Source organism: Engraulis encrasicolus, chromosome 6 (genome assembly GCF_034702125.1).
Source record: "Engraulis encrasicolus isolate BLACKSEA-1 chromosome 6, IST_EnEncr_1.0, whole genome shotgun sequence".
Classification (NCBI taxonomy): Eukaryota; Metazoa; Chordata; class Actinopteri; order Clupeiformes; family Engraulidae; genus Engraulis; species Engraulis encrasicolus.
Genome location: NC_085862.1, coordinates 21,164,436 through 21,414,789, shown reverse-complemented (window position 1 = coordinate 21,414,789; position 250,354 = coordinate 21,164,436). Strand labels below are relative to the sequence as shown.

At 42.3% G+C, this 250,354-nt stretch overlaps 11 protein-coding genes across 27 annotated transcripts; 8 read left to right on the top strand and 3 right to left on the bottom strand.

Annotated features, from left to right (window-relative positions):
* The first annotated feature begins 1,959 nt into the window (after positions 1-1,959).
* plekhb2 (pleckstrin homology domain containing, family B (evectins) member 2) lies at positions 1,960-9,054 on the top strand. Of its 3 annotated transcripts, none has more exons than XR_010035164.1 (8): positions 1,960-2,055; positions 2,568-2,616; positions 3,551-3,703; positions 4,667-4,769; positions 5,332-5,371; positions 5,908-5,994; positions 6,263-6,458; positions 7,348-7,433. XR_010035164.1 is itself a non-coding variant. In XM_063200897.1 (8 exons), exons 1-8 carry the CDS (start codon positions 1,966-1,968, stop codon positions 7,482-7,484), a joined length of 777 nt encoding a protein of 258 aa, XP_063056967.1. In that variant the 5' UTR covers positions 1,960-1,965; the 3' UTR covers positions 7,485-9,054. The 3 variants fall into 3 exon arrangements, 2 of the variants coding, with proteins under 2 accessions (XP_063056967.1, XP_063056968.1); XM_063200897.1 differs by having other exon boundaries at positions 6,263-6,380; positions 7,348-9,054; XM_063200898.1 differs by having other exon boundaries at positions 1,992-2,055; positions 2,550-2,616; positions 6,263-6,380; positions 7,348-9,054.
* Positions 9,055-9,435: 381 nt separating this feature from the next.
* Positions 9,436-22,700, bottom strand: LOC134450871 (vacuolar protein sorting-associated protein 4B-like). The gene is made up of 11 exons (XM_063200896.1): positions 22,493-22,700; positions 21,827-21,938; positions 21,138-21,282; positions 14,232-14,287; positions 13,852-13,971; positions 13,558-13,714; positions 12,837-12,985; positions 12,434-12,515; positions 11,625-11,844; positions 10,606-10,743; positions 9,436-10,111 (listed from the first exon to the last, which is right to left on the bottom strand). Exons 1-11 carry the CDS (start codon positions 22,514-22,516, stop codon positions 10,010-10,012), a joined length of 1,305 nt encoding a protein of 434 aa, XP_063056966.1. The 5' UTR covers positions 22,517-22,700; the 3' UTR covers positions 9,436-10,009.
* Positions 22,701-23,343: 643 nt separating this feature from the next.
* Positions 23,344-31,499, bottom strand: ankrd29 (ankyrin repeat domain 29). The gene is made up of 10 exons (XM_063200109.1): positions 31,357-31,499; positions 30,630-30,740; positions 30,298-30,396; positions 29,314-29,412; positions 28,005-28,103; positions 26,835-26,933; positions 24,921-25,019; positions 24,651-24,746; positions 23,997-24,095; positions 23,344-23,649 (listed from the first exon to the last, which is right to left on the bottom strand). The coding sequence occupies exons 1-10, from the start codon at positions 31,366-31,368 to the stop codon at positions 23,569-23,571; spliced, it is 894 nt and encodes a 297-aa protein (XP_063056179.1). The 5' UTR covers positions 31,369-31,499; the 3' UTR covers positions 23,344-23,568.
* A 4,890-nt stretch (positions 31,500-36,389) lies between these two features.
* Positions 36,390-40,761, top strand: cts12 (cathepsin 12). Its single transcript, XM_063200108.1, has 8 exons — positions 36,390-36,473; positions 36,961-37,180; positions 37,518-37,640; positions 37,941-38,108; positions 38,609-38,830; positions 39,042-39,210; positions 39,678-39,783; positions 40,144-40,761. Exons 2-8 carry the CDS (start codon positions 36,977-36,979, stop codon positions 40,241-40,243), a joined length of 1,092 nt encoding a protein of 363 aa, XP_063056178.1. The 5' UTR covers positions 36,390-36,473; positions 36,961-36,976; the 3' UTR covers positions 40,244-40,761.
* Positions 40,762-41,515: 754 nt separating this feature from the next.
* On the top strand, positions 41,516-55,213 carry ttc39c (tetratricopeptide repeat domain 39C). 2 transcript variants are annotated; one of them, XM_063200107.1, is made up of 15 exons: positions 41,516-42,141; positions 42,235-42,385; positions 42,668-42,716; positions 44,694-44,819; positions 46,566-46,680; positions 47,593-47,974; positions 49,074-49,242; positions 49,775-49,868; positions 50,901-51,008; positions 51,828-51,937; positions 52,138-52,261; positions 52,463-52,560; positions 52,971-53,075; positions 53,731-53,769; positions 53,899-55,213. In XM_063200107.1, exons 2-15 carry the CDS (start codon positions 42,246-42,248, stop codon positions 53,986-53,988), a joined length of 1,749 nt encoding a protein of 582 aa, XP_063056177.1. In that variant the 5' UTR covers positions 41,516-42,141; positions 42,235-42,245; the 3' UTR covers positions 53,989-55,213. The 2 variants fall into 2 exon arrangements, with proteins under 2 accessions (XP_063056177.1, XP_063056176.1); XM_063200106.1 differs by having other exon boundaries at positions 41,517-42,119.
* Positions 55,214-58,585: 3,372 nt separating this feature from the next.
* Positions 58,586-62,233, top strand: LOC134450254 (uncharacterized). 3 transcript variants are annotated; one of them, XM_063200103.1, is made up of 6 exons: positions 58,600-58,788; positions 58,886-58,942; positions 59,674-60,300; positions 60,559-61,206; positions 61,370-61,902; positions 62,163-62,233. In XM_063200103.1, the coding sequence occupies exons 1-5, from the start codon at positions 58,626-58,628 to the stop codon at positions 61,879-61,881; spliced, it is 2,007 nt and encodes a 668-aa protein (XP_063056173.1). In that variant the 5' UTR covers positions 58,600-58,625; the 3' UTR covers positions 61,882-61,902; positions 62,163-62,233. The 3 variants fall into 3 exon arrangements, with proteins under 3 accessions (XP_063056175.1, XP_063056173.1, XP_063056174.1); XM_063200104.1 differs by having other exon boundaries at positions 62,068-62,233; XM_063200105.1 differs by having other exon boundaries at positions 58,586-58,788; positions 61,370-62,233.
* A 2,255-nt stretch (positions 62,234-64,488) lies between these two features.
* Positions 64,489-67,246, top strand: LOC134450870 (uncharacterized). The gene is made up of 5 exons (XM_063200895.1): positions 64,489-64,544; positions 64,800-64,989; positions 65,078-65,131; positions 65,253-66,266; positions 66,511-67,246. Exons 2-5 carry the CDS (start codon positions 64,833-64,835, stop codon positions 67,182-67,184), a joined length of 1,899 nt encoding a protein of 632 aa, XP_063056965.1. The 5' UTR covers positions 64,489-64,544; positions 64,800-64,832; the 3' UTR covers positions 67,185-67,246.
* A 517-nt stretch (positions 67,247-67,763) lies between these two features.
* LOC134450868 (mucin-16-like) lies at positions 67,764-89,471 on the top strand. 8 transcript variants are annotated; one of them, XM_063200888.1, is made up of 28 exons: positions 67,764-67,839; positions 67,992-68,151; positions 68,262-68,315; positions 68,414-69,040; positions 69,267-69,518; positions 69,766-69,882; positions 70,749-70,946; positions 71,222-71,749; positions 72,298-72,426; positions 72,891-73,004; positions 73,273-73,425; positions 73,866-74,477; positions 74,645-74,689; positions 76,750-77,286; positions 77,405-77,536; positions 77,974-78,102; positions 78,238-78,372; positions 78,709-79,455; positions 80,141-80,521; positions 80,638-84,426; positions 84,567-84,842; positions 84,986-85,594; positions 86,137-86,622; positions 86,718-86,786; positions 87,810-87,923; positions 88,033-88,215; positions 88,304-88,693; positions 88,863-89,471. In XM_063200888.1, the coding sequence occupies exons 2-28, from the start codon at positions 67,992-67,994 to the stop codon at positions 89,330-89,332; spliced, it is 11,436 nt and encodes a 3,811-aa protein (XP_063056958.1). In that variant the 5' UTR covers positions 67,764-67,839; the 3' UTR covers positions 89,333-89,471. The 8 variants fall into 8 exon arrangements, with proteins under 8 accessions (XP_063056958.1, XP_063056962.1, XP_063056963.1 ...); XM_063200887.1 differs by having other exon boundaries at positions 67,765-67,839; positions 84,612-84,842; positions 87,669-87,923; XM_063200886.1 differs by having other exon boundaries at positions 67,765-67,839; positions 87,669-87,923.
* A 1,463-nt stretch (positions 89,472-90,934) lies between these two features.
* osbpl1a (oxysterol binding protein-like 1A) lies at positions 90,935-132,811 on the bottom strand. 4 transcript variants are annotated; one of them, XM_063200881.1, is made up of 29 exons: positions 132,468-132,811; positions 129,083-129,210; positions 127,750-127,835; positions 125,797-125,871; positions 124,832-124,943; positions 123,362-123,447; positions 122,310-122,454; positions 121,371-121,438; positions 121,084-121,128; positions 120,516-120,589; positions 120,210-120,273; positions 119,866-119,967; positions 118,786-118,911; positions 117,368-117,449; positions 110,167-110,273; positions 107,793-107,955; positions 106,040-106,256; positions 103,549-103,624; positions 101,822-101,956; positions 101,270-101,367; positions 100,873-101,055; positions 100,036-100,143; positions 98,747-98,836; positions 98,328-98,451; positions 97,206-97,319; positions 94,931-95,054; positions 94,432-94,522; positions 93,463-93,483; positions 90,935-92,540 (listed from the first exon to the last, which is right to left on the bottom strand). In XM_063200881.1, the coding sequence occupies exons 2-29, from the start codon at positions 129,204-129,206 to the stop codon at positions 92,438-92,440; spliced, it is 2,943 nt and encodes a 980-aa protein (XP_063056951.1). In that variant the 5' UTR covers positions 129,207-129,210; positions 132,468-132,811; the 3' UTR covers positions 90,935-92,437. The 4 variants fall into 4 exon arrangements, with proteins under 4 accessions (XP_063056951.1, XP_063056949.1, XP_063056950.1 ...); XM_063200879.1 differs by lacking the exon at positions 132,468-132,811 and adding an exon at positions 132,228-132,318; XM_063200880.1 differs by lacking the exons at positions 93,463-93,483; positions 132,468-132,811 and adding an exon at positions 132,228-132,318.
* Positions 132,812-133,268: 457 nt separating this feature from the next.
* impact (impact RWD domain protein) lies at positions 133,269-204,939 on the top strand. Of its 2 annotated transcripts, XM_063200883.1 has the most exons (12): positions 133,269-133,550; positions 133,856-133,984; positions 134,072-134,124; positions 142,112-142,174; positions 142,377-142,462; positions 144,290-144,307; positions 171,100-171,231; positions 173,689-173,783; positions 185,116-185,189; positions 188,851-188,941; positions 194,563-194,697; positions 203,964-204,939. In XM_063200883.1, exons 1-12 carry the CDS (start codon positions 133,515-133,517, stop codon positions 204,021-204,023), a joined length of 972 nt encoding a protein of 323 aa, XP_063056953.1. In that variant the 5' UTR covers positions 133,269-133,514; the 3' UTR covers positions 204,024-204,939. The 2 variants fall into 2 exon arrangements, with proteins under 2 accessions (XP_063056953.1, XP_063056955.1); XM_063200885.1 differs by lacking the exon at positions 144,290-144,307.
* An 11,424-nt stretch (positions 204,940-216,363) lies between these two features.
* Positions 216,364-231,862, top strand: LOC134450558 (histamine H3 receptor). Its single transcript, XM_063200396.1, has 4 exons — positions 216,364-216,616; positions 218,426-218,592; positions 230,167-230,464; positions 231,185-231,862. The coding sequence occupies exons 1-4, from the start codon at positions 216,364-216,366 to the stop codon at positions 231,790-231,792; spliced, it is 1,326 nt and encodes a 441-aa protein (XP_063056466.1). The 3' UTR covers positions 231,793-231,862.
* Positions 231,863-250,354: the final 18,492 nt, after the last annotated feature.

Sequence of the window (250,354 nt, the reverse complement as noted above, 5' to 3'; positions counted from 1 at the left end):
TTTCTCCTGAGCAGGCTAGCTCCAATGCCAACCCAAAGGCCCAGCATGCGAGACTAGCGCCTCATCAAGTGCTCACCTGTTCCCCAGGTCTCCAAGTGGCTCTCCTTGAGCCTTTGACCTTTTAAGGAGGGAGTAAGTATCTAAGCTAGTGAGAGTCAATGGATCACACATGCTACAGTGATCCATTGACTTTCACTGGTTACATACCGCCATTCAGACATACCGCCATTCCGACAAACATTGCCATTCAGATGTACCGCCATTCCGACACTTTTTCATACCGCCACACCGAGATCAAGAGTGCATCTTAATATGGGACCTTGCCTCCTCCACTTGCCTCCTCCACTCGCTTCTCGTCATGATGACATCACTGACAACAGCATTATATTTCAATATCTTGCAAAAGCTCAATTGTAGAGTCTTTTTCTCGTTTGCAATTGGGATGGTGAATGAAAAACAGTCCCTCAAAAGTTGTTGTGGCTAGGCTGACAGCTGGGAAACTTCAGAGCCATCTAATATCAGAGTTACGCCACTCCCATAGACCTCTATGGACCAATCTTTCCACAGCAATGGCGGCTCTCATGGAGCCTCACGGAGAGTTAACATGGAAATCCCCATTGACTTTAGTTCTATTAGAAGTTACTTAGTTCCAGGAGGTGGCGGTAGAACACAGAAAATGTGGTAAAGGTCATGTAATTTGTTTGTACTTAATCTTTGTTTGGTATGTGATGGTTCTGTGTTAGTTTCCAACGAACAGAAGTTTACTGTTAAGAAACATTTTAATCTACGCGAATCACATCACCAACCGACTTCCTGGTCCCCGGTTTGCGCAACTCTGTTATTAGATGGCTCTGGGAAACTTTATCGTGTTCTCCACGGAGGAGGGGCCAGGAGGCGGGGCGAGGAGACAAGCGCAAGTGGAGGAGGCAAGGTGGCATATTAAGATGCACTCCAAGTTGCTTTTAGGGGAGCGAGCATACACCTTCGGCATGTCCGGAGCTGTCCACACATGTGGTGCTGAAATATGGTAAATCGTGCTCACTTTTTCCTACCGCCATACCGAGACCAAGTTGCTTCTAGGGGAGCAAGCACACCTGCGGCATGTCCGGAGCTGTCCACGCATGTGGTGCTGAAATATGGTACATCGTGCTCACTTTTTCAAGATGGGGGGGTGGGTGTCGGAATGGCGGGACGTTTCACAGAAAAAAAAGATACCGCCATTCCGACAATTGAACGTCAATTGAACGACAATTGAATGACAAATTGAATCTTGATTTTAGTGCAGAAAAGCATGATTTAGTGTTTTTAAATGTTTGTTGTTTGTTATTGTAAAGGAACATTAACTCTTTCAATCTGGCTGGGTGTTGTGAGGTAGCAAAAGGCTAATAGAAATTTAATCTGTAGTCTACATAGCCTTAACAAGCTGACTGCACACCATTGTTGACGTTTTTATATGGCGAAACACCAACATACAAAATCTTGCTTTAGGTAGGCTAGGCCAAAAAGTTTGGTTTGGGTCAACATTTTTGATTCCACAGTCAGAAGACGTGTAACAGGTAGCCTATGTAATCTGAATGTAATAGGGAGTGTCATAGGCCTTCTGATGAACACCTATCAACGTTTTGTCAAATATAATCCCATTTCTTCGAAACCCCTTCCTTCTAGGCCTATCACTTTTTCTTCGAAAATAAAATGCTAGTTTGCCACTGTAGGCTATTTCAGGGGTGCAGATTGATTAATGCTGGAATGGGTTTCTGCCTGCCACGTTTTATTATTGTTTGATGGTGCTGGAGGTGCTGGAGTAGTGTATTCTTTCTGTTGCAGATGCAGGCAGTCTGTCCTCAACAGGATTCCGCAAATCCTCCGTCTAAAACTCCACTCCGCATTTTGATCTTACCCTCCCCGCCTGCCCTTGGTAGCCGGATATTCGTGAACGTTCTCACACCAACATCACCAAATCAGCTGATGCTGTTGTCATCGAGTGGGTGTCCCTGGAGTCTGGATCTTTTACCGTTACAGGCCCAAGACTTCATCAAGGGAACAAAGCTTTCATTGGTATCTCAAATATGTTTATATACTTACATTTTGACACTTAATTTGCCTCGGTTAATTTGTGAGATGTCATACAAGCGACAGCGTCAAGTCATACCTAATAACAGCTGTAGGCTACGTTGTGGCACAGCAGCTCAACATGCTATTGTAAACATCCGTCTACAACATACATAGTCGTCGCACCATACGGTTTGTTTGAAAGCAAGTTTCCATTTAGCTGTGACTGACTTCGTGTTTGCCGTCTTGCAAAATTGTTGACCCCATTACAATGTTACAGCTGTGGGTTTGTTGTTTGATTTTATTAATGTAGCCGATGATACGATAGAGTAGACAATCAAAACTTGTCATGAAAGGAAACTATTCCCCAGCTGAAAGAAAAGCAAATAGCCTAGGCAGTCAGTAAAATGGGGAAACAACCATACAGTAGGCTACTTGGTCTTGGCTATTGGTGGTTAGAAGTAGTTCAACCTAACATTTCATGTGATTTGTTTTTAAAGCGGTGTTTATTCTTGTAGGCCTTGTCCAGGATGGCGCTGGTCAAAAGTGGATGGCTCCACAGGCAAAGTGAGTATGCTTGTTATAGCGTAGGCCTATGAAAAGTCTGAGGCTACAGTAGCCTAGGCTGCAATTGTGTAGGCCATCAAAAATAATCCTCTTCATGCTTAATTCATGCTCTTGAAATGGATGATTTAATTTGTTGTATTACTTCATCCAGCCAGTTAGGATTGTGAAATGTTAATGAACTGCTGTTGTAACAGTGTTGCATTGTATTGGCTAATATACATCTTACAACTAAGTGTTATGTAATAATGATCAGGGTTTTCTAGTGAAAGTAGCCTATCATGGTGGACTACTCTTACGGGCTCCTACTGAAAGGACTCAAGAATACAGTTCTGCATGTGGTTGGGACGAATGACCGTACATTACACATCTGAAGTAAATCAATCTCAATCCCCCAGGCATAGCAATATGTTTACACACAGGCCTGGATGGCATTTTGCAATTTTGTTTTAGTTAATCATGAAACTTGTGTGAGCTAAAGGTGCACTGTGTAAGATTGTGGCCAGAATAGTTATTGCATATGCTTCTCATTGAGAGTGCTGCCTATTGCCAAATTTGATATTTTCATGAATATTTACTAAGTAATAAACTAGTATTTACTAGTATGACCAAAGTACAGTAAGTTTTGCAGCTGGTGATGGTGGTGGTAAGTATTTGTTAAACATTTGTGAATGGGCAGCATGGATTCTGGAAATGAACTACTCAAAATATTACACGGTGGACCTTTAATGAACTTTCCCAAGGCAAGAAGAGATGGTCATGGACAGTTGTTTATGTAAGTCTTTTTAAAGTATGCAGGTGCTTCAACACACAGAGCCACATGTAATGAAATTGCTGTTTAAGTGTGCATGGCAATGACATCTATTGTATGCATCGAGGTCAGTGGAAGGGCAATGGAGCAGGGCCTTTTAACACACAGCCGCGTATGACTTGACAGGCACCATCCTGCGGAGATGGAAGAAGAACTGGTTTGATCTGTGGTCCGACGGACGGCTCGTGTTCTACGATGACCAGCAGCGGCGCGACATGGAGGACGAGATTCACATGAGGATTGACTGCATAAACATCCGCAATGCCAATGCCTGTCGAGGTGGGCTCCGCTCACGTCTTTCAGTTTCAGCCTCACTTGGAGGAGTTTAAAGTGAATGTAAAGTGACGCATGCGTGAGTAAGGGCTAGTCTGACTCATCAAGAAGACTTGTGTTAACTCTAAATAACTTGAGTGTGAAAATACCGTAGGTAAATAGCAAATTAAATGGAAAGGCACTGGCTTTGTTTTCAGCCCAAAGTTTGCCAATGACTACCCAAGTACATTTCTAAACAGGGTCTCTGCAATACACCCCTAGTTATGCAGAATTAATTTGCTTTGGACTTTTAACTTTGTAGCGAAGGGGAGTAGAGTTGCCCAGCTGGGAATCGAACCCAGACCTTCTGGGGTAGTAAACTGGGGCTCTGACCGCTACACCAAAGAGCCAGGCTCGTTGGCATGTTAGTCAGAACACACCCACAACCCTAGTGATGGTCACTCCATCACACTGCCTTCCCCTTCGGGAAGCGCACCCGTGCGTTTCACACACTCATGGTGTCCCTCACGCAACTGCCCATCATGCTTCTCCCATCCAGTGTGCCCCGTCATCAATGCTTCACCCATCACTGGGGTCCCTCACACCAGGGTCACCAATCCTGGGGGTCCCTCACATGGAATTACGGCTCACACACAATGGGTACGCTTCCGATGGCCTCACGGTACCATCCCACTTCTGACACCATTTGTAGCGAAGGGGAGTAGAGTTGCCCAGCTGGGACTCAAACCCAGACCTTCTGGGGTAGTAAACCGGGGCTCTGACCGCTACACCAAAGAGCCAGGCTCGTTGGCATGTTAGTCAGAACACACCCACAACCCTAGTGATGGTCACTCCATCACAAACTTGCTGTATTCACCAGTGAATGTTTGAACTCCTGGTAGTCTTTACCATGGCGGTTATATACAACTTGTCTTTGGTTCCATACAGTATAAGGGCTCTCTCTCTCTCTCTCTCTCTCTCTCTCCATAGAATTGACCCCTCCTGAGGGCAAGGGTCGGGATTCCCTTCTTCAGATAGTCTGCAGGGATGGACGGATTATCAGCATCTGTGCTGACAGCTCCGATGACGCCCTGTAAGACACTCACTCTAATCCTAAACACCTCTCTCTGCATGTTGCACAACAGCTACGGCCTTTGGTTAAAGCCATAGTACAAGCAGTATTAAACTAGCCTGGGAATTTCCATGCTGCCTTGTGCACTTGTTCCGCTCTGAAGGACACCCTGGATGAAATCTTCACTTGAGTTTGGGACCCCAACCACAGAACGGGGAGAGAGGGTAAAACATATGATTAGACAAACGGAAGCTTGCAGTTTGCTTACAGATCCACCATGTTGACACCAGACGCAAAACCAAGTCCCTTCAAGCTTTAGATATGAACAGTAGTATTTTAAACCTCCTCTGTGTGAAAAGGAATTTGATTTTGATTTTTAACCTCCTCTGTGTGAAAAGGAATGAATATGAATGAATAGATGGTTCCTAGCCTATACCTCACTTGTGATAGTCTGGTGTTAGCCAGGCTAGTATTGAACCATCCCTTCCACAATGGGAATCTGGCATACCGTATCTTGTGTAAGAAAGAATGTGAATTAACACAGCCATTGAAATTGTTTTGTCTTCACTGTCTTTTGCAACAGGGCATGGAGTATGGCTCTTCAGGATGCCCGAGTCAATACAGTAAGTAACTCTTGTCATTGTAACAATCTGTTAGATAAGTCTATTCTCAGGTCAAATCATCCACACCACATTGTGCATATTGGAAAAGATGTCAACTGTTCTCTGCATGTCTCACATAGATGGTATTCCCCAAAGAATACTTGATACTACTGTGGTCATGGTATGAATGTGTTTTTTCAGCAATAATGATGTGTATCCAAGGAATTAAAACGATAATGGTCATTGCCGCTTACATTAATTTCCAGCTGGAATTTGGTGAGGGTAGTTTGAGGGTGTGTGGGTAGTTTTTTTATGAACTGAAGTGAAAATGATAGATGCCCTGTGGGTTTTGTCTGTTTGATCTGATAGGGCCACATTCTGCTCAATCTAACCAAAATTGAATTGAACGGAGTACATACAATTTAGTATCCCTTATTAGAAACTAAAAGCTGGATGAGTTATGAGGACTGAGTATAGGGTTAAGGCCAGTTCAGAGCTTATTTGCCCCAAATATTGTTCTGTTGAACAGCGTTGTTGACAGTTTAAATGTGCTGTAGGTCATGGCTGCTCCTCAGGTTGGCTTTGCTGAGGAGGTGGTCGCCTCAGCTCCTCCACCATACTCCGAGTGCGCCCCAGCCTCTCAGGTACGTATGTCAAACACTCTTATTACAGGTTTAATGATCATTTTACCATCATTTATTAAATACATTTTTATATAGGGCCATATGCAGCTATTTTCATAAATGGTAGCACACCTGAAAACTGCAATCATTCATGTGTTGTGTTACAAGCAAAATGGAAAGTACTAATTAGGGATTAGAATGCCCAGACTTCGAAATGTGCTTTAAAATCGGAATATCCTTGGCAATGCTGTTGCAGCGTTATCAGTGATTTTCTGATGTCGCCCCCCAGGTGTATTATCCTGATCAGTACGGAGGCTACGTTCCTCAGGCCCCTCCACACGGCACGCAGATGGTCTACACTGCAGATGGGCAGTACTACACTGTTGCCTACCCTTACCAGTACCAAGGTACATCTTAAAAAAACATGGAAAGATCAGTGTTTTCCTTGTATGACTTCAGCAGAGGTTCACAGCCACTGCCACACGGTGAGCACCACAACCAGGTCTTCATATCAGCAGTCAAATTGCAGTCAACCTTATACACTACATTCAAATACTTCTTTTTAACCTCGCCCTACTAACTCAGCTGTTTTAATTGTTAACCCTTCATTTTTGTGAGGTTCAATAAATAACAGCACTGCTGCGGCAGACAAATAAATAGGGGAAACACTGAAGAATGGCTGAGTACATTTTGCTAAATTTTGCTGTAAGGGCTCCCTTTTACCCCTTTCCTCCAAAAAAACCCTCCCGTTTTTCAGTCATGCAGCATGAAATGGGCCACTGTGTGTCTAACTATGGGCATTACATTACGTACATTTTACATTACAATTTATGTAGCAGACATTTTTATCCAAAGCGACTTACAAACGAGGACACAACCCAATGCATGCACTTTGCAAAGTGCACAAGAAACACATTGAAAAAAAAAATAGTGCATAAGCCAATAACGGTATTTTTATGAAGTGCATTAGAGGTAGGAAATTAGTGCATCAGATGTTTGTACAGTAAATAGTCATGAAAGAGGAGAGTCTTCACTAGCTTCTTGATATACTTATATATATATATATATATATATATACTTTTTTTTTGGGGGGGGGGGGGGGGGGGGGGGGGGGGGGTATTGCCTTTATTTGACAGGAGAGTGAAGGTAGTGACAGGAAGTGAGTGGGCAGAGAGAGATGGGAAGGGTCGGCAAAGGACCCGGGCCGGGAGTCGAACCCGGTTCGGCCACTTAGCAAACGAGTGCCCTACCATTTGCGCCACGGTAGGGCCTCACTAGCTTCTTGAAGGCTGAGATAGATCCTGGGCGTTTTGCCTGTGGTAGCTTGTTCTATGTTTCTATGCGTTGTACATGTCTGTGTTTTGTGTGTGGCAGGTGCATATCCTCCCGCTGAAGTTAACCACATCATTGTCCAAGAGCGGCGCCGTGAAGACGCCGGTGATGTCGCACTGGGCATGCTCGCCGGTGCTGCGACAGGATTGGCTCTCGGATCCCTCTTCTCTGTTTTCTAACGCGTTTGGTCACCGCCTACAGCATATAGCTCTGTCTTACTCTACTCAGATCACATACTATCCAGGCAGCTGTCCGTCCTAGATGAAGGGTTATTCGCAGCACTGCTGCAATATAATACTTATAGACTTCCATGTGTTAGTTTTCAAGTGTATCAGTCTAAACTAACCTCCCTGTCTTTGTACCAAAGACCAGTTATCCCTTGTATCTCAACGAATTATCAGGCTCTTTGGCAAGGTACTCTCATTAGAATAATGGTGAAAATACATTGATCACACTGGTGAGCTGAAAACAATGAAGGGAACAAAAATGTAATAATTTTATTAATGACCATTGACATTGATATGTGTTAAATAGACAGTGCTTTTTCAGCAAAGCTCACTAGTCGATATGATGTAATCTAAGTTCCAGATAATGAAACCCTCCATGGTAGAAATCTAGTACTGTGATTGACTTGATTGATTCTCTTGTGTGTAAACATAATGGGTGCCTTCTTGGTCTGTCGCAGGAGGGGCTAACCGTTTCTGTATTTTTAATTTATTTATTTTGTCTTTTTTGGCACTATTGCTTTGCACCTTAACCCCCGTAGACCCATGGCAACCATACTGCCTAAGGTTCTCCTTAATGTGACTCACTCCCCAGAGACGAGGACCAAAGTCCTAGAGACCATTTTCCCTATGTTGTATGTCCAAGGCTTGACATTTGTCTTATCATTTCACCATCCTTTGTCTTTGAAAAATGTTTTATTTTATGTCTTTACATATACAAACTTGAAATATTTTTTTTTGTGTTATGGGGCCTGATTTTTAGTTAAGTGATAAACCTGTGTCAGTTAACTTGGGCAAGGTGTAAAAATTGTATTGAACAGTTTTGTTGTTGTAATACAGTAAATGAAGGCATGGCACTTTTGATTCTTCAAGATCAAGATTACTTAAAGCTCAATTACGTTCTCCGTGGAGTATACTACAAATGCTCAGAGGTCCTTTGGTGATTCCTTGCTCATTTGGCACAGAGCCGTAAATGTTGTGGAAGAAGAACCTGGGTGCATTTGCTGAGCAAAAGAATATACACCTGGGGTATTCCAAGACTCTGTCTCAGTAGTAAACCAGTTAAGGTAACATTGAAATAGTGGTAATCTGGTAAATAATCTAATAGAAAAGACTAGAGTCCTCATTTTCTTAACTAAAAAACACCTGGGTTATCTATTAGTAAGTTTACCACTTTATATAGGTTAACTTTGCCAGGTTTGTCACTTTACCTCTGAGCTCTTCTACCACAAGATTGACTTATACCCTTGTAGTGTACCCCATTTGTCAGATGCACAATTATGTACCTGTAAGGGTGTGTATGGAATATATTTATTTCGCTTCTGCTTTTTAGCCTCCAGCATCCAGTTGATGTGAATGTTGGTGTCAGGACTAGACTAGTTGTACTCAAAACACTGTGCACTTTTGAACCCAGTACTAAATCATTGACATTATTAATCTACAGCACTACATTGTGCTTTTCCTTATCATGTGGTGTCTGTTATCATTTCAGGTGAGTACTTGTATAAAAATAATTATGAAAATGTTTGTGTTTTTTTTATTTCTCCAAAGACATGTTTGAGGAACACCGGTAGAAGCACATCACTTGTTTCTAGTATACGTATATCTCCTTTCTCTTTCTGCAGTTTCTGACTTTTTCTTGCAAATAGGGTAAAACACAGTAGGAGAATTCACTTTTAAGATGCTTTCTTCCTGTACGACAACAGTAATTAATTTTACCTCAATATCTTGTTATTTTGGTTTAAGATAACACAAAATAAATATATACAATAACATAATGATGTTTTCCTGGATATTATTAGTAATTTTTTGCATTTGATGAAACTTATCCATTGGCCTATGCCTTCACCAACTATGTTAGTGTCTCTCACTCATTTTCCACACACAGGAACAGGTGCAAACATACTGGATATCACTTGAGGTTTAAGGGCCAGTATAAAAAAAGGTTTAACAATCAAATGATTTGTGTATGTGACAGATAAATAAGAGACTTCAGAATACACCTGGATGATCTGCACAGAAAAGATCTATGTATATAAAACTTACAAAATCATTCGTATGGGGCCCCATGTGACTTGCTGTAACATGTAAAGCTGTTAGGCCTATTCCTCATTGTCCCACAGTATACAGTAAGGCACATTGTATTATACATGTACGTACAGTACATGAAATATGTGTGAGTGCTTACTTTATGGCACATACCTAAAAAAATGCCCCATTTCTTTCATATGATTATATAATATAGCCATTTATATTGTATGTGTATTATTCTAATGTATTTTATCTTTTCAATGGGGAACCCTCCTCAAAAATGTGAATAATACCCAAAGGTCAACATTCAACAAACTAATTCAACTGTTTGTACACATTTGTGCAAAAGTACGTACATCCAGACAACCCATGGCACTTTCATACGTATGAAAACAATATAATACAAACAAACAAAATAATGCATTATATTTTGATAACGCCAAAGGTAATCATCCTTCTTGGCCAAAGTCTTCTGTGAACTGTTTAAGTTTCTTCAAGTCGTCCTCATTCACTGTAGGTTTGGTCTTCTCAACAGAGTTCAACATGTCCTTCTGTAAATGGTGACAGTAATGCAGTCATTATTAGTGCCAAATAATTCCCACACATACTAATAAAGAGATAACTTATAAGACAGCTTATTCTTCTAGTATATAAACAGTATATGGATGGAATAGTAACTTGGAGCTACACTAAGTAATTTTACAACCTTAAAATGATTACTTCAGTGGTTTGTGAATTTGTTTTACGGTTACGGTAGCCACCCTACGAAACAACTACAGTATGGATGGACAGAGTGTGTCTATGAAGAACCAATTTGCCCTTTTCATGTGGCGTCACACACCTTCAATTCAATGCTTTTGAAGCAATACAAGTAGCATCTGGTGGCATAGACATAAACGTACACCCCACTGTTTTCTATGGAAACCTGTAGTCATTTTTCCAGCTTTACTTCTGCCTGACATCAAGGTGAAATAGGCTAATTCAGCAACAAACTCATAGGGTGACTTAAGACCAAAATACTTGTGATAAAGGTCATTATTGTTACCATGGAAACTACAGGTTCCAAAAGTTCATCTCCTGATACATCCATCCACGTCATCTCAATGGCATTGGGGTCAGTTGGAGAACATGGGGTCAATAGGTTATCCATAACATCTGGATTGTTCCATCGCGTTCCTCTCACCTAGTCATGTGGAGGGATTTCAAATTAGTAGTCATTCAAAAAAAAGTAAGTGAAACATCATCTCCAAGTTCCTGCTCAGCTGTCTGCCCAGGATATTCAGTAAAATATGTGTCACTTTTTCAGCTCTTGATATTTTGTAGAGATGAAAAGTGAGTTGAACTCAACAGCGAAGTGCTGAATCAGATGCCTCTGGCCATCTTGAAACTCGGCCATCTTGTTGTTGAAGTGTTGGCCTCCAAACGTTAGTCAGTTCATGTAGCTTTTATTACAGTATTATCAGATTTGGTCAAAATCTGTCCACCCATTCAAGTCATCGTGCACACATGGACTCGTGTATGGCCTGACGACTAGAGAACAGTATACCTCTGACAACGTCAGTAGGTAGAAGCATAATAATGGTAATAATACCACATGTTAATGTTTATTTGGTGTGCATTATTTTGTTTTAATCAATTATACTTTAAATTGATTTATCTAGTAATGACATTCCTTTCTTGCGTGCATCATTTCTTTTTTGGCTTAACTCAGCAGGTAAGTTATTGTAGGAGTAGTTATTTTAAAATATGTCAGTAATTAACACCTGTATCATGTCAATAAAAGAAATGTGCTTCTCTTTACAAGCATACAATCCAGAACATCCCAACCTTAGCAGGACTGTGTACTATAACATACTGTTCCTATGAAGAAGACTTGTTTGGGAAGTCCAATACAGATTAACCTATGTACAGCACAGCGTTTAGACTAACAGATGTCAGGGGCAGTATTTAGACTAGCCCATGTTAGGTGCAGTATTTAGACTAGTCCACGTTAGGTGCAGTATTTAGACTAGTCCATGTTAGGTGCCGTATTTAAACAATGATGCCTTTAACCTTTTTGCTTACCCGTTTGAAGTGAGTGGCTGACTGCACCTTGCGAACAGGTTGCATGAGCGCGTCTCGGACCACAATGCTGATGTCAGCGCCAGAGTAGCCGTCCGACTTATTGCCCAGGGTCTTGAAGTCCTCCTCATTCAGCTCATTAGGCGTAGAGCCCAGGTGAAGCTTGAACATCGTGGAGCGAGCATTTTCTTCCGGCAAAGGGATGTAGATGCGCTTCTCAAATCTGAGACAAAAAGACAATTAGGCATGTCTCTGGGGAAAAAATGCATGTTCTCTTTTATGATCTATAGGTATTTTAAGAGGATTGTCAAATGTTTAGTCTAAATAAGTGAAATGAGCAAGTGCTTAAGTTTGTAATGAAAAAGTTTCATGGCTTCATTACCATTTACCAAGCCATGGGTGGGGAACCTATGGCCCAGGTGTCGTTTATGACCAGCGATGCCATCTTATCCGGTCCCCGATGTAAATGTAATGTTACGCAGTTTAACATGAAATATGAAATGTTTTGTAATGCAATCTTAGACATTCCATGCAATACAATTAAGTAATATTTTCAGGGAACCTAGTGAAGGTGGGGTCTGTTGTAAAGGTGGCCACCTTCAATATAGGCCTTACGTGCACGGGGATATCCTGGTTTGTGTTCATAGTACGGCCTTGGGAGGACTTAATAAAATTTTAAGTGGCCCTTCGAATGAAAATGACTCCCCACCCCTGCACTAAGCCAAGGCTACAAAGAAGTCAATTCCTCTATCAATTGCTCTGAATAAACATACGCACGGCACTGTACATGTGCAATTTTCAATCCTTGTTACCTTCTTCTTATAGCAGAGTCAAGAGTCCAGGGGATATTGGTAGCTCCAAGCACAAGAATACCTTCATTGTCATTCCCAACACCTAAGATGGAAAAATTGTTTGGACAATTTAAAAGAAATGTATGCAAATAAATGATTGCATTTGTGTACTGTAGTTCTCTTATGCTCAACGCTTTCCAAATTAACACCACACACTCACTCATTGACCAGTGGTTCTCAAGCTTTTTTGAACAAATGCCCCCTTGACCTCATCATAAGCCTGCCAACGCCCCCGTAACCCCATCATAAGCCTGGTAACACACACCCCCCCCTTAGAATGAAAAAAGAAAATAGACTATTGCTCCCATTTGCAACTTAGCCACTGTCACAGCACCCCCATGTTAATATGTTTTTCATAACACACCTTGCATCTGGACAAGGAACTCTGTCTTTATGCGGCGCGCAGCTTCGCTCTCGTTCTCGCTGCGTGAGCCACACAGGGAGTCGATTTCATCAATGAAGATGATGGAAGGCTTGTGCTCCCGGGCCATGCTGAACAGGCTCTTCACCAACCTGTTGAAAAGGAGATGGTGCAAACCACAGGTTAAGGTCCAGGACAAAGGCTGGCTCAATTTTTACAGTGAGGAGTCCATACACTATGTTTCGATCTTCTTCAGATTCCCTTCTCTACGTAGAGAATCTGAAGAAAACCTCAATAGTCCAAACAAAGTTGTTCTGTCATTGATTAAAGCACAAACAAAAAATGATTTCAAGTGTGCAGACTCCTCACCAACCTGACAACAAGCTGAGAGGAAATAGAGAGTTCTCCTCAAACAGCAACATTGACTAGTTTTTGTTCACAAAGGCTTGTGCAGTTCATTTGCGTCTTAGTTATTCTTGACATTGAAGCAATTAAATTGTTGACTCCAGTTACTCCATGCAAGGTCTGTGTTTGTTTGAAATAACATCAATAAAAAACATCACCATCATAATCATAATAATACTCTATGAAGCCAGCTGTTTTTCGTCAAATGTGTTATATCAAAAATAGTATGGCTTCATTCAAGTTTGCTATTTAATTTCTAGTTTATCTTCCATCACCCAGTCCACATCCATGCTGACCCCCATGCCTCTGCCCCACTCACTTCTCACTCTCCCCGAGCCACTTGGACACCAGGTCTGAGGATGAGATGGAGAAGAAGGTGGAGTTGTTCGCCTCGGTGGCAACGGCCTTCGCCAGGTACGACTTCCCAGTGCCAGGAGGACCAAACAGCAGAATGCCTCGCCATGGAGTCCTTTTACCTTGAATAAAAAACAAACAGGTGTGTAATTAATAATAGCTGAGCTGATAACACTGTACTGTTGTAAATGCACAATATTTTTGTTACAAGTCTGTAAACGACGAGTGAGTGGGTGGATGGTTGGATGACAAACTGTACCAGTGAACAGATGAGGGAACTTGATGGGGAGGATGACGGCTTCTTTCAATGCCTCTTTTGCACCTTCCAAACCGGCCACATCATCCCATTTTATGTTTGGCTTCTCCATGACAATCGCACCTTAAAGTACCAAGATTTCACCACATCACTGACTCATAGCACAAAACAAGTATTTACAAGGACAATGATGTCAAAATCAGTTTAATAACATATTTATATGGGTAATGTTAACTGTGTGGTAATTCTATGACAACATCAGCTTTTACAGTATCTGATTTTTAGGCAAAATGAGATGAGATGAATCTAAGGAGGGTTAATATTTCAACATGATATTAATTAGGTGTTTGTTAGTCATGACAAAAGAAGCACTAACTCTATACCTTGAAGCTGGCTTTGGAACTTCTTCTTCTCCTGGTCTTCGCCATCACTGTCACTACTGGAAGAGGGTGACATGCCCTTACTAACAGTTCAAGTTTGTGCACCCATTACACACTGCATTCTGCGTTCAGGCTGAGCACAACATACGCCTATTGGCAGCCTTAAAAATTACAACCGTTTTACTGTAATTCTGTACAGCATCAACATCAATACATAGGACATAGGAACCAACTATATTGGGTTATTCAATCATGGAGTGAGCTACCATTTCAATGATCAATGATGCACAACCCAAAGGCAAGGATTTTTTGCATCTCTGGAACGATCCAATAAAACTCCATATACAGTACATGGTTCATGAATTTAGCCGGGAATTGTGATGGAACAGCACTGATTTAGTGAGTTGCATGTTTCAGTACAGAGAGCAAAACAACTTAGTATACACCCATAGCAACCATTCCCATTTTGTCAAATCAGTCTCCTCTAATTTACAACTCAAATGTTCCAGCTCAACCAACCAGGTCAATATGTTTCACCACTTCTCCTGTGAGACACAACATGTTTTAGAAAGACAGGCAAGGTTCAGGATCTGTCTTTCTGTGTGTGTGTGTGTGTGTGTGTGTGTGTGTGTGTGTGTGTGTGTGTGTGTGTGTGTGTGTGTGTGTGTGTGTGTGTGTGTGTGTGTGTGTGTGTTAGGTTGCTCAGCTCCCCTTCCTGTTCCTCTTCTGCCTTCTGTCATAAGCCATCTGTGAAGCTCACTGAATGAGCTTCACTCTCGTTTTCTGTCTCTCTCCTTGGGACTCTCTCTCTTGCTCTCTCTCTCTCTCTTGCTCTCTCTGCCTTCTCTCTCTCTCTCTTGCTCTCTCTGCCTTCTCTCTCTCTCTCTCTCTCTCTCTCTCTCTTGCTCTCTCTGCCTTCTCTCGCTCTCTCTCTCTCTTGCTCTCTCTTTCTTCTCTCTCTCTCTTGCTCTCTTTGCCTTCTCTCTCTCTCTCTCTCTCTCTGCCTTGCTCTCTCTGCCTTGCTCTCTCTCTCTTTTGCTCTCTCTGCCTTCGCTCTCTCTCTTGCTTTCTCTGTCTCTCTCTGCCCGTCTGCCTTGCTCTCTCTGTGCCTGCCTTGTTCTTGTTCTCGTTTTGTCTGTCTGTCTGTCTGTCTGTCTGTCTGTCTGTCCTGTCTCTGTCTGTCGTTATGTGTGTCTGTCTATCTGGTTATCTCTGTCTACCTGATTCTCTCTACCGGTTAACTACCTTAATTACTTTCTATCATCTGCCACTCTACTCTCTGTTCTGTCTTTGCTCTGTCTGATTGTCTCCAGCTGTCTCGACTCATTGTCTCTCGTTAACCTCCCAGCTGTATCCTATCTCCCTCTTGATTCCTCTGTGTATATCTAGTCCTGTCTTTGTGTTTGTCCTTGTCGGATCGTCTGCCAACCTGGCTCCTGTGTTTCTCTGTCTCTCTGTTCCGGTTTGTCTGCGTTCCTGACCTCCTCCGTTATCCTGCACCTGATCCCGACCCATACCCGAACCCGAACCTGTTCTGCCTGACTTCCCGATCTTGACCTGGACCCGTCTGACATCCTCTGCTCTCCTGCCCCGGTAAACCTGATCTGCCTTCTGCCTTTTGACTACGCTTTCCGAGATTTCCCTGAATGGTACTTCTGCCTTTTAATTTGCCTGTTGTGTGTGTGTTCCCCCCCCAGGACTTCTGGCACCTCCATCACCAGCTCCAAAGGACGCGTCTCTGCCACTGGGGGACACACACACACAGGTCCCTGGGCACCCGGACTCCATCACTCACAATTCCCCAAAACCTTAAAATAAAAGCACGAAACGTGACGCAACTGGGTCCTCATCTTTCCATCCGTGACAGTACGATCCGACCAGCATGGACCCAGCGCACGCCTCAATCAGCCAGACTCCCCAATCACCTACAGCCATGCAGTTGATCCAATGGCAACAACAACAACAGCAACTCCGAGAGAACCAACAACAATTTGACAAGCTCACGGAACTGCTTGCCCTCCGGAATGCTTTGCCTCTGCCCGCCAGTCCAGCCGCGTCCACTCTGCCCGCCAGTCCAGCCGCGTCCACTTTGCCCGCCGGTCCAGCCCCGTCCACTCTGCCTGCCAGTCCAGCCCCGTCCACTCAACCCTGTCCATCTCTCCATCCAACCCAGCAGCCTGACCTAGATACCCGCATCCAACATTTGAAGGACTTTTACTCCCTGAGGAAGAGGTTGACTCCAGCCCTCAACTCTGTGATGAACACCAAGACGCAGCTGGTGGCTGTGAGAATTATTACCGACACCCTGCAGCGGAGGCCATGGCTCCTCCAGTTTGGCCTCACTGACGAAAGAGACAGCATGCAGCTTCATGAGAAGCAATTGGAACTTCTGCTGGCAGTGGAGGAGAGACCCAAAGCCTGATACATCTGAGACGCCAGCCCACGAGCTGGACTCAGCTGAAATGCTAACCCCCAAAGACACGCCAAGAGGTCTGTCCGGTAACCCCGAAGGCGTTGTTCCGTCCGGGACCCCCGAAGGCGTCGTTCCGTCCGGGACCTCCGAAGGCGTCGTTCCGTCCGGGACCTCCGAAGGCGCCGTTCTGTCCCGGACCCCCGAAGGCGCCGTTCCGTCCCGGACCCCCGAAGGCGCCGTTCCGTCCCGGACCCCCGAAGGCGCCGTTCCGTCCCGGACCCCCGAAGGCGCCGTTCCGTCCCGGACCCCCGAAGGCGCCGTTCCGTCCCGGACCCCCGGAGACGCCGTTCCGTCCCGGACCCCCGGAGACGCCGTCCCTTCCCGGACCCCCGAAGGCGCCGTCCCTTCCCGGACCCCCGAAGGCGTCGTTCCGTCCCGGACCCCCGGAAGACGTTGTTCAGTCCAGACCCCCAAAGACGTCGTTGCATCTGGGACCCCCAAAGACGTCGTTGCATCTGGGAACCTCGAAGACGTCGTTCCGTCCGGGACCCCCAAAGACGTCGTTCCGTCCGGGACCCCCAAAGACGTCGTTGCATCTGGGACCCCCAAAGACGTCGTTTCATCCAGGGCCCCAGAAGACGACCTTCCGCCCTGGACCCCCGAAGGGTTCGTTCCTTCCTGGACCTCCGAAGGCGTCGTTCCGTCTGGGACCCCCGAAGACGTCGTTCAGGCAGAGTTCCCTGAAGACGTTGCTCCGTCCGGGACCCCCGCTCTGGCCAAGACCCTCGATTCGTCTGAGACCCCTGGCCGCAATACCGTCCACCTCTCTGCAGCCGGACCCCCAATCCTGTTTGCAGCTGGACCCCCGGCCCTCTCTGCAGCCGGACCCCAAATCCTGTCTGCAGACGGACCCCCGGCCCTGTCCACCTGTCCTGATGCCGGCCCTCCTGATCTACCTGACCCGCCTGATGCCGGCCCCCCTGATCTGCCTGACCCGCCTGATGCCGGGCCCCCTGATCTGCCTGACCCGCCTGATGCCGGGCCCCCTGATCTGCCTGACCCGCCTAATGGCGGCCCCCCTGATCTGCCTGACCCGCCTAATGGCGGCCCCCCTGATCTGCCTGACCCGCCTAATGGCGGACCCCCTGATATGCTTGACTCACCGGACGCCAGTCTCGCAACTGTCAACACCCCTGCGGCTGCAGTTGCCCTTGAGGTTAGGCCCGTGACTGGCGTAGCCCTCCAAGAAGATGGCCATCCTGCCGTGTCCACCTGTGGCTATGAAGTCACCACCTCTGATGGACCTGTGGCCGCCCTTTTGCCTGCTGGCACTGCCTCCAGCCCCACTGGCTCAGCCCCTGACCTTGATGGCTCCGCCCCCAACCTGGATGACTCCGCTCCTGGTCCCGCTGGCTCCGCCCCTGGTCCTGATGGCTCCGCCCCTGGTCCTGCTGGCTCAGCCCCCGAATCGAATGGCTCCGCCCCTGGTCCTGCTGGCTCCGCCCCTGGTCCTGCTGGTTCCGCCCCCGACCCGGATGGCTCCGCCTCTGGTGCTGATGGCTCCACCCTTGTCCTTGATGGCTCCGTCCCTGGTCCCGATGGCTCTGCCCCTGTCCTTGATGGCCTGGCTCTTAATTCTGTGAGCTCCGCCTCCACTCCTGCTGACTCTGCCCCCTGTCCAGATGACCCTGGCCATTGCCCAGGTGGCTCCACCCACAATCCCACCTCTTCTGCTCCTGATCCTGCCTCCCAGTGTGCTCCAGATCCTGCGTCTGCTGACCCGGCCTACCTGTCTTCGTTTGCCTGCCAGCCTGCCCTTCCTCCTGCATACCTACCTCCCCAATTATCTCCTGTGTCCACACCTTTCCCAAGTCCTGTATCCCAGCCTGTCCCGCCACCTGTGTCCCATGTGTTCAAGTCTGCTCCACCTCCTGTGCACAAACCTGATCTCACGTCTGACCATCATCCAGTGCTTCCTGGACCCCTGCTTGTTCCCGTGCCAGTCACCATCCCTGTAACTGTGCCTCTCACCGTCCCAGTGTCAGTCCCTGTCTGCATCCAAGTACCCACCCCTGTGTCTGTCAGAGTCCCTGTCCATGTTCCAGCCCAAGCAACGACCCTTTTCCCTGCACCTGCGTTTGTCGACGTCATTGTGATTGTGCCTGTCCCAGTCATTGTTCCAATCACTGTTCCTGTCTCTGTCCCGGTCACTGTGCCTTTAAAAATCCCTGTGTTTGTTCCTGTGAATGTACCCCCCACTGCTGTGTTAGCTTCTGGACCACCACCTGTGCCCTCTGCCTGTGCCCATCCCACGACTTGTGCCACATCCTCAGCCCGGCCCTGTGCTTCGGCCTGTTCCTCTGCCTCAGTGCGACCCTCTGCTTTGGCACGGTCCTCTACCTCTGCCGGTCCCTCTGCTTTGCCTCATCCCTCCGCCGGCTCCCCCCTCCGCCCGCCCGGTGTGGTGGTGCCTCTTGGGGACTTCTGGGGCCGTCCCTTGAGGGGGGGGTTCTGTCATGAGCCATCTGTGAAGCTCACTGAATGAGCTTCACTCTCGTTTTCTGTCTCTCTCCCTGGTACTCTCTCTCTTGCTCTCTCTGCCTTCTCTCTCTCTCTCTTGCTCTCTCTGCCTTCTCTCTCTCTCTCTTGCTCTCTCTGCCTTCTCTCTCTCTCTCTCTCTCTCTCTCTTGCTCTCTCTGCCTTCTCTCTCTCTCTCTCTCTTGCTCTCTCTCGCTCTCTCTCTTGCTCTCTCTGCCTTCTCTCTCGCTCTCTCTCTTGCTCTCTCTCTGCCTTGCTCTCTCTCTCTTTTGCTCTCTCTGCCTTCGCTCTCTCTCTTGCTTTCTGTCTCTGTCTCTCTCTGCCCGTCTGCCTTGCTCTGTCTGCCTGCCTTGTTCTCGTTCTCGTTTTGTCTGTCTGTCTGTCTGTCTGTCTGTCTGTCTGTCTGTCTGTCTGTCTGTCTGTCTGTCCTGTCTCTGTCTGTCGTTATGTGTGTCTGTCTATCTGGTTATCTCTGTCTACCTGATTCTCTCTACCGGTTAACTACCTTAATTACTTTCTATCATCTGCCACTCTACTCTCTGTTCTGTCTTTGCTCTGTCTGATTGTCTCCACCTGTCTCGACTCATTGTCTCTCGTTAACCTCCCAGCTGTATCCTATCTCCCTCTTGATTCCTCTGTGTATATCTAGTCCTGTCTTTGTGTTTGTCCTTGTCGGATCGTCTGCCAACCTGGCTCCTGTGTTCCTGTGTTCCTGTGTATCTCTGTCTCTCTGTTCCGGTTTGTCTGCGTTCCTGACCTCCTCCTTATCCTGCACCTGATCCCGACCCATACCTGAACCCGAACCTGATCTGCCTGACTTCCCGATCTTGACCTGGACCCGTCTGACATCCTCTGCTCTCCTGCCCCGGTAAACCTGATCTGCCTTTTGCCTTTTGACTACGCTTTCCGAGATTTCCCTGAATGGTACTTCTGCCTTTTAATTTGCCTGTTGTGTGTGTGTTCCCCCCCCAGGACTTCTGGCCCCTCCATCACCAGCTCCAAAGGACGCGTCTCTGCCACTGGGGGACACACACACACAGGTCCCTGGGCACCCGGACTCCATCACTCACAATTCCCCAAAACCTTAAAATAAAAGCACGAAACGTGACGCAACTGGGTCCTCATAATTCCATCCGTGACACCTTCATTATAAACACCACTGTTCTCTCTCAGTGTGCCCCACGGCCACACCTTACCACCACACCTAATAAACGCCAAGTCTGTCACAAGTAATTACAATGTACCGCACTCTTGTTGCAGGCATTTCATTAAGCCAGGGACTACAATCCCAGGCTACAACATGTCACAAGAACTCTTATAGTAGCGTGTACTTCACCTACACATTCTACACAACGTAATTAAAGAGGACAGAATCTGGCAGGCTGGTGTGTCATTTTAAACTTGTTATGTAATAGGTTATATAGATGCTAAGTATGCTCTCTCTCTCTCTCTCTCTCTCTCTCTCTCTCTCTCTCTCTCTCTCTCTCTCTCTCTCTCTCTCTCTCTCTCTCTCTCTCTCTCTCTCTCTCTCTCTCTCACACACACACACACAAAGTAAAAACTCTTCAATGTCTTATTTTTGCTTGGTGCACTTAACATCTAATCACAGGTGAGTTCACTACTTTGCTGGTCTACCTATCCAATAACTTGTGTTCCCATTGGTTAGTGGTTGCAAAAACATGACAGGGTTTTAACAGTCCCCTGAAAGCCTGACTTGTGCTACGAGAAAGGGGGAAGGATAACTGCTTGTTAAAGATAAGACGTAAGATCCCCGAGCAAGATCTATGATCCAAGCATTGCTATCTTCAACCAATTAAGTCTTTTGCAAACAGTGTGCAGATCCTTCCGCCATTTCTCACAGACTTTTTTTTATTTTGCACCTCCTGATGTTCTCCTGGATGTCCACACCCTCCACTATACACTTAAGCCATAAGCTCACAGTATTGAGTCTCCCTTACCCTTTGTTGTCTGAGACCTTGACAGGTTTAGCAGGTGGGGAGCTCTCCATCTTCTTCAGGTAGACCTTCAGCTCCTCTGCCCGCGCCAGGTAGTCCCCACACTTGGCCCTGATGCTCTGCTTGGCCTTGTCCCCCTGCGCTTCATCTAGGGTGGACACACACACACACACACATACACACACAAAGATGCTACTACGCATGCTTTCACTGGTCTCCAGGGAGCATTGATTGCCAGGGGAGAATATTCATTACTATAATGCTTTTACGCTGTCTGATTCTCGCCAAACCCTTGAGTATTTCCATTTTCCGCTCAGCTTCATGGAACAGAGCAGAACCCATTCACCTGGCCAGGGTGAGGTTAGGTTTTGCCATCCTCACGTGTTAATTGTATTTATACAGAAGGTGAAACAGGCCTAATGGAGTTACAGAAGGAGTATGATATTAAATAAAATTAGTACAAGAAGATGGTAAAACCAGGTTAATTAATTCCCTCAAAAATTGTGCTTTTAACACAGTAGCTTTAAATATGAGACCATTTAAGCTATTATGTTTGAACTCAGGAAGACTGGGCTGAAAGTAGAATTTATACCTGTGTTATTAATTATGATTTAAAGGACAAGATGAAGCATATGTGATTGCATGTGTTGTGGAATACATCAGCAGCTTGTCAGCAATCCAAAACTCCTTACATTTCACCACATGAAGGAAGTACTGTATTGCATGCTGGTACAGACGAAGCGCCTCCTCATAGTTTTTGGCTTTGTCCTCGTCAGATGCTTTATTTGCCAAGTCGATGGCTTTCTGTGGGTAGGGAAAAAACAGCTGTAGTCCAACTCAGACAAAGGACAGAGGGGTGAGGCCATTATGCATACCTCAGACACCCTGTTCTGCAAGATGCTCTGCTCACCCATTGGCTGGATTATGATGACAGATAAGCATGGCGAGAGCTGTGCAATGTTGTCATCACTTACATTACCTTTAAATACCCTCAACATTACCTCGGTAGAATAAATAATGTAGGTTAATACACATAGGCCTAGGCTGCTTTTCCAAACGTTTGATAAACGTGTAGGCTTAATACATTGCAAAAGTACACTGCAAGACTACATAGCTAAAAATAATGATTAAAAAAAGTGCCCTACCAATATTCTACGCTTCCTTGTTCCGCGCTATCAGTAGCCTATTAGGCTACCCTATACATACTTTGGCATATCCTTACTGTATATTTTTAACAAACACATTTCAGATGACCAAACGTAACAATAATGAAAGTAACCTTCGTTAATTCTCTGTTACTTTTAACCAGTTTCTTTTTGATCAAGAGTCGTCTTATGCAGTGAGTTACCTGTACTCACCTGTAAATTATTTGGCTTACTCATGGCGTTGTAGTGTAGATCTAATCAATTGGCGCTGTGTTACAGATAGTCAATGCGTCAAATTCTTAAATAGTCAAGTCAACCTGAACATGACTACATAAACATTAACATTACATACGTAAAATCAAAAGCCAATTGCTCTGTTGTTTACACGGCTCCTTCCTAACTCGGTAGTTGCTCCTGTCATATCGTGACGCTAAGTGATTGTAGGAGTGGCTTGCAGGAGGCGAGCTATTTAGCCTAGGCCTACTTCCCAAAATTTGATGGATATAACTAGTGACACTTTGTGGCTTTGCAAGTGTGTGGCCCATAGGCCTACATGTGAGTACAGGTATGGTGTGGACAGCTGGAATTCAAGACATCAGTATCGCCTACTTTCCCATTGACATTTCAACTTAATACAGCCTATACACACAAACTTATAGCCTATAATTATAATCAATAAGTGGCAAACACCTAAATCTTTAACACAAATATTTTATTTCACAACATATTAGGCCTTTAAATCGCACACACAAAACACAATGTTCAAATAATAATATACATCTATAAATAGCACAGCCATAAACAGAGATTGAGGGAATGACCAAAAAGCAACACTTACATTCAATTCATATCTTGTTTTATTCATGGTTATGGATCTGTTATTTAGGCTAAAGTACAAAGGCTCTCCGATACTCATACCAACAATTAACTCCACATAAAATATTAACATATCCACTGACACACACAGCACACACTTTCATTAAGGCATACTGTTCATAAAGAACTGTTACAATTGAAATGCAATTGTTGCAACAAGAAGTAAATTCGAAGTGAATTCTGTTCTGCTATATTTTAGCTGAATGCATTGATTGTAATTCCGGCATGATTTGAGGAATTTGAGTTCTATTGTCCATATAGTTGTAAAGCTTCAGTTGCAAACAGGCACCTTTTTATCTTTTTAAATATAATATAATTTTCAAAATGCTTTGATATAAGATTCCCGGCAGCAAATGTTTCTTTCTCTCTCTGGAAACCCATGGTCACTTGTGAGGACCAGGGTTAGATGGTCATCAGCTTCCATTGGCAATGCTTGGTCGCAGAAGACAGAGAATCCGGTCGTTCTTGGTAAGGTCAGCGGGGAGATCATTATTCTGTTTGGAAATTGTAAGATGCAACCAATCAAAAGTATTAAGAGATTATTAAAGAATCTACTGTATGTACACTACAGTATGCTATGAACTGTACTACATACGCTAACTGGCGTAACATTGTGTACTATTGTGTCGTAGTCTCTTACTGCAGCAGGGGTCGCCGGCGGGCCTATTCACTATTTGCTGAAAATACTCCACTACATCATAACAACATTGCTATGACAGTACAGAGAGCCTTAAGTAACAGATTAAGACATAGACATTACAATTTTGGTGACAGTAAGGTTATAACATAGGTGCTGCGCTAAGGGGTTAAACCAATTCAGGATTTGCAATCTGATACTCACAATATTTGGTAAAGAGGGATCTGCACATGCCCCTAGCAACAGAGATACAGTCTTGGGATGCCCTCCGACAACCGCCGCATGTAGAGCTGTTGAACCATTCTACACAGGACGGAGAAAAATACAGACAGAATTTGACACACGTACAAACGTTTGTAGATCCATGCACAGCTTCTACGTATATGTGTTGCTAGGACTGTGTAACAATTCAAAAGAAAAAAAGTTTACTGCACACTTACTTGACTTTGTTCATTTATTATCAGAGTGAACAACGCGTTTCACCTCTGTGCGACATCAGGTTTGCTCAGACCTGATGACACACAGAGGCAAAGCCTATTAAATAGTCAAGCAAGTATGTGGTAATCTTTCTTTCTTTTGAATAGACAAAATAACGTAATTCAAATAACTTCTTTTACCAACTGCACACCATGCTCTCTATTATCACCCAGTTGACAACTAGAGGTTGTTCATATACGTAACTAGGATATGTAGTGAAACACAACAACTGTTATTTATGCGATTGTATACTTCTATGCATACGACAGAACCGCTCTTCTAAACCACATGTGAAAATCTCTAGATCTTTACTTTAAGTGGCCGTCAACCGATTCCTGTGTAAATTACAGGGCCTTTTTATGGCATTAAAATAGTGGCAACCTTCAAAAGACCCAGGCTGGGGGAAAACTTCAGAAGCTCCTCGATGACTTTATTATGCCCTTTGAAGGCAGCCTTGAACAGAGCCGAAGAACCATCCTATTTAAAGACACAGAGAGACACAAGCACACAGCCCAGAAAAAAGTCAACGGTCAGAGACGAGAAAATTAATTGAAAAATCATAACAAACGAGAAAACCATGACAAATCTTTTCAAACAATATCTTGTTTTTATAAGGTAATTAAAGGGTTAACTTGGTTGAAGTGTGTTTACCTTTCTCTCTGCCTCCCGCTCGGCCCCGTGCAGCAGTAGAACCTTCACCACCTCGCTGTGACCCATTTGGGCTGCCATCCACAAGGGGGCAGTATCATCCTGATGCGGAGCAGAGGGGGAAACACCAGGCAACACAAAACAAGACATTTCATTCAAGTTACATTCTGGACTCGATTCAATCCTACCATGCAGAGTCTCTGCTGTAAGCTTGTTGTTACCAAAGGGTAATGGACTAGTGTAAATCAGTTACTTAGGACGTTTCGGTAATACCATTGGCATTACCATTATGATGCAATGCAACTGAGTTTTTTCAGTGAACAGTGAGCAATCCAATCCACACTTAATTGTTGCAAACACAAAAAGTTGCAAAAACAATTGCAAAAAGTGCTGTACTCCATGTTGAAAATACTCTATCTGGATTAATGTAAGTATACATACAGCACATTCATTTACAGTATGTTCTTTTAGAAATAATTACAGTATGTAAACTATGACAGACTGCATTGACCCCTTTGCACAGAGCCTCTGTTATAACCTAATTGTCACTTAAATTGTAATGATCAAGCCTTAATTTGTTCCTTTGCTGCTCTCTCTCTCTAATGTCAATATTGTTATGATGTAGTTGACTCTTTTCAGATAGCTACACAAAAAGATTACAACACGTGATATTTCACTTAAAGGCAATGGGCCATCCCATCCCATTCCACCCCCACTCATTCACATCCAAAAGCTCACAATTCTCATTACAGGTTTTATGGTCTTGCCTTAAATGTAATCATAAATGCCTGGAGCATCCCACACACATGCAATGGCATAGATACAGATTCATTTGCTCTCCTTAGCATTACTTTAGCTTTTTTTGGCGTTTTATGCAAATAACATTTCTCTTGAGATACCACCTGTGTAGTAATCACAACTAATTTCTTTCAGTCCAAAACAAAACTTTTTTTGATATGTGATTTTTTTTAAATATATACGTGTTTTTTATAAGGTCCTTGTTGTGTATTTTCAACAAGAAGAATCATCTCACCTCAAAAGTTAAATAAAATGTAATTGCTGTGGCTTGGACCGATTAACTTATAAAATTCCAAACAGACTTAATAAAGGCTTAATTGCGACACATGTCAGAGTGTTTTTGACAGTTAACATGACCAAGACATAACAATAAAGACTTTTAACTGTGAGTGCCTTGGGGTTTCTCATGATGTTTTACCGTACTTTTCCCATCCACACAGAGCACTTAGCACAAAGACCAGGACCAGCTGGACTTTTAGTTAAAAATACAGTACATATGGTAGATTTAGGTTGTTTTGCACAGGCATCTGTGTTTCTGAAGTGCTCAGATGCAACTATACAGTTGCCCCATTAGATAGGCTAAGCAACTTGCTGACCTAAAGAAGTTACATTGTAAACAGCTAGACTTCTTTTGGTTCTCTTTCTTGCAAACAACTTCACTCCTTGGTTATTATAAGTTGGATGAATGAGAACCTTTTAAAGTGAAGAGGTATTGGAGCACACATCCAAACTGCAGATTCAGGACAAAAGGGTTGGAAACGTTGGGAGTAAAAATGCAAAACGGGACACCTATTTAGTATTTTTATAGATGACATACTGTACGTATGTGCATATACATTATGTACACTTAGCTCACACTATTTTGTCCAAAGCTACGTACAATGATTTACAGGGTATTGGGTACAGTCCCTGGAGCAGTATGGGGTTAGGTGCCTTGCACAAGGATACTTCAGCCATTGATGGAGGTGTAGGGAGAAGGGTGGGATTTGAACCTGCAACCCTTTGATCGTACGACCATGTCCTTAACCACTAGGCCACAACTGCCCTTGACTGGCTACTGGGTTTCACAGTGCTGCACAAGCAGAGTTGGAGGTCAGTGATGAATGGAAGCCCACTCACCTCGCGCAGGTGATTCACTTTGGCTCCGGACGCGATCAGCTGCCGCACCACTGTCACGTGACCTTGCTGAGCCGCCAGGAAGAGAGGGGTGGCTCCGTCCTGCAACATGATACGGAGGTCATGCCAATGTGCACTACACGCAGCATGTCATATGAGGCACGTGTTGACCAACAGAAGACTTAAAAATAGGCCATGTAAAGGAAGACCATCCTAGGGGCCCATCCTGAGGGAGTGGAGGCCATGGCAGAGAATCTACTCTCTCACTGCCAGAATGAACAGCTTCAGCTAAAGGACTTAGTGGAAATAGTCATTTGTACAGGGATGTTTCATTCGAGACAAAAAGGGCAGGTGCTCAACCCCCCCATGTACATTTGTGGATTGGTTTGACTTTTTGGATGATTTTTAATACACCTGGCCGGACACATACGGAGCATATACAGTATTGTCAGTGTTTGCAACTCTACTACTTATTAGTAACATGCTGTACATTACTTTTAATTCCATTCTCAATGCCTCTGAACATAAACTGAGTTAAGAGTTAAGTGACATAGCACACTGCCATTGAATCACTTCAGAATTAGGCGACCAATCTTAACCGCATACCTAATAGTCTATAATCTGATGGTACCAACCAAAATGCCAGTGGCCATAGGGCTATGTTTGGCCGCTTTAAAGTTTCCAACATAATGTTTACTTCAGCTTCTTCTTTTTACAAGAGACTGTCAAGTAAGGAGGCAGTGTAACCTGACTATTTGCTTTTTGCTTTTAATACTTGTGTAAAGCCATGCTTTTAATACTTGGAAATTGTCTGCAAAATGATGGTTTTCTTTCTCCAGAGCCCACAAGTGAGGCCTTGCAGGCTGAAATTCTGTGACCTACATTCATTGGTCACTAGCCAGCACGCCCACTACGCTAAAACCCCTCACCACCAGTACTAAAACCACCTTCCCCAACACACGCCCCCACCCATCCCAGTCCTACGGATCCTACAATCCTCATTGCAATTCACTGTAACCCCCTTTTAGTCTCTCAAAAATACCCCTGTTGGTCCATATGTAGAGGGGCCCCATGGAGAACCTAACCCTCAATCTTCTACTGGACATGCCGTATATAGTCTCCCATTTAACAGGGGGCCGACCTACAGCAGAACGCATAGCAGGAAATACTCACATTTAGCTGATCGTGGACATTCGCCCCGTTCTTAAGTAAGGTCTCCACCACCCTACTGTGGCCATACTGGCTAGCGGCAGAAATCGCAGTGCCACCATCCTGAAAAGAAATAATAAATGTCTGCAACATTGATCTATGCTCCCAAAAGTATGAACAGAATGATGTTTCGCACACTCAGTCCTTTAACAAAGTGCCACAATACGGTACAAATATTATGCTTCTGTTAGCAAGGCACCTGACACAAATGCGCAAACACTCTTTAGTCAAATAGCCTTTGTTATGTGCTTGTTGATACCAAAACAGTAATTATTAAATCTTAATCTGTTACTTCACTCTTGTGTTTCATCGCTGTCATAGCTATGTTGTTATGATGTATTGGTAGGTAGTTAAGTTTTTATAGCAAACGGTGAATCAGGGGACAATGAAATTCTAGGTTGTTTCGTCCGGAGGCGGTATTACATGCCTACGTCACAATAGTGATGCCCGTCCTTGTTGCCGACAACGTTTGATTCGTCGCCCTGACAACCGTCCGGAATGAAATGTCAGTATGATATTTTTTACTGCACATTGTGTGTGTGTGTGTGTGTGTGTGTGTGTGTGTGTGTGTGTGTGTGTACACCAATCTACCTTTGTGAGGCCACTGCTATTGGAGCACACCCACATGCAAGGGCCTTCACTCCATGTGGGGCCCAAATCCTGAACCCCAAATGTTTTAACCCCTTTTGCTGGGCTAGTTATGGTGTTACTGGTAAAAGTGAAAGTGTAAAAACATTTCCTTACTGACAGGTTAGGGTTAGGGATTGTTTTGGTTTGGGCACAGTTTAGCATTCTTTAGCTATTGTTAGGGTTAGTATGAATGGAAGGGACCCAGAAAGATAGGAAGGGCACCACAAGTCTTGACTTTGACATGACAACTGAAGTAAAAATGCAGTAGATTGTGAGCAGTATTCATATACATATATTACATGGTAGGCCTAATATTTTATAGCACCATGGGGACATTTCTCTCAGAACCAAATATTTCAGTTTGTGCAACAGCTGTCTGTCACCATGGCTACCAATGTGCTGTTATACAGCATAGTTCACCATACAAACAAAATGGTTTCAAGTACAATTTCCATCCATCCCCCTTTTAAAAACGTGTTCTCTCTAACAAACATGCTCAAACACACACATGCATGAGTGCACACACACTCACACACACACACACACACACACACAGCCAAAATGTGAAAATGCCTCTCATTATACAACACGCTCGAGTTAACACAGGAGCGGAAATAGTTGCGTCCAAATACCGTCCAAATACCTTTGTCCTGAACTCTGTGGAGGCTCCAAACTCGAACAGCAACTTCACAATGTCATTGTGTCCCTGCTGGGACGCATAGAAGAGTGCAGTGGAGCCCGTCTAGCGAGACATCAAAGCAGAGGGACACACACACAGCATCACAACTTGGCCTTCCACGGAGTCAGACGAACTCCCCAAGCTTAACATATAATTTAGCGCTCTCTCCCATGTTTGACTGTTGAGCTGATTGCCCCAATTACGTTCCAAATGTTTGCCCCCATGAACTTCCAGTCTGGGCTTTTTTTTTATTTTCTTTTTCTTTTTTTTACGACAGTTTTAAGTCTGCTCAGAAGCCATTATACTGGCACTGGTGGACAGACAGCAGTCAGTAAATTGTTTTCTGCATTAATAATGCAAGTGACATGCTGTTAGGTCTCCTTGTATGGCTGAAAAGGTAGATGACGAACTGCAATAGCTTGCAACTATTCACCAGCTGACAAAAGAAAAGAAAAGAAGATGCTGGAGAATCCAACACTACTGTGTAAATGAATCAAAACAGATATGTTTGCTGCTTGGCATGAGGCCTATGCTAGACGAGACATAAGTTTGCAACATAAAACCGGACTGCGTTATTTGCCTCTGTGCATTGGAGATTTTTGATTTCTTGGATTCTTGAATTTACACTGCTACAGGAAATCATTCTATTCCTCACGCACCTCTCTCTCTGTCTCTGTCTGTCTGTCTGTCTGTCTGTCTGTCTGTCTGTCTGTCTGTCTCTCTCTCTCTCTCTCTCTCTCTCTCTCTCTCTCTCTGTGTGTGTGTGTGTGTGTGTGTGTGTGTGTGTGTGTGTGTGTGTGTGTGTGTGTGTGTGTGTGTGTGTGTGTGTGTGTGTGTGTGTGTGTGTGTGTGTGTGTGTGTGGGTGGGTGGTGGTGCATGAGTGCAAAGTATGCATTGTGGTGGGTGCTTTTTGGTTCAGCATGTTTTGAACAGTCTACTGTACCTACCTCTCTTTGCAGGTTGATGTCAGCCCCTTGCATGATAAGTTCATGGGCGCAGTCATAATGCCCACTGTAGGCAGCCACCATGAGTGCTGTAGTGCCATACTAGAGAAGGCAAACAACAGTTTATAAACACCATCATCAAAGCCAGAGTATATTAGCCTACTTGACAGTAGTAGCATGACAAATGCAAAGAGTAAACAGATGTTGACTAAATAACACAAAGAGAGTTAAAGTTCAATGTGCAGTAGAGAGAGAGAGAGAGCGAGAGGGAGAGAGAGAGAGACAGAGAGAGAGAGACATAGAGTCGTGTTTCATAATTGCTGTGTTGGCCATACACAGTCTTTGCAGTCGGCATCCACTCGTCCACTGTTCAGAAGCAGCTGTAGCAGCGCCAAGTTCCCCTTCCGAGCTGCCCAAAATACTGCGTTGGCGAGGGGCGTCTCCTTCTGCAAAACACATGTACATAAATGTCACACATGGCCATTATAGTGCTCAGACAGGGTTGGCATGGCGGTTTATGCATGCATAGACCCGTCGGCTAGAACCTGCATTTGTGAGGCTATTTCAGAGGCGCAGTCAAAACAACAGACTCTCGCTATTTGATGGCCATTCAAGTCCACATGTTTTCTTTTCCAGTCGAAAATGTGCATGTATTCTTATGTATTCGTATGCAAGATAAGCAGTGAGCGTGTTGAACATCAGAATGCTTGTGTTTACATGCGTAACAAGAACGGTGAAGAACACGACGCATTTTTCTGGTCGTGCCTGCCACTGCGCTGTCCATACTATGCGCTGCTCACAAGACTAACTGCGCTTAAACGAAAATAAATGTCTGTAGTCTAAATATGTCGCAAGGCATACGGCCAGCAAACGAGGGACAAATATTTAGGCTACATTTCCGTTATAATCGGTGCCACTAACTTTCCAACAGCGGCGATATGCGCTATCTTAGCGAGGTATAGCCCAGTACGCGCTCCAGTGTGGCAGCTCATCACACTGTCGCTGTTATCATTTAATTAAAAAAAAAACGGATTTAAAATATTGACAGAAGGAGCTGCTCACCTTGAACGACATTCTCTGTGTCCTATTCGCGAGTCATTGCTCCCGGTAACCACAGCTACAGAGGGAGCCGCTTTACGGACCGGTTAGGGTCTGAATCAAACGGTGCCTGTCCTTCCTTGCCCCGGTGACGCTGCTGTAAACTATCTCGCGCAGCCACAACAGGCCAACCAGCTAACGCAGCGTTTTTGCCCTTCTACATCTCTTCCACGAGCAGAGCCGAATATCCTAGAAAGAAGCTATTCACATCTTCAGTATAATATTGTGCGCTTCAAACATTGTGGAACATAACATTGGCTACACTATTTTTCCTAACTCGTTGACCCGAAGATGACCCAGGTAGCCCAACCTCAAAAGTTTGTTTTAAAAACATTGCAACCTACATTTTTATGTTTCTGAAGTCTAGAATACTTCCTTGACTGGTTGACATCTGGATAAGATATCAGCGGCTGACCACAACACAACATGGGCCTTCTCTTTTAACTGCCCCAAATATGGATGTAGGATTCAGAATTCAGTACTTCAGCATGAGTTCTGTTGAACAGATAAAGACATTATAGAGCATGTATTCAGCTGTCACTTAAATATGTCTACTGGATAATGCATAGCCTGAGTGGGTTATCATTGCGGTGGAGGCAGGCCCCAACTACAACCCACACACACACACACAGAGAGATGTCTGCTACATCATTCATCGCATCATGTTTCATGCAACTTCCGGCCTCCTTGTGGAACCTAGGGACACATAATGTAGGCCTATCTGTTGCACCATTGTGTTGCAGGCAACATTTAATAAGACATTTAAATGTGTGTGCATGCATTTCTTAAAAACAAAAGCCTTTACGAAAAAAAAAAAGAATTAAAGGAAAGGAAGTGGCACAGTGTCTGGTGAACCTTCTGTGACCTTCTTCAGCTCATAGGCATGCACAGATAGGGACAAGGTGGTGCTAAAGCATCTGCCCCTTTGCCCTACTGGACAAAAAAAGGTCCTTTTTGAAAGCTCCTTTTTTGTCTTTTTTTCCCACAACGTACTGTGGTCCATGTTGACATGGCCATCTACGGTACAAAAGAAATGCATGTAGATCAACAGCATGTGGCAATTCCCCGATATAATACTGAAAGTTCCACATGCCCCCGCCCCCACCTCGAGCAGCTGCCCCCCAAAATGTCTGTGCACGCCACTGCTTCAGCTCATGAAATCAGCATGAGGTCAGCACGAACGTGTTAAAAACAGCTGTATAATGGGCTGCAACTATTAGTGTAAGTCTTGTAACATGGCATTATAATTTTTAGGAGTGTATTTATGAGCATGTATGGTTGTGAATAAATGTCAATCATTAATAACATTACGATGTCATTACAACCATTTCTTAAGTTTTATGTATAGGAACTGTTGTGAAAATGTTGTGAAAAACCATGTGATCATCTCAAATTGCAATTTGAAGTAGCCAACATGCGTATTTTAGGCCTAATGGGAGGGGTTGCCCCAACACATTACACAGCATTCCCATTATCTACTTCACCGATGCCCTTTCTTTTTAAATGTTCACAAATCCAATAGTAGAGAAGAGCAGAACAACTTAATTCCCAGAGGTTATGTATGGCACCCCGCAGTAGGTTGAGTGTTATGGTCCTGAATTATGCCTCAGCAATGCAGCGTCAATACTGATACACCTCTCTTCAAACCTAGCCATGGCATTCATCTGTGACACATGACAATGTATACATTTCTTCAAAGGACAGCGCTCCACCCACACTTGCAGTTTGCCAGACACCCATCCATTTCACTCTTGCGTCACAAAGAGGTTAACACGTTGTCTTGAGAAAGTAAAAGTCCTGTGGCGTGTTCCTTCTGTCTGAGTTAAATGGGTGGTTGTTGGCGAAGCGTTGCAAATAAACTTGCAAATGAGGACTGTGTGGGAGTTTTTTTGTTTTCTAACATTGGTGACCCTGGTGATCTCTTCCTAGGCACCTTCCTATGCACCAAAGGAGGTGTGCAAGATGCCTTAAAAGGGATTGCTCTAATGAAGTCATTAACTCAGCTTTGTGGCTGAAAAGGTGTGTAAGCTGCACACTAGGGCATTGGATGGGACAATAAAATTTCCACTTCTGCTTCTGCCACACATTGTCAAGAAAATGGCAATCAACTTGAAAGTGACGTTTTACAAAATGCAAGGAGATTGTTTGTGAAACCCTACACAAGATGTTCTAAAGAAGTTCTAAAATTGTCATAGGTGAGGAGTGATTAGGTACCATGCGGTGCACAAATGTGGGTTAACCCTAACCCCAACCCTAGATATGACACTTTGTAGCATTGTCCGGAGTTCCACATTGAAATGAGTAATCATGTGACTTCCTAAAACATTAACAAACAAACAAAGTAAATCTGTAATTACACTCTCACCCCATCGAAACCACTCTGCTCATTTATTGTCCATCTCTCTGTTACATGTCATAATTTTCAATTGGATCTGGATTGACTTGGTCATAGTGTGTTACATGACATATTTGTGGCCGCTGTCCACCGAGGGATTATTTCTAACCACCGCTGCCCCTTGGCTGATGACAGACAGCCGTGGACATGTAAATACCCCGCAGGTTTGTAATCTGCATTTGGAAACGGGCTGCAACATTTTGTACCATTCTCCTGTTTTGACAGCATCCAAAGTCATGCCTTGGGCCCACATAAGAGAGGAAAAAAAGCACTGGTCATTCCCCTTACTGACACTTATATATATATACATATAAGTATATAGTACTGGCAGAATATGATAGGGTTGTCTGTTTTGATTATACATGTAGGCTTTCCCTGTGTTTGTGTGTGTGGGCGAGATTGTATTTCATAAGAGCGAGAGTACTAAAACCTGGACGGCCTTCTGAGAGCAGCATGCTGAGCACAATGACAAGAAACCAAATAAATGGCCACCACAATGGCACGCCGCTGCAAACAAGAAATGCCACCACAATGAACCAAATCAATAAAATATGGGACAGCAGTGGCAAAGCCTATTGTATTTTTGGGCTCTTCCACTTGTTGTTTATTGCAACTTTGCATGATTGTGCATCCGTCAAAGAGAATGAAAGTATTCAAGTAAACCAGTGATGCTGCAGCAGCGGATGTAATGGAGTGTAATGTATTGTCATGTGTAGATGCCAGAATTATGTCATCCTGGTTAAGGGTGTTCTCTGATTGAATGGAATCCGCTCTTTCCTTTTTTTATGTATGTACGTACATATTACTGCATGTTATGAAGTCATCTCTCATCAGTCATTCGTTGTATGGCTTAGTAATGATGAATTTCAGGGATGGCAGCAACGCAAGATTATCAGCAATCTAATTATGCAGTGTTTTAATTGTGGGATAAAACACAGTGAGTATGTTTTAAGGCATGCTAAAAGTGTTTTGGCACAGTGCTTGGCTTAATATTTGATATTCACCTTTTAGCAAATCTATATACTAGCTTTATATGTATAATGCAAAGATAGAGCATAAAAGCCTACGCATCTTAGTGTTGTAAGAAAACATAACCTCAAACTGTGGGTTGGATATTATGTTTCACAGGATATTAAGTTTCACAGTGAAACAAAAATGAAAAAGAATGCACGCCCAAGAAATACTAGCATGTATAGCCCAAAATTAGTCTTTACAGACTCATCATAAGTGTCTGAGGGAAGCCCTGCGTTCCTGTCAGCATGAAACTCATATTTTACACCCCCCCATTTTGCCTGTCATTTTCGTTCTAATGTGCTGCAAGGCACACTTTCACACCTACAATTATTTCATCAAAACCGGTTATTATCTGGGTTGCCCCAGCACAAAGCACATCATTTTTTTTGTCAAGCACAAGCTTGGCAATACTGCTGCAATTTGGAGAGGTTGGTTGTTTTGAACAGCTATACTGACAAATACACCTGACTTGCACTGGCTGTTTGCCATATGCTGAAACTGCCCTGGCATATACACATTTTTTTCACAGCAGAAATAAATTATAAGCTTAGGCTTGTTTCAAGCCAGACATGAGACAATAATGGTATGTTGGCACAGAAAAAGTAAAGGTTTCAGTCAGGAGTTTTTTGCTGAATCTACAATGAGGATATGCTTACCAGATAGGTCTATTTTGAAAGTGACACATTTTTGCAAGTTAAGCTTAATCTGTTTTGGTTGGCGGGAATCATTATCATCATAATTATGATTTTGGATTTTTAGTCTAGTCTTTCAAAAACATTACATGGATCAGAGGCTGTGAGACAGGCTGTGTTAAACTTCAAATCTGTCTAATTAGAAATTTGTCTAATTGGACAAACCGTGAAAATGCCTTGCTGCCATTCATCTGTGACTTAAACACATCAACAGTGGATATGCTTATTTTCCCACAGGGCATTTGCAGGTGTTATGGCGACTCTTATCCTTGTGTTTTCTTGTCCTTGTGTTTGTTCTGAAGTCTGTTTCTCCATGCTCTACTTATGGCCTTAAGGCTAATTAAATGTGATTACATCCAGAAGAGTCAGCAGATATGTCTCTTGTTCTCGCAATTGTAGTCTTGATAAAGTTAAATCCATTGAATTTGGATCACAGCAAGAACAACTACAACTGTATGCATCTGTATTATACATCAATACTATTAGTCTAGCTTTAGGAGATGCCAGCGCGTCACCTATAGCTTTATAATGACCCATGTTCTTCAATTCGATCACCATACACAACCACAGCCTTTAGACACATTGTGCTGTAGATAGAGAAACTCTCAGGAGCTCAGGAGCATGACCTATTAATTGATGTCTAGCTCAAGCGCCCTGATTCAACTGTTCATCCGAAACTAATCCCCTTCTCTTCTATGGTCAATGCAGTTCTTATGACAAGTAGGTAAACTCCTGCTTTCCTGTTAGTATAGTTGTTATTATAATTTTAACTTAACATAATGTTGAATTCCTACCATGTAAGACATACTTCTTCATGGATCTTTTTTTGTTTGTTCAATTTGGGTAGACAGGAAAGCCGATGTGGTCACACCCCTCATGAAAAGGGATAAAAGGAGGAGAGAGCAGACATGTTGTACATTCCCGCAGACACACTGCTGTTCCAGCCTTCCATACTGTAGAGGACCTATACACTTACAAGGGTGAGTCTCGCATTCATGCATGCCATCATATTCCTCTCATGCTTGTATAATTTTCCAGTGATAACACATCATACATCAGCGTGTGTACATTAGAATGAACTCCAGTGCTAGGCCATTGACATGATTCACATAACAGTCTGTGTTCTATATACACTCTAAATTGTATATTAATGATGCCTTTCTGTGTAAGACCATGCACACTAAGTTGTATGTCAATTAACCCCTTAGCGCAGAGCCTATGTTATAACCTTACCATCACCAAAATTGTAATGGCTATGTCTTAATCTGTTACTTAAGGCTCTCTGTAATGTCATAGCAATGTTGTTATGATGTAGTTGAGTATTTTCAGCAAATATTGAATAGGCCCGCCGGCGACCCCATCTGCACTAAGAGGCTACAACAACATTATCTGTCTAGAAGGTATAAATGCGTGTGTCTTGTGTTTTGTCTTGTGTTTTCATGTCTTTGTCACGTTTTGTCTTCTAAGCCTCCTGTCTGCAGCCATGGTCCAGGTGCAGTGGCATAGAGCCCTATGCAGGGCATTCCTGGTGTCCCTGCTGCTGTGGGAGTCTCGCAATGTGTCTGCAGACTCCGACGAGGACATGGAGGATGGACCCCCCCAGCCCCCCCAGCCACCCCAGCCCCCCCAGCCGACCAATGAATGGCTACTCTGGAAGATGAGGAACAATGTGAAATATGATGAAGAGGTAATGCAACACATTGATTTAAATGACATAATGTACACACATGTGCACACACACGCACGTACACACACACACACACACACACATGGACGCACACACACGTACACACGTACACGCGCACGGACGCACACACACACACACACACACACACACATGCCTGCACACACACACACACACACACACACACATACACGCACAAACACAAACACACACACACAAACACGTGCGCACGCACACACTCACTCATAAAATGCTTCAGTTAATGTTTGAAACACACAGCATTGCAATATGAGCATGTAACACCTCTGCTACTCTTGTGTTGTGTTGGTAATGTGTGTAGATGGATGATGTGGTGAGGAAGGGCATTTGGGAGTCTCACATGCAGTACATCAAGGACAACAACAACAAGTTCCGCACAGGACTTGCTGGCTTCACGATGGCAATGAACAAGTTTGGAGATCTGGTGCGTCCATTTTACACTATACAATTTTTTATGTCATGAATAAGAATAAGTATTTATTTTCAGTATTTATTGATAGACAGTATTTTTTTGTGAGTATATGGCAATTCAATCATCGTCAAAGTGAAAAATATATATATACTTTTACAATATATTACTATTATGGCAGTCTTCATTGTCCAGACATTTATGATTTTTTCCCCCATAAGTACCAGTTATGATGTTTTGTGATGTGGAAGTGCAATTGTATAACTTCATTTAAACTGACAATGTTTTCCTGTGAAACTCTCTCCATGTCCACAGAGAGATCAAGAGTACAAAATGCTGTTGGGAGCTCAAATCAACGGTTTTGCCAAGAGAGGCAGGGAGGTGTCTCCCCGTAAACTCAGAGCTGTGGCCAAGCGTATGGGAAAGGCTACCGCCACCGTGGATTACAGAAATCTGGGCTACGTCACTGAAGTCAAGGACCAGGTAGCCTACTGTTTGTTAAGACTGTTTATTTATTTTGCACTTCCACGTAGGAGAATTGCATTTGAGATTTATAAGACTATAATAGATAGTGCGGAGAACCAATTAAAAATATACGTATATCACCATTCTGATCTTTTTTGACATTGCATGGGGCTTAACAACTCTGAAAGTTTAATGCAACACAATCCATGTAACATGTTGCCTTACAGTAATGTTTTCACTCAATGTCTTGGAAGAGAGTGATGAGTAGAATGGTGTACTACTATATTCAAAAAAAGGGGGGGGGCAAGACAGACATTTGCCCCTGGGCCCAGTATTGGTGGTGGGGCCCCCGTTATGACATTGGCAGACTAAATGGGGGGCCCAATCACTGTTTTGCCCTGGAGCCCTGTGTGCCAATTGTTTCCGGCACTGGTACTGTCCTTTTCCACTATAAGTTCAAAAATTGTCTGTAGAAGTGTGCACCATGTACTCCACTGTGCTGTCCCACTTCTTTCCAGGGTTTCTGTGGCTCCTGCTGGGCTTTCAGCACCACCGGGGCTATCGAGGGACAGATGTTCAAGAAGACTGGCAAGCTGACATCCCTCAGCGAGCAGAACCTAGTGGACTGCTCCAAGTCATTTGGAACCCAGGGCTGCCAGGGTGCCTGGATGGCCAACGCCTATGATTATGTGGTGAAGAACGGCCTGATGGCAACCAGCGCCTACCCCTACACATCAGCGGTATGTTCTTTGGGTCTGTCAGAGGGTGTGATTATGTTGCTACTAAGATGTTTTTACCACTTCATCACCATCATCATCATCATCAGACAAACAAACAAAACCTTGTGGTAGTAAAAGAGGATTTTCTAGTTTGTCTTGGCCCCCAATTCAAAGCCACACTCCATATGAGAACAGCTGCTAACAAAGGGGTTTGTTGTGGTCTGTCAACTAGGATACCCAGCCGTGCTTCTACAACAACGCCAAAGCAGTGGCCAAGATCAGTGGCTACAGGTTCATCCCAGCTGGAGATGAGCAGGCCCTGGCAGATGCCGTCGCCACAATTGGACCAATCACTGTGGCCATCGATGCCAACCAGGCCAGTTTCCTGTTCTACAGCTCAGGTACGAAAGTCATCCTCTACATATTCTGCAGTGGGCATCACAGAACAGAATCGCAGACAATACAATACAGTACAATACAACATGTATTTATATAGCGCATGTCACAACTATGAAGTTGACTAAAAGTCCTTTCAAATACATACACATACACACATACACATTCCCACATTTACACACCAACAGTAACAGGATAAATGCATAACATCAAGACTTGGCCTACTAGCGCAGGGAGACTATGTAGTTCTACTTGTCTGAAAGGCGTTATCATATCTTAAATGCTGCAAGAAAGAGATTTTTTTATGCTGACTTACATTACAATACAAAGCAAAATATAGAATGCAATGCACCCAATTATAATGCAATGCATCTAATGGCTAATTGCCAATTATGACTGGTTATGACCTTTTTATGGCTTTTTTGTTTGTTTTCACCTTCGATGGCTGGCGTTGGCTCTGCTGCTCTGACAGGTATTTATGATGAGCCCAAGTGCAATGCTAACAACCTGAGCCACGCGGTGGTGCTGGTGGGGTACGGCTCAGAGGGAGGAAAAGACTACTGGATCATCAAAAACAGGTGAACCCTTATTACACATTATTACACATACATTACGCAGCAATTAGCAAGACACATGGTCACACATGCTTCATGAAATGATTATAATCTAATTATGAAAACATTAGACAGTAGTGCTAATATTATGAAATTGCCTTTCTTACTTGATTTTCTTTATTCTCTTTGGTTAATCCCTGTGTTGTAGATTTTCAGCTTTGGCAGTAATTGAGTAATCTGGACGAGACACTTTCTCTTTCTTTATTTTTTTTTCACGCATTGTTTGTTTTCCTGTGCAAAAATGGATCAAGTTATGTTCTGTGGCATTGTGGTTTGTGCCAGTAGCAGACTTGTCTAAGTTGTTATTGTGCTTTTTATTTTCAGCTGGGGCAGTGGATGGGGAGAGGGTGGATTCATGCGGCTTATCCGAAACGGAAGCAATGCCTGTGGTATCGCCAGCTATGCCCTGTATCCACTCATGTAAACACTTTTATAAATGTGTAATAAATCTGAACGATTTATATAAAGGGGCGGAATAGGCCTACTGCAGCACATGCCGTTGTTCTTGAGTGTTTAGTGTTGTTGTCTATGTGTCTGTGTGTATGGTTTTTGTGTTTGTTTGTGGTTGTTTGTTTTCTTTTTTAATTATTGTTATTTTGCTGAGGGGATAAAAGCAGCATTTCAAGCAACTTTGTAATAAGCTAGGAAGTTTTCATATGGGACATTTGTCTTTTTTCAGTGGACAAGTTTCATAATGTTGCAAAATGGAGTCGCTAGTGTTTTAACATGCCTTGTTGAAGGTAGCCTATTGTTTGTTACTGAGTGTAAATGTGTGTGTTACTTTCTTTTCTAACACAGTTTGTGGTAAAGGAACATGCATTTGGTGCTATGACCGCTGGTCTTTTTCAAATACAACCCACTTAAATAATAACAAAATAACAAAATGTTACTGTTTTTGTTTAACCAGTCAAATGGAGTAAGACAAAATAAACACAAATCCAAACCCGTTTTCCCTCATCGACTGAATTATTGGGTTACAATCGAGTTTTGAATTACATCCACAGGCCTGTTTGTACATGCTATACTTGTTGACCAAAATAGATTAAAGGACATAACCAGCATTTAAGAAGAGAACTATTCGCATTGCTGGCTTGTCCACTCCGTGCAGTGGAAAGGCAGTTATGCTTTCATCATGGGCCTATAATTTATTCATGAAGCATTCATGTGTGCGTCTCTGCCGCCACGCCTGGTACATCCATGTCCAGTCGGCTCCACCCATTGCCGAGCCTCCGCCTGAGCCCTCTATTATAGGTCTCATCCACACACAGCTTCACATGCACACACCGCTTCATATGCACTCACCCTTCACATGCACTCACGCCATGGGGTGTGGCCCTGGCAGGATGTCTGGTTGGCAGCTGGGCTGTCCATGCTGGCCTGGGGTGCGACAGACAGTGAAATGTCTACACCACTTTATGTCAGTTTAGTAGCCTAGGCCTACAGTTTTTTTATTATTATTTTATATATTTTTTTAAATAAAAAAACTGTGATGATACAGTGTGTTGATACAAACTTAAGGCTATGAGGGTTTTTTACAACAACATATAATAGGGCCTATTATAATAGGGCCTACTTACCTATTATAAGGAAATAAATAGAATACTAGCCTATAGGCAAACAATGAATTTGACAAGAGAAAATAACATTAATCACAGTCAGTCATGTATCACATTTTCCATAAAATTAGACTGTTTTTGAATGGGTGTCAGTGTAGGCCAACCAGCTCGCCTGATTACGTTGAAGGTGAAAGGTTGTTGCTGTCATCATTACTGCCGCGATAGCTGGATGGAGGTGGCGGGAGGGGTTGCTCGCGCAGACGGGAGCTTTCAGAAAGCTCAGCCACAGCCAGCCGTCTCTCTGCCGCTAATGAGACGCTAGCACACAGACCATAACCGAGTAGAGATTCCCCGTCATCTCCATGCACGGAATCTGTAACATCCAGTTTGTCGGTGCGGCAAAAGCGCTGGTAGATCGAGAGAGGATTTGCGTTGTACAGTCTTGGATTGGCGAGGAAGCGTTTCATCTCGTTATGTAATTGCACGGATGCAGCGTCTGGCTGATTGTGTACACACCGCTGGATTTCCAGCAAGAACGACGAGTGCGTAGTTTTGTGGGCTGCGGAAGAATATAGCCCATTCCCGAGGACACAATATGCTATTTGTCTAGAGAAATGCGATGGGAAATAATATGATTGGACACATTTCTCGTATCTGAGGCGCAAGTTCCTGGCCCGGTGTGCTGATGCTCCAGTGACAGAAAGAAGAAAAAAAGAGAATCACGTCTGCCTGCTCTTACAGAAGGTGCTCAGCTCCAGCTTAACCCGTGAGATTGAAAATCTAGGCTATTACGCACGACGTATATTATTTCCTTCTCACATTTTTTTTCAAACCCACCTTACCATTGTGTTGTTTTCAGCTCTCGGACAAATGGCGGGGCCTAACCAATCTCAGCATGAGCAGGTAGAGGAGAAGCCTCCGATTGATGATGCGGAGCTAGCCCTTCAAGGCATCAACATGCTACTGAACAACGGCTTCAAAGAGAGCGATGAGCTCTTCAAAAAATACAGGTAGGCTAAGGGCCGTGTTTACTATGCAGGTTGGTTCTGTAAAAGACGAAATGAGCAGTCATAATAACCTTACACTGTATTGTGGTAGGCTACAAACCAATATTCTCTTTGATAGTCATCATGTGTTCTAGTGTCAACCCAATGATTTCAGTGTAAGTGTGCCGCATGCCAGAAGTTGGTGTAAATAGGATAGTAGTGTAAAGCAATGTGTGGTTACTGAACTCATACCAAATGTTCATACTTTGGACAAAAGAAGTGTCTAAATTAGCTTACTTTTTACAGAACCCACAGTCCTTTGATGAGCTTTGGAGCCAGTTTTGTGAGCTTTCTGGTAAGTCATGGTCTTATTTGGTGTTTCACACTGAGGTCATCCACCAACAGTATTGAGGGCTTCATCTCTCTTCACCCCTTTTGTTACTAGAAGGCCTTTTGCTTTACATCACTCTCTCTCTCTCTCTTTCTCTCTCTCTCTCTCTGCTCCTCTCTCTCACACACTGTGTTTGTGCATGCACATGCATGCTTGTGTCTGTGTGTGTGTTTGTGTGCGTGTGTGTGTGTGTGTGTGCTGAGAGTGATAAGCATGCTGTCGAAGAACTATGGACAGAGTAGGAGGGGGAGAGAAAGAGATAGAAACAGAATGGAGAGGAAATGGAAGAGGCTGGTCTAACCAGTAATCAGGTCCACACTAGCCACATCTAATAATCAGGGCTGCTCCGGTCACATCTAGTAATCAAGTCTGTTCTAGCCACATCTAATCATGCTATAGATGGAGCAACATGACGCACATGATGATCTCACACTTCTGAAAGCGCACTCAGGTTGTTGTTGTTGAAAGGTTGTTATTTTTTTCCTGGGTTTTTGAGACAGAATATGTAGATTTTATTTCAGGCATTGTTGGCCTTTGCTGCAGAAAACAAAAGGATTGTCTGATTCCGGCAACCCCCCCATACACACACACACACACACACACACACACACACACACACACACACACACACACACACACACACACACACACACACACACACACACACACACACACACACACACACACTGTTGCATACACATCTAAGTTTCACCAAGTCTTGAATAAAGGTCCTTTTGTACCTTGTTCCTTGGTCCCCATTGTACAGTATAATTGCCAATCTGTTTTGAAACCTTTTCTTGGTCTGATGAAAGCATGTGTTGTTGTAACTGCCCCATTCATGTTCCTGATCCAAAACAGTGAAAAATGCAAACAGTTTTACAAGGATTTCACTGGCTGTGATGTAAGCTATTAATCTGCTCATTTCGCCAACTGCTGGTTCTTACCAGCTCGCGACTCGCTAATCTGGTGAACTTGAGACCCAAGTGGATATTGAGGCTGAGAGAGAGAGAGAGAGAGCTGTTCCCAATATGTGCTTTCCCATGTCTTTCATGCCAATGACTATTGTATACACTATACAATGTTGGCATACTAGTACTTAACCATGCATAACAGAAAACTGAACACAGATGTCAGCGTAAAACTAAGTCTAAGCAATAAGTATATTTACAACACAGTGGAAAATGCAGTGTTAATTCAACACGTAGAGAGTGCTGTGGGACCAAATACACTCCAGAAGTTAAATTGAGAGTGGCTTCAAATCCAAGCTAGACAGAGCTCGGCAGTTCAGGAGAAGGCATGCTCATTCCGTATGTTGGCTACTGTGATGATTCAGTTAGGTCAGGAAGGGTGTCACGCCAATTACTTCAGGCCTTGTGGGTGCGTGGGTTCTGGTTATTGTAGAACACAGGAGGAAGAAGAGAACTTGCACACCAAGAGTTGCCGATGCAGGAAAGGTGTTTTAATCCATCAATTTAAACAAATAATAAAATAAAGTGCTACCAAGTGGGGTCTTCTTCCTCCTGTGGGCTACTGTGAAGAGGAATAGTGTGAGCTGTACTGTTGTAGTATCCTCATGATGTTTGCTGTTCCACCAGTGGAATGCGGCAATCGTCAATGAAAAGACTTCACTACCATAGTATTACACTACTACCACATCACACAGGGACTTGAGTAAAACATTATGATTTGGTCAACAGGTAACAGCAGATTTATAACAGGGACCATGTCTTTTAGCAATGCCATTTGCTTATTGTTATATGTTTGTATGTCCTCATGATAATATGTTGTCATTGTAATGTGGTGCTATTTCACCATAGAATGCTTCTGCACACCTGAATTTGAACAGGTGTGTTGGATGCAAACCAGGCTATGGTTGAAAGAGGCACACCAAATCTCAAGTTCCATAATGCATGGTGTGACTCTGTGTTTGTATCAATGCAGAATGCAATGATGACCTTTGAAGAGGAGAAGATGCAAATGGCGTGCGATGACCTGAAGACAACAGAGAAGCTGTGTGAGAGTGACGTTGGGGTCATTGAGACCATTCGCAACAAAATCAAGAAGAGTGTAAGTGTTACTCCTGGTGCCTTTACTTGACAGGACAGTACAAACTAGACAGTAGGCTAAAGGAGTGGGGGAGAGAGATGGGGTAGTGCCGGGAAATGACCCAGGCCAGACTCGAACCCATGTCCCCATGGCTCTGTTGTCCATCCATAGTCAGGTGTGTTCGTGTTCTCACCCACAACTCACCTTGTGTTGATGTTTTTACTGGCAACATCCATCATTCTTTGTGTTCTTAAAACCACCCTAAACATTTGTTTTCAAGAATGTGCCACTCAAGTGTTTAGTGGTGTTCATCGGCATTCCACAACAAGCGATGTATCAAAACTTCTTGCTTCTGTTGTGTTTTATTTAGCATTTTGATTATATATTTTTTCTTTCATTCACAAAATGGCAAATAAATGATATGGACATGCCAATAGATGGACATTATAAAGCCTTTGGTCTGTCAAAATCCAAATTATCCAAATAACAAAGACCGCAGCAAACATCAAAAAATGGTGAGGACCACTCGACTTTATTGGAAACAATTCAGAAAAGGTGCTAAATGTTAAAAATATTGCCCTTGTCCTTTAAAGATTGTGTGTTTTTTAAGAGCAATAGTAGAAAATGGCTGTTACATTATCTCTTAACTCTCGGTGGTCAGTCATATAAGCAGGTGTGTTGATTACATGACATGAGGAATCACATGAAATTTTTACATTATGTGTAGTTGACGCATTTATGCAAAGCTGCTTAGTGTTATTTAGATACAGGGTATTGGTTACATTTACTGGGGCAACGTGGTGTTATAGGTGGGTCAGTGACATTTTTTACACGCCAATGACCCTGGTGCCAGTTGCTGGGGTAATGTGGTGTTATATGTAGGTGCCTTGCTCTACAGCAGTTAAGCCCATTAAGAGTACCCACTTTCTTCCTACTGGTATGGATGGAATTCAAACCTGCAACCTTTCGATCATAAGACCAACTTTGTTACAGATAAGCAGTCCAGAAAAAGGGCTTTATGCAGGCCAAGTCCACCCTGGGCAGAATCCGGCTGGTGCGGAAGACAGGGGAAACTCATGCAAGCTGTGGTGAAACTATTGCACACAGGGCCTCAGGGTAAAACGGTGATGGGGCTACCCATACAACCTGCCAAGGTTGTAATTGGGCATCCACCACCAGTGCAGAAAGGCTCTGGGCCCAGGGGCAAATACCCTGCTCGGCCCCCTATAGCTCCACTCCACTGCAAGAAGGCTACAACAAAAACGAGATGATAACGAGCACAGAGTAAAAGTGGGCACCAAAAACACATGAGCCAGTAGGAGACCAAAAAAAACAGATTGTACAGGGTACAGGAAATCCGAGGCATTCATATTGCCAATATGGCCTTCTTCAGGGCGTATCGCTGCAAAATATGTGAACACCCGTACACCAAGTATTCCAAAATTCCCACATGTTTTCAAAGAAACAGATTGGTTTATATGCACATAGTACGAAGGTCTGTATATGTAATAACTGAACTCATCATGATACATTTGAAAATAATTGAAAGACTTTTTATTACCGGTATATCTTTACATTGTAACTAAGATATTATTTGTATCTTGCTATTGAAGAAAACAATTAGAAAAAAACACTAACCATGAGTAAGTAACATATATAAAAACAGAGTACAGTTATCAATTTTTGAATACTTTTTTAGTTTGTAAAGTTTTTAAGTGTCAATTACATGTCCACATGTCCAAAATCTTGGTGTGTTTCCCTCTGCAGGTGGACAGCCAGCGGGCGGAGCTGAAAGTGACCGAGCGCCTCCAGAGGCAGATCATTGTGGCGGACTGCCAGGTGTACCTCGCTGTCCTCTCTTTCGTCAAACAGGAACTCTCAGGTAAGAATCATACACAAGGTCAGGGGGCCTGACAACTTCCCCTGGGCACGAGAGAAAGTCACCTGAAACCCCCCTAAACAATAGATCAATATAATGAGGATTCACTCCTGGCAGAGATTCTTTAAGTATATAGAGATATGCCATTGTAATAGGTTGCTATGGGCACCTAACATGACCAGGTTCCGGTCTGCCTAAAGGGGCGTGTCATAATACTCCTAGCATTGAATAGAACAGTCCTTAGGTCTGCCTAGGTCTGCCTAAAGGGGGATTTCCCCCCCTCCCCCTTGCAATAATAGAACCCGGAAACAATGGGCCAATGGAACCTCTCTCTCTCTACTCTCTCTGCTCCTGGGCCCCCTCTCTCTCTGTGCCCAGGACAACTAACCCCTTTGTCCCCCGGCTTCCCTGCAAAGGCTTGTGGTCACATTTAAGGTTGGATGAGGCCATTTGATTCTGTGGTTTGTAATGTATGGAACACAAGCATCCACAGGCCAGACAGTGGCCTTAACCTACTTTTCAGTCGGTTGGAAAATCATTATTTTATTAATGAAGGTGCATACTTGAGGTCAGTCTCATTCGGATGCATCCCCAAGTGTTGTGCATATGCCATTGGGTGATAAATCATCAACATCAGGGAATTTAACAAAGAATAGAAAACCATATATTGTTGTGCTTTAAAAAACCTCAAAATGCAGTTATAATGTAATGCATAATGCAAATAGTGGTACTGAGGTCTTCTATATGACCTCTTTTCCTCGTTCTAACCCTTCACCAGGGGGCACTCCATATACTGTGAAGTCTTTGTAACTTAACCCCTTTTCCCCCACGCTAATCGTCCAGTACAATGTACCCTCCATCTAGTGTGAGGTCTTCTTCTTCATAACCCCCCATCCTCTCTTAAACCCCCCGCAGCATATATCAAAGGAGGCTGGCTCCTCCGCAAGGCCTGGAAGATGTACAACAAGTGCTACAGCGACATCAACCAGCTGCAGGAGTCCGTCTGCCAGTCGGCGCTGCAGGACGGGGAGGGCGTGTTCTCCACGGACCAGGCCAACCACAACACCCTCGGAGGGGGTGCGGAGGGTGAGGGCCAGGGGGTGACGGCGGAGGCCCTGGGACGCCTGAAGGGCTCGGTCAGCTTCGGCTACGGCCTGTTCCACCTGTGCATCTCCATGGTGCCACCGCACCTCCTGAAGATCGTCAACCTGCTGGGCTTCCCCGGAGACCGGCACCAGGGCCTGGCCTCATTGGCCTACGCCAGCGAGAGCAAGGACATGAAGGCACCACTGGCCACGTAAGCCCCTCTTTACTCTAGTAGCCTCTAGCCTGCCTAATTATCTATCTACCCATGCTGTCCTCTATGTATCCACTTATATCTCTTTTACATCCATTCCTTTTATACCCCCACACAGTTCTTTTTCAACTTCTAAATTCACTTGTTTTTAGTTACTCCTACTCTCAAATGTTACACCAACACTGCAAAATGTACTGTGTATTTTGGATTATCGTAGGCCAAATGGTCTGTATACGGTCCACAAACGGTCTAAACACTAAATGGTCCACAAACAATAAAGGAAATCATGAATTCTTCATATCCTAACAGGAACTGTAAATAAAATATTCATAATACAATTATTATTATTACTGTACCACTGTGGGTTAGAAGAGTGACCGAAGAACTGTAGATAACATGTACAATATGATGAGAAAACATGGCTTTTAATAGGTTAGTTATCAGTCTGATTTATTAAAACTGAAGATTGATTTTGCTGTGGGCCTTTGGAGATATTTTTTCTCAATAATTAGAAAAAAGTGTTTGGGAGCTGTCAGTTCTGTTTGGTGACTAGGAGATTCATTTGTGGCATGACGACCAGCTACTATGGCAGTAGAGAAGCTTCATGTTTGTAGGCTCGAGGCTTTCAGCCTGTCTCTTGCAATCTAAGAATAGCTTTGGTCTAGATACATACTGTAGTGTCATGGAGTCGGACGAAAGCAAAGAAGATGTGCTGCTGGACTGCTGAAAGAGTGAAGTTGTCTAGTATCTAGTTAGCTAACTTTTCACTGGCTAAATCAGAGCCAAACAAAGAAAACGTCTGAAATTGCGCTCATCCGTGGAAGGAGAAAATAAAGGCCAGTGTGATTCTTGTGTTTTTGACATTGTGATAGATTATTCATGTTAAGTATGTGTGTGTTTGGGCTTTTAGCCTTTATAGAGATGGGACAGTCAAAGATGGTGACAGGAAATGAGTGGGAAGGAGAGATGAAGTGAAGGGGAGGATCAGGAAATGACCTCAGGCCAGAAACAAATCTGGGTCCCTGGCGTAACAGTATGGTGCCTTAAGCGCTTGAGTCACGGCTCCAGGGTCTAATTCGTGTTCTTGATGTGATTTCAGCTTGGCGCTCCTGTGGTACCACACCGTGGTGCAGCCGTTCTTTGCTATGGACGGGTCAGACTCTCGAGACGGGCTCCTGGAGGCCAAAGCCATATTGCTGAAGAAGTCAGTGGTCTACCCCAACTCCTCTCTCTTCATCTTCTTCAGAGGACGTGTGCAGAGGCTTGAGGTGCGTTCTTTTATTTTTGGGAGGGGGTGGGGGTGGGGGTGCTTTTAGGGCTATAAATTAACTCACTAGCCAATTTCGCTAGTGATGTTACGCAAAATCTTGCTAGGCAAAACATACACTCACTATCAGCCAAAGTGGCTTGTAAGTAACTTTTTTTACCAGCCAATTGAATTTTCACCAGCATTTGGCTGGAGAGCGGGTATTCATTTAGAGCCCTGGTTGCCTTTATTACATTATGAGAGCACAGTGGAATAAGGAAATGAGCAGGAGAGAGATGGGGGAGGGTTGGGAAATGGTCTCGGGTCGGAATCGGGTGTGTAACAGCACAGTGCCTTGGCTGTCTGTGAACAAAAAATCTGCATGTACTGTATAGAGAGGAAGGAATTCACTATGTTAAGTTTTTCAGGTATTTAAAATTTAAGTATTGTCCCTCTACTTTATTTTGTACAGTAAATTATTCTTATTTTACTTCTTAAGATTGTTTCATTGTGTTTTATTCTAAGTGAGGTCTTGTGTGGTTCTGGTCTTGCAGAATCAGATCAACAGTGCTCTCACATCCTTCCATGATGCTCTGGAACTTGTCTCAGACCAAAGAGAGATACAGCACGTGTGTTTGTATGAAATAGGTAAGGAACTCAAGACACAGGCATATGCGTGTGAAAGGCAATCTCTCTCTCTCTCTCTCTCTCTCTGTCACACACACATGCATACACACAGACTCTATGAATATGCAACTATCAAAGTACAAGAGAGTCCTTGTGCACAAGCCCTCAGCAATGCAGGTGCAGGTGTGAGGCAGGAGAAGGTGAATCAATGAACAAAATTCAAGAGACACCGCACACTGCTTACTTTTCTTTACTTTATTTCTCGGAGCGAACATCGCGTTTCACCCAATGCGTCATCAGGTTACCGAAACACGTTGTTTGCTCCGAGAAATAAAGTGAAGAAAAGTAAGCAGTGTGCGGTGTCTCTTGAATTTTGTTCATTGATGCAACTATCAAATTATATGCATCATATGTCTTTAGCTTATGACAAGTGTTTGCTAAAACTCGCTATATGCCAGTCTTATTGTGACGCACTTACTCTGAAATGTTGGCTAGCGTTCCAGGTAAACAAAACCGGTACTGCACCCTTTTTCAATAGCCGTTCACCTGTTACAGTTGCAGGCTCCCGAACATCCCCTGCTTGGAAGTGCCGACTACACACCCGGGTGTGAGGGGTAATGTTCTTTTTTTCCCCCCTGGCAGATAGCTAGAGCCAACTTACGCCGCAACTCCTCATCAGCGGGGGGGGAAAAAAGCTCATCACAACCAAGCAGACGCCTGGCATAGTGGCACACAACAATGATCGGCTGTTGTGGCAGACACTTTAAGATACTTAACCGCCGACTTCTTCATAATCCCTCTATCGCGACTAAATCCTGGCAGGAAAATAAATAACGACATTAGCTAGAATTCTACCGGAAGTTAAGCGAAGGCTGAGATTTCAGCGGAACACAGTGTAAGTGACAATACGAGACAATAAGTGACAGTAAGTCACAATAAGAGTGGCATATAGGGAATTACGGTACAAGTGTTCCCTAATACTCAATGACTTGTCTCTCAAAGTGGTCTCTCTCCCTCTCTCTCTCTCTCTCTCACACACACACACACCTGAAGGTTGGTGCAGCATGATTGAGCTGAACTTTGAGGATGCATATAAGGCCTTTGAGAGGCTGAAGGATGAGTCACGGTGGTCCCAGTGCTATTACGCATACCTGACTGGAGGTAAGGAGCCTTTCCTCTGCACTTTTATGTAGGATGTAAACCGTTGCATTCAGCCTGGAGTGTGTTTCTCGACAGTGTTGTTGTTAAGTTAAATTAGGGCTGCACGATTATGGAAAATATCATAATCACGATTATTTTGGTCAAAATCGTAATCACGATTATTGATTTTTTTGAAGATTTTTTTGAGAATTACAGCAAGATGAAATATAACCAAGAATTAATTATATACGGGATGAGCAAAACAAAATGAATTGTAATAATTATGTAAAGGCAATAGCATGAAACTTAGGTGGACAGATTTCTGTCCAGAAACACCAGCCTGTCAATATGTTCTGGCTTCAAGGACACTCTCAAAGGTAGGTCACTATTGCCACGATTAAATCACGATTGAAATCACAACTTCGATTTCACTATTTTATCACGATTTTCGATTATTTTCGATTAATTTTGCAGCCCTACTTACCATACTTACCTTACTTTCCCATTGCCAACCTAGTAAGTTGCTTACTGGTTAGAAATTATGCTTTCAAGAAACAAACCTTTGTGTCATAACACCTCAAAAGATATTCCCTGTAAGAAGCATTCATCTTCACAATGACAGTGTTTGATGGGAGAGAAAATGTCTTCAGTCTCCAAGAAGAAATCATGATCATATGAACCTACACCTTAGCACTCATTATTTTGTCTTTCACAGTGTTATATCAAATCAGGCATGTTAGTGTATGACTGGTCTTTATATAAAATACAACATGGTAGTATATGACCGGTGTTTATGTGTGAAAGACTCCTCACCTAATGTCCTCTTCCCCTGTGCGTTAGTGAACCAGGGGGCTGCTGGAGATATGGAAGGGGCCAAAGCTATCTTCAGAGACGTGCAGAAACTGTTTAAACGCAAGAACAATCAGATTGAGCAGTTTGCCCTTCGAAAGGTGAGCAGTTCATTGGCTTGAACAAATCAGACTCGCAGATGATTTTGTTTTACAACTTAATTCACAGGGTACACCCTTTTGCACAGAACCTGTTATAACTTTACTGTCACCAAAATTGTAGTGGCAGTCTTAATCTGCTCTTTGTAATGTCATAGCAATGTTGTTATGAAATCATTGAGTCATTTTTGGTTGTTGCACAGGCTGAAAGGCTTAGAAAAACATCTCCTACCAGAGAGCTTTGCATTCTGGGTGTGGTAGAGGTGCTTTATTTGTGGAAGGCCTTGCCCAACTGCTCAGCAACAAAACTCCAGGTCATGAGCCAAGGTGAGAAAACATCTCCAGTGTGCGCATACAAAAATACTACACACTAATAATAAATATTATAGAAACGCTGTAAATGCTATGTACCAATAATAAGTAAAAGTATGTAAATAAAATACGATATGTTCAAATATTTGTGTTTCACAAGCTTTTGTAACTCCTCAATGATATGAAATGTTATTGTTTGTGTTCTTTACTTATTAGTTCTGCAAGGTCTGGAGGACCCGCTTCACAATGGTCTAAAACATCTGCTGCTTGGTTCCATACAGAAGTGTCTTGGAAATGTTAAAGATGCCCTTCAGGTATTGTGGCCGACATAAATGGTAGCTGGTGAAGCCCATTTACAACCTTACTTTCAAGCGTACACGTGCCAGACTACCAACTGACTACAAATGGACTCCATCATGGTTTCACCTTTGGCCACTGATCGGCCCATTGCGAACCCAAACTTCCTGGTTTTTGTTACGGTCTGCTGTAGCTAAGATATTTGTTGAAGTGAAATGAAATTGAGCAGAGCGGAGGCAGTAGGTGGCGACAACCCGGCTACACATTTAGAGAGATTCCTGGATATTTATATTAATAAGGACCCCAGGTTAAGAACCGATGCTCTAGAACATACAGTAGAAATCAGTACTACAGACTTTCATTTCAGTATGTTTTAATGTGTCAAACTCTCTAAATGTCTTCTTGATTGTTTTTCTTCCTCCTCCAGTCCTTCCAGGTGTCAGCCAGAGATGAGCTATGCAGGCAGAGTAACTCCTATGTCCAGGCGTATTCTGTCTACGAACTGGGCTGTATGCTGCTCAGCAAACCAGAGGTACAGTAGTGGGATGACTTCTTTTACTGCTTGGCTTCATACATCACTCCGCAGTTAGGATTTCATTGTTGTTCATTTCTTCATTATTGGCTAGTTGCATTATTATATGTAATTTATTGTACAGTGGAGTCTATCCATTGTAAACTAGTTTGCATGGTAAAACTTCATTTTCGGGCACATACTGTATGTTAGCCACTAATTCATACTTAGCATACATACATTAATGTCTGTATAAGGGACTTGTAAGACTAATCCAGTGGTTCTCAAACAAACGGAGGGTCTGGATGCTTCCTACCAGAGGAGATCATTTTTAACTACCCAGTACACTGTGGGAACAAACTCTGAATAGTGGAAGAACAACTTAACCCCATAGTGCAGAGCCTATGTTATAACCTTACTGTCAACAAAATTGTAATGGCTATGTCTTTATCTGTTACCTACGGCTCTCTGTACTGTCAGAGCAATTTTGTCATGATGTAGTTGAGTATTTTCAGCAAATAATGAATAGGCCCACCAGCGACCCCATATGCAGCAAGAGGCTACGAACTAGACTGCATTCCTGCAGAAAATGCATGTGTGTACTTTCCTGGCACAGTGAGTGCACTTCTTTACTGTATTGTAAGGTGACTGCTTATTGTCTTTCCCAACTTGGCAGACGGTGGGAAAGGGGCGGTCATTGCTTCTTCAGTCAAAGGTAAGACAGCTACCGTAAATGTCCATTACACACCAAAAAAACAAACAAACCGTATTTACTGTTAACTATTTCCTATGCCATGGTTGACATGTTGCTGTCTCTTCTCAATCACGGCCGTTTGCTTTGCAGGACAACTTTACTGGCTATGACTTTGAAAACAGGCTCCATGTCCGTATCCACTCCGCTCTGGCGTCTTTGAAGGACGTGGTTCCGCAGTGATGTCATCAGTGGCAACAGGAAGTTATTGTTCAGTTCCCGCCCCCTTCTCCTCTGACCTCTGGCCTCTGCACTTCTGTCCCCTTTTTAGCAAAACATTACAAGCCGATCATTTGACAGTTGTGTGTTTTTTTAAACAACTTGACAGACGAGAAACACTTTGACAACTGTTTGCGTGACCGATTGTTAGCAGTCCAATTTCATGTGATAATTTCTATTCTATGGTATTCACTTAAGCATCAACGTTTTCGAACGAATCTGATTTTGGCCTCCTTAGGGTTTTGGTGCAGTGAATTTCTGGTAGGATAATGAAGATCCACAAGACCCTCTCATGAAGAATCACCTCTTACTCTGTGCGTGGACAGAGAAGAGTGTGCAGGGCAGTGACAGGAAGTTACTCCTTACGCTTACTCCTGTGGTGTTCAGTGAGGGCCATGACTTTCTTGTTTGACCAATAATGAATCAGTGTCTTTTGAAGGTATCCTACGTCGGTTGTTGTTGCTGTTATTTGTTTCATAAATGCCATTACAGAGATCAGCAAATAGTTTGGCAGCTGATGCATGACTACAGAGTCTCAGTCTTAACTCTGAGTCAGTAATGAAACAGGGTTTCATTTTGTTTTCGGTGATTGCCATTATTTCTCAGATCAATAATTGTTGAATCACTGCATCTTTGGCAGTAGTGATAATTAACTACCATCCTCTTGCAAGGACATTTTGATAGGTCTAAACAATAGCCACATGCAGTTCAAGGTGCTGAGGAGATACATATGCCAGATTGTATGATTTGAATTACTCTCCTCTGAATTTCCGTGCCCTTTTCTCCTGCATTGCACCCGACTTCCTCCCGGTCTATTCTTGTGATTCATGGGGCAAACATCATCTCAGGACACGTAACACTATCCACCTCTCCAACACACTCACGTCACAGTCCCTCATAGCCTTGATTTGAACATTACAAGTGATTGGGTAAGATCCTATACATTGAACTGTCGTTCATGCAAACTTCTGCTTACTCCCGACGTCAACACTTAAACCATGTGGCATAATAGATTAATACTTTGGAGTCTCTCCTAATGGGGATGTCCTCTACAGATTTACAGTATACCTGCCTTAAGTTGGCAGCATCAGTATTTTATCCAGTCTCGCCAATTGTGTTTTTACTATTTGCTTAATTCTTTATCTGTTAGGATGAAAAGTACAGCTCCAGGCCTTTTTATTAGAATACCATGAAAAAGTTGATTTATTTCCATAATTCCATCAATAATGTTAAACTGTCATGGATTGTAGATTCATGGCCCAGTTTTTTAACTATTCCAATCATTATTTTTTTTCTTTTTATATATGTTGGCCTTCCAGCTCAAAAAAACCATGAATTGGGGAATTCGCATTATTAGAATATTGTTATAAAATCACATTTTTCTTCATCAAAATTCGGGTCACATTAAATCAGTTGAAATTTGGTACTTTCTACATAACATGCAATGGTCAATACTTGGTTAGGACATTCTCTGTCTTCATAATGGCCATGATGCGTTTAACATTGAAGTCAATGGAAAAAACAGTGCATGGGAGTAATGGAAGCCCAGATATCCTTGATGCTTTGCTGTCAGCTGTTCTTGTTTGTTGACCTGGTGCCCCACACTTCACTCTTCAATATACCCTGTAGATTTCCATGCCACGTTTTGTTGTTAACTCACCAGTTTAATTCTAACTGAACAGAAATAAAACCCCATTCATTTTCAATGGGGTTTCATTTCTGGTTATTTAGAATTAAACTGGTGAGTTAGCGCCAAAACGTGGCATGGAAATCTACAGGGTATATTGAAGAGTGAAGTGTGGGACACCAGGTCAGCTATACAAAAACAGCTGACGGCAAAGCATCAAGGATATCTGGGCTTCCATAACTCCCATGCACTGTTTTTGCCATTGACTTCAATGTTAAACGCATCATGGCCATTATGAAGACAGAGAATGTCCTAACCAAGTATTGACCATTGCATGTTATGTAGAAAGTACCAAATTTCAACAGATTTAATGTGACCCGAATTTTGATGAAGAAAAATTTGATTTTATAACAATATTCTAATAATGCGAATTCCCCAATTCATGGGTTTTTTGAGCTGGAAGGCCAACGTATATATAAAGAAAAAAATTAATGATTGGAATAGTTAAAAAACTGGGCCATGAATCTACAATCCATGACAGTTTAACATTATTGATGGAATTATGGAAATAAATCAACTTTTTCATGGTATTCTAATAAAAAGGCCTGGAGCTGTATGTTCATCTCCTGTAGAGGTGCTGGACAAAAGCTGATTCAACTTCTGGTTGACAGAAGTCTGCACACTTGAAATCCTTTTGTTACCGTACGGCAATGAGCCTGCCTGTCTGTCTTGTGTGTCCACCCGGAGGGTCTTGGGTGGCCTGAGGGTGGCACCAAACATTTACTATCTCGTGAATCTAGCATTGGCAAGTGGGCCAGGGAGCCATGTCGTATTGCTCTTGTTGCATTTATTTAATTGCAGAACAACATTTCCACTATGGGACTTCCATCAATGAGAACTTAAATTCCTTCTCAGCCTTTTGAGAATATTCAGATGAAATCTCATAGCTTATCACACATCACTGACCATCTAGCAAAGAAGAATCCTCCTAGTTGTAGTCAGAGCCATTGAGTATTGTCCTCAATGGTTCTCATTGTAGTCATACCTTTAATTATTGCATCACTTATATTTCTGTCAGAATAGCAGTCTGCCATCTTCTTTATTTCCATGCTAGTGACGAGTGCAGCTCCTAGGTTTTAGATGCTTGAAGCAGGGTATATGAACACCACCACAACAACAAAATGATGCACTTCGAGGTGTGGGAAATGAGCAATAAAGATTAGCTATTTTTTAAAAAGTGTGCCAATCCTGTGGAAGTTGGAAGGCTGATGAAAAAAAAAAGCTTTGCTGCACTTTGTTCTCATGCGTGCTTTATCACACTGTCAATGTACTGTAGCAAGGGTTAATTTGATTTTAATCTGATACTTGTGTGTTATTATGTATGTGGCTACCTACCCAAATGTGGTTTGGAAATACTGGTAGGCCTACACTGTTTAATGTGGCCAAGTCATGTTTTACCATGACATGTAATGGACGACGGGTGGTCATCCCAAACAGACACCCAAGACTTTTTTTCTCCTACAAGAGGGGTGTTGCACAACATCAGTTCATTGATGATAAATCTATATGTTTGACCCTGCACTTTCATGCCCCAAACTTTTGTCTGGACATCCATAAAGGAGAAAGGACAAAGAAAATATGATTCTCGGGTTGCCAGTGGTCGTTATTATACCACTATCGTTAGTGTCTAGTGGATTTGAAGGACTTGAGTTGTGTATTCTCACTGTGGGTCATGCACTGTATAGTGACCAGTCAGTCTGAGTCTCAGGGGGGTTGTTGCTCTGTATGAAAATGGTTGATTTGTTTCCCCCGCAGGAACTGGTTTTCCTGCATGTATGTGTTTTCTCTCAAACTGGATTAGCTGTAACAATAAAGTAACATATAATTCATGACCAGCGTTTCTGTCCTATCTCTGTTCCATGTAGCGAGGGTAGCTTTCTTAAGTGTTTATTTTAATTATTATTATTACGTCCTCAACACCCTGGGCTTTACAAAGCTCAAGCAACACCTTTCAACGAATGCATTTCACTCACTATGACTACAGAACATACTCAAAAACAGTCCATAGTCCCAAACAGCCTAACACATGTTTTGTAAAATTAATGGGCCTATCAGGCATAGGCTACACCGCAGTTTACAGTTTTTCAATGACGTTCGTAGATAGGCCTTATTGATGTTTGGTCCCATGCCTCCTCAGCAGTGTTGGGCAAGTTACTCAAGAACTGTAATGCATTACTGATTACATGTTACTGTCTTTTCAAAAATAATCCCTTACACTACAATGTTACTATAGGCCCTATTTAAAATGTAAGGCATTACTCTACTTTGCATTACTTTAGTTACTTTCGCAAAAAGAACTGTAGCCTAGGCCTAAATATGGATCTGGCAATTTATTACAGTGTAAATCAAGTTCATGATTAATTACTTTTTCACCTCCCGTGCAGGAGGTGTTTTTGGCAGCATGCAGACAAAAAACTACCAGGTTCAGGAATAGCTTCTTTCTGACCCACCACACTGAATGCCACAAAAATCCAGGTCATTGCAATGCAATTGTAACTTAAGCTATTTAGCATTGTAACCAGTAAATATTACATATTTTTGCCTTGTAATGCCTTACATTACGGCATTACAGCAAAAGTAATACATTATAGTAATTAATGACTTTTGTAATGCATTACTGCCCAACACTGCTCCTCAGCATGTTTTTTTTGTATCGTTGCCTGATCCTGTTCGATTGTGACGAAATCGCTTACCCATCCATGCATGTGACAGAACTGTCGGCGAGTCTGGGGAGGCTGTCGCTCCCATACAGGCAGGCTTTGGAAAGCAGTGCTTAAGAGGGTTCAAGCCTCTATCCTTGCTAGGTTATTATTGATGTGACCTTAGACACTTTGTTGTTCATATTATCAACCTAAATTATCAACCTAAAAGTAACTTATCAAAATATCCGCGGTCGGTGGTCGTAGGAGAGATCATGGAACAGACCACCGAGTATGAATACCCCCCGAAGATTAAAGTGCCGCGAAACCTCAAAATTGTTATTGAAAGCTTCAGTCGGGCTGTTGTGGAGAGGCAACCGGAAAGCATACCACATTTTGCAACCCTGTACTTTGCAGAATTGGTTCATTTTAGAGCAGGTACGTAGGCGTATACATCTATGTGAAGCATAGGCCTGATTTTTAAAGGATAACACTAAACACGCACCTTGTAATATTTCCATTTGCCCATTTGTAGGTCTACATTGGAAGGAAGATTTTCAAACAGTTGTGAAAAAGTTCCATGAAAGCAGAGGTAAGGACACAATAGACAATTACCCTGTAGCCTATCGCCTGAACTCTACGAGCTCCTCATTTAAAAAAAAAAAAATGTTTTTGGTAACTATTGAACCAGGACCAAAGACACACTCATTGAGATTAATTTATAAGGACGTCCTGGTCTAGAGGCAGTACAAGTTACAAAATTAAAATCTCAATTTACTGTAGCCTATGTTTATTTGGTGATCTGAAAAGGTGTAACAAAATAGTGTAAAAAAAAATGTAACAAATGTGCAAAGAAGGTGTTTAAAAAACAGTAAGGGGCAACTATTCACAGTGATGGGTCAAGGCCCTACTATTAGAAATGAACCTCAGGACAGCATGAAGTACTGCGTCATTAAAAATGGAAAGTGGTTTCTTCAGTCATGTGCCAGGGTTATTGATAAAACATCACCTTCAGACAGTCAATCTGCATGGCAATTAGTATTGCAGATAAATGTGTGTGAAGCACGTTCATCTGGTGAGAAACAGGTCAGGCCTACTATACTATACTATTACATTGCTGTAAAATTCTGAAATGGCAGTCTATATTTTATGGTGGAATTTCACTCATGAGAGAAACTTTGTGAAATCACATAGCAGCGCTGGTATAAACCCCTTATGACTTGTGATTTGTAAGTGAAGTAGCCTACTTGTGAAAACTATCCCCATAACAACCTTTTCTGTGCCCTTCCCTGTGTCCCCCCCCTCCCACGGTTTTGAAAATAGTCGACAGACTACCTGTTCGTGGTTTAGGCACTATGAAAAATGTGACTGGCAAGAAACCACCATTAGTGGCAACTGCAGCTTTATCTATTGTACGAACTCAGAAGATGCAGGAGAAATCCCTTAGAGCCCAGGCTGCTGCTGACAAAAGAGGAAGTCTTGGTCCAAATGTCAAAGTCAGGATTACAACGCTCCAAAAGGCAGAGAGACTAAAGTCTACAAAAGACAGAATGAGAAGGGGCATGGAAAGAGTGAGAGAATCCATCACCGGGCAGACTGAACAGAACATTGGAGCAGAAGTGTTCAGGAAGAAAATGAAAGTAAAGAAGAAGAAGAAGAAGAGTAAACTAGTGAAGCCTGCAGTGCCATGCGAAGAACCAGAGACTAAAGAGGAGTGCTTGAGTGTTTTAGAGTCCCATGATGACACTCCTGTTGCCCTCTTGGATGACAAAGACACACACGAGAGGAAAGATAGCGCAACATCCCTGCCTGCTCTGATAGACTTGGAACCAGAACACTCTCGTTTGGTTTATCCCCCTCTACCAGATGAGCACGTGGATGATGGGTGGCAGCAGATCATTGAGAAGATAGAACTTCTAAAATATGCTGAGGCGAACTCGCAAAGAGCAGGTATGGTCTTATATGTACTGTTTTGTTGCTACAATGCCATAATAGGGGCTACTGCTGTACCTTTGAATTATGTGAATATTGTTTACAAAATCATGCACATAGGGTTACTGCTACATTAGTTTAAAAACTTCAGGTCAAGGTTTTAAGTGTAGAATTAGCAGGTACTTTAAAAGATAGTTAATGTGTAAGACATTTTTACAAATAGCAAACATGTTTTATTTTTTTATATGAATTTGAATTTTTATATATCTTTAACAGAGCCTGGATCTGAGTATGGATCATGTGCAAGTGATGATGAAGATCAAGAAGAAGCTGAAGATGAAGAAGAACACTCTGCCATCTCGTCTTCTGAGAAGAAAAACCAGGGCGATAACAAGCTTGTCAGGCCCGCCGTCCCTACCGAGGACCCAGAGTGTACGGCTGTGTCCGATGTAGAGTGGGTCCCACCCACACTGGAGGAGGACGTATTGGAAAGGTTGATAATCGACCAGATTAAGAGGCTTAACAGAGCAAAACAAATCGTGACGCAGACCATCAGTCAAAATGTGTCTGCCACATCACAAGAGATAGTACCCTCAAGCAGTGCTTTGGACTTAGACTTTGAAGAAGAAGACGAGATCGATGAGGCAGATTTACCGCAGAGTGTACCACCTCAGGTGGAGACTAAAGCAAAACCAATAGCAATACCCAAACAGCAGACCAGTGCCCCTCAGAAAGTCACAACAAGTGGCACCACAGAGGTGGCACCCGAGATGCCTGCCTCACCTGCCACCCAGCAAACTCTATATTGGGCACTGTGCCTGCTGGCGCCGCTCCAACCCGGTTCCCCATCCGCCACTGGGCCTCAGCCAATGGGTGCTCCTCTGCAATACCCGCAGCATCCCATGCAAACATGTGCAGACACAGGTCAGAATTCCAGACTGTTTGTGTGTGTGTGTGTATGTGGTGTGTGTGTGTGCACGTGTTCATTTCTGCATTTCTGTTAGGCACAATACTGCTCAAATTGAATATATAATAACAGCCATAAGAAAGTCAAAAGTGTTTCCTCCTTTTATTTATGTTGCTGTAGATCCGTCTGGCTCCCCTGTCGAACTGCCCCCCATGGTTCTCCCATTCCTGAGCCCCCAGACGTGGGGCCTGTACCCTGCCACTCAGCTTCAGAACACTCAACACGCCTCTTCCCAAGCGCAGGACCCTCTGCCTGCTGACCATATCAGTCCCACGTCCCAGGGAGTGAATCGCATGTCAATGCGCACTGCTGCCACTGCTGTTTCTGTGGTCCCAAAGCTGAACGCACAGGGTCACAAGGCTACAGCGCAAAGCTCACCCACCCAGGGAGCAAGTGACCGTAGTAGATCCACGTCCCCACAGATGCCCATGGTGATGCTGACTCCTGGCGTTACCCCAGCAGGTGGCAGCACCACTCCAGTGAAAGATGTGGCACATTCACTGGCTGCCTCCCAGGGAGTGAAACGCATGTCAATGTGCACTGCTGCCACTGCCGTGTCTGTGGTCCCAAAGCTGAACGCGCAGGCTCAAAAGGCTAGAGCGCAAAACTTACCCACCCAGGGAACAAGTTAAGACAAGGCTGAAAATGTGAAGGTAGCCCACTGATCTTGCATTGGAATTTGGCAGTATGTGTTAAATCAGTGTCATTGTTATTAAGCTAACAGTAATAGGCTTACTCAATCAGTGCTTTACTTAGAAAGTAAGTATTGCTTCATGTTTCTACACACCAGCATGAAATTGTTGCTGTCTTATTTTCAGTGACAGTTGGACTGTGTATCCTCGTCAGTTCTGAGTGTGAGGGAGGATATCATCTCAGCAAGTTTGTTAACCCCGATTTCATTTCTCTCTTACAGGAGTATTCAATCAATCCTCTTTAAACTTCAATGAACAACTCTCTGTCAATAAACATATTGAATTGAAAACAGTGTGAGAGTACTAACTAGGCCTACTTTGTTTTTTTAATGTTTGAGTGTGTAAACCGAAATCATGTCTAGATAAGGGTTTCCCAAACTGGGCCACAAGGGAGAGTGCTAGCTGAATAGAACAATGGCTGTGTGTTTTTTATACAGCATTAATGAACATTTAGTAGTTTTTATTTGTATGCTGTGAAGGTTCATCTGAAGTGCTCTACCACACCCATGGGGGCCGCTAGGGGGGGAAAAGTGGTACAGATTCTAAGGGCCCAAGCACTGATAGGGGCCCTTAAGGGGGCCCAAGCACTGAGAGGGGCCCTTAAGGGGGCCCAAAATTCGAATCTTTCATGGGGCCCAGCATTTCTGGCAGCGCCCCTGACCACACCCCACACCTGCACCACAGCCCACCGCTACCACCACTATCGTCCCAGGACCAATTTCTAACTCCTAGAATTGTCATGACAAGTTCCATTGTAATGACAGCAGTTAAAACGTCAGGTCTAGGGCCTATTGGAAATGAGGATTACCAAAATGACTGTATAATGTTCCATAGCTCAGTGAAACTATACTTGTGTGACCATCAGTACACCAAAATATTCGCTAAGGGGTTGCATGAACCACATTGAAATGTAGTCCTAGAGGGGGGTGCGCAGGGGAAACAGTTTGGGAACCGCTGGTCTAGCCAGGGCTGGGGAACCTATGTCTCGTTTTATCTGCCTTCGCAATGGAATTCTCTTTTCTGATTGGCTGATGAGGTGACCATTAATTCCGTGGAACCAACCCCCAATATCATGTTAATCTTATGCAGCTTTACATGAAATGTGACATGTTTTGTAAAGGAGTCTTAGAAATTACATTAGAAATATACAATTGAGTTATATTTAAGGGGACCTAGAGAAGGTCTGTTTCAAAGGTTGTTGCCTTCAATATAGGCTGAGGCCTAAAGTGGAGGGGGAAATCCTGGTTTGTGCTCATAGTAGGCCTACAGCCCTTGGACGACTTTTAAGGCCCTTGAAAGAATTTGAGGTGAGCCCTCGAATGAAAAAGGTTCCCCACCTCTGGTCTACACCAACAGTAGGCCAAGACTAAAGAGGTTGGCCTAGTAGTCTAGCCTAGCAGTCGGCTGCAGCCTAGGCCTACTTTTATGTGCATTGCAGATGTGTCTATAGTGATACCAGTTGGCTCCTCTAACCCAACCTGTGATACCCTCTATGTAAATAATTATGGTCTACATTTCACATTAGACGTCAATGTAATGTAATTTCACAACAGTGTGCATTTATGTAGGCCTATTATTTACACAAATAAAAGGCACATTCATGGCTGTCGTTTTTGCTGTGGATGGTGGGGACATGACCACTGTTGAGATAAACCTAGGCTAGGCTGTCACCACCACTTTTTCACAATATGATGCAAAAAACATCACACCAATTTGCCACATGTCACCAGACACCAGTCCCCACCGGTAGCCTACGTTGTTTTTGTACGCGCCCCGTCCATGGTGCTGAAAAACCACCACGCCGCGCGTGATCGCCTAAGTTTCTCCGGTAGCACTTAAAATAAGAACGGCCCACCGACCTGTATCCTCAATGCCTCTATATATTTTTCCAATTTGGATCCTCTAACCCAAGTTGGATCCTTTGTGATACCCTCTATGAAAATAATTACGGGCTACATTTCACATTAGACGTCAATGTACGCTAATGTCATTTTCACAACAGTGTGCGTTTATGTAGGCTAGGCCTATTATTTACACAAATAATAGGCACATGCATGGCTGTAGTTTTTGGTGTAGATGGTGGGGACATGGTCATATCACTTGAGATAAACCTAGGTTGTCACCACCACTTTTTCACAAATATGATGCAAAAAACATCACACCAATTTGCCAGATGTCCCAGCCCCCAGCCCCCACCGGTAGCCTACGCTGTTTTTGTACGCGCCCAGAATCTCTGCTGTCCTTGGTGCTGAAAGACCACCACGCCGCGCGTGATCGCCTTTAGCTTCTCAGGTAGAACTTAAAATAAGAACGGCCCACCGACCTGTATCCTCCATAGAAACAATTGTATTAGTTCTATGTGTATCCTCTATGCCTCTATATATTTTTTGTCGAATATTTGTCTAATATTCCAAAAGAAATGGTACCCATACAGAACTTAGACAGCTTGTTAATGTTTGGTAGGCCCTACCGACAGTATCATTTGAAACGAAAGCGCATATCAGCGCCTTTTGGTATCACCTGTTACTATGGTGATTATTCTGAGTTCGATCGGATTTCCCATGGAAAATGCACGGCGTCTTTCAGTAGCATTAGGCCTATCTGTGAGTTGCAGTTATTCAAGCATCCTTATCTATACATTTGTATTACTTGTTGAATCATGTTAAACCTCGTTGACTACATTATACACTTGGGACTACGTTGGCTAATGATAAAATAAGTCTATTCGAACGATGATTGTGACTGATAAGCCTGAAATATTTCACCTGTTGCAGTCTAGGCCTATTTTCGAAGACATTCCATTTATGTAGGCTATTAATCAGTTTGCCTGTCTGTCTCTCTGTCTTTCATGTGAGTAGCCATCGTTATAAACTTCCGGCAGAACAGCATAAATGATGGCCGGAACGGTATCACGAAAGGGCTTAAATATCCCCGAGGGGCTACATCCAATAATGGAGTGCATTACGAGAGCAGTGATAGCGAAGAAGCCCCCCGACATTCTGCTGTTTGTACTGTACTACTTTGTTCGACTGAAAGAATTTAGAAAGGGTGAGTAGGCCATAGCCTAAAGCATGCAATGCCAATGCAATCATAAAAAACAGAGGCTGTACTAATCTTGTAATGGTCTCTTCCACAGCAGGACACCCCAATTTCGACATTAAGAGGCTTGTCAGGGAATTCCATCGTGCAGGTAAGCTTTTGATTCCTGTGGAATTTGTGCAGTTAATGGGATAGTAAACAGCGTCTAAAGCCAACACCTAATCCCTTCATCTCTTCATTGTGTTTATTTTTTTTTATTATTATTTTTTTAGCGGAGGCGACGATCCCAGTAAATGGTTTGGAAAAGGAGTTAAAAAGGATGGGGTATCTCAAACCAGAGCATGTATCTGATCAAACAGCAGTCCTTGAAGAGATTCCAAGTGATGCGGCAATGACAACCAATCATCTGGAAGCACCCCCGGAAAAAGAAAGTCAAGAGAAAAAGGACACTTCTGAAAAGTCTTTAGCCACCACACAGCCTATGAAACAGCAACATTTGATGTCCAGTAAACATTCAAGTACTAGAGGAGGACTACAGACAAATAATATGCAAGCCAAACCTTCCACTTGTGTCAAGGAAGGTGATCAAATCTCAACACAGGGAGAGCGTCCAACAACAGGAAACTCAGCAACTATTCCAAAAACCAAGGATAAAATTCTGAGTGAAACTCCCCCTTCTTCATGCACAAATATGACAAACCCTCCAAGCTCTGTCAAAAAAGGGGGTGCCAGTTCAACAGTGGGTGAACCCCGCGCAAATAGAGAGTCAGTCACTACTGCAAAAGCAAGGGACATAGTTCCCATCCAAGCCCCCAATTCTTTATGCACAGATGTGAGCAGCCCTCCAATTACTGAAAACAATGCAGATGCAGCTAAATCAGCAGGTGACCATCCTGCAGCAGGACACTCAGGAGCCATTCCAAACACAAACGAGGACATTTCCAGTGAAGACCCCACTTCCTCTGTTACCCACTTACCTTTTAAGATCATAGTTTTAAATGAATCAGCCATTCCTCCGCACAGTTCACCAGAAGCTGAAATAGCTAAACTACGCCCATCAGATGTGGCGTCTTTAACGCCATTTCCGATAGGAGAGATTCTCCAGAATAACCAACTGCTCAATCCTAAGGAGCGGGAACTTTTGAAAAGCCTACAGGTATTTTGGTATAATCCAGTAGAAGCAAATAAGGAGGACAGCACACAGACAAAGTCCACACAAACAGAGTGGCCTGCTCTGCCCAGCAATGCAACAGCAGAACTCCAGTCACCAAGCAGGAGTAACAGTGGTAAGTCGTCGCTTTGTTGAAATGCACTGTCGCGTTAATTCACTTCTTAACCACCCACATTGGTTGTGAAAACACACCTGTAAAGTAGTGTTGAATTTTATGATAAAGTAATACTGAATTGTAGGCTTTTGAATAGTAGTGATGGTGCACAGCAAAGAAAGATGTTTTTGCAGTTGTTGCATCTATTCCAGAGTCCAGTGTAACCTCTGTTTGTTTTTCTTGTTGTTTGTATATGTTAACATAGATGTCTGCACACAGTCGACTCGGCCTTTGGCACCCTGCCCTTCCTGGAACCCCGGCTTCTATGGTTATCCTTACCACCCCAACTATCAGAGACACTCCTCTGGTAGCCATGGATCAAATGGATGTGATGGGGATGCCACTCAAGGAGCAGACCAAAATTCTGAGAGAGAACAACACTCCTATCCTCCCAGGTGCTTCTGGACGCCCATGCCATTTCACCCGCCCTACCCGATGCAAGGCGCATGTTGGCACTATCCCCGAGCAGGCCAAACATCCCCTTGTCGGATGGGGAGGCCCTACGAAACCATGCAGATTAACACTGCACATGGAACATCGAAATCGGCCCAGATGTCACCAAGTAGGCAAGGTCACCCTGCGAATGCCCCGCCAAGCACCCCTCCAGGACAAGGCCAGGCGACCGCATGTGGTGGTACGGGACTGCATCCTCCCGCAGCTCCTCTAGGCTGGCATCCCTATGCCCCGTATTCATATCCTCTGTACACATACACAGTCATGCCTGCTGGAGACATGACTAACGCCGGCCAGGCTGCATTTAGGCAGCAGCGTCCATGCAGTGCCCCGGTCAACAAGGGGGATTCCCACCCGTCCTGTCATGACAATCCACAGTCATGTTCTGAAGGCAGTGTGAAGAAGAATAAGATGAAGATGAAGTGAGAAGATTAAATTGACAAGAGATGATACCTTTTACAGAAACAATAAACGAATGGATATCAACACATTTGCATATTATTATTGCATATTAGCCTACTTCGAAACACCACATATTTAGCTTGCTATGGGAAATGACATGACTAGTTATAGGATACTGTACGTGGGTTCTAGTCATTCACTATTTTGTAAATTGCAGGGCGAATTATAGGCTAAAGCATATTTTGAGTGAAAGAATGAAAGAGATTGATAAAGAGGGTGATAAGACTCTTGAGATTTTTATTGGATTGAAACGAATAACGAAAATGGCCTTAGGCCTACCATAAAAAAAATACTGGGCTACAGTGCTAGGCCAGAGACGGTGTATTATGAAGAATTAAAAGAAGCTTTGCTTAGGCCTACCATAAAAAAAATACTGGCTACAGTGTTAGAGCGTGTTTGCGTAAATGACACATTACGCATTCGATGGAATGTGTGGATGCCATCGAACGTCTTGTTATTTTTTATCGAATTTGCGTTCGGAAAGAGTGCGCTGTTGCTGCGGGAGGGTTTGTTATGGACCCAACTGGGAAACAAACCATGTAGGCCAAAGTGACACATTGAAAGCCAGTAACTGGTTGTACTCTGGTGGCGAATCACCAAGGAGACGCCGCTTGCCGAGGTAAGTCAAATCTGATGCACATCATTTCAGCATCGGTTGAAATAATAGGCCTAGTCCGTAGGCCTAGCTTAGGCTACTCTGCTGTCATAGCTACGTACAGCAGTTATTGGGCCAAGTGAATAACCTTTTTCCAACTTAATTCTTACATTAAGATGCCGGAAAAAAGGCTCAAGACCCGACGCACTGTCATCGTGCCATACGGGCTTAAAACGTGGCTGGAATGTGTCACTCAGGCCGTCGCGAGAGAATGTCCCAAACACATGGGACAGTTTCTTGCAGATTACTCTCAAGAACTCCTGCAGTACAGAGATGGTAAATAACATCAGCAGTGAAACGAAGTGCACAAATGAAACATTAACACTGTAGATTGCTACAGTAGTCTATAAGTTAATATTCACAATGATCATTCTTTGTTCATGCAGACAATCCCACGATGAATATCACAGATCTGTCCTTAGGATATCGCACATCAAGAGGTGGGCCTGTCTTTGTCATATAGTCTAGATATGGAACATTACATGGCAGCATTATTTTGTTTTCTAGATAATTGTCTTATTACTCTCCATTTCTACAGGAATGAGACCATCTTTAAAAAAATATTACTTCCGTAACTTTGAACAAAGGGTGATTATTCCATTCGGCACCAGAAACCTAAAAGCATGGCTGCAAGGGACAGGACAGACAGATGAGCCTGGAGACTCTGTGGTCCATAAGTCTAAGGGCAAGATCAGGAATCATGGGACAAATATGTCCAGAAGTGTTGGGTTGTGCATGACTCAGTGTCCTTTGCAGTCTTGTATAGTAAAGTCCAGGGAAGACACTGAAGAGGATCCTTCTGTCACCATCTCTGAGGATATTCCAGATACTGTTACTTCTCTTGTACCCACACCGAACCTGAGTCAGGCTCCTTTAGGGGACCTTCAGGAAGTCTGTGAGGCCAAACACAAATTATGTTGCCAGCCTCCACAAATGCCAGAACAGACTCTCATAGAAGACGTCTGCATTGCAGATGACAATGAACTGTTGACTGTATCTACAATGGTAGCCAGCTATCTGTCAGACACTGTGGCAGAGTTTTCAATCTGTGATTCTGAGCTGGTAACACAGCAGAAAAGTAATGCATTACAAGAAATTCCTTTTACTGAAGAGACTGTGTCAGATGACAGGCATGAATCTACAGAGACATCCCAGGAGACATCAGGTAAACAACACTGGTTGTGAGCACAATGTCAAAGCAGCCAATTACTTCAGCTTACGGTAGCCTAACCATCCCTGTAATACCCAGTAATATTGATGATGAGCATGTTATGGGCTTACATGGCACAGTGCCGCAAACTAGAAACTCAAGCAGGTAAACGCTGGTCAAATTGGTCACAGTGAGTTGATGTGAGTGAGTTGACATGTCGCTGGTTTCTCCTTTATTGCAGTGAAAATTCCACCACCCCCTCAAACAGCTGAGGCCCACCATCCAAAAGAACATAAGCACCAGGTTGCTGTGAGAGCATCTACTGAGCAAGTGGATCTCATCTACCCCTGCCAGATGTACAGATCCTCATACAACTCCTCGCCACAGGTGCAGGACGTTTCACCATCTAAGGCAGTTTCAGAAAGATCGCCATGCCAAACTGTCCCACAAAGTCAAAAGGAGGAAAGCACAGAGAAAACATCAGAGCCCCCGGGTAATTACCATGGTCAACACTCATAGGGATCCTGCAATGTATCCTTTCCAGTGGTGTCAATTCCAGCTTTGAGAGTTACAAAGAAACATCTTCCACAAATTTGATCCAGCCATCTCTGAATCAAACTGTGGCGGGTTTTTTATTTCCTTTCTTTTTTTCTTTCTTCAGAACTGGATTTTTGACACCTCTGATCCTTTCATTATTTGTACGTTTAAAGTTAATCACAGCATGTTGTGTGCTCTTTCAGGAGTGATGGATGAGCCTGGTTCGGACGACGCTGAGGATGATACTGAGCTGTTTGTCCTCTACTCAGTGCCTTCAGATCAATGTCTACGTTCAAGTGCAGATTCAGGGAGCTCCATGAGTAAGATTTCTGTTTGTGTGTGTGTGTGTGTGTGTGTTTTTTTACTGTACTGTATTTGTTATAAAGATGACTGTAATGTGGTAATTAGTGAAAGGCTTACATCCCATCCTGCCCCAGAAAGTTGACCTAAAATTGTGATGAAAGTGAAGGAAAAGAACTCTCCAGTCTAGAGTGAACTGGGAACACGATCAGTGCCTGGAGCAACAGCAGTCTTAATACAGTAGATGTATTGAGCTCATTATGTCAATCAATCATTCATTCTTGTTAAGTCATTAATTTTCTTTTGTTTCAGACATTTACATTTGTTCCCCTTTACCTGACATGTTACAGTGTAACTTCTGTCTTCATCAGAGGTTCAGATGGGTGTTGATGTGTGACTTTCTAACACCTACATAGCATCAGCTGATTACAAAACACATCAACATCCATGTGACTCTGGTGAAGACAGAAGTTACGCTGTTGAAAGATGTGTGGTAAAGGGAAAAGACACACATGTCTTTTCTGGCAGGCCTACTGCTCGACACAGCACGACTCAGCCGCCACTTTTTGCTTTACCATTGAGCTGTGTCGTGCCTGTTCGAAAAGCAAAAAGTGGCGGCCGAGTCACGCTGTGTCGAGCTGTAGGCTTGCCAGAAAACTGGCAGTGGAAAAGAGGCATATGTCTATAGATGAGGGTATACTGTGGTGTTGCTCAAAGGCATTATATACCTGTGGATGAGGGAAGCCTGTCCTCGCATCTAAAATCTCCAGGCATTCTACCTAGCCACTTTTCAGAAATGTACACTGAAGAGTAGCCCAGCCGAGTGGGGAGTGTAACGGACCTATTGTAAGGCTGCAGGTAAGCAGATTGTATTGCTGTGTTTTAGATTCAGACGAGTCTGGAGGCTTGTTTCAGACCCAAGAGGACACTGCAGATAATCATGTCACAGACGGCAATGTCTCAAGCCTTGAGACTATGGAGAGTAAGCAGTCTTCTGCATCACTCTCATCAGTGGAATCTGAAGGTACGATTGATATCCCCCAAGAAAGCCCCCAACCAGGCCTGGAAGACAGACTCTGTCCTGGTAAGTTACATATATGACTAAGACCTCTGTATTGGTGTTGCGTGGCTCTTTGGTGTGGCAGTTAGTGGTAATTCAATACCCCGGAGATCCAGGTTCATTTCCCAGCTAGTTATTCTCTCCGATTTAGGGAAAAAAAACATGTATTATTTCTCTGTTGTATTAGTCCATTGGAAAATGGAGTAATAATATTTATAACTGTTATTTATTATTTTTAGTATGATTATTATTCACAATATTATAACACGTTTACTTCATTCAACTTTCTGATGTCTCAGGAGATGGCACACAAATAGAAATGGACATAGGACATGATGACGATGCAACAGAAATGACAAGGAACATTGGTTTGAGACTCTCTTTTGAGAGCATTGATTTGAGTCACAGCCACAGCCACACCAGATTTCACAGCCACAGCCACACCAGACTGTCATCACACGTTAAGAGCGCACACGCAGCTCTAGCACATGAGGAAGTGGACAGTTCGGCATGTAGTAGCATTGAGTACAACCTTTACACATCAGCACTCGGAGACTCTTCCATCACAGTACTGTTTGAAGATTCAGAAGAAGATGATTATATAAGTGAAAGTGAATCGGCAGCTGACACTGAATGTGTGGCTGACAGCGATTCCATCCCAGATATAGTCATCCTCCACGAAGCTCCATTGGTAGAGGAAATGACAGAGACCAGTCTTGAAGCAGACATGCAGGACCTTCACAAATCTGATTCACCTTTGGTGAATTCTCACCAGTCCCTCACGGAAGAACAGCATCCCACACTATCCACCGAAACAACAACAACAGGTATTAGAGCTGATGCATGACACTATAACATTGTGCAGACTGTAGAATACCAAGGCACTCATCTTCTTTGTAGTTAATGTAGTAAATGTGTTTATTTTACTACTATAATGTAGTAAATGTATTTATTTTACTGGGCATAACATGACTTAAAATACTCGTTTCGGCATGAAGCCTTCGCCATGAAGTAAGCAGACCGTACGTACTGTAACGACAAAGATGAGCGTCTTGGTATTCAACCTTTAAAATGAACTAAGCCTGTCACCAATGAGCACCATCTTTACAAAGTAGTTCCAGGTAGCACTCCAACTGGACTTGATTCATTGTGAAGACTTAGCTTTATTTCATTTATTTCACCCTTGACTTTGACCTGTGTTAATGCCTGTTGTGTCTTGAAATGTTCATGTGGGCATGTAGGTGTATTTGTGTAAGCTACTTGACACCTTATTTTCCCCTTTGGGAATCAATAAAGTTACTCCACTCTACTATTTCCAGTTATAATTTAATCGTTGAAAACATTTTGATTTTGCACATTCCTCTTCCTATTTCAGAGGGTGCTGAGGAGGAAGATGGAGTACCACATGTGGTCGTTGTTCACAAAGCCCCGTCTGAGGAAGAGTGCTTTGACGTTTGTCTTCCACAACAAGTAGGACATATCTCTGAAACAGGATTAGCCACAGGTACAGTAATGTCCCTTCAGTGGACCATTGAACCTTAAATCTTAAATCCAAGTGTTCAGAAATTGCAGAAAAACGTAATCATATCCAAAAACTATTGCATGGTCATGGCACATTTAAATAAAAATATTAACTGTGCAGCAGTCCATGGACAGATTCTTAAGTGTATGCTACACAAACAATAACGTAAGGTCTTCTAAGGTTAGGTAATCATGATTTGAACACAGGTACTGTGACTTCACTCACACAAGGTAACAAATAAATTCCAGGTTAACAATACTCGGAAAGGCCACTAGGTGGCCATATTCTTGTTTTTTATACTTACCGGTATTGTACATTTATTTTACTTGATTATTGTTGCAGTATTATTTTCATTTGTTGTTTTAAGTAGAGCGCGCCTTAATGTTACAAATGTATTTTAATTGTCACATTTTGTTTCTCTTGAAATTGTCTGAACACCACGTTAGCTGCTCCTGAACTGTCTAAAGAAGCACCAAGACACAAGGCCATTGGAGATTCAGTGAAATCAACAGAGAATATTAGTTATCCAACGTCATCACCAAAGACATCGTGTATGTTAGGTAAGACTTCATTTGTTGGGGGTGGGGTACAGTTGACAGTCAGTGGGTACTTACAGATGCTGTGTCATGCCTACTGAATGCTAATCTAACTGAACTTCTTCCAGAAAGCTACACAACAACTTTATCAGTGTAAATTCAAAACTTGTCATCAACACTCTGAGTGTTAAATTTACCTCTCTAGGTGTTGAGTTAACTGTACTGTACTCCACTGTGTCCCGTCCCATAAACGAATGAGACCATTCACAGACATAATTCTCTGGCATTTCAGACACTGCTGTGGAGTCAGATAGTCATCCCCATGTGGCCATCAATCTCAAGCCTCCCTCTGAGATGAGCGTTCAAGATGACAGCCATTCACTTCATGCTGAGAGCCAAGAGCCAGAGTCGACAGTGGTCCACAGTGTGCCTTTGATGACTCAAGGTAATGCAGTTATATCTTTAGCTGACTCTACGAAGGAAAATGTGCTTGGAACACCAAATGAAGGCCGTTTGTGTGGTGCAATTGACACTACAGGTTTTAGATTCAGGTCTATAACATTATCCTCTGACGCATCAAGAATATCTTCTCAGAGAAAGTCATTCAAAATCTGGATGTACTTTATGTGCACAGGACATAATGTTTTCTTTGCCAGCAGGAGGATGCTTGCAAACTACAATAACAAGTGCAGAGAACATGCCCTTAATTGCATGTTAGCCTCTAATATCAAATGTCTTTGAAACATACTCTATGGTGACATTTTTAAAAACTCAGTTACCAGTCTAAAAACAAAACAAAACAAGATTGATTTATATAAGATTTTGCCTGTATTTGAAATGAACACACAAAAACAAGTACCCCTTCCTCCTTTTTGAAAAATGTAGAGGCTGACTATGCTCCTGACAAGGCATCCTCAGGGGAGGAAATCCCTGAATCTGGCGTTGTAATCAGACCGGTGGAGAGAGTGCCATCTGCAACTTCCAAAACCTCACAGGTGGAAGTTAGCCTGTCAACCCACGATGCTGTGAACATCCACAGGCTTGGAAGTGACACTGCTGTTGAAACACTACCCGAGTCAACAGAGCAGATTGGTGATGGTCTCAGGGCAAATGGTCAAGATGAAATCGATACAGATGTTGATCAGACAGAAATCAGGTCCCCTCGATTGTCTGCTGCTCAGCATTCAAGCGGCATCGTCTCAGTTGTAATTTCATCAGAGCACCTCAAGACGTCAGCTTCTAGCTCATTGCCAGCACCCGTCAAGTCAACCGAAGATGGTTCTGAACTGCAGGCAAAGGGTGAAGTCTGTGTGTCTTCAGAGCAAACCATGCCTGTTGCAAATGACAGTAACAGGACATTGGAGAGAGAGGATCCCTACCAAACAGTGACACCTGTAGTACCACCAACTCATGTACTCAATGGGGAGAATGTAGCTGAGACAATGGAGTCAACATTGTCAACACCCCAAACACCAACACTGTCCCCCAAAACCTCTGGTAAGGCCCACTGTTCTGTATGGCCTAACTTTTATCAGTCAAAAAACGACACGCTAAAAATGTGTGAGGTTTAGTTCATTTTATTTAATTGTGAATGCATTTAATTTTTTCTTTGCAATTGATCAAATGCATTTGTTTTCTTTTCCAAACTGGCATTACAACTGCAGAATTGGAGAGGGTATCCACAACAGCATGTCAAAATTCATCACATGGTGAGTTCCCTTAAAAAATAGTGTATTCATTATTTTGACAGGTTTCTAAGGTCCATGCAATACCCCATGTTTATATTTTATGATATAAGTAGACATGTTTTACTGTAAATCACTTGTGTCTTTTTCAAAAATAAATGCCTGAAGAGGTAACATCTGGAGACATTGTGAATTTCTCCCAAGAAAGCTGCCAGGCACACTTGGAAGGACTCTGTCCTGGCAAGCTATGTGACAAACACCTTTGTTTACTGATGAAACTAATCTCAGCGCCTCTTGATCATTTAAAAAAGGTAGTTATATAGTATATGAAGAGCTCCTTTCCGAAAAGCTATAAAAGGCATTTAAATAGATTTTTCTTTCTTTTTAAAAAAATGTGGCTTTAAGACAGCATCAGAAAAGTCAGAATTTGGATAGTGTTATATGGGAGTGATTAAAGATATTCATTGGAAAATCTTAAATGACCTTTGATTCCTATCATATATGTCTTGTGGTCACTTTCCCAAATTGACCTTTAACCTTTATTTTGGGGTACCGTCCTGTATAGATGACTTCGTCCAATTAGGGTTTTTGTTTTTTCACTATTTCGAAATTCTATTAATTAAAACTGGCTTTGTTATCCATTAAAATGTGCATTTTATATGTGAAAAGTCAATAAATGTGCTGAGCTTGAAAAACGGCTCTTGGCCTAGATTATGAGCACAGTGCAGTGCACTTCACAGTACCTCATACATCCGTCACCATACTTCTACCATCTTCCATCATAAACACAGCACAGAACATTAGTCAGCTTCTCTCTTCCCTCACTGGAAGACCTGCATAGCACCTGCTGCCAAAAAAGGCCAACATTCTGAGAGACATATCACACCCAGGCCACAACCTGTTGAAACTGTGGTAGCTGTAGTAACGGGCAGTAACTAGCAGGTCCATGAAAGCAAGGACAGACTGAAAAATACCCAGCAGCTATTACTGCTCTAAATGATGTTACCAAAGTATAATTTCATATCTACAGCATGAATGTGGGATGGTGTGGGAGGCTTGATGGACTCGCTTGATGATTGTGGGTATACTCTGATTGTCATACCAATGAACCTGGCTCTTGTTGTAGAGTTGTGTACCCTGGAGGCCCAGGTTCAGAACATTGTTGAGTGCAGTGGCCTTCACTGCAGTTTCAGAAATGGGATGACGTACCACTACCCACAGGAAATGTATAAATGAAGAGTTCAGATGCAAAACCCCCTAAGTGCCTTTTCAGAAAATAATCTTAATTCATTTTTATTTAATAAAAGCTATCAAAATTGCATATTTTTAATTTTATTTATGCAATATAACTATTTATATGTATTATCAAGTCCATGAATGTAAACCAAACCAACAACGGGGTTCTCTAAAAATATAGAAGTGCAGGTCTCCAGAAATGGAGTTAGGGGGTTTTGCATCTGAACTCTTCAAATATCCCTCTCACATTCCCAGAAATGTGGAAATATCCTATTATCCTGAGAAATACGTATAAATAAGGAAATATTTTCTATTTTGACCTGTTATCATACCAATAGAGTTTAATACTGAACCATTACGGAAATGTACGTATATTCCATAATGGGACGTTGTCATTTATAAATGGCATGCACTTTTTAACAGTTTTAAGAGAGATTTGTGTATTTTATTCATAACATACAATGGGTGAAATTGTTGAAAAGTGTATTGGCTATTTTGTAATATTTTTCTGAAAAAAAAAATCATGATGCTACTCTTGTATGTGCTTGTCTCCTTTAATTCCTTGTAACACCATCAATAGGCTATTTTAATTATTCTTTGATCTGATTGGGTAGAGAGGATTTTAGGTGACCTATTTAGAGAAAAATATTGTTGATAGAGGTTTGTGTTATTCAAACATTAATTAAAATTAAAATTCAACATGAAACACTGATTTCATTATTATTAACAGACAAAGGCAACAAAACTCTTAATTTTTTAAAATATACATACAGCGTTTTGGGGAAAAAAGCTTTTTATATTTTCTCTGTATCTTTTTCTTTCCATGTAATCATCTGATATGCCTGGAGATGTTGGCTCCCTGAGGGATGAGGACACGATAAGTGATGAGGAACCAACAGTGGTGACAGGCGTCCCTCTGAGACTCTCTAAAGAGAGCCTTGATCTGACATCTAGTCACAGCCACACCAGACTTCAATCTAGTTCCAAGCAAAGTCTTAAAGACGTGTCCAGGCTGTCTTCACTTGTACAGTGCTCATACACAGCTTCAGCAACTGAAGTAGTGGACAGTTCAACATATAGTAGCATGGAGTACAACCACCTCTCACCAGCAAACACGGCCTCTTCCATCACAGTGCTGTTTGAGGATTCAGAAGAAGATGATTATATAAGTGAAAGTGAATCCACAGAAAGGGTGGGCGACACAGATGCCTTCCCCGATATAGTGATTATCCACAAAGCTTTATCAATCGAAGAAATGCCTGACACAGATTTTGAAGCAGACAGACAGGATCTCCGCAAATCGGAGTCATCTCTGGCATTTGCCTCACCGTCTCTGATTGAAGCAAAGGGGTCAGAATATGCCCCAATGTCTGCCATAACAACAGGTATCAGGATTATGGTTTCACAAATTTTGAAGCACAGCTTATTGTTTAAAGGCCCAATTTGGTTGATCTGTAGAGAGAGCATTTTCATTTCACACACATTATGTTTTAACCATTTCAGAGGATGCTGAGTTGGAAGATGGTGTACCACATGTGGTCATAATTCACAAAGGTCCGTCTGAAGAAGAGTTTCTTGACACTTCTCTTACTCTACATGCGGAAAATATTTGTGGACCAGGTTCAGCAGCAACAGGTTAAGTGTTTTAATTTTAACAATTAACCTCATATCTTACATGGTTGATGATGTGATGTTTTGATGTCTTGATGTTATGCTTGTACTGTCTGAATGTTTTTTGTGTGCGCGAATTTGATATTTACAAGTTTGCTGGTTTTTGAAAACAAATGTCCTTTCCTGGACAATAAAGGAATCTATCTATCTATCTACCTACAATTTCTCAGTTTATTAGTATACTTGTTTTTTTTTTTTTTTTTAGTATCCCCATAATGCACATCGTTCCACCAGTGGAACGCTGTAATATCCATTCAAAATGTTAGCTTCCATAGTATTACACTATTATGACATAACTCAAGGCCTTTAGCCATGCACTATGACTTGGTCATTGCCATTCTTGTAACAGCACATTTATAACGCTGTGTATTAACGGTTAATTTTTTCATCACCTGGAGCAGAGACCACTGTAACTGCTCCGGAACCACCTGCAATGACATCAAGAGGTCAAAGCATTGGTGATACAGCGACAGCATCAGAGAGTTCCAGGTGTCCTACATCAACACCAAGGACCTCTGGTTTATTAGCCGGTAAGTCCTGACTAATACACTGGTGACAGTACTCAGTGCACACATAATGTTAAGACCCTCTGCACAAAATGATTGGTGGTAGGATAGGGCACATTACTTCTGGTAAATTATTTTAATTAATTATATTGGCTACAGTGCCCTTAGCCACTTCCCAAGGACCAGTAAGTTACACCACTGCTGCGGAGTCACTGGAGAAAACATCAGCAGAGACATTGACCTCCACAACAGTGACACCAGGCGAGGAGGACTACACCACAAGTCAAACATCAGGTAACCATCAACTGGAAGAGTGTCCTCAAATTAGATCTGTGAGTGCAATTGCATGCATCAATCATTCTGGTTTAACACAGAATATTGTAGGTTTTCAGTTTACAACACATTCTGAAATATTCACTGAACACAGCCACATTTGGAATAAATAGAGTTCACATGACTTCTGCACAAACCAAATACTGTCACCATTAAAATCGGAATATTCCTGGCATGTAACCTTGCTCATTGTTTCAACATATTTTGTGGTACAAACAGTACAGGTTGTACTTTTTTCCATTTCCAGCATTTGTTCTTGTTTCAATATCTTCTTTGTCACCTTTACATGTGTTTTAGAAAGAACACAGGCAGAGGAAGGATGTGAGGTGTCACTTGAGGTGAAATCAGCATCCTCACTACCCAGCAGTGAAAGTAGTGATCACCCTTCCATGTCACAAGAGGCCGATGACCCATCTGGTCTAGATGAAATAAGTTCTAAAGTTTCAGCAGATGTGCCAGTAGATGAATTGGGGCTGTTTGGACTGTTGGGGCTGTTGCCTGTTGATAAGGATGTACTTTCAGAGAAAACATCTGTGGCAGTTGAATGTTCAAGAGCAGTAAACATAGATATGGAAGTTCAATGCAAAATAGAAGCATCCTCAGCATCAAGTGGAGAGAACATTACTCAGAGAGTGGAGTCAGTTGAAAGGCTAATATCTCCGTTAACCACAGTGGAAGACAACCCAATTCAACCTGAATCAGCTGTGTCCATGGAAGACAACCCTGCCACCCCTGAATCACATCTGCTAGTGGAAGACAACCCTATTGAACCCAAATCAGCGTTGACCACAGTGGAGGACAACCCTATTGAACCCAAATCAGGCTTGACACTGGAAGACAATCCAATTGAAACTGAATCAGGTTTGGAAGTGGAAAACAGACCTACTGAATCATCAGCGGTGGCCACAGTGCCCTCAGCCACTCCCCAAGGACCAGTAAGTGACACCACTGCTGTGGAGTCACTGGAGAAAACATCAGCAGAGACATTAACCTCCACAACAGTGACACCAGGCGAGGAGGACTACACCACAAGTCAAACATCAGGTAACCATCAACTGGAACAGGGTCCTCAAATTAGATCTGTGAGTGCAATTGCATGCATTGAGCAGTCTGGTTTAACACAGAATATTGTAGGTTTTTAGTTTACAACACATTCTGAAATATTCAGGGAACACAGACGCATTTGGAATAAATATAGTTCACATGACTTGTGCACAAACTAAATACTGCCACCATTAAAATCGGAATATTCCTTGCATGTAACCGTGCTCATTGTTTCAACATTTTGTTTGGCACAGTAAGAGCTCCATGTGCCAGAGGAAAATCTATTGAACACAGAGTACGCTGTTGAGATGAGATCACATGTTTTCAGATATTAGTAGTGTCTCAAATAATCCTTCACAACAAATGATAGCTGAGCACATAGCTATTAAAACCCAGAATAGTCAATTAACGTTTATTTTGTATCAATTACAATGAAAATGTGTTCCTGACCCTCCTCATTTACTGTATCAATGTATGCATTAATGTTGTAAGGTATGTAATTTCTTGGGTGCCTTCTTATTTTTTAAAAGGTTTTCATGAAATAGGTCTGATAAGACAGATGCTGGTAAATTATAAATGAAAAGACCATAACATATACCTAATTACAGTACAGGTTGTACTTTTTCCATTCCCAGCATTTGTTCTTGTTTCAATATCTTCTTGGTCACCTTTACATCTGTTTTAGAAAGAACAACTGCAGAAGAATTTGAGGTGTCACTTGAGGTGAAATCAGCATCCTCACTACCCAGCAGTGAAAGTAGTGATCACCCTTCCATGTCACAAAAGGCAGATGACTCATCTGGACAAGATGAAATAAGTTCTAAAGTTTCAGCAGATGTGCCAGTAGATGAATTGAGGCTGTTTGGTCTGTTGGGGCTGTTGCCTGTTGATAAAGATGTACTTTCAGAGAAAACATCTGAGGCAGTTGAATGCTCAAGAGCCGAAAACTTAGATATGGAAGTTCAATGCAAAATACAAGCATCCTCAGCATCAAGTGGAGAGAACATTACTCAGAGAGTGGAGTCAGTTGAGAGGCTAATATCTCCAGAATTATCCTCTACATCTGGTAAGAAGGATAGCCACAGTTATAGAGAATAACATACATTTAACTGTCTAGTTTTATACTCACATTTAAGTGTTATTTTGACCTTAATTTTTGTCTATGCCTATCTTTTTTTCAAGAGAGAGAGAATGCAAAGCCAGTTGATGTGCCACTAGAAGTGGTGTGGGCATCCGCGCAACTAAGCACTGAGACCACATTATCAGAGGAGCTTCAGAGATCATCCCCAGACCTGCCTGCAATGGTGCCAGCAGAAGACCACTCTCAATTGCTCTCGTCTAGCGACAATATCTCTTCACCGAAAACCTTGGATGCAGCCAAATGTTCAAGCCATGCTAATTTAGATCAGAAAGCCTATGAAACAGCAGCAGAAATATCAGTATCAGAAATAATTGCTTCCAGTGTTGAATGGATTAAGCGAGATACAAATTTGGATGTTCACAATTCAGGAAGTGAAAGTGCTGTTGTTGGGCCAGCTGTAACATCAGTGTACATGGCGACTGACATTATTAAAACTGAAACTAAACATGAATTAAGTACTGCTGTTTCACTAGAGGAACCAGTTGACCTTTCACTCCAAGTTAACTCAGCATCCTTACAGCCAAGCACTCAAATTGGTGATGTCCTTCCAATGTCACAAGTGGCTGATTATTTGGAAATGCTTCCTGAGCCTTGTATGCCATCAGTGTTGGAGGCTTCAGGTACATGTGACGGCTCACAGGATGATGGAGGCCTTTCAGCCAATGTTGACAGTATTGTTATTGCACCTCCTGAAACATTAGAGAATGTTGTTACTTACATTACAACGACTGGCCAAGAGGAAGCAGAAAGTGACTATGCTGTTCTTGGGTCAGCAGGAATTTCAGGGTGCATGGTTACTGTTCAAGATGAAACTAATGCTGACGTTTCACAAGTGGGAACAAGAATCCCAAGATTGTCTCCTCAGCTGTCAAGTTCAGATGTTTCTAAGAGAGCTTCATCAGAGCAGCTGCAAAGATGCATGGCTATTGACACTGTTACTACCGGTCAAGATGAAATAAGCACTGACGTCTCACCAGAGGAGCCCGTTGATGTTTCACTTGACGTAAACTCAGCATCCTCACAGCCAAGCACTGAAAAGAGTGATGAACCTACCGTGTCAGAAGTGGCCAGTGACCTGGAAATGCTTCCCGAGCCTAATATGCCAGCAGTGTTGGAGAGAGAACCTTCAGCTATATGTGTAGGCTCACTGGATGATGGAAATCTTTCAGCCAGTGATGTAGAGAAGTCACCAAGTGATAGTGTTGTGGTTGCACTTCCTGACACATCAGAGAATGGTTTTACTGACATTACAATGTCTGGTCAAGATGAAACAAGTACTGAGGTGTCACAAGTGGGAACAAGATCCCCAAGACTGTCTCCTCAGCTGTCAAGTTCAGATATTTGTGAGAGCGCCTTATCAGAGGAGCAGCTGCAGAGATGCATGGCTACTGACATTATTACAACTGGTCAAGATGAAATAAGTTCTGACGTGGAACCTCTTGACATTTCCCTTGAAGTTGCACCTCCTGAAACATCAGAGAACATAGTTACCGACATTGTGCCAGCTGGTCAAGATGAAACCGGAAATGGCAGTGCTGTTGTTGGGTCAGCTGGAACATCAGAGGACATGGCTGCTGGTCCACATGAAATAAGTACCAACTTTTCACACATGGAACCAGTTGACGTTTCACTTGAAGTGAAATCACCATCCTCACAGCAAAGCATTGTAAGGAGTGATATACCTACCATGTCAGAAGAAGCCAGTGACTTGGAAATGGTTCCAGAGCCTAATATGCCAGCAGTGCTGGAGAGAGTACCTTCAGCTATATGTGTAGGCTCACTGGATGGTGGAAATCTTTCAGCCAGTGATGTAGAGAAGTCACCAAGTGATAGTGTTGTGATTGCACCTCCTGACTCATCAGAGAATGGTTTTACTGACATTATAATGACTGGTCAAGATGAAACAAGTACTGAATTGTCAAAAGTGGGAACAAGATCCCCAAGACTGTCTCCTCAGCTGTCAAGTTCAGATATTTGTGAGAGCGCCTCATCAGAGGAGCTGCTGCAGAGATGCATGGCTACTGACATTATTACAACTGGTCAAGATGAAATAAGTTCTGACGTGGAACCTCTTGACATTTCCCTAGAAGTTGCACCTCCTGAAACATCAGAGAACATAGTTACTGACATTGTGCCAACTGGTCAAGATGAAACCGGAAGTGACAGTGCTGTTGTTGGGTCAGCTAGAACATCAGAGGACATGGCTGCTGGTCCACATGAAATAAGTACCAACTTTTCACACATGGAACCAGTTGACGTTTCACTTGAAGTGAAATCACCATCCTCACAGCAAAGCATTGTAAGGAGTGATATACCTACCATGTCAGAAGAAGCCAGTGACTTGGAAATGGTTCCAGAGCCTAATGTGCCAGCAGTGCTGGAGAGAGTACCTTCAGCTATATGTGTAGGCTCACTGGATGGTGGAAATCTTTCAGCCAGTGATGAGAAGTCACCAAGTGATAGTGTTGTGGTTGCACCTCCTGACTCATCAGAGAATGGTTTTACTGACATTACAATGTCTGGTCAAGATGAAACAAGTACTGAGGTATCACAAGTGGGAACAAGATCCCCAAGACTGTCTCCTCAGCTGTCAAGTTCAGATATTTGTGAGAGCGCCTTATCAGAGGAGCAGCTGCAGAGATGCATGGCTATTGACATTATTACAACTGGTCAAGATGAAATAAGTTCTGACGTGGAACCTCTTGACATTTCCCTTGAAGTTGCACCTCCTGAAACATCAGAGAACATAGTTAGTGACATTGTGCCAGCTGGTCAAGATGAAACCGGAAGTGACAGTGCTGTTGTTGGGTCAGCTGGAACATCAGAGGACATGGCTGCTGGTCAAGACGATATAAGTACCAACTTTTCAAACGTGAAACCAGTTGGCGTTTCATTTGAAGTGAACTCATCATCCTCACAGTCAGACCCTGAAAGGAGTGATGTACCTACCATGTCAGAAGCGGCCAATGACATGGAAATGATTCCAGAGCCTAATATGCCAGCAGTGCTGGAAAGAGTACCTTCAGCTATATGTATAGGCTCACTGGATGATGGAAATCTTTCTGCCAATGTTGTACAGAAGTCACCAGGTGATAGTGTCTTGGTTGCACCTCCTGACACATCAGAGAATGGTTTTGCTGACATTATAATGACTGGTCAAGATGAAACAAGTACTGAAGTGTCACAAGTGGGAACAAGATCCCCAAGACTGTCTCCTCAGCTGTCAAGTTCAGATATTTGTGAGAGCGCCTTATCAGAGGAGCAGCTGCAGAGATGCATGGCTATTGACATTATTACAACTGGTCAAGATGAAATAAGTTCTGACGTGGAACCTCTTGACATTTCCCTTGAAGTTGCACCTCCTGAAACATCAGAGAACATAGTTACTGACATTGTGCCAACTGGTCAAGATGAAACCGGAAGTGACAGTGCTGTTGTTGGGTCAGCTGGAACATCAGAGGACATGGCTGCGGGTCCACATGAAATAAGTACCAACTTTTCACTTGTGGAACCAGTTGACGTTTCACTTGAAGTGAAATCACCATCCTCACAGCAAAGCATTGTAAGGAATGACGTCCTTCCCATGTCACAAGTGGACAATAACTCAGTAAACCTTCCTGATCCTTGTCTTGGTAATGACTTGCCTTTCCAAAAAACTTTGGATGCAGCCCAATGTTCAAGTCACATGAATTTAGAAGAAGACTTACAAGAAAATTCTGAAACAGCAGTGGTAGTATCAGAAATAATCACCCATAATGGTATTGAAATCATCAAGGAAGATGAGAAGCTCCAATGTTGTCCATTGTCTCCTAAGCACTCTTTTACATCTGGTAAGTTACAAAATACAGTTTGTTTGTTTGTTTGTTTGTGAAACAGCATTTACAGCTGAACCAGATACACATTCCAAGAATTAGTTGTTAATCTGGAAACTTTCAATATACATTACATTGATTGCTTCTATGTATTGCAGAACGTAATGATGTCTTTTCCATGTTACACATGGCCGATGACTCAGAAAACCTTCCTGATCCATGTCTTGGAAATGACTTGCCTATACAAAAAACTATGGATGCAGCCCAATGTTCAAGTCACACACATTTAGAAGAAGAGAATTTAAAAACAAACTCTGAAACAGCAGTAGAAAAAGGAGTAGCAGAAATAATCACACACTATGGTATTGAAAACATTGAGCAAGATGAGAAACTCCAATGTTCTCCATTGTCTCTTAAGCACTCTTTTACATCTGGTAAGTTATACAACATACAGTATATTTGTGAGACCGTATTTATAGCTGAACCAGATACGCATTCCAAGTATTAGTTGTTCATGTCTGAAATTAATCTGGAAACTTTTGATACGTTTTGCACTAATTGCTTCTTTATGTTACAGAGAACTGTTGTACAGTTGACATCCTTGGAAAGAAAGTGGCATCACCAAAAACGAGTATAGAAAAGCTTTCACCGTCTTTGATTTCAACATACGTGGAAGAGGCTGAACTCACTCCTTGTGGATTGCTGACTCAGAACACTTGTCCCATGGAGGAGCCTCCCAGATCTGGTATTACTTCAGATGTGTTGGAGGGAGTATCATCACCTTCCACAGGCTCTGTTGATGATGTGCACCTTTCAGTCACTGATACTTCAGACTCTGAAAAATCAGGAGTAGTGGAAGAAATATCAATGGCTGTAGTGAACTCTCCAGTCCTCGATATTCAGAGCTTAGAAAGTGACAGTGCTGTTGTAGCACCAGCTGGATCAGCTGAGGAGAGAGCTCCCTTTATCAAGACACCCAGTGCAGTGGTGCTTTCAACTAAATCTTCCGGTGTGGTTTTGTGTTCAAGTGAGAGTAATGTAGTGGCTGAGCCACCCTCAGAAGTGTCAGAGTTCCGCTGCTGCCCACCATCTTCCACAAATGAGGAGGTCATCATCATTGAGACATTGAATTCTGGAGGGACAGAGATCTCTCCTAGAACATCCCCCAGCTTGTCTTGGACATCTGGTAAGATACATGTGCACCGTTTATGTATTCAGGTGTCTGTCCCAGGTTGAGAAAGTGACAACCCTACCACAAACTTCCAGCCAGCTCAGAATCTGCTGATTGCAATGAGCTCTCAAGGCAGGTACTAGATCCGCTCACCAGTTTAATCGCCTGTGTTTGATAGAAATGTGGTAGGGGTTTCACTCTCTCAACCCTGTCAAGATGACGGATAAATTATGCTCTTAGAAAAATATCCCCTCCACACAGCTCCGCCCCTGCTCCGCCACCACTGACCACTGACCACTGAGACTGAAAGTACACAGAAATGAAACAGCTCGTTAACAAAAAAGATGTGAATTATGAGTAGTGACTAAGTACTGATATTTATTTGCATATCCCCCAAGAAAGTAGAACAGGATAACAAAGATTTCTGTACCACCAAAAATGTGCTTATTCTGTATTTTTCCTCCGGCTGCCAAAACTTTCTGAGTTGTGTTCTGAAGTAGTATATTGTGAAACTGGGTGGGATAATGTTTTCTGTTCATGCATTTGAATTTCCCAAGGGCTTAAAGTGCAAAGCAGCACAGAGCTGGAGCCGGATACACCCACGCTCCAAGTTTTATCTAGTGAGCGTGACCTGAATTCACCATCAGCAGAGCTGAATGAGGCGAGACAAGAGCGAAGTGATGCTGATCAGACACCATATGTTGAACAACAAGCTCAAACTCTGTCTGCAGTCGAGTCACAGAGTGTAGAGGACATTTCAGAGGTGTCAACAGGCCCAGTAAATGGCACAAGCTCCCCAAAACTATCTCCCAAAACTTCCTCAATGTCAATTGAAGCAGCTTTGAATCTGGATCCACTGCTGGAATCGAGCCAAATCAGTATTGAGGACTCAGTACAGAGTCCCAGTGCGACCCTGCTGTTGCCAAAAGAAGACACAGTTGTAAGTAAGGAAACATTGGTACAAGGAAAATTACTCACAGAGGAAACGTTTCTGACTTCAGGAGTGTCCCCTGTGGTCTCAGAGATGAAAGTTACCTTGTGTGGTAAGTTGGCTACTCATTTTAATATTGGGCTGTCACTATGTTGATGAAAGTGTGTGTTCGTTGGTATAATCGGTGTCCCTTTCCCAATTTAATAGAGAATTTAAATCAAGTACAATCCCTGGATGAACTGTCTACGTCTGGTTTTACAAAAGCACCTGTGGAAGGTAATTGGAGTCATATGCATGCCTTTACTGGCTGGTACAGTATATTTGTAGCTGATTACTTAACCACTTTATGCATAGCCTATGTTTGTAACCTTGTTGTAGTCCTCAAAACTGAAACGACTAAGTCTTAATCTGTTACGTAAGGCTGTTGGTAAAGTTATAGCACTGTTGTCATGATGTTAATGATGTAGTAGTCTTTCCAGCAAAGTGTGAATTGCCCCATCTGCACTAAGAGGCTACGAGGTACTGGGTGGTGTGTGTGTCTGTGTTATTGTTTTTGAGGGGTACTGGTCTTACATCTCTGTCCTCTAGCATAGTGATCAACTAATTACATATTGAATGGGGAATTGGTAAACAAAGTGTACTGTACAGGTAATGGGCTAATGTGCATCCGGTCATACCAGCTACAGTATACACTCAGTGAAGAAAGGCTGCCTGCATGACTGGAAATTATGACCACTCACCGTTAGACTGTATGAGAAGTGTCAAAAGTAAAAGTAAAATATATATAGTGCTCTAAATAAAATTAAAAAATCCCACAAGCTACAGCTTCCTTCCAACAAAGGTGACTTCACCCCGTAACTGATCTACAGGTCCCATCTTACGATCAGATGATTCTGAGCTGGTTGGATCAAATTTGGGGCAGTTTTTTTTTAAAGATTTTTTTTTCCAGTAACAATTCAATCTATGTACCTCAGTAGGTACAGTGGAATAGCTAGTGTAATATCATGTACTGGTGTGAATGAATTCAATTCTACGATTTTTACTTCCACAAATTGATGCCTACTTTTATTTTTGACACCTCTGCAGTGCATGTGTTCCCAGGCCTGACTGTAAAATTAGAATATATAATGTTGAATTGAAATATCCTTAACCCTGTAGACTCACTGGATGTGGAATCTGAGCTAGACATGGATGAGACAGCAACTGTTGAGGAAGTGAATCCACAAGCGCCGTCTTCAACAACTCACAGTGCTGAACACCTAATAGACACTTTGCCTACTGACCCAACACTTGCTTCAGCTTTAGAAACTCCCTCTACCGGAGCAAGTGCAGATAGTGTGGGAGTGGGGATTGAACGATCGAGAGAGAACATCGCCTTTCCTAGGTTGTCCCCTAAAGTTTCCATGATCCTCCGTAAGTGTAGATTTTGAGTTTAAGAGTCTGCATGAAGTCACCATAATGTCTTACAGTACAATGCTAAGTAATGACTTAATCACAAACAAAGCAACATGTTAATCAACAGAGAGATCTCCATCCCTTGATAAACTACAAGGCAGACACCCATCACCAAAGGGAAGCAGGACAAGATGCCAATCTGTTCCTCCAATAAAGTGTTGCTCTGAGACAGTTGAAGAAATACCAATCAGGAGAAGGACTTCCTCGGACAGGCTGGAATCTCCAAGAGTGTCACGAAAACCATCTAAAGGTGAGATTACAAAAAAACAGTCAATGATTTCCAAGCAGTGCTTCATGTCTCACATTTGTTTTGATGCCCTCGGTCATCTCGATTTCAGAGTGCCTGCCTTCATTTGAAAGGTCAACACAGACATCCACACCATGCCTGCCCAGGATTGATCAAGCCACACAGATATCGAGGACGGTGCTTGTTTCGGCCAGCCACTCGACTCAAACATCGAAAACATTGCTGCCAATTGCCACGCCAGAATCTAGAACATTGCTTCCAACTATTGATCGGGACACTCAGATATCCCACAAACCGATGCAGGGTGTTGATAAAGAGAGTCAGATGTCCAGGACATCTGTGAAGTTGTGTCACCAGGGCTCTCAGGTGTCACCCGAGAGCCAGGACAGCCAAATGACTCGGGTCTGTGGAGCCTCCCCAGCCAAAACAACACAGGAGACGAGCTCGCCAACTTGCCAAACCTCATCAGCAAATAATTGGGGTTGGTCTGTCTCACTTACTTTTTCCCCTACATTTTTCACCGTTAACCTCTATTGACGCGTGACTATTTAACGTTTCCCATCGCTGCATACGGCATCTGCTGCTGTTGTGTTTAGGAATAGGTCAATTAATCTATTGTGTAACATTCCCTCTTTCCCCTTTGTGCTTAGATGATAGAAGCCACACTGTGTGTGATATTCATCCTGGAAGTGAAAGTCCTACTGGTCAGGTGGCTGAAAGGCTTCCCAAAGAGAAGACATGGACCCTCTATCAGTTGGGACACAAGAGTGACGGAGGCCTGTTGTCCACACAGGCACTGTCTAGGCCTCCGTTTCACGGGGAGGCCTACATCCGAAGCTTCGGGCCAGGGGCCGTGCTTTTGTCCGAGCGACCTGGCAGGAGGTTAAGAACGCTTTCACCTCCCATTACGGGTAAGCTGGTGGCAGCCAGTGCCTTTGAACAGGGCCGGAGACCACCTAGCCTCCTGCCTCACCAGCTGGTCATCTTCCCCCCTCACCCACCCAACAGGGCGTCCTCCAACCCTCCAGACTACGTACTGGTAGTGGACACTGAGGATTTCGACCGGAGGCTTTTTTCAAATGTGGCAGCAGGACCCAGCCAACCACACACAGTACCTTGAAATTGATTGTCCCCCAACCACTGAAATTCGTTTATGCATTTGGCTGGCAGTTAACAAGAGGCTTTGAAACAAACACTAATGAGCTAGTTTGAATAAACACAGTAGTGTGTTCATTGCTAAGTAGGCTATGCCTAATTGATGTCTTCTGTGTTCTGCATCAGTGACTGTTTTGTGTTAGCAACTTTATTTTTGACTGATGGATTGCCAAAATGAAAGGGAATGGGCCATATTGCATTATGCAAGTAACATTGCATTATAATAATAATAATAATAATACAATTTTATTTTTGAGCGCCTTTCAAAATACCCAAGGACACTTTACAATCAAAAACAAATACATAACAGTAGAGAAAGTATAACAAAGCTTCAGTGAATTAACAATAGGAGAGTAATAAAAATGCAAGAATAAAATAGAAATAAAAGTAACTTACAATAAAATAAATGTTTTTTAAAATAAGAAAAAAGAAGTAGAATGCATTTGAAAATAAAATAAAAATGAGTGGGAAAAATAATATGTAAAATAAAATAAAAAAGTAGACTGATAATTAAAATAAGTGGAAGTGCCTGTCAGTGAAGTTAAAAAGCAGAAGAGAAAAGGTGTGTCTTTAGCTTAGATTTGAAAGTAGATAGTGAAGAGCATTGACGAAGTGAAAGTGGAAGAGAATTCCAAAGTTTGGGGCCAACAACACTAAATGCCCTGTCGCCCATGGTGCGCAGGTGTGTGGAGGGAACAGTAAGGAGGAGTGAGTCAGTGGATCGTAGTGTGCGGGTGGGATTGTATGGGGTGAGGAGACTTGTGATGTAGGAGGGTGCAAGGTTGTGCTGGGCCTTGTATACGAGGATGAGAATTTTGAAATGGATACGTGAATTATGAAAGTAATGTTGTCAAAAAAGAATCAGTGGTTGGTCAACCAGAAACAGGGTGAAAGCCATTATGACTTGCTCTACGTACTATTGTCACTCCAGAGCCCATTCTCGGGGAAAATCAACTACATGCTTCGTGGTGCCGCTACGATATAGCCTCATTTTTCGTAGTTGGGCAACGCGCGCTGTCGTCGAGAGTGGGTGAGAGAGAGGGTGTGAGAGAGAAGCGTGCATTCCGGGAGGGGAGCGCTGTCGTTGTGTCAGTTTCATGCCATGTCTCCCTTCCTAACCCTAACCCTCCCTTCCTAACCCTCCCTTCCTAACCCTAACCCTAACCCTAACCCTAACCCTTATCCCTAACCTTAACCCTAAACCTAACCCTAACCCCAACCTTAACTCTAACCCTAAACTTAACTGTAAATCCCTTGTTTGAAATGTTTGATTACCGTCGTTTCCAGTTAGCCTTCACTCGCGCTTGATTGTTGACGTCCGTCCACATTATTCTTCCCCCCAGAACCAAATTACCCCAATTGTCAGTTTCCCCTTTCGTCGCCCAACCACGAGAAACGAGGCTATTCGTTAAGGCACCACGAGGCTTAAAGTTGATTTTTTTCTGTTTTTCTCGTAAAGACTTCACGAATGGCCTGAGTTACTGTTGCACTCCAGGAATTTGTAGAGGAAGGGAGAATGTTTTCATATTATGTCAGTTGGGATTAATAAGAAGGAGTCTCAAACATATTCACTGTTAGATGGTTTATTTAGTGATTTGACAATGAGGACAGTCTGTATTCACAAACAAACCAAGAGATTTAAACCAATAAGCATTTGGCCCTCTCAGAGGCCTCCCAGTCATCTGTACATGGAGTATTAACTGGACCTCATAAACAAATTCATGGGTCACTTGTTATGTGTAACAGGAAAAAAACAAAACACAATTCTGCGTATTGTGGTTAAAAGACAAACAAGAGTCATTGATACATTTCTATATCTACTGTATATATAGTTCTTTTTTTTACATTCATTCAGTAGGTCACTTGGGTTTAGCCGCTTTCTCTCACACACTTAAACATACACTCATCTCCATGCAACACAGCATATGGATGCACTTCATGTACAGAAAGGACAACATACATAATACTCTACTGAGTTTAGTAAGTACAAACATTTTCTTTCTTTCTTGCGATTTACAAAGAAACAATTCACATTTCACTTTGGATTTGCAGCAAAATGGGATGTCTAGTGTAAAATATTCTGCCCTTCAATTTTTAATGACTGGAATAGAACCCTTGTGATGGGCAGGAATGCAAAACCACAGTGATTGTTCTCATTTCATGAAAAATACGCTCGGTTAACTCCTTAACTTAACATTTAGGGAATTGCTGTTCAAAAAAACAAACAAAAACAGTCTGTGTGCATTAACACAATAGAAGGATTGACAAAGATATTTGAATAAATTGAACACTAAAAATCGCTCATTATCCTCATAGGAATGTATTATGGTACAAGATCAATATTCCTGCACATATCAAACTGCATCAATCTGACCACATTGTGGCGACACAAAGGGAACGCAGCATTCATAAAGACAAAATGACTACAAATCAACATGAACTGAGATAATATCTCATTGGCTTGCATATGTATTTTTGCAAGGTTTTTTTTCTGTTTTTGCACAAATGAAAAATGTACAAGGCTGTAGTATTCAGAATGGAACACAGCCCAATTTAAAGTTCACGGTGACTCGACCAACTGGACACTTTGATATCACAGCTTGTTCGTCTAAAGTATTTTTATTCCCTTGACAATTCTGCATTTCCAGTGCACAGATGGAATGGTTAAAGGCTAATGTTTTTTTTGGTTTACCCTATGATTGTTAATTTCAACTTCAGCTTTCATTCTTCAACTGCAAGGCTATTTGATGATTGCGTTTTGGATCACAATCTTAATCATTGTCATGTCAATTGAAAAAGTAAAACTCAACAGTACAAACATTGGGCAGGAATTGCTTAGCTGGCTTAACAATGATAAAACACGGGACAAATATGCATTGCTTCACAGCACTCCAGCTCCATACAGTGTGCAACATGTGTAATGGGAACCGCATTGTCATATCTGGAATGTTGGGTTAGGACAAAAAAAAAAAAAAAAGAATCATCGTTCAGCACGCAGAGTTAATGGCCTGCAAATGTACAGGTGTACAGTGTATAATTTGGAGGATGTGTTGTGGAATAGGCGTTTCTGTTAGTAAATATCAGGCATCTGGCTGTAGTTTCTATCCCAGTAGCTGCTGGAGAATATCCAGTCCTGGGCTCCGTTGTGTGGATTAGGACCTTGGTGAAACCATCTGTTTGGTGAAGAGAGGTAAGACATTATCCCAACTTTAGGGGCGGACAAACTGGATTGAGAACTTCAAAGTCCTGCCACATATTCCCTCTGACCGTTCTGATGGCAGGTGACTAAATAATAACTAAATAATAGTTACATAACTAAATAATAGCTAGTCAACCTGGCTGAAGGGGTGTGGTAATTACAATCAGCTGGTTCATTGAATTGTCTGGAGCAAATGTGTGGCAGGGTTCTTACTTTTTGAACCTGGGACATCTGCCTCTGCCAGACACTTACAGTAGCAGCTCATTTGGCAATGCAACTTGTTGGTGTGGTGTCATTTCCTGTCTTGGCCACTAGATGTCATTACTAATTCAGCTATTCCAGAATACATTGCCTAAACTTCTTCCAGTCAAGCTGGAACACAATAACCCCCTAAAGCAAGTGTCTATATGCACGTCAAGATAAAAATAACAACAATAATTTAAAAAGGTAGTGCAGTGATGTATCTCCACATGTTCTTTGAGAAAGAGAAACAGAGCCGAGCTCATCAGAACTCCTTTGTTTAGACCTCGTGTATTATTAAGAGGGCGCTCGGGATCGGCTTTCTGTTCCGACTCATTCATTCATAGACCGCCGACAGGCTCAACGGAAGCATGCAGACAGTAGGAAGCAGACACACATAGAGAGAAGGGCAGGAAAGGAGAAGAGCTGGAGAGAATGGGAGGCAAGAAGAAAGAGAAAGCAGTAGAAAAAAAAGTCTCTTGTTGTTTCCCCTTTGTCAAGCAGCCGCTTTTTGTGAAATTTCCTTCTCAATGTCTTAAAGTAAAAGAGACTTGTGATTTTTTTTTTTACTGCTGTCTCAGAAGATATTCAATAAAAATTCATTGTATCTGATTCCTAAGTAGAGAGAGAGAGAGAAGAGGAGAGGTAGATCAAACCTGGGGCCGAGGGCAGAGCTCCTGTGCGCAGCAGCGCGGTGCGTGGGAGGCATGGCAATGCCAAAGCAGTGCGACAGCGAGAGAGAAAAGACCAGAGATGAGCTCTCGGGCATATGAGATGCAAGTTCCACATTCCAACATTATAACATTAGCCAGCATGAAATGACAACCAGCCCTCTCTCTCTCTCTCTCTCTCTCTCTCTCTCTCTCTCTCTCTCTCTCTCTCTCTCTCTCTCTCTCTCTCTCTCTCTCTCTCTCTCTCTCTCTCTCTCTCTCTCTCTCTCTCTCTCTCTCTCTCTCTCTCTCTCTCTCTCTCTCTCTCTCTCTCTTTCTCTTTCTCACACACACACACACACACACACACACACACACACACACACATAGCAGGACCCTACACCGCATCACCAAAGCTGCAGGCTTTCAACAGCACAGCGATAGTCTCTAAGCATTTGAGTCTAGCAACCTCCACCGTTCACCAGATGAGGACGGAATGACACAAACGAAACAGCAGGCAATTCTGTAATGAGGTGATGGTCTAAACTTGTGTTGTCGTCACGTATTCATACTCAATTGATCACTCTCCTTCTCATAGCTTTTATAGTAAGCGGTCTATACACACAGGTTATTCAGTCAAGGGTCAAATTCATATTGAATTTTCTACTAGTGGCAACTAGAACATGCACACTGTACTGTATTGCTGTGCGCTGCTGTGCTAATTATTGGTGTGCTGATGAAAAATATTAGGCCCTTTCAGGAATCCCACCATTTCATCTGAGGAAAAGTTAAATCAAAATATGATATAATGAATCTCCTGAGTACAAGAAATAGACACTTGTGCTGCACAGTATGTGTGGTGATGGGCACATGCCGTGTTAACTCTCCCTGGACCACAGCATCTTGGTGCCAGTGAGAGGGAGGGATTTTGTCTTGGTGCCTGTGGCTGTGGGAATAGGGAACTTTATCACTCACTTGGTTTTCCAGTCCTCGTTCGACTGTGTGCGTTTCTTCCGAGCTGCCCTCTGTTTCTCCTCTAACCTCTTCTTCTCCTCACTCGCCATGTCTGTGTCAGTGTCAAGGGAGATGGACGGGTTAGGATTAACTTCAGGGGAGAAAAAAAAACCCTTGTGATAAATGTGAAATCTGTCATCTTTGAGCACTTTGAAGTCAAGATGTCACGAGTCGACTACCGCTATGTAGGGACAGAACTGTCGGGTAGCTCTTAAAAGCAGTTTGGTTAGTGTCTCGGAGGAGTTGGCTTTTGAAGCCAAAAAGATTTTTAATATAAACAACAAACATGAATTATGTCTCACAGATGGAAAACAGCTCTTCTTTTCCGTGGTTTAATTTCCAATATACAGTACAGTGGTCGTTTTCACACTTACCCTATATATCTGCCCATTAATGACTGCTTACTTCTCACTATCAATACCAAGTGCGAAATATATCAGCAAAATAAAGTGTGTCCCACCGATGTCTCCGTTCTCCATGGCACGGATGTCTGGCCTCAGCCTGCAGTCCGTCTTGGGGATCACCTCCTCCATCTCTTTATCCAGCTCATTTAGCTGCATCGCAAACAGGGTGAAGCTGTACATCTGCAGTCCACACAGACAGACAGACAGACAGACAGAAAGAGAAACAGAGAGACAGAGACATAGACAGACAGACAGATCAAAAGAGACAGACAGACAGGTACACGGGCAGAGAGAGAGACAGACAGATAGATAGGGAGAGATTGACAGGCAGAGAGAAGGAGAGACAGACAGAAACAGAAAAAGAAAGAAGAGAGGGAAAAGGGAAAAGAATGATATATTGGCACTTCACTCCCCTGGGTGCTAGAAAACAAGGTGAAAAAAAAAAACGTGTGGAGGCTTGCATCATGATAGATACATGTGCAGTCTGTGGAAAGATACCGTATGTTTATTTAATCTGCCTCATGATGGATTCTGTTGCCATAAGGTTATCATTTCCATTCGTCCTTGAATATATAGGGTGGGGAAAAGACGACTGGTAGACGGATGGTGTGATTATTATCATTCTGTGAAAAAATGCTTACCAATTAATGTCTGGCTAATGGCCGATGTCACCGTCTTTGTCTATGAATGTCCAATTATACATCGAGCTGTGTGACTTCCTTCCTACCCCAGCTCCCCTTCTGCTATTCTAAATGGCAATCAATTATCAGACAGATCCATTACTAATCTCTGGTCTGCCGTATGTACAGTCTGGCCCTCCTACAACAGTTCTCATTAGAAACACTGTGGCTATATGGCACTCTCTCCACACACAGTAAACAATAATACATAATAAACAAGGATAAAAGATCGTAAACAAGTGGCAGCTTCAGTTTTGAGCAAGTCTGGTGATTTTGTTTTCGTTTATTGCCAGTCAAGAAGCTGTGGCTATTTCATGGCTAATACAGGTAATGCATTTCATTTTCACATATTAAAGAAGAACAAAACCTTTAAAGGTTGGACCTTAGAAATACCGTATATTCCTCTTTTTAGCAAGCCTGGTGAAGCTGGATGCAAAGCCTTTTTTTTTTTTTTGCTCTGACTGAAATCAACTTAAGTCAAAAAGTGTGCGATAGACCTTCCGTTTTGAAGTTTGAAGTTTGGCTGTGAGCATCATTTGAGCATCATTTCCTTAAGCAGTGGGGTCTCCACTAGAAAAAAAATCACACACACCGCAGGATTCTCTTTTGAGTCTTCTTTTTAGTTCAGTTTAGAGCCAAGAAAAAAGAGAGATCCTACGGAGTGTCCTCAGGAGATCCTGAGAATCAAAAGAGAATACTACAGAGTGCCCAAACTTTTTCATAGAAACTTGGCCTTTTCATGTACATCACCAGGGATTTGCACGGATTCCTTCCGAGTGGCTTGTGCAGAGTGTCCTGAGATGTCCGTGAGAGGGGCGCCTGACAGCCTGCTTAGACCTCACTACACAGTAACTGTAGGGCAGTGGTTCTCAAACTTTTTCCATCATTTCCCCCTTCAGAGGGTCTGAATGCTGAAGCCCCCCAACCCCCACCCCAAGCAACAGCAGTACTCGCGCAGACTGATTTTGCGATCGCTGCGCCGAATCATAGGAAAGGTGACTGGTGATATTAAACAAAGAGGGACTGAGGTCGAATGCAGATGTGTCTTCATTTCTTATGCTATTCAAATTCATGACAATTGATAATATAATGTTGGTGAGGGCTTTAAACTTATTGAGTTATTGGCGAGACAGGAAATCATTTCCTTGGGAGAAAAAAAAATCCAAAATCAGATGTCACACGCCCCCCCCTCACATGCCTCTGCGCCCCCCCAGGGAGGCTTACGCCCCACTTTGAGAAAGACTGCTGTTGGGCTTTAATGTTATTTAGTCCTGCTTAACTTATCACACCAGTCTACTCTTGCTACTGTATATATTTATCCTCTATTGCACTTCAATGTCTGTCCAGTCTCTGTCTGCACTTGGGGATATGGTGAGAAACACACTCTCAATGCCTTTGTATGCCCGATGCATGTGAAGAAATTGACAATAAAGCTGAGACAAAGGAGTAATTCCACGCTGCACAGTTCTGTGTTCTAATCCGGTGCATCAACGGGAGCCAGATAAAAAGTTCCTGACCGGAGCAGTGCAGATTATATTCTGTAAAAATTGCCAATTCTTTTCTTCAGATAAATAAGAAGAGAATTTCTATCTGTGTTGCTTCGGGTGTTCTATCTTTAGTGACAATAAAACTGAGTTTGACTTTGACCGACCTGTGTGGAGTTTGGCGGGCGCGGCGCTATCCTCCACAGCAGCTGGCTGCCAGGGATCACATCCACCGTGTCACTCTCTGGCAACGGGCTGGAGTCAGCCCCACTCCCTGGGACCTGCATGTGGGAGGGAAGGGGGCAGAGAAAAGGGCAGAGAACAGGAGATATGAAAAGATAGACAAAGAGAGAGAGGAAGGGATAAAGAGAGTATTTAATTTTGATTTATTGGGCTATGTCATGGTATGTGCCATGCCCCTTGGTCCTTTACTTCCAATGACATTGCAAAAAGGCTAGGGCTTGTTCTAAATCATTCTTCATTTCTTTTCAAACTAAAGCCTTTAATTCTATGTTTATACAAAATAAAAGAAATGTATTATGTATAAATAATAATGAATGAATAAAAGAGCTTAAAGTCAAATAAGTGTGCGGCAAAAAACTCCTTTTAAAGTATTGCATACTCCTGTGTTTACCAGCACCTAGGAGCTGTGCATGGATCTTTGAACTTTTGCATACTATGTATGTTTAATAAAAAATGTAACACAATAATATTACACTTTACATCTACCATAGAGAGAGAGACTGACAGACTGAACTATGAGAAACTTTGCACAAAGTTAGTCACTGAGAAAATGGCACCCAATCATGTTCGTGAACTGAATGCATGGAGGTTTTGAAAATCAGGCCACTTCAATTGTGTTTCCTGATTGATTAATCCATCCAGACCTTTCTAATGCTGATTAGGCGACCACACCTAATCAGAGGCAGACTCATATTTTAAACCTCAACCGCCAGAGCAAAACAGCAGGCCATTCTACCTTACATAACATTTGATCTATCCTTCTCATCAGCCCAACTCTCCCTGAACATCTTCATTTCCGACAGCCACAGACACAACCACAAGAACACCTTTACACACCCGTTACCATCCACCATCAACAGCCTCCTCACCACACACACACACATGCAAATACACACACACACACACACACACACACACACACACACACACACACACACACACACACACACACACACACACACACACACACACACACACACACACACACACACACACACACACACACACACATGAGGATTGAATGCTATGTTGTCAGGGCAGCACACCGGTTTATTGTTCTTCTCCTCTGCAGCTTTCTTGTCATTGGACTTGTTGGCCTCAAAGGATGCAGGGTCCACAGTGTACAGGCACTCGGTCCACTTCCCATACAGCATGCACAGCTTCCTTTTACTGAAGGAAACACAATCACATAGATGTGCAAAACATGTGGCACTGGAGGACAAGGCATGAAAAAGATGAAATGACTACAAGAAAGAACAGAGGACAAGAAACTTTTCACCTAAAATCCCCATGTGATGGTAAAAACTGTGAGGGAGGTTGGGATGTACATGTGATGTGCTAAGGGAAGTTGGGGGAGGGGGGGGTCATGTCATGTGCTGAGGGAAGTTGGGGTGTACATGTCATGTGCCATGCTGTTGCTGTTGCTTCACTGATTTCCAAACTCACTCTGGCAGCCATGAGGTACCTTTTGTCTAAGATGTAGCCCTCAACCTTGTGCAACTCTTTGCCAAAGAGACCACAGGGTTTGAAATTTAGATGGCAGCGCTCCCCAGTCCTGTGAAGACATGACAAACTTTCAGCAAATGTATTCAGCAAATACAAAACTAGGTTAAAAAATATTCGGCTGGAGGCACCGAGTACCTTCAGAAAGAGACAACTCAAATCAAACAAGATTAAACACAACTATGATAAATATTTAATGTAGTGTATAACGCAAACCACTTGTGACATTCTTGCATAAAATATCTTCAAGGTAAAATACATCTTCAAAACATAAAAGCAGTCAAACGGTTGAAAAAGACTAAGGCTGAAAAATAATGACTTTGAAACAGCTAGAGTTAGGGTTATTTATCTAGTCTCTTAATAGTGCACTGTGTAATATTTTTAGTAGTTTATTTCCAGAATTCATGCTTCCCATTCACAAATGTTACCCTTTTCATGAATACTTACTACCACCATCATTCCAAGTATTCATTTTGACTGGGAAAATTGCACTTTTCATATGAAAAAAGGGATCTTTTCCATTGTACGCCATTCTGAACTAGCAGAAATAGACATTTTTAGCTGCAAAACTTACTGTATTTGGGTCATATTAGTAAATATTAGTGCACTATTTAGTAAATATTAATGAAAAGCTCAAATCGGGCAGTACACAGTATATTTTCAATGACCAGCATAGTTGCAATACCTACTCTGGCCACCATCTTACACAGTTCACCTTTAAGATAATACTTTCTGCAATATGCTCCTTTTTTGCACTTTGCAGCTTACTTTCACTACCTCAAAAGAGCTGCCTTGGGCCTGCTATATACAACACAACATACCGGTATGCTGTTTCTTGGTGCTGCTACTATGATAACCTGACTAATCTAGTTACTAGTTTTGTTCTTTTCCTCCTACCATTAGCAAAGATTATTTTTCAAAATGTTAAATGCTTCATATGTAAAATGGTTCAAATGTTACTCATTATTTCATCATTACTTATTACTTGTTACTGTGTTACTTGTTACGGTCCTGGTTTGCACTTTAATATCTGTCCTGTTAATGTCAGTCCCGTGTATGTCTTTGTCTTTGCATGGGATAGAGAGCAATGCAATTTCAATTTCCTTGTACCTGCATTATCTGTGCATACAAAGAAAGTGTCAATTTAGTCAATTTGACTAGACTCTTTCTGAAGCACATGAACACAAACACGACAAGTGTGTATGATGATGTGCTCTGTAGATACTGTTGCTATTTAACTAGAGGACTCACTGGTGGTTGATGATCTCCATGTTACCATACTGCTCAATCCACAGTTGACCCACAATGATGTTGTGCACACAGCATGTTGGATTGGTCCATGTGTAGGCTTCATTAAACCTGGTGGGGAGGATCAGGTTTGCATTTATTGACAACATTATTGTCATGTATTGAAAGATTGAGAAATGTGAGCTTTGGAGATATATAAAGATAAATAACAAAGACAGCAGGGCAAACAGTCAAATGGTATTGTACATTGAATATGTATTTAGCATTTGACGGTTTATACATGTTCATCTGAACTGAAAATTGTCTCTCAAACTGCTCTTTCAGTATTTCACTGTTCTAGTCACTCAGATTGTTAGACAACTCTGAAGTATTAGTACTTTCTTTCAATTTTATTTATTTTCATTTTTCATTTTTCTTTCTCCTTCAGTAGGTCTTCTTTTCATGTGCAACTTTAATTGCCTCTGGGTTGTGGAGTTAGAAAAATAGAACACAAAATGGAATACAACACAAAGCAACTATCTTCAGAAAGTAGGAGCTCTATCCTGTCTCCATGGCAACTGCCCCAATATATTAACCCTTTAATAAACCCCAAAACCCCAATGCATTTTCTTATTTGCTGCAATTGATCACGCTAACAATAATGACTACACACGCTGCGCCACATGCTTACTTGGAGAGCTCCAAGAATATGAGTTTGAGGTAGATGGAACAGTGTGTAAATGTTGACAATGCCTGGCGATATTTCCAGGGATCATTTTGTGTTTTACATGTGTCATGATTATTTTGCCTTTACCAGGAAAGCTCACAGATGCCACTTCAAAGAGTTACTGGGCCGCTTACTTGGGGAGCTCCAGGGTGATGGCCCCCTTGGGCTCGGCCTCCACACTCTTGCCCCAGAACTTCAGCTTGGGGTAGATGGAGCCGTGGAACACAAAGTCCCTCTGCAGCCCCTCGGCATGGAAGGCACTCACCGGGGGGTGGTGGCTCACTTGCTCAGACATCAGCCTGAAGCCCAGGTCATCTCTGTGAAGAGAGGGGGGTGGGGTGGGGTGGGGGGGTGGGGGGTGTCAGATAGATAAAACCAAAAAGAGAATGAGACGCAGCACGAGAAAAGTGCATAGTTGAAAAAAACAATTCCAGTTCAAAAGAATAAAATGGCCTCAAAAACAAAACAAGATCCAATCTCCATGGAGCCGTGGGCTGGGAGACAATAACACAGCAGAGCCCGTCATCTCACCTGACCAGCTCATATGTCTCGCCGAGCAGGGGGTTGAACGGCTTCCCTGTCCTCTCCCACTGAGAGGCCACCGCTGACACCGCGAACGCAGCAACACACTGCAACACACCAGCACACACGGGGGGATCACGCCGGGACATCAACACACAGAACACACGGCTCAGAGCAAAAATCACACCTGTGACTGAGAGGCAGATTTTCACGGGAAGCATTCATACAAAATAGACCAGTTCAGAGCAGTTCAGAATGACAGTGGAATTTTAAAATGGTGGCCAAAAAAAACCTAGTACGACGCTACAAGCGAATGAACAGATGATGCTTTTCGAAGAAGAAACACAAGCTGTCTAGACACGTCTAGAGATTTTCAAACCACCCTGGTTACATTTCTTCTGTTTTCTTCAATGTAAATGTGAGTCATTAACCCAGCCATCCACCTCAGTCAACCCCTTTACTTGTTCTGACAAAAACCCCTGACCTGAAGACAGTTGATCATTTGAAAGAGCTGAATGTGAAATAGCTTCTCCCCTTGGCTCCTCATCTTGCCCTCATTACCTTCATTCTCTCTATGGAGTCGATGGTGGCGTTGGCCTGATGGATGAGGTACGTGTGCTCCATGTACTCTGACAGCCTCTGCAGGAAGCTGAGAGGCTCGTTAAAGATGACCGGCATGGTGATCTTGGACAGCTCCTGGAGGAGGCAAAGAGAGAGCAGAGGAGAGGAGGATGGGGGGAAAGAAAAGTGGAGCGGAGAGGAGTGGTGGAAAAATGAGACAGAGAGGAGAGGAGAAGAGAGGAGGATGGGGTGAAGAGAGGTGGAGAGAGGAGAAGAGAGGTAGAGAGAGGAGAGGAGATGTGGAGAGAGTAGGTGGAGGGGTGGAGAGAGGAGAAGACAGGTGTAGAGAGGACAGGAGGACAGAGGCGAGTAGAGGAGGAGAGAGGAGAGAAGAGGAGAATGGAATGCAGAGAGATGGAGAGAGAGGAGAAGAAGAGAGACGATAGGAGAGGTGAAGAGACGAGAAGAGAGGTGGAGAGAGGAGAGGAGACGGAGAGGAGAGGTGCCACAGAGAGAGGAGGAAAGAGGAGAGAGGAGGATAGGGTGAAGAGAAGTGGAGAGGGGGAGAGAGGAGAGGAGAGGTGGAGAAAAAAGAGAGAAGGATAGAGGAGAGGAGACGAGAGGAGGAGAGATAGAGAGAGGGGAGGTCACACAGAGAGGGGAGAGGAGACAGAGAGGAGGAATATGTGGGGTGACGTAGAAGTGGAGAGAGGAGAAGAGTTGGCATGGAGAGAGTAAAGGAGAGGTGAAGAGGGGAGAGGAGAAAGGATGAATGTGCGTTGACAGAGGTGGAGAGAGTAGAGGCGGAGAAAACAGAGAGGTGGGGATAAGGTGGTGGTGGTGTTGACAGTCAGAGAGAAGAATTAGGGAAGAGGGTGACAAGAGAAGAGGGAGAGAAACGAAGGCAGGCAGAGAGGGAAAGACAGATGAAGAGTGAGGAGCGGAGGGAGAAAAAGAAAGGGAATTAAGGAATTAGAGGTTGATTAAAGAAGAGGGAGAAAAGGGAACTTGGTAGATAGACAGACAGCGGTGGAAAAAGGCAAGAGAGGGGGGCAAGGGAGAGGGGGAGGTAGAGAGGGATGGGGACGGAGAGAGAGATTATGGGAGATTGGTCAGAGGGGGTGGGGGGGTAGGAAAGAGAGAATGTTAAAAGAGTGAGAGAGAGTGAGAGAGAGGGGGAGAGAGAGAAAGAGAGACAGATATATATATATATATATATATATATATATATATATATACAGAGAGAGAGATTAAGGAAGATTGGACAGAGGGAGAGAGAAACAGACAGGGGAGATAGGGAGTAGGGTGTTAAAAGATGAGGGAGATGGACAGCGGAAAGGAGAGGCAGAGGGAGCGGGAGAGAGTAAGATGAAGGGGAATTGAACAGAGGGAGAGATGAAAGGAGAGAGAGAATGAGAGAGACAGAGAGAGTTTGAGCATGACTGTAATCAGCACTGGTTGTTAGCTACATGACCATTGTTGCAGGAGCTGAAACCTACCTTCAACACCATGACAACCAGAATAAAGTATCTCATTCTCTGAACTGTCACTTGTCATCCACTATCACAATGCCACAGACATCTGACTTCAACATGCAAAAAAACCCACACACAATGCTTTTAATATGGTGAGTCGGGTAGTTGACTGACTTCTGACTGAACCTCTTGACCACCAGCAGCTACAGCAAAGTGTGTGTGTGATATTTTTTTTTACCAGTGGGGGCGTACCATTCCAATGCATTTCCGTAGAATACTCCAGATGCTGAAGTCATTTCTGGAAAACATGGGAGCTGGCAAGGTGGTCCTGGGGAGGAAAAAGCAATCGAATCATAAGAAGACACTAATGTGCGTACATTTACCTTGAAGACAACTATGGAAATCATTGACTATTCAACACACCATCTACTGGTACATACAGTATAAGGTTTTTAACAGATCATATACAGTACAGTATAAAACCTACTTTCTGTCATCCAGGACACATTTGTGGCATTGAATTGTTGAAAATGACTGATTGAAGGCAGAGAGTACATAGTGGTGTTCACTGTATATATGTGCGAGGCAAGCTGAAGCTGCTGTGTCCAGACAGCAGAACATTGGGGTCATTGATGCTTTTAGAAGCAGATTTGTGGGTGGCGCAACCGCAGCTAGTGTCAGTACTGTGCATAGTTGGTACACTGAACAATTGTGTAACATTTCCACACTGTCCATTACACCAGGTAATTACTTTAACCCATTTTAGCCCAAGCCCTTTTTGGAAAAGGTGCCCTCTCCCTATTAAAACCTAAATATCTCAGCCTCCGAAGCACACAAAAACATGAAATAAGTAGCATTTAAAAGCTAGGACTTTCATTTTGCACGAGAATGTGTTCATTCAGCTCTAACATACCCACATTTTTAATGAAACAGCTAAAATCTCAAGAACCTTAATGCAGTGTATATGTCGCTCCAGGACACAATGGGTTAATGCAACATTTCGGTCAACCGGACTTCTTCAGATACATTGTATTAAAAGTTAGCTGCGGGTGGAATGGATAATGTGTGGGATCTTTCTTACACTTCAGCCCAGGCAATCAGTATAAGCAACTGCTCCTTGGCCAGGCATCCTAGCAGCGGTGCCAACAGTAGGGCAGAAGGGAGAGGGCACAGGCTTAGTGAACAGGCAGAGGTGAGAGGGCAGAGGGGTGGTGAGAGGGCCGAGTTGAGAGGGGAGAGGACAGGGTTGGAGGGGCAAGTTCAGAAGTACAGCAGGCCACTTCTGCAGAGCCAATAATGACCATTATCGCCTCGATACCTGGTCCAGGTGACTGGCCTATTGCAGACCTTATACTGATGCCTACTGTATACTAAATACACAGAGAGAGAGAGAGAGAGAGAGAGAGAGAGAGAGAGAGAGAGAGAGAGAGAGAGAGAGAGAGAGAGAGAGAGATAGAGATAGAGATAGAGATAGAGATAGAGAGAGAGAGAGACTGAGACAGAGAAAAATAAAGTTTCACAGCGTGAAAATGTGAAATATTTGGTAATGACTGATCAGAGGCATTCAAATTTGAAGATGTAAAAATAAGAAGTTTGCCAAACGCTTTTCTTCGTTGGTCCAGCTATTGCTATAGGACTAGCAGCATTGATTTATTGGGCTATGGCAACTACGATGACCCTTGACCCCTAAGCTTTCAACATTCGACATGCATTTATGCCGAAACATCAACTCCTTCTACATTTACTTTTCAAGTTTCAAGGACACTCAGGATGTGTTTGATTAAGGTTCATACACAAGAAAAGTAAAACTAAACTGTTTTGAAATAAAACCTTGAAAAAACACAAATATATTATTCCTAGCTCATGCATAGAGAAAGTGAATAACGAATAAAAGTTTCAGCTTTCTGCAATTTTCTGTCTCCCAACCCTGCGATCTCCGGTCGGGGCAGACTAATGCGTGTTGTTATGAAACTTGTTTTGGCCGTCAATCACCCGGCCACTGAAACTAAACACATCAGTCAACACACGGGGCGCTTTCACAGTTCCAATTACGCCGATACACAGCGAGATCATCAATCTTTAATGCCAGCGTTTCATTGTGAGACCCTCCTCAGCACAATCTAGCCTAAATTATTCACCGGCCAGCACTGACCATCAACAACAAATTCAGCCAGAGGTGTAGGTGTCTATCTTGTTTTGGAAACAGATTCTAGTTCAGACTTTCAAAAGTGGAAGGGGAGGCAAAAATCAATTCGACGTTGTGGAAGTTCACATCTTGAGAGTTTAGGCTTAACAAACAGAACAAGTTGTACAACCCCAGCAAGTGTGCACTTAAAACCTGGTTCTGCTGTTGACTTAATAAGTCATTATAACTGGCGAATTATTCACCACAAGGTGCTGTGAACAAAAGTTAAGTTTGTCTGAGTATGTGTGAATGGGTTGTTGAATGTCCATGCTGCATGCAAACTTCTTTGTGCGTGTGTGCTTGTGTGAGAGAGACACATTTTACTTGTACTTCTTGTGTGTGTTTGAGTGTGTGTGAGATACGCGCTACCTGTGCTTCTTGAGTGTGTCTATGTGTGTGTGTGTGTGTGTGATATCTGAGAGACAAACTGTACCTGTGCTTCTTGAGTGTGTGTGTGTGTGTGTGTGATATGTGAGAGAAAAACTGTACCTGTGTTTCTTGAGTGTGTGTGTGTGTGTGTGTGTGTGTGATATGTGATATGTGAGAGACACACTGTACCTGTGTTTCTTGACCCCATTGGTCCTGGGCTCCTCGTCCTCCTCATCGCCACGGCGATCCTCCTGGGACATGGCGGTGGCCGGCCTGCTGCGTGTGCTGCGGAAGAGCTCCGAGCCTTCCTCCTCCTCGTCCTCCTCTACCTCTCTCTCGTCCTCGTCGTCCACGGAGCGGCTGGCCAGAGTCTCGAAGCCGCTCAGCGAGCGTTCAGACTCCGAATCTGCTCAGGGGAGAGGAGAGGAAAGGGGAGGAGAGGAGCACAGGCGTGTGCTTAGGATGTGCGGTATGGATGGGGTGTCTGCTCGGGATGCAGGAGTTAGGGGGGATGGCGTGTCTGCTACCTGACTGCACCCTACACCTCTGGTCATGGTAACCTGAACCAGGTATCACGTGGCTTTTAAAGGGCACTCGCTCACACCACACCAGCCCACAGCTCTCTCTCTCTCTGGAGCTGAATTTGCCAGTGCAAACTTGATAATAACATTAGCTAATACCAGGCCTTCCGGTTTCTCCAGGGGGGAGTTTGTTAGTAAAAGTGGGTGGTTGTACAGCAGGTGGTGCGCTGAAGTGAACAACAGTTTAGAAATGGAGCACTACCAAATGAAGTCTTTTAATCCTTTGTATCAGGTTTGTTTCAGAGGTTTGTAGCCTCATAACGCACAACTTTCCACCAATGTCACACTGTAATAGTGATTGAAAAGACTTACTACCACAGTACTTCATTATCACTACGCCAAGAACACAGTTCTTTTTAATAATAAATTATAACTTGGCCATTGCCATTTTGATAACTGCAAAATGTATTACAGAGGCCTGTTAATGTCTTAACATGTTGAAGTCCTAACAGGGTGAGAGGCAGATTTTGCATTGCCGCCCCCCATGGGCGCAAGTCAGTAAGTTAGGAGGACCAGACCCGTCTCTGTGTAGCTTAGGTTAGGCATAGGCATCATTCCTTTTTGGTAAAGATTTTTTTCTTTACAGCATTTATTTAGACAGGGCAATTTGAGAGTGTGACAGGAAATCATTGGGAGAGAGAGCGATGGGGGAGGATTGGGAAATAACCTTGAGGCCAGAATCAAACTCAGGTCGCTGGTATGGTGCCTTCGACATTTGAGCCATGGCCAAGCCCTAGGTTTCTTTATTATCAAGGAGCATTAGAGCACTTCCCTTCCAAAGCCTCAGATACAGATACACAGGGCCACTGACAACTTTGGCCGTGCCCAGGTCATAGTCATTTGAAAGGCCCACCACTCAATATGAACAATGCAATGAGGACCTATTTCTTGGCCCCCATTCTTCCTGGACCTGGGGCAACTGACCCGTTTGTCCCCCCCTGTCTGCTTCCCTGTAGATATGCTACTGACTTCACTAGAGCCCTGACGTGTAGCCCACTTGGTGACCTCCCACCCGCATGAAAGGTTGTGGGTTAAAGACTGGGTGCACCGTGACCTCGGATTACATCATCAACAGTTGTCACTGCTGCTATGCGAAATGCTGAAGGCTATCAGAGCACAACATGTTGGTTGGCCACAGTCATTTTCAGCACAACTCACAACTGTGATTTTGGTTTCCATATGATGCCTTAGAGCTTTGGGTAATCATACTATATACCAGAACCAGAACTAAAATTAATCTCATGTAGAGTACAATCTACTCCATGTCTTCAGCCAACCCACACACACACACACTGTATATTTGCTCCCATATGCTCACTCACTCACTCACTCACACTCTCCCTCAACCTCTTTGTCCTCACCAGACACAGCGTCATAGAATTCGTCTTCGCTGAGTGCGCTGCGCTGTGAGGAGCCCTTGACGACCGACTGCTCCAGCTCGTGGTGCTCCGTAGCGAGTGTCTGCAGAGCCTCTGACAGGATCTTATTCTTCTCAACCTCCTGCTCCAGACGCTGGCTACGCGCCTGACACACGCACGTACACAAACACAGACACACATACGCACACACGAACAAACAAACAAACAATGCATAACACGCATACTATGCATATTCACGCAAACACAAACATAATACATATGCACAGCACACCATACTCACAAAACTACATAATGACTGACATTGGGTAATGTGCTGAAATGTAACAAATACAACCATGCATCTTTCTGATACAAAGCACAAAAAAATCAATGATGATCTGGGCAAAAACATGAACATAAGCACATTTCCAAAAATTGTATACCATTCCTTTAAAACCAAACAGATAAAAAGTCAGATGAGAGACATGTCAATTATAAAGTGTACTCACTCCCCTGAGTTTCAAGCTATTTCAAGGTCTAATAATTAACACTCTCATTTGCATGATCAGGATCGAGACACCTGAGGCTAAGTACAAAAAAAGCAATTAAGGAGGTTTTTGGTTATGATTTCGTAACATATTAAGAGCATTTCAAAGATGAAATGATATCAACACTAGTGCATGGGTGCTTGGATAGACAGACACGGACAGACACAGATGAACAAACGCACAAACACAGAAGACTTTGGAAGGCTTGAGGTCCGTGCATCAAATGTCCTCCAAGCCATATTATACCTGCCATGGGGTAAGATCATGTAGTAATGATGAACGGGGGAAATTTCACGCACGCACGCACGCACACACACCTTCCTGCCGCCTGCCGAAATGCCTCAGCCTCATAGTGAGCCACCACTGCCCCGGACCCCCACACCCCTTACACCGCTTCCTCCTCTTCTCCTCACCTGATGGCCCCAGGCACAGCAGCGCCAAACATCTCACACTTGCCCTGTCAACAGATGCCCAACACCCCACACGCTTTTCCCTACTCGCTCCGTCATTTAAAGTGATACTGTCCCATTTTTGGAAATACGCTTATTTTACACCTCCCCTTGTGTTAAATAATAGGGGTTTACCATTCTCTTATACTTTCAACCGTTCTCTGGGTATGGCAGTGCAAATTTTACCTCCAAGCTAGCAGTTAACACTGAGTGCTATGAGATCAGTTAGCCGCCAGCTGGTCTCATAGGACTCAATGTTAACTGCTAGCATGGTGGTAAAATTTGCACTGCCATACCAAGAGAACGGTTGAAAGTATAGGTGAATGGTAAAACCCTATCATTTAGCTCAAGGGGAGGTGTAAAATAAACTTATTTCCAAAAATGGGACAGTATCACTTTAACAGCACTCAATGCACATGGTGTTTGCTTTCAATCAGAAACCACAAAGCCTCAACCACACAAGACCCATTCTGATCAGGGCGAGTTGTTGTTCCCTGCAACCTCAGAACACAGTCTATTAGGTCTAATAGGTCTATTGTTATACAAACATCACAATAATCCACATTCGGAACTCTTTGAACACAATACGTGAGACTAGCCAGTCGCAGAAGCGGCATAGTTTGAGTCATCAAACCCTGAAATCACATGTCAACTGGACTGTGACATTGTTAGAATGGAATGCCTTACCTTCGTGGCGAAGCCTGATTTAAAATTCATTGCTGAAATAAATGTGTTGTGCATGTTTCTACAAATTTATCTACACAGTATTTGTATTTACTAGGTCAATTACATTTGATCAATCGTAACTACAGCCAAAAAGTCATGCCCCAAAGCACCCACAAACCCATCCAGCATCTATATAGCCCACAGTACTGTACTTAGCAACACGTCAATGGAGTCCCCCAAATATAACATTTCAAATTGAGTTACGGTATTTAAGTTCAATGTTGGCTGTTCCAGATGGTTGTTTCCTTCACTCTCCTCTAAAACAATCTGTCCTATAGTTAGCCTGTGCACCTCTGTGTCCAGTATAATATATTACAGATAACAGAGTTAATTCAACACTTACAGAGTAAGTACAACCAGAAGAGTCTGACAATAATTACCACTTACACTTACACTTAAACAACAATTAACACTTCATGCTAATTCAACATTTATGTACTCTTAACTTCAAATCTATGAGTGTCTCAAGTACTCTGCTGATGATGAAATACCCAGGACATATTTCAGTGTGTGTGTGTGTGTGTGTGTGTGTGTGTGTGTGTGTGTGTGTGTGTGTGTGTGTGTGTGTGTGTGTGTGTGTGTGACTTCAACTCTTCCTTCATCCAACTAAAAATGTTTCAGTTTGGAGCTATGCATACATGGATTGCCACCTACCCCTTCCTGTTTGGAGAAAACATCGATGCATCCGCGTAAGGAGGTGCATGTCTCATTAGAGAGCTCACACATATCCCGAACCTTCTGGACCATGCCTGCAGGAAGCTCTGGAAGGAGGGAAAGGGATGGCACGTCAGCCAAGGCAAAGAACATGCTTACACAAGAGGTGCAACACATCACCACTACATTACATTACATTACATTACACCTAGCTGACGCTACCATGCCCGCAGAAAGCCCTGGAGGGGGCAGAGGCGCAGCCAAGGATGGAATGGAGACATTTATTCATATTGTCGGAAATGCAGTTGAGGGTACTCCTCTCTTTCAGCCTAGCTGACACACAAATGAAAATATAACTAGTCAAAACAAACAATAGGCATAAAGCCAAAGTGGATCTCTGTGGTACTGCCATTGTGGCAATACACCAAAATATACGAGTATGTACTGTACGTTTTATTTCAGAGCTAAATTAATGATTGTAGGTATGCATGTATGCAGACGTGTCAATAAGTAACATGCTGGATCTATGCACTGTGTATTTTGTGTACTGTATGTGGACCATTGATGTTTTTTTAGTAGCAGGCGTTTAGTAACAGGCGACACATATTCATTGCTTGTACATTGATGACCAATTATTAATTAACTTAATTTATGGGCATTAGCTGTGGTTGTACCACCTGACGTCTGTTACTAGAAATCAACGACTAGACGTCAATGGCCCATGTGTATGTAAGTGTGTGTTGTGTGTGTGTGTGTGTGTTGTGTGTGTGTGTGTGTGTGTGTGTGTGTGTGTGTGTGTGTGTGTGTGTGTGTGTGTGTGTGTGTGTGTGTGTGTGTGTGTGTGTGTGTGTGTGTGTGTGTGTGTGTGTGTGTGTGTGTGTGTGTGTATATATGTATGTGTGTGTGTGTGTGTGTGTGTGCGTGTGTGTGTGTGATGTGAGCAATATGTATTACGTGTGCACTGCTGGACACCTTCATTTCCCTCTGGGATTAATTAAGTGGACTACTCTACTCTACTGATATAATGCTCGTAGTTAGCAGTTGTCTGTGCTGTAGAGCCGTGGTTCCCAATCTGCTTTGATTTGGGTAGCCTAGCCCTTAAGGCTTTTAAGAGATGTCAAAAGTGAAAGTTCAAAAAGGATCTCAGATTCCATTCAATGCAGGTAACTTTTCTAAAATCCAGTAGACCTATGTACTTTTCTTACGATCAGTTAACTATGCACTGGTTGAATCAAATTTTGTGGTGGGTTCTTGTTAGTTTTTTGTGTTTTTCAGTAGCAATACAGTAGGTACAATGGAGTAACTGATGTAATAGCTATGTAATATCATGTGCTTGCACCATGAATTTAATTTTGACTATGAACACCTCTGGCATTTTTGTCATACCATGAATGTACGCATTCTTCCTCTATCCCACTGTGGCTGTATTCCATACATCTGTTGTGATTCATCTTTTCCACTTACCCCCTGCAGTGTGCTCACATACCCCTAGTGGTACACATACCCCTGGTTGGGAAACACTGCTGTAGAGGATGGTTTATGCAACAGAGAGGGTCCAAAGGGTGGCAAACGCACACAGGCAGCCCATTCCAACTCAAAGACATGTTGCTTAATTACAAGTGACATTCTGCCCAAGCCTTCTCTTTGGAAATAGATGGCAGTTAAGAAGGGGAGAGAGATACATTCTGACAGGCTATATCTAAGAGATCCCAAATTAATAAATAATTCAATAAATCAGTGATTCCAAAACTGTGGGCAGGGGCCCACCAGTGGACAGTGAAGGTATTCCAAGTGGGCCGTGAAATTATTTTCTGAAAGCCTAAATAATATTTGTGCATGTGTGTTACTGTTGACTATTTGAGCTACGGTATTACGCAACAGTGCACACACAGCATTATTTATTGTGTTAGAGGAGGGCCGCAAACATTTGTGAGTTTTCAAGTGGGCCTCGAGTTGGAAAAGTTTGGGAACTACTGATATGAATGAATTTAAATGGGCAAACTGCCAAAGCAGCTGTAGGCCCCTAGGGCATTCTCCTACTCTACACAACTCAACTTCTAAGAGCTGGATTGCCTGCTAGAACTGGCATCGGTTCTTATGCAGCTTGACCATATTCTACCATGTCCATTGAGAAAAAAAAAATCAATGTACTTAACTCCTTACTTGCTCTCTTAAGCTCTTTTTCAGCCTATGACTCAAATGAAACACGTATTTTGACCTTATTTGAATTAAAACCGCCACAGCTCTTTACATTTTCAGCTGGAGAAACACTTGCACTATTCATACACTATTAGCTTATCATTATTAGCTTTATTGCAGTGATTCTCAAAGTGTGGTCCGGGGACCACTAGTGGTCCGCCACAGAGCTCAGGTGGTCCGTGAGGGGATTTCGACTTTTCCAAGATAAGCTAGCAGTAGGCTATATTTGTAACATTTTCATGTTTTCAACACAATAAGACAGGCTTATAATGTGAATAAAAAGTAAGTGATCTGCATAAAAATTAGCAGTGTCAAATTAGCATCCATCAACTGCCAATTCAGTTGACAGGTGGTCCCCGATAATTTTTGGGGGGGACAAAGTGGTCCTCGGTCTGAAAAAGTTTGAGAAACACTGCTTTATTGTAACAATCAAGTCACCTGAATGCTTGATGCTGAAGCCCTCTGTATTTCCTAATGACGAATTAAGTCTCCGTCAATGGCCCTCATTGAAATGCAACATGCTGTAGAACCTAACTTGATGAAGCTTATGTCAGCTAAAGTAACTTTCACTCCCTCGTAAAGTAAAAAGGAAAACTAAAGCTTTAGATGGTGAACTACACAGTTTTCAATAAAGCAATTGCAGTCCTTAGCTATGTACTGTATGTGCATGGATAGTGGGACTCTACAGTAGGTCACTGCATGTTTATGGCCTTGTGTGTACAAGTTTAACCACATGTTGTACTTGTAGTATTGGAGCCCAAACACATTGCATAAAAAGTCGCCATTAGTATCATCACCTTAAGGGTGACTTGCTTTGGGTAACATTGTACGAAATAATATGATAAATATAGTAATGTCCCCACTTTTCATGTACTGTTGAAGAATTTTACAAACAAATTAATATGTAGACTTGAGTAAAAAAACAGCACAATATTTTGCACTTTCTGACAAATAAACAAAATAAAAGTTGTACAGGTTATTTCTCTGAAATGTGGAAACACTGGAATACATGTAGATGTTTGTATGTATGTTACGGTTCACCTTGCCTTGTATTTGTATTGTGCTTGTATGGTCTTCTCTATGTTTTTACGGAGCCTGGAGTCTGTAATAAAATATCCTATCCAATAAAATAATTAGAGGAACTATTGATTTATTGGTTGTTTATTGACATCATATCAGCTTCCCCTTTACAGGAGCACAGTTTTTCCTGTGGCCAAGCAATTCCATCAAGTTACACACCATAGGCTGTGTCCTCATAGTTTCATGGCCATGTGACACTGCTTTCATGTGACTGTGGTTGTTGTGGTTTGCCAAAGCAGCTACTAATGCAAGATATGCAGAGAATGCTGAACCTGCCTCATACTGTAGTGAGAGGTCTACTGAGGTCACCGTGGTAGAACCAAAGTTGACTTCCTCACGGCTGAGAACTAGCTACAAAAGGCTATCTTTTTCTAAAAACTCTAAAAAATATATATGCCATGGCAAATAATGGCCACTGCGGAAATATGTGAACATTGTTTTCTTCCTATGTTTTGGAGTGAAACAAATATAAAAGAACGTTCTTACAAAAAAGAATGTCATTAGACCAAAGTTCCGTGGTGCTGTCTCCTGGAGCCTCCAGTTAGCCTGGAGACAACTCATCATTATTTTCACCATTTTCACATCCAATGAAGGAAGATTTTAAAAAGACAATGAAGTAAGATGTTTTCAATTCTTGTCATCTGACGAATCACCAGAGTAGCTATCTATCCCATGAGTTAGAATGACATTGCAGTTGCAAGTTGTTGTGTCAGGAAATGTCATCATTGCCAAACAATAGCACTTCCTCTTGGAGGTGATAACACCCCCCAACATCCACCCCACCCCACCCCATCCCAGCCTTCACAGCTATGAAACTACAAAGCCTCAGTAGCTCCTGGAGAACAATATATACAATACAAATACATATACAAATATGTACTCTGCACTTCTAAAGTAACAATGCTGTGCAACCCGTGCAGGAATAGATCATAAATAAAAAGGAGAAAAAGCTGGTGCCACAAGGATGTCTATTTTCTGTTATTTATTTTTCAGAGCATTAAGACTAATGAAGAAGAGGCCCCAGGCGAAGAAGGCCCATCAGCGTCTCTACTTCCTGCGCAAACTAAAGAAGGCAAGTGCTACACCCTCCATCATGACAACATTCTACAGAGGAACCATAGAGAGCGTCGTGTCCAACTGCATCACAGTGTGGGGAGGAAGCTGCACGGAGAAAAACAGGAAGACACTCCAGCGTGTTGTGAACACAGCGAAGAAGATCATTGGAGTACCACTCCCCTCCCTGCAGGACATTTACACCACACGCCTCACCCGGAAAGCACTGATGATCATCAAAGACACAAGCCACCCTGCACACAAACTGTTCAGCCTCCTGCCCTCTGGAAAGAGGTACAGGCGCCTCCGTTCCCGTACCACCAGGCTGGCGAGCAGCACAATGCACCAAGCGATCAAGATCCGCCACTGTCAGCCTCTAGCCAGCCCGGCCACTGACAACCCCCCCCCCCCCATCCCCCACCACCATATCTGCGACTGAACATTCCACCTGCACTACTATACTTGTGACTGAACTTTCAACCTGCACTAACTCAAAACATGCACACACACACACACACACACACACACACACACACACACACACACACACACACAAGCACACTGCACTTTCTGCACTAAACCCAAACATACACACACTGACACACACTGACACACACACACACACACACACACACACAGACACACGAACACACACACAGACGCACACCGCACCTTCTACCTGCACTAAACACATACACACACATACACACACACACACACACGCTGCTGGTGTACTTGACAGACCTTTTTAATATATATTTTTCTTCAAAATGCTACTATTACCATGTCAGAACGCTGTAAAGGACTTTTTTAGGAAAAGCAGAAAAGCACAACAATACCTCTTAATGTATGTCCTCTACAAGTCTTCTGTTGTCCAGTCTTGCACTTTAAATGTCTGTATGAGCACTGTCTATGTCCATACTGTCTTAAGTCCATGTATAAGTACTGTCTATGTCTATACTGTCTATGTCCTTACCTAGATTAGTCTATGTCTGTATGGGAAAGCAAGAAATGTAATTTCAAATTCTTTGTATGACCAGTGCATGTAAAGAAATTGACAATAAAACCTACTTGACTTGACTTGACTTGACTAATGCTTCGACATACGGCTTCATCAAAGTCCACATCCGTGTGGCCCCAGCAGCTCTTCTTGAATCTCGGTGTGCGCCAACTGGGTCAGCATTTCTCATCATATTTGCACCTCTCAATACTGCCATTGCATTTTTATTAGGGATTAGGTAACCTGAATATGAACTTTTTTTTGTTATTATTCTCTGTACATTTTTGTTCCATTATCACAAAATAAAATAATATAAATTGTTTATCTTTTAAAGAGGATTTATTCCCCCACTGAAAAGACTGGCAGTGGCCCAAAGGCTGCGCATGTGCATAATTTGTAATTGACTGTAGGGGATACTCTGGTTCTGTAAGGATTAGACGGATTGGTGCAGCATGGTGCAAGTGCCATTGGGTGTTAGAGAATACTCCAACACTGCTCGCATAAGCTTGCTGATACTCTATAAGCTTTTTAACTGAAAACTGATTTAATGAAAGCAGCACACAGGGAAGCCAGGCCAGAAAGTAAAAGCCCAGAGAGCCAAATACAGCGGAGGCGACAGGCGAGCACACACACACACACACACACACACACACACACACACACACACACACACACACACACACACACACACACACACACACACACACACACACACACACACACACACACACACACACACACACACACACACACACACACACACACACACACACACACACACACACACACACACACACACACAAGGAAACAACCACACACGCCTCTCTGCCCCTGCCCCTGCACATGCACGCATGTCTGCAGGGTCTGGGGAAAAGTAATCCACACTTGTGATGAACTCCGATAAGATAAATCCTATTATCCTTATCTCTGTGTATCTGGTCTGGCCTATTTTTGTGAATGCCTACACAGATTTCCAACTATCAGGTTAACTTGACGAGGGATGGAAGCAGTACCTATATGAAAGTGTATCTGAATCAGAAAATGTATTCATTCACTTGTGTGGCTCCAGACAGAACCAGCACAACTTGTCTGATGGAATGAGAACAAGCAATCAAAACCTTCTAAGACATGCTCAGTATGCCATCCTACGCATGTGTTGTGTCTCCTCTGGGATGGCTGGTACTTCAAAATAATATTATGCTTTGACAAATTCCTCTAATTGATAAGGGGGTATGAAGGAACAGCAGAGATGTCCACGGCATGGTTCATCCTTATCAGCTTTTCCTTATGCTTGTAAAGCCTGACGGACAAGTAAAAACCTGTCAACTTAAAGTGCTAAAATCACACTCTTAAGCTTATTGCCATTGGCCATGTACACACACGAATTTCGGCCTGAGCCATCAACAGCCAAAACGTGCTGGTGAGCAATGGTCGACATAATTTAGTAGTGAGCATAACTAAGCTTCACAATGAGTTTTCCATATGCTACCTCGATGGTATTAATACCCATGCAGGAGTACCACAGGAAAGTTAGAGCCGGATGAAAGAACTCCTCTCCTCCTCTCCTCTCCTCTCCTCCATACTGCACTATAAATAGCTTCCTCAATGGGCTCCCTCCCTGTCAAGCTGAGCACTCTGAATCATCCCAATACACAGCCCCTCACTTCCACACGGTGGTGTCTCAGCACATTAGACACTAATCACATGACAACAGCACAGCTGCCTGCAGACAGACAGACAGACAGACAGACAGACAGACAGACAGACAGACAGACAGTCAGACAGACAGAGAGGAGTTTAAACAGACAGAGAGGAGTGCCTGTTGTGCATAGTAAGGAGAGGTAGTAGACAGAGAGGCGTCTTACTTACTTTCAGCCATCCCATTGTCCTTCACCATGGAGAGAAAGGCCAGCACTTCGGTCTCCAGCTTCTTATGAGATGTCTCAGCTCTCTGTGAAGGAAGGGGGGCAGGGAGAGGGGAAAATGTGGATGACAGAAAGAAAGGGAGAGGGGAAGAAAAAAAAGGAAGACAGACAGAGAGAAAGAAGTTAGTTTCTCTCTCTCTCTCGCATGCACGCGGGCGCGCACGCACGCACACAGTATATGGTAGAGTAATATAGAGAATCTTGAATGATCCTAGTTATCCCAACCATGAACTGTTTGCAATATTACCATCTGGTAAACGGCATAGAAGCTTGAAAGCTCACACTATCAGACTCCAAGATAGTTTTTTTCACCAAGCAATCAGATTGCTGAACTCATGCTGAAGACAACAAGGCTCTTTCTTTTCTTTTTTCTTTCTTTCACTATTTCCACCCCTACCCCCTCTCTCTTTTTATCTTTTTGAGGAGACCAAAACACATTCATTTTTACTCTTTATAGGCTTCAAACCTATAATAAAACTTAATAATAAACAAATAAATAAATAAACAGATAATAAACAAATCTTGAATCTTGAATCTTCATGGACTCACAGACACACACACCACACAATCATACAGTATTCCATATTTTATTATGCTGGCTGAAAAATGCTCAGCAAACCTGTCGATCAAAACCTCACCTTCACAAAACCCTCTCTCTCACACACAGCAGAGCCCAGAATAAGCTGCTGAAAAGAGCCTAAGCCTCCAGAAAAATCTCTGAGCTACAAAAAGCTGGCAAAATCCCTTCGCAGGTTTGGTTTCCAGCGCCCACAAATCAAAGGCAGAGCTGATAAATGAGGAATCAACCTCCTTTTTCACAGCGCTGCTTGGTCGAGGACCAGAGTGAGAGATGGGAATTACACTGTGGCTGGCCGTCTCTGTCTTGGTTGGCTTGGCTTGATCGCTCCACTCAAATACTCAGAGCACAGCCAGCAACCAAAAAAATCATATGGGAAATCATATGTGAGAAGAGCACAATACCGCTGCCATTTACAATCATTTACCATCAGAGCGCAAGGAAAAAGAAAAACACAACCTGCGGCAAAAAAGCAACACTGCCATGCAACTCGCAATCTCAAGATTGCATTCTTTTGTCCTCCTCCCACAGTCAAGGATGGCTCTGACATTTAGCTGTGCTCATTCAACGGGGAATAAAAATGACTGACACGAGGAGAGAGTTTAGCGGCAGGGAAAACGAGCAAGCGAGAGTGTGTAAGATGGTGACAAACAAAGTGCAAGAGGAGGAGAATGGCAAAGAGGGGGACAAAGGTAGAGATAGAGAGAGGGGGAGGAGGGGTATGTGGGCAGGATTTGAAAAGAATGTGTCTTTTCCAGCTGCTGCTACTGCTGCTCCCTGCTTACCTGCAGTGATTCGCTGAGCACACTCAAGGACATGACCTCCTCCTCTTCCTCCTCCTCACTGGCCTGCTCCTGAGTATGGTAGTGCGTACTGAAGGCAGAGTGCTCCTCCAGAGCATCCAGCCAACGCTGCCGAGAGGAGAGGAGAGAGGAGAAGAGTGGTGGAGGGGAGAGGAGTGGTAGGGAGAGCAGAGGAGGAGAGGGGGAAAGAGAGAAAAGCGAGAGGAGAGGAGAAGAGAGGAGAGGAGAGAGGAGAGGAGAGGAGGACAGGAGGAGAGGAGAAGTGAGGAGGAGAGGAAATCCGTGGAGAAAATGGGGAAAGGAGGAGAGCAGAGGGGAGGATAAGATGAGGAGAGGAGGAGAGGAGAGGAGAGGAGAGGAGAGGAGAGCAGAGGGGAGGATAAGATGAGGAGAGGAGGAGAGGAGAGGAGAGGAGAGGAGAGGAGAGGAGAGAAAATCAGAAGAGAAAGGGAGAGGTGAGGAGAGGAGAAGTGAGTAGAGGAGAGGTCATGGTCAATTCCCATGGCTCTTGTGCTCCACCATGGAGGTGAAGGAGGGTGCATGAGATGGTCGTGAGGGGAGATATTTGTTCAGTTAATTGAGAGTGAGCCACTCTAGGGACGCCTATTTAATGAGTGACATCAGATCAACCCCTTCCAGCTGTTACACAGCACAGTTCTTGTGAGTCTGTGTTAAAGCGTCTGCGGTCACATACATACACGCGCACAGTCACACACACAATGTTTACTTATAGTGGTGTTCAAGCTCCAGAAAAGTAGTCCAGCTGCCAACAACTAAACTCTTTTGAATAATATATTTATGTATATTAACCACAAGCACTGTTTGTATGCAGTCTGCCTGATGAAGGTCTAAGGACCGAAAGCTTGCAAGTCAAGTAAAGCTTCTTTACACAAAAAATAGACCTGAAGTGTGCGGATTGTCTTCTTTTTATACAGAATATTTTACTGAATCCTGCACCTTCTAAACAGATGAGCGGTGGCCTATCACAACTTAAATAATATATTTATGAAAGATGGATGTCCAATTAAAATTGTACATAGGTAACAGGCATCAAAGGCTCACCTTCCTGGTTACTTCTGGGTTGTGCTTTGGCAGCACTTTGAAATTATGGACACTGTCATCAAAACACTTCACCGTAAAGTAGGAGCTATCCTTCGCTTTGATCTACAGAGAAAAGACAGCAAGAGAAGTGTATTTGCAGAACACAATTATAATAATAAAAAACCTGGTATAAATACATGTCTTTGTTCATGCTTATTCATTTATTTAATTTCAGCCATTGGGACATACAGTATTTCAAAGATACAGTATTCTACCTGGCCATTTCGGCCTCACCAACACAGTATTCTATTGAGAAATGAAGTGCTGACTTGTTGTGAAGAATTTAGCATTTTAAACAAACGTACCATGCAATTGGCTTGTGTTAACGGCTTACATCCTTGTCTGTTGTTTAAATTTGCTGCGTCGGACCTTTTTGGGGGTAAAACTGTCAGTCAAAAACATCAAAGTACAGCACACCAAACTGCATGACCCACAGCTCCGCCCTACTGAAGCTGAAGACGGAGTTACAAATTGCTGACACATACCATAGCATCATGGCTACAGTCCTGTATATTTAGCACTTGGTTTTAAATGCTGGTAATATATGCTGTCCCTTTGTTAAATAAATAAACTTGAAATTTGATACTGTATCATAGAAATGTGATACGTACTGTTTGGAGTACCACGACAAAACTCCATCCTGAAGAATGACCCAATAGGCACGCCAGCCGAAGAAGCGAGAGCTCTACGCGTACGAGAGAGAAATACAGAGGAGGCCATTAAATGTGGCACTGCAGGGAGAGAGGTTGTATACAGGTTTACTGCCTCAAGATACTCCAGTCAACTTGGCCTCTGACATGCAGATAAAGGTGCAACCAGTCAGTTGTACAGATACTAACTTTTTGTTTCATTCTCAAAATTGCATGGAAAAGTGGACCAATTTTTTTTTTTTTTAATTTTAGTGGAAGAGTGATCAGTGTGTGCGTTTAAGACACCAAACTAGAGAATTTTTAATATTACCAGCGCTTACATAATCATCAGTGATGATTATAGGAATGAAGAATTCAATAGAATGAAAATGCTTCAAATGTGTGAAATCTATGCCGCTTCCATAGACTGAAGCAATGCTCACTTAAAAAGTGGTTCAGCTTTTTTGGTCCAAGTCCATCACAATCTGCATAAATAGGGGTACATTTTAAAATCAGTCCACAGTATTGCAAATATGAATTATACACTTACTTTTAGAAGCGGCCCTTCAAACATCTGAACATGCCGTCTCATGCCCTAAATACACAAAGGGCAGTGAAGGGTTAATTAGGGGCTGGTTTATCTGCCGCTGTTGAAACAGTTTTGTGATTACAGCATAATTACAGTAGTCACTCTAAACATAGCTGAATTAACATGAGGAGGCTGAACAAGTCAGCAATTACTCATACAGTACATTGTGCATACATTCCCTGGTCAAACAACTCTGTTAAGTAGAACTGTATCCAAACAAAGAAGAAGAAAAAAACAGAAATACACACTTTTTTAACGTTTCCTTCCAAAATCTGTCGCATTTCTTGGTCACTGATGAGGTCAAACACAGTTTGATCTGTCAGAAACAAAACAAATCATAAACCAAATGTTAACAAACACAGTATTCATGAAAATAGCAATTGCTTAAAGATATACATCAAGACAACCCTAAACTGCCCATACTAAAATTCCAGAATGTGTTAACATTCAGCTGGAATAATTTCATTTCAAATACTTGCATGGGTTTGGCTGCTAGTGACATTTCATTATGTGCCCAGAGCCTCTCCAATGCACTATAACCCAAAATCACTATCAACTTAAAAGCACTTTCAGAATTGACCATCTTTTATTAAGCATAAAAAGAGCAATCGACACCACCCTCTGATAGCCGACATTTCGGTCAGTACAGTATTCTGATGAGGGCCTGACTGACTGAAACGTCAGCTTTTAAATTATAGCATAATTGTTTCGCTTTTGCATGCTTCAAAGTCATTCCTCCAGAAATAGTTGCATCTTCAAAGAAAACATCAACATGTGCAGAAAACCCTCTATCCTTTGAGAAGAAATGACCACCTTACTAGGGCTGTGCAATATATTGAATTTTGATGATAGGTTATAGATGTAGATATAGATTTTGCAGTGAAACGATATTAAATATCATAAAATTGAGTTGAAACATTTATATCCATTTGTCTACACTGCCAAAAAAGTAGGCTATGCTATGCACAATACATTCCCTCCAATAGCAAACTTGCTAACCAAAACTCAGGCAGAGCACAAGGCAAGTGTGTGTTTCTCTATGGCTCTCCATTAACGCTGCTGAATGGTAGGGAAGATTATGAATTGCTGGGCACATTTTTTTCCTGTCAAAATATTGTGATATCAATATTGCCTGGAATAATCGTGATGTTGCTTTTTACCCACAATCCAGTAGCCCTACACCTTACCATTTTTATTCTTTATGTTGGGGTTGGCTCCACTCTGCAGCAGCCTTAGGGCACACTGCTTCTGTCCACGGTAGGCTGCGCAGTGCAGAGGCGTGTTCCCCAACAAGTCAGTGCAATTAATGTCAGGCGGCTTCTTCCTGTTCAACTGCCATGAGAGGTTGGGGGTTAATGGCATGTCGTGGTTAAGAAACATTTGGAGGTAAAGCAGGTTCACACGGTCTTCCAGTGACAGAAGTGTATATTCAAGAAGTGCGAAAATATTCAGTGACATTTGCGAAACCGTAATTTACCAAGGCAGATACCATCCGTGTGTAAAATCGACAGTTTCATGACCTGAAGACAGACTGGAAGGACTAGTCAGACGCTGAACATCTATTCAATGGTTCCGTATACTCATACAGGCCCCTTTGTTTAAAGGAGGGTGTGAGACCAAGGGGTTAACAACAGAACAACTTTGACCTGCATAGACTGCATGAGCAACACTGTTGCCATGGTGAAGGATTTGAGCATAAGACATGTTATGGGATATGGAAAGCTTGCAGTAATGCTTACAAAGCTGCACGAGAAAAACAGTACGTATGAAGTGAGGCAACACAGGACTTCCGTCAGTGAGATGAGCCAAAAGATAACAGGTCACATGCTTGTGCACTCTTGCATATCATGACTACCTGGAATGACTACAGAAGTTGCACCACATTTGCCATCCAATAATTAAGTTTTGAATACGGTACAGGGAAAATGTATCTAGTCTTGCCAGGGAAAATCCCAGTCAAGAAAAGAAGAGAAATTGAGAGAAGACTGCTCAAATGATCTACTCAACTCTGCTGAGAAAAAAAAGAGTGATATGTAAAGTGTACTGTGTATTCATCTGCTGCACGGAATCACAAGACATATGTCAACAAAGCAGGAGGAGGGGGAGAGAGAAAAAGAGAGAGAGAGAAGTGGAGAGGCTGACAGGTGAGTGTGTGTGGGAGAGAGAGCGAGAGAGAGAGAGCGAGAGAGGAGTGGAGATGCTGACAGGTGTGATTCTGTTGCACAGCAAGTGACCTCACCAGTTGGGTTAGCGTCGACACGGCCCCCTCTCTCGACGACTCCAAAAGCTGTTCTTCCAGTTTTCTCTCCTCTGTTCTCTCTGCGGCTGGTAGTGAAAAAAGAAACGAAGGAAACACTTCAACAAAGGTTGATCCATCTACTGACTGAAATGTCACCACAGTGTCAGGTTGAACACCTCAAACTAAATGTTATCTGCCTCACAGATTATCACAAATAATACAAGAGACAGTTATTTACATAAGGGCTGAGAGAGTGAGAGTGAGAGAGAGAGAGAGAGAGAGAGAGAGAGAGAGAGAGAGAGAGAGAGAGAGAGAGAGAGAGAGAGAGGAGAGAGAGTGAGAGAGAGAGAGAGAGAGAGAGAGAGAGAGAGAGAGAGAGAGAGGGGGGGGGGAGAGAGTGTAAGAAAGATTTTTTTCCCTGCAATGTTAAGCATATCACTACAATATGTACATCTCAATCTTGATTGGAAGTTTAACCCATTGAAGCAAGATGCTGCGTAGGTAGCGCACATTGACCCTTTATATTGACCCTCTATTTACATTTTTTTAAAATAAAACTGGTGGCATGTTAAAGCTGAATAAGCAGTGTCTACAGCAAGGTGGTGAGCTTAGCTTTGAAATACAAAGTATGTCATGCCTTATGTGCTTCAGAGGCTGAGATATTTAGGTTTTTATAGGCTGACGGCACCTTTTCCTAAAAAATGGCTTGGGCATTTAGTAGGTGTTTTTTTGCAGGTGTTTCAGGCATCAATGGGTTCAACAAATATAAGCAGGAGAAAAATGAGTCCAGAGGATTATGAATAAAATTCATATTGAAAGTGTATGTACAAATGCAAACAAATAAATAATTTCACTTCAGGTTGCAGCTCTTATAAATATATAAACTCAATGAAGATGCTTTTATGATGAGAGTTCAAGAGAGTCCTTGTGCACAAGCCTTCAGCAATACAGATGCAGTTGTGAGGCAGGAAAAGGTGATCAAATATGAAAGTTCAGAAGACATCGCACACTGCTAACTGTTCTTTTTCCTTATTTTATTATTTTTCGCTCCAAAAAATAAAATAAGGGGAAACAGTAAGCAGTGCACGGTGTCCTCTGAATTTTCATATTTGATGCTTTTATGATGCTTTAAATAAGGAAATAAGATCATTTCCCATCTTCTTTTGAGTTAAATCATTGAGTTTAACCTTTCTCCTGTACTTCCTGCCACTCTTGACTGGCAATGCAAATTCTACTTTCAAGATAGCATATGTAATTGAATCATAGAAGATTAAATAATAATCGTTATCTTGGAATCAGAGTTCACCAGACTAAGAGAACAGCTGGAAGTACAGAAGAATTGTAAAAATCAACGATTTAACTCAAAAGAAGGTGGGGGATTCGCTTATTTCCAGAAATTGTGCAGTATCGCTTTGAAGGAGTGAGGAGAAATAACCCCAATCGGCAAGAGATGCAGTAATGTTGCTGTACCTTCCAGCATACTCCTGATCTCCTCATTCTGGGTGACATCTTTAGGGATCTGTGCCGTCCCATTGATGATGGTGGCGCAGGCATGGTACTTCAACAACAGCATCACCACTTCCTGTCAAGACAAAAAAATAACAATCCCTCTGCAAAAATGACTCCAACACAGCAAGACAGGAATCACAAATGCTCTGTTGTGACACGAGTGCAACCTGATGTCTGCTAAATCCATTCTGATCAAACAAGAAATAAAGTCAGAAATACAGCTATACAATGACAGGCGCAGACCCGAGATGTCATTTAAAAAAAAAGAAATTGATGGCAGCTCTGGTGTCGGGGACTTGCTAGATCTCAGTATGAGTTTGTGCCTTAGTCCAGCACCCATACTGTTCCTAGAGGGTGTGTGTGTGTGTGTCAGTGAAGCAACAGCAACAGCATGGCACATGACATGTACACCCCAACTTCCCTCAGCACATGACATGACCCCCCCCCCCCTCCCCCAACTTCCCTTAGCACATCACATGTACATCCCAACCTCCCTCACAGTTTTTACCATCACATGGGGATTTTAGGTGAAAAGTTTCTTGTCCTCTGTTCTTTCTTGTAGTCATTTCATCTTTTTCATGCCTTGTCCTCCAGTGCCACATGTTTTGCACATCTATGTGATTGTGTTTCCTTCAGTAAAAGGAAGCTGTGCATGCTGTATGGGAAGTGGACCGAGTGCCTGTACACTGTGGACCCTGCATCCTTTGAGGCCAACAAGTCCAATGACAAGAAAGCTGCAGAGGAGAAGAACAATAAACCGGTGTGCTGCCCTGACAACATAGCATTCAATCCTTTTGTGTGTGCATGTGTGTGTGTGTGTGTGTGTGTGTGTGTGTGTGTGTGTGTGTGTGTGTGTGTGTGTGTGTGTGTGTGTGTGTGTGTGTGTGTGTGTGTGTTTGATCTAAAGTATGGTGAGTCCATCCTACCTTCCTGCCAGTGAAGGCTGCTTTGTGGAGAGGAGTGTCACCAACATTGTTGGGCAGGTTCACTTCAGCTCCTGCCTATATAAACAACAGCAATGCTTAAAAAAAAAATCAAGAATAAAACTGGAAACCAACAATGGTCATGATATGCTCACATATCACTGATCGTTGGCTTTCATTTCATCAATCAACGAATACAAATTTATTTATACAATATCACAACTAAAACCATTGACTCAAAGCACTTACAAATATACAGTGCCCTCCATAATTATTGGCACCCCTGGTTGAGATGTGTTTTTTAGCTTCCAATTATTTTATTTTTTTTCTAAATAATATGGGACCTTAATGGAAAAAAAGAGAAAAATCCAACCTTCAATACAAGTGCATTTATTCAGTGGGGAAAAAATCCCACATAAAGAAATAATTATTTGACATCAAATAATGTGTGTCACAATTATTAGCACCCCTGGTGTTAATATTTTGTACAACCCCCTTTTGCCAACAAAACAGCACCTAATCTTCTCCTATAATGTTTCACAAGATGGGAAAAGACAGAAAGAGGGATCTTCAGCCATTCCTCTTTGCAGAATCTCTCTAAATCATCCAGAGACCTGGGTCCTCTCCTCTGTACTCTCCTCTTCAGCTCACCCCACAGGTTCTCAATGGGGTTGAGGTCAGGGGACTGAGATGGCCATGGGAGGAGCTTGATTTTGTGTCTGGTGAACCATTTCTGTGTAGATTTGGCCATATGTTTAGGGTCATTGTCTTGCTGAAAGACCCAGTGACGACCCAGCTTCAGCTTTCGGGCAGAGGGCAACAGATTTTGATTTAAAATGTCCTGGTATTTCAAAGCATTCATGATGCCATGCACCCTAACAAGGTTCCCAGGGCCTTTGGAAGCGAAACAGCCCCACAGCATCACTGACCCACCCCCATACTTCACAGTGGGTATGAGGTGCTTTTCAGCATGCGCATCTTTCGTGGTACGCCAGACCCACTTAGAGTGTTTGTTGCCAAAAAGCTCAATCTTGGTCTCATCTGACCAAAGCACACGGTCCCAGTTGAAGCCCCAATACCGCTTGGCGAACTCCAGACGCTTGCGTTTATGATTGTGAGTGAGGAAAGGTTTTCTCCGTGCATGCCTCCCAAACAGCTTGTTGGCGTGTAGACAGCGCCTGATGGTTGATTTGGAGACTTTGTGACCCCAGGATGCTACCATTTGTTGTAATTCTGTAAGTGAGCTTTGGAGATCTTTTGATTTCTCTTACCATCTTCCTCACTGTGCGTGGTGGCAAAATAAACTTGGGTCCTCGTCCAGGCTTGTTTACCACTGTTCCAGTTGTTTTGAACTTCTTAATTATTCCTCTCACAGTGGATATGGGCAGCTGCAGTTGAGTGGCAATCTTCTTGTAGCCTCTGCCTGACCTGTGAAGGTCGACGCACATCTGCCTCACTTGTATGCTGTGTTCCTTTGTCTTTCCCATGTTTAAGAGTGGATAAGAGAAATGGCCTCGGTGTCACGTCATATTTATACCCCAGGGAAACAGGAAGTGATGAATTACTAATTAAATGTTCCTACATACTCTGGTAAACTTTGTAAACTACTGTAGAAATGACAGAAATGCTTCAATTATATTTATTTCCTGGGAATTGTTAAGGGTGCCAATAATTGTGGAACAGGTGATTTAATGAAAAATAATTATTTTTTAGTCAGGGATTTTTTTATTTTCTTACAATTCATTTGAGTTGAAGGCTACATTTTCCTACAATTTTCAGTGTGACAGTATTCTTCTGCAATAAACACTGAATTTATTTTAAGGCTTTTAACACATCTCAACCAGGGGTGCCAATAATTATGGAGGGCACTGTATATACACACCAGCCTAATAATACTCCTAAATTCGATACTAGATGAAGTGATACACACCCTCATACATAGGCCAAGATACATACCCTCAACAACTCCTCCACCACACCCTTATGTCCAAAGTAGCAGGCCAGGTGGAGCGGGGTCCAGCCCAGGTTCGACTTGCTCTTTCCTGCAAAGGTGAGACAAGCAGTGATGGCAGAGATTCTTTAAGTATAGAGATATGCCAATGTAATAGGTTACTATGGGCACCCAACATGACCAGGTTCCAGTCTGCCTAAAGGGGCGTGTCATAATACTCCTAGCATTGAATAGAACAGTCCTTAGGTCTGCCTACAGGGGGATTTCCCCCCTCTCCCCCTTGCAATAATAGAACCCGGAAACAATGGGCCAATGGAACCTCTCTCTCTCTACTCTCTCTGGTGATGGGCAACCTGGATTCATTAGTCAACAATCCAGTGCCACATACAGTATTCCAAATGACCTGGTTTTGCCTGTCCAATTCAACTAGGTTATTGGCTGATTGAATGATAATCTGGTTAAAACAGACAGATAAAACCAAGTCATTTGGAATATGTGGCATTGTATGGTAGAACTAATGAATCCTGGTTGCCTATAACAGGTGACAAGAGGATGGAGTTAATGGCGTACAGTACATGCCTCTTAACCCATTTAAGCCTAAAGCATCTGCAAAAATGTCTGCTGAACGCTTAAGCCCTTTATGGAAAAGGTGCGCTCAGCCTATAAAAAAATAAATAACTCAGCCTCTGAAGCACATAAAACATGAAATAAGTTCCATTTAAAAGCTACAAGTTCCATTTAAAAGCAGCTCTAACATACCCACATTCTTAATTTTAATTAAAAAAAAAAAAAAATCCCAAGAGCCTGAATGCAGCGTCTGTCACTCCAGGCGCCTAGATCAAAGCAGCGTACCATCAGGTTTAAATGGGTTAAGACGCTCAGTACATACCATGTAATGCCTCTGCAGTACCTACACCCAATATTGTATTTCACTACAGAGCCACACAGGGAATTCTACAAATACATTTTAAACAAACAATGTATACTATTGCGCCAAAAGCATTTAAAGATCAAAGTTACCACCCTGCGGCAAAGTTAGTCACTGTGCCTATTCGGAGTGGCCATAATGGTTGCATTACAGCATAAAACTATGAAATATTCCATTCCATTACAATACATTACATTAGTTAGTTAGACGCTTTTATCCAAGGTGACTTTCAAACGACAAAAAAAATCCATAGCATTCAACACAGGAGGGCACAGGAAATGTACAGAAAAATAAGTGCATTTGCCAAGTGGGGTTATATTTTTAAGTGTATAAAAGCAGGGTCAAATGAATAAGAAATTAGTGTTTCTGAATGATTAGTGCTTCTGTATGATCCCTATGAAATAATGAACCTTTGCAGTTGATGTCGATCTTGGCCTCCTCCTTGATCTTGGACAGGAGGAGCCTCTGGATGCCTTGCAGGTTCCCGTTCCTGGCATCTCGCAGGAACTGCTCCTCAGGCTCCAGCTCCTCCATGGCTCTGCACGGGGCAAGAGGAGCACATGCGCACGCACACACGCACACATGCACACGCGCGCACACACACACACACACACACACACACACACACACACACACACACACACACACACACACACACACACACACACACACACACACACACACACACACACACACACACACACACACACACACACACACACACACACACACAGAGATCATCACGGATCATCACTGATATAGGAGCACGCACACACTCCTACAAGAGTATAACTGACACAGCATCACACACACCACAAGAGCCACAGGAGTACACACACAGCCACAAGATCATCACTGAAACGATACAGCTGGAGGGCTCTACATGGAGCACACATATGTAAAACTGAGGTCTTCGCCCACTCAGGGCTCGAACTTGTGATCTACCAGTTCATGCTCCAGTTCGAGCATGGGAGGCACAGAATGACACCACTGAGCTAAAGGTCCAGACCAATAGCTCAGCGCTACCGATACTGTATGAGGCTTTGGGTGAGAGGTTTACTAACTTTCTACCGCCAAAATCTGCTAGTTGGTATCCTTTACGCACGCACGCACGCACGCACGCACGCACGCACGCACGCACGCACGCACGCACGCACGCACGCACGCACGCACGCACACACACACACACGCACACACGCACACGCACGCACGCACGCACGCACGCACGCACACACACACACACACACACACACACACACACACACACACACACACACACACACACACACGAGCATCACTGAAACAATGCCACATACCGAGCATGACATGCAATTTCTATAATAAAGGTCATAAGACGAAAACTGAACAGGAATTTCTGCTACTATGAACCATCTACATGACCTGGTCACATGATTTTCTTTTTTTTGAATGCCATGCTGGTTTGATCTGTCAGCTGACAATGACAGACACATATTGTAATAACAAAATTGCATTCAGCTTCAAGATAGTTCCTTTCTGTCCCCATGACAACAACATTATTAAAACTGTGATATAAAATCCAAAGGGGAAAAAAAACTCTGTTCCATGAATACACAATGTGTTTTCATAAAATCAACATAATAAACAGAAAGAAACCAATAACAATCCTTCCCAATTGGACAGGCTTCATTTCTTGCGCTTCATCGCTGCTGTTCTCCAACCTGGCTGACCAGGACACTGATTTGGTATATTTGAGGGGAAATGACATTTGAATAGATAGCTGTGATAAAAAGGTAGCTTGGATGTGCTGCTAATTTAGCCTGAAATGAGGAGCCTCGTGTCAGATGCTGGCGAGGGCACAGAGCTGCCTTTGTGTGGGCTCTCAACAAGATTGAGCGGAATGCTGCTGGCCGTTTGCCAATGGATAGACCAGGGGTGTCACGCATTACATCACGTCTGCTACCTACCTATACCATCGTCAAGCATTCTGTTACTATAGATGCACTTGTTCAGTCTCAGACTCTAGTTCAGTGTTTCCCAACCAGGGGTACGTGTACCACTAGGGGTACGCGAGCACACCTCAGGGGGTACGCGAGCACACCTCAGGGGGTACGCGGAAAAATTTAATAATAGCAAATATATTGAGTGTGGTCACATTGGGATTGACTAACAGAGCATGTGTGAGGGCGAGGGGGTACTCATCATATGACAAAATGTCTTAGGGGGTACGCAGGACAAAAAAGGTTGGGAAACACTGCTCTAGTTTATGGTCGAAGTCATTTCAAACTCTGTCGAAGATACCTTCTTACTTGAGAATATTGTACGCCAGGTAATGTGGGACGGAGAAATCAAATGGCCTCTGGCATAACGGTAGCTTCAGGTGATTCCTTCTGGCATATTTCAGTTTATTTCACGCTTCAGCAAATGGCTAAAATGTACACATGGCAAAATACAGTTGTATCTATGTGGTTTTGGGCCCTCAGTCATTTTCTGTCTTGCATTGAATTTGGAGGGAAATATTCCCAAGGTACTTTTGGGCCGCTTTCATCAACAGGTTTGCCCTGTTTTGCCTCCAAGCTTAAACCACAACAAGTTCGAACGGATACCAGCTTTTGAAACCTTATGAAATGTCACAAACAATGGCTGCACCCAAAACTAAACGTTTTCAAAACGACTGGCATGACATAGTAATGGCATGGTCATGTTTTAAGTCAGGGGGGGATGGGGCCCATGGACATATGCACCGTGAATACAGTGATATACCAAGCCTCAGTGAAATCATAGAACATCCCTCTCTATAACACAAATATTTTGTTGGATTCAATTACCGTTTTCTGAGATGTCAACTAGTGAGAAAATGCTACAGCACTCAGTCTGTCTTTGGTCATGCATTGATGAAGAGTTAGTATATGAAACCACAGCAAATCCGAACCCCATAAGAAGCCCTTTTGTGCAAAACCTTAGAAAGAAAAGTAATCAAAACTTTTAAGTCAACTACTTGACAGCCATATGCTCAAATTAAGTCTCGAAGATAAAGGTATTAGATCAATCACTTGTTGGTCTTCTCAGATGAAAGCGCACTCTAGTTTTGATAAACCAGACAGACAAGTCTGTCATCAGATGCCTTATTTACTTAAACATTTAAATAACCTCAGTTCAACTTCTTCGTAGTCTGTACTCAACAGTGCTTTAGCCTATGTGCAAGATTTGGAAAACCTGACTGATATCTGTCATTAATCAATTGCATTTGTTACACTGTTGCACTTTGCTGATCGATAAAACAAGATATCAACTTTGTCCAATGCGTGACACGCCCACTACACACAAGTTGTAGGCATCACAGTGGTAGGGTAGAATAAATGACAAAACTGTTCCAATTACTGCTGTTGTTAGAAAACTAATTAGGCTACTAGCCTATGTAATCTGTCAAATGCCTGTCAAAAGTAACGCAACAAGAAAACAATTCAGAACTGTCAACAAACCAATGACACCACATAACAGCGACTACACAACTATGGGCGGGCAGGACCCATATATGGAGAAAAAGAAAGAGAGAAAATATACAGTGTGCCTTACATGAAACAGTAATATTGATGCCGAGATAAGCACTGACCGCACATCCCTTTATAATTCCAGTACCCTACAGGAGAAACTGCGCTCCAAACTTCCATGAGTCAACAAATGAGGGAGGGTGAGTGAGTGAGTGACAAATAACAGAACTCACTTTCTATGTGGGATAGGCTAGGCTACGTGGGATGACAGTATTCAGTAGCCTATTTACGTTGCACACACACACACACACCCGAGTGAACTTACCATTCACAACAGCCTGTCATGTGCCAGCATGTTGTTTGACAGGTACCAAAGACGCTCAGTTCATGTTTCCGTTCTCACCAATGTTGAGTCGATGGACCAGCTGCCTTTGCTGTGTAGCCTAAAGAGAAGAGGGGGAACTTGTCCCTCCTTCTTGAGCCAGCATGTGATGTGATGTCCTAAGCCTCGCGCTGTTCCTGGTTAAAAAAAAGAGAGTGGAGGGGGCTGAAACAGGTTTCACAATCACCAACGCTACATTCCAACGATGGCCTGAAGTCTCAGTCTGTGAAAAAGGGCGACTTAACTTATTAGCCAGAGACTCAGCCCTGGCTGGGCCACCCTCTTTACAAGACTGCCCAGAGGGATTTAGCGCTGCGCGTGCACGCGCATATTTTCACAACAAGGCTGCTGGTCTTGCATGAGAAAAGGAAAGTTGGAACTAAGTATTTAAATAGTCTACAGTCAAATACTGTGTATGAAAACAAACCTAAAATGTTTGCAATCATATATGTTTAGTATGTGCGTATCCGTGTTCAGAAATCGTAATAAGTTTGTTATTTACGGCGAAATACAATGCATTAAGCAGACAAAACAAGCAAAATACTTAACTCAAAAACTCTTTATGTCACTCACCAGACTTAAAGTAAAAAAAACTTTTTAAAAATTGCACAAGTAGAATTAAAACACAAATAAAATGTCCCGGAAGTAAAATGTGAACGCGCAGTACCTTTGGAAGATCTAATTGGTTTAGAAGGAGGAAGCGTCAAGACGGCTTTGCTCTTTGATTGGTTTAGGGGCGTGGGTTGTAGGGAAGCGTGTACTGTAAACACATGTACAGAGGGCTAACTTCTTCTTGGCAACTTTACAGTTTTATTTTTTTTTAGCTCAGTGCTTTCGCTGTGTTCAAACATTGCCGGTGTTGAGTTTTGCCTGAGGCCATAGAAAGTACGCTAATATCCTTTACGTTTACGCTGTTTGTGAAGCAGTGGACTTGTGGAGTTTGCAACGTGGACTCCCTTTACGATATGAGTGCAGGGAGATAGTTAAGTTATGGCCCAAGAGGATATGAGAGATCTGCAGTCTCAGGTATGTGATCGTACTGTACTGGTTGAAATGCAATAAGCATCACCGACGCATTCAGCTGGTTAAATATAAATCAGAAAGTTGAGTCAATGGAGTAATGAAGTTGCAAGTTCATATACCATGGAACAGTAATACCTAAACGATACAAGATACAGTAGGCGAATCAACATCAGTTACCAACCATCATCCACATCAGTACTGTTTAGTAGCCGATTCACGTTCACGAATGGCTGATTCACGAAACAGAATCTGATCTGGTCCAGTATGTGCAACTGCTTTATGTTGTCTAATCATCTTATTTCATGCAGATTGACGAGATTGAAGCCCTGTCCTCCATATATGGTGACGAATGGTGTGTGATTGACGAAGCGTCAAGAATCTTTTGTATCAAAATAGCTGACAGCTCAGACAATCCAAAATGGACAGCCTGTTTACAGGTAAACCCTATAACACAATTTATTAGCATATGATATCTGTTTCTTCGCCATGATTTGTTTTGTGAATGTCTTGACTTTGTCTTGTAGACGATTCTACCTCCAGATTACCCCAGCAGTGCCCCACCCCTTTATCAAATAAAGTAAGTCCATTCTGAAGTGTTTGTTGTTGATGAATGCAAGGTGCTATCCATATAATAGCCTACTTACTGGTTTGTTGAAGAGTGGAAAAAAAGCACGTGGCTGTAATAGAATAGAAGTGGAGTGGATAGAATGGAGTGTCTTGTTATTCACATGTACAATTTACTCTATACAATTTCACAATGATATTGAAAGCAATTCACTTTCAGTGGCACATACGAGAACCACACACATGTCAGAATCCTGTCGTTCTCAGTAAAACATTCTGGAGAGGTTCCTGTGTCATTCTGTGTGAAATCAGACACTTCATGGCCTGAACAATACAGATGTCAATGAAACTTGGCCCTTTAAATGATAAGGTAGAATGTCACAAATGTTCAGGAGCGCTTTCTGAACTCTGAAAAAAAGTTTGATTGAGATGCCTTTGGATGGGCAAAAACTGAAGATGCACAAACCGAAGGAAATCCAAGGCGCTCTCCTTTACAAGAAAGTAAAGTGTTGCGGTGGTCTTGCCTTCTTCTGTTGTAATTTTTTATGAGGGGCTTTACACCACTGGCATGGCCAACTGGTTGACTTGGTTGCAGACAGCTTAAAAAATATCGGAGGAAACAACAAACATGTGTAAACTCAATGCTGTACAAATTAATTGGTTGAACCCATTTAAGCCTAAGGCACCTGCAAAAAACACCTGCAGAATACGTGAGCCCTTTTTGGGAAAAAGGTGCCCTCAGCCTATAAAAGCCTAAATATATCTTCCTTCGAAGCACATGAAAACAAACGTGAAATAAGTTGCAATTAAAACCAAGGACCCTCATCTTGCATTAGAATGATTTCATTCAACTGTAATATATACACAGTGTTAATAAAAAACTAAAACCTCAAGAGCCTGAATGCAGCATCTGTGCATTGAATGTGTCACTCCAGGCGCCTAGGTCAATTTACTGTGTATGCAGCATCAGGCTTAAATGGGTCAATACTGAAATACAAATTTGCAATTGAACGATTTCTCATTAACCCCAGACATAACCATCTTAGTAGGTGAGAGTGATTAAACAACAACTGTCATAGGAATAGGTTGCTCTTTTGATCTGTATATTTGGACAACTCAAAGATGTTAGAATGTCAGTCACTTGTCAAGACCATCCTTGACCTTGAATATCAATGCAAATCAGTTGTTCTGGTGTTTGGGAGCCCTCTTAGTTTGACTCCCTGAGGAAGGCATGACTGCTGAAATGTATCTGGTTCTTTTTAATGTCTAGTATGACCAATAATAACTGCATTACAATAACTTTTTGTTAAAGCGAGTGCCTTGGAATTCCTTCTGTCAGTGCAAAGGTGGGTAAACTCAGGCCCGGGGGCGATATGCTGCCCTCTTGAGCATTTCATGTGGCCGGCAGAGCTTTAACTTGAAAGCAGGGGCGCCGTCAGCTGACCCAATGCTATACAGGGGAACAGAAGGGCACCGAGAGCCAATGCGAACGCGTGAAGCATGCACTCAAAACAGGTTTAAAAAATATATATACACTACCGTTCAAAAGTTTGGGGTCACCTTCATTTTTCCATATTTTTTTGCAATTCAAGTCGCAGACATCTTTTCAATAGCTCGAAATGGAACAATGGAAAGTAATGAACAGCCAAAGGTGAAAAAAGGTTTGATTACCCATAAAATTGGTTAAACTGGACCAAACTTTTTCACCCATTTATTACACATATTATAAATACAAGTTTTAGTCCATTTCTACCGACATTTCTTTGGTTTATTAGAGAATGCATGGAACCAATGGAAAGCGCAGCCTCTGCCCTTTCCAATGGTAGGTGTATGACACTTGTTGAGTTGCCACCTCGTCCACAAGTTCAAGTCAAAGTAGCCCAAGATACAAGATACAAGATATTTTATTTGTCATGTGTATATATATGAAACTAACATATATATACAATGAAAAGATTCCCTGCTCTGGGAGTCCCAAAAAAAAGTTAAAAAGAATGTTAAAAAAAAAGAAAAAAGTAGGAAAAAATATATATTTAAAAAGTTGAAAAAATGGCAGGTTGGAGAAAGGGGAGATGTTATGAGTGGATTTCTTCCTATGTTGGTGATTTTGTATTCAACAGTCTGATACATTGAGGGAAGAAGCTGTCCCTGAGTCGGCTGGTGTGAGCACGTAAGCACCTGTATCTCCGGGCAGATGGTAGAAGGGTGAAGTGTGTGTAGCTGGGGTGGTACGGATCAGCTATGATTCGTTTGGCCCTCCTCAGACACCGCTGGTTGTAAAGATCCTGGATGTTGGGTAGATCTGATTGGATTGTCCTTTGAGCAGATTTGATGACTCGTTGGAGGTCTCTCCTATCTTGGGCAGTGGTGTTACCATACCAGGCTGTGAAATTACCAGTTAAAATGCTTTCTATTGTACAGCGATAGAAGTTGGGCTGTATTCTACTCTCCATTCCATATCTGTGCAGCCGTTTCAGAAAAATCAGTCGCTGTCTAGCCAGGCCCGTTTCTAGGATTTTGGGGGCCCTAGGCAAAGGGGTTGTCGGGGCCCTAGGGCGTTTTTTTTTTTTCAAGCGGGGGGGCGGGGGCACCTGACAGGGTAGCCACGGCGCCAGAACTTCTGTTTCGGGTTTCGGATGGGCCAGACAATTTTTGGATGCCACTTCAGTCATTGTCACATAGCCTACCATTACAACACAATGTCACAGAAACCATAGAAATCAAATGGAACAAACAAGAAGTCACCTTATAGACAGTGTTGTGGCAGGGTAACACATGCATGAAGGGCAATGAATGCATAAAGAGCAAGCATACACCAGCATTTCCTGTGAGGAAATGCAATCTAGTTATGATAACTAGTCCCTACAGTTCATTTTATGAAACTTTATGAAGAAAGACCTGAGCAAATATAGCCCATTCCATTCAGTAGGCTCCGCTCATGAAGTAGGCTAATTGAATGTTCAGTTTAACCTGGCCTATCTCTCATGAGAGTATGATGGAGTATGCCTATATGGCCCAATCAGATTTTTTGACCCTACCACGAAAATCATGATCTGCATTGCCAATCTCAAATAAAGAAAGGTCTAATATTTCCAACCACTTTTAAAATCTAACCAATTGTGCTCCATTTGTGCAAAACCAACTATTGACTCATACAACAATAGGCCTAGTCCAACTGAAGGCTGAAAAACGAATGAGCAGGCACAGTGGGGGGTTTGGGGGGATGTGATATTGGTAGCAAGAATTCTAAACCACGCCAGGGGGGGTCTACCCGACGAGATTTTTTTTTCGTATTGCATCCATCGCGCACTTGAAAATACAATCCAAATGTTTGTTTTATTAGTAATACCGCAGCAAACACAAATACTAGCGACCAAGGATCACCACGGAGTAACGTAGGTTGACAACTGTGTCAATTATAGGGGACCAATACGCCGGTGCCCTTACCTTGAGTTGTCTTGACCGCAGAATGTATCCCAGAATGTATCCCAACCTCTCACTGTAATCCACACGTTTCCACAATCATGGTCCCAAATTACAATGTGTAATCCATAGTAATAGGAAGAAATTGGGCTACAATTTAGCTATCCCAGCGCACTTGTGTGACTCGTGTTATCCGAAATATTGGTCATATGCATTGCACATTGTTCATTCGTTTCTTCTTGCGTTTATCCACATCCAAAACAGTTCCGTGTCGAAAAAAAGGTGCGTTATTGAACAATCGACGTTTGCCCAGTGCTTGTTTCAGCACAGCACATGGATTAATGCTTCACAGATGTTTTTGAAAACATAACGCTGTAAATGAAACATCTCGCTGTCTGTGCGATGTCAACTGGCCTGGGACAGTTTGGTTGCAGTACAACTTCAAGATTAACTTTTTTTTTAAAAGCAACTGTCTTGAGCCAAAAATGTAATATACCGGTAAACTGGCGTCTGTGCAACATCCAGTGAGAGATTATGTAGCTTCATCTTCAGTTTGTATTTGCGCTGGATTTGACGGTTGAACAAATTGGGAGTGGGGCCCCTCGAGATGGGGGTACTTTGACTACACTGTCGTTGCACCTTTTGGCAATTGACATTTTCACGTCGATGTCGCTGATGCAAGCCTATTGGAAGGGGGGGGGCCCTCGAGCAGGGGGTATTAGGGAGGCGCTGTTGCTTCCCTCGCAGCAGAGCCCTTCGTAAAGATGGCATTGCCTTATTACAACGCTATTTCAAATCGTCATTGCTGTTGGGTCCATAACCTGTCGTCCTTGGGGGCCCCACCTACTCGGGGGCCCTAGGCAACTGCCTACATTGCGTACCTTAACGTAATGGGCCTGTGTCTAGCCGTCTTAGTGATGCAATTGATGTGATGAGACCAGCTGAGATCCTCCTTGATGTTGACTCCTAGGAATTTATAGCTCTTAACCCTCTCCACTACAGTATCAGCGATGTAAATTGGCTGGTGTGGCTGGTGTTGTATCCTCCGGAAATCCACAATCAACTCCTTTGTTTTGCTGACATGCATGCTGCATGATTTTCTAGCCATCAGAATGAACCTACTTATGAATGCATGATCCATTGTCTCAGCGATGTTTTAGTGTGCAAGCCAGTGCCATACATCGTTGAAAAGTGTAGATTCTCCTCTTTCAAATTATATGTATATCATCCGGCATTGTATGGATCGACAGGAGGAGACATCAACTTTTGCTTGCATGGGGCTCATAGAGCTCATTAGGCAATTCTGGACCTCATCTCATCCTGGTAATGAATCTGTAGAACCACAACTGGCTATTATTAATGCCAAAGGTGTCACTTTGATTAGTACACCAGACTAGACACTACATTAGTAAGGGTACACTTTGATTAGTCAAATGTTAGTGATACATTTTGGTCTATTCTATGAATTTTCTATACAAGTAAATCCATTGAACAGTTACTTTTTCTAATATCAAATTGCTTATTTATTGTATGCATTAATTTCAGGGAACAATTACTCTATACACTGATTTTATACCAGAACTGAAATCGAAAATTCTTGGCTGTGTTGGTCAGGGTCCAGCAACAACAGACAGCACTTGCACTAGCTGGCCACTCTGCATCTCTGATCTCCATTACCTTGGTTATCTACAGTTGGTCTCAGATCAGCTTGTCTTTCTGAACACCCACACTGCCACATGATGAAGGGAATGTGGTGGAGAAAGGAGCTACAGTTACATTAAGTTTTTAATTCCGAATGAATAATTCTGAATTAAATAGTTTCATGGAATAGAGAAATAAGGTTATTCACAATTAAAAGAGGAATAAGCCACCCACTCTATTTGGGTGGCTAGCAAAGTTTGATTCTGAATATATTTAATTCAAAGCAGAATTAAGTTTATTTGGAACAATGTTAATTCAGAATGAAATGTCCCATGCAAACGAGATCTCCAATCAGATGGCTCATTTCCATACACAGGGTTCCCCCCAGCACTAGAGTTGTATGAGACATTTTTACTTTTGTAGAATTTCATACCATCTTTCATATGACACTGCAGAACATCACCTTGTTAAAGGGACACTGTGTGAGATTTTTAGTTGTTTATTTCCAGAATTCATGCTGTCCATTCACTAATGTTACATTTTTCATGAATACTTACCACCACCATCAAATTCAAAGTATTCATTATGACTGGGAAAATGTCATTTTTCATACATGAAAAGGGGGACCTTCTCCATGGACCGCCATTTTGAATCTCCAAAAATAGCCATTTTTAGCTGCAAAAATGACTCTACTTGGACCATACTAGAAAATATTTGTTTATTACTTAGAAAACATTCATGTAAAGATCAAATTTGGCAATTGGCAGCCCAGTTTCAATGAGCAGCATAGTTGCAGTACCCTTTTTGACCATTTCCTGCACAGTGTCCCTTTAATGATTGTAGCCCTCCACCGTCTTGACTAACAAAAGTTTGACAGGAAACATTTCATCGTACATCCATATACTGCTAGAAGGCTCTGAATCCTGCTCTCTACACTTTTGCCTGAAGTCTTCTGCTGATGAACTGCACTTTTTTTGCAGACATTGTGAATCTCTGTCTGAGTGGGTGTTAACAGTGCAAAGGTATTGCTTGTTATCACCACTGGATCAATATCTCTGGTGGTGGTGGTAGCTCCAGTGTTTGTCTTGTAGCTTGTGTTGGAGTTTAGGGCCAATGCTGTTCTTATACTAATAATCATTTACATAGTCACACAGTTTTATTATTATTATTATTATTATTATTATTATTATATCCCCGAAACGCAGAGCGTCGGGGATGTAATGGTTTTGCGTGCGCCGCCGCCGCGTCCGCCGCCGCGTCCGCCGCCGCGTCCGCCGCCGCGTAAGGTCTTTTGTGTTAACGCGATAACTTTTGAACGGATGTTTGGATTTGTCCCAGATTTTTTGGGTGAATGCTCTAGGGCAGGTTCATGAACTGATTCGAGTTTGGAGGTCAACACTTTCAAGATGGCTGAATTCAAGATGGTCGAATTTTTGTTTGGCCCATAACTTCTGACCAGTCGGATGGATTTGTCCCACATTTGGTGTGTTAATGTTCTAGGGTAGGTTCATGAACTGATTTGAGTTTGGAGGTCAACACTTTCAAGATGGCTGAATTCAAGATGGCCGAATTTTTGTTTGGCCCATAACTTCTGACTGGGTGGATGGATTTCTCCCAGATTTGGTGTGTTAATGCTCTAGGGTAGGTTCATGAACTTATTCGAGTTTGGAGGCCAACACTTTCAAGATGGCTGAATTCAAGATGGCCGAATTTTTGTTTGGCTCATAACTTCTGACCAGTCAGATGGATTTGTCCCAGATTTGGTGTGTTAATGCTCTAGGGTAGGTTCATGAACTGATTTGAGTTTGGAGGTCAACAGTTTCAAAATGGCGGAATTTTTATTCTGACTGGGTGGATTGATTTGCCCGGTACTACCTTATTTTAACAGTTCACCATTTCAGTGAATCTACCATATTAGGTACAGTGTAACAATATTTAATACCATGTAATACTAGTGTAATACCAGTGTAACATTATGCAATACCAGGTACAGTGTAATAACCAGTGTACAATATTTAATACCATGTAATACTAGTGTAATACCAGTGTAACAATATGCAATACCATGTAATACCACTTACACAAAAATACATGATGTAGTACAAAATTGGTACATGGTGTTACACTGGTATAACATGGTATGAAATATTGTTACAATGGTTATTACACTGTACCTAATGTGGTATATTCACTGTAATAGTGAACCATTAAAACAGTGTTACCATTTGCCCCATTTTTTGCTTCATTTTCACAATAGTCATTTGGTTTTAAGCCTATGCACGTCATTGATCTATGTATAGATATTAAATATATTTCTTTAATATTTTGTATTTATCATATACGTTTATGAAAAGGTGGACGGGAGTGGTAGGAATGATGGGGGACTGGAAGCGTTGCGTTTCGGGGATATACCTTAAGCAGTCGAAGGCGACTGCACAGGCAGTCTAGTTATTATTATTATTATTATTATTATTATTGATAATTGCAATAACTCAACATCAGTTCCTTTCCAGGGACTGAAAATGATCCTCGTGGCTATAATCTATCTCAATTTTACACTGCACTTCCCTGTCAAATAAACATTAAACTAAGCTAAACTAAACCGGCACATCATAACAAGTTGTTCAAAACGCTGTTTGAGTGCGGCATCCTTTTCTTGCATGCGTGAAGATTTAGCATGAGGATATTGTGTTTACCTTTGTCTTCAGTTTGGATTGCAAGTTAAAATTCATACTCTCCCTGTGTTGTCATAGCAACTAATTTTTTTTCATGCAGTACAGGAGGTTCACGATTTAAAATGTGAATGAAGTTTTCGTTCTGTTGCATCCAATTTTGACCAGGAGTTATTCCATCCTCTTTCAGCTTAATCGTTCATGCAAGTAGTTCTTTGAAGGGCTGCAGGTAAAAAAAGTGTTGTTTTGCATATTCTGTTTCAGTGCTGGGTGGCTGAGAGGGCCCGAAAGGATGGAACTGTCCAACAGACTGGAGGAAATATATCTGTAAGTACAACGCTCCTCTATAGATATTTAGATTACTACACAGCATATGTAATGTAATATAAATGTATTGTACATAAGTATTATTGTTATATCGACTCGATTTTTTCCCATTGATTATATTATTATGATAATAATGATGATGATGGTTATGATGGTTAGTAGTATCCAAGTATAATAAGTACAAACATGTTTGTCTTATTAGGGGGAATACCGGTGAGAGTATCCTCTACCTTTGGGTGGAGAACATTCGTGAATTTCTTGTAGAGAAGAGTCAGAGCTCTGATTCTGGTAAGATTCCCAAGTTTACAAAACGCAAACACACACACACACACACACACACACGTTGTGTGAATGGTCGATCAATTCTCTACACTAGGTGGCGTTACTGAGATAAAAGGCCCTGGACATGCTTGCTGCAGAATATGTGTGCACGGGCACATTTCGTCCACAAACATGTTGCCATGCAGATGTGTACGTACGGTGCAATATTGACAAAACCGTGAGGGGAGATCTTCCAAACTTCCCTGTTGAGGTTGCGGTAAAGTCAAACAATGGTGGAAAACATTAATAAGAGCCCGGTTGGCTGTCTGCCTCCAGATGATACCTCCAGTATTGTGCAAAGTGTTCCAGTCGTCCTGACGCAAGTGAACTCTGTAGCATGCATTTGCTCATGTAATTTAAGGTACACAGCAAACATGCCTAAACATGCCTCGGCCTAAGAAGTTCAGGATGCAAGGGCAGCGTCTTCCATTGGTTTGGTCAACTGGCCCAAGCTCAGGGGTTGGCAGGGAAGGGAGAGCTAGCAGCTTTTTAAGGGACAGAGGGCGCTTTGAAGGCTATTCATTTTATATTTGATGGTATTGCCTTGCTAGCACGTAATCTTTTATTGGGCCCGAAATGTCTAGCTGTGTCCCTACTCAAGCCATTTCTTCGCAGACAACACAGATTCACCACAGTGCTTTAGCTTTCAAAGTAATGGTACTCTGATGGATGTCCTTGATCTTCAAAAAAGGTCTTTTGATCTGGCCGGTTTTATGAAAATGCAATTATGTGCAAAGCAGTCTTTGCAGACACACAAGAGGATGGTGCCAAGAACACAACCCCTCCATTCCCCCACCCTCCTTTTCTTTCATTTGGTTGTTCGTTTGCCAATTTGAACACACACACACACACACACACACACACACACACACACACACACACACACACACACACACACACACACACACACACACACACACACACACACACACACACACACACACACACACACACACACACACACACAGGCTTGGCAGATATGATCAAGCCTGAAGAGCACCCCTATTTCATCCACCCAGACTCTTACTTAGTTTTCAATGGAGCCGAAAAGGCTTACATTGTATCGATGGCAGGCATGAAATTGACCCAGGCTGCCCGTGTTTACTGTAGTGTCTGCCTGTTCATCTGGAGACTGTGTGGCTCTAAAGCTCTTCAATGGAAAGGACTGCTCTAATGTACCTGGTCCACTCTGTTAATCTCTCCTTCATTTCATAATTTTTCACCTCTGTCAAAATGAATATCTGATGTAGGCCGTGATGGCGGAGAGGTGTCTAGACACGGAGGCAGTTTTTTAAATGACTTTCAGATAGTAGAGATTCCGTTGTCTAGCTCCGCTGATATTTATAATGGCACAAATTGTATGTGACAACATTATTATGCATGAGCATTCATGGACCTGTGGACTTGGTTTTGAGCCACTCACACATATGTCTAGAAATAGCTTTGCAAAAACCCCCCCGCTATGTTAATGCTGGCTCGCAGTGTGACAGTTTTAAGTCTTGAGGTCTTGCCAATGAGTTACCGTACAGTAATTAACAAATGTTTGACTCTGTGACACTTAATATTAAAACTTCCTGAATTAATATCAAGAGTAGAGTAGAGTAACTTTATTGATCCCAAAAGAAATTAAGATTAAGGGTGCCTAAATGGTATAACAATTCAGTGTTTCCCAAGTAAATGAATGGCATGGCCCTTGATCATCTTTATCTACAATGCGCTCCGCTTTGGTTTAATTGCATTTGTCCATTGTATTTACAAAATTACAAATCCTTCCTTTATTTTATCCCCTTGTAGCTGGCTCCAAATTAATATGTAAGTTAAAGTGTTTGTTGCATTGAAGTGATGAAGTGATGATGCCTTATGCATGTGTCCTTGAGTAGTTCACATACTGTACATAAAACACTTTTACTTTGCATTGACTGACTTGGATTAAAGCTGCTTTTCTCGCTACTCATTTGCACGTCACGTCAGACTTACTCACTGAATTGCTTCATGGTCCTGTGTAGAGGTTTGTGTGTTAGATTAACAGCCATGAACCAGCACTGTACATATTCTGTGGGCTTTGATAACAGGATAAAAGTTGCTGCATTTGTATTAGAGGTGCTCCGATCACCATTTTTTGGGTCCGATCACCGATACCGATCACCAAAAATCTTTATCTGCCGATTACCGATCATTGCCGATCACAAAAATGATTTCCTATTTTTTTAATAGCCTATTAATTATCCTTATTGAATACCATTTCTGCCCATAAACCAATCAATCTTAATTTGCACATGTCTATTATTAGGCTATTATTATTATTATTATTATTATTATTATTATCTTTCAGACTAGTGTTGGTAATACAGTCTACAGTATTAATCAATGTATAAGTTATTGCATAGAATAACTAAACTATTTAAGATTGAATTGAAACTGAAACATTACATCAAATAGTCTTCCACATACGAGAAAAAAAACAACCTGTCGCTTTAAATGAGCAGCCTCGTGAGGAGAGCCCCTCCCCTCTCTGTCACCGTCCACAGTTGCAGTGCTCCACTACCGTTCTGAATCTCTCTCTCAAGTTTTAACCACATCTGTCGCCGTTTGGTGTTTCAGCGACTATCAAACTAATCGACTGACTGCCAATTACAACTTTGAAAACAATAATTGACATGTTTGTGCTGACAACGTGAAGTTGTCACGTGCTGACCAAGGCAACTACACAGGTTATAACGTAACATGGCTCACTGGCGAGTACTCAATCGCAAATTACATTGTCACTCAGGTAAGCGGCGCATGGATCGGAAAATCAGATCATTGTTGATGCAGATATGGTTATGAATGGTGGAAATGAAGGGGGGAATGGCGAAAAGTTATAGACAAGCAAAGATGCCTTCTTTTGGTGCAGTTGCAGCTGTGCAGAGCCAGCGCCTACATGCAGCGCCAGGTGTAAAGGCAAATGGTTGCGTGAGGAATTTAATATCTCTCGATCGTTTTTTTGATCGGCATGTTTTTCCGATCACCGATCAGGCTATTTTTGGCCATTATCGGCCGGTCATGATCGGCAGCCGAGCAATCGGAGCACCTCTAATTTGTATAGGTCGTAGGATGGCACGCTGAATGCAGTACACACACACACACACACACACACACACACACACACACACACACACACACACACACACACACACACACACACACACACACACACACACACACACACACACACACACACACACACACACACACACACACACACACACACACACACACACACACACTCATCACTCATCACTCCTACTGTATACAGTGCTGCTCATATGTTTACATGGCCAAATGTTTTCTTTTTTAGCGATTTGTCATAGAATGTGAATGATGACACAATCTTTTTTTCACTCATTGCTAGAGACCAACTGAAAACATTTATTAGCTATCGCCTGTGTTTACTGTGTCCTAACCAAGTATTGAACATTGCATGTTATGTACAAACCCCAACTCCGATGAAGTTGGGACGTTTGGTAAACAGTGAATAAAATCAAAATGCTATCATTTTCAAAACATTCAATCTATTCATTAGATGGAGAATAGTGAAAAGACAACATATTAAGTGTTAAAACCGAGAAAAAATATTGTTTTGGGGGACATATGTACTCATTTCTAATTTGAGAAATCCAACACGTCTCAAAAGAGTTGGGACGGGGATCAGTGAAATTTAGTAAACATCCAAATAAGATAAAACAACAAAGAAGAACATTTCAAAATGAATTGTACTGACGGACAATATAGGTGTCCAGGTATAAGATCATCACAGAGAGGCTGAGTCACTCAGAATTAAAGATGCAAAGGGAATAATTACCATAGTTATTACATACATTTTTGAATTCCCTTTGATTTACCACGATTGAGTGTATATAAGACATATTTTTGTTAATAAAATCATTGTATAGGTTCATGACATCATGAAATATATATTGGCTGTAGTCTCACTCTAATTCCTGGAGTGCTAGAGCTATTGAAAATTGACCATATTAAGAATGCTTCATGCATGAAAATGACACAGGGGTTTAACATTCTCCTAAGCACCTGAGCTCACTTGAAATAGACCCAGAAGACATGGGAAACTGTCCTTTGCTTACAGAAGTCAGCAGAAGTTGTAGAAGTCCATTCTTTTTGAAAATAATAGAGCATTGCACATCCTGTGCTACAGTGAAAATGGACCATCCAACTTGTGTTAGTGCTAGCTTCAAAAGTCACCCTCCATGATGGCATGCAGATGCAGTAGTGCATTGGTTAAGATGTTCTTACTCATCTGTAGAGTTAAATACAGTGCTGAATGGTATAAATGGGTTTTAAACAGCATGAAAAGCCACTCATGCATTATATTTTGAAGGGAGATCTTCGATTACTGCCACATATTAAGGTCAAATTGCATTCTCTACTATGTTTTAACAGTTTGGCTCCATCATAAGGACCAGCATGTGATAAAATGGTGGGTTTTTGGTCAAGACCTGTCACACTGTAAGCACTACAGAAAGGAAAACATTGCAAAACATGACAAGGAATACACCCACCATTTAAGCTGGTGAAATCATGTCCAAGATAGGAATTAACACTGTTTTTTATATAAAATCATCTCATCGGTTAATGTATTTAACTGTTAAGTGTTGTATTTTGGTTTTTTTTAGTCTTCCTCGACATTTGCTGCCATTTATTGTCCCCGTCCCAACTCTTTTGAGACGTGTTGGATTTCTCAAATTAGAAATGAGTACATATGTCCCCCAAAACAATATTTTTTCTCGGTTTTAACACTTAATATGTTGTCTTTTCACTATTCTCCATCTAATGAATAGATTGAGTGTTTTGAAAATGATAGCATTTTGATTTTATTCACTGTTTACCAAACGTCCCAACTTCATCGGAGTTGGGGTTAGTAGAAAGTAGCAAATTTCAACTGATTTGATGTGACCCGAATTTTGATGAAGAAAATTGTGATTTTATTACAATATTCTAATGATGAGAATTCCCCAATTCATGGGTTTTTTGAGCTGGAAGGCCAAAATATGTAAAAAGAAAAAAATGAATGATTGGAATAGTTAAAAGACTGGGCCATGAATCTACAATCCATGACAGTTTAACATTATTGATGGAATTATGAAAATAAATCAACTTTTTCATGCTATTCTAATAAAGTGGCCTGGAGCTGTAGAACATGAAAACTGACTTGAAGCACTGACTTGAGGGATGCAATTTTCTCTCAGGAGTCAAGCAACTCATTGACATTTTACAAACAAATCACAAGAAAACAGATCACCAGTGAAGGTGGTTATCTATAATGACCATTCAGACCCATTTGTGTGAAGTTGTGTAAATGTTATCAGCCTCAATCAGCAGGGTATGTAAACTTATCAAGTCAAGTCAGCTTTTATTTGCACTTTCATCATATGCACAAGACATACAAGGAAAAATGAAATTACGTTTTCTCTCTATACCATGCCAGGACAAGACAAAACTGACATTTTTCAGACTGACATAAAGTGCAGACAGGACAGGTACAGTGATGGACTAGTAACAATGGACAATAATAAATACAGTACAAATGAACATTTAACATTCAACATTTAACATTCAACATGTAACAGAGATAGATAAATAAAGAATGTAGACACTACAATAATAGAAATAATAACAGTGAAAGTAACAGTATAATAACAGTACAAGTGGTAGGTTCCAGGACTGAGGTAGTGCAGGTAAGGTGTGTGTGTGTGTGTGTGTGTGTGTGTGTGTGTGTGTGTGTGTGTGTGTGTGTGTGTGTGTGTGTGTGTGTGTGTGTGTGTGTGTGTGTGTGTGTGTGTGTGTGTGTGTGTGTGTGTGTGTGTGTGTGTGTGTGTGTGTGTGTGTGTGTGTGTGTGTTCGTGTTCATGTTCGTTCTTGTGGGGTAGTGCAGGTACAGTCCAATAGTGGAATACAAAAGTTAAACTGCACTGTCCAACATGGTCCATTGTAGTCCAGTGGTCTAGCATTTATGATCAAGCTTCTTTGGGTAGTTAATGTTTCAAAAGACAAAACACAGTTGTTATACAATAAAGGGCTTCAATCAAACAATAGCCATAAGTGATGGACAAGCATTTGTGTTATCATTCATATTATCTGAAAAATGGCTACAAAACTAAAAATTATCGAGGTATGTAAACTTATGAGCACCACTGTATATAAGTGCATGTATGTAGGCCACAGCTGTGGAATGGTGCGCGTGTATTGGCTTTATCAATGTGGAGGCTAATGCTGTGTGATTGAGTGACCATATCTAGGGTTGCAGGTGTGCTGTGAATTGCATTACCAATGAGCCTGACCCTCTGGCATCGCAGTCAAAAGTGCAGGCCTAACACCAAGACCTGGGGTCTCATTTATCAGCAGTTTGAAGAATACTTTCTAAATTCTGTCGTACTAGTGAATGTTCGCAAGTACAGAAAAATCAGATTCCATCAAACATACGTTGGCTGATCCTACGCACAACTGCAATGATGACTCCCACACTTCAATCCAAATCACTGTTCTTGCGCGTACTTGGGATAATTTTGCATCCCGAAATGCTTTTAAGTAACCATACATGGCAATAAAACCCCTTTAAATGCCATGTGAATTTTAAAGCATGCATGAAGCTTTGGTGGGAAGCGCATAGATAAGAAACTGTTCTGTGGCACTGTCCTCCTCCTTCTTACAGGAGGAGGACAGTGCTTCAAAATATGAGTAACAAGGAAACACACACAGACATAAACAGTCACTCAGGATACAGCATACAGGCACGGTCAATATTACCGGTATTTGCAATTTCATGTTTTTTGCATATTTCAATGTTAAACTACATGTTTGTAAATCCCACACTTTGCTCAGGAAGGATTGCACGCCCCATTTGCGCACAGATCTGTGTTTAAGAACTCATGATAAATGAGCCGCCTCCTGTTGATGATGGGGACCCCCATTCCCAGCCCCTCTTCCTTACAGTGTGCTGGTAGACTGTGTTTGTTTGTGCTGAGTGGTTTGCAGAGTATGCTCAAGTTGTGGTTTCATTTGTGCCAGTGAAGTAAGCTGTCTAATTAATTAAGTATTCTGAAGAATCAGATATGGCAACCTGGCCCCTTTGCCAATGCTAGATTATGTGTGTTTGGCGTGATGTGGCGACTCAAAACACTGCACACATGGATGTGAACAGACGGACAGACAAACAGGGGCATTGCAGTGGGATAGAAAGGTCGCAGCCCCATCTTTCCAGATGTCATGAGTGGAAATGAGGGGGACGTGGTGTGAAATTGAGCATCAAACATTTGAACTTAGAACGGTCCAGACTCTCAGAAAATGGTCAGCATAGTACTTGTAGAAGACGTGAGTGGACTGCAAGTTCTCTGGAAAAGCCGTCAACAGAAAGCCATCACAAAGTTTGAAAGGGAATTGATTGGATAGTTTCAGAAGGAGAGGAAGATAAGACCTCATTGTTTTATTTAGCTTCAGACATGGAATGGCTCTCTCCCAAAGAGATTTCAGAGTTACTAAATTCTGACTGGCACCAAAACTCAATGCAAATTTTGTGTTGACATTCCTAATGGGGCTTTATGAAAATGTAGTAGTTGTTACTCATCAGCTCCAAAGAGCCTACTGAGTAAGGATAGACCGATATATGTGGGTGGTTGACGTTTAAGGGCGTAACGCAAAAAAAAAAAACGTTTTTCAAATTCCTGAAAAAAATGATGGATAAAAATTGGAAAAAAATAGAAAAAAATAAAGCACTTAGTGGTCTGTGGAATTTCACCTTATTTTTGCCATTTTTGGGAAAATGTGTCCTGCATCAACACATAGCATAGGCATGTCACACCGCAGGAAAATGGAGTCACACCACAGGGAATTCACTGCATTATGGCCATTTTAATCCATTTGTATACATGACTGACATCTGAGCTGATCTTAACTTGATAATGATATTGTGTTTAATCTTAATATGTGTTTTCATTAATAAAAAAACGTATTTTTCCTCCTATAAGAGCAGTCACACCACAGGACACCATAAAATGAACCTAAGCATTGCGTGACAGAAAGATTGCAATATGAAGACATATTAAGAGGTTAAGAGTCACCTTAAACTTCCACTGCACTCTCCAATAACTGAGGTACTGACTGGTTAGGAGCCAGTCTTTAAGACCCTTGTAGTTGGCCTTGCAGCTGCCCATTCACAAACATTGACATACATGTCACCCCACAGGATGCAATTTGTGTTACGAAATTGAACTTGTAATTAATATTACTGTCTTGAGTTTTTTCCACATTCACATATCTTAATCTAAAGTTAAGATTTATGCAATCATGCCAAATGCTTCATACATTATTCAAAATGTTGTTGGTTAATTTATATATATATTATTATATATTGTTTCATTAAATTTACAGTCACACCGCAGGATATTTGACATATAAACCTTTACATAAATCTTAACAAAAATGTTTCTTCGCATCTAAGACTAATATGAAACATAATGTACCACGTCTTCTTTGATTGACATTTGTTTTTTAAACGAACATTTTTTAACCAATGTTACGAAAAAACAAGGCGTCACGTCTCCCACCCGTATATCAGTATCGGGACGATATTTGCATTTTTCAAGTGTATCGGTATCGGCCGATACGCGTGTGGTTTTGGCCGATACGCAATATTTATTATTTTATGTCATTCGGGTTTTTTTAAAAGCACCAAGACACTTTATTTTTTTATTACTTCATTGTTAGACATTGCTTCATTGTTAGAATGGGTGTTTAAATGTTACAAGTTCTACCTCAATTTGATAATGTTAAAGGAATGTTTATTTTTGACTTGAGACCTGGAATATTTGTCATTTTTTAACCTTTCTTTTAACCCATATCGGCCCCAAATATCAGGTATCGGAAATCGGGTATCGGCCAAGGGTGATAAAAAGAAAATCGGTATCGCATCGGCCATTAAAAAACCTGTATCGGTCGACCCCTACTACTGAGCTGTTGTGTTGCTGGCTCGAACACAGCGGGCAGGTGGGATTATTCAGATGGGTTAAAGGGGTAAAAGGAGGCCTACAGAAATATTAGTGGACATAATAATATTAATGTTATAGTTACAGTTTTTCTCGATTTTTTCCACACAATTTCTGGTACTTCACAATTCTGGAAACACCTCACCCATTTACCAACTCCTCTAACAAATGTCACTGAACTATAAGCACAATTCCTTCTTTACACTCAAATTTCAGTTCTACAACACACTTTTCCTAATACACTACACACCATTCTCTGGATTTGGACACAATTTTCATGAAGAAAAGCGCTGGTTTTCTCATGGAACACACTATGATTCAAAATACTAAAATCAATTGCCATAATATGTGTACTTCCTCATCACATTTAATTGGCAAACTCCTTTCATAACTGTTTAGAATCTGCAATCATCATCCCATAATGATATATAAAAACTACGAAATAGAACAAAAAGTGGCATTTGTTTTGGGAGCTCCGGGCCGCAGCATGGTCTTTTGTTGCCATGGCGGCGCATCTAGATGCTGCGGCCCGGAGCTCCCAAAACAAATGCCACTTTTTGTTCTATTTCGTAGTTTTTATATATTATTTATGTACTGTTAATGTATCTTTTATTTTGTGGGCATTTGTGGGTTCCTGCCAAACTGAATCTCACTGTATTTATATAGTGACAATAAAAGCACTCTACTCTACTCTACTATAAGGACACACATTGCACAGTTGGTCTATGTGCTCACAAATAGAGAGAGAGAGAGAGAGAGAGAGAGAGAGAGAGAGTGAGAGAGAGAGAGAGAGAGAGATGCTCACATGGAAATTCATTTCATGAAAAGCTATTTCGAAATAGCAGTTTCCTATAGTATGTAATTTGTTTTGAAATGATGGCCCTATAGATAATAATGACAGGGCATGACGCCAGCCACAGCTGTTGATGTGATTAAGCAACCTATACATGCATATGCTGTGTGAAAATGTCAACATTTTGAACTGCTGAAAGTGGCACTATTTTCAAAGGTCGTGTTGCCGCTCAGAACTGCCACGGCAGCACAGTTGTCTTTAGATGAGCTCTGGGCATGACTCTATACCAGGGGCTCTCAAAGTGCGGTCCGGGGACCACTGGGGGTCTGCAAAACACCTCCAGTGGTTCACGAGAGGAAGTCCATAAATGATGTAGCCAGCATTTCCAAGACAAGCTAGAATAGACAGAATTGTTTTTTTCAACACAAGAAGACTGTAAATTGTGTAAAGCTATTTATATAAGAAATAGCAATCTGCATCAGAATTGGCAGCGTCCAAAATTTGTAGATTGAGTCAGCCCGTCTAGATTGAGTCAGCCCGTCAAATCAGTTTATTGGCGGTCCCTGACAATGTTCTTCTGGGACAAAGTGATCCTCGGTCTAAAATTTGTACTTTGAATCAGCCCGTCAAATCAGTGTATTGGTGGTCCCTGATAATGTTCTTCTGGGACAAAGTGATCCTTGGTCTGAAAAAGTTTGAGAAACCCTGATCTATACAGATTGCATTGCACTGCCAGAAGAGCCTTCTCCTGCCTAGGGCTGGCTGTCAGTGGATTTGTGTTGGCTGGCTTGATATCCCCCCAGATGAGAGCATTTTTGCTGGCCGGCGTAAGAGCAGTGTAGCAGGGTTGATCTTCCTGTCAAGCCTGTGGCGTGAATCCAGTGAGTGCAGATCCCACCACAATCCACACTGAGGATGTACGTGTCCATCACCATGAGGCCAGGAGACTTTGTCAATATCACATTCGACTCCAAACACAAAGTATTATCTTAGGTAGCTATGACTGTAACACTGCTGCTACTGTATGTTGGAATACAGAATATGCTTTGAGGCTCATAGTGAACATAATATGTAGGGATGCACAATGCCACTTGTTTTGAAAACCGATACGAGTACATTCATTTCTGTACTTGCCGATACCGAGTACCAATACTTATAGGACATAATAACACAATTGGCATTCAGTGTGCTTGAGAGGAAAGAAAAGAAGAGAGAGAAGAAAAGTATATAAAAAGTAAGACAGTAGATGACTAACCCTAACCAAAGGCAGATGTAAATAAAGCTGTTTTTGTCTTTTGTCTTAGTTTTATTTTATTTATGACTCTGTTGGGGCAGTTCTAATTGAAACAGGAAGCTGGCTCCAGAATTTGGCAGCGTAATGGTTACATGCCACATCATGATAATAATATTGCACAATTTATACAAGACTTGCAGCTCAATGTGCCAAACAGTTAGATTAACACCAATGAAAATAAATTAAATAGGTTGATTAAGAAAGACAAATATTTGGCAAAAGTTAAGGTCAAAGTTTGGTGCGAGACTGGCTCAGAATTTAGAAATCATGGAATTACAAAGTCGGACCCTGTCTGGATTTTGTCCTAGACACAACCAGTAGAGGAGACTCTGGAGACTGAAGACATATCTCATATAGGATGATATTGCTCCAGCATATCTGCCATTGAGTGATTTACAGACAATAAGAAGAGTTTTAAATTCAATTCTAAACCTCACCGGGAGCCATTGGAATGAGGGTATTATCCCTTTTCTTTGTTCTGGTTAGGATGCTAGCAGCAGCATTTTGGATTAGTTGGATCTGCTGGATTACTTTTTTTCTTCTTCTTCAAAACACCCAAGGTCGATTAACATGGTGTGTGCGTGTGTGCGTGCGTGCGTGCGAGTAGGTGCGTGTGCTTATGGAACTAGCAGCCAAAAGCCTTGAGGAAAAGATGTGTGTTAATGTATTGTTTAAAAATGGCCAGTGAAGGGGCATTTTGAATGTGGTCGGGCAGTTTGTTCCAAAGAAATGGATAAGGTACATGGAAGGCTCTGTCACTGCTGGCCTTGAGTCTGGTGCGAGGGAGGGCCAGCTGGTCCCTGGAAGAGGACCGCAGGGATCTTGAGGGGGTATAGGGGTGAAGGAGGTCTATTAGGTAGTGGGTTGCCAGACCATGGAGGGACCTGAAAGCATGGAGGAGGACTTTGTAGGTGATGCATGACTTGATGGGGAACCAGTGAAGCTGCTTGAGTATTTAAGAGTGTGAATAAAATTACTATATCACCTTAACAATTTCACTGTATTACCTTATCAAATTGACCTGAAAGAACACACACAGAAACAGAGGTAGCATTTAAAATCTGCGAGCGACGATGGGTTATCTGCCCTTACAGATGGTACATTGAAAATGGCAGCCCACTCCACCTGAGACGTAGCCATGCTTTTATTTGGTCCTAAAAGCTAACGTCATCTTTCAAAGTTATCAATCTTCATGTCAACCTGGAAACATCTGGCTATCTGCCAGGACAATTGTAGGAAAAGTCCCTCTGACTTGGAAAGCAGGAAGGGCCAGCATCGCAGGGCCAGGAAACCCACAGACGCAGAGTCAGACAGAAATACAGAGAGGAAAAGCAGACAAGACAGAAAACAACTTAACTAGAGACCTATATCTATGAATTCAAATGGATATATTTTCATAAAATGTATAAATGCAGTCAATTTATTCACATATCCCTCCTGTTTATGAAAATTTAACCATTATTACTTAACAATCACCATGGCTTTTACGCATGGTGTGTAGAATGAAAATATTCAAATATAAAGGTCAAAATTATTAACAGTTCCAAATTGTCTCAATTCTTTAACAAGGCTGTACCCATGCTTGTCCAGGAAACGACTTTCTCAAAATCAGCAGTTTTTTTGTCATTCAGACAGGAGCACAAATACCTCCCCAACCTTGTTGTGGCAAAGATTGAGCACTAAAATGTACAACAGTCAGTCAATAAAATATGAAACTTCCTTCAAAGTTGACACTCTCGTTTACCCAAACTTTTCCCCCCCAAAGAAATTATGAATGGCCCCTTTATTGAACCACCCACTGTTTGCAAACCCATGTGAATATGTTATTCAAACTTTTGTTTGTGGCACGACAGCCTTTAATGAATTCACTCCTGTAAATCAATGAAACAATAAAATAATGGAAAAGATTAACTCAGTGAAACAATTAGTTGTGCAGTATACCCCTAACCTGTCTTGCTTGCAGAAGTGGTCACTAACTAATGTCCATAATGTCCATCTTGTTGTTGTTGTTGTTGCCAGACCAGTCTCTCTCTCTCTCTCTCTCTCCTCGCCCATCGCTCTGTCTCTCTCTCTCTCTCGTAGCCACCCTTATGGGCAGCTGTCGTTGCTCCGTCAGATCCAGTCTTTGCATGTGTCCATAGCACCCCTCCAGATGAGGACTGTCCGAGCCTTGGAAACACTCGGCCGAGCCCTTTGAGGAGAAGGTATCACGAGACACCCCCTACAAATCCAGTACCGTTCAACTCAGTCTTTCAGCAATCTTTCGACGATCTCTGGTACATTTCTTTGGCACCAGTCCGTGGATGCTGGCATCAGCTCCTTGCCTGCATGGCACTGTGGCAAACCCTCAGCGACTCATTTGCACTCCTCCAGCCTTTCTCAAGCTGGCAGGATTCAGTCCTGGCATTTTTGCCCACACCTGCCATCAGGTCCAACTGACCTCAGCTCCTTGAACTCTGTCCATCGAAACTCCTGGAACGTCTCCTGACGCCCCTTTGTCACTTGAAACAACTCAGTCCTCTTTCAATCAGAAAGAACACCGTCCATTAATCCACAAAACTTTCAAAACGACAGTCGTTGATCCTCCGGAAACAGCAACAGATCATCTCAGCAGAGACAACCCTTGTGATGACATCAGTCCAACTGTCCATGTTGAACTTTTTTCCCTCACTTGAGAGACAGCTCTGTTCTTGAGAGAGATTCCCAGAGAGGCAGAGAGATCATCCACTGGCAACCTTCCATGATGATTTTCTCCTCTTCGACCACTCCTCAATTTCCACCTGTAACTACAAATAAATGTTAGCACACACCCAAATTATTTCACCATTTTCAACAATCAGTGTCAGTGTATTCACTAAACCTCAACCTATATGATGTTGTATGCATGTATGGTGCATTCTAGTGAACTTGTTCATGACCTAAAACAATTCTTTTGGCAAAATTATTTAAAACTCTACACTCTACCCCCCTTCCACAGAGAATAGAATTATTTTCTGTGGAACAGGTCAACTTCTCATATCTGAGAGGTACTTTGTGCCTAATGCAATCTCACGAATGCTTCGCACGCTTACAGTATTAAAACTCCAAGTTTCCAAAGTTAACGGTAACCAAAATAAAATAAGTCCCAAAAAGTGTACTTGTATGTGATCATCAATGTCAGATATGACTACATGTCAACTAACTATAGTCTTTATGCTTTACATCTAACTTTGACTTAAGTATCCTTGTGTGCAAGCGTATCAACTTCATGTCATCAGCTCTAAGTGATCAAATAAACCAATTGCCTTTGTGGGCAAAATAACTCAAAAACCCCCAAAATGAATAAACAAACTATGCAAACTGAAATCAAAATAAAATAAGAATGAAAAATGAAATGAAACTAAAAATGAGAATGAGAATGAGATTTTGAACTGCTCTAAAGCATTACCTTAAACTCCTACAGTCTCAAATTTAGCGTTACTCACAGTCTGTGTCTGCCCCACTCTGTCACCATGCACCCCTGCATGCAGTGTCCTTTTACGACAGGTCGTAAAATGCCTTCTTTAGCTACTGAGAGGGAGAGACACACACACATCTCTGGTTATAACATGTGTTATTACAGATGCTAAAAATACTCCACTGAGTAATGTTAAGAGAATTATTAGCTATCAATAGCAGTGACTCAAAAATAAAATAAGACATCTTAGGTGATGAATTTCAAACTGAAATTAAACCTTTCAAAGAAATAAACAAACCAAAATCCCATAAAGGTAAACCAAAGTAAAGAAACTAGAAGATAAATAGACTCAATGTGTTTAGTCTATGTGTTGCTGTATTTCTCTACCGTTTTTCTTAAGATTTTCCTAATTTTGAGTTACTTAACAAACAACAGACATTTACACTCACCACAATGGAAGACTCCACACCACCTTGTCTCTTCCATTGCCTTCTTACAACAAGCACTCAATATTCTTTCTCTAAAGGATCCACACACTCACCCAAACTTACCAACAACAGTGTTGACAAAACAAAACCCAAAACAACCCAAAGCATCGTTTCATAACTTGTACTTGAAATTAAAATAGACAACACTATTACGGGAGGACAACATTGTACAGCAAAATGATGAAAAAGAAAGCAATGTAATCCCAAAACATAACATGAAACAGTCTCATGTCTCAGTTTCACAATAGTTAGGCCTGCACAAATCACTTTGTAACAGAAGGCATGCAGGTCTCACTGTCCGTCGTTCATGAGGTCATGGTAGATGTAGGGTCCTATCCCAACTCTTGTCAGTAAGGACAGCACACTTAAAATAGGGAGAGGAAAACAAAGTTTGGGAACACATGCCATCAAAACACTACACACAATTCATAAAACTGGCAACACAAACCACCTTGCTGTCAGCATCGTCACAAATAAGATAGGATGAGATTTGTCTTCACATAAAACTGTGGCACATAACCACTTTTGAAAGAAATAAAATGAAGTCATAACTGCGTCTCATAATATTTTGAAACAAGTAGGCTTATATAAAATGCAAGGTTAAATCTCACCCAACTTGTACATTTTGACCCAATCAACCATAAACCATACTTAAAGCAAAATCAAATCCAGACAGAGGGGAGAAAAATAAAAGCAAACAAAACTGACAAATAAAATAAAGAAATAAATCACAGTTGGGAGATAGTAAAACAAACCTACTGCTTTAATGACTAGACTAGTGAGTCCAGTTAGGTAAAACCCCACTCACGGCACAGTCGCTTCTCAGAGGTACTCAACCCCAGTGTGAGGAAGCGCCTTCATGCACACCGGACCTCCAGCGACATCCAGTAATTGTCATTGAAAAGTTAAGTATCACCATACTGCAGGACAATGACAACACAGTGTCGCAAACAATGCATCACAAGTTCAGTAGTGCCATTTAGGTAACAGGACATTCATAACACTATGTCTGAACGGATTAAAAGAAAAAGGGAAAGAAAACCGAACCATCCCTCAGAAAAGCTTAGGCCTACGTTCAAACCAGTATTAAAACACAAAAAAACAAACAGATCCATTAGGGATTATGAAACATGTGAAAGTTGCAAAGACTACTCAAATTACTCAAATGTTCTTGGCTATAAAAAGCTTGAGCATGCAGGTTCACAATGAAATTTCAGAAACAAAAACAAATACATTGTGGAAACAAAATGTATAAAAATAAAATGAAAAGAACAGGATGACAAACCTCCATGTCGACACAGCCCATCATATGCGACAGAACAAAAATGGTCCCCAAAAATAACTTTGCAGTAAATAAAAACACATACCCATTGTTTTGCTGTTTATACTCAGGAAAGTCAAATGTCTCTCGGACATTCTGGAGGATCACACCAACACGGACCAGACCGTCCTTCACTAGACGTCACAATCACTCATTCTTTACGTGCACTCAGTGAGGCAAATCACTCACATACCCAACCCGGGGAGTGACACACACCCACACACACAGCATTCACACAGCCGGCATTCAAACATAAACAAACATGGACATGGACATGGACACAAACATGAACATGGGCCCATTGAGACAAACAGAGACATACAGACAGGTAGCCTAACCTATCAATTTAGAAAAAGTGTTAAGTTATGTCACACTCACTGCTCATTGACGAAGTGGAAGGGATATTTCGCAAGTTATCGCCATTGCCAGCTAACTTCCACTGCGACAAGAGCAAGTTGGGTGTGCACACTAGACATTGAACAAATCAGTTCTTCTAAGTATATTTGTCATCTCCACTCGAGTTCTTCTTGTCTAGGGAACAATGTCGAGCCCAATGACCCGTCATACCACATGCAAAGCACAAATTATATTTTCGTCTCTCACCCATACACCCTAAGTGTCCTCTACCCCTCCCCCTCCTCTGGGCACGGCTGCCACGCACTGGATTCTCAGTCTTTGGGAAAGAGAGTGCTCGAAAATCATCCAATAAGTCCCGATCTGCAGTCTGGGAATAATTTTCCACTACTGAGGATTGGGAGCGAGTATTTGTTCTACTCATTGTAGGGGTGGCAGAATTGACCTCGAGGGTCATCACCCCCTTTAACACATTGTGTGAGTAGAGAGGAAATGGGACAGGCGTCCGTTCAACTCGTGCTACGGCAAGAGCGACAGGGAGAGCAGGGGGAACAACTAGGCCTATAGTAGACCTACAGGGTGTTGTGAGTGGAGCTGGGTGGTCCTGATATTGACCTCCTTCCTCACACCTTGTAACAGTCAACACATGGTCATCAGACACATACACAACAGTATCATCGTCATGTACTTTGTCAATTAGCATATGCGTCATTTGCCTATTCCTAAGTTTTGCTTCAGCAAGCCACAATTCACACACTCTGGCTTCTTCTTCATACTCAGCCATTTTTTCTTTGTGGCGAAGAAGCACATTTTCTAATAAGGCCTCACAATTTTCAATTGTAAGGCTTCCATTAAAGCCATAGTTTACATTCCATCGCCTCACATAAGCTGAGGAGCCAGAATGCCTTTTTTCCATAAATTCAATATCACCACCATGAACAGGCTTTGGATTTGTGGTACCCATGACATAAAATGAGCTCGCTTCAAGAGATATAACGTGGTGTGACAAACCACCAGTTAGACTCTCAAAACAAAATATCACAAAGAAAGAGTAGCCTACCTCAGCGTCCTGCCAAGGTTGAAATGTCACCATATGTCACCGGCTGAGGCAACACAAGTGGCTAAAAATAATTTAGAAAAAAAACTTTCACCAATTTTGACAAAACAAAACAGAAAGATGTCCAACTATTACTGTACGACCTGCAGTCCTAAATTAATCACAGAGAAGTAAAATAGCACCGCATTTCGGGGAAGCATCCTCTGTCTCAATTATGACAAAATTTTGAAAATATAAAGCCTAATTGCAGAAGTCTAAAATTGCCATAAACAGAATTTGTTCAGTATCCAACTATTACTTTACACATTCAGCTAACAGCCAACTGCGGGGAAGTACTGCTCATTCTCTGATATGCAATAAATTAAACCGTTCGTATGATGAGAACCCATTGTCTTGTAACAAAACAAGGACAGAATTCGGACAGGCTACCCAGGTTCCAAACCCAGGTACCAAATACAGGTAATTTCCCATGCCACATGGACAAATTCCCGGAGAATTTCCCATGCCACATGGACAAATTCCCGGAGCCAAAACTCTATATACAGGTCATTTCCAATGCCACATCGACAAATTCCCAGAGTCAAAGCTCTATATACCGGTATGCTTGCCTGAAAAGGACTCACGTATATTACAGCCTACAGGGCTTACAGCGTCAAGCCTAGGTCTTGATGCCTAACCAGCCACTAGCCAGGACTTAAGTAGTCCAACTACTTACGCACGTCTGCGGAATGCCGTCAAGCCCCGGTCCTGGGGGAAAGACCAGAGTTCAACATCCAAGATCCACGACTCTCACGTGGTGCGCACACTCTTCAGCATCAACAATGACCTGTCACCCCAGGAACGAGCTATCCTGGCAAAAAAAATTTAGAAATAAAAAATCCGAATCCATACTACCTCTATCCTGTGGGTCGCAGTTGGTTCTTTACTCAGTCAGTCGTCGCTGAATATGAAGGCGTAGTGAGGCAAAGTCACCTATTTCAGGATCCCAGTGAAAACTTGGTGTCCAGGCGTCCTTACGTCTCCACATATCAGGGAGGACAATTTTTTGAGTTCGGCTATCGAAGGACCAAAACATGTGAATAAAATTACTATATCACCTTAACAATTTCACTGTATTACCTTATCAAATTGACCTGAAAGAACACACACAGAAACAGAGGTAGCATTTAAAATCTGCGAGCGACGATGGGTTATCTGCCCTTACAGATGGTACATTGAAAATGGCAGCCCACTCCACCCGAGACGTAGCCATGCTTTTATTTGGTCCTAAAAGCTAACGTCATCTTTCAAAGTTATCAATCTTCATGTCAACCTGGAAACATCTGGCTATCTGCCAGGACAATTGTAGGAAAAGTCCCTCTGACTTGGAAAGCAGGAAGGGCCAGCATCGCAGGGCCAGGAAACCCACAGACGCAGAGTCAGACAGAAATACAGAGAGGAAAAGCAGACAAGACAGAAAACAACTTAACTAGAGACCTATATCTATGAATTCAAATGGATATATTTTCATAAAATGTATAAATGCAGTCAATTTATTCACAAAGAGCAGTTCATGATTTATTAGATCGCTATGATGATCGACTGTGTCAAATGCAGCACTTGGATCAAGTAATACAAGGACAGTACTTTTTCCTAGGTCTGTATTGAGTCGTAGGCCACTTAAGACCATAATTAAAGCAATTTCAGTACAATGTTTCTGTCCAAAACCAGACAATTTTTTTTAAAGACAATTAAAATGTAAGCAGTAATTAATATGGTTAAATACTACTTTCTCAATAATCTTACCTAGAAAAGAGGGATCTGGGATTGGCCTATACAGTAAGCACACAGGCTTCTAAGTTACTCGTTTTCAGGAGAGGTTTTATGACTGCAGTTTCAGTGTTGCTGAAAAAACTTCTGCTATAATAGAGCCATTAATATTCTGTATGAGCTCAGAGGATAGACAGCTGAGAACAGTTTAAAAAAAAACCCTTGTAGGCAGTGTGTCAAGACAGCAAGTAGATGACTTGGATTATGGCACCGTTTTTTCAAGGGTTTTGATGTCACTGGCAGTGAATTCACAAAGGGAAGCTGAATGATGTGACTGTGGTAAGGTTAATGTTGATATGCTATTGCAAGATGAGGTCAAACTGATCTCTGTTCTAATGTTTAACAATGTTCTTCGTATATCTATTAATAATATTAGAGAAATAAGATCTCTGAGTACTACCTAGTGTAGCATTTTAAGTACTGAGTTTCTTCTTGGAAGATTTGATAATCAATCATGAGCTCAGTTTTCTCCATTTTGTTCTGCTTTCTTGCATTCTCTGTTATGAGTTATCACACTTGTAATGTATCTCCAGTGTGTTTGGTTATGTTATTTGTTTATGTTATTTGGTTATGTTGCTATGTTACATTGTTCAGAGTGTTCAGTTGCAGTAGAAATGGAGTTTGGTTATGTGTTATTCAGAGAAGTACTTTTGCTTAAAGATAGTGTTTGGATATGTGTGTTACCGTGAAAGCATTGTGTAATACATTTTGTGGCTGTTTTTATATTTGTGTTTTTTTCCCTCAGGGTGTTAATGATTGGTGTCATATTAAACCCAATAGTGTTATCGTATCATGAACAGGCCTGCCCCAAAGCCAGGCTTTAATGATCCGTAGATAATCCTCAGATGCTTACTGTAGATAACTTCAGAAGAGCGTAACTCATTTCTTGGACATGTAGAGTGTACATAGGCGGTAGCTGCCTTGTGCTTTTCACAGTTAAGCATCATCACGTTATTATACTAGAACCCTGAAAAGAGGAAGATGTAAAAGGTAAAGAACAGAATCAAATGTGAACGCTACACAGTGGAAAAAGTTACATTTTCGTTCGGAACCAACCAAGACTTCACAAGACTAGATGTTGCCCTATCTACTGTGTGTTGAGATGAAGAGCTGTGTAAATAAGCAGCAATTGTAGTATTGAAGTATTGAATAATTGGAGTATCAAATGATTCATGACCACATGACTTTTTTTGGAGGGAGCTGTTGAGTTTGTGCTGTATAAAATCACAAACACTTCTGTTTCTGTTTTTGTTTTTGTGTTTTTGCATTGAGTTTATTTTGTTGAAAGGATTCACACTACTTCCCTTTTTGGTTTAGACCAATACAAGGTGACAGATGCAGTATGCTACTTGTCATCTGTAGTCCCTTAGTGTTTCTCAACAGGGGCTCTAGAGCCCACCAGGTGCCGTTAGGGAGCCCAAGAGGGAGTGTTGAGAAGGAGACGGCTGACGGGGTGCGGTCAGTTATATAAATAATCTGTTTTCGTTTTTTTAATACTTACGGAGGCGTTGACAGGCTTATGATGAGGTCAGAAAAGGTGAAGGCGAGAACCGCTGCTGTCTTTGGAGGATGACTATTTCAAATCCTCCTCAGTTGTATGGAGCCAACAAAGTGAACTGTAGAGCCAAAGTGAAATGGGCTGAGATGGCCCATAAATACAATTCAAAGAGGGAGGTGGTTTTGAGGACACAGTATATTCAGGATGTCCAAATATTTCTCAAGCTTTCAGTAATCCAGTAATCCAGTGATCATTGCTTGCCAACTACCCACACTTGAGGAGATCCACCATACACGCTGCACAAACAGAGCATTAAACATCCTTAAAGATCACGCACACCCTGGTCACAGGCTCTTCACCATGCTACCGTCTGGCAGGCGCTTTAGGACTCTGCGTGCTCGCACTACAAGAATGAAGGACAGTTTCTATCCTACTGCCATCAGACTCTTGAACTCAATACGTCATCTGCCCCCTTTAATTACTCTCTATACTGTGAGATGCATATGGTCTTTTCCATAAAATCTGGTGCAATTGGTGTGTGTGTGCGTGTGCGTGCGTGCGTGCGTGCGTTGATATGTGAATACTTGATTGCATATTTTATAGCTTTATGAATTTATTTTCTTATTGTTAGTTATGCTGTTAATATATCTTTAATTTCGTGGCCATCTGTGGGTTGCTTCCGAATATAATTTCACTGTATTTATATAGTGACAATAAAGCACTCTACTCTACTCTACTATCCACTATAATGATGGTATCATACAGGCGAAGAACGCAAAGGCCCACAGCTGAATATGGTGGGAACACAATTCTGTTGGGGAAATCCCACACACTTATTCTGTGTGAGGTTGGTACAGTAAGTGTCTGCGCGTGTGGATGCCTGCATGCGTGTGTCCAGAGCTGTGCCTGAAATGCACACAGTCATTCAGTCAGACTTGAACATTTACTGTATTGTATATGGAATTCAGGTGGAGTACTATTACATTCAAACAGTCAGTCACATCAGAGGACATTGAAGCATCATTTCTCTCCATCAGGAGGAGGTTGCATGGTTTCTTGATGTGCATATTTTTCTTAGGAAGGGGGCAGTGGGAATTGGAAATTGTGTGCAGTTGTGTTTGGTTGTGCCGTTTACTGAATAGTTTTCTATCTTGCCTGAGTTGCTTGTCTTGCCTGTTGTATCTAGTGTGGTGCCTTGTGTACTGTTACTGCTGGCCCATGGGAAGATCTGCAAAACAGTAGAAGAAAGAAAGAAGACGAAGAGGCTTAAGATAAAGTAAATGAATAGAGGGTAACATCAGATCAGAGGAAGTAAAAACAATGTGTGGGTAAACGGCACTATTGCAATCTGAGTGCGTGTGGGTGTATGTGTGTTTGTGGTAATGAGAAGGATGTGTTGAAATGAAAAGGGAGCTAAGCTGTGGGCTGTATACAGGGGAAAAACTGCTGCCTTTGTTCTATCATAGGATGCCATGTCTAAAGTGCCAAATTTTGCTTTGCTTTGGGATGCTTTGAGGATGATTTGAGGCACACGCTTTTATTGTACTTTTCCTTTTTTTCTGGGATCTGTGTTCCTATCTTCGCATTTTTTAATGGACCTCAAGCCATATGCTTTTCACTCTCGCATATTTTGCATTGAGCTCTTCCAAGACTAGGAATGAGGGCGAACTCTCAAAGGAGGTGGTATTTATTCACCGAAACCAACTGTGGAAACTTTTTCACATGGTTAATCCTGAAACATGGGCTGCGTTAAAGGTGCAAATAACCAGAATGTAGGCCTACAAACCTGGCTCTCATTTTCAAAAGTAGCAAACACTGGAAACTACAAATGAAGGGGTTATTTGCAAAACGGTGTATCTCCATTTTTTGACTTTCGAATTTTATTTTGGAAAATGACTGTTCAGAGGTCAATCATGGAATGCCCAATACAAAAATGTCAATTTCTCAACATTCTACAAATTGGAGATGCACCGTTTATTCTACACCCTTCAAATGTAGACTAAGGACAACAGAATCTACAGTAATCAGAACTATTGGCATGGTACATCAGAAAGCATTACATGAAACATGCAAGAAAAAAAATGCATTGCACTGTTGGACTTCCTTTGGTTGCTGCTGACTTCACTTAACTGCAGAATGTCTGCATGCTGTAGCGTTTTTGTGTCTACTGAGGCGCCTGCAGACCTTTCTGTGAAGCCAGTGGCTGCTATCTCTTCTCTTGGTAAGCAGGGTGTGGGACCTGCCATTCCCATTTCAAAGTCTTTTCAAACGTCTGTCCTCATTAGAGCTTCCCCATTCATTTCATCAGCTTGAAAAGGATTAAGTAGCGAGCAACATATGCTGCTTCTAACCTTTGATGTACATACAGAGCTACAAATGTATGCGGCATGTAATTTTACGAGAGCATTTTGTTCAACCATAAGCCCGTTCTATTCAAATTCAGTCTGTGACCTACAAGTATATTTTGCACAGTAGGCCTATGCAGTGAAAGCCTTTTCCGTCTCTTTTCAAACAAACACAATAGCAATAAGTTAAAGTACAGAACAAAGAAGTATCATACAAAGTAGAAAAAAGAAAGTTAAAATAGAGCAAAGAAAGAAAGATTGAAGTCTCTTCTTGTGAAATGTTTGTAAGAATACTGTTATATTCTGTACTGTAAATCAGACTGTTTTACCGGTTTTAGTTTTTGCGGAACTTTGTTGAAATCTGATCAACATCACACACACAATCTCAAACATCCAAACAAACCTGATCAGCATCACACTCATAGACATCCAAAATTCAGATCAGCTAACCTATTGGGGGTTAGTGAACTGTGAAACCCAATCGCACCAAAGAAATGAAATGAAAAATGAGTAAAAATGTCAACATGTGAGCTGAACTGCTAATTTGTCATGCTGCCCATTGAAGCGCACCTCTGGATGGCTCATTTCCCTGGCGTGTGTTTTCATACGCTTATGTGACTCAGACTGTCATCATCTGTGCTGTTGCTGAGGTTAATTGATTCCTTCACAGAGTGCTTGATTACAGTCTGTTTGCCTGAGTGAAGAGATTTATTTTTGAGGACAAAGGATCTGGAATGCACCCAGTAGTTAGAGGCCATTTAAAAACCTGGTGATTTGTGCAGAGTGGGCGCAAAAGGTTTATGCACCTGAACATTTCCTCCCAGGAAATCTAGCCAGGATATGGCATCGAGATTGTGGATGTGTCGTAGCCGTCACCACAAGTTGTACAAGAAGGTTGTGGTTTACTTGCGGTGGCAGATGGCCATGACATTTCAAGCTTTTAGATGAAATGGTTGTACAGATGTCACCTTGGAGTGCACATCAGCGACGACCTCTCTTGGACCACCAACACTACATCACTGGCGAAGAAGGCCCATCAGCGTCTCTACTTCCTGCGCAAACTAAAGAAGGCAAGTGCTACACCCTCCATCATGACAACATTCTACAGAGGAACCATAGAGAGCGTCGTGTCCAACTGCATCACAGTGTGGGGAGGAAGCTGCACGGAGAAAAACAGGAAGACACTCCAGCGTGTTGTGAACACAGCGAAGAAGATCATTGGAGTACCACTCCCCTCCCTGCAGGACATTTACACCACACGCCTCACCCGGAAAGCACTGATGATCATCAAAGACACAAGCCACCCTGCACACAAACTGCTCAGCCTCCTGCCCTCTGGAAAGAGGTACAGGCGCCTCCGTTCCCGTACCACCAGGCTGGCGAGCAGCACAATGCACCAAGCGATCAAGATGCTGAACACTCAACCCACTCTCCCTCCACTGTCAGCCTCTAGCCAGCAAGGCCACTGACAACCCCCCCCCCCATCCCCCCACCACCATATCTGCGACTGAACATTCCACCTGCACTACTATACTCGTGACTGAACTTTCAACCTGCACTAACTCAAAACATGCACACACACACACACACACACACACACACACACACACACACACACACACACACACACACACACACACACACACACACACACACACACACACACACACACACACACACACACACACACACACACACAAGCACACTGCACTTTCTGCACTAAACCCAAACATACACACACACACACACACACACACACACACACACACACACACACACACACACACACACACACACACACACACACACACACACACACACACACACACACACAGACACACGAACACACACACAAGACGCACACCGCACCTTCTACCTGCACTAAACACATACACACACATACACACACACACACACACACACACACACACACACACACACACACACACACACACACTGCTGCTGGTGTACTTGACAGACCTTTTTTAATATTTATTTTCTTCAAAATGCTACTATTACCATGTCAGAACGCTATAAAGGACTTTTTTTAGGAAAAGCACAAAAGCACAACAGATACCTCTTAATGTATGTCCTCTACAAGTCTTCTGTTGTCCAGTCTTGCACTTTAAATGTCTGTATGAGCACTGTCTATGTCCATACTGTCTTAAGTCCATGTATAAGTGCTGTCTATGTCTATACTGTCTATGTCCTTACCTAGATTAGTCTATGTCTAATGGGAAAGCAAGAAATGTAATTTCAAATTCTTTGTATGACCAGTGCATGTAAAGAAATTGACAATAAAACCTACTTGACTTGACTACTTGACTTGACCTCCTAGTGCTTTTAATGTTACAAAAGTCAAAGTCCCCAAAATCTTGCTTCAATCATACGCTGGATATGTGGGACTACAAAGCAACATGCTTTTTTTGGTCTGTGACCACCTGCTTCACTCTGATCACAGAGGAATGCAAACTGAACTGAGTGGTAAAATATTAAAGGCTGCACCCTGCGTTTTGGAGAATAAATTAAAGCTCCTCTCCTTTTCAAATGTATTATATCTGTATAAGTGAAATGTAATTGGGCCAGTGACAAATAAGGGTTTGCACAATGAGAAATACATTATTCTAAACGCTTCCATCGGGTTTGCTAAAATTAATGTTTTGTATTTCTGTGTGTCATGCGATGTGAAATGGCTTGATATCTTTTCATATGTGACAAACACAACTGACCATACTTTTTTAAAAATGCCAAATTATCTGGATTTAATGAAAGGGATGCGAAAAAATGGCGTCACGGCTCACGTTCCTGACTATATTATATTATATTATTATTATATTATGTTATACGCATAAGTGATCCTAAGTTATCTGTATTCAGCTGCTGCTGTGTGATTAATGTTCTCATGTGTCGTCGCTGAGCCAGCTCTTATTTTGTGTCGATAAAGTCACGATGAGACCGTTAAATGTCAATGAAGTAGCAGGCAGCCATTTGATCTCTGATGGCATGAGTCAGAGATTAGTGCCGCTATCAAGGCACACTTGGGTGACAGTGACAACTTAGCAGATTGTTGTTGGCACTAACTAAAGGCCACTGTTCAGGATTTGTGCGGATATGGCTGCCAGCATGAATCCTGTCTAATTTTACAGTGTTTGGTACCTCCCCTACTTGATACATTTGGCAATGTGAAACCTCTATTGCCACTGTTTTGCCCTGCATATTTTATCACGTCATTGTTGACCATTCATTAGGCCACACAGTGTGTGTGTGTGTGTGTGTGTGTGTGTGTGTGTGTGTGTGTGTGTGTGTGTGTGTGTCTGTGTCTGTCTGTCTGTCTGTCTGTCTGTCTGTCTGTCTGTCTGTCTGTCTGTCTGTCTGTCTGTCTGTCTGTGTGTGTGTGTGTGTGTGTGTGTGTGTGTGTGTGTGTGTGTGTGTGTGTGTGTGTGTGTGTGTGTGTGTGTGTGTGTGTGTGTGTGGAGGGGAGGATCTGCATGCCCCTTCCGTTACAGGAGTGAAAACGGTGTTCCCATTGGGAAATAATTATGCTAATGATATTCGGGAGACCGGTTGAAGAGCACGCTCCTGTCAGGAAGATCAAACAGGGCTTTACCCCAGTGCTGCTCATTAATATTTCAACGAGCGCTTTAGAGAGGAAGGAGAGAGAGAGTTGGGCAAGATGAGCTGGAGGTAGTTAGGGTCATGGGGCTGGTGGCACCAAGGGGACACTAAAGATGGCAGGGGCAGTGACAAGTTAGAATTTACATGTTGCTGCTCTCTGGCCATTTGATTGAACAGGCACACACGCAGGCACGCACGCACGCACGCACGCACGCACGCACGCACGCACGCACGCACGCACGCACGCACGCACACACGCACACGTCCACACATGTTCATACACATACACATAGACACACCAATACAACCACACCACCACACACAATGTTATTATCTAGCTGTTTAACATGCTAGTACTGTATTATCTCGGTAGATGATATTTTCTGGTGCATTAGCTTTGAACTACATGTATTGTTCTGCGTAGCATTGTGTTACTGACGGATAATGGAAATTGTTCAGGCAACGCTCTTCATCCGTAAGTAATCTTTAATGATGAGCACTTTCCCTATGATGTTCTGTAACCAGAAATGTTCTGTGACCATAAAATCGATTCGTGCCATTGATTTGACAAGGGGGTGGCATTATTCTACCCTAATTTGCGGCCTCTATGGCCGTCTAGATTTCTAGACTAGCATCATTCGTTAATTTGTGTTGATGTTCGAGAGCAAAGTCTTGAGATGAAACCCCTTTTGTAAAAAAAAAAAAGAAAAAGAAGAAAAAAAAAAGAAGAAAATCCCTGCTGTTCTCTCATGGGCGTTAGTGGAGTGGGCATTGTGAAGTTAAGTGGTGGGAGTCATTTGGGCAGTGGACCAAGCAAAAATCCCTGTGACATACTGGACTTTCTCACTGACTTAACAGAGAGGTGAAACAGCAAGGCAGTAGTTGGCCTTGCTCATCAGTATGCAGAAAGCCATCCACGGCCCATTATCTTACACAGCCTCTTAGCCGCAACAGGAAAAAAGGGCAAGTCTGAGTCATTACTGTGTCGGAAGGAAGTAATTAAATCTTCCTTTATGCTGGTTGGTTTCTCTCCTAAAGGACATTACTCGTCCAAAGTAAATAACTTGAAGCTAATGTGTCTGGATCTGGAGCTGGATCTGTCTCATTGGGCTAGTGTTGAAGCTGTGAACTCGTCTGGGTTTGTAGCGCACCGGCGTCAGTATCATTCTGTAGCTTTTCTCTTTTTTTATGGTGAGCCTGTTGGCTCAGGGAGCTCCCACAATACTGCTTTTTAAATGGTTGTGAAAAGAGTCTCTGGTCTTTTATGGATTAAAATGAAATGTGCTAGACCTACAGTGTGTGTGTGTGTGTGTGTGTGTGTGTGTGTGTGTGTGTGTGTGTGTGTGTGTGTGTGTGTGTGTGTGTGTGTGTGTGTGTGCGTGCGTGCGTGCGTGCGTGCGTGCGTGCGTGCGTGCGTGCGTGCGTGCGTGCGTGCGTGCGTGCGTGCGTGCGTGCGTGCGTGCGTGCGTGCGTGCATGAGCACGTGTGTGGTGTGTGCATTTACGTGCATGCATGTGTGTGTATGTGCATGCGTGGTGTGGGTGTGGTTTTTTTTTCAGTGGAGGAGGCTGAAGTGAGTAAAAGTATGGTGACCGAGGAGGCGGATGATGACAATGATGAAGGAGATGTCGTTGACTACAGTGCGCTGAAGAACACAGAACAAGCTCACCTGTTTGTAGACCATCTAAAAGGTAGGCCACGCTATCACCTATTGGCAGCAGTATGTTATTGGAAATGACAGATTCACTCTGTGTTGAAAGAATGTTTTGGGTCAATGACGTATTAGTAGTAGCACACGTCAGGGTGGTGGTGCAGCCACGGCCAATGCCACTATTTTATGGATTAGATTATTTCTTTTGTTTGTAGAGGATTATCTAAGAAGCATTGAAGTACATGAATTACCAATTATACCAATTTATTCATGAGCATTAGCGATGGTTGTACTATCTGACGTCTGAGCCCCAACACATGTCATTGACTGGTCTTCTAAGTAGGCTTTTCCTCCAAATATTTGGTTAAAATATCTGGATATTGGATATTGGTTGAAATTTCTGAATGATGGGATCCAATCCCAATGAAGTGCTGTGGTTAACCAGAGAGGTATTGCTTTTCACTGACTGGCAACAGAGATGAAGGCACCAGATGAGGTGGTTTCACCTCTCACATTATAACGCCCCCCTATCTGTGGCTGACACCCTCTTGGATATGGAGGATTTGATTTTATTTAATTTCTTTCTCCAAGCTACACAGACAGAAATCATATTAATATTTCTGGATACTGAATTACCACCTACCGAAATATTTAATACTGTATTATCATCTGTGGACAGAGTTAAAGTAGCACTATTCATGTTTTTGAGTTGAATAATCACCATATCACGCCAGTCACCGCGTAAGTGATTCAATGATAGGTGAATGAAGACTTCTGTGGTCTGTGGACAGAAAGTCCCACTAGCAAAATATGGCCAACATCATGAGGATACAACATTACAGATATGTTTCAATTCATACATACACTTTGTGGATTTTCAGGAAGAAACAAAGGGGAGACAAAGTTGTGCTTCGTCAGATATACAGAAATACTGTAATCAAGCTTGCTTCTTTTTGGGCTTTCAAGCACTGAGTCTGTATCCTTGGCAGTAAGCCTTGTCTGGCAGTGATTTTTATTGCCATATGCCTCAGCGCAGGGATTAATTGGTATCAATCCATTGCCTTTGTACACTACCAGACAGAACTACATCCAGACGGAGCACTAAATCCGATGAGGTGTTTGTAACACTCGTTCTTCATCGCTGGCTGAATGACTTGAATATGAAATTATGTGCGGCTTCACCGTTAGTATCTCTGGGCCCAGACCACTGTACGCCCTTACCAGATGCTACCAATGTGTTGGCTACCTGAGGCCCCCTTGAAGTGAACAGCACTGACTGGACAGAATACAGATGGCTGGAATTTGAATTCCTGGAGTGACCACCACACCAGCAGCCAGTTCAAAGCTGTATGTTTCAATGGAGTCGCTACATTCACCCGGGGCCAGCTTCAGCTGTGTGCGGCAGATACCGTTAGCAGACAGAAGCCAGAGTGTGTCGCAAGCAAGCCTGCAGGGTCCGTGCCATCCAGCATTTGTATCTGTGCCAGGGCAGCGCACCCGGGCATGCCATGAAAGGGGGATGCGGTGAGGGGGAGGCCTTGATGATTCCAGCCAGTGGCCATTTCCTCATGTTTCATATCCTCATCATTGCTCTTCTTTCCCCATCTAAGCTACCATAAAAGGAAATATGTAGAACGATGATTAAAAACTCATTCAAATCATTAAGTCTCATTGTACTGTGCATAATTACAGTAAAGGCTTTCTATTCTTTTGTATTCTGTTCTGTTGAAAAGTCTAACGTAGCCCAAGGAGCCCATGGCTACTTGCTTTTTGTACAGGTTCATGGTATTCTCAGTGGCACATTGCTGTCAGCTATAACCAGCAGCGTGGCTCGAGGGAGGAAGAATAAGGGGAAGTAAGTGTGATATGCCCAGTGGGCTGCACATAATGGGTTCTACGGCCCCACAATTCACTCCCCAAGGTCACCACTGAGAAGGAGCAATTTTCATTCTTCCTATTATGTATTATAAAAGTGAAGCAGAGGACCAGTTGGTACCCACTGGCCCACTAGCTTATGGACGAAAGAAAAATGCCTTTTTATTCTGGACACATTTTCCTTTTTCTCAAAATTTCCCTGCTATTAAAATTACCTGCCTTTTCAAGAGGTCTGCATGGAAATTTGGTGCTGACTGAGAGCCGCACAACCAACCGGTACGTGGATGGATGAGGGCAGCTAGTGTCAGCTGATGTTAAGTGAAGTCGACAAATACAGCTGCCTCAGTAATTGTCCACTGTACAACAACAAGGTTTCTCAGGTAATCAGATGCAGTGCTCTGCAGAGATGTATTAATATGCTAATGTCTTGCCTCTCTGACTCCCTTCCTTTCACCTCTTTTTTTCCCCTGTGTGCGCGTGTGTGTACGTGTGTGTGCGCGTGTGCGTGCGTGTGTGTACGTGTGTGTGCGCGTGTGCGTGCGTGTGCGTGTGCGTGTGTGTGCGTGCGTGCGTGTTTTGTTTGCGCATGCATGTTTGTGAGTGTGTTTCTGTGCCCCTGCAGATGAGGAGTTGCCTGAAATAAAGCATGGTGAAGCCATTACAGACAGACGGAGCACCTTCCAGCCTCACCTGGCCTTGGTGGTTACCCCCAAACAGGTACGTATGTCAGAGATCCTCAGGGTCACTTCTGATTACCTTACCATGGTGGTTACCCCCAAACAGGTACAGCCCCGCCTATTAGTATTGGCACCCTCAGGGTCACTTGTGATTACCTGCCCATTAGGGCTGGGTATTGGCAAAGGGTTCACCATTGAATAAGCATTACGAGACAGATACCACAATGCAATTCTATCACGATGCATTGCGATTCATGTACAAAGCTAGAGTATGTAGTATTCATACGTCAATTTGTTTTATTTAAGCATTTTAGCATCTGGGAGAGCTTCCATCACAAAATAAGTTATTAACCTGCTTGTATGTGTCTCTTTTTTTGTAGGTTTGCCTGCTCTCAGTGAGAATACAGTGGTGTAAGACTAGACCTATTATATTATATTATATAATATTATATAATATTCTATTCTATTCTATTCTATTCTATATTACCTATTATATGTACTATATACAGTAGCTTGTATACCAGCTAGATTGCATAATGCACTCGACAGGAGAGCAAAAAGACCTAAAGGTTTCCTCAGTACCACTTCAGTCAAAATGTTATCAGCCCACCAATATGCAAATAGGATCGTGTCTGGGCACGACACCCCGTGTCCCCCTTTGCTTTCATGACATGAGCAATGAAATAATTTTGGCTGGTGTCCAGTTTGCAGAGATTATGTGTGACATTTTATTTTGTTTCATGTGATAAGTGCGCTTCAGTTGCCTCTATTTCCAATCACCACCCAACATAATTTCCTGTCTGTAATACATTTTGTAATTGACCTCAGTGCAGGCAGCACAGACATGTGTGAAGTTGGAGCTGAACTGGGCATTAGTGCTATAGGTGAAACTTGCCTGAAGGCAATGGTGGTCCATCCAAAAAGATCGAATGATCCGCTTGTTACAATCAAGTAATATAATGGCAAAGAAATATCCTATAAATGTATGATGCTTGCCCACTTGATATCCTACAAATTTGTGTGATATCCATGCGCAGTGGGGATTGTTCTAGGAGGAGCACACAATATAATTCTGTAAATAAATGTCAAAGTGACTTATTGCCTACACAAATGAGCTGTTTAAGTAATAGGGGAATTACTCCTCCCCTACACTCCTACTTATGCACATAACATTAACAATATATCCCCATGATTCTTCTAACTCAACATTTGCCAACTCTTGCGCCCTCCCCATAATGCAGCAAAAATGTCCCAATTTTGTTAAATGTTGACAGATTTATGGAAATCCAAAGCCAGAGAGCATCAAAGAACTGAACTGAACGGAAAAAACAAATACAGATTCAAATACAGAACGAAGTGTAGTAGGAAGGCGATGCATAGCAAAGTGCTTTGCAAAGGTCTGGAACAGTCATGTCCTTAAGCACTTGGAAAACCAGCACACAGGCTCTTCTCGCCATGTGGTTATCTGAAAATAATGTAATGGTACAGTATGTGATATTTTTAAGTAGTTTTACTGTATTTCCAGAATTTATGCTGCTGCCCAGTCACATGTTACCTTTTTCAGAAAAACTTTGAACTTTGAAGTTTTGAAAAAGTGCACTTTTCATACATGCAAAGGTGGATCTTTTCCGTGTCTGCCATTTTTAATAACTTACAGAAATGGACATTTTAAGCTGCAAAACTTACTGTCCTTTGGTCATGTTAATAAATATTAGCGTATTGATTAGTAAATATTCACAAAAAGATCAAATTAGAGAATAGGCAGTAGTGAGTCGTTGGGGCTGGCTTAGAGGAGTGCTGACACTGCTTCTCTGGACTATTATGTGAAGTTAAGCTATTTGAATGCCAACCAGTGGTTCCATCCCCAGGCTTCAACTTGCCTATGGTGTGACCCCAGACTAAACATTTCACGTTATGGTGTGGCTTTCCAGGCCATCCATCACAGTAGTCTGCCACGCCAACAGTCTGCCATAACTAACGGTGCAAGTCAACAGAAGCAAAAAAAATACGTTATGGAAGCTTGCACAGTACATGCGTACAACTCTGTCACTGCATGCTTCACTTTGTAATTATATGCATGTGACAGATAAACACCTTGCATCCTTGTATCCTTGTATATAGCAAAGCTTTTGCATGGCAGATAGAGTCCTAATTTGTGGCGGCATTAACAGTATTTGCAATTTTGTTCAATGGCCATCAGAGCTCTTTTTTGGCATTTTGTTATTATTGTCAAGTGTCAATGCATGAGCACATAACAGCTTTTTAAACAGATTTTTTAACAACCCAACCCCACTCCACCATCAGGGCTCTTTTGAGGGATGTGCAGCTGCTTCAGTAGTGGCGAGGAGAAGGTCATCCCGAGTTGAGTGCACACTTAAAACACAGCCTAATGGCTAGTGTTAGGCACCCCAGTTTTAAACACAGCCTGATGGCTGCTGTAGGCACCCCAGTTTTAAACACAGCCTGATGGCTGGTGTTAGGCACTCATGCTTTGCTCATCTGAAGAGAAGAGGATGAGTCACTTTGTTTGCTTGGATGCCTCCATGGCCATGGTATGTTTATGATTCTCTATGTAGGCTAAAGCATATACTGCATGCAGTGGCCACTGGGACTGTCACGTGTATAGTACATTATTGCTATTTGATTTCACATGTCCAGCATTTTTTATATGGGATTGCGTTGTTCTGCTTCTACTGCATAGGGTTGCGTATTTGTTGGCTATTGAATAATGATCAAGAAAAAAAACATTGATTGCCTGATCGAATTGTGTAACCACCTGGGACATTGTCAGTTATATGGTTCGGTTCAATTTTCGTTTTGTAATGTGCAATTTAAAGTGACTATTTATTTGTGGCATTTGCAGCCTGTTGATGTAGTCTCGGTTCTTTGATTACACTTCCATAACAGTTCATTCTGAGATTCAAATTGACATTTCCAGGGCCGGCCCAAGGCATAAGCGAACTATGTGATGGCTTAGGGCCCCCACATCACTAGGGGCCCCCTATGAGGCGGAAGAAACAAACTCTAAACCATTTTCCCTAGTCATATATTTCTTTCTCATGCAACACTTACTGCCACAATGGAAAAAGGAGCCAATGTCGTGATGAATGGCTTTTTGGTCTGTTTTCTCCAAGAAGTGCAGTGCATGATGGGTACACGATCTACAGACAGCCTACAAATGTCCTTAGTTCCTAACCCTGACTCGAGCAAGTAAATGAAGCTTATGAAGCATCTGATGCTGAGTAGGTGGTGGCATGGGGGGGCCCCCGAATTAAATTTTGCTGAAGGCCCCATAAAGTCCTGGGCCGGCCCTGGACATTTCACACTGTGGCAGAAAGACAAACCAGAGGATTTATGAAAGCAGGGAAATTAGCTGCACAGTGTTGACCTGTGTTCATTTTTTTTTTATTCAGATAACCTTTACAGAGAGGCAGAGGCATACCATTATTGACATGACACGTCTGAGTTTCCATGTAGGGGGGACTTGTATTTGGGTCAGTTACTTTTTTTGCTCATACAAGCACAGCTAATCCCGATAAATTAATTAGTAATTGGTAATTGGTAATTAATTTATCACAATTAATTTGCTTCTTAGATAATCCACTAAAAAAAAACATTTATTCCCGACAATAGTGGCATTAGCTGTGGTTGCACCACCCTGACGTGTGCTACTACTAAGACGTCATTGACCCAGTTGCTGCTGCAGATCACAGCTGCAGACACGCGCATACACACACCCACAAAGTAAAAAGAATCACATTCACCTTTCCAAATCAGAAATATCACCACAATGCAAATTGTGCATCTCATCTCATTGTTCTGCCACTGCCTTGTGCCTAGACTAAGCCCTCAGTTGTGCCACCTGTCAGATTTGGTTGCACACCAGCTGTGTGACAATATGTTCTTTCTTTGCTCTCTCCCTGTGCTACCTTCATGCAGCTTCACACCTCTCTTGACAAACACTTAAAACAAACACTCATAAAAGGCTGTCAAAAAAATCTTACTGGAAAACTCACTTACGGACTGAGTCATTTGTGCACCTGTTTCAGCATTGTGGACTTTTAAACATGGAGAGCACTGCTTAGGGCTACTCACTCCATCTTTACTGTTCTCTGTGTGGTAGGGATCTCTAGCTGTATTATGTTGGAAGATAGAGGCTTTTTCACTGTCTGAACACACAATAGGAGCTATAACGAGGTCTTCATGCCTGAAAGGTTTAAAGTGATGTATCTCAAGTGTCCTTTATGAAGGATACTACAGGTTGGAAAAGCTAGCATAATCAATGATGTACAGTGGTTCTCAATCTGGGGATCGGGACCCCAGGTGGGTCACGGGAGCCCAGTCTCGGGAAAAATCAACTGTATGCTTCGTGGTGCCGCTACGATATAGCCTCATTTTTCGTAGTTGGGCAACGCGCAATGTCGTTGAGAGTGGGTGAGAGAGAGGGAGTGAGAGAGGGAGACCACCCGAGCAGCGTGCATTCCGGGAGGGGAGCGCTGTCGTTGTGTCAGTGTAATGCCATGTCTCCCTTCCTCCATCATTGTCCCTAACCTTAACCCTAAACCTAACCCTGACCCTAACCTTAACCCTACCCCTGACCCTAAACTTAACCGTAAATCACTTGTTTGAAATGTTTGATTATCGTCGTTTCCAGTTAGCCTCCGTTAGTCCGTTCCCCCTTTCGTCACCCAACCACGAGAAACGAGGCTATTCGTAAAGGCACCACAAGGCTTTAAGTTGATTCTTTTCTTGTAAGTACTTCACGAATGGCCCAAGTTACGGTTGGTCACGGAGGTAATGCAGGGGGGTCAAAGAGAGCAGTAACTTTGCATAATAAAAGGTAAATCCACAGGTTAACAGCTGCCATGATTTCATAAATTGGTTAGTAACTGAATTTACTTTTATGGTGTGTACGTACATGTATGGTTCACAAATCTATTAACTTTTCCTGTGAATTTTTTATTTTTTATTTTATTTGACCTTTATTTTACCAGGAAGGTCCCATTGAGGTAGAAACCTCTTCTTCCAGGGAGTCCTGGCCAAGACGGCATTAAGACAGTGGAGGCACATGCATATTATGACATAAAAAACAGATTTTTTTTTTTAAAAAGCACACGTAAGGATAAAAGACATATCAGACATAGGGGCAAACAAAATAGACACTGGACAAGACTAACAAGTAAGAACATCAATCACTAAACAGTAAGAACTAACAAACTAATAAAATCTGACATAAAAACACACACACACACAAAACCTCTGTAAAACTGAGTTTAAAAGCAGTGACACTCCTCTACTAAAGTTGTTTTTAAAAGATTTTTAAAACTCTCTACAGAGGGCACAGATGCCAAGCTTAATGTGTTTTGGAGGTTATTCCAAACATGTGGGGCATATGAACTAAAAGAAGTCTTACCTAATTCAGTACGCACTGTAGGGATATTTAAGATAATTTTATTTCCTGACCTAGTGCCATAGGAGCTGGTTTGGCGTGACACCAGACAATTGATATATGATGGGAGTTTACCCACCAATGCCTTCACAATAAAAATGAGGAAATGGCTTTTTCTCCTAAGTGATAGTGAAGTCCATGTTACCATTTCATACAATGCGCAGTGATGTGTTTTCATATTTGCGTTTGTAATAAAACGCAGTGCCGCATGGTAAACTACATCTAGTTTCTTTAGAAGAGAGGTGGACGCATGCATGTATAATATGTCACCATAATCTAAGATGGGTAAAAATGTACTCTGGACCAAATCTTAGCCTAGCAGCAAAAGGAAAACATTTTTTCAAACGGAAATAAAAACCCAGTTTTGGTCTAAGCTTAATTGAACTTTAGCAACAACAACAAAAAGTCTGAAGTCCACAGATTGACAGAATGCAATTTTTCTGATGGTATTCTGTGAAGACTCTGGTGTCCATTCCCTGTCAATTACTAACAATCATGAAAAATTGTATTCTTTTATTTTGTCAACATCCACCTACTAATGGGGACTCATTTGATAATTTAAAAAAACATTCAGTAAACACTTGGTTTAATCCAGATGATTAAGATCTTATTTGACGATAATCCTCTGTGTAATGACTTTCTGTAAGGGGATTGAAGGAAAATGTCCTCTGTTGTGAACCAATGGCATGAAAGGTGAAATATCTGTAGCCGTCTCGACTACTTTCAAACATTAATCTGCAAAGCGGAGCTTGCGTTTCCTAAGATAGCTCCTTAAATCCATCGTGATGAATCGCTGTTTAATTCCAACTTTGGCAGACCACAAATAATTTGCTGTGAACAAATACTTTTTCATCATCTACATTGTGCTCGAGAGCCTAAGGGAGGGAGATGAATAACTGAGGCTTACCGGTATGTAGTTTTTCTTTCGCTTGAAGGAAAGCTCTTCCTGTTCAGTGGCTTGGCAGCTAATGCCGCAACTGCCCTGTTTTACAGGCACGATTACACTGATGGTGGACACCTGTAAGCGAAGACGCCACTTGGATGGCACCGGCGTAATGATCTGCTCTCTGTAGTCGCGCAGATGTTTTGACAAGCAATTACCTCTGTTGAGCCTCACTGTTCATGGATCAGGGGCAATGTTTAGTGCTGTTTGACACTGAGAAATGGAAATCACAGTGGAATTGGGACAGTGGTATGAAATGGGACAGTGACAAGAAGGCATTAACACGAACACTGTTTACTCGGTTTGCTCATCTGTCACCCTTTATGTTACCACTTTATATGCACAAAAAGAAAAGAACATTTTTGCAAGCTGAAAATATAATTGAACAGAAGAATATGATGACTTAATAAAAAAGTACACACACTGTTCACACTACAAATACAGCACACACAGGAACACACACACACACACACACACACACACACACACACACACACACACACACACACACACACACACACACACACACACACACACACACACACACACACACACACACACACCTTGCCATCACCACTCCACCCCCAATGATGTGTGTGTGTGTGTGTGTGTGTGTGTGTGTGTGTGTGTGTGTGTGTGTGTGTGTGTGTGTATGCGTGTCTACACACGAGGAGACTGGAGAGGTTGTATTTTTCTTCCCCTTTCTCCTTCAATAATCTCAGAGGACCTTGTCAAATGAAATGTATTAAACCATGACCATTCAGTGGGCCTAATGCTTTGAATTTGATGGGTGGAAGCAGGAGGAAGAGGGCATACCCTCAAGTTTTAATGAGTGCAAAAGGGCAAATGCAGCACTGGCGCGCGGCGCCCACGACCACGTAAATGCATTTATTGAGGAGCAGCAGACCCATGTGTGCGACACATAATTAAAACGCTGCAGTGCAGTCTGTCAACGATGTGCGGTGCCCACTTCTTTACTAACACTTTGATGAGCCGCGGCAGGTGTTCCTCTTGAAGCGTTTCACTCACCTGTGGGTAAATGTAGGTAAACGGCGCTCTTCATGGAGGCCCAATCTCCTGAACTAGGTATTGGCAGCCCAATATTTGTGACAGGCGGGCAAACACGATTACATTACTCTGCAGTGCTTTCTCTTTCATCTGTGCAGACAGAACTTGACTTCCTGCTGGGGGTGGTGGAATGTGTATTTTGGGTTCGCCACATGGAAGCGTAAACTTGTGGTATTTTGGAGGCTGAAACGATGTTCGATTAGCAGGTAATTGGGGATTTAGAAGAGGGTTCTTCTCTGTGCTTGAGGACACTCTAATGTGGCTGAGGGTGCTCTGAGATAGGACGGCAAGTGAAATGACAAAGCACCAGCTGTAGACAGACTGATATTTAACTCCACCAAGGAGGTTATGTTTTCGGTCGCATTGGTTTGTCTCACTGTCTGGCTGCTTGTTTGGATAACTCAGCAGGATAACTCAGAAAGAAAAACAGGACTTTCCTCTTCACAGACAGGACTTGACTCCCCGCTGGGGTGGCGGGGGGGTGGGTGTGGGGGGGTACTTCGGGTTCGCCACGGGGAAGCGGAAACTTGTGGTATTTTGGGGGCTGAAAAGATGCAATTGGGGATTTAGAAGATGGTTCTTCTCTGTGCTTGAGGACACCCTAATTTAGCTGAGGGTGCTCTAAGATACAAGTGAAATGGCAAAGCACTAGCTGTAGACAGACTGATATTTGAGTTTGCTTTGAAAACCAATCAGTCTGAAAGATGCAGAAAGCAACTTTCATGGTGATATGGGGTTGCTTCAATAATACAACTCCTGACATGTTTTAGGGGCAAACCTTATCCTGTTTCTCCCATAAAAAGAAAAAACATCTCACCTGTCGATAAAAACAAGTCTGTTGAAGAAATCAAATGGCTTAAAGGTTGTAATCAGTATACCCAGTTAGATTGAATGAAAATGCCAAACAAATGCAATTTCATAGTTGAATATTATTTTAGTTTGATTTTAATGTGTTGGTGTGAAAAAAGATTCACCTCATCAGCTCCTAGACCCGAAGCCTGTGATGATGTACGCTGGTCCAAATGTTCAGTGATGTAGAACAAATGAAGGCAAGGGGAACAAATACTGTAGAAGTGAATACAGCTTCTGCTCTAACAAAGTAAGCAAGGTAACAAAGCATAACGTGTGGGAAAATGCATTTTTGGGACTGCGAGGCATTGAAGAGAAAAGACCCACAGCAATCTTGTAGTGTTTTTGAGGCTGAAAAGATGTAATTGGGGATTTAGAATAGGGTTCTTTTCTGTGCTTGAGGACACTCTAATGTGGCTGAGGGTGCTCTGAGATAGGACGGCAAGTGAAATGACAAAGCACCAGCTGTAGACAGACTGATATTTAACTCCACCAAGGAGGTTATGTTTTCGGTCGCATTGGTTTGTCTGTCTGGTTGTTTGTCTGTCTGTCAGCAGGATAACTCAAAAAGTTATGAACAGATTTTGATGACATTTTGTGGAGTTGTTGGAAATGACAAAAGGAAGAAGTGCTTAAATGTTGGTGCTGATTCGGCTCACGATCTGGATCCAGGAATTTTTAAAAAGATCCTTCACCATTGCGGGATGAGTGACCACTAATTGCAGGACAGGGCACATTTTGACATTCCAGTTTCTAACTCCACAAAAACAATGCAGAAAGACTTGACAAAAACTAGACTGCCTGTGCAGTCGCCTTCGACTGCTTAAGGTATATCCCCGAAACGCGACGCTTCCAGTCTCCCATCATTCCTACCACTCCCGTCCACCATTTCGTAAACGTATATGATACATACAGACGTGACATGACGTGCATAGGCTTAAAACCAAACGACTATTGTGAAAATGAAGCAGAAAATGGGGCAAATGGTAATACTGTTTTAATGGTTCAGTGGATATACCACATTAGGTACAGTGTAATAACCAGTGTAACAATATTTAATACAATGTAATACCAGTGTAACTCCGTCATTGTTTTACTTACATCATGTGTTTGTGTGTAAGTGGTATTACATGGTATTGCATATTGTTACACTGGTATTACACTATATTACATGGTATTGCATACTGTTACACTCGTTATTACACTGTACCTGATATTGCATATTGTTACACTGGTATTACACTAGTATTACATGGTATTAAATATTGTTACATTGGCTATTACACTGTACCTAATATGGTAGATTCACTGAAATGGTGAACCATTAAAATAAGGTGTTACCGGGCAAATCAATCCACCCAGAAGTTATGGGCCAAATGAAATTCCGCCATTTTGAGAGTGTTGTCTTCCGAACTCGAATCAGTTCATGAACCTACCCTAGAGCATTCACACACAAAATCTGGGACAAATCCATCCATCCGGTCAGTAGTTATGGCCTTAACAATAATTCGGCCATCTTGAATTCAGCCATCTTGAAAGTGTTGACCTCCAAACTCGAATCAGTTCATGAACCTACCCTAGAGCATTCACACACCAAATCTGGGACAAATCCATCCACCCGGTCAGAAGTTATGGACCAAACAAAAATTCGGCCATCTTGAATTCAGCCATCTTGAAAGTGTTGACCTCCAAACTCGAATCAGTTCATGAACCTACCCTAGAGCATTCACACACCAAGTCTGGGACAAATCCATCCACCCGGTCAGAAGTTATGGACCAAACAAAAATTCGGCCATCTTGAATTCAGCCATCTTGAAAGTGTTGACCTCCCAACTCGACGCAGTTCATGAACCTACCCTAGAGCATTCACACACCAAATCTGGGACAAATCCATCCACCCGGTCAGAAGTTATAGACCAAACAAAAATTCGGCCATCTTGAATTCAGCCATCTTGAAAGTGTTGACCTCCAAACTCGAATCAGTTCATGAACCTGCCCTAGAGCATTCACCCAAAAAATCTGGGACAAATCCAAACATCCGTTCAAAAGTTATCGCGTTAACACGAAAGACCTTACGCGGCGGCGGACGCGGCGGACGCGGCGGACGCGGCGGCGGACGCGGCGGCGGCGCACGCAAAACCATTACATCCCCGACGCTCCGCGTTTCGGGGATATAATTAGGGTGTAACATAGTCCAATGTTCTATCAAACAGCTTCTTTGGCGGAGGTCTGCACTCTCTGAAGTGCATTTCTAGTTGAGTTTGCTTTGAACATCAGTGTGAATAATGCAGAAAACAATTTTTATGGTGATATTGGGTAAGGTTGTTTCAATAATTCAACTCCAGACATCTTTTAGGGGGCAACCCTAATGCTGTTTCTCCCATACAAAGAAAAACATCTCTCCTTTCAATGAATGAAGAAATCAAATGGCTTAAAGGTTGTAATCAGTATGCCCAGTTAGATTGAATGAAAATGCCAAACAAATGCAATTTGGTTATTATTTTAGTTTGATTTTCATGTGTTGGTGTGAAAAAAGATTCACCTCATCAGCTCCTAGACCCGAAGCCTGTGATGATGCACGCTGGTCCAAATGTTCAGTGATGTAGAACAAATGAAGGCAAGGGGAACAAATACTGTAGAAGTGAATACAGCTTCTGCTCTAACAAAGTAAGCAAGGTAACAAAGCTTAACGGGCGGGAAAATGCATTTTTGGGACTGCGTGCGAGGCATTGAAGAGAAAAGACCCACAGCACACACGGCCAGCCCTCACAGGTTGGCTTTTCACTCCAAACAGGCGGCCAGAAAAAAAAGAATCCACCAACTGATAGATGTGGCGGGCAGCATTGTCTGGCGTGGTGTGTCTCTTCCATTAGCGTGTGGTAAAAGCATCCCTGGGCTCCCTGAGTTGAATATTAATGTCAAGGCCTTGTTTATGTTTTTTGGAACATGAATTTCCCCTTGGGGAGAAATAAAATGTATATCTATCTTACTGTTTTCTGTCTTACTTTGGTTGCAGATTTATTTTCCATCTCACGCCTGTTCCTTGCTGTAAATGTGTTTCAGGTTCGACTGGTTCTGGACAAGCTGTATGAAAATAAAAAGATAGCCAGCGCCACTCACAACATCTATGCATACCGGTATGGGCTTTTGCTTTCTCTCCTGTCTGCATTTGTATGGCAAAGACCTTTTCATCACACATTTTCATTGATTTTTGTAATAATTGTTGTTGTCATTGGCTTTTTTTGCTGTTTCACATTATGTTTCTATGACACAATCTTGAGCACTTTTTAAAACGCTGCCATCAGCTTGTTTTTTCTTCTACCCTGGGCGCTTTTCAAAAGTTTAGAACATTTCTACTCTCCCAAGAAAAACACCCTACATCATGTTTTTTGTCTGATGAGAAATGAGAGTTTGCAACAGACTTGTAACTTAGCACATGGGGATTAAAAAATGTTCAGTCCTGTTTTGGGGAAATTAAACACTCTGCCGTCTTTTCATCTTTAAAAAATGCTCTGCTCAGGTGTTTTCTGTAATTAAATAACTACCAATGTGAACATCCCTTAGAGTGCATTGCCCACAAATAGTGCGCTGTCAGAGCCAAAATATAAAACTGCCCCAGTACTAAAGCAGTGGTTCAACTGGGTAGAAGGCTACAAACATAACATAGAAAGATGATGGAATGCTTTCATGTCAGGGCTTTTCAAATGTGTCTAGTTTTAAGATTTAAAAAACATTCAGCCTTGGAGGAAAGGTGCTGCCTGTCTTCAGAAAAAGAAATGCTTTCTCTTTCATAAAAGTTGTGAAACTTAAGCAATTTATTTTGTCTTGGTAGAGACCTGTGCTCTTTCCTTGTTGTTTTTTTTTTCTTGTTTGTTTTTTGTCTATGATTGTGGGTGTAAGCCAGGGATTTTGTCTTTGTTTATGGCAGTGGTTCTCAACCTTTTTTTGATCAAACGGCCTCTTGACCTCATCATATGCCTGCCAACTCCCCCCTTAGTATTATAAAATGAAACAGACTTGTCCCCCCATTTGCAACTGAGTGCACCCCCTCTTCTTCTCAATGCCCCCCTAGGGGTCCATAACGGCCCCTGGGGGGCTGTAGAGCCCCCATTGAAAAACAGTCTATGGGAATGTGTGGAGGGCATAGCATGGTGCAATTGTGCATGCATGCATGCCTGTATACAAGTGTGTATGTGGGTAACATGCCAAGCGCTCTCTTGTGTTACTCTGTGAGCAACGGCGTGTGTTCTTTGGGTCAAAGAGGACAGGCTTGCCATACCGTAGCTTGGCTGGCAGGCGTGAGTCATCTGGAACAGATTAGCCAAATGGTAGGTGACGTTGACATTCAGAACCATCACGGCTGAACAACCAGTCTTGCCTACTTAATAGGTTCATATTTTAATGCCACTTACACAAAATGAAGCCTCAATAAAATGTATATGTGACCGTACGACTCCGAAGGAGGAGTAAAAACCCTGTCTAAGATGATGATAAGCACACGCTGTCTGACAGAGCCGGCATTACACAGTAATGTGACTGAAAGAAAGTCTTTGTTCTTCGGTCCTTTTCAACCTCTCATGAAAATAGATGCATGCATAAATTCACCAGCCACTTTATTAGGGACAACTTCTTAGAAGCGGGTTAGACCCCCTTTTTTCTTCAGAACTGCCGAAACTGTCTGCAATAATACTCAGGTAGGCTGCGGCGTTGCAAGGATTCTCAATTGGTACTGTGGGGTCCAAGAAAATATCCCTAACACCATTACACCAACAGCCTGAGCAGTTGATACAAGGCAGCATGGCTCCATGTGTTCATGTTGCTGACGGAATATTCAAGTCAAGTCAAGTAGGTTTTATTGTCAATTTCTTTACATGCACTGGTCATACAAAGAATTTGAAATTACATTTCTTGCTTTCCCATACAGACATAGACTAATCTAGGTAAGGACATAGACAGTATAGACATAGACAGTACTTATACATGGACTTAAGACAGTATGGACATAGACAGTGCTCATACAGACATTTAAAGTGCAAGACTGGACAACAGAAGACTTGTAGAGGACATACATTAAGAGGTATTTGTTGTGCTTTTGTGCTTTTCCTAAAAAAAAAAAAAAAAAAAAAAAAAAAAAGTCCTTTATAGCGTTCTGACATGGTAATAGTAGCATTTTGAAGAGAAAAAAAATAAAATATTAAAGAGGTCTGTCAAGTACACCAGCAGCAGTGTGTGTGTGTGTGTGTGTGTGTGTGTGTGTGTGTGTGTGTGTGTGTGTGTGTGTGTGTGTGTGTATGTGTGTGTATGTGTTTAGTGCAGGTAGAAGGTGCGGTGTGCGTCTTGTGTGTGTGTTCGTGTGTCTGTGTGTGTGTGTGTCAGTGTGTGTATGTTTGGGTTTAGTGCAGAAAGTGCAGTGTGCTTGTGTGTGTGTGTGTGTGTGTGCGTGTGTGCGTGTGCGTGTGCGTGTGTGTGTGTGTGTGTGTGTGTGTGTGTGTTTTGAGTTAGTGCAGGTTGAAAGTTCAGTCACAAGTATAGTAGTGCAGGTGGAATGTTCAGTCGCAGATATGGTGGTGGGGGATGGGGGGGGGGGTTGTCAGTGGCCTTGCTGGCTAGAGGCTGACAGTGGAGGGAGAGTGGGTTGAGTGTTCAGCATCTTGATCGCTTGGTGCATTGTGCTGCTCGCCAGCCTGGTGGTACGGGAACGGAGGCACCTGTACCTCTTTCCAGAGGGCAGGAGGCTGAACAGTTTGTGTGCAGGGTGGCTTGTGTCTTTGATGATCATCAGTGCTTTCCGGGTGAGGCGTGTGGTGTAAATGTCCTGCAGGGAGGGGAGTGGTACTCCAATGATCTTCTTCGCTGTGTTCACAACACGCTGGAGTGTCTTCCTGTTTTTCTCCGTGCAGCTTCCTCCCCACACTGTGATGCAGTTGGACACGACGCTCTCTATGGTTCCTCTGTAGAATGTTGTCATGATGGAGGGTGTAGCACTTGCCTTCTTTAGTTTGCGCAGGAAGTAGAGACGCTGATGGGCCTTCTTCGCCAGTGATGTAGTGTTGGTGGTCCAAGAGAGGTCGTCGCTGATGTGCACTCCAAGGAACTTGGTGCTGCTCACTCTCTCCACAGCATCGCCGTCGATGGTCAGTGGTGGCAGTTGTTTTTGGACCCTTTGGAAGTTGACAACAATCTCCTTGGTCTTCTACCCTTTCCATATGAGTGTCGCAGCAGAAATGTAGTCTCCTCAGTCCAGGCAATGTTTTTCCCTAAAAGTACTCTACTCTACTCTACTCTACTCTACTCTACTCTACTCTACTCTACTCTACTCTACTACCTAGTGTGGTCTGCTGCTGTAGCCACATGTTGTTTGTTCAGAGATGCTCTTCGGCATACCTTTGTTGAAAACGTTGCACACGAGTTGTAAACGAGTTGTAAACGAGTTGTAGACGAGTTGTAGACGAGTTGTAAACTAGTTGTAAACGAGTGGTTGAGTTACTGTTGCCTTTCTATCAGTTCGAACCATTCTGGCCATTCTCCTCTGACCTCTGGCATACAGAATTACCGCTCCCTGGATATATTCTCTTTTTCGGACCATTCTCTGTAAACCGTAGAAATGGTTGTGCGTGCAGGTGTGCGCAAGCGCACACGCACACACATACACACACTCCCTTAGACCAGATCACTCCTTTATATATATATTATTATTATATATTATATATTATTATATATTACTATATATTATATACTCTATATTACTATATTACTATATATTATATACTCTTTTGGTGCTCTTCATCTGTTGTGTAGGATACACTGTGAGGATAAGAACACCTTCCTGCAAGACTGTGAGGATGATGGGGAGACGGCCGCAGGAGGAAGACTACTTCATCTTCTACAAGTACGTGTGTGCGTGTGCGGTTGCATATACTGTACTTCGAATGCTATATAGCTTATAGCATATGCTTCTGAAGTTCAATTATCATCACTTAAATACGAGCAGTTTAGAAAAGTTTTTTTAAAGGATTTAATGATGCTTCCCATCACCACACTATTTCGGTAGTGTTTTCTTTCTTGTTTTTAATAACAAAACCAAAATAACAAAAAAAAACCTTAATTGACAGATTAGGGTTATGCGTCATGTGTTTGTGTCATGTCCATGTGTTCATTAGAGGCTTGTTTGCCTCTACATGATGCCCGCGTGTCTAGAAAAGCACTCTAATAAGGCCCCATATTTATCTTATTCAGTCAGACCATATTTGGCATGATGTGACGGTGCAGAGACAAAAAAAATCGTATTCCTCTTTTGGGGGTCCTTATTAACTGGGCTGAGATGAATTTGCAAAGTGCGTGAGATGTGTAAATGGATCAAAGGACATTTCAGGCAGTCACACTCCCTCAGCACTCATCTTACACACACAAGCTCTACACTCATCTTATGCACAAAAGCACTCCAATGCTCTCCTTTTCGCCGCATACTCTGTCTCTCTCTCTCTCTCTCTCTCTCTCTCTCTCGCTCTCTCTGTCTCTCTCTCTCTCTCTCTCTCTCTCTCTCTTTTCCTCTCTCTCTTTTCCTCTCATTATATCTCCTGTTTGTCTCTTTGCCAAGAAGCCCACGCTCTATATCTTCATCTGTTAGTCACCCTGGCAGAGTGCAAAGGAAGAGGAAAAAAACACAGCAGTTGGAAGCATGGAATAAGACTCCTGTTGCAGCATATTTTAATCGTGAATGTTCCCAAGCCTTTTTTACATGACCAGGATCTACTGCATAAAAGTTTTAACTATCTGCTCCTCATCCTCCTCATTCTGCTATCCTCTCCTCACCTCTCAAATCTCTGATTATGCCATCTCTTGTGCTCAGTATCTCTGCGTCATCCCTTTGATTCCATTTCCAGAAGCATTAAATCCAATTGCTGAACATGCAATTCAATCCAGCATAAAGTATATGAACCGCTGTGCATTGCAGTCTATCTATTCTCTCTCTTTAAAAAAAAAAAGAAGACGTCTGTTCAGAAGAGTATGGTATTTCAGAAATCGTGTGTTGTACTGTAGGTACTGAGTCAGAAAGCATTTATATTTTTTACTAGTTTTCTACATTTTAGCTGTTTTAAGCCTAGCCACCCTGGTGTGGGCTGGTTTCTGCACCAGTTGAGCCAGGAAATTCAGTGCTTGCCCATAAGTTCATACCATTTATACCATTCCGATATATAGTACCTGTATATACTGTAACCCGGTAGTGTGCAAGGGCTTTGCTTCTCCACTATACAGTACCTGTATATAACCCGGTAGTGTGCAAGGGCTTTGCTTCTCCACAAAACAATGTCACAGTTTGGGGAATAATGCAAACAGGCGTACATATTGGTTGCCTGAGGTACCCTGTGCATGGTAATATCCCCCTCAATGCTCTCCTCTTGTGTATTCCCTCGCCCCCACACACTGCCAGCTGAGGCATTAATGGAATGCCGTTGTGTGCACTGTGTGTCTGTCTGACACAGTGACTAAAACGGAACTTGCAGTTTGAGGATGCATGTGGGCACCTGCATAGTTCTCTGTGAGTCAGAAAATACCGACACTGCAGAAACTGGGACGCTTGTCTATTTTCAAGCTAAACATTTTTTTACCAGGTGCATTTACACTTTTCTAAAACAAGCCTTTATAGTCTAGAAATAGACTACATTGTCTAGCTGGAGAAAGTTTTGTTGTGAGGGTGATTTCTGTCTCATCTGAAGTGTGACAAGACATACTCACCTGAAAATGGACAAGTGAAGTAAGGTTCCTAACGTTTTCATTTTGCACAATGCACTGAGCAGAGCAGTGGCTCCTATGGTTTGTGTACTTATACCAAAGACTTTCAATATGGTAATCAAAATTAATCACACCACATCACCAATGCAACAAAGTGGGATCAAGTCCCATCTCCTAAATGGGTCTGACTTTCCATTGGGCACCATTCATTATCCTAGTGCCCTAGATTCCTAAAGGGGCATGGCTGCCATTGTATTATACTGTATCTTAGTGGATTCCACTCCTTATCAGTCGTCTCTACCTAATCAATCGTCTCTATTTGTACTTGTTGCGTATTGTTTGTAGCCATAGCAGCACAAGCCAGGAAAGCAGAGTGTTACCATCACTAGACCACACTCTACCTCGGCCAGGAAGCAGCACCACTGTTTACAATATGTTACATTACACTTGTGCTACTGTTTAGTCCAAAGCGACTAACAGTTATTTTAGACACAGAGTATTGGTTACAGGCTCTGGAGCCATGTGGGGTTAGGTGCCTTGCTCAAGGGATCTGATCTAAAGGCCAGCGTTCTAACCATTTGGCCAGGGCTGCACGGTGTTGTTGCACTTCTTGATGTCTTTAAAACAAAACAGTTGAAGTAAGGTGACTAGAGTGTCTCTGCTGGGTGTTCCTCTGACGTTTCTTTGCTCACATGGTGTCATAATCATGGAATAGGGTCATGGGTGGGCGCATGCGTACATCCTACCTCTCAGTAGTGCCGTGTGGCGAGTTTGCTTTTAGGAAAAATACCATTTTATGCAAGTTTCATGGAAAATAAAGAAGTCTAAGTCTGAAATATATTTTTGGTTCATGCATTCTCAAGTAAGAATTTTAATAATGGGTAATAATCGTAGCCCTATTTCAATTGTATCTCATTTCCGTCTTTATTTCCTTCCTTCTCTCTACACAATCTTTGCCTTTTCACTTTCCATCTGTTCTCTACTTCCTCCTCCATTCATGCTAAGATTCCCCGGCTTCATTTAACGTGGCCTTGAATGCAGTGGCTTGTGTTTTTTGCCGGGGAGCTGACTATTGCCAGTGAAGTTCCTTCACGTCCCTCATTCAGTCTCAAGATGAAAACGGGCAGATGGCACAGACTCCCCCCCCCCACTGCCTCCCTGCTGGCAATTTACCAGGACCCCTCACCCCACTGAACATCAGCAATTAGCAGCGTACTTCTCCTCCCCCCAACCACACACACACACACACACACACACACACACACACACACACACACACACACACACACACACACACACACACACACACACACACACACACACACACACACACACACACACACACACACACACACATCACCACCAGCACCACCACATCCGGCTACTGACACAGTGTGATTGACAGTCAAAATGGAAAACTTTTACCAAGATTCATTTAGCCATTTGTGATTGTTGTATTACACACAGGCCATCCCCCTCTCTTCATTAACATGCATGATTTTTTTTCCTGTGGATGAGTCACACAAGGTTTTACTCAAGGTTTTGTTCAAAGATATTGACATACGGTAACAGGTTTTGCAGTATTAACATTAATTGAACTTTTCAACAAGTTGACGCATGCTTTTGTAAGAAAGTCCATTTTCTTGTCTGTTTGTCAGTGCATTCATTTCACAATGTTAACCCATGTGAAAGCACAAAATATTGTGAAATAAATTCTTTTGATGTGAAATTAATTTTAAGTTAATTTCACACAAAATAATGCCTGGGCTTTGTAGGCCTTTATTTGACAGGAAAGTGGAGGAGAGAGAGAGAGAGAGAGAGAGAGAGAGAGAGAGAGAGAGAGAGAGAGAGAGAGAGAGAGAGAGAGAGAGAGAGAGAGAGAGAGAGAGAGAGAGAGAGAGAGAGAGAGAGAGAGAGAGAGAGAGAGAGAGATATGGATGTAGGGTTGGGAAATGACCCCGGTCGGATTCGAACCTCGTTTCCCATGGGCAGGTAGCCCATATATGGCACCGGTCCCATAGACTGCACCTCCCAATTTCACACAAAAAATTATGACAGATAATACCGAAGTTCTCTGCAAATGCTTTCATACTTACTTTGGGTTTGTTCCGTAGTACATACACCATGTTTCAAATTCCCTGGTCTCAAATTGCCTTTGTTGTGCTTGTGTGTCTAGTGTTCGTCTTGTGCGTCAGAAGTCAGGGGCGGAGTGGGGGGACTTTTCCTACCGGGAGAATTTTCCCCTTGGCGGCCCTTTAAAAAAAAACAAAAAAACAAAGCGAACAACATGGTTTCCTAACCAAAAACACAAAGACCACGAAATCTGCAGTCGTAGGCTACTACATGTGGACATTAGTGTTGTCAAAATATCAACCTGAAGTGGAGGATTGTAGCCTACACCTTGATGAAATGCACAGCCAGTGGTGTAGTCTAGGCCCTACGTAAAACGCAGGTAGGCCTATAGGCTAGGCAGCCATTTCAAAATTTCAGGGATTACAGTATACCCACTCAAAATTGATTGATCCATTATTTAGAATAGCACAAATATATACAGTATACCCACATCAAAAAATGCTCAAATATACAGTATACCCCCTTCAAAAAGTAGACTACACCACTGCAGCCATCATCACAGTCCAAAGCAATAGAACTAGTTGCAGGTTAGGATACATCATGCTACTGTTCCATGCAAATGTGCACTCCACTGTCATTTTGACAGTTTGTAGGCCTATTGAATTATCGTTTAAGGAAGACAGGATGAGCACGGGCACAAGGTTTTGAGTGTGGGGATTTTTAGAAGAGTAGGCTATAGCTTACAAAAAGTATGTCTACATTGTGCATTAAACCCACCATATACAGCAAATAAGCCAAAGCTAGCTACTTCAAAGCACAACCATAAGTCAACAAAATGTATTAAACGGTGTAGGCCTACCTTTAAACGCTGTCTTCGTTGCAGCAAATGTCTTTGTTTCTTGCAATCACTCCACTTTAATCCACAGTTTAGTCTACACACCCAGCACTGGTCACATCAGAATCTTGTGTGGTAATTATTTTGTTCCATTTCTTCAGACATTACATAGGCTACATCCTAAATGTGCCACATATAGGCCTAAATATATGTATGATAATAATATTATTTCGAGTATAAGGAGATATACCGGACCAGTAGTTCTAACAAATCAATGCCATCAAAACAAAACTGCGTCTGTTAGCTGCAGTTCTCTTCCTTACCACTTGGTGGTTATGTTTCTGTTCGTAACCCAAGTCAATAACCACAGAGCAAGTGAATCTGGGCTGGCAGACTGTAAACTGTAACAGTCATGTGGAAATTGGAAAATAAATCATAACTTATTAATATTTCCATCCTTTGGTAACCAATCTAAATAGCACAGGTTCTTCAAATACTGAAAACGAAACTGTGTCACTAAGATCTAGTAAACTTCCGCGATATACGGTGTATGGAAATTATCAGTAGGGAAGGGGTGTGGCCAATGTACTGTTTTACACCGTCAGTGAGGTATTGCCGTCTGGTACACCGTATAAATACCGGCTAGTCAAGCAAGGTTGGATATAGTACTGCGGAGAGTAGGAAACCAGCGCTTGTCGAGACATTCAGGAAATTTCAGGGCCGGTCGAGAACGCATAGCGGTCGCATTATTACATTTCACGGCCGCGGCCCACCGGGACAAGTCCCCGATCTCCCGATGGCCACTCCGCGCCCGTCAGAAGTGTATTTTCCTCAGACGTCCTGCAATTTCTTTTCTTTTCTTCCCTCAGATTCTGGATGTGCGTAACGTGCTGGTCGTGGTGACGCGCTGGTATGGGGGCATTTTGCTGGGCCCTGACCGCTTTAAACACATCAACAACCGTGCCAGAAGCATCCTGGTCCAGGAGGGCTACACCGACACTCCGGTAAGGGGCCCCAGAGTGGGGCATAGGCAGGGCAGGGGGAACGCCAGTCAACTTCGGGTAATTGGCCATTTGCACGTGTGCCAGGGATCAAGTCTCTGGCATTTCATTTCGTCATGTCTCTTTTGTCTTTTGTAAGAATTCAAACACTTTTGGAAGAATCAAGGAGAAAAAAAGACAAATTAAATATTCCACACTTAATGCCGCAGGCAAAGAAGTGATGTTTTTTTTAGTCCTACTTAGAGCACTCCTTTCTGTATGTGGAAAAGGCTAATAGAATTTAAAAGTGAGTTTGACTTGTGGTGTAGCACAGCCTTGGCTGCTTAATGGAAGTTTAGTCCTCTGCATGCGAGACAGTGCTGCATTTTCACAAAGTAGATGAAGATGGATGGATGGATGGATGGATGGATGGATGGATGGATGGATGGATGGATGCAGGTGTGCGCGCACACACGCACGCACACACACACACACACACACACACACACACACACACACACACACACACACACACACACACACACACACACACACACACACACACACACACACACACACGCACGCACACACACACACACACACACACACACACACACACACACACACACACACACACACACACACACACACATTCACAGACAGGGATGGAGAGAGAGAGAGATTTACTTATACTGAAAGAAATGAAGAGTTAATGGTTTCTTGGTCTAGCTAGGATATTCACCAATAAATATAGTTGAGTCGCCAAACCACACACCAACTGAAACCTGAGATGCATGGCTGCAGAAAAAACACGACTTAAGTGCAATTATGCCCTTGGTTTTAGAGACGGAATATGGAAAAGCAGTGTTTCATCATGAAGTGCAGGAATAGAGACACTGACAACTGAACACAGTAAGACACGCTAGCCTGTTGTCGTGCCACGAAGACCCACTGTGCTGTCTCCAATAATTTGCATGAAAATGAATGGCACGAGCAAGCACAAACACAGGGCTAGACCCTTTGGAGTGTCACCATTAAATTATGCACAAGGGCTCTTTAGGATGGTGGGGATCCTGGCAGCTGAGGTTTGGGCCCCAGGGTTTCCACCTCTCCTCGACGGGTCATGGTTTCGGAAATTGCTGAAAATAGAAGTCTAATCTGAACAACCAAGACAAATTAACAACTTATGTGTTTGCTTCCGGAAGGAAGATCATTAGTATTCCATCAAACAGGAAATGTGTCCTTAAAAGTGTGCATTTTTAAAACTAACTGAAGTGTGTCTTGAAGTACCATGAAAAGGGCTGTACAAAACACAGATTTATTATTATTATTATTATTATTATTATTATTATTATTATTATTATTATTATTATTATTATTATTATTATTATTATCACCCCTCCAAAGTAATAAATTAACCCTTATGGGTATACCCCCTGTCATGTACTTTATGCAAACGCTTAGTGCACACTGTACTCACCAGCTATTGGCCTCATACTACATGTTCTGATGCATTTGAGAGCTATTTTTAAGTGTTTTGACATGATTTGCTTCCTTAGATATCAGTCATATTAGTTAATTACCCATTCAAAAGATACATGTTCAAGCGTAACTTACTGTTTAATACAAAGGAGTTTATATATTGCCCATGCTCACTTCACCATGTGACTATGTGACCGCCACTCTACTCCTCTCTGCCTATGCAGTGCTGAAGGCTTTACTCTCATGTAAACTCAAGCCTGGCAGCCCGGGTAGCACTTTGAAATCCCCATGATAAACTCTTGAGCCACTGCCAGTCATCATTTTATTTAGTCTAGCTCTTTCCAGTCATTGCTGGCAGCTAAAGTGGGGGATGTTTTGACAACCATCTTGATCTGAGGGAGCTTGTGTTACATTAGTCAGACCCTTCAAATGAGGAAACCGTAAACCCTTCTTTAATGGAACTGTATTAAATGGCATTCTCTGAATTGATTGCATGTACAGTAGTGCTCATAATAATAGCAGTGCTTTTACAAAAGATAAGTAAATGTCAAAATTCTTCAAATAAATTGTACTTTAATGAGCAAAAAATGCTTTAGAGACATTGTACATCCACTGCACACTCTATTTCAAAGCAAAAAAAAGAAAAGAAAAAGTAACTCAATTTCATATGGAATAAGTCCTGTTGCCCTATGCTGCAGAGAAAATTCCCTTGAAGTGAATGTTTCAACAAGATAATGAACCCAAACACTCCAACAAGCGAGCAAAATCATGGTTCCAGACAAACAGCATCCAACTGATGGAGTAACCAGCACAATTCCAGGACCTTCATCTCATCGAAAACTTGTGGACTGCCATAGAAAATGCTGTTCATGAAGTAAAACCCTGAAATGCAGAGGAATTGTGGAATGTAGTACAATTAACCTGGGCTGCAGGACCCGTTGACTGTTGCCAGACTTTGATCGACTCCATGCACCACAGATGCGAAGAAGTTATCAGAAACCATGCTTATGCAACAATGTATTAGTTTAGGATGCTCAGCAAAGTTCAGTTTTCAAGAATTTGTTCATTTGTACTAGAGATGTACAGGATCCAAGATCCGGTTCCGGATCCGGCAGGATAATAGGGTTTTTCAGACTATCCGGATCCGGTATCCGGCAGTTATCTAAAAATCAGGATCTGGGGCATTTCTACTTTTTACGTAGCCTAGGCTGCATGGAGTGAAAGCCCTTTGGAAGCGGCCGTTGAAGGCAGTGTTGCAGTAAGCCAATGAGTCTTAGAAATAGTTTGCGCCAACTTAATAAAAATGGGCCCACGTGTGCGAGTTGGCTATGTGTTTCAACCCTTTCGTAAGATCCGGTATCCAGCAGTGGATCCGGTATACGGCAGGATCCTAAAAATCAGGATCCGGTGCATCTCTAATTTGTACGGTACATATTTGAATTTCCAAAGACAGATTTCATTACTGCTATTTGTTGAACATTACATTTCTTCACTTTCTGTGAAATATAAAACTGAATTATTTTTCCAATGTTCTTGCTTTGAAATAGAATATGCAGTGAATGTGCAGTGTCCCCAATGCATTTTTGCTCATGAAAGTAGAATTTATTTGAAGAATTTTGACATCTACTCACTCTTTGTAAAGACACTGCTATTGTGTTGAGTACTACTGTATTATCAAGCTGATATTAGAATAGTGTTGTATTTGCAGCTAGTTTCCAATTGCTGTGACATTAGTACTCTTTAGTATCTATTTGTCAAAAAGCCACTGGTTTTTCCATAGAACGTATCCAACTCCAAACCGTTCCACCTATTTCACACACTCATTTCACTCCTACCACATATGCCCTTCCTAGGTTTATTTATCTGATTAAATTCTGATCACAAATTCTTCAGCAGCAACTGTGCTCCTCCCCAGGCAGGCAAGATGTTCAGCTGTTGTTGTGAAGCATGAAAGTAATCATACAAACTCCCAACAGTGTACACGCTGATGTCTGCAAATGAGAAAAGATATAGAACGTCAACTGACAGTTACAAAGAAGGAGTGCTGCCTTTGCTAAAACTCTAATGGCACATACACCCAACAGAGAGCTCTTTTGAAGTGAGCGCCATCATATACTGTACACTGCTCGAAAAGAAACCATCACAACTGCCTGTGTTGTTCATTCAGCACAAGCTGTTTTTGCCTGACAGCCATGAAGATGAAATGCACTACTGTGCACTGTTGTTCACGCTGAAGTTCATTTGTTTACTCAGCAGGAACATGTGTGTGGTCCTCCCTACCAACCGAGTTGAAGTTGAACACTGCTCCTAGCTTAATAGTGTTTTTTCCATGGTTGCTTGATTCTAAAAAACAAACTCCTGTGGCTGCATGGCATGAATTAAATACCAATACAAAGTGAATGTATAGGAACAGTTTAATTGGGCAAACATGCAGGGACAGTAGCCTTGAAGGCATGCGTACTGTATGTTATTTTTGTCTCTACTAGTTTTGGTGAGATGGTGATAATGCGGGCACCCTAATGAGCTCCGTGAGATGGGCTCACTACAGGCAGCCTCTTATCGCCAGGCTGAGACAACATGCTCACAGCAGCCCTGCCTAAAGCAACATAATTATCACATGATCAACAACTACTCGCACCCACTGGTGTGTGTGTGTGTACGTGCGTCTGTGTGTGTGAGAGAGAGGGAGAGTGTGTGTAAAACTCTCTAACTAGTCACCAATCAAACTGTCATCATGAATGCACCACAAACTACTGTAAGCTACATTATTATGCATATGCATGTTGAAAAAAAAATTGATGACATGTAGAATACCCCCCATAGACACATGCATACACACACACACACACACACACACACACACACACACACACACACACACACACACACACACACACACACACACACACACACACACACACACACACACACACGCACTCTTATCCCTTTGAGATTTGGTCTGCCACGATGGCGATGGAATTGGCTGCCGCAGAGCAGCACAAAGGGCTTGTTACAGTGCGTGGGAGGGGAGTCGACCCTCTGCCAGGTCCAGCTCCCTTTGCCGTCCTTCCTGCTCAGGCATGCCACGTGGACTGATTGCCAGGCTGTGTGCCTGCCGCAGTTTGCCATCGTACATTTGGCATGTTGGCAACCAGCAAACAAACACGGTGGCAGAGCAATCAAGGCAATAATATTCTAGCTGGGCTCGTCTCACTTTATTTTTTTCATTTCTTTGCTTGTTTGTATGATGAATTGCATGGGTGATTGTTTTTAACAGATTTAATGTGTACCTGTGTTCATTGGCATATTTTTAGGGGATGGTTGATAGGGTTGTAACGATACACCCAACAATAAATCAATCAAAATATCAATAAAAACTATGATATATCATAGGTAGAATAGGTTACACCAGGCTACTGAAATAAAAAGAAGTCTTAAAATAATAATGATGATGAATTAATGCTTAAAAGCACCATCACCTCATATCATAGGCTTGTTTTCTGGACTGAAGGGTAACAGAATAGGGCATATCATGATTCTGCCTTCTTGTACCGCAATACAGGTTTGTGGCTCTGCGTATCACAATTTCCCGATTCTGTACAATATTGTTATAGCCCTGGTTGTTGACACTGGGGACATGTCCATACCACTTTTGAAATCAGCCTCACAATTATATTCACAAATATAATGTTAATGTTCACCCTGGATATTTTGTCCCCATCACTTTTGAAATCAAAACCTACACCATGCCCTGTGTTCATCCCTCTGTATTGTTACATGTAGAGCTTACCCAAGAGGTCTCTCTGGAGGCGATGGGGAATGTCATCTGGTTGGAGTGACACCAGAAGCTTGTTAGGCAGCATGTTGCAGCAAGGACACACACACACAGGCATCAGTGGCAGAGTAGAGCGCTGTGAGCAGGTGTTTCACAGTGGTTGGCTCCGAAAAAGAAAGGACTAAAAGCACCATTAATGTAAAATTGCGCTACAGGTATACACCGCGTTCCACATTATTACGCAAATGACATTTTTTGCCGTTTTCCCAAATAATCAATAGAAATGACAGTCGTCATATTTTTCAAGTCATCAGCCATTATAGTACAATTTTAAACGTTTTTGAATGAACCTTCCAATGACATCGGTATTTTTTAAAATAATAAAAAACTTAAAATGCCCAAAATGCTCTGTTCCAATTAATTACGCAAAACAGTTTTGTAGTGTTGTAATCCAAATTTCTTTCTTTTTTTCCCATTTACATCAAAACAGTTGGCATTTGGTACCTTCAATACATTTCAATGTTCAAAACTTTGCTATAAGTTGTAACTGGAATGCTGCATTTAATATTGACATGGTAGTTATGGAAGCCCAGATATCCTTGCTGCTTTGATCTCAGCTGTTTTTTTTTGTTTGGTCGGGTGACCCACACTTCACTCTTCAATATACCCGTAGATTTACATGCCACGTTTAGGTGCTTTGGAGATGATGACATTCTAACTCACCAGACATAACATCCCATTCATTTTCAATGGGGTTTTATGTCTGGTGAGTTAAAATGTCGATACCACCAAAGCACCTAAACGTGGCATGGAAATCTATGGGTATATTGAAGAGTGAAGTGTGGGTCACCAGACCAAACAAACAAAAACAGTTGAGAGCAAAGCATCAAGGATATCTGGGCTTCCATAACTCCCATGCAATGCCCTGCCATTGACTTCAATGTTAAAGGCAGCATTCCAGTTACTAAGACAAAGAGGTTATCATCAAGTATTGAACATTGAAATGTAATTTAGAAGGTACAAAAATCCAACTGTGTTGATGTAAATGGGAAACAAAGAAAGAAATTTGGATTACAACACTACAAAACTACTTTGCGTAATAATGTGGAACAGAGCATTTTAAGTTTTTTATTACTTAAAAAATACCGTTATCATTGGAAGGTTCATTCAAAACCTTTTTAATTGTACTCTAATGGCGGATGACTTGAAAATTATGACGACTGTCATTTGCATTGATTATTTGGGGAAACAGCGAAAAATGTCAGTTGCATAATAATGTGGAACGTGGTGTAGAGAGCCAAGCACTGCTGCAGCTCGAGCTGATTGTAGTGGTAATGCCTGGCTGGCCTGGCGAGACTATAGATCGCCATCACACTCAGGAACACATTTCTGCCCATCGCCAACATGTTTCAGGAAAAGATGAAAGGCAAGACTAGATCCCAAGACTCAGGAATACATTTCTGCCCATCACCAGCATGTTTTCCAGGAAGAGAAAAAAGGGCTTAGACATCATAGATCCAGTGCTGCTTGACACTATGTATGTGAACCTTCCAGACATGGCCGCTGTTTTAGCTTTAAAAAATAATTTAAAGATAATTTAACAGAAATCCAAATCTGATTTGTAATAATTTGTAAAGCTCACTTTACAAATACTGGACACATACACAAAAGAGAGATATTTCATTATTTTGTTGAACAAATATGGATTATTTCAGACAACAGAAAATGTGTAAAAGTACACTATATTACCAAAAATATTCGCTATAAACCTGCCTTGACTGACATACTGTATGAACTTAACTGCCATCCCATTCCTAACCCATAGGGTTCAATATGATATTGGTCCACCTTTTGTAGCTATTACAGCTTTAACTCATTCTGGGAAGGCTTTGACCATTCTTCCAAAAGTCCAAAGCTGAGGTCACACAATGATGTTAGTCGAGAAGGCCTGGCTCTCATTCTCTGCTCTAATTCATCCCAAGGGTGTTCTATTGGGTTCAGGTCAGAACACTGAGCAGGCCAGTCAAGTTCTACCATACCATACCAAAGATTCTCTATTCTAATGCATTTAAACCGTCTCTGACCATACTCATCATCCATGTCTTTATGGACCTTGCTTTTTACACCGATGTACAGTCATGTTGGAAAAGTAAGGGGTGCTCTCCAAACTGTTCCCATTACATTTGGATGGGAACATGAAATTGTCCATCTTGTTTTGGTATCCTGATGCTTCAAGATATTTTTTGGACAGTTTTTGGATGACATTTCGAACAATTCCAACTGTTGCCAGTGTTGCAGGAACACTTTGAAACATGCCCCTTCCTCTTCCAAACCACCTCTCTTTAAAATATCTCTTTGTGTGTGTGTATCAAGTAGGGCTACATAATTAATCGAAAATCGTGATAAAGTCGTGAAATTGAAGTCGTGATTTCAATCGTCATTTAATCGTGGCAATAGTGACCTACCTTTGAGAGCGTCCTTGAAGCCAAAACATACTGACAGGCTGGTGTTTCTGGTCAGAAATCTGTCCACCTAAGTTTCATGCTATTTCCTGTACATAATTATTACAATTCATTTTATTTTGCTCATCCCGTATATAATTCAGTCTTGGTTATATTTCATCTTGTTATAATTTACAAAAAAATCTGCAAAAAATCAATAATCGTGATTAATAATCGTGATTACAATTTTTACCAAAATAATCGTGATTATGATTTTTTTCCGTGCAGCCCTAGTATCAAGTATTAAAGTGTGCTTTGCACTGTATATACTCCTTGATGCAAACACTCCTAGGTTCCTCACAGACTTAAAGGGACAGTTTGGTCAATTTCAACATGCAGTTGTATTGCTCACGCTACCCTTGACTTGTCAGTACCCGGTGATGCCACATTTTTCGGCTCAGCCCTTTCCGAGATATGAGCAATTCTAATGGGGGCAGCGTTTGTTTACTTTTTAAAAAAATGAAACATAGGCCAACTCCAAATATTTTCCCAAAAGGTACTGCTGTTTTCTAGTTGTCTGCTGATGTTTTATAACCTTTTGGATGTTTTTGGGAATAAATAAAAATGTTTTTTTGAAATGTAAACAAAGAGCTGCCCCCATTACAATGACCAGGATCTCGGAAACGGCTGAAGAAGAAGAAAAAAAAATCTCAGGCACTGACAAGTCCAGGGTAGTGTGAGCATTACAACTGCATGTTGAAATTGACCAAACTGTCCCTTTAATCACTCAAATGTTGACAGTCATGTACACCATGTGAAAGTGCAGCACTAGTGGCAATGGTAATGCCACTGCACTATGCACTGTAGTCAACCACAGTATTGTGTCAATATATCAGGCATACTGTATGTACAGAATATCTAGGTTGACAACTATGGAAGGCTAAGGTATCTATTGTTTTCAGTCTGTAAGGCAAGATGAGGCATAATAAAACAAAACATTTTTGTGGCACCGTACCACATTCATACTGCACTGAATGTTTTTAGACGAACACCAGTGGAGTCAACTGAGCCTATTCAGCTTTATTACATTCAGGTTGTGCCTGGGTTATACTTTACATCCTTTCAAGTACAAAAAGGGCAATCAGGAATGTAATTCAGGATTAATAATACTAATATGGCCAACAGCTGTGTAAGCTCCAAAGAGCTGCCAATCATGCCGCTCTGCTGTCGCTACATTAAAAGTCATGAGAGTTATCACTAATAAGCCACGGGCTGTGTGTGTGAAAATGGAGAAGGAACAAAGTCAGGCAGCGAGCAAAACAAAAACACACACACACACACACACACACACACACACACACACACACACACACACACACACACACACACACACACACACACACACACACACACACACAATTTGGCGTTCACTCAAAGCAGACAGACAGGAGAGACAGGCAGGCAAGCTGGCCAGCAGACAGAGAGAGAGACGCAGAGACACTGATGAAGTCACCTGGCGCTCACACACGCCTCGCATCCTCTGAGACGCCTGTTTACCCCTCTCCTCTGCCTTCTCCTTCTCTGCCCCCTAGGAAGAAGCAGCCAAGGGCGGAGGGAAGAGCAAAAAGCCCCGAGGCAAGAAAACAAAGTGATGACAGAGACAGGAAACCGAAGGTTTGTCTGTCCTGAACGCACGAAAACAAGCTGTATAGACAGCTGGATGGGAAGACAGACCGCTGGGACATGGAGACTGCTGTAAGGGGAAGGGGTGTGTGAAGAGGGTGGGGGTGGAAGGTACTGGGTACCGTATTGAAGAGCAGTGTCGACAAGAGTAATGATGCCTTGATTGACAGGCATCCCCGATGCTCTTAATGGGAGAATGCTGCCTGACGGATATAGGACCTGTGCTGATTGGTGATTGGCTGGCGGCCCTAATCCGTGCGGTCTCCAAAAGATCAGCCAGTGTTTTGTGCTGTGGACGCTACAGGTGTTGGTTGTCATATCTAGGTATTGAATGAAGTAATTGGTGCTGAGCACAACGCAGAGATGTGTTGGAAAAAATGATTATTTACATTGTAATTGATGGTTAATTGTACTTTGTCAAGAGAATTGAACTACAATTTGAAAGTCCCTGTAGTTACAGGTGTACAGTATATAAACATTATATGGAGTATATAATGTTTTCTCTGTAATTTGGGTGGTTGAGTGATGAAATAACGCAGGTGCTTGTGAAATAATGAGACTGACAATGGGGGGATACAAAGAAATAATCGTTGTCTTGATTATTTGTGATGGAAGTATTGCCCCAAAGGCTATTGTGCACATAGTAGACATGATGCAATGGTACTTTGCTGCTTGCATATCACATCTAACACTTGTACGCTGTCACTTACTGACAGATGGTGTGTAGAGGGCATAGTGGTGTATGTCGGCTCATAATGGCTGCCTTATCAACACTCAAAGCAGAACCTGCCATGTCATTGAAAATGATTGCTCTTATTTGAACTCTGTAATTAGTCACAGACAGACTATTTTCCGAGCTCACATTAAAGATCTTTTGTCACGTTATACATGTAGTCTCTCAGTCTTTTGCATTTTGTCACACTGATGATAAGCAAGTGGCATTGCCATTCAAGTTGCGCAACTGAGTATCACTGTTTCATTTTGGAAGCCTTTCCTTTTTCCCCTCCCACTATCTTTTCTCCATTCTAAGCCCCTTAAGTCAAATATTCCAAAGCAGTTCCATATAATGTCTTCCCTCTGAAGCGCTCTCGTCGCTGTAACGGATTCATTTACATATTATGAACCCACTGCGATTATAGCAGCTCCCACTCTACTTGCACTGAGAAACACTCATTGTTTTACATCACAGTTAACTTGATCACCACTATGATTATGATTTCTTTCAACCAGTATCTTTCCCTCACGTTCTTTGTATGGTCATGGTGGTTTCCATTTGGGTTTTATTTTCTTGTCAGGTGTGTTCACTATGCTTTCCATCCTCTTCATGATATTGCCTCATGCTCTCCACCTGCCTTTTCTCTCTCTCTGTGTGAAAGCTTCTGTTCATCGCTATACCGCTCTCCCATGCCCTTGTGGCCTGTGTTTCTCTAGTCTGAGTTGTACTCCTCCACGTCTGCCGCCTTCCCCAACCAAGGTACCCACATTTGATGAATACTAATCACTCTTTTTCAGCAGAGTGTTTTTCAGGCATCCAAGTAGAAATCACTCATCTCATCTCAATTCATCTTCGCCCTGTCTGTCCCACTACTTTGGCAGATTTGTTTTGCATGTTATCGTTGTCTTTGCGCTGCATTGTCAGGGAAGGAAATTGGGTTGTGTGCGCTGCATTAAAATGTTGCCACCCTACAAGAAAATCGTCATGGAGCTTTCGCACTGTTGAAGATGTTAAAAACTGATAAAATGCCTCAGTGATTTGATGCACTGTTTTGCTAGTGTGTAGGCTATCTCCATTTAACGCTGCTGAATAGTCATGCTCAGCATGTAAAGATGGTTCCGGTAGATTTCACCGTCCAACAGGTGAGACCTGACCTGGTGCGTGACCTGTCAAGTTGCCTGTTTATCTGTTAATATTAATGACTTTTGGTAGATGTATACTGCATTCCAACAGTGCATCTTATCACAAAGATCATAGGCCAGGGCATGCAGCCTACAGCCATCTCTGTTTTTGTCAATAACAACAAAAACAGCAGATTTTTTTGTTTTAAAACGTTAGGTTTTTAGCTGGGGTTTTAAAAAAAAAAAAAAAAAAAAATGTTTAACCTTTTTTTAGAAATGACACCCCAGTTGTTGTGGTCCAACTGTGTAATTTAAACTAAATTGCAAATCAGTTTAAATTTCCTGGCAGGGCAGGGGTGCCATTACTTACCAGTTGGACTTGTCTTGTTGATTGTAGCTGTGTGACTGGTCCTTCTGTTGACTCTTCTGCTGAAGGTGTCAGTAGGCCTATCCAAATGCACCTTTCATTATTTGGCCTTTGTCCTCTGTCCTTTTCTGTCGTTTGTTACCTGCTATGCTACATTTGCAGTACATGTTAGCTGCATAAGGTTTTTTTTTCTTTCGTAATCTCAGCAATGTAGTGCATTATACTGTAGAAAAAGAAGAGTAGAGTAGTAAAGATGTTTTCATCCCGATGGGAATTAGAAAGTTTAATGTTCTTGAAGTAGATGTTTTTCTTTTTTTCTAAAGTTTGACTAGCATTTGTTGTGATGCTACAGACAGGTCTGCTTACAGGGATCCAAAATAATGAATCCATTGAAATTGCTCATGGGTATTGGCTGCGTCAAAACAGGACCCCTGGGGTGGGGTCGAGTGAGATGCCTGTTAAGCAGGTAGGTGTGCCTGTCATTTTGTCCCTCCATGTTACTCACGAGTGAGGCCTCATGAATATTTAGGGGCTTTTCAGCCAACTGTGGGGTCTACGCTCTTCATATGAAGATCAAAGATGGCAGACAGGGGAACGGGATAGGATGGGATGAGAAGTGGCTTTCTGATGAAGTGTCGCTCACCTCTGGCCTGTTCTGTTGTCTGCCGTAACAGACAGCTGGAGAGCCAAATGAATGCAGCCTGGCAGCGGGTTTGTTCAAGCACTTATGGGGGGGAGGGGGGGAGCCATCAAGAAAGCACTGAAAGGGCCCTTTTGTCTTTAATTGCTTTAATATTAATCAAAGGTTTGTTTTAGCGGACTGCCTCTCGGCATACATCTGACTTTGATAGTAGCAGATCAGAGAGAAGGGGTAACTGCCAGCAACAAGTGACTGTCAACTTGGAAACATGAAGGAACACAAGTAGGCAGCTACCATGTTTGCAGAACAATGAAGGATGCTGAACAGTGATATAGAAGGAAGCTTGAACAACAAAGGCAGCAGTGCTATTCTACACAGGACTATATAGAGTCTTATGTAATGGCTATGTACTGTATGCACTGTATCTATGTGGGTCAGTGACGTTTCAGCTGTAGCACACGTCAGGATGGCGTAACGACAGCCAGTGCTTTTTGTTTTTTTGTTTTTTCACTGCAGCATATCGACCATTAATTACTAATACATTTATGGGCATTAGATGCCGTTGCGCTACCTGAAGTCTGACCATGTATGTATGCATGCATGTACAGTATGTATGCTCGCTATATTAACAAAAGTATTTGCTCACCTGACTTGACTCACATGAACTTAACTGCCATCCCATTTCTAACCCATAGGATTCAATATGATATTAGTCAACATTCTGCTAGTTTTACAACTTCAGCTCATCTGGCAAGGCTATCCACGAGGTTGAGGAGTATGTTTATAGGAATTTTTGACCATTCTTCCAAAAGCGCATTGGTGAGATCACACATTAATGTTGGTCGAAAAGGCCTGGCTGTCAGTCTTCACTCTAATTCATTCCAAAGGTGTTTTATCGGCTTCAAGTTAGGACTCTGTGAAGGCCAATCAAGATCATCCATACCAAATCTGTCATCCATCTCTTGGACATGGCTGTGTGCACTGGTGCATAGTCATGTTGGAGGGGGCCCACTCCAAACTGATCACACAAGGTTGGAAGCATGGAATTGTCCAAAATATTTTGGTATCCTGAAGCATTCAAAGTTCCTTAGGGGCCAAGCCCAACCCCTGAAAAACAACCCCACATCATAATTCCTCATCCACAAAATTTCACACTCTGCTCAATGCAGTCCACTCCACGGCACAATTTACCGTTCTCCTGGCAACCTCCAAGCCCAGACTCGTCCATTTGATTTCCAGATGGAAAGGCGTGATTCCTCATTCCTCACATGTCTCTCCACTCGAGTCCAGTGGTGGCGTGCTTTACACCACAAAAGTTCATAAAGCTTCACTCAACAAGTTTTTCTTCTTTTGAGAGTGCTGACCAAAATATTGTAAAACTGAAAAATGAGAAAAGGTTGCACCATGCATAGGTTCTTTATTATTACACAGTGCTTTACACCACTGCATCCATCGCTTTGCATTGCACTTGGTGATGAACAGTTGTATTCAAATGTATTCAATCCCCCAATGCTGTTAAGGCGTTTAGAGAATTCAATGCATATTTGTGTTCATAATGACCAAATGAGCCAAATGCAGCTAAAATTACAAACATATTTTTTCAAAAGTAGGATAACATTTTTGTGATTCAATAGCACTGAAAATGACTTCCTTGTTTTTAGCTCCTCATCTTTCCTATCTATTTTTGATTGCACTACTATGTACAGTATACTTCATCTACAAAATCAGTCTTTTTCAGTATGACAGAGAGAATGCATGCTGAAGACAGACAAAGTACTTTTTCTCCCTCTTTTAATGTGCATACACACAATTATGATACATCTGACACAATTATTCAACCCCTTGAAGATTATCACCCTTTAGGACAGAGGATCAACCAAATATTTTCGATTTGGTATTGAAATGACCAGTAGATGTGAACAGAACAATTAAGAGCTGATTTAAAAGGTCTGTGATGCTCAGCTCCTACACTGTCACTAGTATCTGGAACAGTCACTTGTAACATGATGAAGTATAGGTCAAAGAAGTCAAAAGAAAAGGTCATTTTGTCATCATAGGTTATGGGTACTAAAGGGTATATATGGATTAGGGTGCATCAGTTGCCCCCTATGAAAAGATATCGCCTTGGCCCTATAGTAAAAATGTTCTACACCCAGTAAAAACACACTGTGTAAAATATTTTGAAATTTGGATGAAGTCTACCGGGGCCACGAGCCCCATGAAAATAGAAAATAATGGTGATAGTCTGAATCTTGGAATAGAAATGGACATTTTGCTGCATAAAGCTACCCAATAAAAAACATATTGTCTCAGCTCTGTGATAAAAATGTTCTATGCACAGTAAAATCACTCTGTGTAAAATATTTTGAAATTTGGATGAAGTCTACCGGGGCCACCGGCCCCATGAAAATAGAAAATAATGGTGACAGTCAAAATCTTGGATAGAAACAGGGCTGGACTGGCCATCTGGCATGGCGGGCATTTCCCGGTGAGCCCCGCACCCTCATGGGCCCCCCCCCCTTTTTTTTACATTACTGAAAATAGGGGCCCATGAGGGTGCGGGGCCCACCGATGAGTCAGTTCTCCGGCACCAATAATCTCCTTAAATCCAAAGGTGCCCGGGCCCTATTTATCGCCCAGTCCAGCCCTGAATAGAAATGGACATTTTGCTGCATAAAGCTACCCAATAAAAACATATTGCCTCAGCTGTGTGATAAAAAAATGTTCTATGCACAGTAAAATCACTCTGTGGAAAATGTGTTGAAATTTAGATTAATTCTACTGGGTCCACCAGGCCCATGAAAATACAAAACAATGCTGATAGTGATGGGCAACCTGGATTCCAAAGTCCAGTGCCACATGTTCCAAATATAGCCAATATAATGAACCAGCTGACCCACTGCCAGTATCAAGCAAGAGATTGCGAAGTTGTATGACTTTTGTGTGCTTCACCTGTGGGCCTAGGATTGTACAGGTAGCTGTTAATACCTGATGGAGCATCTGTACTAAAGCTGTGAATGCTCCTTGGAATGACTTGTGTTTTTTTTAAGAAATCCCTGCAGTAGTTCAATATAGTACATACAATAAAACTGTATGTGATGTTGGAAAGAGTGGCTTCCCAAAACCTGTACTTAAGTGGCTTCTAGGTATGTCATGGGTATCACCAGGTCCAGAGTCCATTGCCAAGGGCCTCTCAGGTAAGTTATGGTACTCATCTGATGGAGTAAAGTGAAATACTACCACAGGCGATGGGACAAAGAAGTAATGGCACTCTTCAATACAGTTGTATTGACTGCTTTGTAGCCTAGGCATTCCAAGGAACATTCACAGCTTTGGTACAGATGTTCCTCCATGAATTGTAGGCCCACAGGTGAAACACACAAATATAACAGTATCAAGCAAGAGATTGCAAAGCTGCATGACTGACTAGCAGTGGTCCAAGGCAGCAAGGAATTGATATTGTGTTGCAAAAGAGCAAATTTGCCTAAATATAGCAGTTCGACCATCAGTCTGTCCTGAGACTGAAGTCTGTGTAAGTGGATCGACTGAATACACAACCTGCTTAGATATTCCTTCTGTTTGTGCTCCCAATACAGGTGATCTCACTAATTACCTCATCAACCTGGCTTAAGTGGTAATTAGGCTCAGCTGGTTCATTATATTGGCTGGGGCAAATGTGTCACGCGGTTTGTCCACCTCTGTTTTAAGACAATGGCAAACCTAGATTCAAAAGCCACAATCCAGTGCCACAGATTTCAAATTACCTGGCTTTACCTGTCCAATTGCCCTAACTGGAAAGGTAAAACTAGGTATGTCATTTGGAATATGTGGCACTGGACTTCAGCTTTGGAATCCAGGTTGCCCATCACCATCACCATTATTTTGTATTTTTCATGGGCCTGGTGGACCCGGTAGAATTCATCTAAATTTCAACATATTTTACACAGAGTGATTTTACTGTGCATAGAACATTTTTATCACAGAGCTGAGACAATATGTTTTTTATTGGGTAGCTTTATGCAGCAAAATGTCCATTTCTATTCCAAGATTCTGACTATCACCATTATTTTCTATTTTCATGGGGCTGGTGGCCCCGGTAGACTTCATCCAAATTTCAAAATATTTTACACAGTGTGTTTTTACTGGGTGTAGAACATTTTTACTATAGGGCCAAGGCAATATCTTTTCATAGGGGGCATCTGATGCACCCTAATATGGATACATTTTAAATCCTTAGGTGACTGCTTGACAAGAAGGTAGTTGGTTTCAGCTCACACCAAAAGGCACACACTGCAATATGAAGGCCTCCATGAAGGATGAAGAATGAAGGGTTGGAACATTCTACAAAGGCCATCATAATCACCTGACTTATTGTGCGTTCATGTGGTCTCGTAATTATCGTAAATACCAAATGCCGACATTCGAAGCACACATGAACGCCACCGCTTCTGGTATTTACCACTGGACAGTGGACAACTCGTAGAAAGTTTTGATAAACGAGTTTACGAGATGATGACGTACACAACAGTTGGCTCTACTCTCACCATGGCAACCGCTAAGTTGAAATACTCAAAAACCGGCATTCAGTATGTTCAGACAGTCGTCACGGTAAATGACAGTGTCAGAAAATATTCAGCATTTTTACCTTTTGACTTCCTAATTCATTTGCTTGCTGTAGCTGATGAAAAACAGTCTATAATCGTTTTATTTAAAAAACTGACCCGAGTCTCACTCTGGTCCGCCATTTTGAATTTGTAAACAACATCAAAAAAGCACATGAATGCAACGCACTTGTAAATACCACTTCGCAACTAGATAACATCTACTTCGGAAGACCACATGAAAGCACCATTAAACCAAATGTAAAATCTGTGGTGCGACCAGAAGAAGACAGATGCTGCACACACAGTCCCATAAAGTGAAGGACATGGATCCATTTGCTCACACAGAATGGGCCAAGATAGCTGCCTATGGATCAGTGGAAGATACTTCATGCCAAAGGATGTGTAGTAAGTACTAAGGATGCATGTGACTAAGGAGTTTAAACCATTTTGAGAATGCTGTAAACAAAGAAAGTCCATTTGTTAGGATATCACCAGAGATATTGTTGCAATTTAAGTTGCATTTGTCTAGTTTACAACTCCTTAATTGATCTGATGGTCTTGATTACAGTTCCAGAAAGACAAACAATGTAAAAATGGCTAAAACTCATTTCACTTAATTTCAGAAGGGGTTGAATAATTTTGAACAGCACTGTAGGCTAAGACTTGGACCTGCGTGCTGTACTTGGGCCAATCTGAAGGTCACGTGGAGCTCTGTGGCAATTGACTGTGCAGAAAGTCGGCCACCTGTTTGCACCTTGTGCCTCAGCATCATGATCATTTGGATGGGTGAGTGAATACTTTCAGTAATATAGTGTATGTAGGCTACTGTATTTCATTCTTTTTTCTAAATGTAAATGTATAATGTACAGTATGCATGTTCATTCTTTGATGACATTAGAAAAAAAGAGGTATCGCACACCAATAAAGTCTTTCTTGAGGTGCTGGCTTCCTGAGCATACAAATGTTAAAGAAAATGAAAAGAATGCCGCACACTCTGCTCCATGTTTTATTGGTGAAGTGACGTTTCGGCCGTCTGGCCTTCTTCAAACTTCAAGTTTGAAGACGGCCAGACGGCCGAAACGTCACTTCACCAATAAACGATGGAGCAGGGTGTGCGGCATTCTTTTCATTTTCTTTAACAATTCTTTGATGACAACCATCATCCAATATTTGGAAGGAAACGTGAATAATGCATGCAGCTGCATTATTCTACAGGACTAGCAAGGGTTCTTGTGGATTCTCTCATGACAGTCAAGTTTCACTGATTAACTCAACAACTTTGTTGCCATGGTTTGAACTTAATAAACTTTCGGTGATATTTGATAGTGAATAGCTGTGAAATTTAAATAGCTTGCCTCCGCGTTCTTGCTTTCAAAAGTGTTTAACTACCTTCTCATGCAGTCATACACTGTGGGGTGACATCAGTCGCTGCTTTCCCAATATAAAGGTTATCACAATAAACTCCACATCCCCCATCTAACTACAGTCAAAGGCGCCCAGCATTTGAAGAGACTGAGAAATGGGAAGCGCCACAAAACGAGGACAACTCTGCTCTTATCTCGGAGGAGTGGTTGACATGGGTCACAGAACAATCAGGATCTCTGTCCGTAGCCTACAGGATGTTTAGTTACACCAGCTGCTGCCGAGTGAAAGCCAGGGAAATTGGTAGTGACCCCAAATAACAGCCCATGAGGCAGATGTGATTGGCAGCTGAAGGCCAACACTGACAGCATGAAAAGGAGCTTCTTCCCCCAAGCCATCATACAGCTAAACTCTGTGATAAAGCTTCTATTTACGTGTAAGGATACTTCCATTACTGCAGACATCCATCCGGCCTGTTCCACTGCACAAACAGTGTAAATGTTTTTTTTTTTTTTTTTTAAACCAAAATGCTTTACATCTTCCAGAATTCTGTCACAACAATGTCTCTTATTTACAGTGCACAGTGTCCATTTTCCAAGGCGTGTGTCCATGGAAATGTATTTTTAAAGGTTGATTGACAAACTGATAATGTCATTAATTATCCACTGCTCAAAAGAGGGGTACAACAAAACAACTCAATGCCACAGCAGCTCAATCAGCTTGTTCAACGAATTGTGAATCCATTTTACTGGTAGAGTGGCTAGCCAATTATAAGTCTACACAACCCTGTTCAAATGCCAGGTTTTCATGATGTAAATAATTGACAAAAAAAAATCACAACTTTGCCCACCTGTACTACAACATACAGCTCCAGGCCTTTTTATTAGAATACCATGAAAAAGTTGATTTATTTCCATAATTCCATCAATAATGTTAAACTGTCATGGATTGTAGATTCATGGCCCAGTTTTTTAACTATTCCAATCATTAAATTGTTTATTTTTACACATTTTGGTCTTCCAGCTAAAAAAAAACATGAATTGGGGAATTCACACCATTAGAATATTGTAATAAAATCACAATTTTCTTCATCAAAATTTGTTGCACATCAGTGCACATCAGATCAGTTGAACTTTGGTACTTTCTACACAACATGCAATGTTCAATACTTGGTTAGGACTCTCTCTGTCTTAATATTATTAATAATAACGGCCATGATGCGTTTAACATTGAAGTCAATGGCAGAAACAGTGCATGGGAGTAATGGAAGGCCAGATATCTTTGATGCTTTGCCGTCAGCTGTTTTTGTATAGTGTCCCACACTTCACTCTTCAATATACCCTGTAGATTTCCATGCCACGTTTTGGCGCTAACTCACCAGTTTAATTCTAAATAACCAGAAATGAAACCCCATTGAAAATGAATGGGGTTTTATTTCTGTTGAGTTAGAATTAAACTGGTGAGTTAACACCAAAACGTGGCATGGAAATCTACAGGGTATATTGAAGAGTGAAGTGTGGGGCACCAGGTCAACAAACAAGAACAGCTGACAGCAAAGCATCAAGAATATCTGGCCTTCCATAACTCCCATGCACTGTTTTTGCCTTTGACTTCAATGTTAAACACATCATGGCCATTATGAAGACAGAGAATGTCCTAACCAAGTATTGACCATTGCATGTTATGTAGAAAGTACCAAATTTCAACTGATTTAATGTGACCCGAATTTTGATGAAGAAAAATGTGATTTTATAACAATATTAATGCGAATTCCCCAATTCATGGTTTTTTTTGAGCTGGAAGGCCAATGTATATAAAAAGAAAAAAAATAATGATTGGAATAGTTAAAAAACTGGGCCATGAATCTACAATCCATGACTGTTTAACAGTATTGATGGAATTATGGAAATAAATCAACTTTTTCATGGTATTCTAATAAAAAGGCCTGGAGCTGTACGATGCAATTGAAAAGAAGAATAGACATAAAAGCTTTAAGGGGAAGAAATAGCAAAAAGTTGCTGTGCGTATGGTCATTGTGCTAAAAGCTTCGGCCTCCTGTTAAAATGTATTCAGAACCTCAATAGGCTCATGCCTAAATCGGCAAATGTCTCCTTCAGCTGTGGGTGATCTGAAGTGGGCTTTGCACAGGAGATGTCCTCGCAAACTGTCAGATTTGGAGCGGTTTTGCAAAGAGGAGTGGGCAAATGTTGTATCAAGTGGCCAAATATTGTATCAATATGTGCCACGCTGAATCTCATGGAATGCAGTGTTCAATGTTCATGCTGGCGGCTGAGAGCAGAGCGCACAAAGTTTTACATCCCATCGCTGTTGTTGAGCTTATGCTGCTGCAGACACTCGTCATCAGATGGCTATTTTTGAGCTGTGTGCTTGCCTGACTTCCTGTCAGCTTATGCCAGCCCACCCCAAAACACCATTAGATAGGCCTATTCATGAATCCTTAGAAAGAAATGAATGAGTGCCCTATGCAGGCACTATAGGCGACGATAGTGTTACGGCCAGTGGTGTAGTCTACTTTTTTATGGTGGGTAGGCCTATATATTTGAGCATTTTTTGAAGTGGGTATACTATATTTGTACAGTATTTGTGCTATTCAAAACAATGGATCAATCCATTTTAAGTGGGTAGGCCTATACTGAAATCCCTGAAATTTAGAAGTGGGTAGGCTATACTCCGTATACCCGCGTTCTACGTAGACTACACAACTTACGGCCTAGTAGCCTACCGCGCATCACTGTTGGCTCCGTGTGCACTCTTCTGAATCCAATGGTTATCGCCACTCACATTGCGTAAGCAGACACATGCATATTACTAGCCTTGTACAAAAAATTATGTCCCCACAATGTGTTATGTGTAAACTTATAAAAAAGATTTTTTTAGTTAAATTAATGTTCCTCCAATCCTAGTTTTGCACGTTGTTAGACTTGCCACCATCGTAATGAACAAATATGATGAAATGTGATTAAATCTGGTGTCTCCGTGGTATGATTGTGTTCCACAATTGAATGCTTAATGACTAAGCATTCAACTGCAACCCTGTTCAGCATGTCAGGGTTCACTTGACAATCCAACAGGTGCAACAGGTACAGTCCTTCACATGGATCCTTCTCGCTGGGCGCTGTTCGTAGTGCGCAAAGGACTGACGGGCATTGCCTAAGCAAGCAGCATTTGGGTTTCAGTTACGCGTTTTGTGCTACGCATCGGAGTGCCGCACCGAATCATAAGGAATACCTGGGTTTGGATGTCGATTGAGTTGGCTACCTATTTCACATCATACGGTCTTCAGGTTAGGTGGAACCTCTGCGTACTCTAAATATTTAGACATTTTGGTGCACATCAACGGCACATTTTCAAAATGTCTCTGAACGAACCAATTCCGCACGAACCGAATGGAGTGTCATCTGAGCGGTGGGGTGAGAATCCAACTTAAGAGGATTGATATGATCATCTGTCAGTAAACACCTTTTACCTCGATGACCACGATGGGATCACATGAACCGGACTACAACGCAAGCTGGAACTTGACTTCAGGCTACCCTACAGCGGACGGAAGCGAAAATGCTGCTGCGCTCTCGGGATCCGTTTTGGTGATATTGGCTATCTTAATGATAACTCTAATAGTTGTTGTCGTGGGTGGAAATGCGCTTGTTATTCTGGCATTCATAGTGGACAAAAGTCTGCGAAATCAAAGCAATTACTTCTTCTTGAACTTGGCAATCTCTGATTTTCTTGTAGGTGAGTAAAATTCGCTTCTGGATCAGTTGCCAATGATTAAGAACATTGACTCTTCTACGATGTGTATTAATGTATAGACAATTTAAGCTTATAAATGCAACAGTTGTGGAACATGTTGACCTACATCACAAAGATTATGAATATAAAAAATAAAGGGAACCATTTTGGTGGCTCACAATTCTTTAGTTACCTACAGTATGTGCTGCATTACAAAACCCGTTGTTTCCCTTTGTTAACCCCACCACAGTAATCTGCTCCCTGTCAGTGAATAATTATCTTGAGGCTCAAATTCAGTCATAAAATCAAGTTTCAGACAGGCAATGCTAGATGAAAATTCTTTGATGATGAATAATGTGAGGGTGTTGAACATATCTCAACATTTGAAGAAGTCTCTGGCATGGTGCCACTAAGGGTGCTTAAGCAGTTCTTCAAATCCCTGCATAGTTCCATGGTGTTTTCCCATATTTTCAGGACTTACGTCAGCAAGTCAACATCATAAAGATATCATTCTGTATTCTATCATAAAGATATCTTGCCTTGACGGTTCCTTGAAACACTGTCTAAAGGATTCCTCTATGGCATTGCCATGAAGCAGCAGTAGCCTACTGTCCCCATATTCTTAGAGTGTATACTGCACAAGTGACAGTCGTGTGAGTGTCGAGATCATTACATGATTGTTAGGGGTGCATTTCCTCGGCTGACAGCTCAGGCTGTAACCAGGACAGGAACAGAGGTGTGTGTGTGTGTGTGTGTGTGTGTGTGTGTGTGTGAGTGTGAGTGTGAGTGTGTGTGTGTGTGTGTGTGTGTGTGTGTGTGTGTGTGTGTGTGTGTGTGTGTGTGTGTGTGTGTGTGAGAGAGAGAGAGAGAGAGTGTGTGTGTGACTCTGCAATGTGCCTCTTCAGTCATAATAGACTGAATTGTCATCAGCTGTAAGCAGCAGCAGCAGCAGTGTGGCTGCTCTGTTGGAGATAATGGGATTTCTCCCATGCTCAGTGGATGCATTGATTTCGATTGTTGGGTTGGTGTCTCATGCTTTATGATGATTTGTTTGAGGGCAACACCTGAAACGCCTCAATCTTAAAGCCATTTTGTGCATTTTGTTCATCCCTGGTGGCATAGGGAGAGTCATGCTCTGGTCCTGACTGGCTTAACCACAATGCATTATGCAGATCCCCAGGGACAGGAAGGTTGTCTGAGGAACTCTCCATATTCGCAATGAAGTCTCTCCATTTTTCCAACCTGTCTCTCTGTCTCATGTCAGATCTCGTGTCAGACAGACAGGCAGTCTGAAAAACTCTCTCATTGAAGTCTCAGATTTTTTCTCACCTGTCTGTCTGTCTGTCTCTTGTCTGCCTGCCTGTCTATCTGCCTACCATATAGCCTAATCCATACTAGGAATCTTTGGTTCCCACAACCTTTTACGGAATACAAGTCTTTGGTTCCGTTTTGGTCCTGGTTACGCTCCCCGTGGGTTATTGATTCTGTCTAGATTGTCACTTGGTTGGTGGTCTATCTGAGTGTCTATCTATCTGCCTTGTCTTGTCTGCTTGTCTGTCTCTCATTTCATAACCTTTCCCTTTCTCTTTCTCAGGTGCTTTCTGCATACTGACTGCATATATATTGTCTGTCTGTCTGTCTGTCTGTCTGTCTGTCTATCTGTCTTGTCTGCCTGCCTGGCTCCCATAATAGCCCTTCTCTTTCTCAGGTGCTTTCTGCATACTGACTGCATACATATATTGTCTGTCTGTCTGTCTGTCTATCTGTCTTGTCTGCCTGCCTGGCTCCCATAATAACCCTTCTCTTTCTCAGGTGCTTTCTGCATACCTATCTACATCCCCTACATCCTGACGGGCCAGTGGATGCTGGGCCGCGGCCTGTGTAAGCTGTGGCTGGTGATCGATTACCTGCTGTGCACTGCCTCGGTCTTCAATATCGTCCTCATCAGCTACGATCGCTTCCTGTCTGTCACCAGAGCTGTGAGTGATGGTCAAGTAATTAAGCTGTCTAGCTTTCCCTCTTTCTCTCTCCTTCTTTCTCTGCCCCTCTTTCTCTTTCTCTGCCTCTTTCTCTGCCTCTCTCTCTCTCTCTCTCTCTTTCTCACTCACTCACTCACTCACTCACTCACTCACTCACTCACTCACTCACTCACTCACTCACTCACTCACACACACACACACACACACACACACACACACACACACACACACACACACACACACACACACACACACACACACACACACACACACACACACACACACCTATAGACCCCTTTACTGTTTGACTGTTTGTACACAGATGTGACGTAATCGCACTGCGCTCGCATTGTTGAAGCAGAATCCACCATTTGAACATAAAAAAGCCAGGTGTTTTCCCGAGATAAGAAAATGGACGGTCACTATAACTTAAGAAATGAAGTGGGCGCCACAAACACGAGTATTCCTGATGATGTCCTCGGTACGTTTAATTGCTTCTAACCACAAACATCTTTATGCTTCTGGGACAGCCTCTTCTCTCTCGGAATAGCGCAACACATGTAGGTTTAGGATCTCTATTTTTTTACAACCATACACACTTCATGGTGGTATGTCTTCTCCCTTCAGGGTCTGCGTGTGTGTGTGTGTGTGTGTGTGTGTGTGTGTGTGTGTGTGTGTGTGTGTGTGTGCGTGCGTGTGTGCGTGCGTGCGTGTGTGTGTTTGAGCCAACAAAGTGTGCGCAGTCAGAGACAACATAACTTTGAAAGGGGTCAATTGCACAAACTAAGGAGCAGTTTTAGGTGCCAGTGTTAAGGATTGAATTTAGTTATCATGGGGAACAATGGAGACAATGAGGAACCAAAACGTGTGCTTTTATCAATGAACTTCTCGGCACCAGACACAGACAGACAGACAACACAACAATATCAGTGTGATGTGGCCTAGATAAGCTCAGCAGTACAATCCACTCATATTACCAGCTGCTGGGTTGTCAGCATGCCCACGGTCAATACAACAGGAAATCACCGCCACCACATGTTCCTTGCTGTGTGTGTGTGTGTGTGTGTGTGTGTGTGTGTGTGTGTGTGTGTGTGTGTGTGTGTGTGTGTGCGTGTGCGTGTGTGTGCGTTAGTCTGTTATTCAAGTATTTTTGTCAATAGAGTCAGGCTGTTGCAGAGGTGGGAGCGCTATTTGATGCACTCCACAGATCAAATGCCTTTGTGACCATGAGGGAGGGCAGTGAGGTTTTCTCACGTCTTGAGATGACCTTTTATACACCACAGGAGACAGTGCTGATGGCGTGTCAAAATCAATAGAGTGGTTCACTAAGATAAAATTTTCAATTTCGGCTAAAAGTGGTGAGGATGAATGTTAAATGCTTGAAACATCCTGAAGTCCTGAAGTAACCAACACTGTAAATCACTTTTGATTACAAGTTTACATACCGGTACTTCCTATACAATACAGTAGTAGAGTATATGGTATTACATGATTCAAGATAATACTATAGTCCGTAGGAGACCTATCAGATCCAAGCAGTCCCAACTCCCCACACACATTACATAGAAATGTTGGAAAACACTCAATAAATACCACTTACTGTATCAAGCATACTATCAGATCTAGAGATTAGTCCATGGCTCCAAGAATGACTCACTTCACCCTCGCCTTGACACTTTTATTGCAAGAGCTGACATATGTAAACACACCCAGACTAAATATCACAGATATAAGTGTAACCCCACTACACCACTACTATAATGGGTTACAAGAATTATAAGTATTATTCTACAGGAGGGAGTTAGAAGGAGGGGAACGGGAGAGGAAATCTCCTTGGGCCTAGAGACTATAGGTTCGCTACTGGAGAAGCAAATGATCTAACAGACAACAGTCGATATACAAGAAAACAATTACAGTATTTATTAATCAATAAGGAGGGGGTTAAGTTCAAGTATTCAGCTTGTAGCTGTATTAAAGTACCCAAAACAATAAAATAATAAATAGTGAAAATAAATAAATAAAATCAGAGCTCTGTAAAATAATAAAATGGCCAATGTCCATGAAGATTAAAAAGGGAAACTTGGATTGTCCGTGGAAGGGAAAATAAATAAAATAAAAGGAGGGAAATAGTCCGAGGGAGTGTCGAGTGTATTTGTATCAATGTATGTGACGCTTATCTGGGGAAAGGCAGGGGGTCCAGTCTTCAAGGGTTTGGTCGCGGGTCAGGGACGTCGTTCACGGGGTAGGCTCGCCATCAGGTTCAGGGTTCGATCAGGGTTCAGGGTTCAAAGCGTACTTAAAAAAAAAACCAATCTGCATACAGCAGTGATAAAAATCAATAATCAATCTTCGTCATACAATAACTGATGCTTATGGCAACATCATATGGGCCGCAGCTAACACGAGCCCATTCTAGAAACCATCCAACAATTCCTTGCTGGTCGCGAGGATTTCATTTCAACGTCCGTTTACAGTAACTGATTCATTACATGAAAAGATACAAAAATACAACAAAATACAACAAAATATATCGCCACAAGAGACTTAGGGGTTCATATCTCTCGAATTGCCTTTGAATATCACAGTCAATTACTAGGGATACAGCAAAGTTATAATACAAATCTTATCAACATTACTGTACTTTTATCGTCTTCTCCTATTCACAAAATAATAGAAGTGCTACTTACAGTTATCTTCCTAAATAATACAATACGATATCAGTATCTTATAAATATGGAAACAACGTGTCATTCATTACATAACAGTCTAAAAGCTCCGATTGGTTTTTATAAATGGCTACATGTTATTAGCGAAATGCTAATAACAACTCACCGGAGTTTCGCAGTTGAAATCAAAAGTCTTCAAATCCAAAAATAGAGAAAAGGTCAGAAGAGAAAAGTTGATTGCGGTAGATAGTAAAAGAAATGTGGGAAATTGAAAGAAGGTGAAAGTGTGAAAGATGAAAGATCAATTCATGAAAGTTCAGAGAATCAAAAAGCGTGGAGGTCTCAGTCAAGAATCAAGAGAAGTGAAAGTCGTTAACCCTTTGAGGAGTACCATCACAAATATGTGATTAGAATTTTGCCCAAATTTTGAGTTCTCATCATGATGTCATAATGTCTTTGCGAGATTTTTAACACAGACGTCTATAGGAGCTGTAGAGTGTTCCAGTAAAATTCTAGAAGAACCTCTAGAAATTCCTTACTCCTCAAAGGGATAAACAAAGTGGTCGCCTAGCAACGGGCCGACCGCGAGCTGCACAGCTGGAGCAGCTCTATGTCTATGTCTGCGTGTGTGTTGTGCACTGTTGTGTATGCATGCTGTGTGTGTATGCTGTGTGTCTGGTAACAAACCAGAGGTGGGTTACATAAGTATTACAGAACAAATAATGATTTTATTCTTTAAACACTGTTCAGCCAATACTAGTGTACAATATAACATGCATAGTTGTGTAGATGTGAATTGAAAACATGACTATCACTAAGGAATAAAAAGCTGGTTGAGAGAGAGAGAGACAGAGTGAGATGCTGTGATAAAAAAATAGGTCTCCAACTGAGCTCCTGTTGTTTGGTTGTTGTACATTACTGAACCCCCCCCCTACATGGTGGACTTTTAGTATCCCTCCTGACAATATAGAGAATAACAAGGTCTTTGTCCCTGTAAAACAATCCTTTGTAGATAGGATATCATTACATCTAATGATAGTAACTTTGATACCGTAGTGTACTGAAGAGTCAAAGGCAGAAATAAAGAGTCGGGTTTTATAAAAGTGATGCACATGATTTCAGAGACCAAAGGCTTCCATGTCTGACTGTATTCATCCACAGCCCCACAGTGCTGGGTGCCAAGGGAGTGATACCAAGGCTTCTCAGGTCTTCTAACTACAGAAGGAAAAACTAGCACAGGCTTGTTGTCCATATAATAGTCGAATGCCCAGGGTATAGTACCTGGTTCTGTTAGGGTGTCACAAAGCAGCCAGTATACACACAAGCGAAATACATCTCATATAATTAACACAAATGCAGGCTGTAATTAAATAATTTAACTAACAATAAATATTTCCCTTTAATGCAAATGCAAATTCCTTTTGCCAAATTATACAAGCAATGGAAAAAGCACAGCAGCAGTTTAGCAAGATAAATACTGTATATCTCATAATAGCCATGGGTAGAGGCATGGCGACGAATCCAGGGGGGAATAGTTGTCATTTTCCAAGTGTAGTAGGGGGGAATAGTTGTCATTTTCCAAGTCTCAGGTATCTCACTGAAGCTAGACTTCTGACATTGTGGCACAGGCAGAGAGACACTCCTCCCAGACGGTTGCATTGGAAACGACTTTTGTAACATTCATTATATGAGGTGGAGTTTTTTACAGCTATACCTTGAGCTCATTTAAAATGAGTCACAGTCTGCGTCAGTCACATAAACCTTCGACTTTGTACCAGTAAACAAGGACAACCTTTCTCATCATTTGAATTGATTGATCTATCTATGTAATTACGAGCATAATTTGGGCTGTTCTTGGGTTATAGTAAATGTAAGTTTGTATAATAACATTTCTATTACTGCTATGTTAGATACATAGATAGATATCCTTTACTGTCCCCAAAGGGACATTCGTTTTCACCACCATCATAACTTGTCACAGCCAACACGAAGACACTAGTTTTATCTGTATTTTTATTGAACTTGCGGAAGTAATAAAAAGTGAGGCCACAATTGTCAAAAAATAGGTCACAGGTGAAAAGTAGATGTACTAAGACGTAACCAGATGCATCAAGTCAAGTCAATTTTATTTATAAAGCACTTTAAAATACAACAGATGTAGCTGTCCAAAGTCCTGGACAAGTAAGAGGACTTGAAAGAATCTTTCAACCTTAGAACACATAGATAGACATACTTGAGGACACAGGACAAAGACCACTCGACAAAAAAGAGAAATAGTCACAATCAGTAAGGTCTAAAAACTGAGCATCATATAGAAAAAAAGGGGATAGGTTAGCTAGGGCAGAGCAAGGGACAGTTTCATAAAGACACATTTTAAAAAGCCAAGGGAATAATCAACGTTTAGAAAGGAGAAATAGAAAAAATAAAATGAAAATAAATAAGCAAATAACTAGGTACATATATATAAATCATACAGTGTTAAAAGCTAATGCATAAAAGTGAGTTCTAAGGTGTTTTAAAAGCAGCTAAGGAGGGGGACAGGCGGATAGAGTGGCAGGTCATTCCAGAGTTTAGAGCCCATCACTGCAAAAGCTCTGTCTCCTCTGGTTTTCAGCCTGGAGGGTGGCACAATGAGTAGCGATTGTTCTAAAGACCTGAGGGACCTGGAGGGGGTGTTTACTTTTAGTAGGTCATAGTGGTGTGGATCGGCACTGCCCTCACGATCCGATTCGATCACGATTCTGGAGGTAGCGATTCGATTCGATTCTATGCGATCCGATCCGATCCGATTTAATTCTACAATGCATTGCAATGCATTACATTTTTACTGAAAGCAAAGCAAATGTTAAATCAGTCATGATGAGGCAATACAAGTAGTCAGATAGTGAGCAACAATTTATTGGCTGTTTTCTGTATCAGTCTGTATCAGTCTTGCAATGTTTTGAGGTGCTTTTATTTAATTTAACATTCATTTGCTCCCAAAATATCCATGGAAGTAATTGAAACTTTAAAAAATTGCCGGATTGATTCTGGAACTTGCCGGATCGATTCTGGAACTTGCCGGATCGATTCTGGATCGTCCATGCCCCGCTTTGGATTGTATCGCCGAATCGATCATTGTTGACACCACTAGTAGGTTAGATAAATAAGATGGTGCCAGGCCAGGAAGAGCTTTAAAAAACATTAAAATAATCTTAAAATCTACTCTGTAGCGCAGGGGTGGGGAACCTATATCTCGAGGGCCGTCTGCCGTTTTATCCGGCCCCTGATATAATTTTAATGTTATTCAGCTTCACATGAAATATGACATATTTTGTAAAGGAATCTTAGAAAATGCATTTGCAATACAATTAAGTTATATTCCAGGAACCTAGAGAAGGTGGTGTTTATTGAAAAGGTGGCTGCCTTCAATATCAGCGTAAAGTGAAGGGGAAAATCCTGGTTTGTGTTCATAATACGGCCCTCGGAGGACTTTTACGCCCCTCGGATGGATTTGGAGTGGCCCTTCGAATGAAAAAGGTTCCCCACCCCTGCGTGTAGCGTATGGGGAGCCAGTGAAGAGCAGCAAGTACAGGCGTAATGTGCTCCCGCCTTCGAGTTTTGGTAAAGAGGCGGGCAGCAGCATTTTGCACAAGTTGCAGGCGAGAGATAGAGGAAGAACTAAGGCCAGCCTATAAGGCATGGCAGTAGTCGAGGCGTGACGAAATAAAAGCATGGATGACTCTTTCAAAGTTTTTAAAAGGTAAAGAGGATTTGGCCTTGGATACTACTCGTAAATGATAAAAGCTAGACTTAACAACCATATTGATTTGTTTGTCCATGCTAAAAAAATTAATCTAAAAACACCCCAAGGTTTTTTGCTTTTTTGGTTTTTTGAGTCTTTTACATAGAGGGGGCCTAAATCCTTTGGAGGGCAGAGGTAGTACTAGGCCGAAGGACAAGGACCTCAGTTTTGCTTTTGCTAAAGCTTAAAAAATGAAGGCCATCCATGCTTTGATGTCCTCAAGGCAGTCAAGTAATTGATTGAAGGCATTCGACTCACAATATTTAAGGGGCATATACAGTATCTGTGTGACATCAGCATAACAATGAAAAGAGACGTTATATTTTCGAAGGATAGCAAATCAAGGGAGAAGAGAGAAGATCTATTTGCCAGATAAGATTTAAACCAATCAAGGGCAGTGCCTTTGATACCAACAGAGTTTTCGAGGCGGGAAATTAAAATTTTGTGATCGACAGTGTCAAATGCAGCAGTGAGGTCCAGTAAAATTAAAATGACATTGTCACCAGAGTCAGCTGATTCTGTGTGATGGAGGGCTTTAAAGCCAGACTGGAGAGGTTTTAAATATGCCATGGGAGTCTAAAAGCGATTGCACCTGCTGAAGTACAAATTTTTTCCAGGACCTTGGATAGGAAAGGAAGCTTAGAGATAGGTCTGTAGTTGGAACCATGTTCACTGACACTGAAGGGAGTCAGTAGGCAGTGCGATCTTGGATACCTATGATGCAGCCTCAGTGTAAAACATGTGCATTTATCGTCTGTAGCCTTTGCATATGGGCCTGCCGGTGGACCTGTTCAGTGGTTGCTGGAAAGACTCAACTACTTCATAACAACTGTGCCATGGCATTACAGAGAGGCTTCAGTAACAGATGAAGACTTGATCATCACAATTTTGGTGACAGTAAGGTTATAACAAAGGCTCTGCGCAAAGGGGTTACGAGGGCAGAGTAGGCCTACTTCCAACTTACACCCACATCCCGGCGTGTTTTTACGTCTTACCGCATTTGTTTTCCTGTAATGCATTGTGTTTGTTGGCTGCTATGTCAACAGCAGCTGTTGCATTTCACATTAGATTTTACATTCGCATTCACTCACACATTTCACATGCACCACAGATGCCAGCGGATACATCACAAGTCATGTAATTGGTGCTTGAGTGTATGTCTAATTAATTGCACAAGATAAAGATAACAGTGGCAACAACCCAAATCTGACACAATCACATCACAACAAAGTGTTGAGCAAATCACTAAACAACACTCCCACTCTAAACCATAGAAAATGCTTAACAAACAGCTTTCACACTATGACAGACAAACATTGAATTGGATTGCAGGATTTGCAGGACCTGCCCGATTGTAATTGATGACACATGCCACGTGCTGCACTTGCACAACTAACTCAGTGGTTCCTTAACAGTGGATCAAGACCCCTTTGGGGGAGGGGGGTGTCATAAATTGGTTAGTGACAGTATTCACGTGTGTGATTAATAGATGTATTTGTGCTCCCTGTGAATTTCTAGCAATATTGGCAAAGTAAAATGTTCATGTGAAATCTAGCAAAAATAACAGAAATCAATTTGCCCAACTTACTAACTTAGTGAAAAGTGTCTTGTTCTTTTTCTTTTTAAAACAACAATGCAAATGGCTCATTCAGAATTTGTATTGCCAGACTCTTGGTATCCAGCCACATCATGCATTACAGTAGTTGATTATTGAATGTGTGTGCAATATGGTGAACTAGTCAACCTTTTAAATTCATTTTTATGTTCAAATGTTTCTCACATTGTGAGCTCCACCGTCCATTTTTGCAGAGGTGTTAAACATCTGGTTGAGAGATTAAAGCCCTGCCACAGTTTCCATCCCACACAGGACTTTGCTGAGTAGCTGATCATCAGGTCTTTACCACTTACAGTATTATGAACAGCAGATACAGAGCTGGTTGGATCAAATTTGTGGCAGAGATTTTACTCCCGAACCGGATACTTGACAACTGTTTCTGCATTTTTGTGTCTGTCCATGTCCACTACCGACCTCAGCAGGGAATGAGCAACCAGCACACATTAGTTGAATATTTCCACTCATTCACAATGTCCTCAGAATTACATAACACCTTGTTCTGTACGGTATAGTGTGAACAATATGGTGAACTAGTGAACCTTTTGGAATCATTCTCTCCCAATGTATTATGCTGCTTTGTTCTTCCTTAATGTTGTCTGTCTACCTGCCTGGTCCACCTGCCTGGTCCATATCTATCCACCCCACCCTTCCCTTGTCTTACTGTATTGATTGACTGTAGAGATATGGAGGTTCCTTTTAGGAAAACCTCTTTTAGCCTTAAAGGATAGTTCCGGCGTAAAATGAAAGTTTCACCATCGCTTTCCCATGCCACATAATGTATCTAATGATGAGCCATTCCGGGCAATGCCGCGCCGTTATGGAGTTAGCTTATTTTAAGCTTTTTGGTGAAAAACGCAGCCAACGCATCACGGCGGGGCCAATTCTAAACCTATTCTTTTCTGATGTTTCCCCGCTATAAACAACTTCAAAAACGCTACACACTTCATCACAAAGGTCTCGTCAATCAAACCGAGGCACAGAGAATGTCATCGAACCACACAATCTTTCACTGGCCAGTGTTTTCAGAGGTGTCTCACTGTTGCAACTCTCTGACCCGGATGCAGGCTACTCAATCAGGTGGCTAGGTAGGCTAAACATGGTCCGCGGTTCGCACCGGCTACGACCGTAAAATGAAAAGCTGGAACCCCGACCGTTTTCACCGACTGCCACTGTCTAAACCAGCCATATTACGGGAATGGCTAATAGCATTAGAAGTGGACGAAACTGTCATAAAAACCCGGAGGGATCGCTACTACCGTGTGTGGAGGGAGCATTTCGAGGATGATGGATGATGGCTACAAGAAGAGTAAGGGAGATGGAACACCTAAACGAAACCGTCTAAAGAGGAATGCTGTGTCAAAAAGGCGCATGGCTGGAGGTATGTTTGAAGAGAGAGAAACATGTGTAAATGTGTCTGGCTCATGAATCTTGACAGTCTGTGAATCTGTTTGCAACACCGCGCGTCTTTGCCAGCAAGCACTCTGTTTTGGGAAGGCATAGCCTACAGGTACAGTAAATGTAGCCCACTACAGGAGATAAATACACTGTCAAAACAAACTAGCGCGGGATGGCAAGTGAAATTGTGCGACCTGAGGCATTCGATGTGGTTGATGTCAAGCATGCTAGAGTAGTTTCAGTGAAGTAGACTCTAATGACCAGGGCGCGCGAGGTCAGATGGACCATTACGCAACGGAGGAGGGCTGGAGGTGTCGTACTAGAAGTACTCTTACAGATGTAAGTACACCACCAGTGGTGTGTTATTACAAAGCTGAATCCATGTTAGGCTATATTATACCGTGTTGCAATTACTTTGTAAGAGTAGTCTGCCTACCTGTACTCTCCATGCAACTCTTCAAATCTGCTGCCTGCACACACGGTAGTAGCGATCCCTCCGGGTTTTTACGCCAGTTTCGTCCACTTCTAATGCTATTAGCCATTCCCGTAATATGGCTGGTTTAGACAGTGGCAGTCGGTGAAAACGGTCGGGGTTCCAGCTTTTCATTTTACGGTCGCAGCCGGTGCGAACCGCGGACCATGTTTAGCCTACCTAGCCACCTGATTGAGTAGCCTGCATCCGGGTCAGAGAGTTGCAACAGTGAGACACCTCTGAAAACACTGGCCAGTGAAAGATTGTGTGGTCCGATGACATTCTCTGTGCCTCGGTTTGATTGACGAGACCTTTGTGATGAAGTGTGTAGCGTTTTTGAAGTTGTTTATAGCGGGGACACATCAGAAAAGAATAGGTTTAGAATTGGCCCCGCCGTGATGCGTTGGCTGCGTTTTTCACCAAAAAGCTTAAAATTAGCTAACTCCATAACGGCGCGGCATTGCCCGGAATGGCTCATCATTAGATACATTATGTGGCATGGGAAAGCGATGGTGAAACTTTCATTTTACGCCGGAACTATCCTTTAATGCACTATGCATTAAAGGTGGTGCATTATGGAACACAACACCAATGGAGAATGTCCCCCTTTAGTTACCTTCAAGAGCCAAATTAAACTGTGGCTCAGAGCCCTACAAAGATGTGCGCTCCTCTAGTTCACACCCGCACGCAAACACACACAGCATTAATTCCCAGTCATGGGGTCTATACTACAAAGCTGGTTCAGGATAAGTTAAGGTTAAAGTGATACTGTCCCATTTTTGGAAATAAGCTTATTTTACACCTTCCCTTGAGTTAAATAAGTTTTACCGTTCTCCTGTAGTTTCAATCGTTCTCGCGGTATGGCAGTGCAAATTTTACCTCCATTCTAGCAGTAAACATTGAGTCCTATGAAACCAGCTCGCGGCTAACTGGTCTCATGGGACTCAATGTTAACTGTTAGCTTGGAGGTAAAATTTGCACTGTCATAACTAGAAAACAGTTGAAACTACAGGAGAACGGTAAAACCCTATTATTTAACTCAAGGGAAGGTGTAAAATAAGCTTTTTTTTCCAAAAATGGGACAGTATCACTTTAAGTTAAGAGGTAAATCATCATATAGAAGAGCCTGGGGTCCTCATTTTATTTAGAAAAGCTTGTATTAGATGATTTACCTCTTAACTTAACCTTAACATATCCTGAACCAGCTTTGTAGTATAGGCCCCTGTTATTAACATGTGTATTGCCTTTGTATTAGTAGCTTTTCTTTCTTTCTTTTACTAACAGTGTTTTTTGTATAAAAGAATATGTATATGCTTTTCATTTCTCTGCTTGTAAACATCTCACCTGCCTATTTTGAAATTAGGGAGTGAGCTATAATCTGGCACATTTAGGCCTACTTTAATTTTATATTTCAGGACATTGCACATTGATAAACATACATACAGTATATGTAAAATAGTGTGCATATAGTGTACATTATGTAAAGTAGACCAACAGGGGGTACTTTGTATCCCAAATACAGTCTATTTCACAAATAAAGTTCACCATCATCATTTTTTTTGTTCATTTTTTGTTCAAATGTTTCTATACTCTGATCCCCAGACAGTCTCCATTTTTTTTGTGCGTTCCTCCCCTCCTCCAGGTGCGCTACCGAGCGCAGCAGGGGATGACCAACCAGGCGGTGGGCAAGATGCTGCTGGTCTGGCTGCTGGCCTTCCTGCTCTACGGACCCGCCATCGTCTTCTGGGAGTGGCTGGTGGGCAAGAGCATCGTTCCCGCCGACCAGTGTTTCGCAGAGTTCTATTGCACCTGGTACTTCCTGCTCAGCGCGTCCACCTTCGAGTTCTTCTCGCCGCTGGTGTCTGTGGCCTTCTTCAACTTTAGCATCTACCTGAACATCCGCCGGCGGGAGAGACTGAGGGGCATCCAGAAGGCCAGAGGTGGAGTACATACTCAAAAATGACACAATGTACAAATGTATTTTTGAACATAAGACTTAATTTGGGAGGGTTGTTGCTATCTTATGAGTGACTTTTGAAGTCAATTAATTAATTGAGATCAAGTTATTAGCTGTTGTTCCAACAGCATGGATAGGCAACAAAACTTATTGGAATATTTTTCTTCTTTCTCTCTCAAGCATATTGAATGACAGTTGCGTATGATTTTTTTTTTTTTTTCTCAGACCTCACTGAGCTTTTTTTCCCCCTTACAAACTATGAATCAAGCGAAAGGGAGTTTTTCCTCACCCCTGATGCCACCAGGGGCCGCACCTGAGCGCCCAATCTCTGTGTGACTATCTATGACTTATGATAGGCCCAGCCACTATGGACCTTACGCATCTAAGAATCCTGGTCCTAACCTACGTTGACCTTATGACTCTACAATCTCTGTCTATCTCTTCTTCCTCTGCCTTCCTGCTATTTCTGCCTCTCCTCTATACCTCTCCTTTTAAATCCATCTCTAACAATGTTTTTTTCCCATTTGTTAAGCACTTTGAGTTACATGCCTTGTATGACACAGTACTATACAAATACAATTATTATTATTATTATTATGATAAATACTATTGATTACAAATACTATTGATATTGATATAAACAGTATATTGATATTGATCTATCTTCAAGAGTTAAAATAACACTGGTGTATTCACTGTGTAGTGGGTGAGCTGGCTGAAGAGCAGCGCAGCGGCTGGAGGGATTCTGCCGGTGGGGCGTCGGCGGCGGCCGTGTTCTTCATCAAAACACGCAAGGTGTCGTCTAGCGAGCCGGCGGCCGTATCCGCGGTGATCGAGGACGAGGAGGAGCTGTCTCCGTCTTCCAGTGGCGAGCCGTGCAGCAACCAGTCGGCCAACTTCTCCATGGATCGAGCAGCCAAGGGCCGCAGGAGCATCATGGGGGGATGGACCACATGCCGCGCCTTGTCCACCCGCCTCAGCTCAACCGTGGGGCCCTCGCGGGGCGGCGGGGGCCAGTCACGGCTGTCGCGGGACAAGAAGATCGCCAAGTCACTGGCGGTGATCGTGTGTGTGTTCGCTGTGTGCTGGGCGCCGTACACGCTGCTGATGATCATCCGTGCGGCCTGCAGCGGCGCCTGTGTGGACCACCACTGGTACGAGGTGACCTTCTGGCTACTGTGGCTCAACTCCGCCATTAACCCTTTCCTCTACCCGCTCTGCCACAGCAGCTTCCGACGGGCCTTCGCCAAGATCCTCTGCCCCAAGCGCCAGTCTGTCCAGCCGCACGCCGTCATCCACACCAGCCAGTGACATGGATGTGCTGGGATTTGCATTTGTCAGTGTGACGCACACACTCTTGCACGCACACACACCACCACCCTGGCACATAGTGTATGTGGTGAAATTCAGTCGCTGCTTTTTCAACCCATCACATGTGAGCAGGAGGAGGGGGTGAGCAGGAGGAGCGGGAGAGTTGCAGGTGCCTGGGCCCAGGACCCTCCCGTATTGGCGAGGGGGGCCCTAGCTTGACCTTGCCAGGTCGTATGGGAGGCCCTATCAGTGTTTTACCCTGGGGCCCTGTATGCGTTTGTTCCCCCACTGCCAAGAGTACCTCAGTCACAATGGAGGATAGGGGATGGAGGAGAGCACTGGTTATTTAACTCCACCCACCCCTCTTGGCGTCTTCAGGCCGACTGAGAAACGTGCCGGTGCCCGTTCCCACACCTAATCGCGAACCGTTCACACAGCAGAAACCGGAAAGTTGGTTCGCATTGCGAACCGAAAAATACTTGTTTTTTTTCTCTGTGAACCATGGCAACAATGTGGATGTCAGCAGGTTAAATCGGGTAACACACAGTCACGTGCAGAAAAGTTTGGTATAAACCTGGGTGGTTCACAGGTAAGCACTGTACTGAACATAACTGGTGTGGGCATGGGCACTGGCCCCCTTCTGGTCCGCCTGAAAACAGTATATGTGTCAGGAATTGATCCTGTGATCCTTCGGCTGCAGGTCCAGCTATACTAGTACATAATACACAAGGCTTTTTATGCTATTCCAGCTCAAGACAGCCAGTTTGACCTTTTTATGTTCTAAAATGTCATCTATGACAATATCATTTGTTCCGACGTGTTCTCAAGGGACACATACTGTACACTTTTTATTTATTTTTTGGTGGTTGTGCTGTTGTCTGAAGAGGTTTCTTGTTTGTTACACTTTGACTGACTTCTATAGTAAATTTGAATGAAAAAAAAACAACAGTAAAAGAGGACCATGTGAAACAGTGGCATGCAGAATATACAGTAATCTGTTTTTGATATCGTGGATCAAAAAATTCAGCAACCCGGTAATTTATCTCCTAAGGAAGAATCATCTTGACTATTAGTTTTTTTTGTCATTATTGACCACAAATTATCATATGAAAAAGATAATACATATAAATAACTTACAAAAGGGTTCATATATGGACTATAATATTCTTATGAAGCACATGCTATAAAAGTGTACCATTACTTATTTTCCTTAGACACAAGTAAGACAGACATATTTTCCGTATGCTGAGACCTGTAAAAATTGTCCATGGAATGTGAATATGTGCTGACTTATGGCCCATAGTGTGAAAGTGGCCCATTTCTTCTATAAGATTCTACAAAACTTGAATAGCCTTGTACGTTTTTTATATATATCTTTTTCATGTGGGTGCTCGTACCAGTAGGACTCGTTGCTGGTTTGCTAGAGTGCAGTATAATCTTTTTTCTGTCTTTTTTGGTTGTCTGCAGTATAATGACCGAACAATAGCTGCTCTTTCAAATTGTTGTAGTGAGAAAACCGTACGATGTGCCATGCATGAAAATGGTTTGCATCAAGTTCATTTCTCACATGCAAACTACTTTACATACATCTTAGCCCTAGACATAGTTAGCCTTCTCAGCAAGACATTGTTTTTGGTTGAATACCTTGTATATAATTTGGACGATGGGCATGGTGTTCATGTAGACTACGTAAATATGTTTATAGGATACAGAAGACAAATTAAAGGATAAGTTCAGTCAATTTCAACATGCAGTTGTAATGCTCACACTACCCTGGACTTGTCAATACCTGAGGCTTTTTTTTTCTTCTTCAGCCTTTTCCGAGATCCTGGTCATTGTAATGGGGGCAGCGCTTTGTTTACATTAAAAAAAAAACATTTTTATTCATTCCCAAAAACATCCAAAAGGTTATACAACATCAGCAGACAACTGGCAAACAGCGGTACCTTTTGGGAAAATATTTGTAGTTTGCCTATGTTAATTAAAAAAAATGTAAACAAACGCTGCCCCCATTAGAATAGCTCATATCTCGGAAAGGGCTGAGCCGAAAAATGTGGCATCACCGGGTACTGACATGTCAAGGGTAGCGTGAGCAATACAACAGCATATTGAAATTGACTGAACTGGTCCTTTAAATATAACGAACAAAGTGCCAAATGTTTACAATAACTTTAACTAGACTATGTTAAGTATGAAGTTTTATATGTATTATGTTTACATGTCTTATTTGTTTAGAGGTGTCGAATTTTATTAATTCCGGCGGAACTGAGCGTTTGCTGACCTGTGATTGTATGAAGAGGAAGCATATTAAAAGGTATCTTCTATCTATCTGCTAAGTCTTGTTTGTTTTCAGCATATCATTGGGGCTGTATAGAAAAGATTGCTACAGAAAAGTCAACAGTTTCACTTTCATGAGTTCAGGACATCTTTAATGGCTTACATTACATTACATGACATTACACTTACCCAACATTTTATCCAAAACGATTTACAGCTATTTTACAGGGTATTGGTTACAGTCCCTGGAGCAATGTGACGTTAGACGACTTGCTCAATATCACTTCGGCCATGAATGTGTAGGGAGAGGTAAGGGCGGGATTCAAACCTGCAACCCTCTGATCTGAAGTCCACCTCCCTAACCATTAGAGCCTAATGATTAGGCTACAGCTGCAGCTACATGTTTTTTTGGGTTTTTTAAAGGTTTTTTGGGGTCTTTTTCTGACTTAATTTGATAGGACAGCGTGAGAGGTGGACAGGAAGCGAACTGGGAGAAAGACAGGGAGGGGTCGGCAAAGAACCAGGGCCGGGATCGAACCCGGGTCAGCTGCATGGCAGGCGAGCGCCCCACCAGATGGTAGGGGTGTACACCAGAGCCTTTGTGGCGATTCGATTCAATATCGATTTCTAAGGCCAGCGATTCGATTATTTTCAATACTTAAGAATGCTGGATTCAAATCAATGGTTCATATTTTTTTCACTTTACAGACTTGGCTTATGTGTGACATGTTAAATAAATGAACAAAAGCTGAAATGTCTGCATGCATTTTATTTGAGGAACATCTTTATAACAGTCAGTATTACTATTAATGCATGAGCAAAATAAAATGGCTCACAAAATGAGTGAAATAATAACAAAATTCGATGAATCGATTAATAACGATTAATAATGATCAATCGATTCTCTTACGAATCGATTAATTGAATCACGGGCTGTAGGATCGATGCATCGATATAAATCGATTATTGGTAACACTTCCAAATAAGGGGCCATAATTAACAGTAAAGTAGCTACAACCTAATACTTAAGTAAGGGTTCATAATCATTACTTAATGCCACATTAGATACATATTAATTGTTGCATAGGCTGAACATTAATAAGCAGTTACTTAACTATTAGATAACTATTACCTTGTGTTACAAGTTAGTAGCATATTATTATTTAACTAATAGATAAGTAAGGGCACAGTTAATAGTTAAGTAGCTATCAGGTCATACTTAACTAAGGACCAAAATTAACACTTACTTAATACAAAAGTAGGGCATAACTAATGGTTAATTAATACATAAATATTGGGTTTTGGGACCCTTATATTAGAGTTGGCTGAGGATAACTAATGGTTAATTAATAGATAGATATTGGTGTTTGGGACCCTTACAGATGGTGTAACTTCAATCTGCTCATTACCGTGCCGGGCCGCGGCGGCGTACCGTGATCATTACACCCTGTGGCCATTCGGAATGCGGGGGGCAGTATAGCACCGCTTTTGCAGAGCAGCGTCTGCCTGTGTCTGTGGTCTGTTTGTGCTTCCGTCCTTGCCCGTCCCCCAGTTTTAGTAGTAGTAGAAATACAGTCAGCAAATTGCATGTTTTATTTAGCATTGGGCATTTGATAGGACATTTGATAATAACACAAGTGTGAGCCCTAAACAAGACCACAATGTGAATTTAAACTCGACTTTTTTTCTGTCTTGCATTCACCGTCTCCCAATCCGTCTCTAACTTATTTCAGCACTATTCAAGCCAGGAACGGGTATCCTCAGGATACAGAGTTTGCATACCTACTACAATTTGAACCGGTAAAGACAATTACAACCGACTCAATCAGACAGGAACACCATTGTAATTAAGTGTGTCCCGTAACGCCAGCATGAGAGAGATCGACGACATTGTGTTGCACGTAACATTGGGCATTTGATAATAACACACGCGCGAGCCCTAAACAAGACCGCCAGTCGACGGTGTTTTGTTTTTATTATTCTGCATTCATGCCAGGAACGGATTGTGAACACTTATGACTGCTTCTTTGGAGGCTGGATAACCTGTCACACCACGACGTGTCACAAAAGGCTGTGCACTGCCTTTAAAAAAAAAACAAAAAAAAACACAGCAGTCGTATTGTCACGGGGGTGACAAACTTGGACTAACTGTTATTCTCACTGATTGCAAATGTTTGCAGGTGCCAATGGGAAGAGGGAGAAAGGTGATTGGGTGTACGGGGTGGGTATGGGCTTTTTGAATGCAGGTGGCAAGATGGCGAGGAGGATCCGGAGGAGGACGAGACGCACAGCTACCGCACGAGAGAAGGGTCGGAGAGACTACCGCGGCCGGGGGGCAGCCTTGGGAGGGGGGTGAGCTGCACGCCGGTATCCGGATGGGGCCAGGAGAAGATGGGGCATGCGTTCGGTCCTTTGGACGACACAAGCAACAGACGACTACGAATGGCGCGGACGGCATATTGCCTGAACGAGGTTTGCGGCCAGAGTCACGAAGAGGTTGCGTTGGAAAGCTGGTGGTGGAGGACGCTCACCACCGAAGTTAAGTGCCACGCCTGGTCACCATAGCCTTCACCTTGAAGCCTCCTCCCCGCTGTGTGCGCTGCCCCTGGCCCGCTCTGTCTGTCACTCACTCACTCCCGGACCCAGCGAATGCACGATCGGAAAAGACTTTTTGCGCAGCGAGGATGGCCACCCCTACACCATCGTTTTATGTGTGCTGTGTTGGTTGCTGTGCTGCTCACGTGTGCTCCTTTAAATAAGTAGCTTAGTTACTCGTGCTGTGTAGGCCTATTTTATTCACAATTGGTGATGGGAGTTAGCATCCCCCTGTGCGTTATTCATACGAATTCAGAGACTGGAAGCCTGTTTACCCTTCTCCTATCTCCACCAGCTGATCCGCCTCCGCGTGCCCAGACGAGCCAGGTGGCCCTGCCCAACCTGTCGGAGGCTACGATGCGCACGGACCGAGTGAGAGGTTTGAGGTGCTGATCAGAGACATTGGACCATTAAGGACCCCGCGGACAGAGAACTGGTTACACATCCACACACGCGCGCGCACACACACACACACATGCATACAGAACTATGTCTCCAAATAGAAAATAAATACTTGATTTAAATGACTTTGTTGTCTTGGTGTTTCCTGATGTGTACAATGCTCCTCGGGGTAGTTGGTATTAAGTGGGGGTGCCGCTGTCAAACGCGCACATCCCACCTGTGACAGTATGATAAGTGTTAAGATAAGTGTGAAATTCATTAATAGGCCTAATTACTTCTATTGTTAAGGCGGCTACAGAGTATAATTTGTTTTCATTATTTCATAATTTTTGTTGGTGGTAAGCCTATATAGGCTAGGCTACTATATAGGCTATTTTTAATTAGGCTATTTGAATGATTCAACCAACCGCCCGAATTTAATTAAAATATTTGGCTATAGGCTACTTTCGATTCGATTGTGTGTGCTCTTCTTAAAACCTGATTTTAATATGGCAACCAAGCATAGGCCCTACACATTGTGAGGGACTAAACAAGTGCGTCCAATGCGAATACTCCCTCTTGTGTTGTTGGAGAGAGAGAGAGCTCTTTTGTGTGCGTGTGGGGGTTTAATCACCCCCTCCCCCACAGACAAACATTCACTCCGTCACACAGTTGAAGACTGTAGTTAGTTGACATCTATGTAAGCGCCCCTCCAAGCGTCTGCCTGTGTTTGTGCTTCCGTGCTTGTCCATCCCCAAGTTTTAGTAGTAGTAGAAATACAGTCAGCAAATTGCATGTTTTATTTAGCATTGGGCATTTGATAGGGCATTTGATAATAACACAACAACATAAGTGTGAGCCCTAAACAAGACCACCATGTGAATTTAAACTCGACTTTTTTCTGTCTTTCATTCACCATCTCCCAATCCAGTTTGCATAGGCCTACCTACAATTAAATAAAATAAAAAAGACGGGTTTTTTTTATTATTATTATTATTATTATTAGTGCTTGTGGACACTTGTGAACTATGACTCCTTCTTCGGAGGCTGGATAACCTGTCACACCACGAGCTCTTTTGCGTGCGTGTAGGGGTTTAATCACCCCCTCCCCCACAGACAAACATTCATAGCGTCACACAGTTGAAGACTGTAGTCAGTTGAAATTTATGTAAGCGCCCCTCCAAGCCGTGTGAGTTTAACAGTTTGCGGCCAAGAGTTTTTTTTTCACGAGCGCGCGCGCGCGCACACACACACACACACACACACACACACACACACACACACACACACACACACACACACACACACACACACACACACACACACAAGAGATGCAAGGCAGAGTATGGATATTGTTTCAAAAGTTTGAATGTTTATTTGTTGTGATGTTACAAATAGCAATAAAAACATAGATCAATAAAAAGGCGTTCAAAAAATCAAACTATGCCTAAAAATAAATCCTTAATAAATAAAGCCGGACTGATAACGGCGATTCGGACATTTTGGACGTCCAAGCTCACACGGGAGCGCTGCAATAGGTAAGCTGTAGGCCAGTGTTTCCCAACCTTTTGTGTCTTATGTACTGTGGTGTCCCCTAAACCTCTTTGTTGTGCTATGAGTACCCCCTAATTCATGTTTTATATCGCTTTCTCTGTCCTGGTGTGACTGCTCCATAGCCTACATTTGTTATAATAATAACATCTGTTATATTAGAGTTGGCTGCGGATAACTAATGGTTCATTTATCGATAGATATTGGTGTTTGGGACCCTTATAATAGAGTTGGCTGAGCATACCTAATAGTTAAGTAATTAATCTACTGTGACATCTAGTTTTCGCTCATTCAAATCACTGTAATAGTGGCAACAGGAGCCATTATATAGCAAGGATTGGATGTACACTTCTCAATGATGGTGGGGTGATGAGATGTATTTTTTTCATGTACCACTTATTAGTTTCAATGGTAAAAACCCTACAATAAATGCAGAACATTATGAAGAGTAATAGTTTTGAAGCGACACTAAACCATTCCTTTGTGATAATTAGGTTAATGTTTGAAAATATTAGCTCCAAGAAGAGCAGTGCATGATGGGTACGCAATCTACAGACAACAATATTTCGGTATTATTTAATCATGAGATGTGCCTTGCTTTTGTATTAAGTAAGTGTTAATTTAGGTCCTTAGTTAAGTATGACCTAATAGCTACTTAACTATTAATTGTACCCTTACTTATCTATTAGTTAAATAATTATATGCTATGAACTTGAGACACATGGTAAGGGGCCATATGTAAGGGGCCATAATTAACAGCAAATTAGCTATAACCTAATACTTTAGTAAGGGTTAATAATCACTACTTACATTAGACACATATAAATTGTTATTAATTCCCATGTTAAACATTAGTAAGGAGTTACTTAACTATTAGATAACTATTACTATGTGTCACAAGTTCATAGCATGTAATTATTTAACTAATAGATAAGTAAGGGTACAGTTAATAGTTAAGTAGCTATTAGGTCATACTTAACTAAGGACCTTAATTAACACTTACTTACGTAATACAAAAGCAAGGCATATCTAATGATTAAATAGATATATTGTTGTCTGTAGATTGTGTACCCATCATGCACTGCACTTCTTGGAGCTAATATTCTCAAACATTAACTTTATTATCACAAAGGAATGGTTTAGTTTCGCTTCAAAACTATTACTCTTCATAATGTTCTGCATTTATTGTAGGGTTTTTACCATTAAAATTAATAAGTGGTACATGAAAAAATTACATCTCATCACCCCACCATCATTGAGAAGTGTACGTCCAATTCTAGCTATATAATGGCTCCTGTTGCCACTATTACAGTGATTTGAATGAGTGAAAACTAGATGTCACAGTAGATTAATTACTTAACTATTAGGTATGCTCAGCCAACGCTATTATAAGGGTCCCAAACACCAATATATATCGATTAATTAACCATTAGTTATCTGCAGCCAACTCTAATATGAGGGTCCCAAACACCAATATCTATCTATTAATTAACCATTAGTTATCCCCAGCCAACTCTAATATAAGGGTCCCAAAACCCAATATTTATGTATTAATTAACCATTAGTTATGCCTTACTTTTGTATTAAGTAAGTGTTAATTTTGGTCCTTAGTTGAGTATGACCTGATAGCTACTTAACTATTAACTGTGCCCTTACTTATCTATTAGTTAAATAATAATATGCTATTAACTTGTAACACAAGGTAATAGTTATCTAATAGCTAAGTAACTGCTTACTAATGCATTAATAACAATTAATATGTGTCTAATGTGGCATTAAGTAATGATTATTAACCCTTACTTAAGTATTAGGTTGTAGCTACTTTACTGTTAATTATGGCCCCTTATTTGGAAGTGTTACCCGATTATTATTTACACCCCTATCGGTTGGTCATGGCAGGGCCTGCTGCCCCTACATGTTAAGTGTCAGGTTAACGGTTCTATTTACAGAACTGAAGTCCTTGGACACTCTGTTAAGAATAAAAGCGTATGAGTAAGCGCAACACAACATGACTGATCTGACACATATCAGAACAACCAAACCTTCTGACAGGTGTCAGCACAACCAGACCTTATGGGATTAAGTGGGGGCAAGGTGTGGTGTGCTTGTTGACATGTTGGGCTGTCACGAGTCCTTGCATCAGAAGCACCCCGGCCTTCAGGTCCGTGTACGCAATACTCTTCATTCAATGTGACTCATAAGTAGGAGGCTGTCGCCTAACAGTAGCCTACAAAACTCCAAAGCTCCCCCAACCCCCAACCCATCTTCCATGACAGTCAACAGCGAAATTGGAGCCCTCAACCAAACACTGTTGATAATATTAATTATCAAATATTAACGTATGCATTATTTGACAGGGCCAAACAAATGTAAAAGAAGGCAACTTCACTTTTGCACATTTTTTGTCAGTCTATAGCGATGGAGTGGATCATTAATACACTTGTAGTAGTCAGCTAACACCATCCCCTCCCCCACTCATGTCATACGTGTTCTACACTGGGTCTCGTACTGCACCATTTGATGTTGTACACAAAAGGACAGCAAACTTGTCCTCCAATTGCATCACAGGGTTGTTTTCTGCCCTTATTGGGGCAGGCTAGTCACTGTTTCTCTGATTGTTGGAAGAAGGTGTTTAAACCTCAACAGAGTCCCACCCACAGTGCTCAGATTTCTCAACTAGTCTGTGCTGTGCCAGACTTAACTTTCCATGTTACTACACTGCACTGGTGTGCATGGTTTTACAACAAGCATTCTGAAAATGGAAGGAAGAGATGTCTTGACTGTGTATGCATTTAACCTTTGTCAAGTAATTTGCTGCTACTGAAATGAATTAACGTGGTGTTGAAGATTATGAAAGCTCAGTCAGTCATTAAAACGCTCTCTCCATCTCTTGTGGTTATCTATTTCACAAATCAGCTGAGAAGATGGGGTGCATTAAAAAAGGCAAAATTAGGTCACACCAGGCTAAGTGCTTTAAATGAAAGCTTTCTTAGGAAGTTTAAAAGATATACCGAGTTCCTTTCACCTCCGCTAAGGGCCAATGGAGAACATGTTTGTGATGGCCTTCATCAACTGGAATTGGGTGTTAATGCCACCACCGTGTGAACCACCACACACTGAAAACATGCTCAGAGCTTCTTGTGTTAGAGGACAGAATTTACGATGGCACAAAACATCTGTTAACAGCACCAAAATGACCAAATGTACAAAATTACAGTTTTGGGTCCAGCGTGTAACTCATTTAAATGCACTGTATGCCTAAATCTATCTGGACTTTAACTTGAAATTTTGCCACGTAAAAGGTGGAGTGGCATCCATATGCAAGATAAGCCATCTTTCAGTAGGCTAGTTCTCCAGACCCCCAGTAAGGGCCTATTATACAGCCCTACAAAGGAAAATTGCAGCCACACATTTTGTTAAAATTGAATTAAGACTGAAGCTCTTCATTACACACCTTCTTTATCTTGTGACAAAGCCGTATTGCCCAAATGTGTCCTGATTTAGACATATTACTTTGTCAAATTTCTTGTAACTACATTATATTATTGTAATTACATTATAACTATATTATTGTAGCTTGGGTTATTATTATAATTTATTACTATTGATATTATTAATATTATTTCTCTTTTTTTTTTCTTTTATTATTTCCAGTGGCCGAGAAATACTTCGATAAAAATAGCTTTGTAGCTGGATGCAACTAGTTTGAGACTCACAGCTGTTGACAGGGTGCGATTTGTCGGAAAGGGGGGATGTGTTTCAGATTTTAACCAATATCACCGGAATTACATTAAACTGTGATTAAAATTATGTATAAAAAGTGGCAATATCAAAACCAGAAGGGGGAACAATCCCCCCATCCCCCCCTACAAATCACACCCTGGCTGTTGATATGTTGACTATCTGTAGGCCTACTGGGAAGAACAAGATGTTCCTGACAGGCAGAAGGTGAGCACATTTATTTATATAATCTTATAACATGAATTGATGTGATGTGCCATGCTTGTGAACACGCAGTAAACAATGCCATGTTAACTCAACACCTAAAGAGAGCTCTGCTGGGACCAAATACACTCTTTAAGGTGTTAGATCAACTCTTAAGTTTTGTATTTACTGTGCAATAAATTTGCAACATACATATGTCAACATGTTTTTAAAGGACAATAAAGAGTACTTTGTCCAGGACAGCAAAGGACATCACCCATGTGATGCGATGACATTGATGAAGGAGGATGAGGAATGGAGAGAAATGCCCATAAAAACATGCAAAACAGTAGACTGGCAAGTCAGACTTTAACAGAAAGAATAGCCTGAGCTAACTGCATTAAGAAAACACACTAGGTTTTTTTTATGTAGGCCTACTCCTTACAAAACTCCTGTGTGGTCTGTCATGGAGGTGGGAGAACCTGAAAACAATGCAAGCCACAATGATTCAAGAAAAAAGTTTATTTTTTAAAGCAAATACTGTTGCTCAATGCCAATGTTGCTGTATGGAAAAGTAACTTTACTGTATGTTTACCAGCATGTACACATTCATATGTTAGAAAAATAGCAGGTGTATTCCCAGTCTGATCCCATCCTTCATCGTTCTGTGTAACCTTATGGACAATAAGTGAAAAGTCTTAATACTGAAAATATACAGTAATCAGATAATAAAGACACTGCTGTGTAGGTAGCACACTCTGGTGTCTGAATGGTATAACTACAACTCTTATGTCAATGTAACAGGGCTGAAGTCATGACCACCATTAGACGTCCAAGAAAAGTAATAGTCAAGACCAAGAGAGTCTGCCTGATTCACGTGAACAGTCTGCATAAAACCAATGATTGACAAAAGATAATAACATTGTTTGAAGGGCACACTGATGTGTAGTTGAACTTATGAGCTACAGGCTATCAATCTCTAGTTTAGAATCTATGATTGCCTATTTAATTCTAGTCAAAAGACTATAATCAACCTTATTTTCCACACCACACGACCACCATAGACTAATCGGTAACACTTTATTTTAGGGATACATCTATTAGCACTAATACATACAATGTTAATGCCTGCATAAGTAACTTGTAAGGCATGTACTAAGCAAACGCTAAGGCCTATTAAGTCCTTACTAAGGTTAAATTGGTAATAAGTCCCTTATTGTGCATGATCAAGACATTTGTGAATACATGCCTAACAAATGTTTGATTTTGCTTTGTACATGCCTTACAAGTTACTTATACAGGCACATTGTATGTATTAGTGCTAATAGATGTAACCCTAGAATAAAGTGTTACCGACTAATCAATTATCAAAATAATCCATGACCTCAACTTCCACATTTTGCTAAAAAATAATGGAAAATAAATCTTTGTCTGCACTTTCCTCCATTTCACTCTGCCCAAGATGAGACATTAGGTGTGCATGCAACACATACGTAAACAATATATGAGATTTAAGCTTGAACAAGGAACAACATGGATGTCAAAAAATGCACCTGAGTATGTGAGTCATTCTACGTTTCGAGTGCGCTTTTGGCAAACGCAAAATGTCAATTATCAGTATTTTTTCAAATAATGACCTAGATGTTTCCATAGTGTATACATTTAAGTTTCCAAACATGGCCAAGCTTAATCTTAAATCATTTGTTAAATATTCTTAAGAAAGTAAACATTTGCTTGATTATTTTGTCAACAGTGTTATGGACACATATTATGTCATTTCAAACATACATAAAAATACTACACAGTTGAAACAACATACATTTGAAAGTGCTCATGTCCCTTAACAATAATGTTGTCATTAATCTGTGCAACTGATATAGAAAATGTGGTTATTGAGCTTCATAAGTAGGATTTTATGATTTGTGATACAGACTGACACTTTTTTCATTATAAATCCCTGTAACGTCTGATTTGAATTCAGTCACCCTCCTTACACAAGACTTCCCTCTCCAGAGATAATCCCTACTAGGCCTACCTGTTCATAGGATTTTTCCAACACATAAAAGATCAATAACACAAAAACACTTTCAAAACAGTCAACCGTGTTACTCAACTGTGTTACGGTCAACAGTGCAGGGGAACAAGTCGGCACTTTTTTAGGAGAAAAAACAGAGCAGACAAACACATCTCCCTAGAACACAAATTATTGTGTTTGTTTGTCTATCAATATGGAGATAAATTGGCAAAAATATACTCCTCCTCAACTGTCATGGCTGATGCGTAACACAATTGACTGTGACACAGCTTGACATTTCAGACATTTTTAGGAATTTTTGCTAACTATAGACCTCAGAAGTTCCACCACAACACCTTAATCAATTCATGTATGTGTGTGCTTTATCTGTATTTTTCTACATGTGATTTCTAATTCAGGTTCTTATGAATATGTTGATAACACAGTTGACAGGCAATTATCCCGCTATGAGAACATGAAAAAGAATGGATTAGATTATGGAAGAATGGAGCTCAAAACTTACCAAAAAGTCTTCCCCTATCCTGCCAAAGAGGATATGACATCACATGGTGTTATTCATATGGCCTAAGACCAAACCATTACTGCTTCATGGAGGGGCTTTCATACTGTGACACGGTTAACACAGTTTTCGTGGACACACGCAAAATGGCAAATTCCATGTATAATGGAATGCGCAATAGTCTAGTTTTGTCATATTGTGATGATAACTGTGAATCAACATTTGCAATCATCTTGGGCAAAACAAGTTTCTTTACATGCTAATATGAAGACTGAATCTGACATTTGGAAAACAGGACGGCATGAAAACGCCCAAAACCAGTATTAAATATGCATTCTTGTTGAGGGAAATAATGTTATGTCTTGACTGTTTGTATTATATGACAGATAAATGTGTGTTGATGTTCAAAACATCATTGGTTGCAGTATAAAAGTATAATAACTTTTCCCTCCACTTTATTTCTAACCAACGACGGAAAGGAGTGGGCATTTGAAACAGAAGCAGTGTTAACTTAAGACACAGGAAAGGCAAGTGGCATGATACAGATGAGGAGATGCAAAGGAATGAAAGTTATATGACAATTTAATTATCAACTGCAAGGTAGCATTACATTTAACTCAAGGCTATTGTAGGTTACAGAAAGTACAGTGAAATCCAATACAGTTTATCCAAGATAGATAGACAGAGAGAGAGAAAGAAAGATGGAGAGAGGGAGAGAAAGACAGAGATTTGGAGCCCTTCAGAGGTAGGAAGTGAGATTATATACGGCAACCCCCCACCCCAAAAGTGTCCTTTGTCTTGCTCGGGCCAGTGGCACTTCAGGGGCTGCCACATCTTCAGTGGGGGTGAGCTAGCACAAACAGGCCCAAACTCTCCTTGAGATAGCATCAACAGTGTAATCGGAGTCATCCAATAATCTCCATATTAACAGCAGTTAATAGTTAATGGAATTGGCAAATAAAGTCCATGGACCTAAAAGCGCACTGGAAACTAGAATCACTCATGTGTGTGTGTGTTTGTGTGTGTGTGTGTGTGTGTGTGTGTGTGTGTGTGTGTGTGTGCGTGCGTGCGTGCGTGCGTGCGTGCGTGTGTCTGTTTGTGTGCTCTAGTTAGACCTGGCAGATAGCGAGTTGCATGTTTTCACTGCTTCTTAGATGTAATGATAAGAGACGGTGTGCATTCTTTGTTGGGGTTTTAAAATGGGTGTTTCTTGACATGATGTTTATTTCATACGAGCTGTAAATTACATTATTTACTCATGTGTTGTTTATTTACAGTTTTTCCTCTGGAAGACCCTTTTGAACCTAAGAATACTTTATTTTTGCGATGATCGGTCTGCCTGTGCGGACAGCTGCTCTCCAGCGAGAGATGCACGATCATGAGAAGGTTGTTCTCCAGCGATGAATGAAGATGTATGCGTACATGTTTATTAACATGCCAACTCATTATTCTAACTCATAATTCATGTGCTCTTGGTCCTGCGACCGCGTGCTTCAATTGATGATCAGGCTGCCGAAGCATCAGATAGGAAACTGTTTATTTTCACTGCATCACCTTTCCCCCAAACACACGCACGCACGCACGCACGCACGCACGCACGCACGCACACACACACACACACACACACACACACACACACACACACACACACACACGCACACCTGCTTGTAAAGGGACACGATGAAATGTAAAAAACAAATCTGCACACAACACAAACAACACACAACACTGCTCCTCTGCCCAGAGCATAGAACAGAATAGAATAGAATCACGTTTTTCTGCCTTGTGGGAAGTGCAGCAGACCCCAGAGCAGTGTTATCGAGGATCCTGCACAGGGTTGTTGCATTGCACTAAGTTTAACATTGTCCCAATGTGTCATGGTCATTGTCTCCGTGAAACGCACATGAAAAAAAAACGCTGTTAACGTTAACCTAATTCATGGACTTAAAGTGATACTGTCCCATTTTTGGAAATAAGCTTATTTTACACCTCTAATTGAGTTAAATAATAGGGTTTTACCGTTCTCCTATAGGCCCCTACTTTAAACCGTTCTCTGGGTATGGCAGTGCAAATTTTACCTCCATACTAGCAGTTAACATTCAGTCCTATGAGACCAGCTGGCGGCTAACTGGTCTCATAGGACTCAATGTTAACTGCTAGCTTGGAGGTAAAATTTGCACTGCCATAACTAGAAAACGGTTGAAAGTACAGGAGAACGGTAAAACCCTCTTTTTTTTTAACTCAAGGGGAGGTGTAAAATAAGCTTATTTCAAAAAATGGGACAGTATCACTTTAAGGGATGTCTCAATTCGTAGGGGTTGCGTTTCATGCCCTACGCCTTACAGCTCAGTTTGAACCAAGGAGAGCAGAGACAGGAGGGCTTATTGACGTCATAACAGAGTAGTACGAAATGATGGCGAGGGGAGTACGGAAATTTTGTTGTTCTTCTACAGTCAGTATTGGAAGCATCAGGGAGGCATGCAATGCCACTTCCGCGAGGGTTGGAGTGTGGAACAGGTCATAGGACAGTGTGAATGTTTGTCAGCTGTCCTTAATTACCCCCAGCAATTACTGCTGACCAACAGCTGCAGTTAAATTGGCCACAAATTATCCATCATGGTGTCGCCCCCACTGACCATGCGCAAGGGAGTACGGAAATTGTATCCATCGCACCCACTGACCAATGACCATGTGCAAGGGAATTAATTTTCCATCCACTCGTGTCCTCAGGCAACGCCCCCATACTACACCGTGGCCAATGCATTTCCCCCCGAGGGATTGTTCTTCTGTCGAGTTTCTTTGGTTTGAACGGATGAGGGACAAGGGGGTAGGGGTAGGAATTAGAAATGGGAAAGGCCCTTAATCTAATTCAGAAAAGGGGAGATATCTATCATATAACACGGTGCTAGAGGGCGCCGCCTCTTAATATGTCTCTTAACATGAATGTATATATCTGGACTGCTGCATTAAAATAAATCAGTTATCACGCAGACACAGGCGTCAATCGTGTCTCATTACAAACCCTAAATGTACTCACCTACTCACAACTGTCCATATGGTTTGTGTTAGACAACTGATGACAGATGCATGCATGTTATGTGGTCTAACCAGTAAAACTTAAAGCTTTGTTGATAACACCTAGACAGTTACACGTGCTTCCATTGTTTGAAGGCCACACTTACCCTTTCCCCTATACGGTCTGCGTTCTGATTGCAACCCCCTTTACAAAGGAACTTATTCCAGTACTCTTACCCAAGGGCGTAGGTTTCATCTTTCATCTCCCCCCCCCCCCTTCATCAATGGCTCATTCAAAGAATAGCCTACGCGCTACCAAAATAATGACTAAAAGTAGGCCTAAGTCTGTGGAAGAGGGTTTCTTAAGCCAGGTGGCACATTAGACCAGGGCTCATCTCCTTTTCCCAAAATAAACAGTGCTATAGCCTAAGTGGTGCATGTAAAATACAGATAAATCTATCAAACATTTAAACAACATTGATTCAAGATTCAGCATTTCTAATGGACCTGGACAACATAGCCGTGCGTGGAGGGAGAGAGAGAGAGAGAGAGAGAGAGAGAGAGAGAGAGAGAGAGAGAGAGAGAGAGAGAGAGAGAGAGAGAGAGAGAGAGAGAGAGAGAGTGTCATTCTATCCCTGATTTTTTTTTTTAATCCTGAGCTGCGCACGAGAGCGTAGTTCTACCAAAGAAGCCTCTTTGGTTCTACCCACAAAAAAATGCCTACACATGACTATTAGTCTCAGAATGTCAGGGGAGTCACAACTCAAAATTCTTTTTGCTAATAATGCCTAAAGTTTTTTACAAGACGCGGCAAGCGCTACATGTTTGCAGTCTACCGCATATAGCGAGAGTAGCTTTTAGTTTGTCTTCGAAATGCATTTCTATCACACGGAATAATTTGCAAAATGGCACAGCCTGGCAAGATTGAAATGGTTCGGAACATGTTGTTTGTGCCCCATGCAATACGAGGTGTTTGATGTTAGAAATGTGTAGAAATGTGATAGGCCTAGGCCTAAATATCACCCTCCTGGCTGCATTCTGTTGCTGGGATGGCGAAATAACTTCTAATGTCCGCCTAGCTGCGCTAGTTGCGATGGCGAAATAACTTCTAATGTCCGCCTAGCTGCATAGTTGCCATGGCGAAATAACTTCTAATTCCCGCCTAGCTGCACTAGTTGCGATGGCGAAATAACTTGTCCGCCTAGCTGCACCAGTTGCGGTGCAACCGCAACTACTCATTTCTGGGGGGGTATGCAAGAGCAATTTGGTGCGCCCCCCCCCCAAAAAAAAACAAACAAACAAACAAAACACTTAATTATCATTTGGCACCCTTCAACAGCCTCTCTTTGGCGCCCCCTCTCTCTGGCGCCCCCCTGCAACGCATAGGCTACGTCGCATGTAGGCCTAGCCTACTGTAGTTGCGCCCCTGGGTGCAACTGATGTCCGCCCTTTTCTTTTTGAGGGCTTTCAGCACCACTAGCACATGGACCACTCCACCGAACTTCCTGGCCGTATAATGTCCCATCACTCTGTTGCAAGCGGCAACATGAGTCGTCACTCGTCATAACTCCGAATAAACAGCGGTTATCTCTCATGTCATAAAGAACAACCAGTTTAAAATGTTTTTTTTTAATTTAATGCTACCACTTTGTAATAGGCTATTGAAATAGGCCTATATCTAATCATGTTGATTTTTGATAGGCCTACATTAAAATAATGTGACAAAAATAGGTAGGGACAATTTTATATCCTAAAATATAGGGACATGTCACAACCGTCCCCCTTAAACCTACGCCCGTTACCGCCTACCAATACCAGTTTGCCTGTTCAGCCACAGATTCCTCACCATTCCCTGCAAGACTGACAGGCTGCGTAAGTCCTTTGTCCCCAGAGCCTCCAGCTATTTAAATCAACAAATCAGAAGAACACACCGAAAGAGATTGGTTTGGTGACTGGACCGCATATATCCAACCCCCCGATGCTTGAGCTCTCCTCTGCGCTCTTCATGATCTACACCAACGACTGTACCATCAATACCCCTGACCAGCATCTCATCAAATTCCTTGGAATCAGGAATTAAGCAATGAGCCACGAGAGGCCGTGGTTTTGTGTTCGATTTATAACGGGTAAGGGGAGTGGGGCACGACGCGAAGCGTAGCGAACACAAATACACAGAGACTCAAGTGGTTATGGTTTGTTATGGTGGTGAGTTTTAATGTCCCTACCAAAGCTCAGATGAAACCTACGCCCATGGGTTACCACACACAAAAGCAGTATGTCAGTTT

What these genes read in the sequence shown, in the direction of transcription:
- plekhb2 (XM_063200897.1), top strand. Translation starts at nt 1,966, where the DNA reads ATGCTGTTGTCATCGAGTGGGTGTCCCTGGAGTCTGGATCTTTTACCG. An exon ending in TGGATGGCTCCACAGGCAAA is followed by an intron (nt 2,617 to 3,550) that starts GTGAGTATGCTT and finishes ATGACTTGACAG; the next exon opens with GCACCATCCTGCGGAGATGG. An exon ending in CAATGCCAATGCCTGTCGAG is followed by an intron (nt 3,704 to 4,666) that starts GTGGGCTCCGCT and finishes CTCTCTCCATAG; the next exon opens with AATTGACCCCTCCTGAGGGC.
- LOC134450871 (XM_063200896.1), bottom strand. Translation starts at nt 22,516, where the DNA reads ATGAGTAAGCCAAATAATTTACAG. An exon ending in AAGGTCTCAGACAACAAAGG is followed by an intron (nt 14,288 to 21,137) that starts GTAAGGGAGACT and finishes ACCCTCTTCCAG; the next exon opens with TAGTGACAGTGATGGCGAAG. An exon ending in GTTCCAAAGCCAGCTTCAAG is followed by an intron (nt 13,972 to 14,231) that starts GTATAGAGTTAG and finishes TGGTACTTTAAG; the next exon opens with GTGCGATTGTCATGGAGAAG.
- ankrd29 (XM_063200109.1), bottom strand. An exon ending in ACATCAACCTGCAAAGAGAG is followed by an intron (nt 29,413 to 30,297) that starts GTAGGTACAGTA and finishes ATGTCTCGCTAG; the next exon opens with ACGGGCTCCACTGCACTCTT. An exon ending in AAGTGAATCACCTGCGCGAG is followed by an intron (nt 25,020 to 26,834) that starts GTGAGTGGGCTT and finishes GCTCCGCATCAG; the next exon opens with GATGATACTGCCCCCTTGTG.
- cts12 (XM_063200108.1), top strand. Translation starts at nt 36,977, where the DNA reads ATGGTCCAGGTGCAGTGGCATAGAGCCCTATGCAGGGCATTCCTGGTG. An exon ending in ATGTGAAATATGATGAAGAG is followed by an intron (nt 37,181 to 37,517) that starts GTAATGCAACAC and finishes TAATGTGTGTAG; the next exon opens with ATGGATGATGTGGTGAGGAA. An exon ending in TGAACAAGTTTGGAGATCTG is followed by an intron (nt 37,641 to 37,940) that starts GTGCGTCCATTT and finishes CCATGTCCACAG; the next exon opens with AGAGATCAAGAGTACAAAAT.
- ttc39c (XM_063200107.1), top strand. Translation starts at nt 42,246, where the DNA reads ATGGCGGGGCCTAACCAATCTCAGCATGAGCAGGTAGAGGAGAAGCCT. An exon ending in GCAACAAAATCAAGAAGAGT is followed by an intron (nt 44,820 to 46,565) that starts GTAAGTGTTACT and finishes TTCCCTCTGCAG; the next exon opens with GTGGACAGCCAGCGGGCGGA. An exon ending in ATGTTAAAGATGCCCTTCAG is followed by an intron (nt 52,561 to 52,970) that starts GTATTGTGGCCG and finishes TTCCTCCTCCAG; the next exon opens with TCCTTCCAGGTGTCAGCCAG.
- LOC134450254 (XM_063200105.1), top strand. Translation starts at nt 58,626, where the DNA reads ATGGAACAGACCACCGAGTATGAATACCCCCCGAAGATTAAAGTGCCG. An exon ending in ATTGGTTCATTTTAGAGCAG is followed by an intron (nt 58,789 to 58,885) that starts GTACGTAGGCGT and finishes GCCCATTTGTAG; the next exon opens with GTCTACATTGGAAGGAAGAT. An exon ending in GCAAACATGTGCAGACACAG is followed by an intron (nt 61,207 to 61,369) that starts GTCAGAATTCCA and finishes ATGTTGCTGTAG; the next exon opens with ATCCGTCTGGCTCCCCTGTC.
- LOC134450870 (XM_063200895.1), top strand. Translation starts at nt 64,833, where the DNA reads ATGATGGCCGGAACGGTATCACGAAAGGGCTTAAATATCCCCGAGGGG. An exon ending in CAGGGAATTCCATCGTGCAG is followed by an intron (nt 65,132 to 65,252) that starts GTAAGCTTTTGA and finishes TTATTTTTTTAG; the next exon opens with CGGAGGCGACGATCCCAGTA. An exon ending in ACCAAGCAGGAGTAACAGTG is followed by an intron (nt 66,267 to 66,510) that starts GTAAGTCGTCGC and finishes ATGTTAACATAG; the next exon opens with ATGTCTGCACACAGTCGACT.
- LOC134450868 (XM_063200886.1), top strand. Translation starts at nt 67,992, where the DNA reads ATGCCGGAAAAAAGGCTCAAGACCCGACGCACTGTCATCGTGCCATAC. An exon ending in AAAGACATCGTGTATGTTAG is followed by an intron (nt 73,005 to 73,272) that starts GTAAGACTTCAT and finishes CTGGCATTTCAG; the next exon opens with ACACTGCTGTGGAGTCAGAT. An exon ending in AGAATTATCCTCTACATCTG is followed by an intron (nt 80,522 to 80,637) that starts GTAAGAAGGATA and finishes CTTTTTTTCAAG; the next exon opens with AGAGAGAGAATGCAAAGCCA.
- osbpl1a (XM_063200879.1), bottom strand. Translation starts at nt 132,271, where the DNA reads ATGTGCGGTCAGTGCTTATCTCGGCATCAATATTACTGTTTCAT. An exon ending in CAACATAAAGAATAAAAATG is followed by an intron (nt 121,439 to 122,309) that starts GTAAGGTGTAGG and finishes TGTTTCTGACAG; the next exon opens with ATCAAACTGTGTTTGACCTC. An exon ending in ATTCTATGACGCTGTGTCTG is followed by an intron (nt 106,257 to 107,792) that starts GTGAGGACAAAG and finishes TCCCCTGAGCAG; the next exon opens with ATTCGGAGTCTGAACGCTCG.
- impact (XM_063200883.1), top strand. Translation starts at nt 133,515, where the DNA reads ATGGCCCAAGAGGATATGAGAGATCTGCAGTCTCAG. An exon ending in AATGGACAGCCTGTTTACAG is followed by an intron (nt 133,985 to 134,071) that starts GTAAACCCTATA and finishes TTTGTCTTGTAG; the next exon opens with ACGATTCTACCTCCAGATTA. An exon ending in GTTTGTAGACCATCTAAAAG is followed by an intron (nt 171,232 to 173,688) that starts GTAGGCCACGCT and finishes GTGCCCCTGCAG; the next exon opens with ATGAGGAGTTGCCTGAAATA.
- LOC134450558 (XM_063200396.1), top strand. Translation starts at nt 216,364, where the DNA reads ATGGGATCACATGAACCGGACTACAACGCAAGCTGGAACTTGACTTCA. An exon ending in TCCTGTCTGTCACCAGAGCT is followed by an intron (nt 218,593 to 230,166) that starts GTGAGTGATGGT and finishes CCCCTCCTCCAG; the next exon opens with GTGCGCTACCGAGCGCAGCA. An exon ending in GGGCATCCAGAAGGCCAGAG is followed by an intron (nt 230,465 to 231,184) that starts GTGGAGTACATA and finishes TTCACTGTGTAG; the next exon opens with TGGGTGAGCTGGCTGAAGAG.